Source organism: Eubalaena glacialis, chromosome 12, assembly GCF_028564815.1.
Source record: "Eubalaena glacialis isolate mEubGla1 chromosome 12, mEubGla1.1.hap2.+ XY, whole genome shotgun sequence".
NCBI classification, from domain to species: Eukaryota; Metazoa; Chordata; class Mammalia; order Artiodactyla; family Balaenidae; genus Eubalaena; species Eubalaena glacialis.
This window is the reverse complement of record NC_083727.1, coordinates 98,453,171-98,727,487: the sequence shown is the minus strand read 5'-3', so window position 1 is coordinate 98,727,487 and position 274,317 is coordinate 98,453,171. Positions and strand designations below refer to the sequence as shown.

At 38.9% G+C, this 274,317-nt stretch overlaps 1 protein-coding gene across 3 annotated transcripts; it reads left to right on the top strand.

The window, feature by feature from the left end:
• Positions 1-70,593: 70,593 nt before the first annotated feature.
• Positions 70,594-262,125, top strand: FILIP1 (filamin A interacting protein 1). 3 transcript variants are annotated; one of them, XM_061206984.1, is made up of 7 exons: positions 70,594-70,670; positions 156,219-156,500; positions 198,038-198,211; positions 205,559-205,737; positions 243,496-246,301; positions 249,689-249,746; positions 261,974-262,125. In XM_061206984.1, the coding sequence occupies exons 2-7, from the start codon at positions 156,225-156,227 to the stop codon at positions 262,012-262,014; spliced, it is 3,534 nt and encodes a 1,177-aa protein (XP_061062967.1). In that variant the 5' UTR covers positions 70,594-70,670; positions 156,219-156,224; the 3' UTR covers positions 262,015-262,125. The 3 variants fall into 3 exon arrangements, with proteins under 3 accessions (XP_061062967.1, XP_061062965.1, XP_061062966.1); XM_061206982.1 differs by lacking the exon at positions 261,974-262,125 and having other exon boundaries at positions 249,689-249,917; XM_061206983.1 differs by lacking the exons at positions 70,594-70,670; positions 261,974-262,125 and adding an exon at positions 72,579-72,936 and having other exon boundaries at positions 249,689-249,917.
• Positions 262,126-274,317: the final 12,192 nt, after the last annotated feature.

The window sequence follows — 274,317 nt, the reverse complement described above, 5'->3', positions numbered from 1 at the left end:
AGAGTGAGGTAGCGCGATCACATGTGTGGAGAATGATTTGTGGTCTTCATTCATTTTTAAAGAAGTTTTCAAAATAATTCAGGGAGGATTCTACAGTGCCCTTTGGATGACAGTGTAAAAAAGAAAAAAAAAAGAAAAAAAAATCCTGTCCTTTAATGTGCCTGAGACTTCAAAGCCCGTCCCCTGTCTTACAAGTCAGGCCTTGTAATTGCAGGTGGCTATGTCATGTCCGTTTTTCTTTTCCTTCTTTGCCTTTCTTTTTACTTTCTTTTTTCTTTTTAATTACAAAGATGACACGTTCATTAATGAAAATTTGGAAAATACAGAAAAGGAAGGAAGTCTTGCAGAGTCCCACCACGAAACTCAACTCCTTCCTCTGTGTAGTCCTCTAATCAAGTACTTTTCTTAAATCCCTCACTATCCCTCCTTAAAAAACAAAAATTTATGCTCCATACCCTTGAAAATTCAACAGCAATTAAAATGATACAGAAAAACTATGATTTAGTGCAATCTTTGAGGAATGAACTAACTAGTTTAATTGTCCTGTTAACCAAGGCGTAAGTTGAAAACCTTTTTGTTTAAAACTTCTTTTAACATCTTTTCCTAAAATGAACTAGTAACCTTTACTGATTTAGTAAGAGCAATATAATGAATATAATTTATCATTTGCTATTTTTGTTGCTTGAGGATATTGAGTGATACAGTTTCACTTTTAAGTGAAAAACAAACTAATATTCTTTTTAATTATAAATTAATATACCCTCAAAATAACACATTTCTTATAATAGTCAATTTCTACCAGGCACCTTCAGTGTCAACATTTATAAATGAACAGTCAAGTTTTCAGGTGACCAGGGTTGGATTTTTACTTTCCCGGGTCTTAGGCGCTTTTGTCTTCATAGGCCCTTCCTCCATAAGAAATATATTAAAAAAATTTTTTTCACAGCCATCAATATTTATTTTTTTTATAAGTTCACATTCATAACCATTTTTCCCACTATGAAATTAACAAAAAAAAGTTAAAGATAATATTTAAAGTTGGTGAGGATACTGTGAGATGAACTCATTCACTGATGCTGTTAATTTAAAGGAGAACAAACTACCTGGAAAGCAATTTGGCAAAAATGTATCAAGGGTTTAAAAGTCCTATTCCATTGGTCTCTATTATGTATGCATTTATAAGCAGAGCAAAAAGACAGTCTCCCAGCCCCACCTCACCCCCCAAAAGCCAAAGTGTTAACAGTGGTTATATCTTGGGGATAACAGGTAGTTTTAAATTTGGAATTACGTATATTTTTTATTTAATTTTTTAAATTGAGGTGTAGTTGATTTATAATATTAGTTCACAACACAGTGATGCAAAATTTTTGTCGATTATACTGTTTAAAGTTATTATAAAATATTGGCTATATTCCCTGTGCTGTACAATATATCCTTGTAGCTTATTTATTTTATACATAGGAGTTTTTACCTCTTGATTCCCAACCCTTATCTTGCCCCTCCTCCTTCCCTCTCCCTACTGGTAAACATTAGTTTGTTCTCTATATCAGGGGTCCCCAACCCCCCGGCCGTGGACCAGTACTGGTCCGCGGCCTGTTAGCAACTGGGCCGCACAGCAGGAGGTGAGCGGCGGGTGAGCGAGTGAAGCTTCATCCGCCGCTCCCCATCACTCCCCATCGCTTGGATTACCGCCTGAACCTTGCCCCCCACCTCCCCATCCGTGGAAATGTTGTCTTCCACGAAACAGGTCCCTAGTGCCCAAAAGGTTGGGGACCGCTGCTCTGTATCTGTGCATCTGTTTCTATTTTGTAATATTCATTCGTTTCATTTTTTAGATTCTACATATAGGTGATACAATATTTCTCTTTCATTGTCTGACTTATTTCACTAAGCATAATGCCCTCCAAGTCCATCTGTGTTGTTGCAAATGGCAAAATTTCATTCTTTTTTATGGCTGAGTAGTATTCCATTGTGTGTATGTGGGTACATATATATACACACACACAATGAAACACTATATATATGATATATATGATATATATGTAGTATATGTATAGATGTTCATATCCATTCATCTTCTTTATCCATTCATCTGTTGAATCTGTTGATGGACACTTTGGTTGCTTCCATACTGTGGCTATTGTAGATAATGGTGCTATGAACATTGTGGTGCATGTATCTTTTTGAGTTAGTGTTTTTATTTTCTTCAGATGTACACCCAGGAGTGGAATTGCTGGATCATGTGGTAGTTTTATTTTTAGTTTCTTTGAGAAACCTCCATACTGTTTTCCATAGCAACTGCACCAATTTACATTCTCACCAATAATGTACAAAGATCACCTTTTCTCAGCATCCTTGCCAACATTTATTTGTGATCTTTTTGATGATAGCCATTCTGACAGGTATGAGGTGATATTGTGGTTTTGATTTGCATTTCTCTAAAATAGTGATGTTGAGCATGTTTTCATGTGCTTATTAGCCATCTGTATGTCATCTTTGGAAAAATGTCTATTCAGGTCTTCTGCCCATTTTTTGACTGGATTGTTTGTTTTTTTGATATTGAGTTGTATGAGCTGTTTATATATTTTGGATATTAACCCCTTATCGGTCATATCATTTGCCTATATGTTCACCCATTCAATAGGCTGTCTTTTCATTTTATTGATGGTTTCCTTTGCTGTGCAAAAGCTTTTAAGTTTAATTAGGTCCATTTGTTTATTTTTGCTTTGGGTTCCTTTGCCTTAGCAGACAGATCCAAAAAAATATTGCTACAATTTATATCAAAGAGTATTCTGCCTGTGTTTTCTGCCAGGTGTTTTATGGTTTCCAGTCTTACATTTCAGTCTTTAATCCATTTTGAGTTTTTTTTTTTTTGTATATAGTGTGGATAATGTTCTAATTTCATTCTTTTACATTTAGCTGTTCAGTTTTCCCAGCACCACTTATTGAAGAGACTGTCTTTTCCCCATTGTATATTCTTGCATCCTTCGTTGTACATTAATTGACCATAAGTGCATGGGTTTATTTCTGGATTCTAGCCTGTTCCGTTGATCTATGTGTCTGTTTTTGTGTCAGTACATACTGTTTTTGATTACTGTAGCTTTGTAGTATAGTCTGAAGACAGGGGAGCATGATACCTCCAGCTTTGTTCTTCTTTCTCAAGATTGCTTTGGCTCAAGTTAATTAATTTTAAAACTGCTTTGGTATAAAGATACAATCCAGGCTGGATTCACTATTATATATTTATTATTATCATTATGTTAATGTTTTTCTGACTTTAGGAGAAATAATATTAAAACATTTTTCATAAGTCTATATTTTTTCCTTATTTTGAGGAATTAGGATTTACTCTCTTAACTTTCATATATAACATACAGCAGTGTTAATTATATTTATCATGTTGTACATCCCTAATACTTATTTATCTTATAACTGGAATTTTCATAAGCCTTTAAAAGTATCACAGGCCTAAGACACTGTTCCTCCTGTGCCTGATGGATAACAGCCCTGTAGGTGATTGCTGGATCCCTTAATGTTCATTAATGGAAATGATCACATAAAAATCATGTCTAGCTTAACTCTAAGGCAAGTGCATAAGAATCATCTGGAGAGCTTATAAAAAAGTTTCCTGGGCCCCATCTCAGGCCATCTAATTCAGTAGGTTTAGGTATGGCCCATGAATTTGCATTTCTAATAAGCTCAAAGGTGATGCTACTGCTGCTGATTTGAGAACCAGTGCTTGGAGTAATTAAGTGTTTCATTCATGACAAGGCATTGCTCCCAGTATGATTTTCTAGGTATATTATCGAGATCTCATAACCAACATTTACTGAACATCTACTGTTATTTTTATTTTATAAGTAGAAACTGAGACCCAATAGACTAAATAACTTTTTGAGGTGACTCAGCTAGAAAAGTTTAGAGCTGAGATTTGAGCCCAGGTCCATCTAGACTCCAGAGTTCATACTATCTTATCATTATCCTGTGGTAATGATCCCAGAGGTAGAATATAATCAGTGGTCTTAGAAGCAAACTTTGAAACATGAAATAATGCATAAAAATGGTAAAGAAATGTATTTCCTAGATCATCATTGTTGTATTTCCCCTGTTTATTGGAGTTTGCTGATGGCTTGCTTCTTTCTGGCTCTTTATGCCTCAGTTCTTACTTCCAGTTAATAACAGCAAAACACTGTAGTAATGGCTTTCAACATAATTTCCTGAGAGTGCTGTTCTGTAATGCTGACTCCCAACTAAAGCTGATTAGGGTTTTGCATTTTTCATTAACTTCACTTTGCAATTTGAACTACTTCATCTTTTCTGCAGGCCAACAAATTTAATCTTTACAGCACAACACCAGTATGGGTTAACTTGCGCTCAGAGTTTCGGACTTTAAACATCTTCACCTTTTGAGGTTAAAAGTCTCATTTTATAACTAGCTTTCTCATCCATTTTTCTTAATATTATCTCATTATAAATATAAACACACAAGATAATTACTTTCTCTTTCTCCATCCGTGTGTGTGTATATATATGTATGTGTGTTTCTTATTCCTTTTCTTTCTCTGATTCTTTTTTTCCTCAAGAACATAGTCTAATACAAGTGTAGGCTATTTTCTAAAGTTGTGTTTTTCAAGAAGATGCTTTGGTGACCTCAAAGTTTACCAAACCTTTTCCCCCACCCCAGTGTAAAGGGACCACAGTGTTTTCACCAATCACACAGACATAATAAAATATGTACCAAAAGGTATATTACAAGGATAGAGAAATGATCAAAAACATTATGCAGCATCCATGTAATGAAATGCTTTGCAGCTTTTTAAACCAGTGAGGTAGATCTATTTGTACTGATCAGGAAAGTATCCATGATTAATTGAAAAGAAAAAGCAAATTCCAGGCCAGTTTGATTTCATTTTTAAAAAATAAATTTATAAAAGTCTGTATAGCTAATCTGTGTAGCATAGGCTATTCTGGAGGAAAGAGATTAGAGGGTTGATGTGAGGACTTTGTCTTCTTTTTTATGGAGTTTTAAATAGTTTTTGGATTGTAGGTAACTTGCTTTCTTCCTAGTGTTTTTCAGTATTTTCAAATAATTTTAAGCTAACAAATAAAGCTATATTTTTAAGGCATTTTCCTCAAAACTCGAAAGTTTAACAGTATTATCTTACCGTTTTCATAAAAGTACATGTTTTCTTGAAATAAAAATATGGTCATTGTGGACTTGCCCAGTTTGTATATTTTTCTTCATCTGTCAGAGCTTGCCCATCCTTGAAGTTTTAAAATTTTAGGTGTGAAAACAAAAGAGTTCTATAATCTTGGAAGTGGGAAAACTATTTTATATATCAGTCAGAATTGAATTCTGGACAACTGCAGTTGATTCCTCTATTTTCTATTTCTTTATTATTATGAACATGAAAAAACGATTTATTAAAGGTGTAGAACTTATATGGTGACTATTAAGCCTGTAATACAGGCATGTACTACAACCTTGCTTTTGATTATTAGAAAAAAAAAATAGGACTTCCCTGGTGGTGCAGTGGTTAAGAATCTGCCAGCCAATGCAGGGGACATGGGTTCGATCCCTGGTCTGGGAAGATCCCACATGCCACAGAGCAACTAAGCCCATGCGCCACAACTACTGAGCCCACACGCCACAACTACTGAAGCCCGCATGCTCTAGGGCCCATGTGCCGCAACTACTGAGCCTGCGTGCTGCAATTACTGAAGCCCGCGTACCTAGAGCCTGTGCTCTGCAACAAGAGAAGCCACCGCAATGAGAAGCCCGCACACCACAAAGAAGAGTAGCCCCAGCTCGCCACAACTAGAGAAAGCCCGCGTGCAGCAACAAAGACCCAATGCAGCCAAAAAAAAAAATGCAAATAGTATAATATTATTAAGAATAGATACCAGCCATTAGCCATAATGTGACAAATTGGAGATTACATTCTTATGAAATCATTTCATTTGGTTAGGAGGTTATGTCAGGCCTTGAATGAGGAATTACTTAAAGAATGTTTATGATTATCTCCTCTTGGGAAAAAGTCATAATTTAGTTTGGAATGGAATGCATTATATAGTAAATTAGAGACTATTTTATACCAGTCAGCACCTCATGTCCGTGAAATTATTTTATTTTCTACATATTACTGAACTTTGTAATCCTAAGCAAGATAGTTAGGTTTGGTTCTGTGAATGGGTCTTCACTATGCAAAGGCCCTTGCCTCTTATGTAACAAAGATGGCTAAGTAGGACAAGTTCCTGCTTCTGATAGACAGGAACAGGCTAGGGTGGGTTATGTAAACTCTGGACTACAGCTATGAACACCAGTGCTGAGACCCTACCTTGCCTTTCTAGCCCCTTTCCCCAGAGCGGGCTTTGTGGATGACTTATGGACAAGGCATGGTCCTGAAGGAGCCATTAACACCATGGAAGTAGCCATTTCTGTCTACCCTGGGTGACTGTGTGGACCGGGAAAGCTGTCTACCCTGAGGCCGGGCATGAAAGAACAGCGGAACAGGAAGCTGGTGCCACTTCCTTCATACCTGCTGTTGTCACTACATCAGCTCACCTGAGAAAAATGTAAGTCCCTGATCTATTTCTTTTAAGTCATGTGGATAGGATAGTCTGCCTTTGGTGTCTTTAATAGATCTAGAATCTGTCTGGAATATGTGGGTTTTAGAAATGAACTAGAAATATGTGGGCTCATATCCCTAAGAAATTTTTAAAATTGCTATAATTACGTAAAATCTTCTGCAGTAATACCATAATGAGAGAAAAAGAATACTGGCCCACAGTTCAACCTGCTGCTTGATAAAACAGTTACTCTAGTATTATTGAGATAGTTGACCCATTTATATAAAACATCACAGGAATCTCTACCTTGAACGTAATGTAAAACTAGATAGAACATTTAATAGGTATTCAATAAATATTTGCTGAATTATCTTATAATTTGTCTTTTCACGTTTTGGAGCCTGGACCTATGATAGGTTTGGTAGGTTGTAGCCAAGCTTACTGGACTGGAATTCCAGTAGGCTTAGTGGTGCACTATGAGGTGAACGTTTTTTCTCATATGGTAATAGGATCAGTCCTTGAGCACCGACTTGGCCTCTCCTTTGTGGCAGAACTTAGGACATACCTCTGTGAGGAAAAAGAGAAGGATCAGGAAACCACCTCCACTCATTTGTACCATTATATCTTGTTTAATCTTTGCATTTCTTTTTACTCTTTTAATAGTAAAATAAAGTGAAATCAAACTTAGTGAAGTCTAGGTCATCAGTCTCAGCAGTCTTCCAACCTAAGTGGCTTTGTGGGCATACACAAAACCTAGTATTCTTCTGAATACCTGCCATAATCATCAGGAGATTTCTCTAACCCAATAATAGATTTTAAACACTAGATTATAGGGAGTTCCCTGGCGGTCCAGTGGTTAAGACTATGCGCTTCCACTGCAGGGGGCGTGGGTTTGATCCTTGGTCTGGGAAATAAGATCCCACATGCCACACGAGGTGGCCAAACATAAAAAAAAAAAAAAAAAAAAAAAACCCACTAGAGTGTAATATGAAATAATTTTATCAATTAAATAATTTTCTATTAAGTTTATAGAAGAACTTTTCCTAATCCTGTATAGCTAAATATACTCACTTTATCCTCACAATTCCAGGCAAGTCATGTATTTTGTTTTGTTTTTCTAAATTAAAAATCAAATAAGTTGTGTCTTCTTCAAATTTGTGTCAATGTCACAAATAGATTTTAGCATCCTAGACCCTGAGGGTGCCTCAACAAGGTCCATTTCCACCTTGTCTCAATGGCTTTGGGGATGACCCCAGCTCCAAGGTGTGCTTGATATGTGTGACTCAGGCTAATTCCACCCACCCTGGCATAGTGATTGCTTCAGATAAACCTATCTAGTTCTGAAAATACACGTTGATAAAGGTGAGAAGTTCTCTTTCATAATTAAGAAAAGGATCCAAAGACCATTAACATAGTCTTGACAAGTTGGCTAACTTTAGCAGTTCATATTTATTATATTAGCCTGTTTCAGAGTGTGAACTTTGTAATATAGTCCTCTTTAAACACCATGTAGAATAAGTGTATGGATTAAGGTTGGAGACAACAAAGTAGAAGTACAGGAAGAGTGAAAAGTTTTGGAGAAGAAAGATCATATAAATGATTGTTTTAGCTGCAAGCAACTGGTAGCGGTCCTTTTCTTCTGAGAAGAGTACTAAGGTGGAAGGGAGATTTACCTTTTACCATATATCCTTTTCTACTTTTTGATTTTGTATCAAGAATTTTGTATCAAGATACATTTGTATCAAATGTATCTTGTGTATATATTATCTAATAAAAAGGAACTTTGAATTGATGGTGTTACAGTCATCTGAAAAGTTCTCTGGACACTTTTATAGTTCTCAACCTCCTAAATTGCTGCATTGCGCACATGACAATAATGTTACCGAGCCAATGCCCCTGGGTGTTTGTTTATTTCAGTTGTCAGTCTGTAGTAGCAGGTTTGTAATGATTCATGCACATTGCCTTTCCTTCCTTAACAAGTACAACCATCATCAATTCTCACATTCAAAATTATACTCTTGCCTCTATTTTTTAAAGAAAACCTCATCTCAATCTGACCATATTTAAACTCTCCAAGAATGCTTATGTTTAACATTTTTTTAATGCCACCATCTCAGATATTGACAAAAGCACGGCTGGTGCTAAAACGATGACATTATATTTTATTTAAAACTTCAGCTTTTATTCTGAAAGTATAATAAATACAAAGGAGATGTGATCAACTAACATCAAATAGCTACAGTTTGGAAGCAACTAAATTGTAAGTTAGTTAAGAACAGGAAATATTTTTAAAGATTTCTTTATGCCTCCTACAGTATAGTATCTTGAACACAGAAGGTACTTAATTAATAGTTGTTCATCCGACTTGATGAACCAAAGATTCTAACATCAAAACACCAGAGGATTCTGAATACACACTTATTTTAGGTAATCGTGCTGTTAATGGAGGTGAGGTGGTAACATTTAATGTGCAGCTGCTGAGATCGAGTTTCCTCTGCTACTCAACATGTGCAAAACAACTCAACAAATGTTCTGTATTTTTCACATATTTCTAACACTTTTTGTTATGTTATTTTAACTTTTAGTCACCAAAATTAAACTCCTAGCCACAAAATTATTTTAAATATGTAGTGTATCTATGAAACAAACTCAGAAGAATCCTAAATCATGATGTAATACTATACTGATTTCAAGTATTAACCACCCTGCCTGCTTGCCTTCTTGTGTATGGTTTTATTTACATATTCTTATTGTATTTATTATAATTTAATCTTTGTTTTAAAAAAATTCAGCCATACTTCTTACTTAATGTGTGTTACCCATGAGCTTTAAATACACAAAGATGCTGGAATCCCTTATGAACTTCCCTATATCCATGCCAGATTATAAGAGATGACATAGTAGTATAGTAGGGTCTTTTGGTATTTTGAAAAACACACCCATTTAAATGGCTTGAAGTGAGAGCCTTTATGTGATTCAGTCCATGCTGTAATGTGTCCTGTTATAGGATGATTCGGAATACACATAGATATGTATAAACCAACACCAAATATCTTTCAGACTCAAGGCTGTTCGGGTTATTATTACTGGTACTGATGTGGTTTTTATTACTAATGTGATCATTCTCTCAAATATTCATGGCTGAGTAGAACAATAGATGATCAGCTTTCAGTGCATGAAGAATGCACTTTGGTTGGCAGACACCAGCATTACCTCACCCAACATATGAAATTTCTTCAAAGAAATAATCTTACTATTTGCTAACAAGTTAATGGGACTTGTTGTTATTATTATTGACTGGTATTCTACAGTACTTCTATGAATTTTAAATCAATACTCTATTAATAGTTTCTTAATGATCATAAATGCATCAGAGGTTTTTTTTCCTTTGTTACACTTTGTTTTAATACCTGTGGTGATGTTTGGCCCACACTGACCAGCACTAAATTCTGGTAAATTACCACTGGCCGGGATGTGATCTCTCTTCTTTAGAGTTCTGGAACTTTAATAATCACGGCTTTCAAATAACTGGTTTACTCTGGCCAAGCACTTAGTAGGTCAGTGTGTGTGTGTGTGTGTGTGTCTGTGTGTGCTAGAAGATCACTTTATTAATTTTTAAAATATCAATGTTCCCATTGGCTGGATTACTTGTATCTGTTATCTGGCACCCATTCGCTGGTACCAAAGTAACCAAGAAACCATATAATGTTGTTTGGTAAATATGAAACAGAGTTAGGGGAGTTTGGTACTTAAGAGAGATTTTCCCTTCCAGCTGTGGTAGGTCCAGATAAATGAGCCCTCCTTCACTATCAAACACACCTTTCCAGCCCCTGTCCTCTTATCTACCATATGCAGAATTTCTCTTTTCTTTGTATAAATTCTAGATGAAAATCCAGTTTTGCTTTTCAATTCTGTTTTCTGTTTTCAATATGCATACTTAAAAAAAATCAATGACACTCCTTTACTAATTCGGAGTTTAACATAAGAGTAATGAAGCAAAAGGAGGCTCTCGTGGTTCAGCGCGGGAGTGGTGTTACATTTCAAGTGCAGCTCCAAAAGAAATTCCAATCTTTTATTTTATTTTTTTAAGATTTAATTTTTTATTTATTTTTGGCTGCTTTGGGTCTTTGTTGCTGCGCGTGGGCTTTCTCTAATTGTGGCGAGTGGGGGCTACCCTTCATTTCGGTGCCTGGGCTTCTCCTTGCGGTGGCTTCTCTTCTTGCAGAGCATGGGCTTTCGGCGTGCTGGCTCCAGTAGTTGTGGCACGTGGGCTCAGTAGTTGTGGCGCGTGGGCTTAGTTGCTCCGCAGCATGTGGGATCTTCCCGGACCAGGGCTCAAACCCGTGTCCTCTGCATTGGCAGGCAGATTCTTAACCACTGCGCCACCAGGGAAGTCCCCCTAAAAGTCTCTTGATTGCCACTTTCCTCCTAGCTTCAGGAGCACAAGCCACATGCTCCCAGAAGCATGCAGTCCCCTGAGAACTGTAGTTCTTTCTAGGCCTTTCTTTTCCACTCCTAAGGGAAGAAGGAAGAAGCTTAAGTAGGCAGTCCCTGAAAGTTTTGTGGAAGCAGTTTGGGGGGAAAGGAAAGAAAGAAGCTGTGCATCCCCTATGTTAATAATTTTAATCTTGTCACATATACAAGACAATAAGAGAGCCCCATTATTTGTGGGGATTATGGAAACTACCTTGATTTTAGAAAATGTAATGCAATGATTATTTACACTCAAAGAAGTATACCTACCTGACCTAAATAGTCTGTCTTTTTCCTCAAATACCAGTTAGGGTCTCTCTTCACCAGCAGCCCTCTGACTAGTAACTTTTTAAAATTTTTATGGTTGAGGGTGCTTCAGTAGCTGAAGAGGGAGCATTGCATGAATTATGTCCCTCTCACTCACGTACCTTCATAGCCTTTGTACCCTGCATACAAATCTGGGAAAGAGCATTTTGTCCTATTTATTTTTAGCTAATATTGTTTAAAAATTATTTCCTAATCATTTTTTCAAAATACTTTTATTATTAAATTGTTTTCATTAATGAAAATTTGAAAATAAAAAAAGCAGAAAAAACCCATTTATATTTCAACACTCAAAGGCAAGCAGGAGCTGTTCTCATGCTCTCTTGTTCTCTCTCTCCTCTCCTTTTCTTCCTCTCTTTGTCTCACCCTCCTTTCCTTTCTCTCTTAACATGCTTTTATGAACCCATAGATGGAACCATATTATAAATACAGTTTTGTTATATTTAACTTAATTTATTAATATAACCTAACCTTAATATAACCTAAGCATTTCCCACTTATTCCACATTTGTCTATTTCTTTGAAATAATATACTACATTTTAGTAACTTTCCTTTAATTAGGCATTTAGAATGAATGTTTCCAGTCTTTTGCTCTCATACTGTGGGCACCGGCTCCCCTGGAACACCACCAACATAACCTGGTCATAAGGCAAAGCTGAATGTATTGCTTCCCTCTGTAAAGGAGACCATTCATTACCTTGACAGAATCTTAGGAGCATCTCAGAAGAATGAGGGCAAAGTTGGGATATTTATTAGGCTTTCTTGGGGATCTGATGTAAAGTGGGTCTTTGAATAAGAGAGCTTGACTAAGACAGGGTAAGCATCATAAAATAGTTAAGGATTGATTGGAGGACAGGCCAGGCAAAGGCTTTGAGGCTAGGGTTTTGGAGACTGAAAGAGAAAACCAAGGTAAGAGTCTACCACAAATATTATCTTGGTTTTTGATGTAGAAGTGTTGCTTTTTAAATTACTGCATTTCTTTGACTAGTTGTAAGGACATTTTTGTAACTTATTTTTGGGTAATTTTATTTTTTCATTTGAGAATTACTGGCTGATATCATTTGCAATTTTCTTACTGATTTGTATGAACTTTTTGTAAAGTTAATGAAATAGCCCCTTTCTTGTCATTTTTGCTGTTAAAATACTTTTTCCAGTCTGCTACTTTCTTTTATATCTCAGTTAATTTATCTAGGTGCATATGTATAATATTTTTATATTTTCAATATTATGTTTTTTCTGTATTTAATAAGCTTCATCAGATGTTTGACAAATCTTTACCTTTATTATCTGAGTTTTTTTCTCCTTTGGTTTTGATTTCTTAAGGTTTTAATATTTAATCTATTTTAATTTTATTTTCAAATAGAGGATGAGGTGAACACTTAAATTGGCTTTTTAAAAAAATTCACAAATTGCCATTATTTCTTTAATATTTTTCTCCTTTCTCATTGATTTGTAATTCCTCCTTTATCTTATATTAAATCCAATAACAAGGTCTATTTCTGTACTCTCCATTTTCTTCCATCAATGGTCTTTTATTCCAATGTTACCACTATACCATTAAGATTATTGTTATTCTATTATATAAGATATTTGAATTATTGGTAACACTATTTTTCCCCATCATTGCTTTCTATTCTCACCTAATCATAATATATGATTTTCAATATCATATTTTTTTAAGTTCTGATATAAATATCCCATTAGAATGTTGACTGGAATTATTAAATCTATGGGGAAAATGGAGAACATGAAGTTTCAAGTTAACAAAACATGTTTTTAAGAAAATGGCGTTTTTTTTTGAGAACCTTCTAAAAAAACCGCTAGGCTTTTAAAATATGTTTCCTTTTTATTCCCCAAATGGCACCTGCTGTGCAGTTTCACTGCCAGCTAGAATGTTGTTTTCAACTTCCACTGGAGGTTTTTTCTTTCACTCAATCTGCAGGCTCTTTTTTCTGTTGTATTTGCCAGCATGACATGTACGGTGAAGTATATTTTATCACATATTGCGTATATACAGAATTATTGCATGTGTATTACATGTACACTGAAGTAAACGGTATTTGCATTGATTTTTATATTCTCTGGACAGTTTTACTGTAAATAAATACAACGTTTTATCACTTTGTTTACTTTTTCCTTTTTAAAAATTTTACTTATGGTATTCTTTTGGCCTTTGATTTTGGTCAGTGACCTTTAAGAAAAAACAAGAAGAAAAATATATTTCACCCCTTTTCTACTATAACTAAGATGTCCACAGGCACTATCGTAAGTGTGAACTGGGTCATTGCTCGCTGAGGAAGGAATAGTCTGAATATAGCTCCATCGAAGGAAATTTTAAAACATGCCTTTATACTGATACTTACAGTTCTAATTCAGCACATCAAGGCTATTTCTGATCTTCTCCCTTTCCATGTATGTAAATACCTTCTCCAACAGTGAGAAATCTGGCTCTCATTATTTTCAAACCTAACTGCTGATTGTTTCAATCAATTTATTTTCTCATTGTATCAGTTTCCCAATCTCATTGTCTCCTTCACCTACCGTGTCCACATAACCACCCCCCATCCCAGTACTGCATGTTTTGGTGCTGGTGTGCACACCACACACCTCTGAGAGCCTCCTCATGGCTTCCCCCTCCCTGCTTTACACTCCGTCTCCTTGGGCGCTGGCAGCTGATGTACCCCTGCACATCTCCTTCACCTTCTCATCACCCTGAATGAAGAAGGGAAGGGGAAAACAGGGAAGGATTAGGAAGAGAAAGGAACAGGAAGGGAAGTGAGCAGGAAGGGAAAGGAGGGAAGAGAAAGGAAAGAGTCTAAGGTTTTCATTTGATTTTTAAGAGAAAGAGTGAGTAATTAGATCTTTAAATAAACAGGACTCCTGATGACTCCAAAGGTTCTGGCAATAAATGAAACTCCAGTACTTGCAGCTTACCCTGTGTAAAATTTTCTGTCTTACAACTTTATTATGTTGTTTGAGTGCAGCATTTGGGCAAGGAGCACACTTTTGGTTCTTCTTGGCTAGTGTTTCACCTTGAGCTCTCATTTACTGAGGCTTGATTGTTAGGTGGACAAGGGAACAACAGCTGGGCTGCCCTAGTACAGAGGCTTTCTTCTCTAATCTGCTCTGGAATGAACTGACCTACACTCAAGAATTTGTACTCCCGGAAACATTTTCCCTTCTTCCCTTCCTCCTTCCCTCCCTCCCTCCCATCCTTTCTTCCTTTGTTTTTTAGGCAGAAAGACATTCATTACTTGACACAAACTATTTTTTTAATACATCAAAATAAATCAAAGATTCTGTTATATCCAGTAAGATGAGCAAAAAGTGTGACTATCCCTAAATATTAGAATCTATATAATTTGACCTAGTATAAAAGCAATTTTTAAAAGGCAATAAATATTTGAGGTTTTTTTTTAGTGAATTGTCATTTGAGAAGGAGTTTTTAGAAAAGCTTGAGGGGGACTTCGCTGGTGGAGCCGTGGTTAAGAATCCTCCTGCCCAGAAGTAGAGACACAGATGCAGAAAACAAACATATGGACACCAAGGGGGGGAAGCAGTGGGGGGGGGGGCGGTGGTGGGATGAATTGGGAGATTGGGATTGACATGTATACACTAATACGTATAAAATCGATGACTAATAAGAACCTGCTGTATAAAAAATAAATTAAATAAAATTCAAAAAAGAAAAAAAATCCGCCTGCCAATGCAGGGGACATGGGTTCAAGCCCTGGTCTGGGAAGATCCCACATGCCGCGGAGCAACTAAGCCTGTGCGCCTACAACTACTGAGCCTGTGCTCTAGAGCCCGCGAGCCACAACTACTGAAGCCTGCGCACCTAGAGCCCGTGCTCCTCAACAAGAGAAGCCACCGCAACGAGAAGCCCACGCACTGCAGCGAAGAGCAGCCCCCGCTCGCCGCAACTAGAGAAAGCCCGTGTGCAGCAGCAACGAAGACCCAATGCAGCCAAAAATAAATAAATAAAATATAAATAAATTTATAAAAAAAAAAAAAAGCTTGAGGGACTTCCCTGGTGGTCCAGTGGTTAAAAACCCACCTTCCAATGCCGGGTACGTGGGTTCGATCCCTGGTCGGGGAACTAAGATCCCACATGCTTCAGGGCAACTAAGTCCGTGCGCCAAACTACAGAGCCCACTCACTCTGGAGCCCGCGTGCCACAACTAGAGAGACGCCTATGCGCCACAACTAGAGAGAAGCCCGTGCGCTGCAACAAAGAGCCTGCGTGCCGCAATGAAAGATCCTGCATGCCACATCTAAGACCCAATGCCACCAAAAATAAAAATAAATAAATATTTTTTAAAAATAACATTAAAAATATTAAGAAGCTTGAATTGCACTTTAATAATATAATGAATAATTTAGTTGACCTCTTTGGGGTCAACTAAATTCATGTTGCCTAAATATCTATATGAAAAACTATGATAACATCCATTTTTGCTTGTTTTGTAATAGCGTTTTGAGGAATTGTCAGTTTTAAAGATAGTATCAATATATGCTATATAGTAAAATTACATTTTAGACATTGCCATAAACAGTATAGTTCAGTTTCTAAAGATAATTTCCCATTTGTTACCATATTCTACAAGGTGTATAATTTTATCTTCAGAATATCTATGTATATAGTCTAATAAACTTATTTTACTGTGGGTGAACAGAAAAAAGATCAATGTCTCTCTAACTTAGTGCTAAATTTAAAGTCGAATTGAACTTAAAATTAGGTTCAGTAAATAAAAATAATGTTATTTTAAAAAGTCTAAGTTATACACGGTAGTTTTTAAAAAATAAATAAATAAATTTATTTATTTAACTTTGGCTGCGTTGGGTCCTTGTTGCTGCGCACGGGCTTTCTCTAGTTGCGGCGAGCGGGGGCTACTCTTTGTTGCAGTGCGTGGGCTTCTCATTGCGGTGGCTTCTCTTGTTGCGGAGCATGGGCTCTAGGCACGCGGGCTTCAGTAGTTGTAGCACATGGACTCAGTAGTTGTGGCTCACGGGCTCTAGAGCACAGGCTCAGTAGTTGTGGCGCACAGGCTTAGTTGCTCTGTGGCATGTGGGATCTTCCTGGACCAGGGCTTGAACCCATGTCCCCTGCATTGACAGGAGGATTCTTAACCACTGCACCACCAGGGAAGTCCTACATGGTAGCTTTAAAGTATCAGATGGTTCTAGAAGGTGAAAGAAAAGTAGTTATCTGCTGTTCCACCGGTTCCACTCAGAATTTCCCTCCCCAAAGGCAAGTGGTTTCAAATCTTCTAGCTGTTTTTTTCTGATATTTGCCTCCATATATCTAAGAAACATACCTAAGTTTTTTATTAATATTTAAGTTTATAGTTTCTATTGGCTTGCAACTCTAAAAGATGACGATTAGCTCCTTTTTCCAAATACACCCTCACACAGACAGATAATTCCTGTCTTTTTATCCTCCTGCCATTTTTGGTTATATAATATTATTTGTTAACTCAATTTCTAGTGTTTAAATTACTATAACTTTATTCATGTGGTATACCAGGATTATACTTCTTTTCTTTTATAATTTATGTATTTAACTTAGAGTTTAAAATGGTTTTGGTTGCTTAGTTTTCAATATATTTTTCCCAAAGTTACCCCCAAATTTTGCTAGAAATAGAATTCTCAGCACAATATGTTCAGATTCCACCCCCACCCTCTGCCCCCATTTATTAGTTCTTGTTCTTCTTAGTGACAGACTTCCTGGAGACCTGTATCTTCCTGTTCTCTTCTCCACTGGTTGTTTCTGGTCTTGGACTCAACTGTCAACCTGGGTTTTTTACTTCACTGCTTTCTTAGGGATTCACTTTCTCTTTCTCTTTTTTATCTGGATTCCACTCTTTCTCATTCTTGATTTACTTCCTTGTTTGGTGGCATACATCCCTCAGTGGCTTCTAGGGAAGGGTGTAGTAGCCAGCCTCCAAAATGGCCCTCAATGATCCCCACTTCCTGGTATTCACAACCGTGTGCAGTCCTCTCCCAACAGTGTATGAGAGAAGTGATGTTATCTCACTTCTGAGATTAGGTTATAAAAGATTATAGCTACTGTCTTGGGAAACTGGCCTCTGTGTCTCAGATTATTTGCTTTGTGGGAAGTAAACTACCTTGTTTTGAGCAGCCGTTTGGAGAAGCCCATGTACTGAGGAACTGAGATCTCCTACCAACAGCGAGAAAGGAACTGAAACCTGCCAACAAGCACATGAGTAACCGTGGAAGTACGTTCTTCAGCCCAAGTGCCACCTTCACATAACTGCACCCCTGGCTAACAACTTGACCTGCAATCACACGAGAGGCCCTTAGCTAGAAGCCCCAGCTAAGCCACCCCTGGATTGCTGGCCCACAGAAATTGGGAGAAAGTAAATGTTTGTTGCCTTAAACTGTGAAATTTTAGGGGAATTTATTATGTAGCAGTAGATAACTAATACAAAGAGTGAATAGGAGATAAGATTTTTGCGATATTAAAGTCTAAAAATGTATTTGTTCTATCCTTGTACTTGTTTGGAAGTTTGGCTGTGTATGTAATTCTAGGGTAGAAGTGAATTTTCCTTAGAATTTTGAAAGCTTTGCAGTTGCAGTTGAACAGTTCTCAGACATCTTGACTCCTGATTCTTTTCATATGTCCTTCTTTCCCACCCCAGAATCTCTGTTCTGAAATTTTATATCTTGGAATGGATCCATTTTTATTTATTATACTGGGGGATATATTAGTCTGTTTCAATTTAGAAAGTTGTGAGTTTTCTTCAGTTATTTCTTTGAAAATTTTCTCTTTTTCTCTGTTCTTTCTCTCTGGAACTCTTATTTGTAGGCTGTTGAATCTTCTACACTGATCCTCTAATTTTCTTAATATTTTCTCTTCTACTTTTCATCTTTTTTGTTTTTTCTTCTATGCTCTGGATGATTTCCTCAACTTTCTATTGCAACTCTTTTATTGAATTTTAAAATTCTGCTGTCTTTTCCCTCCTCCTGATCTTTCAGATAATAAGAACTTTATTAGGTAGATCAGAATAGAATAAACTTCCAGAGGAAATATTATTCATTGGTTGCAGGCAAGATGTTACAGCTACTCAGTTCATCTATTCTATGAACATTGTTCAAATTTGGAAATGCCCACTTCCTGGGATAGCACCAAAGATCAAACTTCTGCTGTTGAAGGATGTATATAAACTCTAATGCTCTAATTAGATAATTGATTTAGAGTCTTTTTTTTTAAAACAAGTCTAATTGTATATTGTTGAACAAAAGACTACCGTCATATGTGGGTTGATGAATTCAGTTAAGTCCTATAGGATTTTAGGCAGCTGGGAAAGTATCAGTTACTGTTCTATAGTACATTTACTATTTTTCATGCTTTTTATTTCTTCACGTAGATCTGAGGTTCCATTTGGTATCATTTTCCTTCAGCCTGAAAAATTTCCTCTAACATTTCATGCTGACAAATTCTGTTGAGTTTTGTTTTATCTGAAAATATCTTGATTCCACCATCATTTCTGAAGGATATTTTCACTGGACATAGATGTCTAGTTTTTTTCCTTTAGCAATTAAATGATGTCATTTTATTCTCTTCTTGCTTGCATTGTCTTTTATGAGAAGTCAGTGATAATTGTTATTTTCCCCTTGTATATAATGTATTTTTTTCTTCTGGCAGCTTGTAAAATTGTTTTCTGTCTTGAGTTTCCAACAATTTGACTATGCTTTGCTGTGGTTCTCTTTTTTTCTTATTATTGAGATTTTTTCCCCAGTTTTATTGAGGTGTAATTGACTTACAACATTGTGTAAGTGTAAGGTGTACAATATAATGGTTTGATACATGTATATAATGCAAAATGATTACCACAATAAGGTTAGTTAACACTTCCATCACCTCACATAGTTATCTTTTTTCCCTTTTCTTTCTTTCTTTCTTTTAGTTTTTCCAGTGGTGAGAACATTTAAGATCTACTTTCTTAGAAACTTTCAAGTTTGTAATACAGGATTGTTACCTATAGTTAACATGCTGTATGTTAGATCCCCAGAACTTATGCATCTTATAACTGAAGTTTGTACCCTTTGATCAATACCTCCCCATTTCCCCCACCTCTCAGCCCCTGGCAACCACCATTCTACTCTTTTGTTTCTATGAGTTTGGCTTTTTTTTTTTTTGGCAAGTAGACTTCTTCTTTTTTTATAATTGAAATATAGTTGCTGCACAATATTATGTAAGTTACAGGTGTACAATATAGTGATTCACAATTTTTAAAGGTTATACTCCATTTATAGTTATAAAATATTGGCCATATTCTCTGTGGTGTACAATATATCCTTATAGCTTATTTTGTACCTAATAGTTTGTACCTCTTACTCCCCTACCCTTATCTTGTGCCTTCCCCCTTCCCTCTCCCCACTGGCCACCACTAGTTTTTTCTCTATATCTTTCTTGTTATATTCACTAGTCTGTTGTATTTTTTACATTCAACATATAGGTGATATCATACAGTATTTGTCTTCCTCTGTCTGACTTATTTCACTTAGCATAATACCCTCCAAGTCCATATATGTTGCTGTAAATGGCAAAATTTTGTTCTTTTCTATGGCTGAGTAGTATTCCATTGTATATACATACCACATCTTCTTTATCCATTCATCTGTTGATGGACACTTAGGTTGCTTCCATGTCTTAACAACTGTAAATAACGAGTTCGGCTTTTTTAGATTCCACATATAAGTGAGATTGTACAGTATTTTTGTTTCCCTGTCTGACTTATCTTGCTTAGCATAATGCCCTCTAGGTCCATCCATGCTGTTGCAAATAGCAGGATTTTCTTCTTTTTAATGGGGGAGTAATATATATATGTATATATAAATATTAGTGAATGTAAATATATGAAAAAATATATATCTCACATTTTCTTTATTCATCTGTCAATGGGCACTTAGATTCTTTCCATGTCTAGGCTATTATGAATAATGCTGCAATGAACATGAAGGGTAGATAGCTCTTTGAGACAGTGATTTCACTTCCTTTGCATGTATAGCTGTTGTTCTCTTTATGCGTCTATTGCTCAGAGTGTATTGAGCTTCTAGGATTTGTGAGTTGATAGTTTTCATCAAATTTGGAAAAATTTTGGCCCTTATTTTTTCAAATATTTTTTTCTGCTTCAATCTCTCTTTTCTTTCTCTTCTTCTGGGATTTCAGTTACATTTTAGACCATTTAATTTTGTCCTACAAGTCACAGAGGAACTCATAATTATATGCAACATTTTTTCTTTCTGTGCTTCAATGTGGATATTCGTACTGCCCCCTCCCCTGTTTTTAAGTTCACTGATTATTTTTCTTCCGCAATGTGTGATCTGCCATTAAACCTATGCAATGAAATTTTCTTTTCAGATATTGTATTCTTCAATTCTAGAATTGTTTCTATTGTAAAGTTTCAATTTCTCTACTGAGATTTCCCCCATCTTTATACTCATAGCTTATGTTTTCCTTACATCTATTAATATATTTATGAAACCTGCTTTAAAATCCTTGTCTGCTAATTCCCCGATTTTGCCATTTGTGAGTCTATTTTTAGTCTCTGTTTTTTTCCTGCTTATGGGTAATATTTTCATGCTTCTGTGTACACCTAGGAATTTTTAATTTAATACTGGACATTGTGGCTGGTATATCATTTTGAGTCCAGATTTTATTTTCTTCCTTTTAAAAGAATTGCATTTTTTAATTCAATTTACTTGCAAAATTAACTTGATATTTTTGAGGCTTTTTGAAAACGTGGTTAGGGCAGGTACAGAGTAGCCCTTCCTTTACGGCTTAAGCAACCCTACTTCTAAGGTGTGGACTTTCTGTGATCTCAGTCGAATGTCTAGTCTGTTCAGTGATGTTGCTCCCATCTGGCAGTTGGGACTCTATCTCTTGGACTATGCAAACTCCATTCAGCTCACAGGTCTCCAATAGCTGGTCTCTGCCAGGCCTTGTATCGTCTCATCTTTAGTATTTACCCCAAATCTTAAGGAGTCTTTGATGCAGATTTCTGGAGCTCATTCTCTAGGTAACTCCTTCTTCTCCAGCGCCCTGCCCCACAAATTCCAGCCTCAGCAGACCTGAGCTCTGATCTTTGCTTCCTCACAAGCAGTGAGACCTGTGTATTTGACTTGGCCTCCACCTCTCTGTGCCACAGTCTAGGATGTGCTCCCAAGGGAAAGTTCAGTCAAATGTGTGTGGTGCACTCACCTATGTGTTTCCCTTTACTTAGGGGTCACTGTCCTGTGCTCTAATTGTCTAATATCTGATTTATATCAACAATGAATTCATAGATTTTGTCTAGTTGTATAGTTTTTTGTTTGTTTATTTTTAATTTTCTGAGGGCTGGTCTGGAAGCAGTTACACTGTTGTGAATAGAAGAGGATGTTGCTTTTACGTTTTTAACTTCCAAGGGTAAAAATAAATTCTACAACGTTTTGTTCTTCTTTCTATATATTTTGTTACCTCAAGTTCTTTTTATTTCTTTTTTTCATTACTGTCTTCATGTTAGAGAAGTTTCCTGAAATATCTGGTGACCCTTGGCCATCTGCCCATATTAAATGGTAAGGCAGTGCAAGACTATTTGAAGTTGTAGGTGTTTCTAGAGAACTAGTCAAACGTAAACTTTATTGTAGGATCATTTGGCAGGGCCTGTTATCAGGACCTTTAAGTAATTTCTCTTGGGCTAGGGGAAATCCTCCTCCTCCTAGGACTAGGGGTCAGAGATCTCATTATTCAGCAAGTTGACTTTCACTTGCTCATCTTGTTTCAGTATTTGTCCCTGAGTTCAAAGTCTTTATGGTTCAGTTTCCAGAGAGCAAAGCTTTAGCTGTCTTCCAGGGTTGGGAGAGGTATTGGGGATGGAGGTTTAACTACACAGTGTTTCAATCAATCTTTTATTTTAAGATTCATCTGTGGATCTTATTTTAAAAAGTCACCAACTTTGGCTTTTAAAGGTAGTTGGTGCCTCAATTTTCTGAGCATTGCTGGGATCCTGCAGTCTGTTTCTGTATTTCCCTTATGCAGGCTTACTTTTCATATTCTCTCGTTTGTTACGTCAGTTACCACTCATCCATCTGCTTTCCAGCCTCTAAAACATTGTTGCTGTGATCTTTTTATCCTCTTTCTCTTTGTGGTTTAAAAAATCTGCCTACCATCATTTTAATGGGGTTTCAGGGGGGAGAGACTCTAACTTCTATATTTTCAATCTGCTGTGTTTAAATGGATGCCTGTGTTCAAGATTTTAAGTCTACAAATGTCACATGATTAGGACTAAATGTTGCTGTGGCAGCTACAACTCAGTCCTTACTTTATCTGCATGATAGCAAGGTCTTTTTTTTTTTTTTTTTTAACCTTAACTACAGCAATAATTTTTGAGTTTTCATCAAGTATGATATTGATTTCTTAAATCTGAGTTGATATTTTAAAAATAAGGAAAATGTTCTTGATACTAAAAAAGACCAAGAGGGCTTATGAATCCCCTTGAAGTCTGTCCAGAGAACCCCAGGTGCTAAGCATCAAGTATTTTGTATACACAGACGTAATCTTTGGTGTCACAGAGCAATCACTTCAAGATATGGAACATGTTAACGGAGGAAATACGTGTTTCTGAATTCCTTGCTTTATCTGCTGTTAAATCTAATACTTCTTTTACATAGACTAGGTCACTAGGAAGGTCAATTTTGATAATGATAAATGATAATTATTATGATAGAATTAATACCTTACATATGCTTCTTTTGAACAATAAAAAATACTTTTATGCAAATAATTTCATTGGTAGGTAAACATATAGACTTAAGTTCAGTGTCTTTAAAAATGTTACTAATTTCTATTCATGGTTTAAATTACCTTCGGACATATGAAAACTGGATAAATAAGAATGCATAAAATAATCAGGATTATTAGCAAATTGTAAGCAAAATGTTAAGATCACACTTCTTTTTCTTTTTTTTTTTTTTAATTTATTTATTTTTGGCTGTGTTGGGTCTTCCTTTCTGTGTGAGGGCTTTCTCTAGTTGTGGCGAGCGGGGGCCACTCTTCATCGCGGTGCGCAGGCCTCTCACTGTAGCGGCCTCTCTCGTTGCGGAGCACAGGCTCCAGACGCACAGGCTCAGTAGTTTGTGGCTCACGGGCCCAGTTGCTCCGCGGCAGGTGGGATCTTCCCAGACCAGGGCTCGAACCCGTGTCCCCTGCATTAGCAGGCAGACTCTCAACCACTGCGCCACCAGGGAAGCCCCACACTTATTTTTCAAGTCAATAAAATTCTCCTTCTTTCCTCCCCCCACTCACCTTACTTCCGGCCACAGCTATTTACTAGTACACAAGTATTTTCTTTAGGATTGGAGTAGGCATGGTAGGAGATTAAAAGCAAGAAGTTGAAAATATAATCCAGTACTGATACAAGATTGATAAAGTGTATTTTTGGGTATAGTATTTGTACTTATGGTTTGTCTTTATTTAATTTATGCTGATGTCTCAAGTTAGATGAATTCTTTTGAGAGGATAGGTTGGCTTGCCATGCTTGGCCATTAACACAGAGATAGTCTGGGAAAACTATATCAGAAGAAAGTGGGTTTGAGAATGAGTACAGGGGTCAATATGATCAACATGTGGTTTAGAGTTTGTGATTTTAACTAAGGTTATGAACCCTTAACTACCAGACTGTCCACTGTCCTGGAATCCCAGGAAAACGTACTTAATTTTAACATCTGCTGGTAGTTTTTCATTTCCATGTTTATTTATCCTTTGGATAAATAACCAAACTAATTTCTTTGAATCAAAAGACCAGCATTGAAACATAGAATATTAATGGCATAGAAATCACAAAGGATTTCCTGAAACATACTTGGGGAGAACAAGCTGTGTGTGACTCCTGCTCAGTAGCCCAGAGATCCAGAAATGAATTACTACCGCACTCACCCAGGTCAGCAAACGTAAATGTGTTCTGGGGCTACTCAAATAAAATATATTCATCAAAGTACACATCTCGTCATTAATGGGTACAGCTGGAAAAGGTGGGGGAGGGCACTGGTGTTAACTTTGCTGAGGTTTTGTCAGAGGACAGTAAACAACTGGTGATTCAGGAATACATGAGGTTGCACAAGGAAGCAAGTAAAGACCAGATTCTTGTAGTCCTAAAAATTAACGAACATGTTACATTTTTGTAGTGTATTGTGATAGATCCCACATTTTCCCAGCTGCCTGGCCTTACATTATATGATGCACCATCATCTATTAGGCCCTATTGGTGGGCATTTAAGTTATTTTTAAACTTTTAATAGTATTAACAATACTGCTGTGATTAATCTTGGACAGCCATCATTTTGCTAATCAATGAATATACCTGCAGGATAAATTCCAACAGTGCAATTGCTGGGTCAGAGGTTAGGTACAATTAGAATTGTGATAGATACTAAGCTGCCTTCCATACAGGGTGTGGCAATCTACCTTCTAGCAGTAGTGTGGCAAGCAAAGTGTTATCAGTGATTTTGTCTTTGCCATTTTGATAAGTGAATATTGAACTGAGTCATTTTTTTATTATCATGGGAGGGGTAGTCCACTTTTTCAGTAGAAAAGGAGCCATTTGTATTTACATTTTAGTGAACTGTCTCCTCATACAATTTGCCTGTTTTTCTATAGGGCTGTTGGGCTTCTTATTGATTTATAAAACATAGATATAAATACAGATATATTAGTCATTTTTTAGTAATATGAATTATAAACATTTTTCTGCAATGTATTTTTGTTTATGGTGGCTTTAATTTGCAATATTTTAGATATTTAAAAGGTGGTTGAATTTATAAAACTTTTATTTTCTGGTTTCTGGGTTTGCATCATATTTAGAAAGACTTTCTGAAATATTGTTTCATCTTTGCGTTCCTAGAGTAAACCACAATTGATCACGGTGTATTCTTCCTTTAATGTGCTGATGGATTCTCTTTGCTAATAATATGCTTAGGATTTTTTAATTAATATTTATAAATAATAGTGGCCTATAGTTTTCTTTTTTGTGCAATCTTTGTTAAGTTTTAGTATCAGTGTCCTGTTCGGTTTATAAAAAATGATGTTAAACTTTCCTTCTTAATGATCTGGAACAATTTAATGGTATTGTAGTAATCTGTTCTTTAAAGATGTGGTAACATTTCCTAGTGAATTCATCAGGGCTTGTTGTTTTTGTTTTTGTTTTGTTTTTTTGAGTGTTCTCTTTAACAGTTTTCTTTTTTCTTTTTTTCTATGATCCTTGGTTTATCTAGATTTTCTCTTTTTCTGGAGTCTATTTTGGTAAATTTTACTGTCATAGAAAATTATCCATTTTATTCAATTTTTAAAATGTATTTGACATGGACAAATTAGTCTCAAGATTATTTCAATTTCTTTTTTTTTAACCTATGATTATTTTCCACTTATTATATTTTCTATGTTTATGCTTTCTTCCAGCTCCTTTTTTTTTCTTAGTTAAGTTGGCTAATGGTTTATTAGTTAATGGTTTATGGTTTATGATTGTCTCATTATCTCTTTCTTATCATTGTTTTGTATTCTTGCTTAATACAAGCATTATTTCATTATGTTTTAAAACTTGTGGCAAAATGTTTTATTGTAATTTTCATATGCCCCCATGGCAATATTTTTTGGCGAATGCTCCTCATCTCCCCTATTTTTACTGTTCATTTCCTCACCCCCTTCCTGATATAATATCATGTGAATGAATTCTCTTCTGGTTCATTTTTGACTTTCCATCTGTGAAACAAGTGAATTTTTCTAGGTCCAGATTTTGCTGGAGGCCTATGTGGGAAAGGCATCAGGGCCTATTCCAGGTTTGAAAATTTTTCCTTAGAAGCCTAGTCTTTCTTCCCCTCCTTTATCCTCTCATTTCCTCTCTGTTTCCCTCCCCCGCTTTCTTCCAACCTTCCTGCTTCCCTCCCTTTTGTCCCACTGGCACAGGGACAGACTCTTTCCTACAAATTTGGTTTGTCTGTTTTATTTGTCATTTAGCTCTTCCTTTTCTGCTTTTTGGAGCAAAGGGAATGATCTTGTTACTAGTCTGTGTTTGCTGTGTCTCCTGTTTTTGACAAATGATCTCAGTTTTATACCTCAATGTGTGTCTGTCAATTTTATATGTCAACTTGACTGGGCCATGAGGTGCCCAGGTATTTGGTCAAACATTATTTGGGGTGTTTCTGTGGATGTTTTTGGATGAGATTAACTTTTAAATCAGTAGACTGATTAAAATAGATTGCCCTCCTAATGTGGATGGGCCTCCTTCCATCAGTGGGAGGCCTGAACAGAACAAAAAGGCTGACCCCACCCCATGTAAGAATTCTTGCCTGACTGTCTTTGGACACATACAGAAACATCTTTTTGGGTCTAGAGCCTGCTGGCCTTTGGAAGGGAGCTACACCATCACCTCTCCTGGTTCTCAGGTCTTTAGACTCAGAATGAAACTAAGCCAGTGGCTCTCTGGTCTCCAGCTTGCTGACCGAACCAGCACATCTTAAGACTTGTCTGCCTCCATAAATGCATGAGCCAATTCCCTGCAATACAACTCTTTATACATATATAAGCATAATAATAATAATATGTTTATATATGTTATATTTATATACTTTTATGTATATAAAATATCCTACTGGTTTTGTTTCTCTGGAGAGTTCTGACTAATAAATATGGTGTCGTTTACCTGTGAGTAATGTACATTGCTGGTTATTTCTGACCTGTTCAACAACAGACGTCCTCTCTTTGCTTCTGACTTTATTTTATCATCTCTGGTTCCTCTCCTGCAACTATATTGTGGTTTAAATATCGGCTGTCTCGATTCTCCTCAAAGATGAGTTATACATTTTTCTTCTTGTTATCTTAACGGTTTTTAAATGATTTCTGGGAGGAGAAGAGGGAGTTACCTACTTTATTCTTTGTTTAAAAACCAGAAGTTTAGATCCTGTTAAACTAGAGGTGTTATTATTCTGCTTAGGTTTGTTGACTAGTGCTCCATAATAGAGGACGAAAAATTTGGAGCTCTTGGGGCAATTTGGAAAGAAAGAAATGAGAAATAGGATGGAGATGAAAGGGAATGGCTTGAGACTGGACCTAAGAAGAACAAAACAACTGGTGAAAAATTACCGGTATAATCTTAAACGGACTTTTCAGGACAGTAATGTCCACTAGGCCATTTGAATTTGTGTTTATACTATGAAAATCCTTCCTGAGACACATCTCCTCTCTCAATCCTCAGTAAATTCTACTGGAATCATAAGAAATTTGATAAGCAAGTTTTCCCTCTGTTTCTCTTCTCTTTGGGGGAATGTGGTATGGTGTGTGTGTTTTGAATTGAGTAAAAGGCTGAGTTTCATGCCCGAGTCTTCTTGGTGCAAAACAGAAATAGATTGTGCAGAAACAAACATCAAAGCAGAGGTGACAATGAACTAAACTCCACCTAGTAGATATGTAGAAGAATTGAGGAAGGTTAGGAACTTACAAAAAATGTGGAATAGCAGTTCTAGCTGATTATATCTAGATGTGAAAGGTTGGACGGAACTGAGTGGATATCTGAAAGAGACCTTTTATCCTAAATTGAGATTACGCATTTTTCTTTTGCCATTCATGTGTACTTTAGGATAAATGCTTTTGAGGGGAAACACACATAAATAAAACATGGCCCTATATTCAAGGAACTCATAGAAGTAAACCAAGCTTAGAATAGAACAATGGTTTGATATGTTCACTTCCTTTCTACTCCTGTTTAGCCAGCAAACTACTCACAGAAATGTGACCCTGCCTGTTGTCCCTATTTATGCATGACACAGGGGAATGTGTGTGGGTGTGTGTCTGTAGAGGTACCATATAAAAATAGGATACTTGGGGTACCCAAAGAAGGCTCAGATTATACGGTCAAGCTCTCTATTTTTCCTACCACTACCCCCATCTTTCAATCACCAAAAATGATATTTTTGGAGATTGCTTAATTATGAGGAAAATATTCACAAATTATTAGGGAAAAAAGCCAGGTAAAAATTTGTGCATTTATTATGATCTGTGTAAAAATTATGTTTGAGCAAAAAAAAAAAAAAAAAAAGTAGACAAAGGAAATGTCTTTTGGAGATAGTGCTTTAGATCAGGAGTCCCCAGCCCCCCGGGGCCACGGACTGGTCAGGAACTGGGACGCACAGCAGGAGGTGAGCTGCAGACTACCGAGCGAAGCTTCATCTGCTTCTCCCCATCCACGAAAACGGTCCCTGGCGTCAAAAAGGTTGGGGACGACCACTGCTTTAGATGATTTCTTTCTTAAAACTTTCTGTGGGGCTTCCCTGGTGGCGCAGTGGTTGAGAGTCTGCCTGCCGGTGTGGGAGACACGGGTTTGAGCCCTGGTCTGGGAGGATCCCACATGCCGCGGAGCATTTTTTTTTTTTTTTTTTTATGTTTAAGATCTATTTATTGTGTTATTTTTACAAGTAGCAAAGTCCCTCCATTTCCCTCAGTTTTATACATGAATATAAAAAGCCACTGACTTCCACGCTGCCCCCCTACCCCTCCCCCGCTGACTGGGTTAATAGGAGGTTGTGGACTAAGTACGGCCTCCAGAAGCAGCGGTGGTTTCCTGTGTGACTTGGCTGGGCCCGTGAGCCACAACTATTGAGCCTGTGCGTCTGGAGCCTGTGCTCTGCAACAAGAGAGGCCGCGACAGTGAGAGGCCCGTGCACCGCAATGAAGAGTGGCCCCCGCTTGCCGCAACTAGAGAAAGCCCTCGCACAGAAACGAAGACCCAACACAGCCAAAAAAAAAAAAAAAAAGTTACTTTAAAAAAAAAAAGACTTTCCGTGAAGTCTAGATTTAAAGACTACTTACAAAATCTGATTTATTTTTTTTCTTAAATAGAATGACTGTGGTGGCATGCATAAGCTGTGGAGGCCTGGTTGCCAGGAATTTAACATTCTTCCTTACTTGATATCTACATCAGATGATTTTTTTTCTGTCAATTTCATCTTAATATTTTACGCTTGTGAGGCATAAACTTGCATGTTTTACCTATATGTTAATTTAACTAGGAACAATGTTCAAGTTAAATATTTGTAAAATTTTATTTATTTATTTTTAAAGCTTTTTTTTATCATGAAGTTTTTTTTTACAGCTTTAAGATAAAATTGACATATAACACTGTGTACATTTAATATGTGCAGTATGATAATTTGATACGAATATATATTGTGAAATGATTACATTTGTAAAATTTTAAGTTCAAATGATCTTTTTTTCTCTGTTAAGTTTTCATAAATATTTTTCCCTCAATCAAAGAATCAAGACTGATAGCATTTTACATCCTATAAAAATACAGTCACTCCACTGGTGAAAAATTAGTATAAAATTACATTATGTAACAGGGGTACCCAAATATTTAAAAGAATAAAATTAGAATTATTGAGGAACATTTTGGATGGGAAGTTAATGTTTGAGCTTATCCAGTGTCTAAGCTAAGATTATTTTAGTGGAAAATAACAAACTCACTAAGGCAAGATTTAGCAAGGAAGGCAAATTTATTATAAGGATACAGGGGTGTCTCTCAAAACTCAAGGGCGGGGTGCAGTTCAGGCTACTTTCGGATCTTGAACCAAGTCTTGGAAAACCATTAGGACACCTAACAGCTTGTTCCTCAAAAGAAGATCCTCTGTTTTTCTGGAGACACAGGAACTCTCTCTCATCTCTGCCTCTCTCTGTACTTCTGTTTTGTTTTTTTTCCACAGGCAGGCTTTTCCTATTTCTCTGTATACATGACCACCTTACCAGAGAACCGTTTACATCCTTGCTCAAGTGGACATCTCAGACTAATGAAAGTATCAAAATTTCAAATCCAAATTCCTAGAAGAACATATTAGATGGGCCCAGCCTGAGACAAGTGTACAACTCTGGGTCAATGATGCATGGCCAAAAAGCAGGGTCACAGATTACTAGTATAGTTGCTAAAGGTCTGTATCTGAGGAAGGAGCAATTCTTAGAGAAAACACTCAGATGGAATTGATTTCTCCCTTTTGTGTGCCTTCCCAGAATCTACTTAACATGTCTATTATAGCACCTGTTAACACTGTTTCATTTGGTTTTTCCTTGTTTCTCTTCCTCACTCCTGCACCTTGAGGACAAGGACAGCTTGCTTATGTCCCTATCACCTAGCAGACATGAAATTAGGGACTAACAAGAGTTAATATTTATTTAGCACTTATTGTAGGCTAGGCATTAAAAAAAATTTTTTTTAAATTAACTTAATTCTTATAGCAGCCCTATGTAGAGAGAAATTCTAATGTTATTTAAAAAAATGATTAGACGGATGATGGTATTGACAGTGAGTCTTAGACAGGAACATAACACTGACTGTATAAATTTTTTGCTCTACCAAATACCCCATAACAATACCAGCTATAATATTTTCTAGTCAAAGTGCTTATACCTTTTTTTACCACTTGGTGTCAGAGTTGTACTATTTGAATATATTAGTGCATTTAGGAAAGCTTTGAGGTTTGTTTGTGTGTTTTGTTTTTTGTGCTCTGTTTTAAGACTTTCTTAGAACATAACTGTGTTCTTTGCAGAGTCACTAAGGAGAGAAAATATTGCTTTGTCTTCCTCTGATATTTTTAGGTTAAATTGAATTTGCTGCCAGATTGGAAGGGAAGGTTATTACCATAAGAAGTGCACACAGAATTTAAGAGAGAATTCCTGGAGGCTCAAACAACTTTTTCTAACCTTTGTAGGAGGTGGGAGTTAGTCAGTCTCTCAGATTAACCCTCCACACAGAAACTAGTTGAATACCTCTTTCCCCTCCAAATGGAATCCAAGAAGACTTACCTCTCAAGGCTTATGACAAATTGATCTCTGACTGATGGATCAGAGAAGCAGAATCCATTATTTAATGGATGAAAGGATCCAGAATTTCAAGTATGAAAACAGTGGTAAATGATGATTAGAAGTAATTCACTAATTCATTCAACAAAGTTTTATTGATCTGCTGTAATGTGCTAGGCTCTGCTTTGGGGAGATTTTCCTGACATCAGCTTACTATTCTTCTCAGCCCCCTCTGAGCTTTTATCTATGCCAGCATTCCTCACACATCCTGCGTTTGACAAACACAGGGAGAAAATTACCTGTTATGGAGAGACTCAGTCCAGACATTTTGCAGGGTAAAGAATCATCTTGGTACCTGAAAAACACAAAGTATTCTTTTTTTCTAAATTCCAGTAAAACATACATAACATAAAATTTACTCAATTTTAACCATCAAGGTATTCTTAAGTATTTGCCTATTAGGATCAAAGTTTTTTGCTGTGAAATTTTAATGAAAGTGGCGTTCTAAAAATATGATTATTCAGTCATATTATGTCTTGTTTATATAAAAACAAATATGAAGAATTAGGAAGGAAGTAAGGAAAAGAAAAAGAAAAAGGTGATTTCTATGATTACTTGAAAAGTGGAAATATGTACGTTCTATGTTTTTTTTTTAAATATTACTTTATTGATAAGAAATATAATCTCAAGTTTCAAAATTCAAAAACATAGAAGGATGTATATATATATACATATATATAAAAAACATAGAAGGAGATATATATATAAAACATAGAAGGATATATATTCATATATATATAACATAGAAGGATATATATATAAAACATAGAAGGATATATATACGTATTTATATATATTTAACATAGAAGGATATATATATACATATTTATATATATTTAGCATAGAAGGATATATATACATATTTATATATATTTAGCATAGAAGGATATATATACATATTTATATATATTTAGCATAGAAGGGCATATATACATATTTATATATATTTAGCATAGAAGGATATATATACATATTTATATATATTTAGCATAGAAGGATATATATACATATATATATTTAGCATAGAAGGATATATATACATATTTATATATATTTAGCATAGAAGGATATATATACATATTTATATATATTTAGCATAGAAGGATATATATACATATTTATATATATTTAGCATAGAAGGATATACATACATATTTATATATATTTAGCATAGAAGGATATATATACATATATATATTTAGCATAGAAGGATATGTATACATATTTATATATATTTAGCATAGAAGGATATACATACATATTTATATATATTTAGCATAGAAGGATATATATACATATATATATTTAGCATAGAAGGATATATATACATATTTATATATATTTAGCATAGAAGGATATATATACATATATACATTTAGCATAGAAGGATATATATACATATTTATATATATTTAGCATAGAAGGGCATATACACATATTTATATATATTTAGCATAGAAGGATATATATACATATTTATATATATTTAGCATAGAAGGGCATATACACATATTTATATATATTTAGCATAGAAGGATATATACACATATTTATATATATTTAGCATAGAAGGGCATATATACATATTTATATATATTTAGCATAGAAGGATATATATACATATATATATTTAGCATAGAAGGATATATATACATATATATATTTAGCATAGAAGGATATATATACATATTTATATATATTTAGCATAGAAGGGCATATATACATATTTATATATATTTAGCATAGAAGGATATATATACATATTTATATATATTTAGCATAGAAGGGCATATATACATATTTATATATATTTAGCATAGAAGGGCATATACACATATTTATATATATTTAGCATAGAAGGATATATATACATATTTATATATATTTAGCATAGAAGGGCATATACACATATTTATATATATTTAGCATAGAAGGATATATATACATATTTATATATATTTAGCATAGAAGGGCATATACACATATTTATATATATTTAGCATAGAAGGGCATATACACATATTTATATATATTTAGCATAGAAGGATATATATACATATTTATATATATTTAGCATAGAAGGGCATATACACATATTTATATATATTTAGCATAGAAGGGCATATACACATATTTATATATATTTAGCATAGAAGGATATATATACATATTTATATATATTTAGCATAGAAGGGCATATATACATATTTATATATATTTAGCATAGAAGGATATATATACATATTTATATATATTTAGCATAGAAGGGCATATACACATATTTATATATATTTAGCATAGAAGGGCATATACACATATTTATATATATTTAGCATAGAAGGATATATACACATATTTATATATATTTCGCATAGAAGGATATATATATGCTTGTTCTCATCAGTGATCCCTAGCCACCCTCTTTCCCTTGCCAGAAACAACGGATTGTGTTAGTGCTTAAAAAATCTTTCCAGAGATATGTTACTCATAGATATACCAAAATGTATATATTCTCTATTCCCACATCTTTTTTACATTTATGGGACCACCTCTGCTCCTTACTTTTTATAACTTAATAACAGTCTAGAATTCTCCACATCCTTACATAAGATTTTTTCTTATTCTTTCTTATGTTTTAATAGCATTTCATGGCTTGTCAGGCAAAATTGTGAAAGACTTTGAAATGGGAAAAAAAAGAAAGAAAGAAAAAAGATTACTGGCTGTCTTTTCAATGGAATACTAAGCATCCTTCAGTGAACCCTTCTATACTGGCTGATTCAGTAAGGGTCTGTGTCTTTCATTGTCTGTAACAGAGCTATTTTAAACACTGTAAGATGGAGAAGACAAAGTAATGAACATGAATTTTGTCTGGTGGAAAGGCAACTGATTTCTTTCCCCATGCCCCACTCCTGGGCCCTTTCTTTATATCTATTAACAAATTTATTTTAGTATTTTTGATGATATATCTCTATCTCTATCTCTATCATCTCTATCTGTTCTTTAGATTCTTCTTGGAACCATTTGTAACATCTTACTGGTTCCTTCATCAATCAATGAGTTAAATATTTGATATGTGTTAATTTTATATTTGTATGATAGTCATAATTTTACCTTTAAAAAAATAATTCTTAACAGTTTTGGTAGTCATCCACTGAACTGCCCAATGACAAAGCAAGGTCAACTGCATTGCTAGAAAAGTACATTTCATGGTTTTGTTTTGGTAGGTCCTTTTCTTCTCTTGTGTTTCCCACTTAGAGAAGTTCCTTTAGCATTTGTTGTAGAGCTGGTTTGGTGGTGCTGAATTCTCTTAGCTTTTGCTTGTCTGTAAAGCTTTTGATTTCTCCATCAAATCTGAATGAGATCCTTGCCGGGTAGAGTAATCTTGGTTGTAGGTTCTTCCCTTTCATCGCTTTAAATATATCATGCCACTCCCTTCTGGCTTGTAGAGTTTCCACTGAAAAATCAACTGTTAACCTTATGGGAGTTCCCTTGTATGTTATTTGTTGTTTTTCCCTTGTTGCTTTCAACAATTTTTCTTTATCTTTAATTTTTGTCAGTTTGATTACTATGTGTCTCGGCATGTTTCTCCTTGGGTTTATCCTGCCTGGGACTCTCTGTGCTTCCTGGACTTGGGTGACTATTTCCTTTCCCATGTTGGGGAAGTTTTCGACTATAATCTCTTCAAATATTTTCTCGGGTCCTTTCTCTCTCTCTTCTCCTTCTGGGACCCCTATAATACGAATGTTGTTGCATTTAATGTTGTCCCAGAGGTCTCTTAGGCTGTCTTCATTTCTTTTCGTTCTTTTTTCTTTATTCTATTCTACAGCAGTGAATTCCACCATTCTGTCTTCCAGGTCACTTATCCATTCTTCTGCCTCAGTTATTCTGCTATTGATTCCTTCTAGTGTATTTTTCATTTTAGTTATTGTATGGTTCATCTCTGTTTGTTTGTTCTTTAATTCTTCTAGGTCTTTGTTAAACATTTCTTGCATCTTCTCGATCTTTGCCTCCATTGTTTTTCCGAGGTCCTGGATCATCTTCACTATCATTTTCTGAATTCTTTTTCTGGAAGGTTGCCTATCTCCACTTCATTTAGTTGTTTTTCGGGGGTTTTATCTTCTTCCTTCATCTGGTACATAGCCCTCTGCCTTTTCATTTTGTCTATCTTTCTGTGAATGTGGTTTTCCTTCCACAGGCTGCAGGATTGTAGTTCTTCTTGCTTCTGCTGTCTGCGCTCTGGTGGATGAGGCTATCTAAGAGGCTTGTGTAAGTTTCCTGATGGGAGGGACTGGTGGTGGGTAGAGCTGGGTGTTGCTCTGGTTGGCAGAGCTCAGTAAAACTTTAATCAGCTTGTCTGCTGATGGGTCGGGCTGGGTTCCCTCCCTGTTGGTTGTTTGGCCTGAGGTGACCCAGCACTGGAGCCTACCCGGGCTCTTTGGTGGGGCTAATTGCAGATTCTGGGAGGGCTCACGCCAAGGAGTACTTCCCAGAATTTCTGCTGCCAGTGTCCGTGTCCCTATGGTGAACCACAGCCACCCCCCGCCTCTGCAGGAGACCCTCCCACACTAGCAGGTAGGTCTGGTTCAGTCTCCTATGGGGTCACTGCTCCTTCCCCTGGGTCCCGATGTGCACACTACTTTGTGTGTGCCCTCCAAGAGTGGAGTCTCTGTTTCCCCCAGTCCTGTAGAAGTCCTGCAGTCAAATCCTGCTAGCCTTCAAAGTCTGATTCTCTAGGAATTCCTCCTCCCATTGCCGAACCCCCAGGTTGGGAAGCCTGACATGGGGCTCAGAACCTTCACTCCAGTGGGTGGACTTCTGTGGTATAAGTGTTCTCTAGTTTGTGAGTCATCCACTCAGCAGTTATGGGATTTGATTTTATTGTGATTGCACCTCTCCTACTGTCTCATTGTGGCTTCTCCTTTGTCTTTGGATGTGGGGTATCTTTTTTTGGTGAGTTCCAGTGTCTTCCTGTCGATGACTGTTCAGCAGTTACTTGTGATTCCGGTGCTCACGCAAGAGGGAGTGAGCACACGTCCTTCTATTCCACCATCTTGAACCAATCTCCCATTTTATTATTTATTTTCTGTTTGTGTCCTCTATTATTCCTCTTTTCTTCCTTGTCTGCCTTCTTTTTGATATTTGAATATTTAAAATTTTTTAATTTTATTTATCTATAGACTTTTTAGCTAGACTTCTTCGCATAAAAATTTTTTGGTGACTGCTTGACATAAAAATGTAGAAACCATGAAACTTTTTAATAAATCAATTAACTATCCCCTCTACCATTCTTTATGCTGTAAATGTCATATGTATTACATCTATGTGTATTTTAAACCCCAGAAGACAATATTAAATATTTGCTTTAAATAGTCATGTAGTTTTTAAGAGAGGAAAAAAATTGTCTTTTATATTTACCCATAGTAACAATTTCTAAAGCTCTTTATTTCTTCTTGAAGATTTGAGTTTCCATTTCATTTCACTTCTCTTTCAGCCTACAGAAGTTTTTTTTTTTTTTTTAAGCATTTCTTATAGTGAATTTCTTTTAGTTTTCTATTGCATGAAAATGTCTTTATTTTGCCTTTATAGGTGAAAGACATTTTCACTGGATATAGAATTCTAAATTGACAGCTTAATTTTTCTTTCAGCATTTTAAAGATATTGTTTCACTGTCTTCTGATCAGTATAGTTTCTGGTGAGAATTCAGGGTATAGTCAAATGGTTGTCCCCCTATGGGCAATGTATCATTTTTCTCTGGCTGCTTTCAAGATCTTCTCTTTAATGTTGCTTTCTAGCAGTTTGACTATGATGTGTACAGGTGTGGTTTTCTTTCTTTCTTTTTTTTTTGGCTGCACAGCTTACAGGATCTTAGTTCCCCGACCACCTATTGAACCCAGGCTCCCCGCAGTGGAAGCATGGAGTCCTAACCACTGGACCACCAGGGAATTCCCAGGTTCGGTGTTCTTTGTATTTTTCCTTCTGAGCATCTTGAATCTTACATTTTTGTCTTTCACCAAATTTAGATGTTTTGGGCCGTTATATTTCGAATAATTTTTTCTCCCTCTTTCCTTTTGGGACTCTGATACATGTATGTTAGACTTCTATTATTGTCCCACAGGTTTCCAAGGCTCTGATAATCTAAAAAAAGCATTTTTTTTTTTTTTTTTGGCTGCACCATGTGGCTTTTTGGATCTTAGTTCCCTGACCAGGGATTGAACCCGGGCCCTTGGCAGTGAAAGTGCGGAGTCCTAACCACTGGACTGCCAGGGAATTCCCTCAAAAAATATCTTTAAAAATATTTTTGTCTTTTAGATTGGATACTTTCTATTGATCTATTTTCAAGTTCACTGGTTCTTCTGTCATATCCAATATGCTGTCGTCTGTTCAGTGAGGTTTTATTTTCAAAATTGCATTTTTTTTTAAGCTCAGGAATTTCCTTTTGGTTCTTTTTTATAGTTTCTATATTTTTTTCTGCTGAGATTCTTTATGTTTTCATTAATACAAGCATATTTTCTCTTATTTCAATGAGCAGAGTTATAAAGTCTGCTCTAAAATCCATGTCTGCTAATTTCAACATCTAGATCATTTGGGATTGGTCTTGGTTCATGGTCTTGTCTCTTGAAAATGGGTCACATTTCCCTGGTTCTTCATAAGTTGAGCATTTTGGATTGTATGTTGGACATTGTGGGTTGTTGCGTAGTGAAAGCTCTATATTATATTTCTCCAAAGAGTGGTGTTTCTTTTTTTTTTTAAGTGAGAAGTTAACTTGGCTAATCTCAAACTGTAAAGACATTTTCTTGGGCAACAGCTCAACTCTCTATTTTACCTTTAGCTGAGGTACTGGAGTCTGCTCCATTTGTATATGCCCAAGTTCAGAGACTTGGGCAAAGTTTATAAGCAGAATTCAGGGCTCTCCCTTTCTGGATCACATCTTTCTCCCCACCCTCTCAACTTTTCAGGATCTGTGGTTGCTCCAAATTCCATCCTCTGATTCTTTAGGCCAGAAAGACTGTTTTCTATTAGAGTATTAGGCATGCTCTTCAGTGCTAACTTCAGCCTGCCCTCACGGCAAAATTTGTAATAATGGAAAACTCAAACTCTTCTGATCCTTCTCCCAAGTTTTGATTCTTCCAGAATCTGCTTGCTTACTTTCCAGTGACTTCACTGTCCAGGTTTTCTTGTTTGCTTTTTTTGTACAGAGTTTTTAGTTGTTATTTGTGAAAGATCCTGATAGGATCTTACTTGGCCATCTGAGTCATATTCCACATGGTATCTTAGTGTGATTGAGTCTGTTTCCTCAAATTGTAACCTGATAATTTTATTGACTTTTCTCATTCTTTATCTCACTTTTCCCACTTCCTCACACATTCTTCCTAAATTACCCACATCAAGTGTTTATCTCAGGGTCTAATTTAGGGGTGACACAAATTAAGACCCACTCACTCATTAAATCATTTGGTCATTCACACACTATTTAATTTAATCCCTCCAGCAGCCCTTAGAAGTACACTATGAGAAGAGCTGAACTGTTATCTCTGTTTTACATGTGACTGATTTTTAGTGAGATTGTATTATGCCTTTGATACTATATTCAATAAGTGGTAGAATATAACTTCAAAGCCAGAAGTGTCTGATTCTAAAATCTTACAGCACTGTGTGTTTTGGATTAGTTACTTTACCTCATCCTTGTTTTCTCATATGTAAAAAGGGGATAATAAAGTATGTAACACACAGGATTATTGTGTTAGTTAAATGAGATATTGTGGATACAGGACATAGTGCTTACAAAATATTAGATATTATATCAGTCAGCTTTCACTATACGGCAAGCAATCTCAAATTTTCAGTGGTTTACAATAACAAATATTTGTTTCTTTTCAGGTTCATATTGTCAGCTACTGATTGGATGTTGTGATTTTACTCCAGACTACAAGCTGATTGTCCTCTACATATATCCTTATTTTGAGACCTAAACTAAAGGAAAGCCTTATGCTTTTCTTATGGCAGAGGGCACAGGGGCTAAGAGAATTTTGGAATCTTTCAATTCCTCAAAAACTTCTGTTTGGAAGTGATACATAGCAAACATTCCATTGGCCAAAGCAAGTCAGATGTCTGAGCCCAAAGTAAAAGGGACTGGGGAAACATATTTTATTCATGAAGAAGGAGGGCGTGAATAATTACAAACAATAATACCATCTACCACAGATATAACAATCATTTTTGCTCCCATGGCATACAGTTACTATTTTCCAACAACTGGGGTAGAAGGTTAATCATAAAAACGGCAAGGGTACAAGGGAGTATTTTATTAAATGCCAAAAGAAAAAGAAGTTCAGACAAGAGATGCTATGGGCATTCAGAGAGAGTTAATGTGTGAACCACAAGGACTGGGAAAGGTCTCATGAATGAGAGAGGCCTTTAGCTGGGTCTTGAGAGATGATTAGGATTTGGGTAAGTCATTCTAAGCAGTTGTAACAGGATGAGCAAAGGGACAGAGGTGGGCTATTTGGCCCTGTTATTGGGGTGTTTTTGGTGGAGGCAGGTTGGAGAGCCTGGATTTCAGGCAGGAGACAAAAGGGAGGCCTTAGGAAATTGTGGGCAGGATTCAGAATCGAAAAGTTATTTTGGAAAGATTGGCTTGGCTGTCCTACAGAAGGGCAGATGGGTGGCAACGAGTATTTCTCCAGCGTGATACACAGTGGCCATTCTTCTCTCTTCAAAGTTGCACACTGGCTCTGTGAAACAAATATATGACAAAAATGTGGTGAGCATGACAAATATTTCCTCAATGCAGACTTGACTCCCACTAGTAAGAAAACGAAAATTGTCTTACTTGTTTTTCTCTGAATCTTCTGTCTGACCAAATAAAGAGCATGCTTTGGTAGGAGACAATAATTCCCACACAAAAACATAATTCAAGTAATGTATTAGATAGGCTGGATGTACAATGAAGCATTGCAAACTGGATGAAAATATTTGTGCACTGTCATTTTATTTTGCTTTTGAACGAACCAAGGGAAGACAATTTGAACACAGTTTTCTGTTGTGCACTTCAAAATAGAAAAACGATTTCTAAAATTTTCCATCTTTGAATTCCTTAGCAAAATACAATGCCCAGAAGCTTTTGGAAAGCAGTGACAGGGGCTGTGGTAAGAGTTTCCACCTATTCTTTTATTCAATTATTTTCCTATGTGCTGTTGTTGTCTGGGTTCATGAATGACTTCTGGTATTTGTTGATGTTGCTCTATTTTAGATTTGAAAATCAGTAACAGAGGTTTGAGTGAGATTATTTGATTTTCAAAATTAGATTTATGACTTAGCTAAGTGAAAAAAGAAAAAGTGATGTATGTATTATTTATCAACCCTTAAACCAATCACTTAAAGATTAAGATTTCTTTTCAGATCTATTGGACCATCCTTATTCCTGCCATGAAACTACATTACTTCATAGCATGCTGCTGATTTTTATATTGTTTTATAATTAAAAGGCAAAACTGGCTAGCAAAAACAGACCAAATGGCTTTCATTAACTTTGAAAATACTTGTTTTCCAGACAGGAGCTGACGATGCCAATCTATAGCCACTACCTAACAGAGGTCATATGCCCAACTGCATACACATCTTAGGAAAAGAAGGATCAAAAAAACTTGAAATAACCTTAAAATTCTCCAGAATGATGTAGACATTATACATGAGAAACAAAAACTTAAATTTTACAAATAGTTTTTTTCTATCAATTATGCAATTTAGCAAAGACTTGTAGGTCAACTAAACTTAATGTGAAAAAAAGACAACTCACTTTTTTGAAAGTACAATGAATGCTTTTAAAAAATTGAGATGCTTTGTTTTTATTTGGGATGTTTGTGCAAAAACTTAATACCCATGAGATTTTCATTGGTCTTTTAACGCTTCCTGTGTTGTACTATACTTGTGTGTTCCTGTTTTTGCCCTATCAACTTCTTTTTTTAAACAACACAAATTTATTTATTTATTTATTCATTCATTTATTTATTTTTACATCCTTATTGGAGTATAATTGCATTACAATGTTGTGTTAGTTTCTGCTGTACATCAAAGTGACTCAGCTATATGTATACATATATCCCCATATCCCCTCCCTCTTGAGCCTCCCTCCCACCCTCCCTATCCCACCCCTCTAAGGTCGTCACAAAGCACCGAGCTGATCTCCCTGTGCTATGCAGCAGCTTCCCACTAGCTATTTTACATTTGGTAGTGTATATATGTCAATGCTATTTTCTCACCTCGTCCCAGCCTCCCCTTCCCCTCCTGTGTCCTCAAGTCCGCTCTCTACGTCTGCATCTCTATTCCTGCCCTGCCACTAGGTTCATCAGTACCATTTTTCTAGATTCCATATATAGGCATAAACAACACAAATCTATTATCTTGCAGTTCTGCAGGTCGCAGGTCGAATATGGGTCTCACTGGGCTAACACCAAAGTGTCAACAGGGCTTCACTCCTTTCTAGCCTCTCTAGGGGAGAACACTTCTCCTTGCTTATTTAGATTGTTGGCAGAATTCAGCTTCTAGCAGTCGTGGACTGAAGCCATCTCCATGTCCTAGCTGGTTGTCAGCTGAGAGCGTTCCCAGCTTCTAGAGGCTGCCCATGCACCCCTTCCATTTTCAAAGCCAGCAATTGTTCTGCCGTTTAAAATTTATTTTGAAATTGTAATTATTAAGTTCTATATACTTTTCCGTATTTAGTGTGTCCTTCTTGGCCCATCTGAGATGGGAAGTAGGACAGGATTTGATCAATAAATGGATTCATGGAAAACCACCATAGATTCTGTGCTTCAGATTTCACAGCTTTGCGCTAAACATTTGTTGAATTTGGGTGAGCTGCTAAGCCTCCCAGTTTTCTCATCTTCAGAAGGAGGGAATGGAATTAGAAGATTTATAAGGTCCTTCCTAACTCAAGACCCTTATATTTAGAAATGCAGTTCCTTCCACAAAGTCTCTCCCGATCTCCAATGATGTCTCCAGCTTTCAAAACTCATGGTATTTGTGGGCTTTTCTTTTTTGCCTCACATAATCTTTCAGTTTTATAACAGTCATAGCACATAACATAGTGCTTTTGTCCTCCAGCTTTTTACTTAAAAAATTTTTAAACTGGCAGGAATTTGGAATTTGAAAGACAAGTACAGTGAACACCCATCTATCTCTAAACTGTATATGTAACATATGAAAATAAGTTGAAGGCATCATGATACTCAGCATTTCCTAAGAATAAGGACATTCTCCTACCATTATCACATCTAAGAAAACAATGCTTTAATAATATCATCTAACTTATATAGCTCATATTAGAATTTCCCCAATTGTACAGAACATAACTTTTACAGCTGTTTTCATTTTTCGATTCAGGATATGATCAAGGATCATACATTATGTTTTCTTGCTATGAGATTTAATCTAGGACATTACCTTGTTTGGTTTTTTTATGACATTGCTATTTTTGAAGAATACAGACTATGTAGTTGTCATTTGGAATGTCTCACATTCTGAGTTTGTCTTGTGATGTTCTTTGATTAGATTTAGATTAAACATTTCTGGCAAGGCGGAATCACAGTTGATGTGCACTCACTGCATCACACAGGAGGCTCAGCGAGTCCCTTTGTCTTACTATCGGTGGTGCAAAGTATGATCACTTAGCTAAGGGCAGACTGACAGATGGCTCCATTTTGAAGGTATATTTTCCTCTTTGAAGTTGGTACTTACAGACCATGTGAATATAGTGTTCCCCATCAAACTTTAAGCAATATTTTTATCATCCATTAACGATTTTTGCCTAAATTAGTTATTACATTGGGGAAGGCAAAATGGTTTGTTTTAAAAAATTCTTTCATTCCTTTGTAATTATGAGCTGTCATTCCTCTATCAGGAGAGTTTTTCCTCTCCCACTCCTTTTTTTTCCCCTTCTCACTCTACTTCTTTTGAGAACCACCAAGGACTCCATTTTTTATTCAACATGTTTTAATCCTTTACTGTTTTCAGTTTTTTTGATGCTCGGATTATCCCAGATTGAGCCAGTGAAAGCCTCCTCAAATCAGGACACAACTTCACTAGTCTTTGAGTACCTCCTTGCCTTGTGGTATAAGATGTTTCAGACTCACCTTATATTTTTCTCTGCCCTAGGCCTGGAACCAGCCACTTCTCCAAAAGAGTCTTGGTTTCTTTCAGTGTGAAATGGGATTTCAGTTAACACAGTCTGTGCTCTAGGGATGCTCATTGCCAGTGGGATAATCATTGTTTCTAGGCCTTTCCAGTGCAGAGAGCCAGGGATTTCTTTTTAAGAGGAATTATATAATGAGTTATAATAATATATCCAATTCAAGTTTAGGATTACACGGTTTTTACTAACTGCTTCTGTCTTACATTTTTATTTCTTTTCTTCCATGCCAAGAATCCTGGTTCTCAGTGACACTAGGAATGAAAGGATTAGCATATCACATAATTACTCATTTGCTTTATCATGTATTACATGCATCATAATCTCAGAATAACACTGCTGTCTACAATATGATTACTGAAAATAGTTACAAATTTTTTTGTGTAGTTATTTGCATCCTTAGGGTGTATCTCTCTAGAGGTGTACAATCACAATTTATATTTAAAGTCACTTGGATGTTACTCAGCCAGAAAAGAATGAAATTTTGCCCTTTGCGACAACGTAGATGGACCTACAGGGTATTGTGCTAAGTGAGATATGTCAGACAGAGAAAGACAAATATTATATGATTTCATTTATATGTGGAATCTAAAAAACAAAACAAATGAACAAACATAACAAAACAGAAGCAAATTCATAGATACAGACAACAAATAGGTGGCTGCCAGAGGGGAGGGGGTTATAAGGATGAGTGAAGTAGATGAGGGAGATTAAGAGGTACAAACTTCCAGTTATAAAATAAATAAATCACATGAATGTAATGTACAGCATAGGGAATATAGTTAATAATAGTTTAATAACTGTATGCTGACAGATGGTAACTAAACTTATTGTGTGATCATTTTGTAATGAATAGAAGTATTGAATCACTGCATTGTGAATCACTGTTGTAGGTCAATTATACTTCCAAAACCAACCAACCAACCAAAAAAACTAATAGAAAAAGAGATAAGATTTGTGGTTACCAGAGGCGAGGGATGGCAGCAGGGGAAATTGGATGAATGCAGTCAAAAGGTACAAACTTCCAGTTATAAGATAAATAAGTACTAAGATATAATGTACAGTATGATAAATATAATCAACACTGCTGTATGTTATGTATGAAAGTTGTTAAGAGTGTAAATCCTGAGTTCTCATCATAAGGAAAACAAATTTCTTTTCTTCTATTTTTTATCTTATGTGAGATGTAAGATGACTTACATGATGTATGTAAGTCAAATCATTATGCTGTGCACCTTAAACTTATACAGTGCTGTATGTCAATTATATCTCAATAAAACTGGAAGAAAAAGTCACTTGGAAAAGTTATTTTCTGTGTGGATGTAGCACCAATTGGATATAATTTTAATTTCATGTGTTAGAGATTGTTCTCATTTAATTTAAAAATGAATACAATTCAAAATGAACATTTCAGTGTTTATTCTTGCTTTTGTTTAATATATATGCTTATTTTATATATATATGTAATTTTTTACGGGGAAAATCTTGGTTCATAGTAACAATAATATGTTAACTTATTTACAGTGTCCTAAAACGCATATGAAATAGTTTCAGAGTTTCAATACAATATCACTACTAACAATGCAATACCAAGTAAAGTTAAAAAAGTATTTTTTTGTCCTTAGAATATATCCCATTAAGGATGTACAGTAATGGCTTCAAACGTTACTTGAATTAATTCTTTTTTCTGTTTGATTTTTATAACTTGATACATTTAGGTTCATCTGTATTTGTGTTCAACTTAATGTTTTTTTTTTTTACAGCCATTTCATTTAATTTTTGATTATGTAAAAACATTTATATGGTTCAAAGGTTGAAACTCTATAAGATGGTATGTTCACTGAAGTGTCACTCCTTTCAAGGATGTACAGTAATGGCTTCAAACGTTACTTGAATTAATTCTTTTTTCTGTTTGATTTTTATAACTTGATACATTTAGGTTCATCTGTATTTGTGTTCAACTTAATGTTTTTTTTTTACAGCCATTTCATTTAATTTTTGATTATGTAAAAACATTTATATGGTTCAAAGGTTGAAACTCTATAAGATGGTATGTTCACTAAAGTGTCACTCCTTCCTTATTTCTTCTGTTCCTCCCCCCACCCATCCTCTATAGGGAAACATTTTCTTTTTTTTGGCTTACACTTCTTTTCCTCATTTCGCGAAAACAAACAAACATATATTTCCCTTTCTTAATCAACGGGTAGTATATAATAGACTTTTAAAACTTTGTTGTGTTTACTTAACAATATATCCTGAAAATGACCCCATATTGATTCATAGAGATCTCTCTTATTCTTTTCTTTTTTATGTTTACACGGTATTCCATACTACAATCTATCCAAGCAGTCTCCTATAAATAAGCATTGCCTTGTTTCCAATATTTTCCTGTTATAAATAATCTTGTAATTCATGACTTTATGCATATGTTGTTTTATATATATATATATATATATATATATGGATATGCCACAATTTAGTTCTTTATTTAAAAAATATCTATATGCTAATTATTTTATTGAGTTGCATCAAACTGAGTAGAAAAGGAGCTGTTTGCGCCCCTAGTTAGTCTTTTGGGGAATGGGGCAATGGCATACTCTTAGCAGAGACTGTGAATCTATTTATAAGATGCTGCAGTTGGACCAGTTCTTGGCTTATTTTATGACAAACATTTAGATACTGGAGTTGCTTCATCTTTGCCACATATATTGAGCTCTCAGTATGTCTAACACAATATGCTTCCTCAGAGATGAAGACAAAGTCCTTACCTTTCAGGAACTGACAGTCTATCCCAAAGTTTGTAACCTGGCTCAGATTAGAATCACCTGGAGAGCTTTTAAAATGTACTGATCCATGTTGCCCCTTCTAGACCTATTAAATCAGATTCTCTGTGTTTAGGCCTCCATCATTTTTTTTTTTTTTAACTATCATTGTGATTCTAGTTGCAGTCAAGGATGAGGACCACTGATTTGTAGGTAGATGTGACCATACACGGTAGGTGTCACAAAGTGTGAAGGGTGTGAAGGAGATGGAAAGAGTCTCTTGGGCTGGGAATATTTGGACTCATGGAACATACAGGATTTGAAATAGTAAAATAAGAGGATGAATGTGACTTTGAGAGGAGGAAGACATAGAAGTTGACAAGAGCAACTGAGTTGTGACTAATGCATGGGAAGGAGTATGTGGTGAAAATGAAGATAGTAGGAACTTTGCGGCCTACTGTGGTGTACTTAGAATAATAGAAAATTCAGGTCAGATGATGGGTTAGGGAAGGAAGAGGGCAGCAGAAAACGTGTTTGGAGTTTCAGAAATAGAAAGCAATGATCTGACAAGATGATGTGTCCCAATCTCCCTACTAAATTTTTTGATCTACAAATGAGAAAGAAGACTAATATTCAATAGAAGACATTCTGCAAACCACATGGTTTTGAGCACCAGCGGTGCCACCCGCCTCTGATCCAGACTTTCCTCCTCCCCGTGTGGTCTCCTGAGCACGAGCCAGGCTTCTCCAGACCCCCTCGTCCCCGGGCTCTTGCCCACCTCCCTTAGGGTCCTTGGTGACCTCACACTCCCTCTCCTGGGCAGAGTAAGGAGTTGGTTCTACTGTTTTCCCAACGGACCCATATGGTGTAAACTTTATGGCTGCTCCCCTGACGACCCATTTTGTAAGGTATTAAACAAACCAAACTGCAGTGAATATTGACTTTTTTCTTTTTTGCTTTCTTAACAACTTTCTTAATGACATGGGAGTGGGGAGACAAGAAATTATGGAGAAGAAGACGTGAATATTTCAAAATTATCTTTTTCTAATCAAAACAAGGATAATTTTCTTCACTTGCTCAAAGGTCACACTAAACATGTGATACCTATTTTTCTGATTCCAAATCTCCTAATCCCTTGGTGACTCATGTGACTAAATTAAGATGTTAAAACATGATAGATTATTAAAAAATAGCAAATAACTACTAATTTTTTTGCCTTTCAATTTTTGTATTAGAGCGTATTTGACCATAATAGGACAGAGCCGTTTATATATTTCAAAATATAGATATTACTGTGTTACGAGGTTCGGGAGTCTACTTTTGGGTCGAATGATCTATCTGTCTGGCAAAGAATGTCTTATTTTAATTTGGCATTTGGAGTGTCAGGCTGGTGCCAGGGTTGCCTCATGCCAGAGGGTCAGGGAAAATCACGCTGTAAGTAGGAGGGCGGCCACCAGGTGGCAGTCAAGCACTACCCATCAGCGTCTGAGTTCAGGTTAGTGTGTATGATGGCGAAACAACTAATTTTGTTGAAAAACAAATGTGTTTAATTTTAAGAGCTTTCTCTCTCATATGCAGATAAAGTCTAATATGGACCACAGACCCCATTATTAAAATCCATCTAAACTAAGATAAAGTTTTATTACTTATCTGCCATAAATATAGTTTCGTTTCTCTTGCATACTGCAAAACAAAAAGGAATATGATTGAGTACTTGTTACATATTATTGACCATATACTTGAAAATATATGTCAATAAATAGTGCCTAACAGTCTTCTGTCAGAAAAATGTCCAGAACTTCTGTGCAAAAGGGAACTGCAGTAGGGTTACTGAGCTGTCACGATGTACCTCTACCTGACATTTCTCTGGAGAGGACTCGTCACCTCAGAGGGTGTCCAACTTTGCAAGCTCCCTCCAAAAGCATGGAAAATAATAACATGAGACTGTTTTACTTTTATAAAAAGATCATATTATTATTCCCAAAGTTAACTTTTTGTAAATACTTTAACATAAAGTATTTATTTATAAAGCATTTGAACATTTTGAAGAAAAATTTGGAGTTTCTATATGTAATTATAACCTTTTAGACCTATGCTAAATTAATACGATCACAGAAAAAAGCATAAAATTAAAATTATATCATCCTTATTGGTATAAATTAACGTATCTCATTGTTACTTTTCCTTTCTCTTTTAAATAGAGACTGCATGATTTGTACTCAATAGTATTTTTTTGTTTTATATTTTTATTATGGAAATTAAAAAAAATATACAACAGAAGAGAGACTAATATAATGAGCCCGTTTATATTCATCTTCCAACTTCAATAATTACTAACATTCTGCATTATTGTTTCATCTATACCCTCCGACCTTTATCTTTCCAAGTATCTGAAGCATTTTAAAGCAAACCCAAGAGATCATATCATTTCTCCTGTGAACACTTGTTTGTATCACCAATAAGTGAAAACTTAAAAGAAAAACACCAGCCACATAACCACAATACTGCTGTCCCATTACTGGAGCTCTTGATATGTAGCTTTGTTTTAAAGCTCAGTCAGGCAGTACAACATCCTCAATAAAATAATATTTAAGTCTTGAGGGCTTAAAATGAGGGTATGCTATAGGATGTTGAATAAATATTAATTTTTAAAAATAGGCAGAAAAAAATAGGCAGAACTATTTTTAAGATGAAATACATTTAGTATACATATATTTATAGAGAGTATATTTTATTATTTAGTTAAACTATAAAATCTCATATGTGAGTCATTGGACAAAGGGAAAGCATGTACATATCTGGAGACAGGCAAAGTTTTTTATATTTACATGTGTATATAAAATTTTGTACACGTTTACAAGTTAGATAAGTGTGTTCCAATGTGCATAGTTATGTTTTATTACCACAGTCTGGATAAAAGCTATACGAGTAAGACTACATTGGCTAAACTGTGTCTGCCGTGAGGCTTGCGACTTTCTGATGCGCAGCTCTGTTTATTCTGGCTTCCGTTCTTTTTCAGACTTCATGTGATGTAATGTTCTCTATAAAAATCTGACATCAATAAGGGTAGGAACGGACTCGTTACATTTTCTGAAGATAATCAGTGTTTTTAGGTTTTAGGATTCTCCTCCATGCCTGGCCATATTGACATTAGCTTCAGCTGAAGCAGGCGTGACCACAGGGTTTGTTTACCTCAAATAACTAAAGCTTAAGAATATGCCACAGAGTTCAGCTAAGACCAGGAGAGGCATGCAACTGCATAGATGAATGTAAGTAATATTGCATATCTTTTTAGGAATGCAATGTTTAGATTATATCTAGTGGCGGTTAAGAGTAAACAGACAGCTTTTTTTTCTCTAAGATCTTGTATTGATAATACTTACACGCTATTTACAATATTATATTAACCCAGTGTATTGCCTGTGTGTGACAATTTTGCAGGGTTTTTCCTAGCACACTGTTAACTTAAAATCTAAAAGAATGCACAGATTAAATTGCAAATACAAGTATAAAGTAACTGTTATTTCCTCAGATTTTTTTTTCAGTTGCTATTTGCTTTTTTTTTTGAAGTTTTGAATTTTATTTTATTTTTTTATACAGCAGGTTCTTATTAGTTATCCATTTTATACATATTAGTGTATATATGTCAATCCCAATCTCCCAATTCATCCCACCACCACCACCCACCCCGCCACTTTCCCCCTTGGTGACCCTATGTTTGTTCTACATCTGTGTCTCTATTTCTGCCCTGCAAAGCGGTTCATCTGTACCATTTTTCTAGGTTCCACATATATGTGTTAATATATGATATTTGTTTTTCTCTTTATGACTTACTTCACTCTGTATGACACTCTGTAGATCCATCCATGGCTCTACAAATGACCCAATTTCATTTCTTTTTATGGCTGAGAAGTATTCCATCGTATATATGTACCACATCTTCTTTATCCATTTGTCTGTCGATGGGCATTTAGGTTGCTTCCCTGTCCTGGCTATTGTAAATAGTGCTGCAATAAACATTGGGGTGCATGTGTCTTTCTGAATTATGGTTTTCTCTGGGTATATGCCCAGTAGTGAGATTGCTGGGTCATATGGTAATTCTATTTTTAGCTTTTTAAGCAACCTCCATACTGTTCTCCATAGTGGCTGTATCAATGTATGTTCCTACCAACAGTGCATGAGGGTTCCCTTTTGTCCACCCTCTCCAGCATTTGTTGTTTGTAGATTTTCTGATGATGCCCATTCTAACTGGTGTGAGGTGATACCTCATTGTAGTTTGGATTTACATTTCTCTAATTATTAGTGATATTGAACAGCTTTTCATGTGCTTCTTGGCCATCTGTATGTCTTCTTTGGAGAAATGTATATTTAGGTCTTCTGACCATTTTTGGATTGGGTTCTTTGTTTTTTTAATATTGAGCTGCATGAACTGTTTATATATTTTGGAGATTAATCCTGTGTCTGTTGATTCGTTTGCAAATATTTTCTCCCATTCTGAGGGTTGTCTTTTCGTCTTGTTTGTAGTTTCCTTTGCTGTGCAAAAGCTTTTAAGTTTCATTAGGTCCCATTTGTTTATTTTTGTTTTTATTTCCATTACTCTAGGAGGTGGGTCAAAAAAGATCTTGCTGTGATTTATGTCAAAGAGTGTTCTTCCTATGTTTTCCTCTAAGAGTTTTATAGTGTCCAGTCTTACATTTAGGTCTCTAATCCATTTTGAGTTTATTTTTGTGTATGGTGTTAGGGAGTGTTCTAATTTCATTCTTTTACATGTAGCTGTCCAGTTTTCCCAGCACCACTTATTGAAGAGACTGTCTTTTCTCCATTGTATATCCTTGCCTCCTTTGTCATAGATTAGTTGACCATAGGTGCATAGGTTTATCTCTGGGCTTTCTATCCTGTTCCACTGATCTATATTTCTGTTTTTGTGCCAATACCATATTGTCTTCATTACTGTAGATTTGTAGTATAGTCTGAAGTCAGGGAGTCTGATTCCTCCAGCTCCGTTTTTTTCCCTCAAGACCACTTTGGCTACTCGGGGTCCTTTGTGTCTCCATACAAATTTTAAGATTTTTTTGTTCTAGTTCTGTAAAAAATGCCATTGGTAATTTGATAGGGATTGCATTGAATCTGTAGATTGCTTTGGGTAGTATAGTCATTTTCACAGTATTGATTCTTCCAATCCAAGAACATGGTATATCTCTCCATCTGTTGGTATCATCTTTAATTTCTTTCATCAGTGTTTTATACTTTTCTGCATACAGGTCTTTTGTCTCCTTAGGTAGGTTTATTCCTAGGTATTTTATTCTTTTTGTTGAAATGGTAAATGGGAGTATTTCCTTAATTTCTCATTCAGATTTTTCATCATTAGTGTATAGGAATGCAAGAGATTTCTGTGCATTAATTTTCTATCCTGCTACTTTACCAAATTCATTGATTAGCTCTAGTAGTTTTCTGGTGGCATCTTTAGGATTCTCTATGTATAGTATCATGTCATCTGCAAAGAGGGACAATTTTACTTCTTCTTTTCCAATTAGTATTCCTTTTATTTCTTTTTCTTCTCTGATTGCCGTGGCTAGGACTTCCAAAACTGTGTTGCATAATAGTGGTGAGAGTGGACATCCTTGTCTTGTTCCTGATCTTAGAGGAAATGCTTTCAGTTTTTCACCATTGAGAATGTTTGCTGTGGGTTTGTTGTATATGGCCTTTATTATGTTGAGGTAGGTTCCCTCTATGCCCACTTTCTGGAGAGTTTTTATCATAAATGGGTGTTGAATTTTGTCAAAATCTTTTTCTGCATCTATTGAGATGATCATATGGTTTTTCTTCTTCAGTTTGTTAATATGGTATATCACATTGATTGACTTGCGTATATTAAAGAATACTTGCATCCCTGGGATAAATCCCACTTGATCATGGTGTATGATCCTTTTAATGTGTTGTTGGATTCTGTTTGCTAGTATTTTGTTGAGGATCTTTGCATCTATATTCATCAGTGATATTGGTATTTAATTTTCTTTTTTTGTAGTATCTTTGGTTTTGGCATCAGGGTGCTGGTGGCCTCATAGAATGAGTTTGGGAGTGTACCTTCATCTGCAATTTTTTGGAAGAGTTTGAGAAGGATGGGTGTTATCTCTTCTCTAAATGTTTGATAGAATTCACCTGTGAAGCCATCTGGTCCTGGACTTTTGTTTGTTGGAAGATTTTCCATCACAGTTTCAATTTCATTACTTGTGATTGGTCTTTTCATATATTCTATTTCTTCTTGGTTCAGTTTTGGAAGGTTATACCTTTCTAAGAATTTGTCCATTTCTTCCAGGTTGTCCATTTTATTGGCATAGAGTTGCTTGTAGTAGTCTCTTAGGATGCTTTGTATTTCTGCGGTGTCTGTTGTAACTTCTCCTTTTTCATTTCTAATTTTATTGATTTGAGTCCTCTCCCTTTTTTTTTGATGAGTCTGGCTAATTTTGTTTATCTTCTCAAAGAACCAGCTTTTACTTTTATTGATCTTTGCTATTGTTTTCTTTGTTTCTATTTCATTTATTTCTGCTCTGATCTTTATGATTTCTTTCCTTCTACTAACTTTGGGTTTTGTTTGTTCTTCTTTCTCTAGTTCCTTTAGGTGTAACGTTAGATTGTTCATTTGAAATTTTTCTTGTTTCTTGAGGTAGGATTGTATTGCTATAAACTTCCCTCTTACAACTGCTTTTGCTGCATCCCATATGTTTTGGATCATCTTGTGTTCATTGTCATTTGTGTCTAGGTATTTTTTGATTTCCTCTTTGATTTCTTCAGTGATCTCTTGGTTATCTAGTAACGTATTGTTTAGCCTCCATGTGTATGTGTTTTTTATGTTTTTTTCCCTGAAATTGGTTTCTCATCTCATAGTGTTGTGGTCAGAAAAGATCCTTGATATGATTTCAGTTTTCTTAAATTTACTGAGGCTTGATTTGTGACCCAAGATGTGATCTTTCCCGGAGAGTGTTCCATGTGCACTTGAGAAAAAAGTGTAATCTGTTGGTTTTGGATGGAATATCCTATAAATATCAATTAAATCTATCTGGTGTATTGTGTCATTCAAAGCTTGTGTTTCCTTATTAATTTTCTGTCTGGATGATCTGTCCATTAGTGTAAGTGAGGTGTTAAAGTCCCCCACTATTATTGTGTTACTGTCGATTTCCTCTTTTAGAGCTGTCAGCAGTTGCCTTATGTATTGAGGTGCTCCTATGTTGGGTTCATGTATATTTATAATTGTTATATCTTCTTCTTGGATTGATCCCTTGATCATTATGTAGTGTCCTTCCTTGTCTCTTGTAACAGTCTTTATTTTAAAGTCTATTTTATCTGATGTGAGTATTGTTACTCCAGCTTTCTTTTGATTTCCATTTGCATGGAATATCTTTTCCCATCCCCTCACCAGAGCATACTGAAAATTCCTCAGGAATGTGGGGTGGGCACTAATATGGCGTCTACACTAGTACAATGTTTTCCCAGGCTTCAATAAAAGATAGGTATGAAAATAAAAAATTAAACGGACCTCTTACTAGAAGATATTGTTATTGAATACCATACCCTTCCCTTTATAACATACTCTCTCTTCTGAATTAGTCAGCTTAAGGCTAAGCTGCTGTACAAAAAAAAAAAAGATCCCAAACACAGTGGTTTGAAGAATGGAGATGTTTCCTTCTTATGTATTAGTCCAGGGTTCTGTGGGGCAGATTCGCGGGCCTCCCATTCAGGGAAGCACGTTCCTTTTATCTTTTTGCTGCACAGTAGCAGCTGGAGGAGACATGAGGGTAATGTCTTTGTTTACATGGTCAAAGCAGAAAGTGCCATTTCTAGCTTCCAGCCAGTGGGAAGGGGAAAAGAGAGGGGAGGAGCGTTTGCCCATTGTCTTAGGCCCAGCCAGACCCAGAAGTAGCATCAACATCCCTGCTCTCGTGGAGAGGACTTGGTCACGAGGCCGTACCTCATGGCAGGGGAGCCTGGGAACGCCGGCCAGCTGGGTGATCAGTATCCAGCTCCAGGTCGGTTACTATGGGAAAAGGGAGAAGGGGTTTCTGTGCACAAGCAACACTCTCTGCCACCACTTAGTAGTATAGCATCTATTTTAGGCTTCATCAAGCTTCTTGTAAATCTCAATAGCCACAGAAAGAGCACAGGATATGAGCCTATCAACCGATCTGGTGGTGTCTTTCACTGAAACTGAGTCACAGAGCTATGTACATACTAATGACGGGCTTGGACTTCACCGCGTCTTTTCTTTTCACCCAACCATACACTTACCTAGAACTTTTCCTGCTCTCACTCATAATTTTGCACATTTGTATATTTCCAGTGTCTTGATCTGAATTGAGGCTTACCTAACTGACCTGAGCCAGAGGGCTGTGCAATCAGCACGATTGACAGCCCAGCATCAGTTCTGAATAAGTTCCTAGAGCAGGGGTGGGGGAAACCATCTTTCACCATCCAGTCACCGTGCAGCTCTCTGGTGTGCCTGTGACCTGTGGCAAGGTTCTTCATCTACTGCTTGCCTGGCGCTCCACTGGAGATGGAGAGAGGAGGAACATGGAGCATGGGGGCGGGAGGGGAGGTTGCATTAGGGGCACCGTGGAAAAAGCAGGTTCTTGACCCTTGGCCTCTGGGTGGGACTGTTGGGAGGTCAAAGGGGTGGGGTCTTAGCTCGCTGGAGAGGACTTCTGTGACTCTTTATCTGGCACGAGATGTGGAGGGGGAAAGCTGGAGGGGGCTTCTTAAGTTATAGGTCAGTCCCCACAAACATGGGCCAGTGAGAGACCCCCCCTCCTTGCTGTTCTTACTGTTGCCAGGCTCTTTTCCCCCCAGCAATATCTTGCACAAAGTACCACCTTGTGACTGTGGAGTAATTTTTAGTCAAGTGACTGATGAAACTCTGATTTAGGCCCTGTAGTTTAGGGGAATTGATGCATGATGTAAGAAAGTGTGAGATTTTTGAAATTTGACTGTATAGAACTTGAGGATCTCATAGATATATTTCAGTCACCTGCATAATTTCTGTCCTTATAATCATGAATATTTGAGAATTGGCTAATCTTTATGTTATGTATGCAGTGTACTCTTTGTCTAATGATTATCTATCTGCATCTCTGATTAACCAGACCCTTTCAAAAAGAGTTTCTCTTCCTCACACGCTCGCATTAAAGAGGAATGTTTATGATTCTTTGACCTAATTCTGTGTTGTGTTGATTTAATTACAATTGTGTGCATCCTAGTTATGCTATCGATCACATCAGCTAGATGAAACATCTTGAAGGGAGGGACAAACTTAAAACTTTCTGTTCCTAGGAACAAGTCCTTTTTTTTTAAAATAACATCTTTATTGGAGTATAATTGCTTTACAATGGTGTGTTAGTTTCTGCTTTATAGCAAAGTGAATCAGTTATGCATATACATATGTTCCCATATCTCTTCCCTCTTGCATCTCCGTCCCTCCCACCCTCCCCATCCCACCCCTCTAGGGGGTCACAAAGCACCGAGCTGATCTCCCTGTGCTATGAGGCTGCTTCCCACTAGCCATCTATTTTACATTTGGTAGTGTATATAAGTCCATGCCACTCTCTCACTTCATCCCAGCTTACCCTTCCCCCTCCCTGTGTCCTCAAGTCCATTCTCTACGTCTGCATCTTTATTCCTGTCCTGCCCCTAGGTTCGTCAGAACCTTTTTTTTTTTTTTTTTTTTAGGTTCCATATATATGTGTTAGCATACGGTATTTGTTTTTCTCTTTCTGACTTATTTCACTCTGTATGACAGACTCTAGGTCCATCCACCTCACTACAAATAACTCAATTTCGTTTCTTTTTATGGCTGAGTAATATCCCATTGTATATATGTACCACATCTTCTTTATCCACTCATCTGCCGATGGACCCTTAGGTTGCTTCCATGTCCTGGCTTTGTAAATACTGCTGCAGTGAACACCGTGGTACATGACTCTTTTTGAATTACGGTTTTCTCAGGGTATATGCCCAGTAGTGAGATTGCTGGGTCATATGGTAGTTCTATTTTTAGTTTTTTAAGGAACCTCCATACTGTTCTCCATAGTGGCTGTATCAATGTACATTCCCACCAACACTGCAAGAGGGTTCCCTTTTCTCCACACCCTCTCCAGCATTTATTGTTTGTAGATTTTTTGATGATGGCCATTCTGACCGGCGTGAGGTGATACCTCATTGTAGTTTTGATTTACATTTCTCTAATGATTAGTGATGTTGAGCATCTTTCATGTGTTTATTGGCAATCTGTATATCTTCTTTGGAGAAATGTCTGTTTAGATCTTCTGCCCATTTTTGGATTGGGTTGTGTTTTTTTTGATATTGAGCTGCATGAGCTGCTTGTATATTTTGGAGATTAATCCTTTGTCAGTTGCTGCGTTTGCCCTAGGAACAAGTCTTTCTCCTTGTTGATACTCAATGAGTGTGTGTTGTTAATGTTATTATAGTTTATAAAGCTGAATGCCTTCTCCTTTACTTCATTTCTTAAGCCCTTTTTCATACATACGAGGCGTCTAAAGATATTTTACAGAACTATCCAGATTTCCATGCACTTTCCTTTTGTTAAGTCCCATCTGATCCGGATATGTAATATGGAGCCGCATTTCTGGGAATATTCAGTGTGCAACACAAAGTCCTAGGAAGTTCCTTTGGAAATCCAGGGATTTAGGGTTTGGAGGGAGTAGTTTGAGTTGATGAATTAATAGAAACTCTTCTAAATTTGTCCAACTCAACCTTCTACTCCTTTCTAAATAATTTATTGAGGGTATAGGATTCCTCCCACCCCTCCCCCCACCCCAATGAGATATGGCCTCACATACTTTGCTACTCTTTGAAGCCCAGTTGTTCTCCAATAGTTCATTCTTAACATTTCAAAGAAGTTTCAGATGTTTTCCTTAGGTTTATTAATCATAGAGGCATTATAAAACCTTTCCAGACAAACTCCGCCTGGCCTCTTCTTATTTGGGCCTTCCGTAACTCTGATTACTCAGCATTTGTATACTTTTCTGGTTATGTTTGGAAACTTGCACATTGGTAGAGAGAACTTTTTTTAGTTAGGGTTATGCTAACTCAACTAGAGTAACAATATACGTGAGATGCAATTGCTGCCACTGCCTGGCACTAAATAGAATACACAGAAAATTGAATCCATTAAAATGTGAAACATCACAAGCTTTGGGGACCTTTCAATAAAACCTGCTCAATTTTGGAAAACCATTTAATGCCACTCCAAAACATTAAAACTTGTAATTTAGGTTTGAGATACTTAAATGAGTAAGCAAAGCCCTAAGTGGAAACCTGATATAAAATAGTTTTCGTTGTTTATCCATTCTAAATGTAATAGTTTGCATCTACCAACACCAAACTTCCAGTTCGTCCCTCTCCCTCACCCGCTGCCCCTTGGCAACCATAAATCTGTTCTCTATGACTGTGAGTCTGTGTAGTACAGGGAACTGTATCCAGTCTCCTGGGATAAACCATACTGGAAAAGAATATAAAAAAAGAATGTGTATATGTGTATAACTGAGTCACTTTGCTGTACAGCAGAAATTAGCACAACATTGTAAATCAACTATACATCAATTAAAAAAAAAAAGAAAGGGACTCTCCTGGTGTCACAGTGGTTAAGAATCCGCCTGCCAATGCAAGGGACACAGGTTAAAGCCCTGGTCAGGGAAGATCCCACATGCCGCAACTAAGCCCGTGCACCACAACTACTGAGCCTGTGCTCTAGAGCCCTCGAGCCACAACTACTGAGCCCGCGTGCCACAACTACTGAAGCCCACGTGCCTAGAGCCCGTGCTCTGCAGCAAGAGAAGACACTGCAATGAGAAACCCACGCACCTAAACGAAGAGTAGCCCCCTCTCGCCGCAACTAGAGAAAGCCCGCATGCAGCAACAAAGACCCAAGGCAGCCAAAAATAAGTAAAATAAAAAACAAATTTATAAAAGAAAAAAAATAAAAAAATATTTTTTGGCTCATCAAAGATAAAATCACAGAACCATAGAATATTTAGAATAGGATTTAGTTCTAAAATCAGCTGAACCTTGACCTCTGAAGATCTAATGGTTCTGACATGGTATCTGACAAAGGCATATGTTTATTCGGCTTATTAAGTCTATGTAAAGCATCTTGATTTTGAACGACATTATGTACTTCTCTCACTATGGGCAGAACATGGCTGAGAATGGATACCTTCTGCGTGTTAGTTATTTTATCTTGCAAGTATTAAACCAATACATTTTATTTCCACCTCTTCCCTGAAATTATTTTTCGTTCACAGTCTTCTATTTCTAAAGCTGAGTCTTGAGGCTTATGAGAGGCTGGCACTGGACTTCTTTAGTAAGACAATAGGGTTGAGAGCAAGGCTTTTTGGAGTTGAGAGTTTTTCCCAGTCTCCTTTAGCTTTGATTTAACTTACCAAAGGGAAAGTCTGGAAAACTTGGGTCACAGAGTTTTCCCGTAGTGAAGAGGAGGTAACTCTCCCCTGTGACATCTGAGCCATGTCCCTCCCTGAGCTTTCCTGGAAGAGAAGGAGCTGTGTTAAATAGATGTGTGGGAGGCTATTTCCATTTATCATCTGAAAGAGGTTGCATTTTGGGCTAACATGGGACTCAACCCCAGCAGACTGAACTTGGCTGTGCAATGTGGCTAGCGGGACACTCAAAGTTTAGCTTTTCCAAAGACCCCTCCCCCATCCCATGTTGTATAAATAAGTCTAAGGAGTTCTTGAAACTCTGGAAGGGGAATCTGCAAATCAGCTAAGTTGGGAACCGGTGAGCCTGCCCTATGTCCCAGTTTGAGACTGTTCTTAGTTTACCCCAGTTGTTCCCGTGTAATCATAATCAACCTTCCTTTCACTCTCATGAATGTCTCAATTTGGTTGATCAATTTTATTGTCAGCCCAGCCATGGAGCCTGCTGAGATGGGAGCGACTCTGAAGCAGAGGCAGGAGGAGGACTATTGGGCCAGATGTAGGAAATGTCATAGATGTGGGGAGCTCTACAGCACTGCTGAGAGCTGAGCTGGAGATCCATCAGCCAGGGAACGCTACCAAGTCAGATCAAGGGTGATTCCAGCAAGGGAGTTGAGTCATGAATGCCGGCAGGGCAAGCAGAAACCAGGTGGACCTGGATATCAGGGGTAAGATTGGAGAACTTGAATGGTTGTCTGTCCATACATAAACCATAGCCCTCCCCCATACACCCCAACACACCTTGTAGAGCTGAGGTGTGTGTGTGTGTACGTGCATGTGCACTGGTACACATGGATGGGGCGGAAGGCTAAAAGTCTGCCCTTCTTTCCTAGCTAGGTCAGAACATTACCTAAAGGGACTGTTTCAATTACTGAATGGAGGTAAGTCTTAAATAGTCTTGAAGAAAGTTTAATTCCTTACCCTCTAACCAGCTGATAGAGGCTTGCGAGGAAGCTCAGAACAGTATCAGTCAAATTAAAGGAGTTACGTTTCCTTTGCATATCTTGAGTTGCAGTATGCCAGTAAATTTGTGACCCCACTAAACGTATATAAGTGCAGTCTAACTACTGATTAAACTAATGACCAATGGAGTTGGTCTGTTTGGGTCCAAATCCCAGTTCTGCCAATTACAAGCTTTATGATCTTATTTGAGTCACTTAATTTCACTACGTTTTTATTTTTCCAAGTGTAAAATAGGGATAATAATAGTGCCTAACTCTCGGTGGTTTTCTGAGAACTAAGTGAGATGTATGTACTGGGTACATAATACATCCTCAGTGAATGTCAGCTATTGTTATTAGTATTCTGGTCGTCACAGTGATCTATTTCATAAGTTGTATAACTTCTAAGTGCCTACATTTGCATCAGTCCTACCTCTACCAATAAGATTCGAACTCCTTAAGGCCTTCGAGTTTCTTTTATCTGTACCCCTTCCAGCATGTGTTCAGTGCTCCACGTACCAAGAGTTATCAACGGATGTCCCTTCAGCTGTTGACCATAGAAGGCTCAGGTGTTCATAACACAGGACAAGTCATTTTTGATTCTCTCTCTCACCTTCGATATCTAATCTTTCAGTAAATACTACATTTTCTGCTTCCAAAACACCCTTTAATCCATTTACTTCTCTTCATTTCCATCGCAACCTCTCTATTTCAAGCCACCGTGATCTTTCACCCAGATTCCTGCAATAGTCTTCTCATTTGTATCCTCTTTTCCATTTTCGGTTCTCTCAATCTATTTTTTTTCCTTTTTTTTTTTTTTTTACAGTGAATGGAGTATATATAAGTCATATCACACCATTCCCTTGCTTAAAATACTTTAAGGCAGAGGTCTCCAACCCCCGGGCCACGGACCGGTAGCAGTCGGCATCCTGTTAAGAACCAGGCCTCACAGCAGGAGGTGAGCAGCGGGCAGGCGAGAGAAGCTTCACCTGCCGCTCCCATCGCTCCCCATCGTTCCCATCACCGCCTGAACCAACCCCAACCCCCGTGGAAAAACTGTCTTCCGTGAAACCGGTCCCTGGTGCCGAAAAGGTGGTTGGGGACCTCTGCTTTAAGGGCTATCCTTGTCTTAGGATACAATCCAACGTTTCTTTTGTTTACCATAACCTATAAAGTCCTAAATTAGGAGCTATAAATTCAAACCCCCATGGAGGCCAAATCAGCAACATAAATGAATGAAAAAGGCTGGCTTGGGACAGTGGTGAGCTTGAGATCACAGGCCTTGTCTCAAGGGGTGGATCTAGCTGATGGTTGCCATGTAAGAATACAGGCCCACTGCTGACAAATCCTTTGAATTTTCTTGAAAATTCAGAAATTATTGTGTGATATCTCCTTATTTTCAACTTCTGGCAACTAATTTAAAAACACACACATACAGGAATCTAAAAAAGCTAAACTCATAAAACAGAGATCAGATCTGTGGTTGCCAGAGGTAGGGGGTGGGGGAATTTGGTGAATGGGGTCAAAATGTACAAACTTCCAGATATAAGATAAATAATTCCTGGGGATCTAATGTACAACATGGTGGTTATAGTTAATAATACTGTGTTGTATATTTGAAAGTTGCTAAGAGAGTAGACCTTAAAAGTTCTCATCACAAGGAAAAAAGTTTGTAACTATGTGAGGTGATAGATGTTAACTAGACTTAATGTGGTGATCGTTTCACAATATACACAAATATCCAATCACTATGTCGTACACCTTAAACTTGTACGATGTTGTATGTTAATTATATCCCAATAAAACTGGAAAACACACACACACACACACACACACACACACACACACAGAGCTGTGAACCAGATCCAGGCCCAAGACCTCTGTTCTACATGACTGGACTCAACGTAGCTTTCCGAACTTCTCTCTCCTATGCTCTGCCATTGCCTTCTTTATGTTTCCTGAAGGTTCTGTGCTCTGTTCCACATCAGAGCCTTTGGACAGGGATTACTCCTCTTCTCTACAGTTTGCATAGCCCTCTTGCCCTTCAGGTCTCAGGTTAAAACGGCAGCACCTCAAATAGGCCTTCTCTTACAAGAGTCCCTAATTTAGCTCAGGTTACCTAGAAGGCAGGACCTGAGACAAGGATTATGTACTAAGCTTTACTTGCTAGGTATCATCCCAGGGCAGTGAGACTAACAGAAGAGAGGACAGAGGAAGGACGGGAAGCAAGGTGGAGCGTCACAGAGCTGGTCACGGCTCCCTGATGAGCCACCTGGAGATGTGGCTGGTCCCAGGGGTGGCCTGTATGGATGGGCATTTGCTTTTGTTAGATAGTCTGTGGAATTGCCAGTCTGGGGCTTCTTATACTGAAATCTTGGATTGGGGATTCTCAAACAATGTGAGTGGTGTACATTTGCTCATCAGACCTACTGAAACCTGGTTTATGGTAATGAATTCTCAGCATAGGCTATTTTTTCTTTTTTCCTCATCCAGCCCAGGCCAAGATGATTAAGCTACCTTCTTATTTTCCTATGCCTGCATTTTTTTTTTCAGTTCAAGTGTCCTAGTTTTATTCAGGGGTCTCACTTCCAGATCCTAATCTCTGGGATCTGAGGCTTCATATCCTATTTCGGTCAAAAAGATCTATTGGTTTTTGAGACTAATACCCGCCCCCCGCCCCCCCCCCCCCACCTCAAGCCCCAAGGATCTCATTGTCAGTTTATGTTCCCTGCTCTTGTTTTCATTTCCCTCTTTGTTTTGGGCCCTTAATGGTTTCCTACAGTTTCTTTCAGGTTCAGCTGGTTTTCAAAAAGAATGTTAGTGATATTTTAGCTAGCATTTCTAGGTGTTTTGTTGGAGGAGATTTTCAGGATTTTTGGACTATAGTCTAATATTTTTAAAAACAGAATTCACACACTTGAAATCACGCATTTGTTGATTTGATTTTTGTCTCTCTCCCCCAAGAGATAGTGTGTGCTTCAAGGGCAGGAACCTTGCCTAAGTTCTGTGCCACACATAGTGTTTGGTACATAATTGGCATGCATGATATATTTGGAGAAATGAATCTTGATAATGTTAATGTGGAATTGGGGTTGTAACTGCTCTCTGAGCTCCAGAGGATAGTGACTCTGTTTTACTCCACTTTGTCTTTCCAGGGAATTTAATACAGTTTCAGGAATATGGAGGATGTTTGCTATAAGTATTTGGTGGTTAACTTATGGTTATTTATAGAAAAAAGAATTGTAAAAATAAGTAACTTCTTTATGTTTGGTTATTATAGGAATGTTAAGATGGATATTTACAGTTTTATTTTTCAGAGTTTCCCCTGACCTCTGAAGCTATAAGTAATTTTTCCTCCATGTATTTCTTATAGCCCTTCTTGCTTTGCCCATCTTGTTGTGTATCTGCCTCATCTTCATTACCACACTCTAAGCTCTTGAGGGCAGTTACTTCTGTATACCTGTCTTTAATCCTCTAGCGCTTGCTGGGTTTTTCAACCTTGGCGCTGTTGACACTCTGACTGGATAATTCTTTGTTTTGGACAGCTGTCCCGTGCATTGTAGGATATTTCGCAGCATCCCTGGCTTCTACCCACTGGATGCCAGTAGCATTCCTCCGTTGTGACAACCAAAAATGTCTCCAGGTGCTGCCAAACGTCCCTGGGGCACAGAAATGCTCTCAGTTGAGACCCATCACTTTAGAGCCTCACACGGAGAAAATGCTCCCCATTTGTTTATTACATAAACTTCTACAGCAAATTCTGATTGAATTCCACAAGGCAAATGTAGAATTCACGTTTCCTTGAGGAAACTGGTCTAGTGTTGGGCCACCCTTCTTGTGTGCAGGTCTGGACGGGCGCTGAAATGAGCTGCGCTCTTGTCACCACTCACTGTCAGCTCCCTCCTCAAAGCCTAGCCTCTCATTCCGTCTACTTGTTTATAATCTGAAAACATCTGGAGGTGCAGAGTTTGGGTGTGTGGCTTAAGTCCACAGCTTCCATTATGTGTGTATTCATTTTCTGACAAATGCTGCCAGTCAAATTTACATTTGAAGGCACCTGCTTTACAGATGACAGGATTTCTAAGCAAATGCAGACAGGGGATTAGAATACTATTTGTTGGCATAAATGTGCAAAATTTGGCCTCGGAGCTGTAACATTTTTTTTTTTCCTTTAGCAAAGCTACAACTAATTTAATCAGCAGTTTTTGAAAAGAAACATTCCTGCTTTCTTACTTTTACTTATTTTACACTGTTTTCAACAGTTTAGAAATATATAAAAAACTTAAGCAGTAAATTATGTTTTGTTAAAAAAGCTGTTTATATTAGAAACAAAGCTTATAACAAGTAACACATTTTAGTTCACAAAATTAATTTTAGGCAATGAAAATGATTTTAGGTAGTGAAAGTGGACGATGAGACCCTGTTCCCTCTCACGCTCCGTGCCCACTCTTCGGGCACTGGCTCACCGTTAACTTATGTAACGTGACTGACACAGTGGTGGAGGGTACAGAGTGATGGTGGGATGTGTGGATTAAATTCCATTATCTCCACTTGTCAATGGAGGAAATAGGCTCAGAGGGATTAAACCATTTTAAAAAATTGTTCACTAGTTGAGGTCAGAGCAAATTCTCCTTTTTCCCAGGGATCTTTCTACCATGAGACATATTCAGATAGTGATGTCATATTCCGGATATTGCTGGGGAAGTGCAAAAAGTGTTTCTCTGTCCCTAGTCACTAACAGTCCACAGCAGCACAATGGCTGGAAACTTTCCTCAGGTAAGCCATAAAGGTGAAAATATTTCCTCCTGGCACCATGCAGAATTTCCAGGCAGAGCCCAAACACAATCTATGCCTCAGAGGGAAAATGTCATGGGAGGAAGTTACAGAAACAAATGCAATGTTGTAATGGTATGAAGAATTAAGACATTTGTGAGGATAATAGAGTAGAAAAAGCATGGAAAGCAAAGCAACTGTAGTTCATTTTGAAGAATCATGAAAAGATGACCTTTTTCTTTTCCTCTGAGCAAATATTAAGAGGAATTCAAATAATGAATTCCAGACCCACACCAGACAAAATTCAGCTGTTTTAGTTTGTTTAATTATTACATTATCATAAGGCAAGTTCACTGAAATCCTGAATAGTAACCAGAAAGGCAAGTCATACCAAGCACAGGTCTTCAAGTCTCCACCTCAGCAAAATATTGGAAAACCACCAACGAAAAATGATTTTTTAAAAAAAGTTTTATGGAGTATAGTTGATTTACAATGTTGTGTTAGTTTCAGGTGTACAGCAAAGTCAATCAGTTATACATATACATATATCCACTCTTTTTTTTTAGATTCTTTTCCCATATAGGCCATTACAGAGTACTGAGTAGAGTTCCCTGTGCTATACAGTAGGTTCTTATTAGCTATCTATTTTATATATAGTAGTGTATGTCAACCCCAATCTCCCAATTTATCCCTCTCCCCCCAAAAAATGATTTTAAGTAATCTTATTTTCCTACTATGAAAACAAAACATCAATTAAAAATTTAGAAAACGTAGGAAAAGATAACCATTGTAATTGTTGTCATTTATGTAGTTCAGATATAAATATACATACACATATATAAATATATATGTATGTATTTCTGTAGAAATACATATGCATGGTGTGGGATGAAATATTTATATCTATATCATATCTATTTTCTATATATCTATCGCCATGTGATAATACAATAATTCACTAATGCTATTTTATTACCTGCTGTTTTCACTTAACATTCAGGGAACTTCTTTCTGATTCATTAAATAATTAAACATTCTTCTGCAATGTTACTTTTATGGCTAAAGAGTCAACAGGGAAGTTATAATTAAGGTGTGGAAGTCAGTTTGCTTTAAAAAACTACTGCTTCGTGTTAAAAGTAGTTAAAAACTACTTTTTTATTGTCTCACTCTACCTAATGATTCTGATTTCTACATTCTGTAGATTCAGATTTTTATATTATATTTACTTAACACTAGCCTTTTTAAGAACTTTCTTCATCATTTCATCATATGGTTGATTTCCTCACAGTCCTCAAGGTAGGGACTAAAAGGAAAGCTTTGAGGTACAACATTTTTAGATATTTCATCATTTCAAAACACTTTCTTGTCCCTGATTATTTGTTCCAGCTCTCCCAGGTGAATTATTACCACATTTTCAGATGAAAGGGGTAAAGAAATGCAAATATTAAGCATATGAAGGCCTGCTCAGCTATAAGATGGATTATCAAATTCAAGTATTTCTGAGCATCGCTCACCCTGAATTTTTCACCGAGTCTTTCACCCTTGTAACAACATTTCCTGTTAGTAACCATCTCTGTTGGCCTACAGCTTTTAATGCCTAGACATCTTACTTTCTTGACAGTTTTCCTTTTCATTATCAGATAGGCAGATCAATATGTTGATGAGTTTTGTTGATGAAAGCAAGAATTGAGCCTGTTTCCCCTGTGGTTTAAGGACTAATTTGCCTAAGGTGGGCCTTTTTAGTTTCCTTACTTTTTTTTCTCTTTAAACTTTTGATCTCAGTTGCTAATAGTGTGTTATTAATATTAATCCAGTTGTCTTCTTTTTTTTTTTAATCCAGTTGTCTTAATTAGCTCATGACATCAGGGGAATTCCATGTGTCTTCCACGTAAAGACTCAGTTAGATCCGAAGAGTTCAGTTCATACAGATATTTTAAGATGACTGTCATATTAATAATGAAGATAATATTAATAATGAAGATAATAACTAATATTTATTGAGTATGTACTTATGTGTCCAATAGTAAGCACTGTTTTGAAGACATTTTGTTGTAGAAGACTTAAAGCCTGCGTGAAAGTAGAGAGAGCACTGTAATGATTACCGGTTACCCAGCTTCAGTAACTGTCAACTTCTGGCCAATCTTGTTTCATTGTCCTCTCGCCCACTTCTCTTCCTCCCTCACACCACAGTGTTTTGCAGTAAATTCCAGATATCGTTTTTTTTTATCTGTATATATTTCAGAAGATAAGAACTCTCAGGAAGTATATACTCAAATTTATTTTTAATTTTTAAACTTTCTGTTAAATTATAACATACAGACAGAAAAATACATAAATCGTACGTGCGCAACATGGTTAGTTTTTGCAGACTGAACCCATTGGTATACCTAGAACATCGCCGGTGCCACAGAAGCCCCCGTTGTTCTCATTTCCAGTCGCGTCCCCACATCCCAAGGGTAACTACTATCCCGACTTCCGGCACCCTAGATTAGTTTTGCCTGTTTTTGAACTCGGTATGTATGGAATCATACAGTGTACTGTTTTGGGTCCGGCTTCTTTCATTTAACATTTTGTCTGAGAGATTTATCCGCATTTTTGCACGTCTGTCCTCATTGCTGTATAGCACACCATGGTCTGACTGTACCACAGTGTAGCCATTCAATTGCAGAAAGCATTTAGAGCGGGGGTCCCCAGCCCCCAGGCCACGGACAGCTACCGGGCGAACGAGCGGAGCTTCACCTGCCGCTCCCCATCGCTCGCGTTACCACCTGAACCAGCGCCCCACACCCCGTCTGTGGAAAAATTGTCTTCCGCGAACCTGGTCCCTCGTGCCAAAAAAGGTTGGGGACCGCTGATTTAGGGAGTTTCTAGTGTTTGGCTATTATGAATAGTCTTAACTTCCTTTATTAATCGTTTAGAAGAGGTAAAGGCGGGTTGGGTGAAATAAAGTAATTTGCTAAGTTCACACAGGTAATAAGTAATGGAGTCTGAATTCAAACTAGCTTTGCCTGACTTCCGACTCAGAGGTCTTAACCACTGTGCTTTCAAGGCAGACCTTTTCAGAATTAACTATAATTATCTGCATAGTGTGTATATACAAACCCATACGTTTGTGGGGAAAAGTACATTATTCTGCACGGCTCTGTGCCCAATCACTGGTTTTCCGATTCTGTGTCTATTTCTTGGAGAGTAAATGTCTCACTCCATTTAAAAAATTTTTTTAAAGTCATCCATTACCATTAAGATTTAGAGTACTGAGCAAGAGTGAGAGATGACTTTAGAATAGGAAAGGAAGAAGGAAATACACTCAGGCACATGTCATCTGACCCTTTCAAAAAATAAGATGCTTGTGAACTGTAAATGTATGCAGAATATGGTCTTATATAATAACTACCGGGGTTAAATTCTATTAACCACTTTCAAGCACATAAACAGGGAAGTGGGGTTTTTAATAATAATAAGTTATTATTATCTTATAACTTTTAAACCTAGTCTTGCCTCTCCTTTTTCTGAAACTGTTGGGAAAATAAATAATTTAGTTAAATATTTTATGAATAAATGTAGGTGTGATGCTATTTTATTTGTAAATAGGACAAAGTAGTTATTCTATTATGAATATTTGTAGATATTACAAAATACGTATTAGTACTACTTCTTTTAAAGTTTTGTAAAATCTAAATAGAAGTATAGCTAGATTAATAGTAAGTATTTGCAAATTGTAAAACCTGACTATAGCAAATATATCAAACTATCATTTTGATACCAAAGAACTAGCTAATGTATATCAATCCCTCCATCCCCATTGTTTTTTGTTTTTTGGTTTTTCTTGCTGTTGATTATGTCTTTGAGAAGTTTTGGTTGTGAATGCATAGTTCATAAACATTTTTGACTTGCTTATCAAATGATAGACCAAAATTATATTTTTAGAATGTAATTTTAGAATTTTGCTAAGCAGTGAACTCATTCATCATGCATTGTTTGTTTTAGAGAGAATACTGAACAGCTTATATCCTTTGCTTAAAAATAGATTTTTTTTTTTCCTCAAAGCAATTATCTTCTTTTCAGTCCAATTTTCTCTTTTCTGGTATTCAACAAAACTTCATTTCCAATAAGCTTTTATTTTACTATGCTGATCATGAAATTGTGCCACTTTTTTTTCTATCTGCCTCAAAGCTGTGGAGTTTTAAGTGTATGTTTTTGCTCAGAGCATATATCTTCAGGTAGAGAAAAGTCTATACATTTTGACTCTCAGTGACTGTGAAGAATAGGTTACTGTGACTAACATATGTAAGAGACAGTTAAGTGGTTAAGAACACAAATTTTTGGAACCAGACTCCCTAGTTCAAATTCTGGCTCTGTCACTTACTAACATGTGACCTTGGTCAAGTTACTTAATATCTCTATGCTTCAGTTTTCTTGCCTGTAAAATGAGGGACAACAATAACACCGACCTCACTGGGTTATTGTTAGAATTAAGTGGGTTAGTACATGTCCAGCCCTTAGAACTCTGCCTAGCGTATAATATGTTACACAGGTATCTTTATTATTATCCAGAAATCTATTACTTTCCTTTGAAATTTAAAAATTTCAAAAGAATTAATTTACAATCTAAGAATTTCTTTCTATAACTTTGAATATGCAGCTAATAATGACTGTCCAGAGAGCCTAGATTCATTTTCCATAAGTTTACAGATAATATGCTCTAAAGTTTTCTTCATCTTTTCTTTCATCTTTTACATGTTCATTTGCTCATTCAATCATTCCTGTTTATTGAACACTTACTATGGTGCTTGAGTATTTAGTAAGGAACAAACAGGAAACATTCTCTGCTACCTGGAAGCTTACATTCCAGTCTTAAAGCCAGCCAATGTGCGGAACAGGGCAGGTCTGGAAACTCCCCTTGGACCTGGGCCCCCACCCCCTGCTGCCCTGAACATCGCTTTGAAGTCAATGTCTATTTTTCTCTTCACTGTATATATGAAATAACATAAACTTTTAACTTAAAAATCACTGTGCCTCTTTAAATGAACAATGTGGTAAATTTTGGTCTTATAAACGGATACAGACATAATGTGCCACCTCCCTTACAATTCATCTGCTTTTTTCTCACTGATAACGTTAATCTATCTTCTTATTAAAAAGTTTCATCGTGATTCATTCTTGAAGTTGGGAAATTCAGCTTTAGTTGTAAGTTTATTAGAGGTTCTCAGAATAATGCTCACACTTAAGACGGGGAAAAGGATGCCGCTGAATGGTAATATATTAACAACATGTGTTGAAAAATTGGTTCCTTGTTGACTATATACAAAACACAAATTTCTAATAGTTCTTAATGCACTACTTCCTCTGTGGATTATGTAGGAAATGCTTTTGTCTGAATAATCATTCCCAGGGGGTGGGGGAAGCCTTCAAAATAAATTCACTTTATAGAGAGAGATGGAGAGTGTGTGTGTGTGTGTGTGTGTGTGTGTGTGAGAGAGAGAGAGAGAGAGAGAGCATGAGAGAATGAGAGAGACTGATGACTGTGGAGTACTGAGTCAGACCAGCACATATGCCTAGCCTGATTAAGGAACATAATTCGAAGGTAGCAATAGTATCTAATTATATGAAATACTTTGTATGCTGTTGCTTGTTACCACATTTTAGAAATAAACTAACAGCAATAATGAACAGCTAGTCCAAAGGTTAAAGAAAACAACGGTGGGTGACTAGGTTTTCATTAAAGAAGAAAAAAAAACCCACTAAAACCTCTAATTGTCTGGATAGTTAGGGAAGAAATAAATAACTATATCACCCTCTCAATGGAATTACCTAGGCCCATAAAGGCAAAGTGGGTTATTTCCCCTCAGTCTTCTTTTTTTTTTTTATACCTGGCTTCAGGACTTAATGAAGCTCAGGTTTTTTTGTTTAGAAGTAATGGATTTACTTTATTTTATTTTTTTAACATCTTTATTGGCGTATAATTGCTTTACAATGGTGTGTTAGTTTCTGCTGTATAACAAAGTGAATCAGCTATACATATACATATATCCCCATTTCTTCACCCTCTTCTGTCTCCCTCCCTCCCACCCTATCCCCCACCTCCAGGTGGTCACAAAGCACCGACCTGATCAGAAGCTCAGGTTCTTGACGTCCCATCACAGAAAGAATTCAGTGAGAGACAAAGTGATGGGTAAGAAGTGGATTTATTTGGAGAGATACACACTCCACAGACAGAGTGTGGGCCATCTCAGAAGGTGAGAAAGGCCCTCAGTCTTCTTGACTTCGGCTAACATACTTCTCTGCTTCCTTTTGGACTGGAGACATCTATAAAATGAACTCGTAGGAGGGATGAAATGATACATTCCCCAAGTCCTCTTTAGGGAAGGGGGCGCTATTGCATGTGGGGTATGAGTGGGGTGTGGGCATTTTTCAAACAATTATCTCCCCATCCCACCCCCTTTGTAATTTTTTAAAAAACTTCTCCTAGTCACTCTGAACCATGTCACAGCCCAGTCACACACTTCCACTGCCTATCAGAACCCACTTTTTAGGGACTGTGGATAGATGGTCTCTAAAAGATCCAGTAGCGTTCTAGAAGAGTCAGTTTCTTATAAGAATGCTTTCATCTTTGTTTTCTTTTTTTGGAGTATAGTTGATAAGAATGCTTTCGTCTTAATAGAAATCTTTAAAAAAAAAATTGCGTTGGCCCAGACCCAGAAGGACTAAGAAGAATCTGAACAAATGCAATTTTATATGTGAACAGTAGTAAAGAAATTAGAGGGAGAGGATGAATGCTGTTAGTGAAGTGGGTGGGTTGAGGGGAGCTGAGATGTTTTCTCATAGGTTGAGGTGTGGGATCAACTAACCTTGGAGGTAAGTGTCATTTCTTTAAAAAGAAGGACACACACACCCCTTGTGAAAAGCTGCAGCCTTTCCCAGACAGACATCAGGGTTCTCTAGCATATTAAGCCTCTTTTCGCAAGTATGCAACACTTGAAATATGCAATCTATGCCTTTACATGTCTCCTTGGTCCAACTTCAGTTTGCATGTCAAAAAAAGGGTATCACTAAAAACGGTATCTTTAAACTGACAAATTGATCTCAGGAAAGGGGTCAACATTTTTAGTGGTATTGGCAAGATTTTTGTCAGGGCAATATTCTAGTGTGTTAGCCAGTAATGGTGTGTGTTTTTGTGTGTGTGAGCACGTGTGTGCTTGTGTGTCTCCCTTCCTACTTTGTGGCTAAAAGACACTCTCTCAGGTCCCCTTACTGTTAATTTCACATATGCAATTGGTAAGGGAGTCCTAAGAATAGTTTTAAGCACACTTTTTCTCATGATTCTTAATCTTGGAAGATTCATACTATTTTCTGACATAGAATAAAGCAATTAAAAATATCTTGAGACATTCTTTATGTTGGAGTTCAGGGTAGAAGTGATCGTTCTCTGGTTTTGGAGATTGGAGGGTTAATGATGAGACAAAGCTGTTGACAACCAGAGGTGTCTGAAGTCCTGGTTTTCCTGGAGTGTTCTCCGTTTCTTGCTTTGAATGAATGACCTGAGTGAGAACGCTAAGATTTTCCTTTCAAAAACATAATGTTATAGACATTCCTTTCTGATAAACTTACTTTAATAACAGTCAGGTATATAAGCTGGTTAAGTCTGACATGCCAGGTATGAACGTAATCTAGCTACGAATGCAACACATCAATGTAAAAAGCTGCCAGGGAATGATCTCTTCCTGTGAATTTTCCCAAGAGTTGTCATACAGTTTGAAAAGCCTTTTCTATTTGAGACCGTTTATCTGAGAAAGCCTAATTGAGAAGAGTATTGCATTGATAAATTGCTCTGCTCAAGGCAACTGCTGCTGTTTCTTTTCAGATTTTAAAACCTAGGTTCCAAATCACAATCTGCATTTAAGGGCTTCCAACAATAATTACCTCTGTGTAATGAGCAGCAGTCCTTAAAAGGGTCTGCCGTTTCCCCGCAATCTTTTACAGGGTGAGCAGAGCTGTATCCACTGATAACCCAGCTGCCGAGGAACTGAGCAGAGCCGGCTCCAAACTTCTCAGCTGTTGACAGGCTTGACTTGCTGAGAACACTGGTTAAATATAGCACACGCGAGCTCAGCTTCTCGACAAAGTCACTGCTCTGACAATGCTGTGAAGGGAGCAGAAGATGAGAAACCTAATCTCAGAACCCAACACCTAGCAACAGTTGAAAAAACTTTTAAACAAAAGTCTGGGTGGGAGATATACAACAGCCTCCAATTTCTGCTGATCGGGATTTCAGGGAGAAGAAGCTGCTTTCCCCTTCTCTCTACCCAGTTTCCTGCATGACTTCAGCTATTGGCTAGTCCTAGGAAAGAAAGTGGGAAAAGCTTTCTCCTCTGTATTCTTTTGGGCTGGATAGTTTTCCAGAACTCCAGTCTCTCTTGGGCTGTGGGGCAAGCCACTGGGTTCTTCCAAGGATAAGCTACCTCCATAAAGGACGTACCTTTGGTTAGACGAGCTGCCAGTCAGGTAAGACCAAAATACACAGCTACTTACTCTCTTAAGAAATCTCTGTTTCCACAAGAAGAGAGCTCTCTCCGATTCTGTGTTGTCTGTTTCCTTTGATTCTCACTGTTCCACTATGTGATAACACATTTAGGAATTATGACGATCACTGTGAATTCTTTTTAAGGAATCAGAAAGGCATCTCTTTCTCAGAATTATCCGATTGTTTTCTAAACACAAAGGTCGTAACGATGCTTTAATAGTGATCAAAATATTTCTGCCAAGTTATCATTTTCTGGCAGGTAACAGAAATACGACAAAGGACAACTTCACAGTCCTTTCACAATGAGGATGGCTAACCAATGGAAGGGATATTTTCCCTAGAAGCAAAATAACTTTCATATAATGAAACTAGCTGAGCAGCTTGTGTGGTAAATGAGAGGCAAGTCCTGCGTGGTGTTTGTGTTGCTGTGCTTTTGACTGGCTGGCTTCTCCTTTGCCGGATTCTCTGATTACACTGGTATACCTTGTGCTGGTTCTGACCTCGTTACATTACAGTCACCCTGGGTGCTTCTCACTAGGCACAAGATATGCCTGGTTTCAGATCACTGCTTTTGCAGTTGTTGAATAGTATTCAGGAGAATACTATTTTGTGTTTTTTTTTAAAAAGACATTGAGTAATTGCTTGTATATAGATGAGACAGATTCTGATTTTTAAAACTCAAATTGAATGTATTAGAAAAAATTCTTTCTTAAGTTGCACATATGTGTGTATGAATGTGTTCACCATAGTGTGAAGGAAATTCTCCTTTTGTCTGTTGTATTGTCTCCCCTTCCGTGAGTTTCCATGCTGTTTTATCAGAATTGCTTAGCGTGATCAATATCACACTGAATCTGACAAAACTTATGGCTGCACATTGGTGACGTGGTTAGTATTGGTAACTCGTGTCTGTAGTTGGGTTGGATTTGTGTTAAGAAGTTTGTTCCTCTAAGTGAACATGATAATTTGAAAAAATATTCTAAACTAAGGATAATTTCAAAGAAGATACAAATGCACATTTTAAAAGAAATTATTTGAGTCTATTTTGTCAATTTAAAGAAGTAATTTACCCCAAACCAGTTTTGAACAAATTGTTGACAAGAATGTATCAACTCTTTCAGTAAATGTTCCTATTTTAAGAAAAACTAATTAAAGCTTATATATCATATGCTCAGAAAAATGAAATAGTACATACATTTCAGTACATATTATATTTCATGATTCTGATTGCATGATTAGTTTACAAAGTAAATGCAGCTAATCATGTATAACGAATGTAACAGTGCAAAATGCACTCTGGTAAACTTGGTATCAGAGAATGAAACTTCTGGTGCTTTAGTGGAGATGAAGTATCTTTGTCTTTAAAGAGTTTCAAAAAGTCTGAACTAAATGCTTTACATTTTTCTTGTTTTTATCTTAGGAAGGGTCACATTGTTGGCTTACAAATGTCTGTGTAAAGCCAAAATCTGCCATTCGTAGATTTCGGAGGCATGTAATTTCTTTTGGAGTTAGTGGAACAGTGTGAGGATAACTGAATACAGCATTTGGCCCTGGGTGACACCATATTTCCTGATGGATTGATTTTTGAGTATCATTGTCTTCATGACTGTAAGTTTACCCTTGAGAATCAAAAATAGCTCAGGTTAGAGCACGTGCTTTCCTCCAGTTTATGAACAATCAACTGTGCAGGTTGTGTTCTCTCATTCACTCAGGCTCACGTCTGTGTTATTTTGACCCTTGACCATAAGAGAGCCCATTGCCGTTTCTCCCACCACCCTAAGGTCTGTTCCCTTCATCCTTGGTCTGGATTATAACAGGGCTGCTCCCCTTCCACCCCTCGTTGCCATCCAGACCACCTTGCCCATGACCGTGGGGTTAATTTTCTTATGCTTGTCTCTCCTGCTCCTCACTTATCTTTTGCAGCTAGTTGCTGCCAAACACCTAGGCTGGGTATTTTGAGAACCTTCCATCATCTGGCGTGCACTTAACTTTTCCAGTCTCAACTCCCACTACTCCACAACAAGTGTGTCCCTCGGCTTCAGACGGTTCAGATTTGGGGCCCTTCTCCAAACACCTACATGCTGCATATTTCAATGCTCCACCTCTGCCCCTTTCATTCCCTCCTGCCTGGAACACTTTTCCTCCTCTCTCTTGTAGAGACTTTGTCCACTGTTTAAAACCCAGATCAGTGGCTTCCACTTTCACAATGATTTCCCAGACCATACCATTTAGAAGTGATTCCTTCTTAGTTTGGGCTGTTTGGTGCTCTGTTAGAATTAGGGTCCTTTGGATCAGGGTTTACTTCTTTAAATTCAGAACAATTTTATGAAGGCGACCAGGTACAAAGCATTGTCCTAAGCATCCCTTGGCTCTGGAGCGGTTCGGCCCCATGTACCTTGTGGATGTTCTATGAACATTTTTGGCTCTGGATTTCTAATGATGAGCATGTGAGAAAGTATAGGTAAGTATAAAATCAAGACAAGCAACTATAAGTGTGGTTAATAGCTTTTTATCTCAAAACTTTCTCAAGGAAGGTCTTCATAGTTTTACCGAGTACAGAAAAATTACAAGTAATTGTGACTACGCTCGTGTACTTGATTGTGGAGACGATGTACCTCTTGGGAATGAAATAGGAAGGGGGATATATAAAGACTATATACATATATATATACAAAGACTATATATATATTTATACATGCATCTCCTGTGTATACACCTAGAGCTCTAAATACTATAACTCGTATACTTTTATCAACTTCTGGTACCAGATTCTATTTATAGTTACCTTTGGTACTATACATTTAAATCATGGTTCTTTCCATTTGTGGGTCATCATGGATTAAAATCTGGCCTTGAACATTAAAATATTTAAATATCGCTTATCCCTTTTTATTTTTCCCTAAATATTATAAAAAGAGACATTTCTCAGTTTTATTTTAAGTCACTCCTGAAACCTGTAGCCTTACTGTGTGAGAGAAAGCATGAATCATGATTTTGAACTAATTTTCTTCTGTGTTCACCAAAAGAAAAGAATTCTCTTCACATTTTAAGATGGCCAAGGAGGTTAAAATTACTCTTTTAAATGGGTGTTCACCAAGAATCACTATGGGATTTTCCCAAAGAAATTTATGAAATATTTAATATATCCATTTAGCAATGATTTCCCAGTGGTTATAATTTTTACTTATTCTTTAGAAGTGACACTTTGTGGTAAAATACACATTCTCAACTAATGCTAATTTTCTGTTTTGGAAGATGAGCATTTCTTCACAAAACAGTTGCCCTAAGAAATAAGATTTTACAGAGCTTGTTTAATTGACATCTTCACTAATTTGTCCCCTCTCTAACATGTGGGTTTTAAAACAGCAGCATCATGGGAAGTGAAAGGATGAGCTTAGGCTGAGATCTATTTCAGCAGACAGGTTTAAGAGAAAAAAAGGCTGGTAACAGCTTATTAGAAAAATAATATCTAAAAGCCCGCAACATACATTTGTTTATACGTTAATTATTTTTAAGATATGTAGCAGTAGAATGAAAGATAAGCTAATAAAATGCATTTTGCTTCCTTATATCTGAGCTGGATGTGTCATTCAGATGGAGGAGGCAGGAAAGGCTAATTGCATAGGCAAGTCAGACGGCCTGAATTCAGGTTTCAGCTCACTACGACCCTGGGAAAATTACCCTCTGTGCCTCAGCTTCCTCATCTCTAAAATGACGGGAATAATACTAGCTTCCTCAGAGAGTTGTTTTGAAGATTAAATGAGTTGATAAAACTTACAGTTGCCCAATAGACTTTTCAATAATTTTATGCTATTCTTGCTTTATTAGTACACCTTAAATATAGTTACCTGTTTAGTTTAATCTGTGTTGCACACAAAAATCTTCGATACAGACGGTTTGTAAAATCAGGTTCATAGATCATAGGAAAGGCAGAAGAATGTATTGTTTAAACGTGGAATCCTGTCAGGGACATACTTTGCTGCTGTGTACTCCAAGCAGACACAATTTGAGCTCCAGCCAATAATTTAGTATGGAATTTATGTTTCAATCCCTCCGTTATCACTCAGCAGTGTGCTGTCTTATAGAATTATTACTAAAAAGGCCAAGAAATCACCCACAGCATAGACCGTTCCATGGTTTCTATATTTGCACTTGGAGATAAAGTGTGTTTATACGTAGTGCTTGGGTATCTCTTTTATAGCCGACTACGCTGGGAGACTTCCTCTTCCAAGGAGGGATATATTATTAAATTTATCATTCTTTATTTCTTCCCTTAGATGTTTTGTTTTGTTTTACTAACCTAGTAACAGATAAAAATGAAAAGACCAAAAAAGGTCGTCTCACACTAGCTTCAACCTCACCAAATACAAGTGAATTCTTGCTACTCATTGCCCTTAATCCTAATCATTCCTCTTAAACATGGCAAGAAAGTATATTCCAAGGCAAAAAAAGAGTGTTACCTCATAAAGATGTATGAGAATATTATGGGGTGCTCACTGTTCTGTATATTTAACTTAACAAAAATATATGAAGCACTCAAAAATGGAGAAGTTTCTTAGTAACTTCTACTAGCTTATGCAGGGTACTCACAGTTTAGACCTGTCCATTTTGCTTTATTTTTCACAATTGAAAGGATGAGTTTCTAGAAGATAAGGCAAACTGAATTTCAGAATGATCATTCTCTAATGAAGACCTTGTTTTAGAAAGAAAGAAAGAAGAAAGGAAGGAAAGAAAAGAAAGAAAAGAAGAAAAGAATTTTCCTGGCTTTATAGAATACATTATAAAGGTTCTAGGGCAAAAATATGGGAACCTCAGGAAAATATTTTGGATTATGTTCTTCTTTTTTCCTTAAATGGTCAGTCCTACTCTTTAGCTAATCAGAGAAGAGAAAAGGCTGCAGGCAGAATACAACTTTCCCCATGGCAGTAGCTGAGGCAGTGTAATTTCAAAGGCTAGGCAGCAAGTTGTGTAAAAACTTAGCATAAGGAAAGTCCAACATGAATTGGGCAGCTCCAGTTGGCTGTTGACCAGCTGATTGCAGAACTTGAGAAACTCCCAGCAAAGAGATGAAGAAATACGATATTAACCCGCATTCCAGTCACTGAGAGCTTTGTTTAAGCCCCAGCAGCACTGAAAAGTCAAAAGAAGGTTGGTGTTGCATTTCCTTTTTGGGAAATGGTGTCAATGTGCATAATATTGTGTGATTTATGTGTTTCTGAGGTCTGTGAAAGACAGACTTTAAAAAGAATTTTTAAAGCTAATGCAGAATTTATCTCAAGTGGTCTGACTTTCATTGAACCCTTAAGGTTCAGGGATTTTTCTGTTTTTGCTTTTTTGCTTAAATGCTGTCACCTACCTCCTTCACCAAAACATAGATGAAAACAATTGTTGCTTCACTGGCCAAGGACTTTATATGTCTACACTTGAAAACAGTCTCTTTTTTTTTTTGCTTTTTCAATAGTTGTAATTGCAATCTTTGAATCTTTCCAAGTTACTTTGAAGAAGTGAATTATCTGCTGCTTATCTTTGTAAGGAAAAGGTGAAAGAAAGCCATGAAATGGACATATCAGAGTTGGCAAAATGCATTCTTTAAAAAATGATTTGCTACAGATTTAAAGCCAAAAGGCAATTTGATTGAAAACAGTAGACTGCTGACATCACCAAGACAATCAAATTACTGCCAACTTGCCTTGTTTATATAAAAGATCTTTGCAAAAATAAGGTCCCCCCCGACACACACATGAGTCATAGGCGATACAGTAATAGGGATAAATGGACTTGATTTTTCTTTATATGCCTTTAATATACTTATGTCTTAAGTAACTCCTTTTAGGGCCTGCTTCTTTGACTGAGGTACAACAGGAAAGGAAGAGGCATTGCTGAGTTCATAATGCTATTTCAGTGTGGCAGCCTAAGTACATGAGGAAATGACACCCGGGGCCTGTATTTGGGGCCTTGCAGTTACTGTGACGACAACACACACTAATGGAAAACAAAGATGCTCTGCTTGCCAGCACAAGCCAGGAAGAGTTTTGCCAGCTCAGATTTTTCCTAATTATTCTATAAGTCTTGAAATGTGACACTTGAGATATTCAAGGCTCTTTGTGTTTCATTAACTGTTTAGTGAGTGACGCATGCTTCACAAGCAGCCTGGAATTTGGATGAGGGAGGGGCCTTGACATATAAGCTTAACTTCCACATGCTGTCTTGATAGATCTCATCCTCTGGTTTGGACACCGCCAGACCAACTGCTTTGGTCACAGCCTGTTGTTTGGTCCTTAAGGAAGGCAGCTGCTTTGGTAGAATTCACTCCTCGGGGACCCCTCAACTTTGGTGACAATTCCCCACCTTCCATATTCTGTTCATTCCATAGATCGTTGCCCAGCATGCCAGATGTTCCTACTAGTGACTGGGAAATCTGAATCCCAATTCTTATATAGTGATATAATAGATAATATAATGATAATAACAGCTACATATAATATAGATTATCTACTTAATGTATGTATTATAGAGCTATGCATAATTATTTAGTATGTATACGTGATGCCAATAGTAGCATATACTGGAGATTTTTCTGTGCCAGGCACTTTGAATGATTTTATTTACTTCTCATAACAACCCAATGAGGCACTATTTTTATCTCTTGTTTTATGGATTAGAAAAATGAGGTTTATAGATGATAAGTAACTTGCTCAGTGGTAGATTTGAGATTCTAACCCAGGCAATTTGATCTTATTTAGCCCATATTTTCACCACTTTCTTGTAATGCAGGCAGTTGTTCAAGGAGGACCTCTGCCTAGGTGACTGTGAGACGTTTTGGTGAAAGGTGTCGAATGTGACCCTGCAGTCTGAAAAGATACACTAAGAGCAAAGAACAAAGAGATTTGGGGTCAAAAGGCCAGTGGGGCTCTTCTCCAGGGTCCTGAAGTGGAGCCAGACGCTGCAACGGCCTGCAGAGCTGGGCAACCCAGGGAGAGCTAGGCCTGGGGCCCTGGAACACGGAAGCTCTTCTTCCACAGCGGTGGATGGCACAACGTGGTTCTCGGCTTCTACACTGCTGAGATGATTCTCTGGGGAAGGAAGACTTGGAGCATTTGAATTTATGATCTATTATGGGTGCTATTGTAGCCAGATCCTTTGATGCCATTGGGGATTTTGGTCTGTTGAGGCTCCTGTTGACAAGTTAGAACTCCCCCTTCTACTGTAATGAAATGCTCTGCAGATCTCTGCCTTGGTCATGAGCATTCCGTTTGTTAAGTTGTTCAAGAGAGAGTCCTGCAACATACTTATTCCAGCTGTTGGTAGCAATAATTCTGGAAGAAGCCTTTGGTGGTGTGTGTAAGTTTGTTGGAGGAGGTACTGAGGAAGGGGACAGAAAGTCTCATTCTGTATAAGAGCCCTTATTGACTCCCAATGACTTTGTTTAGGGAGTGAGGTGTCAACCTAACAGCATGTTGTTCCTTCTGAAAAACAGAGCTGGCTGTAGTTTAAGGAAAATTACCTGATACTGTTCAGCCAGTGGTTTGCTACAGTGGAGCAATGGCATGAGATATTTTATTATTCTATTGAATTCTTTTATCTTTATTAAAACCCGAGTCATCTCCAATGATGCCAAAAATCTGACTATCTGGATATAATTGGAATTTTTGAGTTTCTATTTACTTGTATGACACTTACCTTTTGTACTACCTGAAGTAAAAGGAGAGCAGTTCTAATACAATTTTGATGGAGCAGATAATGCTTTGTTTTTTCTTACGCCAGTGGCCATAAATACTCTACTTTTCCTGTGTATCAAATATCCCAGGTGGTAGGATTTAATATCCCAGGAAGGTGAATGTTTCACGTGAAATAAACACATAACAGAATGAATCTCTACCTTCTGAGAAATTCTATTCTATGAATTACAAACAGCATCTTGTCACAACTATGTAGCACACCCCAGCCCCGCTCCTACATGCTCACTACTGGTCAGCGCACAGGACTTGCAGGCTACTTACCTGACAGGCTAAACACCTTCCTGAAGCAAATACACTCTTTGCTCTGTGGCATAGACCTATTTAATCCAAAATAAAGGTCATGATGTATTATATTTCATTAAGGCACTCTTTTTCATTCACATGATCTCTCCTGACTTCCCTACAACAAACAAACTAAGAATTTCCCTTTTGTCCTCCCTGTCTTTATGTAAAAAGGTGTAACAGTGTCAAAGGAGGGAAAGAATTAGTGTTATATCCTTTGGAGACAAAGGGCTTCACTGGTTGGCTTCTGGAAGTATTCTTTTTCTCATTCAATTATTCTAAATTCCTCTTGGCACCCAAACCGCATGATAATTCAGACATTCTGTGAGTCCTCCTAGTTCTCTTGGCATTGCCACAGCTGGTCTGACTTCCAGCAGGAATGGGGGCTCTGAGTCTCACACTGTCGACGATCATACAGTTTTGGTCCTGGAGCCACCCATACCAAAGAGGGTGGAAACCTCTAGACTCCGAGCTCACTCGGGACCATCAGGTCATCTAGGCTGCGGTCCTCAACACTCCCTGTGTGTCAGAGTCACCTGGGATGCTTTGAAAATGCAGATGTCCAGGCAATGCCCCAGAGGTTCTGATTCAAGCTGGCCTGAGTGCGTGCCCAAGTGTTGATCTATTTTGGAAGCTTCTATGTGATTTTAATGTGTATCCAGGGTTGAGAACCAGTTATCTAATACAATCTCTTCATCTTAAAGAAGAAGGTACTAGGATGAAGGAAGAGAGGTCACTTGATAGAAGTTACAGTGTCCTCTGAGGCTGAGTCTATTACCTTTTCTATCACATGATCATAATAAACAACAAAGTAGCCAATGTTTAATGACTGCTTTCTATGTGTTAGGCACTAACAAGGCAGAAGTGAGGCAGTTACTCGTGCACTCTACATTTACAGATAAGGAGGCTGAGGGAGCTGCCCAAGGCCCTCCAACAAGCAGGTGGCAGATCTGCGATTTGAGTCCGGGCAACTGGACTCCTCAGCTTGTGCTCTTAATCTCTTAATCACTTTGCTGTTCTGGAGCCAACTCTGAGAATGTAAGGTGCTGAGTGGCAGCTGCTTCCCTATTTCAGCATCAGGGGTCTTGTGGCAGCTGGCCTTGGTGCTCTGAGTTCCCACTAACTGGTTTGCTGCTTGACTGGAGATTGGGTCCTTGCATTCTCTTATTTTCCCAATAAGTGTGCCAACTGGAGACAACCCATTCTCTTAGAGACTGTTCCAAAGTGTTCCATTTTCCCCAGTGACTTTGTCTCTTTTATCTTGTCTTTCTTTTGTGGACCGTTATAATATTTTCTGTCTTACTTTTGGACACATATCTTTTTACCTTTATGTGGAAATTCTAACCACAAACTCTACTCTTTCGTTCAGACCTTGACTTTTCCCCTAACCCTGTGAGTTTGGCTGTGTTCACCATTTTCCCTGGGATTTCCCCAACTCTGGGCTTTCTTACCACCCCCTAACTTCTCATGACCTCAGCAACAACAGGAAGGGATTAATCACTTCACTTCTTCTATAGCAGCAGGTGCGTTAGAAACAAGCTGGTCTGTCCCATGGAAGTGACTGGCTGGAGGGTCAATGTACTCCAAAGATCTCTTAAAGTATATATTTTTAGGTTGCATTATGGAATTAATTTTCTGATTGATTCTGTAAGTTTAAATTTCTATAGAGAAGGCTTTTTTACACCTTGGGAAAAATCTATATACATTATCTGGTTAAATGAACTTTACCAAGATGAAAATCACTAATGGCAAATACTATAGCACAGATTTCTGTAAGCAATAGCAACTCAACAAAAAGTGAAAGATTATAATAAATATTCTATGATAAATATTTACATGTAAATTAAAAAAATTAACGTGATATATAGATTCAGGTATGACTTGGGACTTTTTTTAGAGCCATGTTTCATAAAACAAGTGCTCAATAAGTTGAATCTGTTAAATGTCATGGAATTGAGGAAGTAAACATTACTGAACAGTTTTGATCAGTAATTGGACTGAACATAATTTTTTTAATATAAACTTGGGAATCACAATCAGTGACCATGGGTGATTATTTCTCTGCTTCTCAGTATTCTCTAAACCTTTAATGACCACATATTGTTTTGATCACAAGTTAAAAATCAACAGACATCTTAAATGTTCATTAGAGCATCAGAGAGTAATGAATGCTTAACTGAATGGAAGCTAGACTCTGTAGCTGCGATTAGCATGATATATGTATATTTCCAACAACAGACTAGAACTCTTACTTTAAATGCGTAACTATTGACACAAGTCTAATTGCTCCTCATCTCTTCACTCATGTGCTGCAAAATTCATAAAAAAAAAAAAACCCACAAAACACAACACAACCAGGCTCTTATTTGGTTTACTAGCTGGAAATGTTCTTATCCTTGGAAATCTATTTTGGAGTTAGTTGCTCTCCTCCCCTACAAGTGGTAAAGCAACAGCTGCCATTTAATTAATGTTCTGCTGACAGCTCCAGCCGATGAATACCCTCGAAGTTCCCTATCAGCATCAATACTACCCACATTACCCCAAGAGGAAATATTGATTATAGTTGCTTGATTTTGCCTCATTTCACCGTAGCTTTCTTTCCTGCACTACTTCCTTCAAATTCCAATGAGGCTGTTATTTACATCACCATTCACATCTTCCAGGGAATAAGGTCCCGGTGGAACACATGTGTTCCTGGTGATGTATTGCAATGGAACCTCACCAAAATGAACACGTGAAACACTAAGCTCAAATAGAGGAGAGGACTGGGGGAAAACCAGATGAAAGTGACTTGTGGTTTCTCAGAAAGTAAAGAATTTTGTCCTTTTGAGAGAGAGATTAGAGAAAAAAAAAAGAGCTCTTGTTTTTCCATGTAGCATGAATGTATGGTTAAAATCCTGCAATTTGATTTATGTCTGGATTATTATTTCAATTTCTGTTCCCAGAACTTTTATAGGAGTTGAACTTCAACAGTACTATCATTACTATTGTGTGACAATGAAAAGGATTTGAGCTGTGTGAAAACAACCGTTTCCAGAGTGAGATCCATTCAAGCCGCTCATCCTGAAGAATGTATCTTAGGCTCCGTCAGGCAAGGCCCATGCACGTAGCTAACTGGCAACAGGTAGAACACAGGATCCAAACGGTGTGGCATTAGATGACAAAGAGTGGTTCAAGCTGGTATCTGGCCTCTGAGGATCTAACATGAGGTTATGGGGTGTCCTGGAAGGCAGCTGGGGCAGGGCTGTGTTCTGACCCAGGCAGGGTGTCAGCGTTTGGGCAAGCCTGTCAGCAGGACCAGGGAGGAGAGCCGGGAGGTGGGATTCAGGGACAGAATAGTTCTGGAGGAGGAGCAGTCCTAGAGACTCTGTAATGCAATGTCAAAACAACTAAGATGATACTAAATCCCAGAGTCCTGGGCTAGAGCTCTTTGTGTCCCTCCTGCTTCCCGTTCAGTTAGTAGTGTTCACCCACTCGCTAAATATTTATTGAGATTCATCTGTGTCAGGCACTGAGCTAGGGATTGGGTACAATAGTGAATATCATATTATCTCTACTCTAACTGGGTTACAGGTAGAAACAATGGCAATTTCAGTGCCAGGTGACTAGTGAGTGAATGGGATTGTGGGAGCACTCACCTGGTTTTGGGTGGTGAGTGGCTGATTCAGAAGATCAGAGATGGGGCGATAAAGCAACTCTTGCTGTGGGGAAAGGGGACCCTAGAGGCTGAAAACGAGATAGGGCCTGACAAACAAGGTCTAAGGGAAGGCAGAGGAAATTAATGTGACTGAAAGGCTCAATGACTGATTTGTTGCAACAAGTCCATATAGCTTTATGAATGGTGGGGAGCTCGTAAGTTGCATTCTTTTCACTTATATGATAATTTTAATGTTTTTAAGAATAATGTGATGAAGAGGATGCACTGTATACATACATTTTCATCATACTTAAATCTGTCTTGGCCATAATGAGCCAACCAAATATGCATCTTGTGGGCTGGAAAATTCCTGACCCTCACCACCACCCACACTCTGAGCATTCTTTTAAAGCAGTGACCAGTCTTAATAGGAATTCCGTGGTGGTCCAGTGTTTAGGACTCTGCTCTCACTGCTGAGGGCGTGGGTTCAATTCCTGGTTGGAGAACTAAGATCCTGCAAGCTGCATGGCCAAAAAAAAAACAGCAGTGATCAGTCTTTTGGATATATTTCTAAAAGGGAGTGATGGATATTTCCTATAAAATTCTTTGCTTTAAGACTTTTACAAGTTTGTGCGCTTTGAAAAATACTTACATATATTCAACACTTCACTTCAAGTGACTAAGTGCTTCTGGAGCAAGAAACTTATGTGAATAGCCAGGAAATTTTTGAAGTACCAGTTGGGAACATTGCCTTACCACATAATAAAATGAATTTTGAAACCACACTCATTAAAAACACTTTGATAGTGGTGTCAGAATCAGTTCACCTCAGATGAGGAGATCAAAGGAAAATAGTCAGAACTCCAGGAACCTACATATGAGAGTTTCGTGTTAGAAAGGAGAGATACTTCAAATCAGAAAAGAAAATATGGAGTTTTCAGTCTAATTGAAAAAACTGGGAAAAAATGAAATGAAATCTCTACGTTACCATTTATACCAATACATACTAGATGCATCAGAAATTTAAGTGTAAAAATTGAAAGTGAAATACTAGAAAAATATATACATATTAGTGGAGTGGGAAAGACCTTCCTATGCAAGGGAAAAAAGCAGTAAAACAAAAGACTAAAATATTTGACTCCATAAAAACAGAATGAAAACTTTTATACAGGAAAAAAGAACACCTCATGAACAAAGTTAAACTGCAAACAGCAATCTGGGCAAAAATATTTGTGACAAAATAAATTAAGAACAAATATCCTTAACACAAAGAACTCTTTTAAATGAATAAAGCAAAAGAGACGTGACAATAGAAAAATGGACAAATGGCATAAATAAACAATTTGTAGTAAATGTGTGAAAAACTATTTAACCTCACTGATAATTAAAAGTTCAAATTTAAAGAAGATAGTAGGGGCTTCTCTGGTGGCACAGTGGTTAAGAATCCACCTGTCAGTGCAGGGGACACGGGTTCGAGCCCTGGTCCAAGAAGATCCCACATGCCGCGGAGCAACTAAGCCTGTGAGCCACAACTACTGAGCCTGCATGCCACAACTGCTGAAGCCCGCGCGCCTAGAGCCTGTGCTCCACAACAAGAGAAGCTACTGCAATGAGAAGCCTGCACACCGCAACAAAGCGTAGCCCCCGCTCTCAGCAACTAGAGAAAATCTGTGTGCAGCAGCGAAGACCCAATGCAGCCAAAAATTAAATAAATTAGTAAATAAATAAATTAAAAAAAATAAATAAATAAAAAAGAAGATAGTATTATTTCAACCAACGCATTGACAAAGACACAACAGAATCCAATACCTGTATGGTGAGGGTGTGAGGAAGTGGTTGCTATGGAATGCTGGAATGCTGGTGGGAAAATCAGCTAGGACGAGCTTCCTGAAAGGCAGTTTGACAATATGCGGTAGAAATCTTAATCATCAGAAGAAAATCAGGCCACTTCCATTTTGAAAAAAGCATTGTTTTCCTTTCCTCCTATTGTTCTCAAATACTGCCTATTGACTTCTAACGTTTGGCACACCTAGAGGCTCTTATTAAAAAGAAAAGTCCACATACTTCTTCCTCAGTAGCTTGATGATAGGATTTCCTAGGAGGGACCTTGCTCAATTAGAATTGTGGAAACAAGGCTGCATAGTCCGTTCTGTCTAATCACTGAAATGCCAAGAACATCTTGATGGCCGTGTATTTCCTGAGTAATGTTATTATCAGGACAGAAATTGATATCCAAAATGGACACATATATGACTGGATCACGAGGGTAGGGGAGCAAGGGGCAGGTGGATAAAACGGGGCACTGGAGTCGGGAATCCTTGCCTCTGATCACTACTTCATAAAACTGCTCAGACTCTTTAGGGCTATAGGGCTAAACTGATCCAGGAAAACGGTACCAAGGCTCAAATTTTGGTCAATCTGCTCGGTTCATGAATTGCTCTGAAAAAATTGTTTTACCGTAATATTTTTAGATACTGATAGATGCTAAGAGGTGATTGACTTCAACCACTTTTTAGGAGGGATGAGGAAGCTGAGACCCAGAAAGTTTGTCTTTCTCGAAGTCGTATAGCTTATGAATTCAAATATGTGAATTCATAGACAAGCCACAGCATCGTGCTGCATATCTTCCTGGAATCCAGAACATTATCTGTCTTGGGTTATTTCCCAAGATACTTGTTTAAAAGCTCATGGTTTCTCTGTCTCCTCCTGCCTCTGGCGCTCCAGATGTTGGGCTTTTCGGGACACCAGCACCTCTCTCCTCGTCAATTCTGTCTGTTATTCCAGGGGATGGAGGGAGGCTAGTTGGAGAGTGGTGTGTGGTGTGCATGCGTCCTGCAAGGGGTCTTGTGAGGGTGGGGCCTGGTGCCTGTGATGCTCAGCTGCTTCTCACTGGTCTGAGAGCAGGAACATTTTGTGAACGGGTAGGGAGCAGTGATGTGAGTAAAACCTCACCCAGGCCTCGTGCGCTAACATTCTTGTGCTTTGTTCTGGACAAGGCCTTTCTTGGAAGAAGCCACTCCTGAAAGATTACCCAGAGTGAAGGTAGGCAGTAAGCATTTCAGACCATCTTTTGTTGTTGGGTCCTGCAAGGAATGTGCTGAGATGAGAGTGGTGCTTTGTCACTTTGGTGGTCCTTCCAAGTGTTCTTTTTCATACACTGGGCACAAGTGAATGAGTTCCCTTTACTTCTCTCAAACCCACAGATAAAGGGAGCCTATGCGTTATATGTAATTCTGTTACTTAGAATGTAAGTGTGAATAATAGCACAACTATGCTTAACTTCCAACTTCTATTTGGTGATTTGACTAACAAAGCATTATTCAGCGAGTTCATCACCTTCTCCTTCTGTAGCCCTCCTTTCTTTAAACAGCCAAAAGGAGTACATTCTCATGTCTTTGCTTCTTTATCATCCATTGTACCCTCCCTTCCATACTCACACTGTGATGGTGGGAATTCTGTTTCCCCTTTTTCCCTCCCCATCTGAGTTCAGGCCCTGATATGTGTGAGTTTTGCATCCTCCCTCACAGGAGGACCTTCTCTGTCAGGCTTCCTAATCAACTTTCCATGCTTTCCTGGGCTTATTCCTCATTCTTCCCTCTTTCCCTTCTTTTCAGAACCCTCTTTCTGTTATTTCTCCTGCTTCAGCCAGTCTTTGAACATCTTTCAACATTAATATACATGAAAGGTACATGAATCAAGACACTTTTATTAATGTTATGGAGAAAGTTGTTAGTCATAAAGGATAATTTGCTGTCAGTAATTAACTTTCAACCTCAAGATTTATTTTCAATTCCCAGTCATTCTCTGAGAAATACCCATCTTGGAGGAGGAAACTGCCATTTCTCCTAGATTGTTGTACAACAGAGCAGAGATTGAAGCATAAATTACCCCTCTACATGGGAGGTCAGAGTAGATGCTTGGGAACAAGGAGATGGTCTGACTTGACTCTCTTCTCAGTTTTTAATATTTGTTTTTCTATTCTGGAATTTGGTGATTTAAGCGGGAATAGTGTCTACTCCATTAAGAGATTGGAAGAACATTGTGTAAGTACGAGGATTGTAAAGGGTGTTTAATATACCAGGAAAAGGTCAGAATTTGGTTATATAAAATCCTCAGCTAAATTCCAGAAATTTTTCATGAGTGCTTTATTTAAAAGGAGAGCTATAAAATGTGGAGTTAAAATATGTATGTGGAATGGATTGGATACCATTTTCTCAAATATTCTTGGAAAGGTTCTATATAATGATGGTGTGTAATTAATTTCTTTTACCCAACTTAGGTTCCTCACTAATAGTGGTTGATTTATTTGTTTAATTTGGTTCATATCAAACTGAAGGTTACAAATAACCTCCTTTGCTGTGTATGGTCTGAACCCAACTATAGAAGCAGTTGTCTATGTAATTTTCTACTTACAGCCCAATTAAACTGAAAGACAAATTAAGAATGATGACATCAGTAAGACCTGATCTATAAACTGTCATGTGAATATGACAATCATTAATGCATTAATGTTAATTTTAATATAACTATTATAGCTATTGTCTATAGGAAGAAAATAAATGACAGAATAATAATAAAGTTGTTTTTACTGAGTGCTCCCAACATACCAGAATCTATGCTACATGCTTCATGTGCATGGTATAGAAATAACTATTATTATTCCTGTTTTATAGATATGCTATTTTTAAAATTCTTGCTTAAGACATGGTCTGACTTCTTGTCATCTAAAATTTGGGCTTATCTGAAACTCATGTTTTAGGAAACAGGGTGCAAGCTCATGAAATACTTTTTCCCTCATGGATTTCCTAATATTTGGTAGTGTTGATTTGTATATAGAATTCACTATGAAATAAAAAAAATTTACCCATAAAAATATTATCAGTCAAAAAAGTAAGCAATATTCAACGCCATTTTAACTTGTTAAACCTCAGAAAAGATTTTTTATTATTTTAATACTATATTAATATATTAATTTAATAGTTAATTTTAATACATTATTAACATATTTTGTGTGATATAATAAAATACTATATTATATTATTAACATGTGCAGGGTAATCCTATGTAGGGAATGGTGGCGTGGTGGACAAGGCCCAGCCACCATAAATACAACAAGGACTGTAAGGTGATTTCAGGAGAGGAATTGAGTTAACTCTGAGCCACCCATTGTTTTATGTCAGATTCTCCTCGTTACTAGTTCAGGTTATAAAATAAAATTTTTTTTAAAATTTAATTTTATTTATTTTTTTATGCAGCAGGTTCTTATTAGTTATCCATTTTACCCATAGTAGTGTATACATGTCAATCCCAATCTCCCAATTCATCACATCACCACCCCCCACCCCCCGGCCACTTTCCCCCCTTGGTGTCCATACATTTGTTCTCTACATCTCTGTCTCTAATTCGGCCCTGCAAACCGGTTCATCTGTACCATTTTTCTAGGTTCCACATGTATGCGTTAATATACGATATTTGTTTTTCTCTTTCTGACTTACTTCACTCTATATGACAGTCTCTGGATCCATCCACGTCTCCACAAATGACCCAATTTCGTTCCTTTTTATGGCTGAGTAATATTCCATTGTATATATGTACCACATCTTCTTTATCAATTCATATGTCGATGGGCATTTAGGTTGCTTCCATGACCTGGCTATTGTAAATAGTGCTGCAATGAACATTGGGGTGCATGTGTCTTTTTGAATTATGGTTTTCTCTGGGTATATGCCCAGTAGTGGGATTGCTGGGTCATATGGTAATTCTATTTTTAGTTTTTTAAGGAACATCCATACTGTTCTCCATAGCGGCTGTATCAATGTACATTCCCACCAACAGTGCAAGAGGGTTCCCTTTTGTCCACACCCTCTCCAGCATTTGTTCTTTGTAGATTTTCTGATGATGCCCATTCTAACTGGTGTGAGGTGATACCTCATTGTAGCTTTGATTTGCATTTCTCTAATAATTACTGATGTTGAGCAGCTTTTCATGTGCTTCTTGGCCATCTGTATGTCTTCTTTGGAGAAAAGTGTATTTAGGTCTTCTGCCCATTTTTGGATTGGGTTGTTTGTTTTTTTATATTGAGCTGCACGAGCTGTTTATATATTTTGGCAATTAATCCTTTGTCCGTTGATTCGTTTGCAAATATTTTCTCCCATTCTGAGGGTTCTCGTTTCGTCTTGTTTGTAGTTTCCTTTGCTGTGCAAAAGTTTTTAAGTTTCATTAGGTCCCATTTGTTTATTTTTGTTTTTATTTCCATTACTCTGGGAGGTGGATCAAAAAAGATCTTGCTGTGATTTATGTCAAAGAGTGTTCTTCCTATGTTTTCCTCTAAGAGTTTTATAGTGTCCAGTCTTACATTTAGGTCTCTAATCCATTTTGAGTTTATTTTTGTGTATGGTGTTAGGGAGTGTTCTAATTTCATTCTTTTACATGTAGCTGTCCAGTTTTCCCAGCACGACTTATTGAAGAGACTGTCTTTTCTCTATTGTGCATCCTTGCCTCCTTTGTAATAGGTTAGTTGACTATAGGTGCGTGGGTTTATCCTGTTCCATTGATCTATATTTCTGTTTTTGTGCCAGTGCCATACTGTCTTGATTACTGTAGCTTTGTAGTATAGTGTGAAGTCAGGGAGTATGATTCCTCCAGCTCCGTTTTTTTCCCTCAAGACTACTTTGGCTAACCAGGGTCTTTTGTGTCTCCATGCAAATTTTAAGATTTTTTTTCTAGTTCTGTAAAAAGTGCCATTGGTAGTTTGATAGGGATTGCATTGAATCTGTAGATTGCTTTGGGTAGTATAGTCATTTTCACAAGATTGATTCTTCCAATCCAAAAACATGGTATATCTCTCCATCTGTTTGTATCAATTTTAATTTCTTTCATTAGTGTCATAGTTTTCTGCGTACAGGTCTTTTGTCTCCCTAGGTAGGTTTATTCCTAAGTATTTTATTCTTTTTGTTGCAATGGTAAATGGGAGTGTTTCTTAATTTCTCTTTCAGATTTTTCATCATTATTGTATAGGAATGCAAGAGATTTCTGTGCATTAATTTTGTATCCTGTGGCTTTACCAAATTCATTGATTAGCTCTAGTAGTTTTCTGGTGGCATCTTTAGGATTCTCTATGTATAGTGTCATGTCATCTGCAAAGAGTGACAGTTTTACTTCTTCTTTTCCAATTTGTATTCCTTTTATTTCTTTTTCTTCTCTGATTGCCATGGCTAGGACTTCCAAAACTGCATTGAGTAATAGTGGCAAGAGTGGACATCCTTGTCTTGTTCCTGATCTTAGAGGAAATGCTTTCAGTTTTTCACCATTGAGAATGATGTTTGCTGTGGGTTTGTCATATATAGCCTTTATTATGTTGAGGTAGGTTCCCTCTATGCCTACTTTCTGGAGAGTTTTTATCATAAATGGGTGTTGAATTTTGCATCTATTGCATCTATTGCATCAATAGATGCATGAATTCTGCATCTATTGAGATGATCATATGGTTTTTCAGTTTGTTAATGTGGTGTATCACATTGAGTGATTTGTGTATATTGAAGAATCCTTGCATCTCTGGGATAAATCCCACTTTATCATGGTGTATGATCCTTTTAATGTGTTGTTGAATTCTGTTTGCTAGTATTTTGTTGAGGATTTTTGCATCTATATTCATCAGTGATATTGGTCTGTAATTTTCTTTTTTTGTAGTATCTTTGTCTGGTTTTGGTATCAGGGTGATGGTGGCCTCGTAGAATGAGTTTGGGAGTGTTCCTTCGTCTGCAATTTTTTGGAAGAGTTTGAGAAGGATGGGTGTTATCTCTTCTCTATATGTTGGACAGAATTCACCTGTGAAGCCATCTGGTCCTGGACTTTTGTTTGTTGGAAGATTTTAAATCACAGTTTCAATTTCATTGCTTGTGATTGGTCTGTTCATATTTTCTATTTCTTCCTGGTTCAGTCTTGGAAGGTTATACCTTTCTAAGAATTTGTCCATTTCTTCCAGGTTGTCCATTTTATTGGCATAGAGTTGCTTGTAGTAGTCTCTTAGGATGCTTTGTATTGCTGCGGTGTCTATTGTAACTTCTCCTTTTTCATTTCTAATTTTATTGATTTGAGTCCTCTCCCTCTTTTTCTTGATGTGTCTGGCTAATGGTTTATCAATTTTGTTTATCTTCTCAAAGAACCAGCTTTTACTTTTATTGATCTTTGCTATTGTTTTCTTTGTTTCTATTTCATTTATTTCTGCTCTGATCTTTATGATTTCTTTCCTTCTACTAACTTTGGGTTTTGTTTGTTCTTCTTGCTCTAGTTCCTTTAGGTGTAAGGTTAGATTGTTTATTTGAGATTTTTCTTGTTTCTTGATGTAGGCTTGTATTGCTATAAACTTCCCTCTTAGAACTGCTTTTACTGCATCCCATAGGTTTTGGATTGTCGTGTTTTCGTTGTCATTTGTCTCTAGGTATTTTTTTATTTCCTCTTTGATTTCTTCAGTGATCTCTTGGTTGTAGAGTAACGTATTGTTTAGTCTCCATGTGTATGTGTTTTTTATGTTTTTTTCCCTGTAATTGGTTTCTCATCTCATAGTGTTGTGGTCAGAAAAGATCCTTGATATGATTTCAATTTTCTTAAATTTACTGAGGCTTGATTTGTGACCCAAGATGTGATCTATCCTGGAGACTGTTCCGTGTGCACTTGAGAAGAAAGTGTAATCTGCTGTTTTTGGGTGGAATGTCACATAAATGTCAATTAAATCTATCTGGTGTATTGTGTCATTCAAAGCTTGTGTTTCCTTATTAATTTTCTGTTTGGATGATCTGTCCATTGGTGTAAGTGAGGTGTTAAAGTCCCCCACTATTTTTGTGTTACTGTCGATTTCCTCTTTTATAGCTGTTAGCAGTTGCCTTATGTATTGAGGTGCTCCTATGTTGGGTGCATATATATTTATAATTGTTATATCTTCTTCTTGGATTGATCCCTTGATCATTATGTAGTGTCCTTCCTTGTCTCTTGTAACAGTCTTTATTTTAAAGTCTATTTTATCTGATGTGAGTATTGTTACTCCAGCTTTCTTTTGATTTCCATTTGCATGGACTATCTTTTTCCATCCCTTCACTTTCAGTCTGTATGTGTGTCCCTAGGTCTGAAGTGGGTCTCTTGTAGAGAGCATATATATGGGTCTTGTTTTTGTATCCGTTCAGCAAGCCTGTGTCTTTTGGTTGGAGCATTTAATCCATTCACATTGAAGGTAATTATCGGTATGTATGTTCCTATGACCATTTTCTTAATTGTTTTGGGTTTGCTTTTGTAGGTCCTTTTCTTCTCTTGTGTTTCCCACTTGTAGAAGTTCCTTTAGCATTTGTTGTAGAGCTGTTTGGTGCTGCTGAATTCTCTTAGCTTTTGCTAGTCTGGAAAGCTTTTGATTTCTCCATCGAATCTGAATGAGATCCTTGCTAGGTAGAGTAATCTTGGTTGTAGGCTCTTCCCTTTCATCACTTTGAATATATCATGCCACTGCCTTCTGGCTTGTAGAGTTTCTGCTGAGAAATGAGCTGTTAACCTTATGGGAGTTCCCTTGTACGTTATTTGTTGTTTTTCCCTTGCTGCTTTCAATAATTTTTCTTTGTCTTTAATTTTTACCAATTTTATTACTATGTGTCTCGGCATGTTTCTCCTTGGGTTTATCCTGCCTGGGACTCTGTGCACTTCTTGAACTTGGGTGGCTATTTCCTTTCCCATGTTAGGGAAGGTTTCGAGTATAATCCTTCAAATATTTTCTCGGGTCCTTTTTCTCTCTCTTCTCCTTCTGGGACCCCTATAATGCGAATGTTGTTGCGTTTAATGTTGTCCCAGAGGTCTCTTAGGCTGTCTTCATTTCTTTTCATTCTTTTTTCTTTATCCTGTTCCACAGCTGTGAATTCCACCATTCTGTCTTCCAGGTCACTTATCCGTTCTTCTGCCTCAGTTATTCTGCTATTGATTCCTTCTAGTGTATTTTTCATTTTAGTTATTGTATTGTTCATCTCTGTTTGTTTGTTCTTTAATTCTTCTAGGTGTTTGTTCTTTAATTCTTCTAGGTCTTTGTTAAACATTTCTTGCATCTTCTCGGTCTTTGCCTCCATTCTTTTTCCGAGGTCTTGGATCATCTTCACTATCATTATTCTGAATTCTTTTTTTGGAAGGTTGCCTATCTCCACTTCATTTAGTTGTTTTTCTGGGGTTTTATCTTGTTCCTTCATCTGGTACATAGCCCTCTGCCTTTTCTTCTTGCCTATCTTTCTGTGAATGTGGTTTTTGTTCCACAGGCTTCAGGATTGTAGTTCTTCTTGCTTCTGCTGTCTGCTCTCTGGTGGATGAGGCTGTCTAAGAGGCTTGTGCAAGTTTCCTGATGGGAGGGACTGGTAAAATAAAATTTTCTTTGCAGAAAGCTAACCACCCTTAGTGTTATTAGATCTTTACTTGCTTCTCTAACGACTTACACTGACCAGCCCAGACTGTGTGTGATTTACAGTTCAAATAACGTTGATTTATATTCATGATACATTTGAATGGAAACTTTTAATTATACGCACTTTAAAATGGAGACCAATTAAACTTTTGTCTGATATTATCTTCTTAAAATAGCTAATGAGTATAATAGTCTCATGGAAGCTCTGTGCCTCCTCTGGGGAACCAAATGGACAGCTCCTCCACTGCCTCTATGGCAACTGCAGACCTCCTGAGGAAACACAGCCTGGAAGGAAGACAGAACTAGCATCTCAGTTGGACCAAGTTACAGTGGAGGGATCCTCCTTACTTTTCCTCGGTTTTCACGCATGGACTGTGCTTGAAGGTGAAGAATGTTGGGTCTGACATATGGGTAGTTACAATATGATAACCACCTGGGGGAGTGGGAGGTGGCTTTAAATACAGCATAAGTGTATAACTGCAGACATTTAGTGAATCATAGCTCTATGAGTGCAGCTTTTTTGTTGTAGTGAAAACTTGGAGGCAATATATATTACTAATCAGGAAAAGGAGGAATTTGAGTTGCTCTGACATCAAATTTGAAAAAGTAAATGACTATTTAATAAAACAATATATTAAATAAAAATAAATACATTACAAAAATATCTACTTTAAGATTCTATTGGAAACATTAGAAGACTGTATTACAAGAGTTAACAATGGTCATCTCTGTTTGGATGAGTGTGACTTAAAATTTCTACAGTAAGTATGCATCATATTTAATAAGAAAAAAAGTTGAAGTTATTTAAAAATGACTTGATGGATTAGTTCACATGACCAAATAGATAAGGAATATTCCATTTAGACCCAAAATTTAATAAGATATTCTCTGAAGATCATAATGCCAACATTGTGCTTGTGTATTTATAGCCTATGTTTGCTATAAAAGATTTAAAAGATTATCATATAGATTTGGTAGGAATTGTTTTACATTGTCCCAAATAAAACTATAATATCTCTGTATTTTTAAACAAAACATTTCTTAGCTAGCATATGCATGGACATTTTGCTTTTCCAAAAATTCATTTGTTTTGTTTATTTTTTAAAAAATTTAAACAATCATGAACTTACAGAAAAGTGGAAAGTACAGTACAAAGACTGCCTTCCCCTGGAACCATTGGAGAGTGAGTTTCAAACCTGATTCCCATCATCCTTAATTCTTTAGTGTGAATTACCTACAAATAAGGATATTCTCCTATGTAACTGTGATACAAGCATCAAGATTAGAAAATTAACACTGATACATTACTACCATCGAATTCCCAGAACCCATTCAAGTTTCCCAGTTTTCCCAGCAGTGTCTTCTATAGCAAAAGGATTTGTTTCAGAATCACAATTGCTTTTAGTTATATCTACCTCTTTCATTTATTTCAGTCTGGAACATTTCCCTAGTCCTTCCTTGACACTTTTGAAGATTACAGGTCATTTATTTTGTGGAATGTCCCTCATTTTGGGTCTGTCTGATGTTTCCTTATGATTAGATCCAGGTTATGCACCTTTGGCAAAGCATTTTTTGTTTGTTTGTTTTTTATGCTTGAGTTATATATGTATGTTTGTATATGTATATATGTAGATACATATATATGTATGTAAAATATGAACTTCAGTATGTCCTCCTTTTCATTCCTAATATTATTTTTAATTGAACTATATTTGACATATAATATTTTAATTTCATGAGTACAATATAACGATTCAACATTTGTATACATTGCAAAATAAGTCTAGTTACCATCTGTCACCATACAAAGCTAATACAATATTATTGACTGTATTCCCTATGCTGTACATTATATCCTCATGACTTACTTATTTTATAACTGGAAGTTTGTACCTCTTGATTCACTTCCCGCATTTCACGGCCTTTCAACCTCTCTCTGTCAACCACCACTCTATTTGCTGTATTTGTTAGTCTGGGTTTTTGTTTGTTTGTTGGTATGTTTTGATTTTTAGATTCCACATATAAGTGAAATCATACGATATTTGTCTTTCTCTGTCTGACTTATTTCACTTAGCATAATACCCTCAAGGTCCATCCAGGTTGTGGCAAATGGCAAGATCTTCTTTTTTAAGGCTGAGTAGTATTCCATTTTAGGTGTGTACCACATCTTTATCCATTCATCTATCAGCGGATACTTAAGTTGTTGCCATATCTTGGTTATTGTAAATAATACTTCAATGAACATAGGGGTGCATATGTCTTTTCAAGTTAGTGTTTTTATTTTCTTTGGGTAAGTACCTAGAAGTGGAATTGCTGGATCATATGGTAGTTCTATTTTTAGTTTTTTAATGAACCTCCATACTGTTCTCCATAGTGGCTGCACCAATTTACGTCCCCAGCAACAGTGCATGAGGGTTCCCTTTTGTCCACATTCTCACTAACACTTGTTATTTGTTGTTGTTGTTGTTGTTTTCCACAGGAGAAGGAAGGATTTATTTTGCTTGCAGCAAGTAAGGAGAACACTGGGGATATTTCCCAAAGCAGTGTCTTTTGTTGTTTTTTTGATAATTGCCATTCTGACCGTTGTAAAATGATATCTCATTGTGGTTTTTATTTGCATTTCCCTGATGATTAGTGATTTTGAGCATCTTTTCATGTGCCTGTTGGCCATGTGTATGTTTTCTTTGGGAAAAGGTCTTTTCAGATCCTCTGCCTATTTTATATTTGGATTTTTTTTGTTGTTATTGAGTTGTATGAGCTCTTTATCTATTTTGTATGTTAAATTTTATTGGACGTATGACTTGCAAATATCTTCTCCTACTCAGTAGGTTGCCTTTTCGTTTTGTTGATGGTCTCCTATGCTGTGTAGAAGCTTTTTAATTTGATGTAGTCCATTTGCTTATTTTTGTTTTTGCTGCCCTTGCCTTTGGAGTCAGATTCAAGAAAGTATCTCTGAGACCAATGTCAAGGAGCTTACTGCCTCTGTCTTGTTCTAGAAGTTTTATGGTTTCAGGTCTTACATTAAGTCTTTAATCCATTTTCAGTTAATTTTTGGGTATGGTGTAAGATAGTGGTCCAGTTTCATTCTTTTGCATGTGGCTGTCCAGTTTTCCAAACACTGTTTATTGAAGAGACTGTCTTTCCCCCACTATGTAGTCTTTCTTCACTAAATATTTGTTTTTAATGACCTCCAAAATCTTCTTTGATACCGCAATTATAACTTAGGGACACAAGAAGACGGTAACCTAAGCTTGGATTTCCGTATGACTCCATCATTCTTAACTGTAACATCATTTTTAACCTTTATCCAGCCTGTTTTGCTGCATGAATTGGTTAGGACATCTCACCATCAATTGCCCTTGTGGTCTGTCTCAGGGCTTCTCAACTTCAAAGCAATTGACATTTTGTGCTGGATAATTCGTTGTTGTGGAGGCTTGTCCTGTGTGTTGTAGGATGTTTATGCTTATGTATCCTTGGCTTCTACCCACAAGATACCAGTAGCACCTCCTACTCCAAGCTGTGACAACCAAAAATGTCTTTAGACATTGAAAAAATATCCCTTGAGGGATGAAATTGCCTCTGGTTGAGAACTCATGGTGTAGCTTGTTTCTTTAGCTGATCTGAACTCAATTGGTGTCCAAATCTTCTTGAAACAGAAATAGAATGGTTTAGGCAATTTCTTTTCTTCCAGTTGAGTTCCATTGTCTTTTAAATATAACCAGAACATTCTATCATAGTCTAGCAATGGTATTTTTCTAAATACTAAATATGACTAGTTCTAACTTAGTTTCCAGTGGGACCTTGGCAGGACAAGAGACTTGCTTGACATAAGTTGCCATTTTACTAGCAAGCACCAGCCTTGGTGAGCCCCTTCCTTAAAAAATTCTTTGGTGTTCGTATCTCTTTAAATGTTGTTCATCTTTCAAATTCTATTAAAAAAACAAAAACTGATACCTCACACTTTCCTTTGTAATAAATGGGACTTTATGATTCCTTCTCTTTGTTCCTTAAGGGCACTTACTGTTTGGTCTATACATTTTGGCAAGTAATTACTTTCCATTTCACACTTGATTTTATACCTTCTTGTTTGTTTGCTCATTTTCACCTTGTCGTTTTATATTCCTGTCTAATTGGAAACTCTTGAAGGCAGAGCTATACCTCCTTTGTTTACCCTACAACCTTGCCATATGGCTAGACTACGTGGAGTGGATACTCAATAAATACGGGATTCAATTCAACTGGTTATGCTGGAAGTGGTTAAAAACTGAGTATTTTAGAATATGATGGATTCCCAGCAAGCTTACCCCTAGAAAATGCAGAAAAGAAATTCACTAAAATATGTCAACTTTTCTAGTGTTTTATATCTGTTAGTCATTTGCCTTAGTATTCCCATGAAGCAAATGAAGGTATACCCATCTGCAGTGAAAAGTGGGCTTACTGCATGTGAACTGTGTCATATGGCTACTGCTCTCACTCGAACTGTCCTACCTTGAGGAGTTCTTTCTTCCTTCACAGTTTTTTCATTTTGTGAACAAAAATGTGGCTAAGTGTCTCTCAACAATTTCAGAATGATGGGCTCTGGATATATGTCAACACTTGAAAGTTACCATAGCAATCAGGCTGAATTTTTCTCTTAGTTGGTAAGTTTGGTTAGTTATAAATAACATATTATGGGTTTCTTTTCAAAAGCAGTTTTTACCTTTCACCAAGTCCAGGATATTTATGTTTCATTTTTTGTTGACTATAGAAATGATAAAACATTTCTACACATTTTGACAAATATAGAGATCATGTAAAATTAAGTTGTTATCATGGCCAAATACTCAGAGGAACACAAAATATATTTTGCCAAAAAAAATTTATCTTGGGCTTAGTGAGAAAAAGACATTTTACTAAAGTTAACTACAAACCAAGCACTTTAAAAAGATTGGAATAACTCTTAGTATTTTAATGAATTTAGAAGAAAGAACAGATATATTCTCCAAGATGGTATTTTTTGTTTAACTTGTCATGTGGCATTATGCAATCTTAAATGCAAACCAGTACTGTTATAAATATAGTAACTGCAGAAATATATTAGGCTTCCCTGGTGGCGCAGTGATTGAGAATCCGCCTGCCAGTGCAGGGGACACGGGTTCAATCCCTGGTTGGGGAAGATCCCACATGCCGCGGAGCAAATAAGCCCATGCACCACAACTACTGAGCCTATGCTCTAGAGCCTGTGAGCCACAACTACTGAGCCCGCGTGCTGAAACTACTGAAGCCCGCGTGCCTAGAGCCTGTGCTCTGCAACAAGAGAAGCCACCACAATGAGAAGCCCACACACCGCAACGAAGAGTAGACCCCGCTCGCCGCAACTAGAGAAAGCCAGTGAGCAGCAATGAGGACCCAACGCAGCCAAAAATAAATAAATAAAGTAAATAAATTTATATATATATAAAAAAAAGAAATACATCTCAGGCAGGCTTGGGCTTGGGCTTGGTCCTGTTGACCAGTGCTACACATGGAAAACTGACCTTCCACTCACCTCATCTTACAGTAAACTCAGAGAAACATGCCTGTCATCAATTATACCTGTACAGAGGTAGGTACTAATCTAAGTCTCCAAAACATACATATTGGAAGAAGCAGCACATTGCCAAGTTCAGTCTTTAGGCGATATTTTTACTTTTCTTTTCTCTACAATTATTCCAATATTTTCCTACCTTTCTATTTAAAGTTTATACCCCCAGGGAAGGGAGTGAAGGCAAGAGGTCATAAAATACCTTTAGAAATAGCAAATGGAAGCATCTTAAATGACCTCAGTAGAGCTGGGTACCTTTGTAGGTGCTGAAGACCAGGAAGGTTGGTGCTGTCACAGGGAGAGCTCTGGATGCCCTGCTCTGCACCATAGTCTTCAAGCTCCTCAATTCTTGTATTTTAACTTACATAAAGGAAGTTAAAGGACCATAAATCCTTTGCTTGTCCTTGTTGAGGTCTTTTTGAATAAATCATCTTCACTTTTGGAGGCTGTTGTGGTGATTAAAATTTCTCGGAGAAACTGCTGTATTAAGACAGGGAAAATTCCTAAGATTCAGTTTCTACCTAAATCATATTTGGCTTTTATTTTTTATAAATGGAAATGGCTTTCAAGAGAGGCTCCATTATTTTCCTTTAAATGTAATATAATAAACTCAGTGCTTCCATTTTAATTTTAAAAATTAACTTTCTACTTATTAGTTTTCTATTACTGTAAAGAAGTTTCTTTTTCTTAAAATTCTATTGAACATTTAGTCATTTTCATTTGAATTTTGCTTTCATTATTCATTTACTTGACACATATTTTTAAGGACCTACAATGTTATATCATCAATAGGCACTTCGGCAAAGCAAATTCAGATATAGTCCTTCCTCAGGGATCTTCTATAAAGTTAAAAACAACAACAGCACATAATCTTCTCAAGTTTAGTCAGTTTGAAAGTAGGCAGACCTGATTTCAAATCCAGATTCTACCGACTGAAAAGGCCCTAAGCTCTAGTGTGCCCACAGTCTTCCCTGTATAGACCTTAATTAGAAAGGTAGGAAAATATTGAAGTAGGTGATGAGAAAAGAAAGGTAAAAATTTGGCTAAGAGACTTTGAGATTTGGAAATGTGCCATTTCTTTCCATCTCTATGGGGCTTGAGATTGGGTTTTTGGAAGAAGTAAGATTTATGATGCATTTTATATTTTGTCTCTGTGACCAATATATGTGTCGTGGAGATAATTTGATGCTTTTAGTTCTTTAAATATTTCTTCTTAAATAAATCCATTCAGTCCATTAACCATAGTTAATGTTTTCCCACTGGTTTTCATGTCAGATCTAAAGCCCAATGTAGGCTGATGGGGAAGGAGAAAGAAAAATTAGTACATTCATGAATTATTCCCTGTTCTCACTTTAGACAAATTAATTTTCCTTAAATTATCAGGTTCTGTCTTAATCATAGGCCACTTGTGGTTATCAAGAAATAAATGTTTGTATGTTTGGCCTTCATGGTTTTACATTTCTTACTAAAAGCCAAATTCAACCCGTCCTTTAACACCCTATCACAAAACAGTCCATTTGGGAGCCAAAATTCTAAGAAAATGAATAATTCTTAAATTATAAAAATCTGCTCCCAATGGTTATTAAACTAAGACTTGAGAGGGACTATTTTGTTAAATTAGCATTCACATGTTATAATTGCCTTAAGAAGATGACTCTTGTTTCCAGAGTAATCACATTACAAATGAAAGAGCACTTACATCACAGCATCCTGGGTGGGTAATTTAAACCTCATCCAAAAAACAGCCACAAAAAATAAAGCCCCACCCAAGATTACCTTTCTTTTTTTTTTTTAAGTCCAGAGGGTAAAGGGTATGGTGTGATGCGGTTTCTTTGGATTCTCTGGTACTGTGAATGAAAGGAAGAAATAACTTAAAGAAAGAAATAGCCTAGATTTTAATGAGTGTTGTTTTGTTCATTTCATCAGTTTAAAGCAACTTTGTTTACAGTTTATTATAACTTCATCACTTGTCTTCCAAATTTGTGACATATATCAAAAAGTTTATACGTTAAAAAATCATTTAAGGGGCCTCCCTGGTGGCGCAGTGGTTGGGAGTCTGCCTGCCAATGCAGGTGACACGGGTTCGAGCCCTGGTCTGGGAAGATCCCACATGCCGCGGAGTGACTAAGCCAGTGAGCCACAATTGCTGAGCCTGCGCGTCTGGAGCCTGTGCTCTGCAACAAGAAAGGCCGCGACAGTGAGAGGCCCGCGCACCGCGATGAAGAGTGGCCCCCACTTGCCACAACTAGAGAAAGCCCTCGCACAGAAAGGAAGACCCAACACAGCCATAAATAAATAAATAAATTTAAAAAAATCATTTAAAATTTCCTTAGCAGTAGATTCTCCTTATTAAGAAATTAGAACGTAATAGATCAAACTGGAGTACCCCTTGATTATTATCCTCTCCAATGCCCCCTATCTTAGTCCTCTCTCTAGAAATAGTCACTATTAACAATGTAATATATATGCTTCCAGACTTTTCTCCATGGGGTTGCCCATAGAAAAGATATCTATGTGTGTATGTATTTTAACATAAATGATGTATCCATTATTTCACTTAACAGTATGGCTTAGACAATTTTTCATGTCAGTATTTACGGGTCCACCTCATTTTATCAATAGAAACTTGCAGCATGATCTTCCACAGAAAGGGTGCACAATTATTTATTTAGCCATTCCTGTTGTTACGAATATTTAGGTTGTTTTTGAATTTTTCACTGTTACAAACAACATTCCAGTGAAGATCCTTGTACTTGCTTCCTTGGGCACGTGGCTGTCTGGGGGAGATGTTAACAGTAGAATTTCGGAATGATGGGTTATGCAAAATCACCTCTTAATGGTGTCCTTGTACTTATATTCCCTCCAGCTATGTATGAGTTACTCATTGAATTTTAATTTCCTCTGTTAAAGTAAGACTGAGCAACAGTTTATATAAAGCTAGATCATTTTTATTATTTCTTCTGTGAATTACCAATTTATATCCTTGGCCCATTTTTCAATTAGTTCGGGTTTTTTCTTTCTTTAAATGATTTATTAATTCTAACCCTTTTTTGTTCTTTATGTTGCTTGTCTTCTACCTTTTAAAGTGCTTTGGTCATTCAGGTGTTTTAAATTTTGATGTAGTCAAATTTATTATATTTTCTTTTATGACTTTTCCTTTTTTGCATATTATTTCAGATGGTTTCCTGACTCCAAGGTTGTACATATTTGCCTATATTTACTTCTAATAGTTCCTTATATATATATATGGCTGAGTAATATTTGTGTATATGTATATCTCCCACATCTTCTTAAGCCAATTGTCTGTTGATGGACACTTAGGTTTCTTCCATGTCTTGGCTATTGGAAATAGTGTTGCTATGAATATTGGGGTGCATGTATCTTTTTTTTTTCCATCTTTTCTGAATATATGCCCAGGAGTGGGATTGCTGGATCATAAGGTAGCTCTATTTTTAGTTTTTTAAGGAACCTCCATACTGTTCTCCATAGTGGCTGCATCAATTTACATTCCCACCAACAGCGTACGAGGTTTCCCTTTTCTCCACATCCTCTCCAGCATTAATTGTTTGTGGACTTTTTAATGATGGCCATTCTGACCGGTGTGAAGTGATACCTCATTGTAGTTTTGATTTGCATTTCTCTAATGATTAGTGATGTTGAGCATCATTTCATGTGCCTGTTGGCCATCTGTATGTCTTCTTTGTAGAAATGCTTATTTAGATCTTTTGCCCATTTTTTGATTGGGTTGTTTGTTTTTTCGATATTGTATGTGCTGTTTGTATATTTTGGATATTAATCCCTTGTCAGTTGCATCATTTGCAAATATTTTCTCCCAGTAAATAGGTTGTTTTTCATTTTGTTGATGGTTTCCTTTGCTGTGCAAAAGTTTAACGTTTAATTAGGCCCCATTTATTTATTTTTGCTTTTATTTCTTTTGTCTTGCGAGACTGAACTAAAAAATATTGCTATGATTTACGTCTGAGAATGCTTTGCCTATATTATCTTCTAGGAGTTTTTTGGTGTCATGTCTTATATTTAGGTCTTGAAACCATTTTGAGTTTATTTTCGTACATGTGAGGGAGTGTTCTAATTTCATTCATTTACATGTTGCTGTCCGGCTTTCCCACCACCACTTGTTGAAGAGACTGTCTTTTCTTCACTGTATATTCTTTCCTCCTTTGTCATAGATTAATTGAGCGTAGGTGTGTGCATTTATTTCTGGGATCTCTATTCTGTTCCATTGATTTACATGTCTGTTTTTGTGCCAATATAGGGTCTTTGTTCTTAACGAGTACACACGATAATAAATTCCTATTTGTACGTGGGTCTGCTTCTGAACTCTCTTCTGCTTATATTAAACAATAATACCTCATAGTTCTAATTACTATAGATTTCTAATATGCTTGACATCTATTAGACAGGTTGCTTTTCTTTGTATTTCTTTTTTAAAAAAAGGACTTTAGTTACCACTGTTCATCCAATCTTTTGTATAAATTTTAGAATTTCATAAAAATTATAGTTGTATTTTGAATAGGATTACGTTGAAATTATATATTTCTTTGAAGTAGAATTTACATTTTAAAAATACTGAGGTTTTCATCTATGAATGTGGTATATTTCTTCCCTTATTCAGGCTACTTTATGGTTTTTTTAATTAAGTTTTGTAATTTTTTTCCATAGAGGCTTTAATTATTTCTATTAAGTTTATTCTTAAGGACTTTATAATTCAATTTCTGTTGCTATTGGGAATGTGATTTTCCCCCCAATTACATTTTAAAAAGCATTGATGCCAGTAGTATAGAAACGTTGTTGATTTTTTTAATGTTGATTTTGCATCTTGCCATCTATATAATTGAACTTCCTTCTTAGTTATAGTAGTCTTTTATTTAAATACCTTTAATTTTCTAGGTAGATTGACATGTCTTTTGTAGTTAATGGTAGTTTGTCTCCCACTTTCCAATATTTATACCACCTATTATGGTTTTACTTATTTGATTCCATTGACTAGGATGTCCAGTTTGATACTGAACAGTAGTAGTAGTATTCGTGTTTTGTTACTGAGCTTAAAGGCAATATTTCCAGTAAGTCTCATGTTTGCTGTATTTTGCAGGTTCAGTAGATACCTTTGATCAAATTAAAGAAGCTTTGTTTTGTTCTTGGTTTTCATACACACACACACACACACACACACACAATGTGCATGTGCAGACACACACACATCCATATATATAGCTCCACAGTTGAGTCTTTGGAGCATCACTGAAATTATTTTTCTCCTAAATCATGTGACTAAGTTAGTGAATTACATTGGTTGTTCATTATTAGAAAAATCTATCTTTGCATTCCTGGAATAAAACTTGCCTGATAATAATGCATTATTCTTTTGATGGATTGCTGAATTTACATTTCTAATATTTTATTTAGCATTTTTGCATCCATGTTTGTGATATTGGTTTATACTTTTCTTTCGTTATGCAGTCTTATTTTGAATTTTTGGAAAGCTTATGACCCATACTTAAATAGGTTGGTAGCTTCTCATATTTTTCCATTCTTGTTTGTTTAAAACATGAATTTCTATTTTTTAAAGGGCTGGTAATAGTTGCCTACAAAATTTTGTGGGCTGGTAAACTTGGGTTGTATATTTGAATACTGTTTCTAGTTTTTTCTGCCTTTGTTGGACTGATTCAATTTTCTTCTACTTTTTTTCCTGATGGTGTAAAAATTATAAATGGTTTTTGTTTTCCTAGTAATTGCTATTGCTATTCAATTTTTAACACATGCAACTAAATATATTTTCTATTAATATTCAGAGTTTATCAGTGTTTCTCTACATTCATTGAACAAAATGAAATCTCTGTACACTTCAGTTTCACTTGAAGCATTTCCTTTCATTACCATTTCCCCCATGTTGGGATTATTTGGACTTTTGGTTCTACATTGTTATTTTAAAAATTATCATTGTTGTTTTAAAAAATCAACACAATTAGGATTAGTAATGTAATTTAATGGATTTCTTTGTTCACCATTGCTTCCTTATTACTATATTTATTTTTATTTTAAATGGGATAATTATTTCAAAGAGTTATTATAAATGGTAAACTTACTGATTCCTTCATGTTTCATCTTCATACCTGAATGGTAGTTTAGTTAGGTATAAAATTATAGGTTTAACTTTTTTTTTTTCCTTGCTCCTTTTTTTTCATTGTTAAGGAGATTCTCTGTAGACCATTTTTTTTTCTTTCCTAAAGATTTTTGGATTTGTTTCCTTTGTTCCTGGTTTTCTGAAATGTTAATATAATGCCTAGGTGTGAGTTTTAAAAATTTATCTTACTCAGCACTTGGTTAGTCCTTAAATTGTGACTAATGTATATATTACCTTCCTTCATTACTTCTAATATTTCTTTTAGTAACTCCATTAGATGGGTGATTGAATGTTTGGGTCTATTTTACATGATTTCTAACATTTATTTTATACTTTATGTCCCATCATCACTTTTTCTTGCATATTGGAAGAACTTCTTAGCTTAATATTCTGGTTAAGAAAGTTGTTCTTTGACTGTCCATTCTTTGACCCACTTACTGAGTACTCTATTTCAATCACCAAAATTTTAATAGTTGTTTATTTCTAATCATTTTCTATGGATTTAATATTTTCACAAATATCCCTATGGATATGGATTATACTTATTCTAAAGTCTTATTATGACTTCTTTATTAATTTTGGTTCCTTAATATAAGTTCTTCACTCTTTTAAAACAAAGAACTCTTATTTCTAATGCTTAATGATTCCTGAGTGTTTGTTCCTGCAGCTGAGACTCACTGTTAGGCTGTCCATTCTATGTGTTCCTGCAGTTGCTTAGACACAGGGGCAGGATTTGCTGCTGGAAATCTGTATTTCAGTCTGTTTTCAAGAGCATGTAGGAGGGATAGGGCTGCCACTGGGCGGAGTGCCTCAGAGGCTAGCTTCTGGTAGGTGAGGGGATGTCTCCACCCTCTTGGGTAGCTGCATCCACCCAGGGCATCTGGGATGCTGTTTTGCTTCTTTGACCCAAGTTCCCATACCCATTGCTTTCAGCTGAAGCAACAACTCTTGTTTCTGCTCTTGGACTCGACAAGTGGCCTGCATTGGTAGAGGGGGTGTGCACAGTTCAACCTTCCTGACTGTTTGTGCTGCTGTTCTCTAACAGTCACAGTCTGTTGTCCCAAACTCGCCACCCCCCTTGTCCTTGGTATTCATTCCTAACATTTTTGGCAACACTCTCCTATTCTTGTTGTAAGCTGCGGTTTTAAATCTTCATTCTAATCCCATCTGCTTTCTGTCTTCCAGTGTTTTCTCAAAGTTTATGGTCCTCTAAAGGTTGATACTGTTTTCCAGTTACATGGATTAAAAAAATCCTTTCTAAAACCTTAAGGGTTTGCAGTGAGAAGAGGAAGCTATAATCTATTCCCATTCTGCCACCTTGAAATGGAAACCAGAGTACTTTTTAAAACCTTAGGAGGATGTTTTAAAAATAAGTTTAACAGACCAGTTTTCAGGACTACCATTTATGGTCGTGTGTGCTATTCACTGTATGAAGGCTCTGGCTGAGGAGGTAGATGAGAGCTGACACTGAGCTCACTTCTTTTCACTGTACTGTGTTTACTTTCGGAGAAAAGGGGCCCTTTCCCCCAGTGTACACAATGATGCCCTAATGGTCAGCAGTGGTGCTGGCCATTTGAGCTTTAAAATACATTATGTATGGTGATGGTTCCACGGGTATATACTTATGTCAAAACTCATCAAATTATTCACTTGAAATATGCATGGTTATTGTACAACAATTACAATACCTCAGTAAAGTTGTAAAATAAAGTTAGAAAAGTAAATTATGTTATGCAAGTAGTGAAGTAGGTAGAATGTGCTATTGGATTTAGAGGATAAATTCTGAAGGTTTCATATTTTATAAATTGGTTAATATAATACCAAAGCTTTACCTTAGTTGACAAAGTACCAATAATTGTGAAAGAAGAGACATTCATGAACCACAGAAATGATAGTTGGCAAGCAATGGTAATTAATCGTTAGTCATCTTTTATGAGGGAAGAAAACAGTAGAGTTGATGACCTGCCTTGGGTATCTTAGGGAGACTCCTAGGTGGAGGCAGAAGGATGAACTAGGGCTGTGCTGTCCACCGTAGGACCCACTAGCCACATGTGACTATTTAAATTTAAATTTATTAACACAAAATAAAATAAAAATTCAGTTCTTCAATTTTTCTAGTTTCATTTCAAGTGTTCAAGTCCTTGTGACTAGTGGCTACTGTAACAGACAGCACAGATAGAGACCATTTCTGTCATTGCAGAAAGCTCCATTGGACAGTGCTGAGCTAGATAATCTCTTAATTTAGGTTCTTTCCATTCCAATAGTTTTATCTCTGTAGGTTAGTATATTAGTATATTTATCTCTGTAGATTAATCAGATTGTCTAAGGGGGAAATGGAGTATGGATACACACTGAGCATAGAATAGGTACTGGGTGATTGATGACATTGTTGGTGGATGTATGTATGAAAGAATACATGTATGAAGGGTAGCAGTGAATTCCCACTATTTGATAAAGCATTGCATTCATTCATCCACTCATGAATTCAACAAATATTTATCAAATGTTTGCCATGTACTAGGTACTGCTTCAGCTTCTCGGGATATATGAGTAAACTAAATAGGCAAAGATCACTTTCCTTGTGGAGTTTACATGCCAGGGTGGGGATGTATTACAAATAATAAGCATAATATGTAAGTAAATCATATCACAAGTTTTAAGGTGATAAATGTTATGAAAAATAAAATGTAAATAAAACATAAAACAGAGTAAGAGGAATCAGGAGTGCTGGGTGAGGATAGAGAAATAAGGATTATAATTTTAAGTAGAGTCGTCAGGTTATGCCTCACTGAGCAGGTGACATTTGAATAAAGACTTGAAAGAAGTGGGGAGTAAGCCATGTGAATATCTGGGCAAAGAGCATTTTAGGCAGAGAGAACAGCAGGGCACAGACCTATGTTGGGGGCATGAGCGTCATGTTCAAGAAATAGCAAGATGAGTGGCTGGAGCAGAGTGAACAGGAGGGTAGCTGGAGAAGAGGTCTGAGAGGTAACATATGGGCAGATCAATAGGGTCTTGTAGGCCATTGTAAGAGCTTTGATTATGACTCCAAGAGGGTTTGGAGCGGAGAAGGGACATGATCTGACTGAAGTTTTAAAAGGTTCAGTGTAGCTTCTGTGTCAAGAAGACACTGCAGTGGTACAAGGACAGAAGCAGGAAGACCAGTTGGAAGCTGTCGCAATATCCAGGGCAGAAACTGATGGCGGCTGGCTCTAGGGTGGTAGTGGTGAGAAGTGGTCAGACCCTGATGTATTGTTTAAGTACAATGATAAATATCTGGATGAATTAGAAGTGGACGTTAGAGAAAGGGAGTGTCAGTTAGGATACCAGAGTTTTCACCTGAGCAACTAGAATGATGGAGTTGCCATTCACAGAGGTAGGGAAGGCTGAGGAGGAGCAGCTTAAGGGAAAGATTAGGAATTGAGTTTTAGACATCCTGGATTTAGGATGTCTGCTAAAGTAGTTGAATAGGCTGCTGGATAAGCAGGTCCAGATTTGGGAGAACAATCAGGGAGGGACATAGTGTTATTGATAAGTAAGGAAATATATTCTCTGTTAATGAACTAATGCAAGTTTTTGTACGTCAGAAGGTGAGAGTTGGCTGGCTGTGAGGTGGGACAAAAATGTCATCATTTTGTTCTTAGCAAGAGCTAGCCTGTCCATAAATTTTGCTTTGCAAATATTCACAAAATATCCAGGCATTAATTTTGGCTTTAAAAAAGGGAGTGTTTCCGTGCAGGCAGGGATGTGCCCATGCAGAGATGTGCCCTCTCGGGCACAGGGGTTTTCTGTGATTTTTGCAGAAAACACTTTAGCGTTTTTTGTTAATATTGATACCATGTTAGGACATATGCTAGTATTTATTTCCTCCCAGCCCCATAATATTTTTAGCAGTTAAACCCAAATTACTGTACTTTAAATATATTTTATTTATCACTGCAGCATAAATAATTTCTTTTTAAGTAATAGGGAAGAAAGCCTTGCTATTAATTTAAAAGAATGAACTAATTAAATGTAAGTATTTGAGCATCAGGCCTGAGTCCTATAAAAACAAGTTAATCAAAATCGTGGAGCTTTATAATCTTAAAAGGATGACATCAAGGATCTGATGTCTTGGATTCTTAAGGGCAGACATGGAACAGTCCAACATCTATGCCAGAATGACCTCTATGAAGCATAATATTTCCTTTTAAATATTTAGACTTCAAGATAGTTTTCTGTGGTTTTAATTGATAAAACATGGATTAGGGAAAAAAAACCACAGAAGTACAGCAATTTTTTCAGCTGCCCTCCTCTTTCTCTACCTTGCTTTTATCTCCTGTTAAATAAAGGCTCACCAGTCCTAATGTGAACAACTCAGTTAGCACCTTCTTTCAGAAATGTGCCCATTTATAAACATCTATGGATAAGGAAATAAAGTGATAAGGAAAAGTTCATCAACTCTGAGTTAGAGTCATGAAATCTAAAGGAATTAATATGAATAAACTAAGATAAGAAACATTAGATAGTTTATTCTGGGTTTAGCTATGTTGCTTCCATAATGCTTTTCCTAATATTTCTATTTGGTTAAGATTCGTATTTTTGGCTGTTTTCTAGATCGAATATATCATAGTGGCCCATGTTATGCACAAGGATTCTTGTTTTATGATACCCAGAAAACTGTTTAAGTTTTGGTAGTTTCAGAAGAATCATGAGTTAACATAGGGAACTCTCATTCAGATAGTTTATTTTCAGCTGATTTGCTTTCTTAATTGCATAATCCCAAACTAGATATTTATGTAAAAAAATATATATATATTTACTAAGTTTATCCTCGAGCATAATTAGCTAGTTCTTTTTCTTTCTCTTTAGCCTCACCCTAACCCCACTCCCAATACCCACACACCCTGTAACCAGCTAGGTTATAATAGAACACAATAAGTCAATGATTAGTTGCTTATTCTGCATACTGGATGCTAAGAGCCAAGAAGTGGTTATGTGGCATAAATGAAATTCCTCCTTTCCATGAGATCGTATCTTAGGGGAAGGAGGTATGGCGCATGTAGGGGGCGCAACAGTGAGCTTGAGCTGTGTGCTGAAGGCAGCAGTTCTAAGACATGCACATGCCCCTGGACATGTGCTAAATGCAGACACTCAGCCTTAAGGCCCGTTGCTCACAGGTATGTCCTCATCTCATCCATCTCACTTGTTTACTCCCTACCATGAATTAAATATTTCGACTGGACATTTCTCACATATAATGTGCTCTTTTTTTTGTTTTTTGGCCACGCCACGGGGCACGTGGGATCTTAGTTCCCTGACCAGGGATCGAACCCGTATCCCCAGCAGTGGAGGCATGGAGTCTTACTCACTGGACCACCAGGGAAGTCCCACAATGTGCTCATTTTTTATTCTGTTGCCACTGTGAAGCTCTCACGTACAGATGAGGTCATATGACAATGGAAAATAACCAAATATCTGAGTAGCCACCGTCTTTAACCCTCCCCCACCCTGTAGCCCCCTCTCCTGAAGCCTCCTACCTCCACCTAGATGGCTCTTGGGCCACTGTGGTCCTGATGGAGGTGGTGGCGAAGAGGAGATGCTACAGAGGTGCCTAGAAAGGAAGAACGAGTAAAGGGGTGGTGGTTACTTGCATGGAAGTCCCACCTCTGCACCCCAGACAGCCGTGGGATGACAGGAGAGTGAAAAGAGAGCCTGGGTAGTAAGCTTGGCTTGCGTTTGAGAGAGAATTTTCTAGAGTTTAGAGTGAGCGCAGAAGGGGATTGTTTTAAGCAGCTGCTGTGCATAACTATATATATCCATGGCTATTGATATGTGTATGGACATATACACATGCACACACATGTGTACATGTGTTTGTACATATATGATTTAATTGATAAAGATTTTATCTTATTTTCAATTATTTTTGTTATTGGCAGAATTTATGCTAAGTTGGTACATGCCAGGATGGGCAAACTGATTGTTTATAGCTGCTGTCTGTTCTAACTGAGCCAGTGTGCTCCCGTTTGGCTGGTGACCCTGCCATTGCCGCTGTGCGGCCCCTCCACTGAGATCCTCTGGGTCTCCCTACAATCCAGAAACTAAAGCATTCAAACTTATGCCGCAGGGGGCCTCAAAACCTCATTTCAGCATGGCAGCTGGCATCATTCTGATTGGTTGTTAAATATTTCAAACATCACTTCTGATTGTAATGTATCTGGAGCCGGGCCCTAAAGAAATGAGATATTCAGACAGGGCAGGTCCCTGTGGGTTTCACCTTGGTAGGGGGAGAAAGAGAAGTGATAGGAAGGATTGTACCAAATATGGGGTGTGAACAAGGAAACTGAGGATGTAGGTAGAGAGGTAAAGATGCACTGCTGGGAAAGGACACTGCCAACAACTCACTCATGTCCTGGTTGCCTCTGGGGCTGCCACACCTTTGCACAAGCCACTGTCCCCTGCCCCCACCCCCCGGAAAGTTCTTGCCTTCTGTCATCCCACCTGATCACTCACATCCTGTCCTCTCTTCCACTGAGCATGTGTGTCACAGGCTCACGCTTCACACTTGCTAACATGGTGCTCGGTACGAGTTCTGGAGTGTTTGTTTTCCAGTGTGTATGTCCAGGCCCCTTAGTGCATAGAATCTGGAGATTACCTCATTTAACGCCCTTACTTTGAAAATCAGAGAATAAAAGTGGTCCAGAGAAATTAAATAATTGCCCATGTCCCTTGGATCTGGGATCAAAGTCTAGTCCAGGCATGACTCTCTTACTATACCATGTGTCTCAAGTTGCAAGTTTCCTGAGGGAAATTACATCCCAATCGGGACAAACTTCTCAGTTGGTTCTGTGCTTTAAGAACAATTGACGTAGCTTTTCTCTTCACCCTATGAACGCTTGGAAAAATAGTCATAACATTGTGTTGAGTGAAAAACCCCATACGATCCCTTTAGAATATGTATGTAAACATAATTTTAAGCAAAGGAAAAATTCTAGGTCCAAGTCAATAAATATTCTTCTATGATGTCAGGTAAGGCAGTAAAAGAATGGACTCTGGAACCCAGCTGCAATATTACACAAAGTATTTAACTTCTCTGTGCCTCAGCTTCCTCACCTGTGTAATCGGAATGATAATGGTACCACTTCATAAGGTAGTTCTGATGATCGTGCACGATGATTTAGCTTAGAGCAATGCCTAGCACATAGTAGGGCTGTATGTGTTAGCTATTGTTATTATTATAATTTTTGGTGGGTTGAAGTTCTCTACAAACCAGATTCAAAGAGTAGGAGAGACCTGATTTATTGGAATTAGATTTGTTGAGATGACTGTAACAAAGTGAAAGGTCAGATAGAAAGGAAGGTCTGTGGCGGGGTGGCAGGGGGGTGTTTACAGTAAACACTGCATGAGTTATATACCCAACATCTTGGCTGCAGAAAAACTTGAACGTACTAAATATTTCTTCATAAATCAGCTTGTTTGGACCAGTTCTATTTTTATCAACATGTCTTATCTCTCTTATAAACAAATCATGTCCACCAAAGCTGGAAAATTAAAAAGCTAACAAGTATTCTAATTCAACAGATTTTTTTTTTAAACATGCAGAAAAGCTCGGTCTTTTATACTGACTTTTGGCCATATTGCTTTCGTTATCTTCTGAGATGAGGTGTATAAAAACATAGTTATTTTCTGGGGCTCACAATGGAATCTCAGAAATAGGGGATGCATTCTCAATTCTAAAAGAACTTTTCACCTGGGTATTAAGTCAAGCCTTACTGGAAAATGAAAATCATTATCAATAATTCTGATAATTATTTCCCTCTAAGATAACTGAAATTCTAAGGTATTTGCTTTGTAAAATAATTTGTTGACACTAAATTCGCAACTATAGAAATGATTTAATATCTAACATTACTCCTAGACAAAATTCAGCTGTTTGCTTAGGACATGATAGATTTTCCTCAAAGTAACATTGTTTCTTTTTTAAAATATATAAATGTACATAAAATGATCTTAAGTCATTCAAAAAGGTGTTTAGGAGCTGAGTGCCTTTAGAATGACAGAAAGGTGACTTTCTCCAAAAGGTATTAAATTCTGGGGAAAGTGTCTCCATCTCTTTAAAATCTTCATATATTTGCTGAGACAGCAAAGAGGTATTGATGGTTCTAGATGGCTTATGTTCCTTGAGGAAGGTTATAGTTGTGGAGATTGCAACAAACACTTGTGGTTCTTAGCCAAGAATCCTTAGACATGCTCTCATCTATGGGGCTGTGGAGATTTTCTACTGTCTTTTAGGTCCAGAGCCACTGGCAGAAGCACTTCTGGGGACTCCTAGTCATAGGACCACTGCCATCTCTACTGGCTGTGTTGGGGCCCAAGTGTTTCCCAAATAAGATGAAAATTCGAGCCAGGAGTCAGTAGCATTTCCTTCCTCCAAATAACATTTGATTGGAGTTACTTATAATTAACTTACTTGAAGTGATTAATGTAAAAATTTAGGAAAGTTGGCTTCCAGAAAACGCATAAGTGTCTGAGGATTCTGACAATTATCTTCTAATTCTCTTGGGAATACAAAGTGTGTGGGTAACCTAAATATTAGGAGACAGGAACCGTCTGACAATTGGAAGGCTGCAGTTGAAATGCATCCCTGTTAAAATCAGTGGGTCAAAAAAGCAACTGGAAATTATGTGTCCATAAGGGAATGTGGACGTTAGTATAAATAACAATGGCAGAGTGGATGTTCCAAGAGGATTTTAAAAAGCAGTCGGTTCAGAAGTTAGTTGTACCAGGCCTGGAAAGGACAATGATAATGGCAAAGTTTTAAAACTTTCTTTTGAAAGTTTGACAGTGAGCTGAGGGGATGGGAAGGAAGTGAGAAACTCTTTCCCCAAATCTCCAATAGGATATGCCCTTCCTAAATTCATTTTTATGTTTCATGTAAAAATTCTTTTAGTAAGATGAGTATTTCTTTAGTTAGATGATGTGGTTAAAGCAATTATTCCTCTTCAGACCTGCCAAAAATTCATACTAATAGTTAATAACATGCTGAATGAATATTTTAAAAACTGCATTTGAGAAAACTCAACTCATAACTTAAGAAAAATTTTCAGTAAGCAGTGGCAGGGAATCATCACAGACACTCACAGAAGAGAAGCAATAAAAATTGGTCTGTCACCTAGAAGGGTGGGATAGGGAGGGTGGGAGGGAGATGCAAGAGGGAGGAGATATGGGGATACATGTTTATGTATAGCTGATTCACTTTGTTATAAAGCAGAAACTAACACACCATTGTAAAGCAATTATACTCCAATAAAGATGTTAAAAAAAAAAAATCAGTCTGTTAAAATAAAACCAAGCAGGATCAGAGACAGTGTATAGTGTCATTAGATTCTTAGCTCATTAGATTATCTTGGCTAGCTCTATACTTAGATGAGCCATGCTGCTTGCTTTGGGGCCTCCAGGCAAACCTTATGTGGTAAGAGTTGAGGTCTGAATACATTTTCAGTACACCGCTTAGTGTAATTGCTTTTGACATTTGGCCATCCCCCAAATAATCTCTAGTACGTTTCATCAATGCCTTCATTTTCCTTTTGTAATACTTAATAACTTCTTTGGGTTGCTTTCTATTTAAGCAATTTCCCCACATCCAAGAGCAGGGAAATCCTTGAAAAAGGAAAGTTTAGCTCTCTTAAAGACTCAGACAATGTATCTTTGTAGGTCAAAGAAAATGTGAGGGGGGGTGGGGTAGGCATCATCATAACTCATTCCAAGCCAGCGTTTTCACTCATCGTTTCCTTTCCTATAAATAAAATTAAGTTTGGGGAAAAAGATTTAGAAAAATATTTGAACAAAAATTTTGTCCCAAGCCCTATACCTCCTCTTCCTCCCAGCCAGAGGCCACCCAGGGACTTGATTGATGTTCTCTATTGGAGAAGTCTGAAGGAATACACTTGGATAGCTTAAGTGTATCTGCTTTAGTAGGTAACATTTCCGGGCCACACAGAAATGCAACTAGTTTTCTGGGTGTGCCTCCAAGTGGACCAACTTGGAAAGTAATTAGCGGTGAGGCTTAGAGAATGCTACTTTGACTCCTCTGGGTCTTCTGCTCCTCTCTAACTAAAATAAGAGGTCAGATTAGATGTTCTCAAAGGTGATTCTAAATGAGGATCTTTCAAGTTTGACGCTACTGCCATTTTGGACTGGATGATTGTTTGTTGCGGTGGGCTGTCCTATGCATTGTAGGATGTTTAGCAGCATCCCTGGCCTTTACCCATGCCAGTAGCATCTTCCCTAGTCTTAACACCCAAAATTGTCTCCAGACTTTGCCAAATGTCCCCTGTGGATAGATTGTCAGATAAAAATACAGGATGCTAGTTAAATTTGAATATCAGATAAAGAATGAATAATTTTAAAATATGTTTGGGGCTTCCCTGGTGGCGCAGCAGTTAAGAATTCAGCCTACCAATGCAGGGGACACGGGTTCGAGCCCTGGTCCGGGAAGATCCCACACGCCGTGGAGCAACTAAGCCTGTGCACCACAACTACTGAGCCTGTGTGCCACAACTACTGAAGCCCGTGTGCCTAGAGCCCGTGCTCCACAACAAGGGAAGCCACTACAGTGAGAAACCCATGCACCACAAGGAAGTGTAGCCCCTGCTCGCCGCAACTACAGAAAGCCCGCGTGCAGCAGCAAAGACCCAACGCAAAGATAAAATAAATAAATAAATAAATTTAAAAACAAAAAAAAGAAAAAACATGAGAGCATGCATTTAAAAAAATATATGTTTGTCTGAAATGTTGAATGGGACATATTTATATTTAAAACTTATTTTGATCATGTTGAAGAATATGTTCTGACCTGGTAAATATCAGAATGTTCAAGCCATTGGTCCCTGGAATCAGACCTGGATTCAAACCCATCTCTTCTCAGCTTTGTGTCTAGGGCAATCTGTTTAAATTCTCTAAGCACCAGTTCATACCTACCGTTTAAAGTTGTTGTGGGGATTAATTAAATTATTTTACGTGAAGCGCTTATTTGAAAAAAACTTTTTTTTGTTCTTTATCTAAAATTCAAATTTAACTAAGCATTCAGTATTTTCATTTGCTGAGTCTGACAACCGTATCTGGGGAGCAAAATCACTTCCCCCCTCCTCTCATTGAAAATCTCTGTTCTAGTAAAAAATTTAATGAAGATATGGTTCTATTCTCCCTGAAGTTTTCTGGATTAATTATAGGGATAGGCCGACATCCGTTAGATTAGATTTTTGGAAATGTCCCTATTTAGTTAATTTTGCGTTCATAGAAATACCTTTTCTAAAAAAGAATATTTTTCAACATTGTTAAGATAGGGATGTCAGACAGTGACCATTCCTTTTGATCACTGTTGATTTTCCTCCGGGAAGACTAAGTGTATGCCGAGGGCATTGTCAAAATGGGGGTGGAGGGTGGAGAGAGAGAGAGGGAGGGGAGAGAGGGAGGGAAGGAGGAGAGAACATGAATATGAGAGAGAGAGAGAAAGATTTTGTTTGAATTAGATATTTTTTAAAAGTACCAGTGTAGAAGTAGACGCCATGTGAGAAGTTATAACTTTGTTAAACTTATTTTGAATTCCATACGGGAGTAAGGTAAAGGATAATCTTGTCAGTGCTGAGGGCATGTGGAGTTTTTAACCCTGTCCTGCTTTGGGGACATTTCCCCCTACATCAGCCATAACCGGAAGTGGAGGCATTGCCCCCAGAACCTGACTCCTTCTCTTTTCTACTCCAAGCTCTTGAGGAGTTGTATGGAGAGAGCAGGGTACTGTAATGAAGTGTGCGTGTGGGGAAAGGGATGATCAAATGAAACAGAGGTTTAAGTACATGTCTTTGTATTGTGCCAAACTTGAGACACTGCTTTTTCAACTTGAGCCCAACTCATTTCACCAATTTAGGATTCTGGCAATTTTTTTCATCGGGATTTCCCATCTTCATGAAAGCAGGGGGAGTTGAAGATGCAGCATAAAAATGAGGGAAGTTGGAACTGTTGAGCCATGGCAGTGTTAACTGTAAGCCCGAGTGCTTGTTGGTACTGAAGAGTGAAGTGTATTTTGTCACTGTTATCGATAGAGATTTTTTTCAGTGCTTACAATAGGCATGGGATCAAACATGGAAGGACATGCTGAACAGCATAAAATTGCTCCTGTCTTTTACAAACTTCCAAGTCATTTAGGAAAAGAACACATGCAGACAGAGAAAAGGTAGAAAAAGAAAACAAAATGTATGCTAAATGCCAAAAGATTGTTCATACGTTTGGTGTTGTACGAGTTGAGAAGAGGAGATTCCACTTTATTCTCATACAGGGCGGCTCACCCTCAGCAGTACTGACATTTTGGGCTGTAGAAGTCTTTGTCATGGGGGCTGACCGATGCATTATAGGATGTTTAGTAGCATCCCTGGCCCTTACTCATAGAAGCCCATTGTGATCATCAAAAATGTCCCCAGACATTGCCAAATGGCCCCTGGGGAGGAAAAATTGCCCTGGCTGGGAACCATTGGTCTAGTAGCGTGTGGGAAAGCTTTCTAAAAGAGAGAGCGTTTGAGCTGGGCTGGGAGGATGGGTAAGGTTTTGAAAGAAAAAGGTAGTGACGAAGGAGAGCATTTCAGGTGAGGGAGATGGCGTGAATAAAGATGCCAAGGTGGAAAATCAAGAGTCAGTTTGGAGTATAGTAGGCAGATGAGTCCTTGTCCCTGTGGGAAATAGAACATATTTTTTTATTTTAATGCTTAATTTATAGCTCTGGTTCCCTTTTTTGTCATCTGTTTTGTTTTTTGTTGTTTTTTAAAATTTTATTTACTTTTGGCTGTGTTGGGTCTTCGCTTCTGTGCGAGGGCTTTCTCTAGTTGCAGCAAGCGGGGGCCACTCTTCATCGCGGTGCGCGGGCATCTCACTATCGCGGCCTCTCCTGTTGCGGAGCACAGGCTCCAGACGCGCAGGATCAGTAGTTGTGGCTCATGGGCCTAGCTGCTCCGCAGCATGTGGGATCTTCCCAGACCAGGGCTCGAACCCGTGTCCGCTGAATTAGCAGGCAGATTCTCAACCACTGCGCCACCAGGGAAGCCCTAGAACATATTTTAAGAATAAAACATATTTAGTGATTCTGCCTATGCCCAGTGCACCTGAAACTGTCTTGACCTTAGTAGCTGTTCAGTAATTAATAGGTGATTTGATGTGAAAAGTAATCTGTATCAAGATAAAAAAAGTCTTGAGTGAAAGTCTAAAAGATTTAAACTTTTTTTTTTTTCTGGTGGACAATGGACAGCCCTTGAATGTTCTTTGAGCAGGAATGACATAATCTTGAGAAAGTCAAGCTGTTCTGGAGTCAGCTGTCTCATTGGCGAGATAAAGGAGTTGGAATTGAGTGTAGTAATAGCAACCAGCTTTAAAAAAACCTTTCTGCTTCAAATTTATGAAACACCTTTGCCTACGTTTTCTAATTTGGTTGCCTCCCAAAATCCAATATTAACTACAGAAAATTTTTCTTCTCTAGTTATTTTTCTTCCCAACTAACACTGGTGCTCAGACATGGCAGTGGAAATGGGCTTTGAATACATTTCATGCTAAGAAAAAAACTCCCACAGTTTTATTTTCTTCACCCCTCCAGATGTGATGTCATTAGCGGGCCCGGGCGGCTGGTTCACCTCATAGGCAAGGTTAAGTTGAGCAGTGCTCTGTCCTTGGCAGGGAGGAGCGGGGACCTGGGCTCCTTTCTGCGTCTGGGATCAGGGTTGAAGGCGTTTCCTTGTGCCCCCTCAGATGAATAAGTGGCACTGTACAAGCCTTAAAAGAGCTGTCTGTCATATGAATTTGGCATTTACCCTCCACAATCTCTTGAAAGTCTGTTTGTGGTGCCACAGGGTGAGTCGTTGACCACTCGGTTCTTTCCATTCCCAAAGAGGCCAGACAGTTTTCTCTCTAATGTTCCCACACCCCAGGTGCTCTTTTTATTTACCGCAGGATCTGATCTTGTCCTGTGGAGAAACTGCATCATTTACTGTCATGAGGTAATACACAGCTCGGCTTTCTCTGTCCCCAACCCCCCAAACAAACTTCTCTTGTTCCTTGGGTTTCTCAACGTCTGACTGATGTTAGGACAAAGATGAGAATAAATTAGTTGAACCAACAAAAATGGGATTTGGGTAATTAGGAGAAAACACAGCTATGGCTAAAAATGGTTTCTATTAATTCCAAACATTGACAAGCAAAAGAGTATCAATGTGTTCGAGATCTGGTCATCAGGAAATCAGGCTTATGGTAGAGATGTTTCTCATGAGAAGAAAAAACATTAGGCTTCATGGAATTCAATTAAATTTCTTGAGTTGAGTCTGTCATTTCAGTCGGGAGCCTTCCATACAGTTGTTCGTTGCTATTACTATTCGTGGTAGGCAGAACGGCCCTCCCAGAGATGTCTACACCTTAAGCCCTGGCTCCCGTGAATATGTTATGTTATAAGGCAAAAGAGACTTTGCAGATGTAATTAAGGTTATGGACCTTAAGTAGGAGAGATTATCTTGGATCATTCAGGTGGACATAACCTAATCCCGTGCATCTTTAAAAGCAGAGAATTTTTTTTCCAACTGGAGGCAAGAGATGCAGCAAAAGAAGTCAGAGAAAGTCCAAGTGTGAGAAGGATTCAGTGCGCTGCTACTGGTACTGAGATATAGGGAGCCATGTGCAAGAATCAAAGAGGGGCCTCTAGGTGGTAAGGCCTCCCAGTGGACACGCAGCGAAGAAACAGGGACCCCAGTCCTACCACTTCAAGAAACTGGATTCTGCCAGCAACCTGAATAAGTTTGGAAGTGGATCCTTTCCGAGAACTTCCAGTAAGGAGTACAGCCATGCCGAAACCTCGATTTTATTCTTGTGAGACTCTAAACAGAAGACCCATCTGAACTACACTGTACCCAGATTTCTGACCCAAAAGCTGTGAGCTAATAAATGAATGTTGTTTTGAGCCATTAAATTTTATGTTAAGTCTGTCATGGCAGCAATAGAAATTAAATACATGTTTTTGGTCATTGTTTCTGTCTTCCTTACTTCATTACATTGTCACAATTTACTATGGATTTGCATCACATATGACATGGCACCAATTATCAGGCTCCAACACTAGATGGTAAGCTTTTGACGGCACGGATTTTTTTCTCTCTTTTTAAAATTTCACCTGTCTGTCCCTAGCACCTCAAACAGTGTCTAGTACACATGCTATGTGCTCAAAAGATATTTCTTGAATGCCTGAATAGGGCAACAAAAGAATTTTCAATATTATCCCTTCCCTGGTGGAGTTTAAAAATCCAGTTAAGGCATCAAAATCTCAAAGTAAAAAAAGAACCCAAAAAACAGGACAATAAAATTTAAGTACAAAATGAGAGATATAGACAATATATACTCTAGACTTCTAGTGGAATAGACGTTGCAGTGCCTTGAGGTGGAGAAAGATTTCATGGAGGAGTTAGGCCTTCAAGTAAGAAGAGAACTTCAGGAAGCAAAGCAGAAGGAGAAGGACAGGAGAAAAAGAGACAGCCCCCAAACTCTACATAAAGTAATTCCAGATGACCAGGTGGTGTGTGAGCTAGTCTTGGTCTAAGCATGGTGGGAAGACATGCTGCACGTGCCTTGCTGGAAATTACTGTGCATGTTTTATAGTACAATACACCTACCATTCAGGACCGGAATTTCAGTCATCGACATTCTTTGTCAGTCCTTTCATTCTTCTATTGGTGCCTTTCTCTCATAATATGACAGTTTCATATTGAATGGTGTCATCTTACTTTTAAAAAATAAATTTTAATGCAAAAGTAATACATGTTCAGTCTAGACTACTTGGAAAAAAATAAGCATAAAGAAAAAAATCATATACATTTTCACCACTGATAAACAACTGCTGAACAGTTTGATGTATTTTATAAATTCTGTTCTTTTGAATAATTTACCTACTATATTCACAAAATTAGCATTATACTGAAGATATGGTTTAGAGCTAATTCTTGTTTTATGAATTAATAAATAAACCATATCTTATCAATAAACCAGTCATAATTTATTTAATAATTTCCACACTATTGGTCATCTAAATTGTCCCTAATGTTTTGGGATTTGGAATCTAATACTATTATTAAAATATTGACAAAAATCTTTGTCAATCAATTTCTGGTTGCATCTCTAATTATATCTTAAGGATAACATCCCAGAAGTTGGGATTATTGGATCCAAATGAATGACTATTTTGAAGGCTCCTTATACAATTTGTCAAATTACTTTGCAGAAAGAAAAGGAGGAGTTTGTTGTATGTACTGCCTCATATCAATTTACATTTTCATGAGTTATGTGTAAGAGTGCTCATCTCACCATATCCTCACCAACATTTAGTTTTCTAACTCTATCTCTGTTAATGGCATTTCCTTGTTGTTCTGTTGTAAATTTCACTAGTTTTCTAAACGTACTTTTGTATCTGTATGAAGTTAAATATATTTTCATGTTAGAGGAGAAGTTCATTTATCCTCTTTGTGAATCACCTATTGATGCCCTTTGCCTACATTTTTTAAAAAATTAATTAATTTATTTATATTTGGCTGCGTTGGGTCTTTTTTGCTGCACGCGGGCTTTCTCTAGTTGCAGCGAGAGGGGGCTACTCTTCATTGGGGCGTGCAGGCTTCTCATTGCTGCGGCTTCTCTTGTTGCGGAGCATGGGCTCTAGGCAAGTGAGTTTCAGTAGTTGTGGCATGCAGGCTCAGTAGTTGTGGCACACTGGCTTAGTTGCTCCACGGCATGTGGGATCTTCCCGGACCAGGGCTCGAACCCGTGTCCCCTGCATTGGCAGGCGGATTCTTTTTTTTTTTTTTAAACATCTTTATTGGAGTATAATTGCTTTACAGTGGTGTGTTAATTTCTGCTTTATAACAAAGTGAATCAGTTATACATATACATATGTCCCCATATCTCTTCCCTCTTGTGTCTCCCTCCCTCCCACCCTCCCTATTCCACCCCTCTAGGTGGTCACAAAGCCCCGAGCTGATCTCCCTGTGCTATGTGGCTGCTTCCCACTAGCTATATATTTTACGTTTGGTAGTGTATATATGTCCATGCCACTCTCTCACTTTGTCCCAGCTTACCCTTCCCCCTCCCCATATCCTCAAGTCCATTCTATAGTAGGTCTGTGTCTTTATTCCCATCTTGTCCCTAGGTTCTTCATGACCATTTTTTTTTTTTTTTAGATTCCACATATATGTGTTAGCATACGGTATTTGTTTTTCTCTTTCTGACTTACTTCACTCTGTATGACTGACTCTAGGTCCATCCACCTCACTACAAATAACTCAATTTCGTTTCTTTTTATGGCTGAGTAATATTCCATTGTATATACGTGCCACGTCTTCTTTATCCATTCATCTGTTGATGGACACTTAGGTTGCTTCCATGTCCTGGCTATTGTAAATAGAGCTGCGATGAACATTTTGGTACATAACTCTTTTTTTTTTTTTTTAACATATTTATTGGAGTATAATTGCTTTACAGTGGTGTGTTAGTTTCTGCTTTATAACAAAGTGAATCAGTTATACATATACATATGTTCCCATATCTCTTCCCTCTTGCATCTCCCTCCCTCCCATCCTCCCTATCCCACCCCTCTAGGTGGTCACAAAGCACCGAGCTGATCTCCCTGTGCTATGTGGTTGCTTCCCACTAGCTATCTATTTTACGTTTGGTAGTGTATATATGTCCATGCCACTCTCTCTCTTTGTCACATCTTACCCTTCCCCCTCCCCATATCCTCAAGTCCATTCTCTAGTAGGTCTGTGTCTTTATTCCCATCTTGCCACTAGGTTCTTCATGACCTTTTTTTTTTTCCCCTTAGATTCCATATATATATGTTAGCATACTGTATTTGTTTTTCTCTTTCTGACTTATTTCACTCTGTATGACAGACTCTAACTCCATCCACCTCACTACAAATAACTCCATTTTGTTTCTTTTTATGGCTGAGTAATATTCCATTGTATATATGTGCCACATCTTCTTTATCCATTCATCCGATGTTGGACACTTAGGTTGCTTCCATGTCCTGGCTATTATAAATAGAGCTGCAATGAACATTGTGGTACATGACTCTTTTTGAATTATGGTTTTCTCAGGGTATATGTCCAGTATTGGGATTGCTGGGTTGTATGGTAGTTCTATTTTTAGTTTTTTAAGGAACCTCCATACTATTCTCCATAGTGGCTGTATCAATTTACATTCCCACCAACAGTGCAAGAGGGTTCCCTTTTCTCCACACCCTCTCCAGCATTTATTGTTTGTAGAGTTTTTGATGATGGCCATTCTGACCCGTGTGAGGTGATACCTCATTGTAGTTTTGATTTGCATTTCTCTAATGATTAATGATGTTGAGCATTCTTTCATGTGTTTTTTGGCAATCTGTATATCTTCTTTGGAGAAATGTCTATTTAGGTCTTCTGCCCATTTTTGGATTGGGTTGTTTGTTTTTTTGATATTGAGCTGCATGAGCTGCTTGTAAATTTTGGAGATTAATCCTTTGTCAGTTGCTTCATTTGCAAATATTTTCTCCCATACTGAGAGTTGTCTTTTCGTCCTGTTTAAGGTTTCCTTTGCTGTGCAAAAGCTTTTACGTTTCATTAGGTCCCATTTGTTTATTTTTGTTTTTATTTCCATTATTCTAGGAGGTGGGTCAAAAGGGATCTTGCTGTGATTTATGTCATAGAGTGTTCTGCCTATGTTTTCCTCTAAGAGTTTTATAGTGTCTAGCCTTACATTTAGGCCTTTAATCCATTTTGAGTTTATTTTTCTGTATGGTGTTAGGGAGTGTTCTAATTTCATTCTTTTACATGTAGCTGTCCAGTTTTCCCAGCACCACTTATTGAAGAGGCTGTCTTTTCTCCACTGTATATTCCTGCCTCCTTTATCAAAGATAAGGTGACCATATGTGCGTGGGTTTATCTCTGGGCTTTCTATCCTGTTCCATTGATCTATATTTCTGTTTTTGTGCCAGTACCATACTGTCTTGATTACTATAGCTTTGTAGTATAGTATGAAGTCAGGGAGCCTGATTCCTCCATCTCCGTTTTTCTTTCTCAAGATTGCTTTGGCTATTCGGGGTCTTTTGTGTCCATACAAATTGTGAAATTTTTTGTTCTAGTTCTGTGAAAAGTGCCAGTGGTAGTTTGATAAGGATTGCATTGAATCTGTAGATTGCTTTGGGTAGTATAGTCATTTTCACAATTTTGATTCTTCCAATCCAAGAACATGGTATATCTCTCCATCTATTTGTATCATCTTTAATTTCTTTCATCAGTGTCTTATAGTTTTCTGCATACAGGTCTTTTGTCTCCTTAGGTAGGTTTATTCCTAGATATTTTATTCTTTTTGATGCAATGGTAAATGGGAGTGTTTCCTTAATTTCTCTTTCAGATTTTTCATCATTAGTATATAGGAATGCAAGAGATTTCTGTGCATTAATTTTGTATCCTGCTACTTTACCAAATTCATTGATTAGCTCTAGTAGTTTTCTGGTAGCATCTTTAGGATTCTCTATGTATAGTATCATGTCATCTGCAAACAGTGACAGCTTTACTTCTTCTTTTCCGATTTGGATTCCTTTTATTTCTTTTTCTTCTTTGATTGCTGTGGCTAACACTTCCAAAACTATGTTGAATAATAGTGGTGAGAGTGGGCAACCTTGTCTTGTTCCTGATCTTAGTGGAAATGGTTTCAGTTTTTCACCATTGAGGACGATGTTTGCTGTGGGTTTGTCATATATGGCCTTTATTATGTTGAGGAAAGTCCCCTCTATGCCTGCTTTCTGGAGGATTTTTATGATAAATGGGTGTTGAATTTTGTCGAAAGCTTTCTCTGCATCTATTGAGATGATCATATGGTTTTTCTCCTTCAATTTGTTAATATGGTGTATCACATTGATTGATTTGTGTATATTGAAGAATCCTTGCATTCCTGGCATAAACCCCACTTGATCATGGTGTATGATCCTTTTAATGTGCTGTTGGATTCTGTTTGCTAGTATCTTGTTGAGGATTTTTGCATCTATGTTCATCAGTGATATTGGCCTGTAGTTTTCTTTCTTTGTGACATCTTTGTCTGGTTTTGGTATCAGGGTGATGGTGGCCTCGTAGAATGAGTTTGGGAGTGTTCCTCCCTCTGCTATATTTTGGAAGAGTTTGAGAAGGATAGGTGTTAGCTCTTCTCTAAATGTTTGATAGAATTCGCCTGTGAAGCCATCTGGTCCTGGGCTTTTGTTTGTTGGAAGTTTTTAAATCATAGTTTCAATTTCAGTGCTTGTGATTGGTCTGTTCATATTTTCTATTTCTTCCTGGTTCAGTCTCAAAAGGTTGCACATTTCTAAGAATTTGTCCATTTCTTCCAGGTTGTCCATTTTATTGGCATATAGTTGCTTGTAGTAATCTCTCATGATCCTTTGTATTTCAGCAGGCAGATTTGTAACCACTGCACCACCAGGGAAGTGCCTGCATCCTTTTTTATATACTAGTGTTTTTGATTTATAAGAGCTCTTTATATATTATCATTAGTTATTGATATTGTGATTATCATACTAATAATCGGTATGTTAATGGCATATATTTATACATAGTACTTGCAAATAATGTTCCCATTTTATAGTTTGCTTTTGAATTTTGTTTATGTTTATGCAGCATCAAGATTTCAAAGTAATACCCCAATGTAAACAAGGCAAGTCAATGGCTTTAAAAAAAAATTGTCCTCAAACGTGTTTTCCTCTCTCTCCCTGCCATCCAACTCTATCCCTGCTGCCCCAACATGGAACAGAAAGTCTACTAACGTTGGGACTTATATTACTTCCAATGTGGTGTAAATTGATTACATTACTTATATCAACTAATTCTTGAATTCAAGAGGTGTTCTATAAATGCTTTATGATTGTTTAATAATCCCACCAATGAATTCTCTTTTAGAATAATTAGATATAACAACTTAGCACTCAGAATTATGTGCATTTTTACCTGGAATAATAGGTCTTAACTGGTTATCATATTGCTCTGAGTGAAATCGCAGACTCCATTGATTATTTTGAATGAGTCGTAAATGCTCATAACCTGAGTGTTTGAGTTAGATATAAGGCAGGAGTTGATATAGCCACTCACTCTAAGGAGTGGCTTTGGGACTGTCTTGGAATTTTTGCCACAGCAGTCAAATAAGCATTATTATTTCTTACACTGTTGTATTCTTGGTGAGATTTGATCAGCCTTGTCTTTAGCCAGGCTACTTAGGCATCATTTTTAAAAGGATTCATTTGCTATCTAATTCATTCAAAGAATGAATCATGTTTCACTTTAAAAGAATTGAGAGCAGAAATGACAAACCCATATTCTGTGACCAGGAACTCTGATCTATTAGTAGAGGTGGTTTGGGTGAAGTGTTGAGAATTCTAGGAATGTATTCAGGCTCAACAGCCAAAAAATGCCACAACCAATTAATGATCTGGGAGGAAAGTGTGACAAAACTCATGCTGTGTATTTACCAGCTGAGGTTAAAGGAAATGTAATTACTAATTTGAAAGTTGAAATACAAACTGATTTTCTAATTTATTTAGTTTCTGGCATGCTGTCTTTGAAGTAAAATTACAAAGACATTTTTTCCTCATTTGTTTTAGAAGGTGTTACTCTATTTGTAGAGAACAGCTCTCTGTGGAAAGAGCTTGATATTACAACTATTTTAATTTTTTTCTATTTGAAAAGTGTTGAAGAATCCTGAGAAAATTCCCTTTCTTCCATATTGACACCTGGTTTGATTTCCTCAAGAGCTCAGTCTTCAAAGAATTGGAAAAGAGGCCTGATTTGCATCTGTGACAATATCTGGGTCTGTGTAGGTTTTAAAATGAATTTTTTTTCAAGATGAAGATTTAGTCCAGGTAACCTCACCTGGATGTTTAGCTGAGGGCACACCCAAAAGATACTGAGTCGTAGTTGTAAAATAAAGATCTTTTCAGAGCTTCCTTGATCAAAGCCCCATATACCTGTAAAGCAGAAATAACTCCAGCTCCTTTTAGGCCTCATCATTAGCTTTCAAAATTTACTATTCTCTATTCCCTAGACAACTAGCCTTCATCTTTTATTCTGTCCTATGAGTATTTAAAATAACGTCAGCTTGATAAAGCAAATCTCAAGTCTACAAACCCAGTGGTGGAAAGCACTGCCTGTCCTATTCACATGATGGGTGGAACCCCAGGCCCGCCCTCCACCCTGCCCCACTAGTTTCCCTCAATTGACAGTGACCTTATCCAAAGTTCTTAGATTTGAAAAACCAGTTCTTAGCTCTAGCTAACAGTTCTAGCTCTGGTTTTCATTGAAAATGCTTCCTGCCAATTAAAAACAAAGGAAGAAGATAATTGCAAATGATTTTCAGGGAATTAAGTTTAAGTTTTATTAAGTGTTTCTTGCCAGAAAAAGACAATTCTTTAAAGAAATCTAAAAATCTGTTTTCATATGCGTATAGCCATTTTCTCCCTTATTTCCCTAACTACATTGAAACTGATTTTAGCTAAAACTACCTATAGCTTCTTAATTAACATTACACACATTTATAGACTAGCTGTGTTCACACCAACTTTGTGCCCCAGTCATTCGTTTTCAGTTCTGACTAAACATCTCAGAATAATATGCTACTCTTTTGGAGGCAAGTTGTCTCCTCCCTGAGGTTTGGTGACTTCATTTGATATGACACCAATGTTAACCAAGGAAATGAACATTGAACAGTAACAAAACCAAAAGGGAAGGTGTGTTAAATCATTGAGCAGACACTTGGCACCAGTAGAAGCAACTGGCTCCATTAGCTGGTCCAGGAAATGTGCCACATTGTGTGTAGAGAATCCAACTCCCCAAATTATAGAACTGGTAGAATGTTGTACACCGGGTTTACTTTGCTGGGTAACGTCATCCTTGGCTCAGATGCAATGAAAGATTCATCATCTTCCCAGGTGACGCTGGGGCAAACCAAGGTTTAGTCTCCTTTTATTGCCAGGGAGAGATTGATGGTTGTGGGTAGAAAACTATGCAAAAGTTGGCAGTTCTAGCTGGCTGGAGCTTTCAGGTTTGTCCAAGAGGAAGTCAAGGGTGTGAACCCAGGTAAACTAAATGTTTACAGCTATAGAAGCCACCGTGGATTTGAAACCACTGAGGTGCATGGTCCCATTCATAGACAGCATGCCATTCTCTACAGCCACAGTTTTCTCCGTGAATGACTATGAAACGTAGGTTAGCTCATTTAAGTTTGGGGCTAAACATGCAAGAGAGCGATTTCACCAAGATAGGTACTGGTTACATCCACAGCATTTAATTAATAAGAAACAAAGTTATGTCACTGTAAAGAATTCAGGCTTTGGGTCGTTAAGTCTAAGAGTTTGTTATATTTTATAATGATTGCAGCTGCAAACACTACCTCTCCATAGCGGTTAAAAGAGTGCATGCCTTTAGCTGTGAAAGGCAAGATTTAAATGGTGAATGGAACAAGGTAGGGACTTATTCTCATAAAAATTTAGCTATATCAATAGCTTCAGAAAATGAAAATTGTGTGAGTTTTTAGAACTGGGTGATTATAAGTAAAAATCTCTCAATTTTTTATCTTTGTCCTCTAAACACCCTGATTATTTATTTTAAAATTAATTCTCAAAGTACTCTGTGGCATAAATCATTCTCGAAATTTCACAACAAATATACTATGGATACTTAGAAATTTTCATATTTGTAAGATTCAGCAAAATAATGATCTTACTAAATTGATGGGATCACACACTTTGTTGTTGTTAATAGGTACTAAGCACAGATGAACTGTCCCAAAGGAGTAAATGAAGAAAGTAAAATGTATTTGAAAAGAAAGATGTGCAGAAATATACTCTTACGTATTTGTAGTGATAATAAGAACAGTCATGACTTTGCAGAATGGAATCTGCAAATGTATAGGCCATGGGAACAAAGTAGTTTCATTTATTCACTATTTAGCAAATATCCTGTTGCCTACAATATGCAGACACTCTATTAGGTGCTGGGAGTAAAAATATTTAAAAACTTGGTTTCTGCTTTCAGGAAGTTCACACATAGGCAAATAAACATGGTAGTTGCCATAGTTATATGTGAACAACATTCATGGAGAGTAAAGAAAGAAGCAGCTAAGTTTTCCTAAGGGACCCAAGGAAGAGAAAGCAATGCTTGAGTTGACACTTGAAGCAAGAGTGGGACTAATGGTGGGGAGGAGAAGAGCAGTCCAGAGGCCTGGAGAAAGGGTGGTGTGTTCAGGAACAGAGTTGGACTTGGTTCTTTGAGGGCAAGGGCAGGAAGAGAATGCAGAGAGCTTGACAGGGTCTAGGTCATGTAGGACTGTAGGATTTACTTCTGGGTAATAACAAATTACTTAAGACTCTTGAGCAGAGGAGTGACACAAAGACACTTCTGTGTTAAATCTCTTTTTCTGAGAGCTCTGCAGAGTATGAGTCGGAGAGACTGACACTTGGGGGCGGGGTTGCGGAGCTGGGGGGAGAAGGGATCCAGGTAGGGGGTGGAAGTCAGACCACATCGGCTACGGGCTCCCCTCTTGCAGCCCCATTCCCGTGCGTCTCAGCTCAGCCCTCTGCTGGGCTGAAAGTCAGTGGAATGCCATGAGCTCTGAGATCATATAAATAACGCTTACACAATTATGGGTAAAAATCCCAATAAAAAAAAACTCTGGGGGGGAGGTGTACAAATTATCTTATTTTTCTTATATTTTGTTACCTAAAGTATTGTCGGATAGAACTTACGAAATTTTTTTCTCCACAAATGTACGCATACAGTAATGGTATATGTAAGTCGAAATTCATTTAAACATGGATCTTTTAAAGTATGGGCAAATCCGTGGCAGTCACACACCGGAACAGGCCCATTTAACCTCTGTGATTAATAAGGCAGTCTGATAGATAAAGTGTGTGACTGAGGAAATGAGCTAGTGAGTGACAGGGTGACATCACTGCATATGAGCGACTACAGAGTGACTTGAAGGGGCGGGGACACTACGACAAAAACTCCCGTGGGAGTTCACTCTCTATGGGCTCATTTGCAGCTCGTGTATAAATGTCTCTGTTCAATTTGTTATTTGCATTTAACAATAATAAACAATGGTTCACTGTATACCTGGCAAGTGCAGTAAGTAGGATCAAAGCTTACAGTGAATCAAATGTTGACAGCTGGTTCAACCAGAAAAGGGGAATATGAGAACTAGAGACCCTCAAAGAACACTGTTTTCTTTAAATTTCTGCATCTCATTTGGGAATCTCAACCTGTTTATTATTAACTGAACAAAGTGTATCTGAAAATTAGAGGCATATAGTTGGTTTTTGATGGGGCCAGTGGTGCATTTGGAAGAGAAGAAGCAGTAAACCAAATTTAATTTAGATTGGATCGACTATCAGAGAATTGCATTTGAGTCATTACGTTCACCATTATTTGCATTGTTACCTCTACCGTTTACTGAGCACCTTCTACTTGCACGGCGCTCTACAAAGCAGTCACCACTCACGGTTGCATTTTGTCTCTGCAAAGCTCAAGGGGTAGCCAGAGGCTACTATTATCCCCATATTGCGGTGCTCAAGGGGTAGCCAGAGGCTACTATTATCCCCATATTGCGGTAAAGCTGAGGCTCGGAGAGGTTGAACGGACTTTTTTCCCTATGGCTCACCTTAAATGTGAGAATGTTAGAGCAGAAAGAAACTTGAGGTCATCTATTTCGTCAGAAACTTAGATGCTAAGCAGTCAGGCAGATAAGGTAACACCGAGACTCCATGCCTTATCCAACGAGGACAGCTGCTATTCAGTAGCAGCCTTTGTTGCCACATGGGAATGTAGCCTTATTGTTGCCGACCTTATAATTTTTAAAGAGGAATCAGGAATTTGGATTTGAATGCGTAATTTCCCAATTTTTAAAGCACGCTGGGCAAACAGGGTACGTCCAATGGCTATATCTGGGCAAAGGGCCACCAGTTAGCAACTTCTAATTAAGTACAATCCCATTATTTTACAAATGAGACACAGAGAGGTGAAGAGAGCTGCCCAATGTCACACAACAAGTCAGTGGTATAGCTGGGAATCAATGTGCGATACATATTTCTTCCGTTTTTTTCCCCTGAAATCATGTTAGATTACAAGTTACCAAAACATTTCTTTACATTTTTCAGAAAAATTTGAAGTGCGTAGCTGGGGAAATGAGCTAGTGAGTGACAGGGAATAGACTGACTACAGATTTTTGAAAGGTATTTAAAAATTGTTTACTTCCTCGATATATTCTATTAAAAATTGATACATAATGATAATGCTTTTGACATAAATATTTATAAATATTTGCTTTCCCTTCTGCTGATTGCTTTGCTTAATGACTTTATAAAGAGCTTTAAACAGTGTAATTTGGAGAATAGGACTTCTAAGAAAAACATGAGTTGATTTTTAATTTTTGTTTAATGGGTGTTTCAGGAGCATAATGACTTCTAACTACAAATTTTCTAATAGTCTTCAATTTTCATTTAATCCAAAAACTGGAGAAATGAGTTAGGGAATCATTTCCCCAAATAATAAAGAAATTTTCCACTTTTATTTCAAGAGTTTTCATTGTGGACCACAACAATGATAGTGTCATTTTATAGCTTAACTGTTAACATTTTCTCCCTTCCTTGTTTCTCTAGTGGTAAAAAGATGGCTCTTACAGGAACTCCTTGTTCCTCCATTCATCAGCTGGGTCGTCAAGGAATCCAGGAGGGGCTACTCCACTGATAGTGCCAGCTAAAGATCCTGCATGTGTGCAGATATGGATGTATGTGGATGAGGGTTTTGAATATAAGAATATAAGAGAAATGAAGTTGGAGAAGGGAGAAGGTTTCACTCTTCTATCACACCCATTTCTTTTTTTTAATTGAAGTATAGTTGATTTACAATGTTGTGTTAATTTCTGCTATACAGCAAAGTGATTCAGTTATACATATATATACATTTTTTAATACTATTTTCTATTATGGTTTATTATGGAATATTGAATATAGTTCTCTGTTCTGTACAGTAGGACCTTGTCGTTTATCCATTCTAATATAAAAGTTTACATCTGCTCACCCCAGCCTCCCACTCCAATCCTTCCCCCCACCTCCTTGGCAACTACCAGTCTGTTCTCTATGTCCGTAATCCTGTTTCTATTTAATAGATAGGTTCACTTGTGTCATATTTTAGATTCCACATGTAAGTGATATCATATGATATTTGTCTTTCTCTTTCTGGCTTACTTCACTTAGTATGATAATCTCTAGGTCCATCCATGTTGCTGTAAATGACATTATTTCATTCTTTTTTATGGCTGAGTCGTATTCCAATGTATATATGTACCACATCTTCTTTATCCATTCATCTGTCAATGGACATTTAGGTTGCTTCCATGTCTTGGCTATTGTGAATAGTGCAGCTGTGAACATAGGGGTGCATGTATCTTTTTGAATTATAGGTTTGTCTGGATATATGCTCAGGAGTGGGATTGCTGGGTCATATGGTAGTTCTATTTTTAGTTTTTTTAAGGAACCTCCATACTGTTCTCCATAGTGGCTGCACCAATTTACATTCCCACCAACAGTGTAGGAGGGTTCCCTTTTCTCCGCACCCTGTCCAGCATTTGTTATTTGTAGACTTTTTAATGATGGCCATTCTGACCCATATCACACCTATTTCTTAAAAGAAGTCAGGCGAGTTAAGAGTGACAAATTGGTGGGGTTGGAGGGGTTCTCAGTGGGCCCTCAACCACGTGGCCTTATGGAGACATGAGATTCTTCATCGCAAGAAGCCAATCCTGCCCACCATTATACTTTGTAGATGGGTCTCAGCATTTCCCTGTTGCTGACTGTGTGGCTCTTAATAGTACGCGTGTTAAATATCTCCAGTAAGCTCAACCACAGTGAGGCCTCTCTTCCTCTGCAACTTCCCCTTTACTTCCTGCACTGTCAGGGGCCTGGCAGTAAACAGGCTGACTTGCCCTGAAGGTTGGGGAAGGCAGATGGAATCCTGAATTTCCAGGTTCTTAGGATTTTACTGACTTGGAATTAAGCATTTTAGAAGTTCAGCTCATATCTCATTTTCACATTTGTCCGCAATGTATTTTTTTAACTTTTATTTTGAAATAGCTTTAGATTTACACAAAAGTTGCCAAAAGAGCCCACAGTATATTTTCAAAATAAATTCTGTTTAAAAAAAAACCTAGAAATTATTTCCCTATCTTATTTATGTCATTTACTCGATGCAATTGTTATATATATGTTTTACCTTTGACAGGAAAAGTAAACCATCATAGCAATAACATATGGTCATGGTCATGCAAATTCATGTATTTTTTAACTGACTCGGGTGAGGGGGGACACCCATAGCACTCTGCATTCAGTAGGTTTTCAAGAAATATTTGTTGACTGGTATATATAAAAGGGAGGGTTTGATGACACATCTTCCCTCTTTAATTGAGAATTACTTAGCAATGGCCTAGTTTGTATTTCAGTGTTAGGAAGGACTTAACTGTGCACTAGTTCAGATATGTGGTCCCTCTAACCCAGAGCTTTATTTTGCACAGGGACCCTGTCTTAGTATAACACAGTCTGGGTGGCTTACAAACAACAGGAATTTATTTCTCACAGTTCTGGAGGTTGGAAGACCGGGTGACAGCAGGGTCGTTTTCTGGTGAGGGCTCTCTTCCGGGTTGCAGACGGCTGCTTCTCCCTGCTGACTTCTCTCCATGGTGGGAGAGGCTAAGAGGCTCTGTGGGGTCTCTTGTAAGAGCACTTATCCCATTCAGGAGGGCTCCATCTTCATGACCTATGCACCTCCCAAAGACCCCACCTTCTAACACTGTCACATTAGCATTAAGATTTCAACATGAGTTTGGGGGGAACACAAACATTCAAACGATGGCAGGTCCCCAGTGACGTTTCAGGAAGAGTATGGCAGTTGCTCTCTAGGACATTATACTCAAAGGCTAGTGCTGTGCATAAATATTTCCTAACTTCTTTTTAGCATCCTATTTGCCACTGATCATTTATTTATCTAAATCTTTTTCAAATCTGAGATGCTTGATTAATCCCAAGGGGTGAATATATCCCACTTGTTCTACAGTGTTAAGAATAGCTTACTTTACATTGTCCCTATGTCTGCCCTCCTGCATACTTTAAGGAGTTCTACTATGTTTGCACATGCAGCTATTGTTCTGTATTTTAAGAGACAGAGAACAACAGGTTTGCACACCCCGATCATGACTATATTAGCTTACTATTCCTTTAACCTTTTCTCAAGAGCTTTTAGTTGTCCTTCTCTCAACAAGCTGGGGAATTGCTGTGATATAGGACCTCTGGGTTAACATTCTGAGGGTGAGAATTCAGAGATCTGGAGAATTGCATTAGAGGCTATTTGGGGAGAATGTAATATTAGCCTATCAAGTTGATCAGCAGCCTGTTTGTAACCCTCATCTCCGGCAGAGCTTTCCTATTGGGGAGTCATTCAAAATTCATCTAGTTTCTGAACCTTTCAGTCACTTTTTGGCTTTCCTGTTTTCTCTGTAATATTTGGGAAATCCTGCAACTTCTTCACCTTCTGAATGAAGAACCCATGAGTAGAAGCATCATTCTAGAGGGTCCTTATGATTTCTGAGGATTTTTTGAGAGATCAGTCTACATTTTTTGCTTCCTTCAATTTATTTCAGCCAGAATGGGGACACCTTTTCCAGGAGATCAAGTAGAATATGCTGGTGTCCATTGCACTTTCTCATACCCTGCCTTTTTCCCCCTTAGCTTAATTCAATTACATAAAGATGTATTGTTCATAAATTCTGTGTAAGCCCTGTGCTACTTGCTTCAGGGGTTACATAAGTGAATTAGACAGCTTTTGCCCTCAAGCAGGTTATGATCTTGTGGGATCATAAGAAAATGTTAAGTAGACCAAAGCTGTAATATACAGACAAAAATAAGTATAATTTTTGTTTCTATTTTTATTTATTTCCGTTTCTGTTTTTATGGCTTACTTGGGTTAAATTTATCTAAAGCTTTCTAATCAAAGCCCTGTGGAATAAAGGAGAGGAGGAAGAGAAAAGCAAAGTCCTTGGGCTGAATATATCCATCATGTGCTGTGAATAGTGTTGCTCCGAAGTGTGAAGTCCAGACGTTGGGTTTATCCCATAGCTCAGTGAATGACAAAAAGTCCTAAGACTATATCTTTTGTAGCTTTTTTAAAAAATTAATTAATTTATTTATTTATTTTTGGCTGTGTTGGGTCTTCGTTTCTGTGGGAGGGCTTTCTCTAGTTGCAGCAAGTGGAGGCCACTCTTCATCGCGGTGCGCGGGCCTCTCACTATCGTGGCCTCTTTTGTTGCGGAGCACAGGCTCCAGACGCGCAGGCTCAGTAATTGTGGCTCACGGGCCTAGTTGCTCCGCGGCATGTGGGATCTTCCCAGACCAGGGCTCGAACCCGTGTCCCCTGCATTGGCAGGCAGATTCTCAACCACTGCGCCACCAGGGAAGCCCTGTAGCTTTACTATCTACAAATAACCTATGATGAAGCATTAACCCTCTTTGATTAATATTTTCAACCCAAAATGATCAGCTGGCAGGCATACAACTTAGCACAGCTGGAAGAAGCGTATTCTTGATTTCATGACAGTAAAACTGGTTGTCTTTGGACTGTCCCTGTGCCACAGTCATAGAATGTAATAGAGATAATGCAGGAATTGTTCCAATGCAACTTGGCTAAGACAGCCATCGTACATAGGGCCTCATTTCTAAAATCTCTCCTTTCAATAAATTAATTCATGAAACCTCATAGCTTACCCCTATGAAAAGGATAACAGTTTGTGATCTCCTGCCTTAGATGGAAAAACTGAGGCACAAAGCAGGCAGTTAATTTCTCTGAAATATCCTGTGAGCAGTCAATTTCTTTGGAATGTCCAGTTAGCCTCTTAACCAACATTGCTGATGACTAATTCTTGGTTCTTGACCACAGCTCTTCCCCGGCTCAAATATATTCTCAGCAAATCATGAAGCTCATGGCCAATGAGCACGGCTCTGCTTGGTCCACCACACGCAGTAGACGCCTTCGAGGTCACTGCCTGTTTGTACATATCTTTGACATCATCTTTTGGACTGTGCTTGAGGCAGTGTTACCTCATGGTGAGTATCTCCGTAGAGATCCCTCACTGTGTCAACACATCAGGAACTGTTACCGAAACATTACAGACCCAGGCTCTCCCATGAGCCATCTCTGGCCAAGAGGATTGCTGAAATGAGGAGTGCAAGGAAGATGAGAAAGCCAGTATCCTTGTGAACTAAGCTGTATTCCCAATAACAGAAAACAAGAACAAAACACTGACTTCCGTTCAAAACCCAGCCTGTTTTCTTTACAAAGGCCGTTTGTTTTAAGTTTGTCCATACAAACTCATGTATTTTCTCCCTGGCTTATTGTCACATACTTTAAGAAGGCAAATTCTTCGTCTGATTTTTCCCTCCTTCTACCTGCTTCTTGGTCTGCTTTGCAACACTGCTGTCCTTGGACTGAGGCTTGGCTTGTCAGAATGTGTTTATCCTTGTCAGGCAGACAGAGGGTCCAATGAAGGCAGTAGCAAGTGATGCTAGGTTTGTCTGATAACCGGCTGTCTTCTTACTCACTTCATACTTCTTCCTTTGTAATATCTTGCTTAGGAACGCAGGGAAGTTTCTCCAATCTGATTCTGTCTTCATGGGAAAGTGAGAGCTGGGGAGTGAGGCTGTGGCTGTCACTTGGCCCTTCCTCAGTCCTGTGCTGGAGCCAAGTGGCACTGGCTGTGTTCAGTGACATCATGTTGGTGATCATCATGAACTTGGCCACGATGGGGGAATTTACACCATAGAAATCTGCAAATGCTACCTACTAATCAAGGATTTTTTTTCTTTCTCTAAAGAGCTGGACCAGCACATCACTGCCCTCTATCCTTAACCTATCTATACCTGAAGGATTTCTGCCAGTGTCCAGTAAAACTTCACCAAACCTCCGACATACTGTGGACACAAGATGGCAATTCAAAAGGAGTTAGGAAGAGATGATTTCTCCACCTGTGCCATCATCAAAAGATATTTTGGGGACAGGGCTTTATCTGACTGGTAACCTCCATGAGCAACCCTTTAAAGCGCCACCAAATAAGTATCAATATTATAAGCCACAAAAGTGTGCTTTCTAAGCAAATGCTGCTTTAAGATAACCTATAATCCCTTGTTCCCACTTCCAACCAGGTTTCTTTCACTAGGTCTCCTGTCCCCTCAGGAGCCACCCTTGCTCCCAACTTTGGTGCATCCACAGTTACAGTTGGAGGCCTTTTGTGCAGTGACTTCTGTGACTCTGGGGGCTTCAGTGACCATAAGGACTTCAAGACCATCAGGGATTCTGGCCCCACCAATGCCTTCAGTGTGTGGGAGGTTTGGTTGCTATCTGAGCACTGGGGTTCAATCCTGGAGGCTTCCGCTCTTCCTGCAATCTCTTCTTTGTTGCCCTTGATAACTGCACAGCAGCTTCAGTGATGACAGCAGAAGCCGCTGGCAGCAAGAGCAAGAGAGAAGGAAGTGTCAGAATGTCTCCTGGTAGCTGTCAGGACAGCACTGACGAGCTCGGTTCCTTACCCCCTCTGCTTGGGGACTTCTAGAAATAGCTGAGTGAGGGTCTTTGAGGAGAGTCTGGACGTCCCCAGTCATGCGTGGGAGCAGAGTTTGAGAGGCCACAGTTTTACCTCCAGGTTACTGTATTCCACGGGACCTGATTTCAAGTTCTCAGTTTGTGAAATGGCAGCAGCTCAGAAAGGTGGAATCTGAATTCAGTGAGACATGATTTAACTCTTGGTTAAGCCCCTAACAATCATCTATCCACTCATTCATAGTCCAAGATGAAAAAAGCAAAGAAATCTCCAATAAATCAATATTCTCCTCTGAAGAAAAGTGAACAAAGAAAGTTACCGGGGCCTCTGAATTGCCAGTGCACTTATGATATAATTTTGTGCTTTGAAAAAAATCAGCTGCTAGAATACAAAGTACCTTTTTCATTTTTTAAAAGATCACATTAAAGATCCCTCTCTTTGAGCCATTGTGGATGAAACCAGTATGCCTCGCATAGGGAAGGTGCTCAGGAACATTTCTGTGGAATTGGCTTTGAGATAGAAATATTGACACATTCTTATCATAATAAAATTTTAAAAACTGACCTGGAAATAACTGATTCAGCCAATCAGCTAGCATAGGCAAAAGGTCTTCCTAGTTTCTTCAGCTCTCTCTGTGACTTACCTAGTCAACTGGAACAACTTTACTAGACTGTGAGGTCCATGATGGCACAGACCCCCCACAGTTCTTTTCTTCACCTAGGACTGACACCATGAAATCACGTTATGAGTAGGTATTGAATGAAAATAAGAAAGTGGATCCTGAAAACAATTTCACTGTTGACAGTAACATGAATTCTATCTTTAAATTTAGTTTTGAGTGATACATTTTAAAGTGACAAAGAAAGGTTAATTCTAAAATTTCCTTTTCAGTGATGCATTCATATGTAGGGTGTGGCATATTTATAAACACACAAGTGACAAAACTATTTCATGAAAACAGTGGGACTGTTTTGGTAAAATCTAAACGGCCTGCCCAATATAGGTTATGATTGGTTTATAATCTAAATGAAATCTATAGAGAAGAAGAAAACCTCTAAGTCTGTGTTCTTGGTGAGGACTCTGGGTTTAAGCAAAATCCAGCTATTTGTAATCCTTAGGAAACTATTTTCACACAATTCACCTATGTCACTATCTTTTGCGTAAAGTATTGTGAGAGTTTTTTAAAAGGTATCTTTCTTATGTTCTGAGGTTTTGACTTTTTTTTCTGTTTTATATGTCTTCTGCTGTTCCTGCTATTAGCCCTTGGGCACATTTCCTTCGAGCAGGGGTGTGGGGAGGACAGAGTAACATTTAGGTCCACTCAGTTGGCCCCGGAGTGCAGTCATGTAGGCTTTTCTCTGCCGGGGACAGCTGGCTGGGCCTGTGCGGGGGGAAAACCCTTGGTTCACAAGCTACGTCACCTCCCCACTCTGGTTTGTCAGCTGCCTGGCAAATCTTTGTCCTTGGCCACAAGTGTCATTAGATGAGAGAATATGGGTGACTGCGAGTAAACACATCACCACTCCTAGACAAGCAATTATCAATCTGTTCTGTGGACGGTGAGTCATGCTAGTGTACAAAGAACAGAGGAGAACAGAAAACAAGGGGGAGAGGAGGGTACAGGACCCCCTCCACCCTCCCTGGTTACAAATTTGGAAAATACTCACTTTGGGCATTTTTGTTGGCTTGAATGGCAGCTGATGAAAATGAAACGTCAACAAAATAAGAAGGTTGTATTGAATTACTGGGAAAGTATTTTTTCTCATGGCTGCTTGAGAAACAGACATTACTATTTATGTACATCTTAATTTTCAGACATTAAAATTATAGGAACAGAGCCAAAATTAAAAATAACCTGTGTTTTGTACTTTCTTGATAGAACATTCCTTGACCTTCCTCTGCCCTCGCTCCCACTATTTAGTTACCATGGTGACCACCAAGGTTCACTTTTTTTTTTTTCTGATGGGAAAAAATAACAGTGCCATATGAGGGACAAACTGAAGGCTGAACATGCCAACACAGACTGTAGTCTCATTATCAGATGCAACTTGCCTGAGTTAATCCATTATGTTTTGTTACACACATAATTAGTATTTTGCTGCATTTGTTCTCCATTTTGAAGTTCTCCTAAGTCCACATCAGGCCACTGAAAAGCTATGTACTTTTGTTTATACTCTTTCCTCTCCCTGGAAAGAGTTTACACATTCCCTGGGCCCAGCTGAAGTACCACAATCTGAGAAATGGTTGGTCCTCAGAGCTTTTCCCTCTGTCCTAATCTACAGCCATTTGTCTTTGCATGTTTCCAATTCCTTTAAGAACTCAGGAGTTATTCAGGATCAGGTCCAGTTAATCCTCAGATCCAAGACTGCTATTAAAGCATTTCCCAAGCTTCCTTTTATTTTTTAAATCTGTTTAAATGTCTGTTTTGTACAGAAATTATCACAGGAGAAGTCATTGGGGTATGAGCTTCCTATATTTATTGATAATGTTTGTTATTATTTATTTAGTTAGTTTTTTTCTATTTGGGGTTATAATTTATAATAAGCCTAATACATTAGGAGATTATAATTTATAAGTAAATATACAAATGTTGGGATAAGCGATTACATTTTTAAATAATGGATTGAACTGTTAAAAAAACTTATAGACCACTATCTTGGACTATGACATTCTTGAGGGAAGGAATATGTTTGTGTGTGTGTGTGTGTGTGTGTATCCTGGCACCCAACATGGTTCTTGTGTGCTTGTTATTTTGTATAGTGGTGCACAAAAAACTCTGTGGGATGAGCTATAACCCAGAGTTCTGAAGCTGAGAAAGCCAGGGAGTTAATAGTACAAGGTCAGCATGGTATTTCCTTGTCTTAGTTTCTACCTAAACAATTGCAGAACGTCCTCTCCACTCAGGTTAATTTAAGAGGTGGTCCCCAGGGGTGGTCCGTCAGGCCCTCCACTGTCCTGTCCCTGAGCTGGCTTGACGATCTATTGATGCCTCTGCCACCTCTGCCGGTTCCAACAGTGGCCCTGCAGAAGTTCCCCAGATCCTCCCCCTGCCTTCTGCATGGCCAGTTCTCCAAGCAAGACCCCAGCTCCTTACAGAGCCTCTCCTAGTGCACATCTCTGTTTCCATGTGTGCCCTTATTGCAGCCCCCATCAGCCTCGGCTTTGGCCGTGTGTCTGTGGAGGCATCATGGGAGCGTATTCCTGCCATGCACAACATTCTCTCTCCCTTGGCAAAGTGACGCTGTCCTCGGTCAAGCTTGTGACAGACTGCGGCTTCTTCCTTTTGGACAATTCCTTTCCAGATGGTTTCTTTGACCACCCTGCCCACCAGTCTGCTTCTTGCCTCTAGTTCCTCCCCACGCATTTCTGCCTGCCATCCAGGCTTGTCCAGACTGGACCCAAACGCAAATGGATTCAGAAGACAGGTGGCTGGAAACAGATGAAGCTGGCAGAGTAGTTGCATATAAACCCACAGGAGTAGTCATTACTAGATATTTTTTTCTTGAAACCAGAAACTTTCTTGATGTAGCTTTTGCTTTTCTCAGGTAAAGAGAAGACTTTCTCTACTAGAAGAAAAACAGAGTACAGATAAATATATGGCAACTGACTTTTGGGTCTCAGTGTTCAAGAGGTAATGGAGAGTAGTAAGGACAGGTGTGAACTAGTGAGCAAATTCTCCATCTAAGTGGGTCGGCCACCACTCAACCCCAGCTAAACATAGCTACGTGGGAAGATGGGCTCCGTAGTGCCAGACCTTCTGATTTTTTTCAATAAAATCTGAAAATCTAGATTACTTGTGAGTCTTCTGATAAAAACTGTCTTGTTAAACACACACACCCATATCTGCAAAGAGGTTTTGGCCTCTTTGTAGCCTACAAGCTTAAACACTCAAACAGGGCCTCTGCTGGAGGATGAATGATAATCAGGCATGTAATCAGTCATGTAAATAGTTACAATGAACATTTTTTCCGGCCAAGTCAACCATTTCTAGTTTAGTTATGGGAAAAGCAGAGAGTTTCTAGCTGAAAGAGGTAGATATCCTGAGGCCTCCTTGCAACTGTCCGGACCTATCTCAACCCTAGAGTGTTGGTTCTCTGTGTGTGGTCCTGGGACCACCAGCAGTGGCATCACCTGGGAACTTGTTAGAAATGCAAACTCTCAGGCCCCATTCTAGACCCACAGAATTGGAAACCCTGGACATGGGGGCCAGCAATCTGCGTGTTAACCTGCTCTCCAGGTGATTCTGAAGCGTGAGATCCACTGCCCTAGGCTTGCAGAGGGGGCTGCTCTGCCTGCAGTGTGTTCCCGGAGCCCTGGCCGTCGGTGCAACCCTGGGCTTCCTGATCCCGCACCCTCAGCACCGGGTTTTAGGAGCCAAGACCTGTCTGCTGTGTGAACTCTGGGTCCAGCTTGGCTCTCCAAAGAAGGTATGTGACACCAGAGAGGACGCTGGCACTTGGTAGTAGAGAAAAGGGGATCTGGGAATTGCATGTGTCGAGAGAGAAGAGAAGAAAAAAATATGTTCCTGGAGTGCTTCTTACCCTCCCCCTGCCATGACTTCTTTTACACAGGAGAATCGCCCAGTGGTATGATTTAAAGAAAAACTGTCCTCACCCTACCGTCAATCGAGCCTCTTTAAAATGACTACTTCCCTTTTCATTTCAATCAAAGATTCGCTGGGGTTAAGACTGAGGAATACAGAGTAAGGGTAGTGATGCTATGATGTGACTTAAATCTAGCCAGGTGACTTCTTAACCCCATCCTTAGCACCCAGAAGACTTAGAGTTTAGCAGATGGGTCAGGTTCGGGTTTGGGGAACACCTCATGCAAGTCTGGGCCGGGAAGGCCCGCTGTGGAGCAGAATGAGACCACCGGGATCTCATTTTTATAATTTCAATGAAACGCATAGTGAGGAACCCAGATGGGAAAACAAGAGAGGTGCCTAGAGAGGGAGGTGGGGGGGGGGGCAGAGAAAGTGCACCCAGTGGCGGCCTCGGGGCAGAGCTCCCTGTGTCACCCCCTCTCTGCATCAGCCTCCTCTCCCAGGTGCCGTGCAGTCACTTCACTGTTGGAAGGCCCCCAGCTCTGGCTTCCTCCGGCCTGGCCCCGTGTGTGAGTCTCATTCCTTGCTTTTCTTTTTCAAAGCCAGGGCGAGAGCAATAGTGATGTGATTTAAAGGAAGACTCCTTTACATATATTGCCTGAAAGTCCTGTAGTACTTTAAGGTTTACAAAGCTGTAACCAGTGTTATATTTCACGGTTAAGACGCCCCATAAAACTCAAGGACGTAATTCTAATACTTTCTTTATGACTGAACTCAGCTTTCGTTACTCTTTGGTTACCTCTCCCATTCTCCGTGCCTCCAATCCCCCACCTGAAGCAGAGACGTTAACCTGGCTATTTCCTGGTAAATTCAATTTTACCTGGTGGGGTTTTTTTTTTTTGGTTAAATTCAGTATGCATAGCTCAATCCTAGAACAAATCAGAATTCCATTTTGGTCTTTCCTTTCCCTCCTGCTGAGCTCTCCTCTCCTGTATTTGGTACCACGCAGACACTGTACTTCCTCTGGGGGGTTGTGAGGGCGTGGTGTAGTCTGCTAGCATCCACACCTGGTTCAGAGGGAGTGCCCTGAGGCTGTCGGGACTGGCCACATAATTCAGGGGCCCAGTGCATAATGGGAACTTGGGGGACTCTAGTTTAAAAAAATTAAGAATTTTAAGACAGCAATAGCGGAACATTAAGCTGAGTGCAGGGCCGGTGCAACTGCACAGGTCACACCCCTACGAAGCGGGTTACCTGTATTCTCGCAGCCTGGCTCCTGGTGAAAGCAGTGGCTGAGGCTCTTTCTGGGCTGTTCAGTGTCTCTCCACGGCTCTCAGATGCTGCAGATTCCCTGAGAGTAGCTGCGCCTTCCGTCTCATCCCATTTGGGTGGTCTGCTGTGAAGCCCTCTGCCCTGTGACTCTGCCATGAGCACGCCGACCGTCCTTCTCGGCTCCCTTCCACCCTTGCCTGGCCTGTGGCCACTGCTCTATCTCCTCCACATACTTAGTGGGCGTGTCTCCATCACCCACGTTGTACAGACATGTGCTGCTAAGTCTCTATTGTCTGTCTGCATATCCCGGGCATGACTAGTGCCAGGGGTTATCCTACTCTCAAATTTTAGCCTGTCAAGCTCTTCCACTTTAGATCCCTCAGACTTTGTGAAGGAAAGGAAAGAGCCAGGTAAAGTTGTCCTTCCTCAACTTACCTGCAAGAGAAGAAGAGGATGGGTAGGCAGATGGCACAGTTACTGCATTATTTTTTTCCCTAATTTTTTTCTTCTCTCTTATTTTCAGGCATTTTCCTGATTACTGTACACTGGGGGAGGGGGTGGGGAGTGGCAGAGACCAGTTCCCTTTCTCCCAGTTTAAATGCATCCATCAATCATATTTGTCACGCAGTCTAATTCAGGGTTGGCAAACTAAGGACTAGGGGCCAAATCTGGCCACACCCACACATTTATGAATTGTCTGTGGCTGCTTTCATGCTGCAATAGCAGAGTTGAGTAAATGGAACAGAGACCACACGGCCTGCAAAGCCCAAAATATTTAATATTTACCCCTTTACAGAAGAAGTTTGCTAACCTCTGTGCTAGATGATCACAGCTGAAAGTAAAGTGTCTTTGTCACCGGTGGTACCTACGTGGAGGTGCTGAGAGATGTTTGATGACCCTGACGGTTAATCTGCCACAGATTAATGCTTCCTGCCTTACCACTGCTAGTAGATACTTTCACACACATACGGGGAGTAGAACAGGCGTTATGATTTCACATACACATGGTGGGTGGAACAGACATTATTATCCTCAGTTTAAAGATGAAAAAAGTACAGGTTGGAGAGCTTCAGGAACTTGTCCAGGATTACAGAATAAGTAAGTGTGGGGTTAACGGTGGGGACGTGGATCTCTTGATTCCTTGGGGTTAATGGCAAACACCTCCGGGAGGATTCAGCATGTTAGAAAAACAAATGCTGAGGATGTTGATACATGAGGTCTTGGGACACCTTTAGGTCCACCGTGGAGTTGGGTGGTACGCTGAGGTAGGGTGTCTGGAGGGTGGAGAAGAGAGGGGGTTAGGGGTCATTATGTGCTTGAAAAAATTATTCCAAAAGGTGGTGACTCATTTTCTTACATACTTCCTTTCCACAAAATGAGCCTGAAACTTCTGCACTGGGATAGCGTGGCATTTTAGATAGAGTCAATTCCTAATGCACCTTAATTAGCTAATCACAAAATTCTCCTCTTGACTGTTCTTTCCAGCCTTCGCATTCAAATAGCAACTAGGTTTATGAAGTTTGGCTAATGGCCGTAGAATTCACAGCCTCTTCACACAGCATCAAAGTGAAGAGAGTCTTTAAACATCAAACACCTTTGACAATCATATGGCTTCAGTAGCATTCATAGAATGTGTTTCAATAGGAATAATTTTTACTTTTCTCCTGGCTTGGTTTATAAAGTAACTGTGTTTGTTTTCAGTTTAGGCTCCCTATACTCTGATCTATCCCAAGACAAGGGATGCTCAGAAAAGACCAAAGTCAGGAGGAGTTCAAAACAGACACAACCCATGACTTCCTACATTACAACTGATTTTAGGTTGCTGTTCATTGCAGCACTATTTACAATAGCCAGACCATGGAAGCAACCTAAGTGTCCATCGACAGATGAATGGATAAAGAAGATGTGGGACATATATACAATGGAATATTACTCAGCCATAAAAAGAAACAAAATTGAACTATTTGTAGTGAGCTGGTTGGACCTAGAGTCTGTCATGCAGAGTGAAGTAAGTCAGAAAGAGAAAAATAAATACCATACGCTAACACATATATATGGAATCTAAAAAAAAAAAAAAAGTTCTAATGAACCTAGGGGCAGGACAGGAATAAAGACGCAGACATAGAGAATGGACTTGAGGACACAGGGAGTGGGAAGGGTAAGCTGGGACGAAGTGTGAGAGTAGCATGGACATATATACACTACCAAATGTAAAATAGGTAGCTAGTGGGAAGCAGCTGCATAGCACAGGGAGATCAGCTCTGTGCTTTGTGACCACCTAGAGGGGTGAGATAGGGAGGGTGGGAGGGAGATGCAAGAGGGAGGAGCTATGGGGATATATGTATACGTATAACTGATTCACTTTGTTATACAGCAGAAACTAACACAACATTGTAAAGCAATTATACTCCAATAAAGATGTTAAAAAAAAAAAGAAATGGCTGAGAAATTTAAAATAAAAGGCATTTAAAGGACACCTGAATACAGTTGAGATAAGTGTAGGCAATTAGAACTCATGAAGTCATCGTCAGCACACGGATGGGGTGATCTGTGCGGTATTCCATCTTCTCCCTTGTCAGCATGAAGCTGTGATATCACCCAAACCACTGCATGTGTTTCTCCACAGGGAGGCTAACCCATCTTGTTAACGTCCAGCCATTGTGATTTGCCTCGCATTTCTTGAAAAATGCAATTCAATTATTTGAGAATATTTTCTGCAGAAAGACAAACATTTTTTTCTAACAGGAAATTTTGCACATTTGGCTTACTAGAATAATCAGCTACTGTGCCAACTAGAATTTTTCTTAATTTGCCTAATTAAAAGAATCAGTTCATCCATATCCAGTCGTATAGCAATTATTGTATTTCTTGAGTCTTAGTGACTTTTCTAATTCAATGACTCAGAAGTCAAAACACCGCACGGGCAAAGTTACTCTTCAGCTCCTTTGAGAACCTCAAGCACTGAGAAGTAAAAAGACAGTGTCAGGGGAGCAGGGGAAGAGAAGGTGGTCTTAGAAGAACAAGGTATTACACAAGTAGAAATTAGAGAAAAAAAATCTGCTGCAATAGTGGGATTCTACGTTAACTCTTGTTGCTTGAGACTATTTACTGAATGCTATACCCTGTGAGTAAACTTATTTCAGCCCCAGGAAAGGATGGCTGCGAGTTCATTTGTGTTGCTGTGGTCCTGATATAGAGGTAAAAACTGCCATTCAGCTTCCTCCTTGCACCTGGAGAATCCAAACAAGCCTGTGTTCTGGTTCAGCCTTTCCCAGGTACTGGCCGTGCTATTTTGGGCAAATGTCTAAATCTCTCTAAGCCTCACTTTCCTTGTCTTTTTAAAAGAAGTAATTATAGCACCTGCTTTATGCATTGTTATCAGGATTTCATGAGATGATACTATCTATGTCAGATACTTAACCCAATGCTCAGAGCATAAGCTCCTTGGTAAAGGTCAGCTACTACTACTGTGAATAGAAGTATAATAATATTTAAGAATAATTCATCACATATAGACTGCTGAGAGAAAGCCTAAGATATTTTTCTCTGTAGCTATAGATAAGGCTCTTTTGTGAGTGAAAGGAAACGACTGATCCTTGTCAATTGTGGGGCTGGGCCTTTTCAGAAGTGATGAAATACAGGAAGGAATTCTAGTTCTGGCTAACCAGGAGTCTGGTAATTTTCCAGAGATGTTTTCTTTGTCAGATAAAACAAAAAGAGAGGCCACCCTACTTTATATTCAAAGTTTTAAAACCCTCCAATTGTACATTCGTTCAGACTCAATATACAATTAAAATTTTTTTTCTTATGTCATGGCAGTTCCCTGATCTATTCTCTTGTTATTTTTTGTTTTTGTATTTTTTTCTGGAAACCTTTTCCAGGTCTGCTGTTATCTTCCTTGAAAAATATTAAGCAGAACTTCGTAAAATATTTCACCATGGTTTTAGGCTAGAGTAGAATAATATTTTTCTATTTTGCCACAGTTATAATATTTTCCTTAAACTTTTGGTTACAACATCACTGCAGTGACTCCAGGAGAATCCCCTTTCTTGAATTCTAACGTTTTGTGAAATCATTTAGAAGAATTTTCAGTTGGTCTGGATAGATTTGTCCTAGTAGAATGAAAAGGTTTCACATAAACAAAAACCTTAGTTATTCTGAGGATTTTATGAGTGTGGATAATGAGAAGTGAAAAATCATTTAACATGGCTTGCTGCATAAATAGGATTATGAAAATGAAAGAAAATTGTAAAGAAAATTTAAGGGCAAACCTAGGAACATTTATTAACAGTATATGCTGTTAGAATGAATGATAATCTCCTGAGAAACGTTTGAACATTTCATGAGTTGGGATATTTATAACTAGACTTAACCAAGTAAATAACATAAGCAGAGGGAATAATCTGGCACTGATACGGAATATACTAGTTGATTTGATGGGTCTTTTGCATCTTAAAATTCACATAACGCTAGAACAGATGTTTTCTTTTGCCTCTAGTTTTGGGTGCTGTGGGTATTGTCATTTATGTATAAAAGAAAGAATCAGGACAGTTTCATGCTCATGTTCTGGAAGCCCCACTTGCAGCAGGCTTTTTGCCAGGCCACACTGGAAAAAGTAGGCTTTCTGTAATTTTGTGCTCTCCTTTTTGCTATGCAATATAGTTATAATTCTATAAAGTAATTAAAAAATGGAAATTATATAAGTAAAATTATTGTGGTACCTCAACCTGTGCATTGGGTAGGTTCTTGAAAAAGAATATAAATAAAATAAAACCAGGAACAAACAGGAGGTGGATGGATACTTGAGAAGCATAGGAAAGATGCCAAAACCTAATTTATGCAAAAAAGAAGTTTTTGTTGGTGGAAGGGATGGAGAGTATTGTGACCAACATTGAATCATAACATGGAAAGACAAATCTGAAAGGAGGCGAGAGCAAGGGTGAGACCGCTAGGGAAAATTCAAGGTCAAGATTTGCGGGAGCTAATGAAGATGGAAGCTGGAACGGGTGTTTAATTGCTGAGGACTTTTTTCTTTGTCCTTCTTACTTGTTCAAAGGCTCTAGAAATACTTGTTAGTTCAGTATAAATTACTCAAAATTGTTATGAATATTTTCTGATTCCTAGGATATTGTTCATCTGACAGTACACTGTTTATTGCCCAATATGTGGGGAGGAAAAGGAAGAAGAGATGACCATAGACCTAAAAGAGGGAGGTTTGGAATAAAATTTGGTCTTTCTTTTCTTCACACCGCAGTCAGAAAATTCCATGCAAAGTGTTGCTGACTAATTACTATGCAAGGAAAAGTAAGTGTATTTCATGAACTATGTTAGGATGATTTACTTATTAAATAGAAGAATCTGTGCCCCAAATAACATTGATTCAAAAAAAAAAAATAACAGTCCTAAATTTAATGTGAATCTTCAATTTATTTACACCATTTTCTTGAGGAGCACTTTCTTCAAAGGGTATGCATTGGGACGAAGCAAAGGCATTCTTGGCTTCATTCAGAAAGTTTGTTATTTACATGTCCCAACCTTCTTTGGCCGGTTTAATAATGAAATTGATATAAGACAGATTAATAGGAGAAAAACAAGTTTAATTTTATACATACAGGAGTCCCATGAAAATCTGAGACCTGAATGGCAGCCAGGTAATTGAAGCTTATATAAAACCTTGAGCTAAGGAAAGGGGTATGGGTCTGGGGATACAAGGGGGAGGAAGGCCATTCACAGGAAGGCAGAGGAAATGTTTGAAAAACAAATGTTGCCCTATTACAGATTACGTTTCTTAGGTAAAACGTTATCTCTCTTCCTGGTATAGGCCCTCTTTCCAATGTAAATTTAGGCAGTTGATGGGGAGGAAAAGAGCTTTACCTGAGTCTGCTGGGTTTTGATTGCCTTTAGCTCAAAACAATCCGCATGCCAAAGTGGCATATTTGGGGTCATGTATTCTGCCCCCACCCCCAACTAACTATTAAGAAGCCTACAGAGTGCCAGATGCCTTTCTGTTATCTGCCTGCTGCTCCTGTGAGCACAATGGACAGAATTTGGCCAACTCTGACTAAATGTTTATTTACTATTGTTCAACTCTGGGACTTTTAACACGTTAAGTCTGTAATGGTCCCTGTTCAGACTACATCCTGTTTTCATAACCTGTATCCTTAATAATTAGCCCTGTTGCTTCTCAGAAAGATTTTTAAATGAGTCATCATTTTACAAGGTCTGCAGCAGGTTAATTATTTTGGAAAGAGTATTTTTGCTTAGCAACCTAATTTCAGTTGCTGTGTGAGTTTTGCAAGAGTGCCTATGGAAGAAGACAGATGAATGAATTTCACCAACTCTGTAGTATGAAGTGAAAAAACATGAATTTAGAAAACATTTGTAAAACTTTCTGGGTCATCTGCTTTCCAGGGTGGCCCCTTCCCTTCCAATTTGCATGTGTTTAAGAACTTAGAAAAAAGCCATATAGAGAGTAAGTATTAGGGTCACACCTGGGTTCAAATCCTAGCTCTTCTATTCCCTAGGTGTAGTTGTGTGATCCAGAAAAAGATATTTAATCTCTTTAAACCTCAGTGGCCTCATCTGTAAAACTGAGAATAATAGCACCCACTAGGGTTGATGTGAATATTAATTTAATTGAGATGTTGTATGTAAAATGCTTAGCACATTGTGTAGCACTTAAGAAACAGTGAGAGCTATTAGAATACGGAAGAGTATGAATGTCACTAAATGTGATACATGAAAGTCTGTTCTTGTCTGGACTCTATCTCCTACTAAGTAGAATAAAGTGGTTATTATTGAGGGCAGGCTTGGTTATACTATTGAGAAATTATGTTTTTCTCCTTCTTACATGTTGTCCAATTCCTTTCTAAAACATTTCTTGACTAGTTTGCTATCTCTGAGTACTTTTGCAATCCTGAGACAGAACAGGTGCTGACAGCTGACTTTGTTGTGGAGGTAAAGATAGAAGACCCTATTTGGATCACTAGGAAAGGACTAAAATTTTTTGCACGTGTCAAAGCAAAAGCAATTAATGTGAAATTTCAGAGTCACAGAGAAAAAATACTTGCTAAGACAGAATTAACATCACAGGTCCAGCACATGAGATTTTCCATCAGCTAAAGTGAATTCATGTGGAAGAGAATAGGAAACTCAAGCTTTTGACCTGATTGGTGATACAAAACAATTAGATAATTCTAAAATATGTGTTTTTTCTGTAAAAGTAATTAATCCTGCCAATAATTAATTAAATCTATTACTAATCTTCATTAATTAATATAATTCTGTGAAAGCTAGTAATACTACAAAAATTTTATTTAAAAATATTAATATCATTACTGAACTGAACTTGAGTCCACTCGCCTGTGGCACAGCAAAGCCAATCTACTGACACTGGGTTGTGATGAAGGAAAGTGCAGTGTTTATTGCAGGGCTCAACGAGGAGAATGGGTGGCTTATGCTCAAAGGACCCAAACTCCCTGATGGCTTTCAAGGAAGGTTTTCTTAAGGCAACATTTGGGGTGAGGATTGTAGGGTGCATGACTTTCCTCCAGTTGGTTGGTGGTGAGGTAATGGGATGCTGTTTCAGGAATCTTCAACATCAACCTTCTAGTTCCAACCAGTTTGGGATCTACCTGCTTGTGGTCAGCATGTAGTCACCATCCTCCACCTGTGGGTGGGGGGGGGGGTGGGTCTTCGTTTCTGCAGAACAACTCAAAGATATGTTATGTATATCCCTTGAGGAGGAACTGAGACTTTACTTTATTGCTGAACTATTGTTTAAGCTATTATTACTTTTCTTGCTTGACTGCTTTTCCTTTGCTTCTTCAATCCCTCACTTTCCTAATTGGTAACTGCTTGAGTCTGTTTTTTGTAACTCAGGGAAGGCCTAGGAGACTAACACCTTTTTCTACAAACAAGAAATGGGGAACATGGATGGACTTTTGAACCCGGGAGGGCCCCACAGGATTTGCTTCGTTTCAATATTAGACTGAAATTTTTAGAAACAACTAAATATAGAGTTGGTACTAAGTAAATGTCACTTTCTGTGTGTTTGCAAATATAATTAAATGCATGTAATATATAGATAGATATGCATTTGTCCTATTTTACAAATATCCTAATGCTGTAGATCCTATAAAAGATACAGGAAATCCAGGGAAAAAAGACACAAGCACATGCTAGAGTCAAATACAAATGTTGTGTATGATTAACTTTAAAACATTACCATCTTACTTCCTGTGCCTTGGGAAATATTGCCTGGAACTTCCATTAACGCATGATCTAAACTGAAGTTGTTAAATCAATATTTGATGTACCATCCCAAAGAGCCTTAAGATCTAACAGAGAAAATTATTTCAGATCAAAGAAATTCACATGTGGCATGGAGTCATAGGGAGTCACAATTCAATTTGGGAAGCCCATGTGTCTTAGTTATGATGTGTAACAGGTCAAGAGTTAAATTTGAAACTGTGGGGGGGAGGAAAAATAATTTTCCCTTTACCCTTCTAAGGTTCTTGGCTGATATAACCCTGTAATAAAAATACAGATTAGTAGGAGAAAACAAACAGAAGTTTAATAACATGTATACCTCTGGTATACATGGGAGAGACCCAGGAAAACCACGTAACAATCTGAAATGGCCCAAGCCATCACCTTAAATACCAGCTTCAGCTAAAGACAAAAGAAAGATGTCGGGAGTTGGGGAGCCACTTATGAGAGGTTATGAGGAAACCACAGTAAACAAGGAAAGCATAGTAAATGCAGATTTAAGTCATTGCCTTCTGCATTGATAAGAGTTTCTAGAGATTTTAGAGTCATCCTTCTCTTCCTGGTACAGAGAGGGAGACACCCTTACAGAGATTTCCCTTATAAATGTAAATATGTCTTAAAAAAGGGTAATTTCTACCCAGGTTTCAGAGCTTCACATGTGTCTGCTGTTTCTTAAAAATAATGAGCTTAAAGTAATCAATATGCCAAAGAGGCATATCCGGGGTGGTGTGTTGTGCTGACATCCAAAACCTTCTATTCGTCTCGTCTTTTTTTTTGGCTTGGGATTTAAGTCAGCCCACTCTGCCACAAACAAGCTGTGAGAAAATACAGTAGGTCTGCTCTAAAGTGCTCTGGCTTCCATTACAAAGAAACATTTATTCTTTGTTCACCAGCAAAGCACAAAAATTCTCTAAAATTTCAGGAACTAATCACTGAGTCAACCAGAAAACACGGCGCTAGTATTAAGGACCACGTTTTCAGTTTATAGTGTTCAAAATTAGGGTGCTATAGAAAGTTCACACACACACAAAAGGGTCCATCTGGTTGTAAGGGTTCAGTTCAAAAAAGGAGCATGAATGTAGATTTCAAGATTTGTTAGAAGAATTGAATGTTCACTATCTAAAAGGAAACATCACACTGTATTTATTTTTCTATTATAAACCTAGTGTTTTGAAAAGCTTTCCTTGGTTTCTTAACTATGGTTGGGTTCATAAAGGAAATTTACTTTCAGAAAACAAGTCTCTGTATTTTCTCTGGAATGAGTAACGAAAATCTTGCTGCTTAGCTGTTCAAGGGAAGGACTATTTATACTGTGAGTTTTAAATAAGCCCATGCACTAAGCTACTCTATTGAAGGGTTTAGGCAAATTTTGTGGTACCGCCCCCAGGATATTAGAGCTATCTTCCCTGAACTTGGAGGCTTAGCCTTTGAGCCCAGTGTGTTTGTTTGTATCATACCTGTTAGTCAAGTTCTTTTGCTCAGAGATTGACACAGACTCTGCAAAGCGTTCAAAATGGAATGACTCAAATGTGCTCCCCATGGGACAGATTAACCACTGTTTTGTCTTTTTTCTTTACTTTACCTCAAAATATTTTTAAAAATTTTGATTTTGAAATTGATATGTTTTCTCCCAATTCTTTGTACTCTTGTTCTTATTACTGTAAATGACTGACATTAAAAAAAAAAATCTGCTTTTGAAAAAGAGGCTATGGAAAAATAGAATTCCATATCACTAAAAACTACCCCCCCTTCCCTTGGCTTTTCCCTTTTTCTCTCTCCACTTCAAGCCCCGCCAACCCTCACTCTATGTGGATTTTTCTGCACATCGTGACTTCCAACTTGTTCCTGGCAGGGTTTGAGGTTTGCACTTTCTGATAGACAATTTAGAATCATTTAAAAAAAAAAGTAACCTTTTTATTTTACAAAAGCTTTAGATTCACAGAATTATTGCAAAGATAATACTGGGGGTTCCCATACACCCCACTCCCAGTTTCCTCTATAATTAACACCTTACATTAGTATCGTACATTTGTTATAATTAATAAACCAATATTGACACATTATTATTGACTAAAGTCCATGTTTTATTCATAGTTCCTCAATTTTTCCCTAATGTCTTTTTTCTGTTTCAGGATCCCATCCAGGATGCCACATTATGTTTAGTTCTCATGTGTTCTTAGCCTTCTCTTGGCTGTGACAGTTATTCAAATTTTCCTTGTTTCTGATGACCTTGATAGTTTTAAAAATTACTGGTCAGGCATTCTGTAGAGTGTCTCTCAGTTGGGATCAGCTTGATGTTTTTCTCATTATTAGACTTGGGTCATGTTTTAGAGAAGGAAGATCACAAAGGTAAAGCGCCATTCTTATCACATTCTATCAAAGATACTTGATAGAATCAGCAGTGCTATCAACGTGACTTTTAGCCTTGCTGATGTTGACCTTGATTACTTGGCTTGAGATGTTTGTGAGGTTAGAATCACATTTTCATTTTTTCCTGAAGATGGTCAAAGTATTTTCCTGAAGTTTTTAACGACACGTTCATTAAAGCTATAAGGAAACTAACTTGGGACTGATCTTTTGGTTTTTCTTTCTTAGTGATGTTGTAAAGCTGCTATTAGTTTCTAAGTAGTTAGACAAAAATAATTTCAGTGGTGGTAAAAACATCTTATCTTTTTTCATGTGTTGTAGGTGGGAATGAGATCCCGAAACCAGGGTGGTGAAAGTTCATCCAACGGGCATGTCTCCTGCCCCAAGTCCTCCATCATCAGCAATGCTGATGATAAAAGTCTCTTGGAAGATACAAAAAAGAAGAACAAATCAAATAGAAAGGAGGAAGATGTCATGGCCTCAGGAACTGTCAAACGACACCTAAAACCATCTGGAGAAAGTGAACGAAAGAATAAGGAATCCTTGGAGTTATCCAAAGAAGACCTCATCCAGCTACTGAGTATAATGGAAGGGGAGCTGCAGGTAGAGTCCAATTTTTTTCAATTATTGTGTCTCTAGTCTGAAGGTATAAAATAAGAGATTATGAACCTGTCTACCTCACTGGATTGTGAACTTCATGAGGAAAAGGACTATTTTCCTTATTCATTCCCGCATCCCTAGTGCCTGGCACAAGTTTGCACTGAATACGTTTTTGTTGAATGAACGAATAAATGAATAGATGCTGATTCTAACATCAAGCTTCTCTAGAAGCAGAAAATTTCTTCATGACATAATTTTGATAATAATTTAACACTTAGTAGTAGGTAATCAATGAGAATATCTAATTTAGCCCTTGACTGTGGTTGCAAACTGTGAAAAAGTCATGATTATTAGAAGGCAGAGTTAAGATCAATTGATACTTTTGCTTTTTTCCAGAAGGTAGAGTAAAAGAGAGATAAAGAGGTAGAGGGAAAGACAGAGAGACAGAGACAAAGAGAAGGAAACTTCGTTTAAACCAGTCTTACTCTTTTCTCTCTTTTTTGTGACTTTCAGCTTTAATTTTCTACAATGTCATAGGAGTTGAGATGTGCTCAAATCAGCAGAGCATTGTATTGTGAAAACTTGATACTTACACAAAGCATTTTCAAGTCTATTATCTCATTCGATCTCAATAATAATGTGGGTATCATTATCTATAATTTATAATGAGGAGACAGGCCCAGAAGGGTTAATGGGTTGTCCAGATCTCGTCTTAGGCCTCCTGATTCTTGGTCCAGGGCACTTTCCACTGTCCATCCTCACCAACCTTCTGTGGCTGCCAGGTCCCCCACTAAGAGAATGTGTTTAAGGATCCAAGAGGGAGCTGGGATTCTTCTGAGTTTCTGAGCCTTGGACAATTATATTTCTCCAAGTGGGGAAACAATAACTTTTTTTTTTTTTTGAGGAGAGGATGATTTAAGAGTGAGGTTTCTGTTTTCCTTTTTGCTTTTGTTAGGTTCTTAACTTGCATAAGCCTCTAGGGGAATACTAAAAATTGAATGAGATGAAGCCTTTGTTTGGTGCTGTTAGCATCAGACATATTACTTGCAACCTACCCTAAACTAGGGGGATCTGATCTGTTACTGTTCTAATCTGTGAGTGCCTACAGATAAGGAAACCCCTGGGGTAAAGAGAAATAGAAAACATGCAAAACTCAAATTAAAAACAGACAAGTGCGATTGAGCTTACCATTTATGGGCTGAGAAAAATCACCTTTGCATTTCACAGCAAAAGATGAAAATTTCCAGAGCACCACCATTACTAAAAATAGCTTCACCACTGCCAGAAATGTGGTTATTGTTCCATTAACATTTATTGTTTAAGGAGGCAGAGTATATTAGTCCAATTTTTTAAGCTGCTCCCAGCCTACAGCTATTGACCTGAGTGGAAGGTACAACAGTGACCTAAGAAATCTTCACAAAGCACTGTCATCAGCTTATTTCCTCCAGGCATGGTGGCTTGTGTGAAGCCTGTGGCTCTTCTGGACTCTAATTTCTGTAGAAGGATGTTATATCATGGTAGATTGTGGACCGTATTTAAGATTCACATGGCTTTTATGTTCATGGTGTTTCCAGATATGGTTCCAGAGCCTAGGCATGCAAAATACAAGCCCATACACCTGGGTCATTAAAGAAATTAAGTAGAAGGCGCCAAAGAAATGCATTTTGCTCTCCCTTAATCTTTGTGAATACAGGATACCTTACCTTCCAAAATAGATGTATTCCTGCACAGCAATACACAAGGAAAGAGTGTAAGATATTTGTAGGGGAGGCAGTGGAGAAATGAAGGACCTGATATTATAAGGAATTTCATGGTGAATTCATTTGCAAAGCAAATAATCCGTCCCCCCATATATTTATATGCACACACATACATATGTAAGTATCTGTACTTGTAAATGCAGATTTTGCAATACTAGATTTGTTAAAAATGAGAGTGTTCCTATATTTAGAGGAATATTTATATTTCCCATATTTACATTTCATCGTCACAGGAGGGTGTGTGTGTGTTGAAGCTAAGAGTGGGAGGAAGTCGGCATTAGCAAATGTGAGTGGGCTGGTGAAAATGTGACAGCTATGGGCCAGGTTTGCCACAATAGAGACAAGAAAAAAAAAGTCTATTTAAAGACCTGGCACTGAGAAGAGAGACAGAGGGTTTAGGTACCCTCGGCTCAGGCCTATATGCTCTTCAGCTTGACATTTATGAGCATTTAGTGAGTTGTCTCCCAGACCTCAAAGGCCACCTATCACCCTCCCTTTATGGAGCAGCTGTGTTATGACTCAAATACCCTTCCTCTGCATGGGGTGTTCCGAGGTTCTATAAAGTATCAGGGCTGACAAGCAGCTTTGAGGTGTCTATCCACCTCCTTTATATTTCAAGTGTGAAACTGACACTCAGACAAGTTATGTGACTTGCCCAAGGTCACACAGCAATTTAGTTAACGTTTGCTCCAGATCCAGATTCTCTGTCTCTCAGTTCAGTGTCCCTTCCTTTATAACATTTCCACTTGGGGGATGTGCAGGGGTGAGCTCTAGGACCTTTATATTTATTCTTCGTCTTCAGGATTTCTTTGAAGTAGACTCGCTCTGTGAACTCCAGGGCCAAAACCATTTTGTGAAATGATGAGAATTTTTTAGGTAAGAGAAAGTGAGGAAGGTTTCTTTCACATCAAGGAAGTGGACCATGACCTGGGCCTTGCATTTTGGTGTGATCTGGATCTTGAGAAAACTGGGGAGGTGGGGAGGAGTGTCACATGGCCACGGGCTGGGCACCACGCAACCCTGGGGCTTCATATTCACTGATCTGTGAGGGTCAGCCTTGTGGGGGGCTGGAACCACTGGTCAAAATCAGGAGGGTGACACACAGAGAAAAAGGCTTATAATATTGGGGAGATGAGACCGAGATCAAATCTGCCTGTAGGAGATGTACCCTGGAAGTGACTTGGGGGGAAACTAGGAGATGGAGGTTCACTCAGGCCCTTCATGCCAGTTTTCTTTTTCTTAGGCTCCTTTTTGATCTCACTCATTCTCTTCATCTCCATAGCCAGGGTTTTGGTCATTACAGACAATTCTCTGTGTTTTCTGGTACCAGTACTCTGCCGTCTTTGGAATCTGTTGTGTGATCTATGGGAATCTGTTGAACCAACATTGTAGACAGAATGACCTTTGACCTTTATTGTTAGCATTGGCTTTTTGCAAAATTTGCAAATTGACTGGTTTTTTGTTTATTTTGTTGTTTTGTTTTTGCCAGTGAGGTGTCCAGTGAACTCTTGAAGTTCACCTTCAAGACATGCATTAGAAATGGAGTTGCTCCTCCCAGGGATTTTTGCATTTTAAGGAGTCTTGTCTGGAACTGGTCATGTCATGCCCTTGGTCTTGGAGAGGGACATCTTCCAGACTTTTCAAGCCACACCTTAGCAGATGCAAGCTCGTCATTTCAGCACAATTACTGGCCGGCATTGCCTGCATAGAAGCAGCTGGGATGGTTTCCATGATTACACTTCTGCCCTTGACTGCTTCCAGTAACAAGTACTTTCTAATAAATTGGAACATTTTTACTCTCTGGGTGAAAAACTGCTTACATATGTCTTAGACTAAACTGAAAATAATGAAATAGTACACCAGACCATCACTTGGGCATCATGATTAATTTCCCCTTGTATTTGTCCAAAAATAGTGCTTTCAAGAAGCCAATTTGGCTGAACTAAAAACGACAAAAGTTCAAAGGAAATGGTACTTACATCAAAAAGCCATAATACAGAATACTTGGCAGAAGGATATTCTTGTAGAATAATTCAAAAACAGGATACTAATTGATTCTTTTTCTTGATGAAAAGAATATCTAGCTCTTTTATATAGTAAATTCCCTTGATATAGCCACTCAAATACATATTAGAAAAACCAACCTCAAATTGACTTTCATCATATTTTCCTTTGTCCTTATAGTTAGTTCTCTTCTACCTGTGCGTAAGGAGGCTCAGAGAAAACAAGATAATGTAACTATACAATGCGCTACCATTCCACTGGGCTTTGGTGTTCGCCAGGCTGACTCAGAGGCAGAGTCACTACACAGTGAGAAATCTTCCTTCATCCGGGTGACTGGCAGAAGGAGTTGTTGTATTTCAAAGATAATTTACGAAACAGATAATATTGTTACTGAAAGCTCAGCTTCTCTGTACACCAGTGCCGAATCGAATCTCGGAGACAGAGTTCTGGGTGAAGTAGAAAAGGATGGCTTTATTACTTTGCCAGGCAAAGGGGGACACAGCAGTCTCCTTTCTCCAAAACCCATGAGGTGTTGTGTCCCAACCCAAGAGGATTTGATAAGGAGTTTTACAACAGTACTTCCCAAGGATGGAGTTGCTGGAAAGATTAGGGTGTGTGCAGGGTCTCAGGTGGTTGGCCTCCTAATTTTATTTATTTATTTATGGCTGCGTTGGGTCTTGCTGCATGCTGGCTTTCCTTAGTTGCAGCGAGCGGGGCTACTCTTCGTTGCAGTGCGCAGGCTTCTCACTGCGGTGGCTTCTCTTGTTGCGGAGCACGGGCTCTAGGCGCGCGGGCTTCAGTAGTTGTGGCGTTTGGGCTCAGTAGTTGTGGCTCACGGGCTCTAGAGCGCAGACTCAGTAGTTGTGGCGCACGGGCTTAGTTGCTCTACGGCATGTGGAATCTTCCCATACCAGGGCTTGAACCCATGTCCCCAGCATTGGTAGGCAGATTCTTAACCACTGCGCCATCAGGGAAGTCCCCCGGTCTCCTAATCTTGATGAGCTTCTCTGGTCCCTTTAATCTCACCTCAGGTGGTTTCTTGGCTGCCCCTCCCTTGATTAGCAACTGCTTGAATCTGCCCTTTGGAACTCAGGGAAGGTCATGGAGGCTGGAGTCTTGCCTACAAGAAACGGGGAACAAAAAAGGCCTCCATGCCAGGGAGCCCCACAAGGCCCCACTCGGTTTCAATATGCCTGTGGATTGTTAGAAGTTTCCTCTATTCCCTCCTTTTGGGGCTCCTAGCCATTTTCTTTAATATTGTTCACTAGTTTTGTTTTTTTTTTTCTTTTTTAACCTCACTACTACCTACTATAGGTGAGTCCTCTGTCCACTCTTTTTTCTCACCAAGAGAGTCTATTCCTTCTTAAGGCATTAATTAATTAATTAATTCAAAATTGATTGATTTTCCGATATTTAAGAAACTGGAGGTCTGAAAAATGCAAAGGTGAGTAATAATAATACTCATAGCTAAAATCTGATGAGCTCCAACCATGTGTCAAGCGTGGTTTTCGGCACCGGCTATTACAGCAGTCATGAAGAAAGAGCTCCCAACCTGTAGGACAGATGAGAATGTACAGGAATGAATATTTTGTAGGGTAACTGCAATGCAAACTATGGGAGTACAAAGGTGGGAAAGAAAATCTCAGGAGATGAGTGGGCGAACGTTTCACTGAAGAGTTGGACCTTGAAGGATTGGTAAGTCTTGGACAGGCAGAGAGGAGCGTAGGGACCCCCCTGAGCAGAATCAAACACTGAGTGGGTGGAAAAGTGTGGGTCGTGTTCATCAGTGAATAGTCTGCCTTCTGTGGAGAAGTATTTGGTGGAGGGAAAACTGCACCTCCATTTGGAGACCACAGATAAGACATCCGAAAAACAACCGTCAGCAGGTGTGAAGAGGTGGAGGACGCAGAAGCCAAGGGATTCAAGACTGTCAAGAAGGACAGAGAGGTTACTTCAGTCCAACCAGCAGAGAGTTTCAGCTGGATATGACTGAAGAGTGTTTGTTGGGTTTGTGGGTCTGGAGGTCATTGGGAACATTTGCCAGGGCAGTTTCAGTGAGTGTAAGCCTACTGTCAGTGGGTGGAGAAGTGAAGGGAAGTTAAAGAACTAGAGTAACATGTTCTAGTGAAGATCCAGGTATTTAGAAAATCTTTTTTTGTCTGGAAGAGTTAATCAGATTTTTTTTTTTTTTTTTTTTGGACACAGCGGAAGAAGCTAAATTTCCCTTTTGTTTAGCATAGCAGTAAATCACTTGTCTGGCACGGAGTATGCCCTTAGTACATTTGATGACTTCCTGCTTTGAAATCACCATGCTGCTTTTCTCTATTTTGGGGCTTTAAGTGAAACATGGGAGTATTAAAAAGTAAAAGGCTAAAACAGCATAACTTGAATGCCAGGTCCTGCAGGGAAGTGTTGCAGAACCCAGATGGTTTGGTAGTTGACCTTATTAGTGTTGACTCAGAGCCTTAGTTTACTCCCTGTCTGTGTATTTTCTGCTTTCTGGGGCTGCTGTGATTACTACACTCAGCCGATGTAGATGTTATTTGGAAAACTTTAGATAATGAAGGAGGAGAAAAATAGGATGGTAGCTAGAAGGCAACTCAGGTGAAGGGAGTGTTTTTAATGATGAAAGAGACTTTACGTGTTTTTGTGTTAAAGGGTTATAGAACCAAAAATGAGCAGGGTCAAAGATATGGGAAAGAGCAAGGATTTTTGATGAAGCAATGTCTTGAAGGAGGCAGGGGGAGGGAATCAAAGGTATGGTTTTGTTGCAGGAAGGGGGACCCCTTCCAGAGCCAGAGCGTGGGCTCTTGTCTAACACCCAGAAATGAATTGTCCGAGGAGACACACGTGCTGACAAAGCAAGAGACTTTATTGGAAAGGGGAGCCTGAGCGGAGAGCAGCAGCGCAAGGGAACCCAGAAGAACTGCTCTGCCATGTGGCTCGCAGTCTCGGGTTTTATGGTAATTGGGTTAGTTTCTGGGTTTTGTGTGGCCAATCATCCTGACTCAGGGTCCTTCCTGGTGGCGCACACATCACTCAGCCAAGATGGATTCCAGTGAGGATTCTGGAAGGTTGGTAGGACATGTGGACTGGTGTCTCCTCTCTCCTTTTGACCTTTCCCTAATTCTTCCAGTTGGTGGTAGCTTGTTAGTTCCGCGTTCCTTACCAGGACATCCTGTTGTAAGAGAACTGATGCAAGTGGTTCCTATCTTGCCTGACCAGGGCGGGCGGTTTCGTTCAGTGGTTCCCCTCACAGTCTGGGGGCTGACCTTGGTTTTGCCCTTGAAAAGGAGGGAGAGCCTTCATCTTCTGCGACAGAGAGAAGGAGAAAGAATAGGTGGGGATAAATATACCGTTTGTAGAGGAAGGTGGGCAATTGAGGGAGATCTCCCCAAAGCCTCGGCTTTCTCAGCAAGGAAAAGACAAAGTGATATTCTGATGAAAATAAGGAGACGGGACCAAGCAATGGTCTTAAGGATAAAGATGTACATGCCGTATCGCTACCGAGGGGAATGTCAGAGGAAGGAGACTGTGGACAAATAGGGACATTAATGAGTAGAGTTGAGGACTCAGCCAGCAGAGAGACCGTGTGTGTGCGGTGGCAGCAGTCTGTCTAGAAGCCTGAGTGTACAGGGGAGATATATTTTATAGCTCTGGATCTGGGGTTGAAGTTGTCCCAGTGGGTGCAGTGAATGGACAGAAATGAAAGAAAGTAGAGTGTGTTGGTGAGACAGCGCCCAGCAAGGAAGCGACATCCATGGGAGCGTGGGCCGGAGAGGGCTGCAGAGACCTGAAGCTGGGCTTTTTGCACTTAGGTTTTCTGCGTGGTGTGGTTTTAACTAATGCACGGTCTGGAGTGTGGTCCTGGGAGTGGAAGTGAAGGCAGTTAGAATTAATGAGGTCAAGGGGTGGTAAAGTGAAGATATTGGCTAAAGTCGTGAACGTTGACACCTCCTAGGATGATGGTAAGGTTTGGAGTGGAGAGGAAGTCTGTATCATTTAGTAAGTATGAGGGCTGGGGAGCAGAAGCTCAGTAGATAATTGGTACCAGACTATTTGGTCTAAAATGCTTCTCTGATCATGTCATGCTGGAGCTTAGGAATTTACAAGAGGTCTCTAGACCCTGTCAGATTGAAATCTAAATTGATCAGACTGGTGCGTAAAAACTATTTATTAACAGGCTTCCCCACCATCCCCCACCTCACCCCACCCCCCCCCACCCCCCCCACCCCCCCCACCCCCGTAGTCATTAAATCTCTTTTTTTGTTTTCCTTAACTTGACCCTGCCTATCCAATCAGGCAGTCTCAAATTCTTTCCCAGCCCTGACCTAGACACTCACATGTACAATCTCAAATACTATCACCATCCCAGTGTTTTTTCCCTTAAGCTTCTTTATATGTTTCTTCCACCTTAAGACTACTTACAGGACAGAAACTGGGGATCTTTAGGAAAATTCAGGGCATGTATTTGTCCTTATTCTATCCTATACTCCCTTCATGTACTAGTCAACATTTCTTTTTTTCCTTTTTTATTAAAGGCTATTTTTTATAGCAGTTTTAGGATCACAGTAAAACTGAGAGGAAGGTACAGTGATTTTCCCCTATGCCCTCTGACCACATGCATAGTCTCCTGTTATTATCAGCATCCCCCACCAGAGTGGGACATTTGTTACAACTGATGCACCTACATGGACACATCATAATCACCCAAGGTCTGTAGTTTACCTTGGGGTTCATTTTCGGTGTTGTATACTCTATGGGTTTGGAAAATGTATTATGACATGTATATACCATTATTAGCGTCTTACAGAGTATTTTCACTGCTCTTAAAATTCTCTGTGCTCCACCTATTCATCCCTCTCCCAACCTCTCACAAATTTCTTTTAGGGACCACCAAAGGCTTACCTCCTCTGTGAAGTATCTTCTAATTAATTACTTGCTCCCTGACACTTGTCTTTCTCCTGTCCTGAAATCCTACATTATTTTGGTATAAATATAAACCATAGTTCCCATACATACACATTCCCCAAGTGTTTTATGTACTTACTTATATTTGCTGCCTGAAACAACTTGAGAGAAGGGGTTGTGTCTTCTGCTTCTTTCGTGTGCCTCATTGTACCTAGAAAAGGGCTGGACACATCATTTTTGTCTACTGGTAACTGATGATTAATCTCAGAAGGTCCTAATATTTGTACACCCTATGAGACAGTCATAAAATCCATTTTTTAATGTCTGCAAAAGACTTTGAACTATGTAGAGAAAGTGTAAGTTCATAGTATACACAATGTTATTGATTTAACAGTAATGGCCCCAAATGTTTACGGTGATGTTCCTACTACCATACTAAGATTTTACTTTTCTGTCATCTTTAACGAGAGATGTCGTAACTCCACTGGGAATGGTAATAATCTGTTCAGATGGAATTACCTAGAGCAACCAAGCACGATAGGTTTATCCTACAGGAGTTCCATTTATCACTTTTTTCCTTAGGGATGGGTTTTCTTTTCCTTAGTGAGTTCCATTTGTCACACGGTAAGGCCTCCCATAGAATCTCTGTGCTTCTGAAGAATGAGGCTTTTAGTTACTCTGCATGACTTTTTAAATTGATGACTCACCTGCACTTAATATGCTCCATCTTTAGAATCTTGGGCTGAGGTCACTCTGAGCGAGGCTGCCCAGTGAAACCTCATACCACCAAAATGCTCAGCATGCTGAGAATGGTAGGTCTTTGCTAAGTTTAGGAAGCAGCAAAGAGACAGGTTACTTTCTGATTAAAATCAAGACCAGATCTGATTCTTTGTTGAATATGATGCCTCAGAATCTCATGTATCCAGTAGGATTGTCAGTATTTTGGCAAAGAGTTTTGGTGTCTGATTTTCATTGTTAGGCAGAATATTTTTAGTGCTCCTAATAGAATCAGAAAGTTGGCTTCTCTGCAGTGAGAATAAGGTACTCATTGGCACTGTAGGGGAGAAGCTTGATTTTATTGAGAAATGTAAAAAAATTAATAAAGAAAATGTCCCACAAAATAAATCTTTTTATTATTTTATGAAACTTTGGACATGGGGAAATACTATACAGGGGTAGTATGTGAAAGATGCAGAGTTGTCCCATAAATGACTATAGGCTGTATTTTTTTCAGTGAAAATGGTCTCGTTTACTTTTAGTAAAACAAACCACATCTAAATATCCAACTTATCTATGTAAATATTTCTCAATTATTTGGGCATGTTCACTTATTACATGGAGCTGTTTTTAAATGAAATTAGAGTTTGTACAGATAACTGTTATGAGAAATGTGTGTTAAATGGAGTAAGATTGGGGGCGTCATAGATTTGTGATTCCGGGAGAGATGTCAGTTAGAATACTGACAGGTCAGACGCTCAAGGGAGAGGTAAGATCCAGACCTGTGGTGTCCAAAAGAACTTTCTATGAAGAAGAAAATGTTTTATATCTGTGCCGTCCTGTATGGCAGCCACTAGCCACATGTGGCTTGTGAGCATTTAAAATATGGCTACTATGGCTGAGGAACTGAATTTTAAACTTTATTTAATAATAATTAATTAAAATAGCCACATGTGGCTGGTGGCTACAACAAAGATATAGAGAAACAAACAGGGCACTCATCTGAAGAGACAGTAGTTGAAGCCAAGGGATAGAGAATAAAAGGAAAAAGTCAAGTCCAAAAACAGACCCTTAGAGAACAGCTATGGTTAAGAGGAGGAGAGAGAAAAGAACTGGTCAAAAAGGAAGAGAGGACATGATTAGAGAGAAAGGAAGACAGACCAGAACCACGATGTGTCGTGGGTTCCAGGGAGGAGAGACTTTCAGGACGAAGACATTTAGAGTTCTCAGTGCTGCTGCAAAGTCAGAGGATGGAAACCGAGAACAGCCATTTATTGAGTTAGCATTTGAAAGGTGCAGTTTCAAAGGAATGGTGAGTGTTGGTATCAGATTGCTGGTGCCCAGAAGTGCTCGGGCCAGCTTTCCTCTTGTTTGTGGATAGAGATAATTGACAGGGCTGGATATGAGGGAATAGTAGGAGTGGGGGAAGGCTTTTTATTTGTTTTTGACGTTTTTTGGAAGGGAACACCTGAACAGGTCTTTAGGTGTTAGATACAGACGTCTTCCTGAAAAACTCCCTCCCCTCCCCTTGCTCCCTTTATCCCTCACAGATACTTTGATCTCTCTTACTTAGGCGACTGAGGTCTTCCCAACTTCTCCCCATCCCCCGAATCTCCATTCTTCGCCTCCCCTTTCTCCCCTTCCCCTTCACTCAGAGAGAAGTTTCCCTTTTTATCAAGGTTATTTCTGTTTACTTGATCGTACCTTCTTCCCAGACTAATTTACACACCTCTTTACCCTCCCCCCTCCCATCCCAAATCTCCCTCTCTCCTCTCCCCGGTCTTTATCCCCAGCTTGTTGGGGGCATGGAAACTTTCCACATAAGGGGAGCTAGATTGATCAAATCTCCTGGGGTTCTTTAGACATGGAATTATGGTCTGTCAACAAGGTCTTCATCCCCCAGGGAGTCTGTACATGGAATATTTAGATCACTTATTTTCTAATCTTCTCCTGACTATATGCCTACTCCCCTTCTCTCCTTCCACCCTACTTCCACCCTAGGTAAATTCATCTCCATCATTTTCTATCTTGTTTGACTATTTTTAACAAAACTTCTACTTGTCCACGTTTTTCTTTTTTTTTTTTTCTTTTTTTTTCACACACACACACACACTGTATTTTATTTTTACAAGAGATAAATAGACTGACACCAAGCATTGTACATGGATGACCACAACAAAAGCAACAATGATTGCAATTACCAAACATGAAACACACTCATACTATGTCATAATATTGACATTCAGTCCAGTAATCCTCCACTGTAACAGCTCCTTTACTTTGCAGTGAAAATTGATTTGTATATTCTTTGCCTCTGAGTCCTTGTGGGATTTTTTTTTTTAAATTCAAACAGAAAGTCACAAAAATTATACTCATCCTCATCAGTTCACTCAGTCCCATGTAATTAATTTTTTTTTTCATCTTGATCTTTTGTTAGCACTTTTATGAGTTCATCAGTTTTTCATTAGAGTTCTGAAAAAGCTTATTCATTCAGTTCAGCAGTACAGTTAGTTACCAGAAACCTGTACTTGTCAGAGTCTTTTCCATGAATTTCTTGAAGATGAAACGCTTTTATAGGAACATATTTGCAAAAGCATCAGAGTACACCCAGAACTGTCTGCAAATGACAAAAGACTTAAAAATGACCACAGTTAAAGATTGGATGAAAGTTCATAATAATGCAGGTGACAAGAAAATTAGTTATTTCTGAGATATACATTTTAAAGTAATAACTAGGATTATGACTTATAACATTATACCAGAACATATAAGATTTTTAGAAATTTCATGTAATGTCTGAAACATTTATATTAACATATTTCCATACAAATAACCCAATGAAAGTTTAGTATTAGTTGTTTTGTTTGTTTGTTTTTTTATATATATATTTTTATTTTTAACAAAACTTCTACTTGTCCACTTTTTTCTTTTTAAGAACAATTTTAAATTACAGATTCCTAGAGGACAGACTCTGTGAAGCACTTGATAAATGCTTTTGGAAAATTACTTTGTAGTTCCAATTGGTAAATATAAAGGCTTTTTTTTTTTTTTTAACAAAAAGTGGATTACCATTTTAATTTTTTTCTAAAGTAATGCACGTTAAATCCAGAGACTGGCTTTGGCAGAACCTTCAGCATAGTGACCAAGAGTGAGTCTGTGCCAAGGAAACATCAGGTGACGGTGAACATTCTGGTTTCTACCTTTCATGGTATGGGGTTGGCCAAAAAGTTTGTTCGGGTTTTTCCATCCGCTCTTACGGCAAAACCCGAACGAACTTTTTGGCCACCCCTATACCTTACCCCTGCATCACTTTATGCATTTTCTGGTTGGATATGTTAGACCAATAATAGTTGCAGAACCATCTGTCACCCAGGGACCAGATGGTAACCTGCCCTGAAAACACTGTCATCATAAGCTCCTTCTTGCTGGGTGAAAGGAGTCTGGAATTTTCTTTAACATGCTCCAGCCTTTCCTCCCCAAAAAAAGTGTATGAGGAGGTGAAGAGTGCTTCATTATACTAGTTTGTTCACTTTGGTGTATGTTTAAAACTTTTTCATAATACGAAGTTAGAAAAACAAATAAATGACAATGAAATGGCAGGAGATAATAATGTCTATATCGCCCATTCGTCTTTCCTGTGCTACCTACTATACGCCAGGAACTTCACATTTGATTTAATAATCACACTAGCCCTAAAAAGTTAGATGAGGAATAAACAGAGGCTTAGATGGGTTAAGTAAACTCACCCAAGGATGACCTAGTAAGGTGTACCATGCCTTTCTGACCTTAAAGCCAGCGCCTGTCATATGCCAGAAAAATAATATGCCACTGCTGTTTTTGTAGTCCAAACGGAAGAACAAACTCACTGGAAAAGAGAACTCTTCCACAGATAAGGGTCAGAGCATTTATTATTTGCCAACAGAACTTTTTCCATACAAAACAACAAATTTTAAAATTTACAACTTGGAATAATTTTTTGGGTCTCTAAATCACAACTTGAATTAATGTTTAGGCTCCTTTCAGTGAAACCGCACTGCTTCTTGGGTGGGATTAAACCCAGCCAAAACTCAGATTGGGACTTGAACCCACTTGCACCTCAGATTGGGACTTGAACCCACGATCCCTGACTTAGGAAGGGACTCAAACCCACTGTCTTTTAATTGAATCCGCTCACCTGGTGTCAGGACTTACTTAAGCTCAGGTTCTATTGTCACAGAAAGAATTCAATGTGAGGCAAAGTGACAGGCAAAGAGCGAGTTTATTAGCAATGGACGCTGTGAGAGGTACAAGCAGGCTGGCAAGGGAGCACAGCCCCGAGAACAAAGGGCTACATTTTTATAATCCAAGGAAAAGTGGGGAGATGTCAAGGCTTACATCATTAGTTCCTCCTTTGACCCGATATGGTCTAACCAGGACTGTCATGGTGCTATTTAAATCATATGTATATTAGTAAAAGGGTGGTGACATATACTAAAATGTGGTAATTCATCTCAGGTTTCAGTGTAATGTCCCCTTTCCCTTTTCACCTATATTCCTGTCTTGGCTACATGCAGAGATGCTCCTCTTCAAGGACCATTAACTCCCTGATTCATGTAACAAGATTCAGACCCCATATCTATTGTCTTGTGTTTTAACTATCAGGGTTTGTGGCTTGAGTGTGTCAGGAGCTTGAATGCACCTGGTCTTCCTTCAAGGTAGTGTAGATTGTTGCTAGGTTACTGGATTCTCTTCTTGAGTGGTCGTTAGCCTACAACAGTTTCCCAAACTCTCTTAAAATTCCCTTTCTGTCTTTAATCCCCTAGTGGGATTTCTAAACTAACTAATAACCCTACTCTATCCCTATCATCAGGAGGCTGCTTTATCTCCTCCCCTGCATCTTGCTCTTTTTTTCATGCTTCTCAGTAGAATTATAACATACTGAAAAGTAGAAATCACTTCTAATGAATCCACTCGTGACTGATGCCAATGCCACTGTCAAATTGGTGACTGGAAACATTTTTCATGAAAAGTGAAGTAAAATCTTCAGTTTAGGTGCATTTTTCTAGTTTATTAATTCATTTAACACATTTTTATAGTTATTAAATGTTTTTAAGAGTAAAATGTAGAACTGCATACCTAGACCATGGTGAATTTAAATTGATGGTGTCCACATTAGTGAGATGTCACTGCAGCAGCACTGCTTACAATTGCTAGCAGCTTGACATTGTTCACAAATTCCCTGGCCAGCTTTTAACATTACTCTTTCTTATTCCCTCCTCTCTTCTGAGCCGTTCTGGTGATATCCGGAAACTCACTGGGCAAAGACTTAGTAGATAAAGAACAGCGTTTTTTTTAGGCACTTTCTTCCTCATCGTCTTCCCTTGTTTCAGCCCCAGTGATCCTCGGGGACCTTTCCTGGTGCAGTGGTGAGGGTGCAGGGGGTTTGTTCTGAACCTTGAGTGATCTGTGGCATCCTAGGGTTTGCCGGATGGAGTTCCAAATGCAGACAATGTGTGGAGTATTTCTGCTGGCAAAGCTAACTGGCCCAGGTGGGATTTGAAATCTGACTTCATAAGCATCACATCAACCAGTCATAGACCAGCCTCAAAATACATGAAGGGCTCAAAGAAACTCAGGTCACACGGCCGTCAACAGAGAATTGTTTTTATCCAAACCATCTGTATTTAAAAGAGAAAGCAGGGCACTGATGAGAATTGTTGAAATCATTTCACAGTGATATTAGTGCATGATCAAAAGAAAGAATATGGACTGATTCAAGGAAAGTGTTATCACCTGGGTCTTTTCGGCTCACATGTAATCCTGTCTGTGGACACAGTTTTGTGCTTTGATGATATATATTGTTTTATTGGCAGGAAAGAACTTCTACCACCTTTCCAAACAGCAGGCCCTAATCCCTGGCAGTGCTTACTCCCATGTTAAACATTTCCTGATCAAGGGCCTGAAAGGAAACAAGAAACAATGTGCACAAATTTTAGTAGACTCTGCTCTCCCCCTGCCTTTTAAAAATAGTAATAATGAAAGCACATTTGCAAGTCCAAGGCTCTGTGAGGGATAGCTAATTTATGAGGAAAATCAGTGATAAACCAAACATTTGTATGTCCCTAAGCAGATGTAGGAAACGGTCTAATGGGCTCAAAACCAGCCCTGGGACCAATGAAACTGAGTGTCCCTTGAATAGCGGTGCTACTGTTTTTGAGCCTTAAATGGGTCAGTCCATTTAAGGCATATTATAACCCCCGCCATCTTGGAATAGTGAAAAAAATTTAATATGTGATATATATATATATATGATATAAATTAGACACATGTAATTTTTGAAAATTGCCAAACATTTTTTTAAACCTGAAAGCAAGCAATGTGTAAGATGAACTGTATTCTGAAACAATCAAAATGTGCACGCCTTTTTTAAAAAAATGGAATGTAAATTCTTGGCTTTGAGTTTACAAGGGACAATCATTTGAGTGCAGATAAGATTACTGTTGCATGCAGAGTGTGAGCCCAGAGTATTTATCTTTGCAATATCTGACATGACTTTACAGGTGGTTGTGGTCTAACATGTCAGCCTGAAGTGCCAGGTATGCTGGCTGCAAAAGACCTGGGCAAAGACATCTCCTGAAAAGAAACTTACACATCCTGACCGAGAGGCACTTCTGGGTCACTGAAGAGTGGAACGCAGGAAGCTGCAAACATTGCCCTCCCTCTCCCCTTCTCCAGAGCTCTAATTACTTAAGTGGGGAGGGATATAGGGCCCCTTCTTCATCTGTGCGATAAGATGTAGTGGTTGTAAGATTCCGTCTCCCCCTGAGTCTCACTGCCTTGTGCCATGATCTTCATAGTTTCACACCATTGTCCGTTACAGCAGAGAGTGGATCAACAACCTGGTCCTGGGGACTTCCCTGGTGGCACAGTGCTTAAGAATCCGCCTGCCAATGCAGGGGACACGGGTTCTATCCCTGGTCCGGGAAAATCCCACTTGCTGCGGAGCAACTAAGCCCGTGCACCACAACTACTGAGCCCGCACACCTAGAGCCTGTGCTCCACAACAAGAGAAGCCACCGCAATGAGAAGCCCGCGCACTGCAACGAAGAGTAGCCCCCGCTCGCCGCAACTAGAGAAAAGCCCACGCACAGCAACGAAGACCCAACGCAGCCAAAAATAAATAAATAAAAAATTAAAAACAAAAACCAACTTGGTCCTTCCTATGGACTATCTACTGCCATATGACAGTTGATTCAACTGACCAGGGAATAATTGACAGGCAATCTTGGAATACCGGCTAGGTAGTAGGGAGAATGCGAGGGGGAGGAATAAGCCATAGGGTCCCTGACCTCAACTAACTGCAGAGACATGATCTTCACCATCAGTGCCTCACTTCGGTGTCCTTCCCGCTATTTTCATGGTTTACTGCAACAGCCTAACTGGTACTACTTCCTGCGGTCTCGTCATCCACAGTTCTCCATATCACAGCAAGCGTTAGCTTTTTAACATCCACATTGATCAACTCTTTCCTCTGCCGAAAATTCAGATACTCCCTGTTGCGCTGAGAGGCTTTCATGCACGGGCATCTGCTCACCTCTTGAGGTTCATCTTTCACTGCGTCCCCCCATCTGTGGTCCTGTCACACTGACTTGTCTGCAGTCCCCTGAACGTTTCCTGTCCTCAGGATTGTTGAGAGCCTCTTCTTATTGAGGACTATTCTCTTTCTTTACGTATTATGCAAATGATTGGAAAGGCACTAATATTCCACATGTTTCAGGTTGGCTGATGGGGCCACTGCATTTGTTCTATTCATTGATTTTGTCCTACTTTATTTTTAATGTCTTTCCACATCCAGTGACGGTCCTTAGGCAGGGGAAGCAATTCTCCAGACAAACACCTACTGTTTGTCTGTGCTTAAAAGCTTATTCCATTACTTGTTATAACTTGATCACATTTCCTCAAAGACTTCCTGGGACAGAACTTCTGTTCTGTCCAGGCATTCAGAGGTTTTTATATTTTGATAGAGTGTCATTCCTGTATCTCTTCAAAGGTGGAGTTTTATTATAGTTACATCCTCAGGAATCACCTTGTAATTATAAAACAAGTGTATGGATAGAGCCATGCCCTGATTCAGTAGTAAACCTGAGCCGCCAAATCAGACCAAATACAAGAATACAATTCTAGGGTAAAGTGTTTATATTTTTAAAATTTTATGTTAAAAATATTTTTGTGTGATTTAAAGCAATTTTATTATCTTTCTTTTCTGTTGTTATTGAGGTAAATTGACATAAAACATGATATTAGTTTCAGGTGTATGATGTAGTGATTTGATATTTGTGTCTATTGCAAAATGATCACCACAGTAAATCTAGGTAACTTAAAAATAATTTAAAAGTTGGAATGGTTAATTCACACATATGGTTGAAAAGCTAGAAAAAGGTATAATGTATGCAAGTATGTATATATTCTTTTTGTTTTTTACACAAATGGTGCATATTATATATACCATTCTGCAATTGGCCTTTTTCAGATGTCAAATATGCCTTGAAAATCTTTCCCTATTAGAACATACAGAGATTTTACGTTCTGTTTAAAGGCTGCAGAGTGTCTGACAGTTGGGTGTACCTTAGTGCAGCCCCCTGTTAATGGACATTTAAGGGGTACCCAGTCTTTTGCTATCACAATCGATGCTGCTTGAATACATTATACATACATCTTATCACACAGGTAAGAATTTTTCTTGGTCGTATTGCCAACATGGGAAATTGTTGAGTCAAAGGATATATAAATTTGTGGTAGATTTTGCTAAGTTGCCCTTTATAGATCTGCTTTCCCACACTCTTGACAACACACTTTATTATCAGTTGTTTTGCCAATCTGATGTTTTAATTCCTTTGCCAATCTGATAGGTGAAATGGATATGTCCTTGTAGTTTAAATTTACATGTCTCTTAATGAGTGAGGTTGAACATCTTTTCCAATGTTTTTAGAAGTATTTGTATTTTCTGTGACTGGTCTGTTTCTATTCTTTGCCTGTTTTTCTAGTGAATTTTTTGGCTTTTATTGATTAATAAGAGCTCTTTATATAGTAAAGAAATTAGTTCTTTACCTGTGATATAAGTAAATAGAATATTTTCCTATCTCATTATTTTGACTTTGCTTTTGGCATTTCTTGCCATGCAGAATTTATTATTACTATTATTAGTCAAACATCAATCTTTTCTTTTATGACTTCTGATTTGGATCAAACTTAGAAAGGCTGTCTCACTCTTAGATTATGAAAGATTTCTTTCAAATTTTCTTCTAGTACTCTCCCCCGCCCAGTTTTCCCCTTTAAATATTTTATCCATCTGGAATTCATCTTTGTTTAAGGTGAGGCACTTCACTTTTTTGTACATGACTACTGTCAGGAAGACAGAAACCACTCTAGGTATTTCAACAGAAAGGAGTTAATAAAAAGATTTGGTGACACAGACATCGGAAGCTGAAAGGTAAAAAGAGAATGCTGAGGTAACCAGAGATAATAACTTCAGGAAGCAGCTACCACCTCAAGAGCTGGGGAAAGAAAGGGAAGAGGTAGACTTAGTACAACACAGGAGCTCAGAGGAGGGACCTCTCTGAGGAGGGCTCACTGCCCAGGTTCTGTGGGTTCCTCTGAGGGAGGCTGGGTCTGGAAGGTCTGAAGAAGCTGGAGCTGGAGCTAATGCTGCTGCTGGAGCAGTGCTGTGAAAACAAAGCAGAAAGGAGCTCCCCTCTCTCCGCTCCCCACCTTCTAATCCCACTAATGACCCCATGGCAGAACCCAACAGGAAGCAGCAAGCACAGGAGTCAGGAAATGCAACTTGTGGTGTTCCAGACTCAGTGGCACAGAGTAGAATAAAGACAAATGAGAGACAATGAGTAAATACCCGTTAACTGAACAATGAATTTTCCCCTATGATTTGAAATGTCACTTTTATCCTGTAATATAATATTTAAATCTATTTCCAAGTTATAGTTTAGTCCATAGATTTCTCTATTTCATGCTCTAGTACCACAGTTTTAATTATTGTAGGACTAAGTTTTCATATGTGAAAAGGTCAGTCCTTTCTCATTACACTTTTTCTAAATTTTCCTAGCTCTTCTTATTTACTTTTAAAAGAGGTGACTTTATACTCAAAAGATCTTTAAAGGAATTTAAAAATCAGAACAATTTTTATTTAAAAAGTCATTTATTTTCTTTTGGATAGGTTTCATTTTTCATGGTAATCAGAACCTCTATATATGAGGCACTTAACAAATACTTACAGAATAACTAGCTGAAAATTTAAAATGTCATTGTATCTTTTTTATTCCATTCCTGTGAACTCCAAACCAGTTTTCGTTTTATTGTATTGGCAGTGGTTGAGCATATAGAGAAAATGCAGAGATCTTTACCTTTGTCAGCAGTTCTTTATCTATTGAGTTGGCCAAAAAGCTCGTTCAGATTTTTCCAGAACATCTTACAGCTGTTTGTGTAATCCAGACAAGAGCTGATGGTGGCTCGGACTAGGGTGGTATCAGTGGTGGTGACAAGTGCTCCAGTTCTGCACAAATTTTGTAGGAGAGCTGACAGTATTAGATGGCAGGTTGAATATGGAATATGTGAGAAAATGATTAGTTAAGGCTGTCTGCAAGGTTGTGGGATCCAGCAAATGGAAAAGAGGGGTTGCCGTTTACTGAGTAGGGAAGCACAGTAGACAAGTGGAGACCAGAAATGTAGTTTTGCATTATGCATGAGATGTGGTTAGACATTCAACTACAGAGAGATAGCCAGTAGGCATCTGGATAAGAGCCTAGAGTTCAGGGGAGACGTCTGGACTGGAGTTATTAATTTGGAAGTCACCAGTATGTAGATGGTAGTTAATGCCATGAAACTGGGTGAAAATCATAAAGAAAGTAAATTTAGATAGAAGAGATAAGAGGTCCAAGGACTGAGCCCTGGGGAATTCTAGCGCTGAGAGATTGGGAAGATGAGGAGGAGGAGTCAGCCAAGGGGAATGAGAATGAGCACCTAGAGAGGTGGGAGGGAAATTAGCAAAATAGAGTGTTCTGGAGTCAAAGTGAGGAATTTTTCAAGGTGGAGAGAAAGATCAAAAGTGTCAGATGCTGCCAACGGATCAAGGAAAATGAGGAATGGGAGTTGACCATTGCTTTCAGCAACAGGGAAGTCATGGTATGCCTCGATAAGAGGCGTTTCAGTGGAGTGATAGGAGCAGAAGCCTGACTGGAGTGGGCTCATGTGAGTGAGCTACTGCTCGTTTGGTAGGAGAGAATATTGGAGTCAGGAAGTATGGGCAACTCTTTCAATGAGTTTCGTTGTAGAGAGAAGGAGAAAAATGAAGTGGGACTTGTAGGAGTCAAGAGAGGGTTTTATTATGACGGTAGAAATAACAGTATGTTTGCACGCTTATGAGAACAGCTAGTACGGAGGGCAACATTGATGGTGGGCAAAGGCTGGAGCGTGTCCTAGGTCATAATGAGAGGATGGGAGCTAATGGATAAGTCAAGAAGTTGACGTTAACTAGAAGCACCAACAGTTCACGTCTAGTAACAGAAGAGAAGATTATGTACATATGGACAAAGATGCTGTAGGTGTACAGAGATGGTGGGAGATTGTGGTAGTTCTTCTATAATTGTTTCAATTTTCTTGGTGAGCTGGGTAGCAAGAGGAAAGATGTGTGAAAGATTTGATAAGAGAGAAGCTATAAAATTGTAGTGAATGAAAGTGAACTAGAGGAATATAGTGTGATTTCTTGGTAGCATTAACAGCCTAGGTAAAATTAGTGATGATGAATTTAAAGTGAGATCACTTGGCATGATGTGTTTTTTCTGCCTGTGGGTACAAGCCTTAGAGATGGGACTTGACCAAGAGTTAGAGTTGATTTGGCTGTGATTTGACCAAGAGAGTATAATCAAGTGAGAGAAGGGGTATGAAATTGAGGATGTGTACAATGGAAATTGAAGCTGGAAGAGAAGGAAAATGAGCACATGTGGGGAGGGAGGGTGAAGGGCAGTGAAATGCGATAAAATCAATGGATATAGTTGGTTGCAATTCTTGGTAATAATGACAAGGACTAGAGTATGACCACAGAAGTGAGGGGCTGAAGTAGTGTGAAGGACAGAATTATTAGAAGAGAGAAGTTCAGGGAATTGGGAGGTCAGGGTACCAGAATAATCATCTAAGGGAATATTGAAATCACCAAGAAACTTGACAGAAGTAGTGTTGGAGGGCATAACAGCAATCCAGGAGCTCGTATCTTCAAGGAAGGAAGGGGAGTGAATGCCCTGGGGGTGTGAATAGAACATGACTACAGACAGAAAGGATACAAACTGATATTGTCATGAGATTCAAAGCCAGGACATTTTAGGGAAGAGGGAGAGAGAATGATCTGGAAGCGGTTAATGTGGAGCAAGAAGAAATCTAAGGAGAGTGGGAGAGAAACTATCCACTTCTGAGGGCTCTTGGGAAAGTGGTGTCCTCAGGAAAGAGCCAGGGTTCTCTTAGGGAAGTGATTCTCAAACTTGGCTGCAAATGCTCAGGCCACACCCAGACCAATTAAATAACAACCGCTGGAAGTGAGAGGCAGGAATCAGTATATTTTAAAAGCTTCACAAGATTCCAGGGTGCTGTCAAATTTGAGAATCGCTGCTTTTAGAGCAAGGAGGTGATGGGAACATTTTCAGAAGCTTTTGTGAACTTAGAAGTGGCTTGTGGTTGAATGTGTGTTTCAAAGAGCACAGTGAAAGAGTTTCAGGAGATGGGGATTAGGTGAGATACAGCATTATAAAAGATGCCAAATGCAGACTTGAGTCTGAGAGGTGAGGGGGATGAGTTTTCTCTGGGTTTTACTTGTGGTACCTAAAGTACAAAGTGTCTCCATTCTAGCAGCTGCAATATCAGGAGGACACAATTGTTTTCTTTATTTACGGCTTTGGTGAGTCCTTAGGAGCTGCGCCAGATATGTCAGGAAGAGATGCTTCAAATAGTTTTGCTCTGGTTAAGTCATCTTGGGATGGAAGCCTTTCAACTGATCCCCATGAAAATGACACCATCTGTGAGATGGCTACTAGCACTTCAGCTGGAAAGAGTGAGGCCATATTGCTGCAGCTCCGTGGTGTCTTGCTAAATTAGTTCTTGGGATTAAGCATGTGTGAAGAGTGGCTGCAGAAAGAGGCAGTTCAGACTTCATGCTTGTTGGCCTTGAAGGTCATGGGGAAATTGGAAGGAAATTTTGGGGTATTCCCATCATATTATTTAAGAATAATCACAGTTGAACATGACATGATGAGTTCAGCATTGAGCAATCTGGCAACACTGGTTGTCTGATCTCATCCACCTGCCTCTTCTATTTAGTCATCTTCACCACACTTTCATCCGACCACTGGCTTTTGGATGATGAAGCAAGATAATGACAGCTCAGATAAGATTCCTAACCATGAAAACTCAGTAGAGGTCAATGCATATCAATCGTCTGAAACAACAATGTTTGGCAACTTGGTAACTACAAATAAGCAGCAGGAGTTTGAAGTAGACTAGGGAACCATGAGCCATTTTATCCACTCTCTCATAATCAAAGTTTTTTCCCTGAAACTTCCCAGCAATTAATATGAATCTTAGCCAGTTGTTCTTGGTCATTTATTGTGAAAAAGCTGATATACCGGGAACATTATACAAGCTAGTAAGGCAGAGATTTTTAAACATCAGAATCAAACTCATGCTGTCAGATAAAGCTCAGGCTTAGGCTATCATGAGAAAAAAAATCCTAAGGGGCTGCAAGTAATGAAAACATGATATATAACATGCTTAACCAGAGTGCTCCCCACTTTGAATGATGATTAGTTATTGGCAGTAGTTACTGACAAACATAACAAAATCAAGTTTTTCCAACATCTTCTCTCAAGAGGACTATAAAAAAATTGGTTGATGTAGGAATTGCACATAGGAAGACGCATGCTATAAATAATACTTTATATATGTACTCACTGATCTGAAAATTAAGGTAAAAATGTTGAATCCAATATTTTTGAGCTCAGCATCAATATTCCTATTGCTAATGGACAAATAATGTGTTTGAATATATAATCAAATTTCAGAGAAATATCAACTACTTTTTTAGGGCATTGATTTTATAGCATGCCAAGATTCCTTCAGGTGTGCCCAATAGAATTCAAATATTTATTTTAAAAATTGATCTTGCCAAAAAATTGCTCAGCTCACATTCTAAAAACTAATTAATTAGCATATGGATTAATTCCTACTTGAGATTGTTGCCATGTATTCACTAGAGATTTAGTAAAGTGGAGAGCTCTCTGGTCTGAGAATCAAGAGACCTGGGTACTAATATATAATCAACAACCAATCAGTTGTATCTCTTGGGCAAATCATTGGCTTCTCTGAACCTCTGTTTCCTTAGTTGTAAATCAAAGGGTTCAAGGTCTTTCCTACTCTAAATTCCTACAATTCTATGAATCAACTGTTCTGCTAAAACTTGGAGCCATTTAAGTTAGTCAAAAAACTGAAATTAAAGTTAATCCTTTCTCATGGCTCCCCTATGCTATCCCATGCTCTAGAACTTTCCTCCCATCCTTCCTTTCAAAAGGTGTCTTGAGGAATAATTAGCTATAGGAGTTACCTTTCCAAATTTCATTCCTAGTGGATTATAAAGTCATGCAAGAATGGGATTATGTCCTACTCATGTGGGATTCATCGTAACAATTAGCAAAATAACTTTACACGAAGCTGCGAAGTTAATAAATGAGTAAATAGAAAGAAAGAAGAAAGGAAAGAGGGAAGGAAGAAGGAAGGAGTTAATTAACTTCTCCATCTATGGTGTGTGCTGATGTTAGTGGAAACAGAAGCAGTAGCCAGGTCCTTCAGCTTTCATCCAGAGAAGGTAACGGGACAAATCAAAGAGATGTTTGGTAAAGATTTTATTTAATTACTACAGGCATAATCACAGTAGAGATCTTTATTTCAAACAAATCCAACACAGTGGAATTCTAGTCCAACACAATTATCTGGTCTTTCCCTTGGAATTTTTTTGGGGGGGTGGGTATTAGTGTTTGATCTAAACTTTGGGTTACAGATTCAAGCAAAAAGAATTAAGAAAACTGGAAAAGACTCAGTTGACAGCTGGACATGTATAAATAAAGAAGACAATCAAGTTATTGAAAAACAAATAAGCAAGACATAACTGTTAGTTCTGGTGAAATGAGAACTAGCATCAATAGAATTTCATTCTTCTTGAGCTTTCCATTCTATTAGAATAAAAAAAATAAAGTGGTACATATGTGAGAGACTCTATATTGTTAGGTATGTAGGGGGAATTCATAAAGTATAATATTAAGATTGCCAGCTCTGGAGTTAGGCTGCCTAGATTTGCATCCTGACACCACACAGGTTGGGCAAATTACAGAACTTCTTTGTACCAATTCAGATCCCTCATCCACAAAATGGTGATAATAATAGTACCTATTTGTTAAGGTTATTGTGAAGTTTAAACAAGATAATGTTTGCAAAGCACTCTACATATTTTCTGGCATATAGTAAGTGCTCAATAATGTTAGGGAGAGAGCAATAGAAAGAGAGACAGAGACAGAGAAAGTGTGTCTGTGCTGACATCTGCATTTATGTATCTATAGAGAAAAACAATCCTGAAAAGATCGACTTCAAATTATTAATAGAATCAGCCCTGGGGAGTGGAATTTGGGAGAAAGTGGCATACACCTTCACTTTTTCTTTACTGTTGATTCTGTAATGTTAATCTTTAAAAAATAATCAACATTTATTACATTATAAGTTTAAATCTTTAAAAATTTTGACAGTAGATCTAAAGAGATAATTTACTAAATTAAATTAATCCCGAGAGAACACAATTTAAACTAGTTTACGCAGAATCAAGGCAGCAAAAGAGGCTGTAAGTAACAATTCCTTTTGGCGGGAGGCCATAATTATATACACATTCAAATCTGCAGTCTTAGATAATTATTTGAGCTAGATAGGATACTGCTCTTTCTACCCGAGTTGAGAAAGTTGAGAGATTTCCTGCATCCTATGTTATCACTCAGCCAGTGAAGAGCGGGGCCAGAACTCAGGGCCTTGATTCTTTCAGACCCCACCACCACGTTATGACATGAGCTGTGTTGATCATTCCCCACAGAGCCCCAGGTTTAAAGAGACAAGGAATAGCTCATTTACATAATCTCGTAAACCCAGCAGAATGGATGGCGACATTTTCTGATGAACTGGCTAATTTGCCTTAGATCTATATAAAGACATAGGTGAAAACTCAAAATATGTGAGTCATTCTGGTAACTTCTTATATCTTGTAAAGTTTAAATACTGTGATGTTTTAGGCTTTTGTGGCTGGTAAACTGAAGCTTTTCACCTTGTGGGTAATTTAACATGGTTAGCTTTGGTTGAGATCTCATTTTTCTGGCTGCAGATTCACAGGATCCCCCAGTCTATTCAGTAATTGTGATGCAGTCCTGTAGCATTTAAGACTAAGCCCTAAAAGCTTTGCTTTGTATACTTGATCTGTAGCGACCTTTTGAGTTTGCTGCCTATTGAACCGGAGGTCTTCCTTGTGAAATCATAGAATACTGCCCCAGTTCACTTTCTGTTACTTGATATCACTGAACAAAAATACCATTATCAGGGTCTGAGAAAAAAAAGATAGGGTACCCTGTCTCTTTAAAAGTTTAAGAATAGCAAGCACAGTAGAGTTAATTCTTTGGGGGCTGTGCCTTGAGAATTTTCTGGCTTAGAGTCAAGCTACAGATAATTAATTATGTCAGTGAAAAGCTCTGATGGCCTGTTCTTTTCAGAGAAAAGTGACATCATCCATAGAATTCTCTGGCAATAAAGAAGAACAAAGCTGTGAGTGCAGGAAATAACAGACAGATGTCCATGAGTGCATATTTTATCTACTTCAAAGTACATTGCAAGAAGTCATACTCTAGGGCCGTCTCCCAGCAGCAGTGGAGGGGTCTTGGAGAGTCAGAGAAGGAAGTTTGCAGGATTGGGTTCACCGACCTCACATGCCCTGGCCTGAAGAGAGAAATGTGACATTTTTAGGGAAGTTACTAAAAAGATGACAGTGCTCAAAAAATGTTGGCAAGATCATGGCAAGCCAGTCAAGTTACATCGTGTGGGGAAACTGGACCAGATGGTGGTGGTACCATTTGTGGATGAATGTTACTATGGGAAATATTACCCAGTGAGTTTCATTCCAGGGCCTTCTCTTGCTTTGTGTTTATATCATATTCACACTGAAAACTGTTACTGACCCCCAGAGCAACTTGTAATGGAAAGAATAAATATTTTGAAATCAGATAACTCTGTTTCTTACAAATCATGTAAACTTGGGCAAGCTATTTAATTTCTTTGAGCCTTATTTTCTTCATCTGTAGAATGGAGTTAAGAGAAATAAGTAATACCCATGAAAATAATTTTGTTCACATCAGGGTGCAATTAAAATATTGGTTGTTATTAAATTCAACTCTATCCTTCCCTGAAAAATGTTAGTTTCATATTAAATGTTAGTTTCATGTTAGTTTCAATTACTCTATATTACACATATAGAGCCAGACATATTAGTTGGAATACATGTTTACTTACATAAACAATTTTAGACATGATAAAAAGATAACTGTTTCAAAATTTCAGGTACCAGAGTAGGAGAAATTCTACTATTAGAGATTTATTCCTCTGAGTTGATACTACCCATTCTGGAACTTTCTTTTAAAAAAATTTTATCTGATTATCAAAGTAAAAGTAGTTCAATGTAGATCATTTAGAATATGTATTCTCAATGAGAGTTTCCCAACAGGGTAAAATTAGTTCTTAGAGAGGGGTAAAGAAATTTTAAATGTCATAATGGTTTGTGCACCTCAAAAAGATGACGGTACATTAACAGATGTACATTAAAGCTTCATAAGGGGGAGATTAGGAAAAAAATATCTAAAAAGTCTCCTTAGAAGGACAAAACTAAAAAAAGTTTGAGAAACACTGATTTAGAAACATTTAAAAGTTACAAAGAAAAACATTAATCACCCATAATTCTAACATCCTGAAAGAACAATTGTGAATATATGTGTATTTTTCTTCACATATATTTTTTTTTACATAATTGCAAGCACGATGTACACACAAATTTGAATAATGTTATAAGCATTTCCCACATCATTCAACATCCCTTGAAATACATTATTTGAAGTCTGTAAAATATTTTATCCTATGGAAGTATTATATTTGACTCAAATATTTCCTTATCATTGAATATTTACATTGATTCCAATCTTTTCACTGTTATAAATAGCGTCATAATGAACATACTCATGCACAAATCTCTGTCCTTCTTGTTAAACTCCTCAATGAAAAGGTCTCTTGTATGCATCTATTACCAAATTGTTTTCCAGAACCTTCCCAACAAAATTATGAAAATGCCCATTAATCAAACTCTCACTACAGTGACTATTATAGTTCTAAAATGTGTTCTGATTTAAGGCTGAGCAATGGTATCTCACCATTGCTTTAATTTACATTTATTTAGTTGTTAGTTAAGTTGAACTATTTCCTAATGAACATTTTATACATAAGTAAATTGTATATTTATGCCTTTCTATTGAGCCTTAGGGGTTCTTTTCACTGATATATGTGAACTCTTTATAATTGAGGATAGTTACCTTATGTCTGTCATAGTTGTTACAAATATGTTTTTTGGCCATTTAATCGGCTACGATTTTTTTTCACATGTAGAATCTCTAATCTCTTTCTTTGTTATTTCAGAGAAAATGTGTTCCCCCTTCAAAGTCAGATAACTACTCATGTATATTCATTCATCATTCATTTATTCATTCATTCATTCATTCACTCATCTGTCTTTAAACAAAGAAACACATAAAACAAGGTTATATACTGATGGCTGATGAAAATATTGTGATGAGAGACTTGTGGGAACCTAACTGCATTTCCCCCAGAGCAACGATTCCGTGTTCTCTAACGCATTGTCTGTGGTAACTTTACAGAAAACAACTATTGCAGGTAATGAGAATCAACTGTAATTCATTTCTATTTGTTCCTTGAATCATGGGGAGATTTGACAGGAACTCCATGAACATAAAAGGAAGTAATAAGCCAGTATCTTTTGGGGTCTAAGCTTTGTGTAGTGAAAGGTAAAAGGTAGATTTTTAAGAAGCTGTTCTGTCCTCAAAAGAGAAAGTAGACATGCTTAGAAAAGGGGAAACACAGGACACTGCTGTTGGATAAGGAGAATACACGCACACAACACACACACACACACACACTTTACTCATACATGTAACAAAAGTTTATTGAGTTGGTCCCTGTGCTAGGGGCCAGGGACACAAGAGAACAAGAGGCTGTGGCCTCCCTGGGCTGCCAGTCTTGCGGGAAGGGAGAAAACGAGCAATAGTGGTTACAAAGTGATTAGGGAAGTATCCGGCGACAGAAAGGGCAGGTCTACACATTTTACATCTATTCTCAAATCACAGAGCATCACATGGTTCCTAAACACTGACACTTAGGTAACAGCACACATAAGGTTTTCTTGATAAAAAATTTTTGAATGTGGTCCAATAGAGTAAAAAAACATGGTAATTGTATAAGCAGATGTAATCAACTACATTTTCTCTTTAAAAGGGTAGATTTAGCATTTCAATCTGGGATTTGGCACCAGAATGCCAAATATTGTCCATAAAAGCAGTTAGCCGGGGCTTCCCTGGTGGTGCAGTGGTTAAGAATCAGCCTGCCAATGCAGGGGACACGGGTTTGAGCCCTGGTCCGGGAAGATCCCACATGCCACGGAACAACTAAGCCTGTGTGCCACAACTACTGAGCCTGCGCTCTAGAACCCACGAGCCACAACTACTGAAGCCCAGGAGCCACAACTACTGAAGCCCGGGAGCCACAACTACTGAAAGCCTGTGCACCTAGAGCCAGTGCTCCGCAACAAGAGAAGCCACCGCAATGAGAAGCCCATGCACTGCAACGAAGAATAGCCCCCACTCGCCGCAACTAGAGAAAGCCTGCACACAGCAACGAAGACCCAACACAGTCAAAAATAATAAATAAATAAATTTATGTAAAAAAAAAAAAAGCAGTTAGCCGATCACAAACAGTACAGAAATCTTGTGCCTTTTCCAGGGGTCTCCTTTCTTTAAAAAAGGGCATTCCAACTAGGAACTCATAAGAATTTTATTAAACACCAAAGATGCAATTTTTAAAAAATTAACATTTCTTTTTTTTTCTTTAATTAATTTATTTTATTTTATTTATTTTTGGCTGCATTGGGTCTTCGTTGCTGCACGCAGGCTTTCTCTAGTTGCAGTGAGTGGGGGCTACTCTTCGTTGCGGTGGCTTCTCTTTGTTGTGGCTCTAGGCACGTGGGCTTCAGTAGTTGTGACGCGTGGGCTTCAGTAGTTGTGACGCACGGGCTTAGTTGCTCCGCGGCATGTGGGATCTTCCTGGACCAGGGCTCAAACCCGTGTCCCCTGCATTGGCAGGCGGATTCTTAACCACTGCGCCACCAGGGAAGCTCAACATTTCTATTTTTGTACTTATTTTTATTTTCTTTTCCTAAATCAGAGGGCTTGGCTTTGGTTGCACCTTCATTTAGAGGCAATGCTTCCAGCCTCAGTGCTAGCACAAGATGTGCTGTTTGACATTGTTTCTTACTGATGCCAGGTTTTAAATAGAATACTCAGAAAAGTTTAGGAAAAATTGTTAAGTCATTCCTGCTGCAATATAAACTTTTGACAGGGGTGATGAAGAAACTGCAGACTCTAGCATAAACTGTGGAGTCCAAATGCTTGAATTCGGCAAGGAGCTGCTCCTTCAAATCACACCAACAAATAGTGCAGGGGTCTCGGAGGCGCAGGGCAAGGCAGCAGGGGCTGCCAGTGTCTGTGAAGCCTGTGGCACAGGAATTGCAGGTACTGTTATGAGTGGTCCGGGGAGTCACAGGATATTGAGAGCCACAGGGATGAGGAGAACTGCCTTTGCCTTTGACTTACTGATGCAGTTTGTGGAAAGGCTTTTGGCTGTGTTGCCCAATAGATCCAGCTGTTCCACATCAGTCAACTCACTCCTATGAGAAAAGAAAAAAAGGAAATTGCCTTTTATTGGGCATCCACAGTATTTCAGGCACTATATTAACCACTTCACATATATTTCAATCTCTTACAGGGTGGGGAAGCTGAAGTTCAGAGCTAAGTGGCAGAAGGTCACATTAGCAGAGCCACAATATGTCTGTTTGGCTGCTAAAGGGCAGGGTAGCTAACATTTGCCAGGTACCTTTATACATCAGCTCATGTAAAACCTGTGAGGGAACTACTGTTGTGCCCATTTTACAGATGAAGAAACTGAGTTCAGAGAAGCTAACTCACTCATTCAAGTCACACTAGCAGTAGTGCTGATGTATGTTTCTAACTCAAGAGTCCCAAGTGCATGCTGTTTCTACCACATTGCTTCTCTCAAGTAGGAGTAAAAATAAGCAAAAAACTAGCTCTAGGGCTTCCCTGGTGGCGCAGTGGTTGAGAATCTGCCTGCCAATGCAGGGGACACGGGTTCGAGCCCTGGTCTGGGAAGATCCCACATGCCGCGGAGCAGCTAGGCCTGTGAGCCACAACTACTGAGCCTGCGCATCTGGAGCTTGTGCTCCGCAATAAGAGAGGCTGCGACAGTGAGAGACCCGCGCACCATGATGAAGAGTGGCCCCTGCTCGCCGCAACTGGAGAAAGCCCTCGCACAGAAACGAAGACCCAACACAGCCAAAATAAATAAATAAATAAATAGTGTTCCCTTTTTAAAAAAAAAAAAAAAACTAGCTCTAAGTTTCTATCAGCAACTTGTTTAAAGAGAAAGACAGGGACTTCCCTGGTGGTCCAGTGGTTAAGAATCCACCTACCAATACAGGGGACGTGGGTTCAATCCCTGGTTGGGGAACTAAGATCCCACACACATGCTGCAGGGCAACTAAGCCTGCATGCCACAACTACAGAGCCTGCACGCCTCAACTAGAGAGAGCCCGAGTGCCACAACGAAGAGGCCGCATGCTGCAACTAAGACCCGATGCAGCCAAAAATAAAAATAATAAAAAAATAAAGAGAAAGACAAAAAGCAAGTGGGTTAAGGAAGCACATTACAATAAACATCTTCAGTACACCAGAACAGCTGATACTTAGAATGACGACCCCGAGTTCTCAGAAAGACATTAACTTATGTATATTATATTCTTTTTTAAAAGGAAAGGGACTTCATAATTCATTTGAATTCTAAATGAATTCAGTTTGGGAATTCATCCTATTCCCAAACCCCTACAGTTAAACAACTCTGTTGTTTAAAGTAAATATTTTTCAATTACTTATAAAAGTAAATATTCAGTGTGACATGCCCTGTAGGTTCATAGTGGCTGAGATTTTCTTGTATTTTTGTTCAAAAAATTAAACTCTACTTGTTCTAAGTTGGTCAAATGTATGCTACAAATGTACAAATCACTTAGGTCAGAGGCTGAAATGAATACATCAAAAAACACAACAAATCCAAAGGAATTTAATGTTATGTGATTCAAATAAACCTTACATATAAATTTTTTCTAGACAACGTAGTCTTGTTTGATTGAAATATCTTCTCTTTTGAAAGAGTATTACTTATATTTCCCAGCCCTCACCAGTCAGAGGATGAAAATAAGATCAAAGAAACTACCTTTTCCCTCTCGTTCCCTGTGCCCTCACCTGCTCTGTGGGATGCCAGGCCCCTTATGCGCAGGGAGTCCCCAGAGGGTGACCCACACGTGTTGCACACCCTGCTCCGGGCGACCATTTGGCATTTGCCATTTGGCCCTTTCCCCCACTCCAGCCCACAGCCAGCTCTGCTGTGTGAGACCCAGGGCTTTCTCCTCCGTGTATGTCAGGTGGTGTCTACTTGGAGGCGGCTCAGACTATGTGTACACTGAGAGCAGGATGCCAGACGAGAGAGGGCTGCCCCTTCCCGCCTTCCCTGCATCCTGCTGAATTCTAATCTACCAATTCTTCTAGTTCTTATTGGGCTCTCTTATGGCAGTCCCTCACCCTGGGACTCAGGCGGGGGTCGAGGCGTCTGGGCTGGAAGGGCGTCGGAGTGACAGACGCTGTGCTGCACTCAGACTCACCCTTCCCCTCTGACCCTGCCCCATTGTCCTTCAACGAAAATGATGCCCTTCCTCCCCTGGGATGAGCTCTTTCCCAGGAAGAGCCTGGGCTCCTCATGCAAATAGCCCTGTGTCAGGGCCACCCTGCCAGTCAATCCTCCAGACAAGATTACGTGGAAGGATTTCCACTCAAGCTTGAAAAATACTTCTAGAGACCATATGGGAAGGAGACAATCACAGGATAAAGTAAGGAGGTGAAGAAAATTTACATAAATAAGCAGAATTGTACCAGAGGTGTCTATATAGAGATATCTATGCAAGGTCTGGTACAGATGCTGTATCTGTCTTGGGTCTCCTCTAGCTGGTTTATGTTGACGGGGTTAAATTCACGCAGCTGGATAAACAACTACAGTGAGAAAACAGTCATAGAGTTGTGCCTCAGCAATGACTTCTCCCACGTTTTACGGAATTCAGCTTCTCAACCAGCTCACAGAAAGCTGGACTCTGTCTGTTGGACCTGATTACATGTAGGGATAGGCAGTTTTAGGGCTCTGCTTAAGGTCTTCATTAGCACAGAACCAAAAGCCTGTAGTCTTTTGGAATTTAAGAAACTATACACTGCAGAACCACAGCACTGAAGGGGGGGAACCTGTGGCCTTATCTAATTTCTAATCCGGGACACAGCAGTTGTCTTGCTATTAATATCCCAATGTGGGTAAAAAAGAAAAAAGAAGAAAACCACTAAGTAAAGAAAATGTGTTTAAATCCATGGATGACTGTAATGTTCAGATAACTAATCACAAGGAAACATGACTGCACTTTTATAATTTTCTACATGGAATTTTACCTTTTTAAAAAAGTGGTATTCTCTAGATAAAGGATTGGGGATGGTTTGTATTTTCTTTTCTTATTTGAATTTTTGGGGGGTGAACAAGGTGGTACTTTTTTTTTTAATTGTGGCAAAATATACATAACAAACATTTACCATTTTAAGCATTTTTAAGTGTACAATCCATTGGCATTAAATGCATTCACCTTGCTGTGCACTATTGCCACCATGCATCCATCTCTAGAATGTTTTTCATCTTCCAAACCTGGAACTCTGTACACATTAAACAATAGCTCTCCATCCTCCTTTCCCTCCTGTCCCTGCCAACCACCACTCTACCTTCTGTCTCTACGAATTTGACTTTTCTAAGTACCTCATATAAATGGAATAGTATTTGTCCTTTTGTGACTGGCTTATTTCACTTGGCTAAGTGTCTTCAAGGTTCATCCAGGCTGTAGCATCTGTCAGAATTTCCTTTTTCTCAAAAGGCTGAGCAATATTGGAGGGTATGTATATACTACATTTGTTTATCCATTCATCTGTCAGTGGGTACAGATGTTGTATTCCACCTTTTGGCTATTGCTAATAGTATGCTGCTATAAACCTAAGTGTTCCTGCTTTCAATTACTGGATCATATGGTAATTTATTTGTAATAGAATTACTGGATCATATGGTAATTTATTTGTAATTTTTTGAAAAACCACCATACTGTTTTCCATAGTGCCTAAACCATTTTACAGTGTATAAGGATTCCAATTTCTCTACATCCTTGCCAATACTTATTTCCTGTTTTTTTGTTTTTTTGTTTGTTTGTTTGTTTTGATGATAGCCATCCTAATGTGTGTGAAGTGGTATCTCATTGTGGTTTTGATTTGCATTTCCCTAATGATTAGCAATACTGAGTGTCTTTTCATGTGCTTGTTGGCCACTTGTATATTTTTAGAGAAATGTCTATTTAGGTATGTATCTGAAAAAAACCAAAAACACAAATTCAAAAAGATACATGCACCCCAATGTTCATAGCAGCCTTATTTACAACTGCCAAGATATGGAAGCAACCTAACAAGATATGGAAGCAACAGATGAATGGATAAAGAAGGTGTGTATATGTGTGTGTATATATATATATATATATATATATATATATATATATATATATACACACACACATAAATACATACATACAATGGAATACTACTCAGCCATAAAAAAGAACAAAATTTTGCCATTTGTAACACCATGGATGGACTTGAAGGGCATTAAGCTAAGTGAAATAAGTCAGGCAGAGAAAGACAAATACTGTATGATATCACTTATATGTGGAATCTAAAAAATACAACAAACTAGTGAATATAACAAAAAAGAAGCAGACTCACAGATATACAGAACAAACTAGTGGTTACCAGTGGGGAGAGGGAAGGGGGGAAGGGCAATACAGGGGTAGGGGATTAAGAGGTACAAACTGTTAGGTATAAAGTAAGCCACAAGGATATATTGTACCACATGGGGAATATAGTCAATATTTTATAATAACTATAAATGGAGTATAACCTTTAAAAATTGTGAATCACTATATTGTACACCTGTAACTTATATAATATTGTATATCAACTATACTTCAATAAAATTTAAAAAAGAAACATCTATTTAAGTCTTTTGCCCATTTTAAAATCGGGTTTTTGTTGTTGTTCAGTTATAGGAGTTCTTTGTATATTCTGGATATTAATCCCTTATCAGATATATGATTTGCAAATATTTTCTCCCATTCTGTGTGTTGCTTTTCACTCTATTGATTGTATTCTTTGATACACAGAAGTTTTAAATTTAGATGTAGTTCAACTTATCTATTTTTTATTTTATTGCTTGTTTTTTTGGTGTCATATCCAAGAAATCATTGCCAAATCCAATATTATGAAGTTTTTCCTCTATGTTTTCTTCTTAGAGTTTTAGCTCTCCATTCAGGTCTTTGATTCGTTTTGAGTTAATTTTTGTATGTGGTGTAAGGTAAGGGTCCATCTTCATTCTTTGCAGATATCCAGTTTTCCCAACATCATTTGTTGAATTTTGAGTTAATTTTTGTATGTGGTGTAAGGTAAGGGTCCATCTTCATTCTTTGCAGATATCCAGTTTTCCCAACATCAGTTGTTGAAAAGACTATCCTTTTCCATTGAATGGTCTTGGCATTCTGATTGAAAATCATTTGACCATATATGTAAGGTTTTATTTCTGGGATCTCTATTCTATTCTACTAGTCTAAATGTCTGTATTTATGCCAGTATCACACTGTTTTGATTGCTGTAGCTTTGTTGTAAGTTTTGAAATCAGAAAGTGTGAGACCTCCAGCTTTGTTCTCTTTCAAGACTGTTTGGCTCTTTGGGGTCCCTTGAAATTCCATATGCACTTTAGAATGGATTTTTCTATTTCTGCAAAAAACATAATTGGGATTTTGAGGAATTTTACTTTTAAAAATTCAAGCTATCATGGTATTAATAAAAGCAAGTTTTAATATGAAAAACAGCATCTGCTTGTGATATTTTAATAAAAGATTTCCTTAGGATAATATTTTGTCTGAAGTGCTAGAAAGGAGTAATCTTTATGAACAAGCAGTATAGAGACTTTTAGGCTATTATTAACCATATAGTTGTGGAGAGAAATTTCTCCAGAAAAACCTAAAGACAAATTTTTAGCCCCAATGGCCCTCTAAACTAACCATATCTGAATCTTCTCCTTGTATGTTGTTGTGCCACTAATTATGTTAACTTTGCTTTCTAACACTGAGGAGGAAAAAAATGGGTTTAATTTCTATAGTAATAGCTAATGCCATCATAAATTACATAGCTTTTTTTCTTCCAATACGTTTATAATATTCCATTGTACCTAACTAGGGTAAATGGTATAATTCAATTTGTATGAGGTTTAAAGATTGTTTCCTGTTGTAACATTCTAGTGGAATGTACTGTTTTTCCTTACTCAGTTTACATATTTTCTTTTTGGAATAAACTTAAGAAGAACAAAGTGACTCCTAAATTGTAGACAAGAACGTCAGATGAAAGAGCAGAAGTTGAAAAATGTAATTGTTTAACTCTTTTAAACAAGGCTAAATAGTTAAGGTTGTTCTGAGATTTGCAGCGCCAGTTTATGCCTCTCTGACTTCACATCACTTAATTTTACTTCTATTTCCACAAATATTTACTGAGTGCCTATCATGTGGGCAGGCACCCTTTAGTAGACACTGCAGACACCGTCCCTGTCCTCAAAGCAGCTCACAGCCTAAGAAAGAAATAGGCAAGTAAACTAATAAATTACATTATTTAAACAGATACGGAACATTGAGTTGAGTTCCCAGAATGGGAAAGCATTTACAGAATGGGCATATGTTGGTATTCCAGGACCATCTTTTCCAGGGCTCCTTAGCTCAATGCAGCAACAGACCATATTTATGTGGTTAACTGAATAATTCGAAGAAGTGATGGTGTTTAGAAACTGTGACCTTCTGATTCTTCCATAGCATAGAAAGAAATTTATTCTTTCCTCAAAATGCATCCTCCAGGGACTTCCCTGGTATCCAGTGGTTAAGACTCCGTGCTTCCACTGCAGGGGTCGCAGGTTTGATCCCTGGTTGGGGAACTAAGATCCCACGTGCCGCTTGGCGTGCCCAAAAAGAAAAAAAAAAATGCATCCTCCATTTAAGGTCAACAGCTCTTGGCAGGGAATGTCTTGTTTGAGGTGTGCAATGTCAATAGTTAGGGGCAGGCTTCTCAAACTTCCCATCTGGCTGTGTTCCCTCTCAACCTAAGTGAGCGGACCGCCAGGCGGGGGATCATGGTGGCATCATCTAAGAAGCTGTCCCAAGCTGTCCACCTCAAGCAAATGTTTCTTAAGTCTTGTGTTTTGTCCTAAACATTCAAGTAAATATTAATATTGTATTAATCTTCTGAAAGAGTTTTAAACTACTTACCACCTACCCCTAGTCTTCAAGTAATCTGAGTGCTTCAAGAGGATGCACCAGGTTTAATTTGAAGCTCCACAACTCATTCTGATTCCTCTGTCCTCCCAAAGTTAGACACGTACCTATTTTAGGAGTGTGGAACAGCTATGTCACATGGGCATAAGAACTAAGCATTCTTTCCTACTCATTATGGGTTTTTCCCGAAGATTCAAAAACCCCACAAGTTTAAAAAATAGTTAAAATTGTCACTAGGCATAATCATCAATGATGGAGTTTTGCCCGTAAAGAAAGCTAAGTTTTGGAAACACTGTCAGTGAAATCCAGTTTCTGAGTACAGTAAGTCCACCATGGCTGCCCTGCCAGATGCAGGGACATTTTAGAATATCCAGTCTCCTGACCACTCCGCGTTTGCCCTAGGATAACCAACTTGTCCCAACTTGCCTGGGACTGTCCTGATCTGCAGAAGTCCAGCTTTGTGGGATTCTGTTCTTCTTGGTCCCAGGCAAACCAGGACAGTTGGTCACCCTCATTTGCACAGAGGTAGCAAATACCTTCACCAGTTTCTGGGGACCCTCCTAGTTTATGCTGCTGGTCTGAAGTGACCATGATTCCTTGGTGAAGAAGAATCAGTGGAATTGATAACACAGTGAGAACAGGAAAAACCTCTGGGGCAAACAAGTCCCCGGGAATCAGGTGAGCCTGCTGGGAACCTTGAACAGAGCAGACATTTTCAGTGCTTTTGGTGCTGAGTTGGCCTAAAGTAGTGGTTTCTAAGTGCAGCTATGCTTCCTAATCACCTGCAGAGATATTTTAAATCACAATTCCTGGGTTACACCATCAGATCTGCTGATTCAGAATTTGGGTTTAACACACCAGATGGATGATCTTTCCACCATCTGACCATGTCACAATCCCGATGCTTAAAAATTCCAAGGCTTCTTGTTGTTCTGTGATAAAATGCAAACTCACTGCCTGGTTTACAGGCTTTTCATGAGTTGCCCATTGTTTATCACTTCGGCCTCCTGTGGCCCCAGCCCATGCATCTAAATCTATTCGGCTTGGCCTTTGCCTACAGGTTTCCCTTGGCCAAGAACACTCTTACCCTAGCTCCACCCCCTCTTTCTCTGGCTCAAGTACTTATTGTGAGATTTCGGGTCACTTTCTCCAGGAAGCCTCCTCCGTCAGCTCAGATTCAAGTCAAGTGTTCTTCTGGACCAAGTTCTTAGCCCCCTGTATCTCCTCCATCCTAAGGCTTCTCATGTTATAATGTAAATGACTTTCAACTGATTGTCTATTTCCCCCTAGACTTCAATGCCTCAGGATGCAATTATATCTCCAGTACTGAATGTGCACAATTATTTATTGAATGGATGATTGGATTCAGCGCTCTTTTGAACTATACCACCTGTGTGGGCTCCACCTGTCCTGTGTCTGTCGCCCCATCCCTACTTTCACAGCAAAGACCAGATACCCACCCTTGACTTTGTGAGACGGATCACACACTTACCTGTCGGCCCCAGGCTTTGCACAGCGGCCCTCTGCTGCCCCCCCGTGTTTGGAATCAGCTCCTTATGCAGCCAATTGAGACAACCCCTTGCTCCATGGGGTGCAGTTTCAATTCTGCAGGGACATCTTTGTTTTTGGCCTCCATATGTCTCCCTTGGCACAAAGGGGAACCAGGTAGGATGGAAGAGAAGGCTGTGACCCCTCTGTGTCTGTTTCTATACCCTAATCTCCTATTTATTCTCCCCCATCACCAAGACTAAGTCAGTTGAACATTTTCATTGTCTCTTCTTCCTCTGACCTCCTTTTCTCCCCTTTCTAGAGCCCTCTTCAAAGTATTCCTCCCTCTGGGTCCTTTTACATCTACGTAAATACAGTGGTCTATTTAGCAGCTCCCCAGCACCCTAAGACTTTAACTACTTGCTTGTGATAAAACTTCCGAGTGAAAATAGTAATGTTCAAGGATAGGAACTTTCTTACATTTTGAACTTCAGTCTTTTCTACAAAAATTAACAAGACTCTCAAAACAGAGGCGTAAAGTGGTTTTCTCCCCAAAACGTAGGATCTTAATTACATAAATTATATCACATGTTTAAAGTAATGAAAAAAATTTATTGTGATCACATCTTTATTATTCCATTGATTAAACAGATATCACAATATGAATATTTGATTTACTATAGTAAACTATTCTAAATAGCAGTGATTTATGGGCAACATTCGTATTCCTTCTATGATCATTATTACAGCAATTAAAAAGCTTTTAGTTAGTTCCTGAAGAGTAATGTGGCTCTAAATACATAATGCACAGTGTTACATAACCATAGCCTCTTTTTCTTTGGTAATTGGTGTCTAGGGTAATTGAGCTCAGAATGAAATGTCTGGTATATGCAGCATAACACAGTCAATACAGTTCAAGCATAAGCACATTTTTTAGGGAGAGAAGAAATAGGTGTTTCACATCAGTTGTTTTCTTCTAAGAGAACTAGAAAGATTTGGTTGAAAAGAAAGATACCAATAATATTTACATATTTTTAAGCTGGATAGCTTAAACTTTTAAACTAAAATAGCTACCTATTTACAGTTGCAAAGCTCTTTGTTTACATCGTCTGCCTGAAGACTGAGAACAATGGACATACCTTGGACTCCTTCAGTACAGGGTCACCATACACGGATGTGGAGTTGTGCCTTGCACAGGGGTGCCTGGCAGAGGGACTGAATAGGGGTGAACTACAGCCCACTCTTTGATCGTTAGGCAGGCTGCGCTCTGACTCAGGGTCGTGTCTCCTGGAAGAAGCGGGCACCTCTTTCTAATTTGCACAAAGACACTGTACAGCTAGCCTGACTCTGTGTCTGCGCTTTGTCCTTTCGCCCTGCATGGAAACACATTGCCTTTCCATTCAACTATTTTCTGACTTTAACTTTCTTGCTAATTCCAAACCACTGGTTTCTTCAAAATTAATATTTTCCATTTTTGTCTTGAAAGGAGCACATGTATATGTGGCAGAGACAACATAGGGAAAATTTGCAAATTCCAGTCCAGTGACGTTTCTGTAATAAATTCGTCTTTAGCCATTTGGAATTAGATGAATTTGGAGACTACGAAAAAGCAATAAAAGTGAGAAATCTCAAGAAAGACAAACTTTATAATGGTCCTGTCTCAGGGCTAACTAGTTAGCTCCCTTGTTTAGAATACCATGATAATGAGCCAGGTTTATGATTTAAAACCCCCAGTTAGCATAACACAGGGGAAAACTCTATTCCATTGTCACAGACTGAAATTCTATTGCCACCAGTGTGTTCTTTGGTACAAGTTGGGATGAAGTCAGGGTACTTCATACCCATCACCATTACTGGAAAAACAAGTATACAACCAGATGGGAGTACGTTTGGTCAAAGTCAGTTCCGTGATAACTACAAAGTTCATCATTCCTCATCAGTAGAAAATACATCCAGATGTATTTGCATTATGTGATGGGAGCCACAGTCAATCTGATTGAAAGCCTATAATCATGTGGTTTTCTCAAGAGCTTCAACAAGACACTAAAGTTTTGCTAAGAAACCGAAAGAACAACTCTGACCCCACCAACCTGACTCTGATTGGCAGTCTGGATATTACAGGAGTTAAGTTTCACCTTCAGCAGGAATACGTTAGATTGAGAAGCCCAGCCCAGCACCATGAGAGCTCCCAACCATGTGTTTCTGTGCAAAATGAATCACTTGATGGGAAACAGGAAATCACTAATAAAGGCTGTTTTTGTTAATTATACACGGAGTTAGAACCGGAATAGGGGAGAGCACGGTTTTATTTTAAGCCAGGTTTGAATACTATATATTGAGGGCATAAACAGAAAACTAGAAAACTTTAAATTGGCATTGACCTCATGTGCAGTGAAAAGGGCTAAGTGTCCCCAGGAGCAGTCCTCCCCCTTCTCAGAATCACTGCTACTTGGATAGAGCACTTTTTATGTAGTTAATATTAGCACAAACCCTTTTTCTGCTTGCCGGCTTCCTAGCAACCTGAAGCAGAGTATCTGCTTGCCAATCTGCTTTTGGTAAAAAAAAAAAAAAAAAAAAAAGAACAAAAAACACCCAGTAAATTTGCCCATAGCCCTGACGAGACAGGGATATATTCAATAAACTCCGTGTTGATTTTGTGAGCCCGGCATAGGATTTATGTTGTCAACCGTCTGACCTTGCTGCACTTTCCACCACAGGCCAGGGAAGATGTGATCCACATGCTGAAGACGGAGAAAACCAAGCCTGAGGTTCTGGAGGCTCATTACGGGTCTGCGGAGCCGGAGAAAGTGCTGCGGGTCCTGCACCGAGATGCCATCCTGGCCCAGGAGAAGTCCATAGGAGAAGATGTGTATGAGAAACCCATCTCAGAGGTAAAAACATACCCCGACAAGTCCCTGAGAAGGAAGCCTCAGAGGGATGTCTCCACATCCTTCCATTTTACACGCTTTAACATTTTCTTTCAAAGGCAAGCATTTTATGATGCCCTAATATAGAATTAAAGTATAATTAAATAATTCAGAATTACTGTGGATACATTTCATTGGTAAGAATCGTAGAAGTATTTCCTTAAATATATGTAAAGCCTGAAATATGTTTCTCATGTGATTATGATAGCTACCTGCTCTTCAGTCTGTTATTCTTTTATTTCTCTAAGAGGGGATATGTGTAAAAATTTGAGGTGCTTATGGGTTTTAGCATTGAATTTTCAGATTATTATCAAATTGGTAGCCTAGAATTAAACCGATTTTTATTATTGATATTTATGGTTATAAAGCCACTCAGTTTCGATATCTTACAGACCATTAAAATGGTCTCATGTGAATGGCTAAAACATAAAAGTTGAAGCAAAATCCCAATGGAAGGCTTAGGGCAGTTCTTTTAAGATGAAAGGGAATCTAATAGGACAATATTTAATCATTTTTATACAAGACTGTATTAGGAACTATCAATTACTGTTGTTAATTACCCATGATATTACATGTTAAAAATACTCTCACATCATAGTAGAAGTTCAGTGAAGAATCAGGGAACCAGTTAATGGATCTAGCCATACTGACTCTTCGGAATTCATGTTAAAAAAAAAATCACAGATGTGAAATTAGTATCATAAATAAATAAAGAACACAGAAACGAAAAGTGCGAAGCAATTTATTGTAATTTAGCTTCAGACAAGCCTTTGCAGCAGCTCAGCTTGACAGATCTCAGAAAGATCTGCTTTAGAAAGTATTCACAACAGATCGACAGCCCCATAATTTTCTAATTTCTGCAACCAGGATGAACTGGAGCTGTTCTCATCTTTTCTTTAAGCATTAAGAGATAATTATCAGTATATGATAGAATAGAGTCAACTGGCTGAATCCACTTTCACGTTTGAGATAACCCACAGTTATTAGCTGCCTGTAGTTTTGGGCAGGTCACTTCAGCCCTTTAAGCCTTAGTGTTCTTCTCTGTCAGGTGCACATCTCATAGAGTTGTGAGGATTAAATGAAGCAATGCCTGTAACACTTTTAACATAGTGTCTGGAACATACTAGCTACTCAACAAATATCAGCCATTAGTATTTGCTGGGAGCTGAGGGTGATAATTGCTCACAGTCTTATTTAGTTCCAAACCTGGAGGGACTTGAGGAGTAAAAGACATAGAGAGGTCAAAATATCAGTTTTATATTATTAATATAATCACCTGGATTGAAGAACTTGGCTTGGATAAATAGTATCATTTGGGCTTCTTAGTTCTTTTCTCCCAAGTTAGAGCTTGGAATGACCCCTCAAGGGAGAGGTAGGTCTGCAGAGCACACACATCCAGAATCACTGCCTCTGACCCACTGAGTTCTACGGACAGTACATAAAGGAAGGCGTTTCCAACTTACCTTCAGAAAGTAGGCCTAACCCAAGTGGACAGAGGAGCAGAGCAGAAAACACTCACCTTTCTTTTGGGTTGTCCTGTTGGAGTTCGCTTAAGCTGGGCATGCTTCTTGGTTCCTTTCTCCCCTCAACTCAGCAATCTGAACAGCTGTTCCTCCCTTGGGGAGGAATGAATAAGGAGGTGGAGGGAACTTAGCCTTAGCCAGAAGGATCTTAATCTTAGGCATTTTCAAAGTTGAATTAATACATCCTGAAGTCCTTTATTCTATGTTTACTCAAAGAGTCCAAAGATTACTAGGACACGTGCGGTTATCACAGTACCAACCTCACATTCATAAATTGTTAAAAATGCAAGAAAAGCCCCAGCTCCAAGGTCAATTTATCTCAAGTGTAATGATATTCCTTGACCTCAGGACTCAGCACAAAGCAGGCTCATGTCACCAAGATCAAGGCAGAGACTTGGAGGATGTCTGAGGGAAGGAGGGTGGATAGAGAAAATCTTCAGCTACAACAGGATGCCAGTCAGTGTGGGGGAACTTGTCCCCATCAGACAGAGCCTGCCGCCATCAAGAGGCTAATAATTATGGGAAGTGGCGAATCCTGGGTTGGGTGGAGGAATCTGTTTCATGTATTATCCTTGCCCTCAGTGAGTGGCATTTGAAACCTACCTTTTTGTGAAGTTTAGGCATTTGCAGTAGTGACATCCTCCATGCCTAGGTCTTATTTTAGGTGCTCTACTTTTCCACCTGCATATTTTTATTTATTTATTTATTTTTGGCTGCGTTGGGTCTTTGTTGCTGTGCGTGGGCTTCTCATTGCGGTGGCTCCTCTTGTTGTGGAGCATGGGCTCTAGGCGCGCGGGCTTCAGTAGTTATGGCACGCGGGCTCAGTAGTTGTGGCTCGTGGGCTCTAGAGTGCAGGCTCAGTAGTTGTGGTGCACGGGCTTAGTTGCTCTGTGGCACGTGGGATCTTCCCGGACCAGGGCTCGAACCCGTGTCCCCTGCATTGGCAGGCGGATTCTTAACCACTGAGCCGCCAGGGAAGCCCCCACCTGCATATGTGAAATCTCTTTAATCTCTTTCTTTTTTCAGCCACGATGTCCAGGCCTAGGAAACCCATCTCGTACTGGTGGTTTTCCTTACTGCCCCCTTGTTTCAGGGTGGTATTACCCCTTCCCGCAGGTGACCTTCGGAAGCCTGTCTGCCTTGGGGCCTAGTGGGGACCTAACCTTACCCAGGTGACTGTTCCTCAGAGCTTCGCCTTCCCTCGTGTTTGAACTCTCTAATTCTTGGGTAACTTGTCCTACTCAAGGCAACAAAAATGTTTTCTTTTGTCACAACCTTTCCTCCAGTAGGAAGGCTCAGCTGAGTTTTATTGTTATTGTTGTTTTTGACCAGTTTTTCAAATGGCCCCTTCTTTCTCTATCACTATTTTAGGGATCGTAGAGTTTTTGTTTGCCTCTAACTTCCCCTATGCTTTCAGACCCAGACATTTGTTTTCTGAATATTACCTTCCGTATTGTGTAGTGTGTGGTCACCCTCAGTGAGAGAAGCAAAACCAAGGAGTTATGAGTCTGCCAAAAGGATCCTTTGTTCAACACAAATCTTATCTACTTTTATGTTCTTGAGTTGGATGATCCCTCCTAAGGAGTCTTTTCCCGTCACAGCACACCGGTGTTTGGACCGAATCTGCTGCTGTCCTGCCTGAATCCCCTTTCGTTTGTCTCATCTTTCCTTCGAAATCTACATCTCCAAGTTTCTTGAGCATGTTCGCTCAGGGCCCATCTACCGTGGCTGACACCATGAAACTCACCCCAAATTGCTTTACATATCCTACCCTGATCTCAGATTTTAATTCTTCAGCATGTCTATATTTTATGTAACCACTTTGAATAGCTGTTGCAGTCTTCAAGAGAAAGGGCCCCAACTGATCTTATGAAGAACCATCTGCAGTTTTACAGCACGCTCCTCAAACGTGTCCTTGATCCCGACACCCTCTTTGTGGGGCAGTCACGCTGCTCTGCTCTCTAGGCTCTCCTGTCTCTACCTCCTCTGTCACCCATTCTGATTCAACAAAGACTAAAATCTCTCTTTTTTTTTTTATAGCCCTATCTTTAAGGGCACTTAGATCCATTTCCTTTTTGGTCTTTCCAGTTTGGTCCTTAAGGCCTCATGTTTCCTCTTAAGTAGATTTCTCTCTTCTTAAATTCCTTAATATTTTTCCCATTAGCTCTCTGTTGATAACAGAGCTCAAATCATTTCCTAAACCATGATCCTTTTGTCTGAAACGTACTGAAATTTCTCCCCATCTCAAGTCCCTGAACTTCTTCTCCACCAACTTGATTGAGGTACACTCTTTCCTTAGTAAATTTTGACCTTTGTTGCTATGATGATCTCATTTAATTTTCCTTCCACCTCTGTCCAAGTGGGAGCTACATTTCCAAAGTAATAGGTGCCCATTTCGCTCTCACTATTCAGTAATAAGAGCTACCATTCCTCTGTGGTTGAGCCACAGTTTGGAGCCTGAAAACCAAAAGCCATGGGACACAGTATACGTGATTAATGAATCCACTGGGAGGTGGTCTTCAGAGTCTCTGGACTAGCCACACAGATCCAAGAGGTCAGCCCACCTCAGGTCTCTCCTAGGAGCTCAGTGCAGTTCCAAACAAAATAACGAGAAACAGGGTCTGGCACAGCTGATCAGTTGCTGCCTTTGTTAGTTCTTACATCCAGAATTTAAAACTGAAAGCTAGATCCTCATACACTAATGCTTTATTGCTAAAGAGGAACTTACTACCTTTGCAGTTTAAAATCTGGTCTGCCGGGCTTCCCTGCTGGCACAGTGGTTAAGAATCCGCCTGCCAATGCAGGGCACATGGGTTCGAGCCCTGGTCCGGGAAGATCCCACATGCCGCAGATCAACTAAGCCCGTGTGCCACAACTACTGAGCCTGCGCTCTAGAGCCCGCAAGCCACAACTACTGAACCCATGTGCCACAACTACCGAAGCCCACGCTCCTAGAGCCCGTGCTCTGCAACAAGAGAAGCCACCGCAATGAGAAGCCCGCGCACCACAACAAACAGTAGCCCCCGCTCGCCGCAACTAGAGAAAGCCCGCGCGCAGCAACGAAGACCCAACACAGCCAAAAATAAATTAAAAAAAAGAAAAAAAGAAAGTCTGGTCTGCAGTTCTGGGTGAAAAACGCAGCTTACACACCAATGTCTCAGCATCCTTCTGGATGCATTAAAGGACAAAAAGACTGTCTTCCTGATTATGCAACCAGTACTGAGGTCAAGCTGTACTGGTGCAGGTGAGGTGAACACAGCCCACAGAGACCACAGCAGCTACTCCAGGGGTCTAGTCCCAGCACGGTAGCTGCTGAGAACAGCCAATCTCAAAGGCCCACACGGACAGAACATACTAAAGCTAGGGCCTAGCAGTCCTACCTAGGCTGCCCTGGAACAATTAGTACCAACATATGCTGTTTTTCCTCCAGATGCCCCTACAGTGTTTCTCTCTCTGGGTATCTCAGTCAACCATCCAATTAATAGCGCCCCCATCTTTGCCTCCCGAGTTCCTTGAACGGATTGAGGGGTAACTGCAGGAGTCTGACAGATGACTTGAAGCATTAACTTTATTATTGGCATAAATAGGTAGATGACCACCACCAGGTTCCTATTACTTTCTCTCCTAGACTCTGGAGAGAGCACCTGAAGGAGAGTACAATGTACCATCTTATGGCAGACAGAGTAAAAAATAAGAAATGAAAAGGTTGGGCTGTTCATGCCCAGTTCCCTGTCCCAAATACAACCTTTAAATACCATCCCTTCCTCAGGGAGGAGTGGGTCAGGGTATCAGGAAACAGGCAGAAGCTGCTCTTCCAAATACTCTCAAAAGGAGGGAAGGCCTTACTTTATGACAAAGTTAAGAAGGATCAAAAAGGGAAAAGAGCTGCTCCTTCCACATTTCTGATGATGTTCCAGCAATGCTTGACAAATTCTATAACATATGGTGAAAATCACACTTGTGGAAAAATGGAGAGTTCTTGGGGAGAATATTTTGTAACAGGGAGTTATTCCAGTGAAAAAACCTCTTGTATAGACTCTCCCATTAAGACTGCAGTCATTTATCAGAACACATAAAAGTACGATTCGCCTCCCCGATGACCTCAGGTATGGCTGGCCAACCTGGGCTTCACCAGTCTGACTGGTCACCTGTTCTTAGGCAAAGGGGGTGGAGGTCTAATCAGAAGGCACTGAGGATTATGGGGGCAATACCTCTTTTATTTTGGGCCCCACAAATGATTCATTCACACTGAAAATATAATAAAATTGTACAGGGAACCTCAGACCCTCCTTATGACTGAAGGGCAAACGTGGAACATCAGGGGAATAGCTCTGAAGCTGATACCCATGGAGCTACTCCACTGAGTCTTACAGAGTTGGCTGTGGGATTAAGAATGGATTCTAGGGACTTTCCTGGTGGCGCAGTGGTTAAGAATCCGCCTGCCAATGCAGGGGACACCGGTTGGAGCCCTGCTCTGGGAAGATCCCACATGCCGAGGACCAACTAAGCCTGTGCGCCACAACTACTGAGCCTGCGCTCTAGAGCCCGCGAGCCACCACTACTGAGCCTGCGTGCCACAACTACTGAAGCCCACGAGCCTAGAACCCGTGCTCCCCAACAAGAGAAGCCACCGCAATGAGAAGCCCGGGCGCAGCAACGAAGAGTAGCCCCTGCTCCCCGCAACTAGAGAAAGCCCACGCGCAGCAACGAAGACCCAACAGATCCAAAAATAAATAAATAAAATAAAATTTAAAAATTTGTTAAAAAAAAAAAAAGAATGGATTCTAAATATGTCCGATTCACCTAGAGCAGTGGTTCTCAACAAGGAGGGGGGCATGGGGACTTTTCCTTCCAGGAGACATTTGACAACGTCTGGGGATAGTTTCATCACAGCTGGAGGTAGTAGTACCGGCATCTAGTGGGCAGGTGAGCATCCTCTAGTGCACATGACAGCCCCTCAAATAAGAATTACTTGGCCAAAAAGGTCAGTAGTGCTGAGGGTGAGAACTCCTGCACCAGGGTTTGAAGAGGAGAGTAGGATAGGGAACTATCAATATTGTAAGATTGGGTCCAATTTAACAAACATGTACTGAACACCTACTTTCTTCCAGGTGCTGTGCTAGGGACCAGGGACTAAAAAGATGATCAAGGCATATGGTCCCTTAAAGATCTTATAGCCTGGCCGGAGAAGCAGACACAAAAAGCCCTGTAATGATATTTGATAAGATCTCTTTTAGTTTGAGATATGTGCACTCTGCAAGTAAGTTCTGAGATTCCCCCTATATTTAGTACCTCTTGAAAGAAGAGGATTGTGGGTCTTTCATATACTTTTCCTAGAAATGCACTTCACTACAAGCCTTAAAAAAAAAAAAAAAAAAAAGGTTGCAATGAGGATAATTTCCTCCTCCCAGGGGAGGAGTTTGGTACACGTGCCTGCAGAGCTCTTTATTTGTCTGAGATTAGGCCAGATGCTATTCTCTTTCTTTCTGAGTATAGGGCTTCGCTGTCTCATTGAAACAGTGAGTTTGCTCTCCTGAAAGTTTAGGAACCACACATATGTTCACAGAAGAAAAGGCCAGAGGCCAGACATTACTGCAGCCCTACTGTGGCTAGTTCATAAATCCAACAGGCCTAGAGAAAATGATGGAATGGGGGAAATGGCAGAGAATAGCAGACTCGAGGTCCTCCCCTACGGGTAATAAATCACTAGACCAACGCAAACAAATTATTTAGAGCCCTACGTAAATGAAATAAAATATTAAGCTCTTTCCCATGTTTGCTTCCTCAGCTGGACAGACTTGAGGAGAAACAGAAGGAAACCTACCGGCGCATGCTCGAGCAGCTCCTGCTGGCCGAGAAGTGTCACCGGCGCACGGTGTACGAGCTGGAGAACGAGAAGCATAAGCACACAGACTACATGAACAAGAGCGACGACTTCACCAACCTGCTGGAGCAGGAGCGGGAGAGGTAACTGCGCACGCGCGTCCCGGAGGGCGGCGCTCTCGTCCTGCCCCTCCCGTCCTGGATCAGATTTCCACCCGTGACTCCGCGGACACGTGCCCGGGGTCCAATTCCTAATTTCCCAACGGTTTGCAGACAGTGAGACAGACTTTGCTTGGAACTATTAATGTGAGTGAGCATGTTGGGGGTTCGTATAAATACGGCAACAACATTCCCACTAGGATGTGAAAAGCCAGAAGAGCCACAAACTAAGGGAGCTTCTGTTTTAACTTGATCGCCTACTTTTGAAAAGCCTCTCTACGAACTGCCTTCTATTAGAAATAATATACTTTTTCTCTTTGGGATTAAAATCCACTTATTCAGTGAGACAAATTATCACCATTTTAGATGAATCCTATTCATTCTTAAAACTGGTATAGAGAATCTTACTACTTGGTTGTGTATGAATTACTTAATGACTAGAATTACCTGCTTAACTTTTTCAGGGTTGCATAACTCTTAAAACTCAGTGTAAAACAAAACAAAACGAAACAAAAATTCAGCCGTGAGCCTTGAACACTGTAGGTAGTTTTCTCAGACCAGGGATTAGCACATTTGAAGCAGAGACTTCATATTGAAACGCTTTGTGATGAACTCTTTGATACTCTCCAGTTTTTCAGCATCTTCTTTTTAGCTTATTCTCCCCTTTTCCTCCCCTCAGCTGAATGGTTACATCTGTGAATTCCACAGTCTTTGAAACCAATGACATTGAATCCCGATGCTTTGAGTTACCAAGCGTGTCTGCTTCTGTGTTTAGGACTTGCAAATTAAGAGCCAGTGGGAAAGAGCTTCACCAGTCCCAGCTTTGCTATATCTAGTTACAAAAAGGAGATCTGGTTTTCCCAGATTAGTTTATTTGCCAGAAAAAGTTACCTCAATAGGAAAGTAAATAAAAGCATGAAACAACAGGTTTGTGTTAAATTTTTAAGTTATTGGTAATGTTTACTTATTATTGGACTTGGTAGATCTCTTGAGGAAGGAGAAATGGAAAAGGGAGCAATGGCTGGAGTGTTATGTACAATACCCTCCACTTACGGTTTCTTTAAGTCTGTCTTCTGCTGCTGGAAGCTCAAGTTTATCAGCTTCTTGTTTGGACAAATAGATGGTCCAATTTGATATTTTGGGGCAACCAAACAGTGAGAATAAACTCTACCTCCTCAACCTCCATGAACTTTCCAACCTCAAGCATAGGTATTGCAAACAAGGTTTTAATGACGGTGTAAATTACATATATCTAGGTGTCCTGCGTTGGAATGTGGTCAGGTAAGAGTAGCAACTTGTTTGATATGTCTTTAAAAGATCTGAAATCAAATAATTTTAAAGAACCAGCTGTGTGAATTAATATTTTCTGATCACTTTGTAAATCATTTGGTCTAGAACCAGATATGTCTGCCTTTTCTACAATTTCCCACCTAAGCTAAATGACTGAGGTGAATTCATCTACAGAGTGGTAGGTTTAAATGAAGTATGTGGATGGAGAGACTGTACTTACCCAGCTGTTTCTTTTTCTTTCTTTTTTGTTTTCCTAATATTTGTGTACTGTGAGAATAATTGAAATAATAACACTTGATGGAGAGCTCTATAGTTCACAAAGTACTTTTATATTCATTATACAATGAGCCTGTCCCAAGTGTATTTATTCACTAACTTCATGTTGACCAGTTCAAGACTAACAATTCCAATCCCCTGCCCCTCCTTTGGAGTTGTTTAATTTTACTAGAGCAATTACACAACGATTTCTCCTGAGCAAAGCGCTATGTAGGAGGTTTTAAAAACCAAAGCAGAATTTAAAAATTATATATATCATGATGCTTTTCATACTTTGATCAGCACCGCTGAGATATGTCACCAGTTGTACATGTTTTAGATAAGAATCTTTGACTCACTAAATATCCAACCACTTTAAGATTCTGAAACAGTAGTTTTGACTCAACAGGTTATACTTTAGTGCTTTATATATTTTCCTGTCAATGTTTTTGCCCAGGCCACCCCCCTGACTGACCACCAGTGCACATGCTGTGGGCACATGCTGACCGACACTCGTTATGCTAAATTAAACACCCTCACTAGGACCCTGATAACTGAAGTTGGCATCGCTGAATTTCTCTGCGGTCTGATCTGAGGCATCCACGGTGACTGGCTTTGCTGAGTTCCCTGGGCAGTGAAGCCTTTAGGATTTTCTCAAAGGTCAGGCCTGGGACTCCTGCTGCCCTTTGGAAGAGGCCCTGCTAAATCTGCTTTGGGTTAAATCCTCTTTTTGAAGTAAGCGGTCATAATTAGATGTACTTATGGGGGCTGGCAGTTTGCTGACCCCGGGGCTTTCTTTCCCGTGGGCAATGTCACCAGGGGCTGGTCCCCACCAGGGCCTGGGCCGTGGCTCAGCCAGGCCCCAGCGCCCCAGCGCCCCACTCGGCCGCAGCCCCTGCAGGGGAAGCTGGGCTATTGCTGATAGAGAGCTGGTTTTTCCGAGCCCGAGTGGGAATTCTGGCATAGACTATTCCAAGTCCTTTGTTTGCCTCTTTGTTTTGCACTCCCTTCCCTCTTTCTCTGGAAAAGTCCCTTTTGTGAAAAAAAAAAGAGAGAGAGAGAGAGCCAAGAGCTTTCCTTCAGAAACATTTCCCTTTATTTCTCCTGTGAGCGTGAGTCAAGGAAGGAAAAAAGTGAGACGAGATAAGCCCAAGTTGTTTGTTCCCTGTAATCACCCAGTTTCTACTGAAGGTGTGACTCTGCAGGCTGCCTCTACCTAGACAGCTTTCTGACTTGGTGGCCATGGGTGGATGGGAGTGCAGACCCAGGGGACCCTCCACACATGCAGAGCATCTAGGCTCCGTTCTCTATACTTGTCCTGCTCTGTAAGGGTTTCTCACGTCCTCTGGAAAATGGTTAAAGGTAATAGAAAGGGACCCAGGCAGACAGGATCAGTAGCTATCCAGATTCAGATATTTGATGAAACCAGAAATCCTTGGTTTTCAAAAAAAAAGCCTTGGTTTGACTAGTATTGCAAAAGACTTCTGAGTTAAGCCCTTTCAAGTCCCTCATCCTACAGGTTGGGTAACTGAGGCCCAGAAAAATTATGTAGCTCAGCTAAGACGACAGTGCAGGCCACTGGTCCAGCACTGTTGTGCGAATGGGTCCCTTGGGCAGAATGTCTTGTTTTATGTTTTCTTCGTGTGTGTGGGGGGGGGGGGGCTCCCAACCTCCAAGCTCTTACGTCCAAACTATGACACAGAATCTTAAAAGGCAGAATGATGGTTATCGGGAGGATAGAAACAGATCTATTTGGACCACTGGTGTCTTTCAACTGTCAAGACTGGAGACGCTTTGGAACAGCATCTGTTGGAAGGAGCAGCCTGGGGACTTGTTTTGGAGCGGAGTTTGAATAGCACACACGGTGTTCTACTTCTGTTGCATTCTGATGGGAGGCTGATGCTGGTTATGGGGGAGCTAAATAAAGCACCCCTCCAAGCTACCTCCTTGTTATGGCCACTGACCTGGACCCTGAAAGTGTAAAAACTAAGCAGAAGTTATTTTTCACTTTTCAGGAGTTGTTAAATTCATCCTACATAAAAATTCCACAAATTAAGTGCCTAAAATGGACAACATATTGTTCTGGGCTTCCTTTATGCTAAACCAAAAGACTGATCATAATCTGTTACCATCATTTACTGCTATTTATTTTTACAAATAGTCGTATTCCCAAATTAAAAAGTGGAAATAGCATGAAAAAATGCATTGGCTTAACTAGCATTGTTTAAAATATAGATGAAAATAGCCTTCATTGCAGTAATTAAGATTAGATAAAGAAAGCTCCCTTTCTAACTAACTGCTATATTCTGTTTGGTCCATATTTTGAGTCAACTTGACCTTAAAAGGCATAATTCTGAGCACATGAGATCACCTTCAGAGTTTATGCTTTATTCTCTGTATGAACTGCAAGACTTGTAATTTTAATCTTACACTTTCTCTAGGGCTGCTTCAAGAATGTCAGGATAGAGAGAATACAGTTACATCAAAAAGTGCTTTGGAACGTAAAGAAATATTTGAGGGGGATGTGTGTATGTGTGTGTCTGTGTGTGTAAATGATGTGGGGAGGGCTGTCTAAATCTATAACTGTAGATATAGATTTGAAAGCTTTTGGATTCTATAGGCTCAGCTGGGACTACATAAATAATTACATCATCATATAATATTGCAGCAAGCCTTCCAAGTATAGGGTCATTTTTTAAAAAAACTACAAACCAGCATCTCGAGAGAAATCTCTTAACTTGTGAAGCAAAGAATGCAGGAACAGGGGCTTGATGGAGGGGAAACTTTCAAGCCCCATTGGTATTGTTCCTTTAGGCCTGGTGGCCTGTGGGACGGGCTGCCCCATTGCACTTGCCTGTGGCGGGGATGACCGGTCAGAACAAGTTTGTGAAAAGTGGCTCTAGCAGCCTGGGATCCTGGGAGATATTCTTGGCACATTTTATAGAAAAAGATGCACATCTGGTTCCCTGGCATATTTTCCCTAAGTTTCTCAGATTTAGATGCCTTATCTCTAAACTATCACAATAAAATGGACTTTTCTCATTGGTAGCGTGGAGAAGCACAAAAAAGCACTTTGTAGAAAAAGATAGCTGCTGATGTGTAAATGATCAAGTCTGATCATGCGGAAAGTAATCAATAGGTGGAACATATCAGCAGGAAACAACGGAGCCCTCTTGTCTGTGCTTAGTCCTCAGCTACATGCTACTCACTAGCTGGGCTGGATTTCATTGACCCCCCTGATACGCTGGACACATACACATCTGGTTTAATCCTTACAAAACTGTATGAAGTATAGTTACTATCCCTATTTAGAAGATGGGAAAGCAGGTTAAATTCCTTCCACCAAGGTCACTTGCCAACAGTTAACTGGAAGAATCAGTGTTTGAACTGAGTTTCCTACAGTAAAAACAAACAAACAACCAAAAAAACCTTTTCCACTTCCAAGTTCTTACCTTCTGATTGAAATGAACACTTCATTTCTCCAACGTTTGGAGGAAGAAAAGATGACTTGAAACGTTGGCTCTGTGGATGGCACATCCATTCTGTTTGCTGGTTCAGGATTTGAATTCACAGACCTTAACCTGTCATTGAGATATGCCACCTACTATCAATATCCTGACCAAGAAAATTGCTGGGAATAGACAGCTTCTAAGAAAGGAGAGGAATTAGAATTCAGAGACTCAATCACAGAAAGAATATGTTTTACGGTTGATTTTCTGAAAGAACGCCAGGGTCAAACTCCACCTTCCAATGGCTCTCACCCTTGCAATTTGCAAATCCCACTTCCTACTGGAAAATGTGATTGAAATGAAGGAGCCTGAGGTGATTTTGATTTTGCATAGCTAGGGTGTTTGTGTTGGGGAATGGGGTAGGTGGGGGCAGTGTAAAGGAAGTGATGTTATATCTTACCTAAAGGGACCAGGCAATCGGTGACTCAAAAAGATAGCTTCCCAAAGTTGGAAGATGGGAGTTGGAAGAGTCAGTCCTCTTAAAAGACCCAGGATATTAACATATCTACTATCAACACTGTAGAACTAGGAGCTTGCTACTCATTCTTAACTAGACACCCCCTGGATGAAATGTGAACGAGTCCATTAAAAATGCCCTTGAGGTGCATTTCACCAGATCCCATCTGTACAAAAATGCTGAGTCTTGGGTGGGTATGATCTTTTCCCCAAGCTTTATAGTGTTCTCATTCTCAAGGTCATTGAGTTAGCAACCTCTGATCTAAGATTCTTCAGAGTTTTAGTAATATAACTTTTAACAGATATGCCAGGGAAGATAGGTTATCTGATCAACATAATTTTCTAACTAATCGAAGGTTATGATATGAATTAATTTACTTTTACTGTTATGGATGATATTTCTCAAATACATTTTACTTTTTTAAGAAAAATTTTAATATACCACAAAATCCAGTTAAGTCGTATTTGAAGATTTCAGGATCTTGTAGTGCTGCTATCTGGGTGACTCTGTATGTTACAACCTCAGGGCCTATTAGATTATATTCAAATCTAAATGTCAATTATGGTTGTATTTTATTGTTGATAGGATGGTGAAGATGTTTTCCAGATCTTAGGGCTTAACCCGGCTAACTGAGAATTTTAATTAATTAGATTAAACATATTTGGACTTTTACAACAACAGCAACCGAACTTGAACCAGGAAGGACTCTGACATTATACAAAGGGGTGGGATAATAATCAAAGAAAATTGGCCATAAGAAAGGAATAGCGTTGAAAGGGAGGTCTTGAGAGACAACGGGCAAGAAACATATTTCACTGCTTAAGATTTTAGCATGTAAGAATGCCTCAGTCCTGGTATTTGATACCCCTTATTCTAGAAAAATCCTAGGAGAGGTGAGACTAGAGGGCGGTATTTGGAATTTGAATGTGAGAGTTAAAGCGTGAGAGCCCAGTAGTGGGAGGTGGTCAGCTTGTCAGAGTCTCTCTAGTTCTGAACCATTCATTGAGTTGTTCTCTTTCAATTTCAGGAAATTGCCAGACAGTTCTGGAAACTCTAAGTACCTGACTCACTGCAGGGGCCTCTTCTGAGAGAAATAGAGGCAGCTCCTTTTACATAACTATCCTTCTTTCTGTCACACGACTCTGTAAATGCCAGCCACAGCCAGTTAGCCCGGGAGTGGACAGCTGTCCTGGACAGAGGTCACAGAGGTCTCACACTCAGGCACCTCGGGTGCCAGGCAGTAACTGGAGGGGACAGGTCCAGCTCTTCAGCACACACTGCGTGAGTGGAGGGACGCTGGGCTGCAGAGCTCCTACTCTGACTACCGGGGGAAGTCACCATTCAGCTCAGGCCGACCGACCCCATTTTAAATTGTGGGTTCAGTGTCACCAGTTCAGATTTTTCAGGAGTCAGTGTTCACTCAAATGTATAAAGCAATGTGCAGTGAACAAAACTCATGGCTATTTAGTCTCTCATGTGGCTGGTTTGCAACCTTGATGACCTCGATGTTAGGGAGGCTGGGGCCTAGGAGGAAGCCTGGCAGGAGAACCCTGCCGAAGAGTGTGCTCTGTTTGATGGTGACAAACTAGCTCATGGAGACACTCTCTTGGAGCACACGCAACAGAAAGAAGTAAAGACAACGGAGGCCAAGAAAAAACCCAGCAGACACATAGAAATTCTGAGTAAAGAATATCTCCCTCGGGGCTTCCCTGGTGGCGCAGTGGTTAAGAATCCACCTGCCAATGCAGGGGACACGGGTTCGAGCCCTGGTCCGGGAAGATCCCACATGCCATGGAGCAACTAAGCCCCGTGCGCCACAACTACTGAGCCTGCGCTCTACAGCCCGCAAGCCACAACTACTGAGCCCGCGTGCCGCAACTACTGAAACCCGCGCACCTAGAGCCCGAGCTCTACAACAAGAGAAGCCACCGCAATGAGAAGCCTGTGCACCGCAATGAAGAGTAGCCCTCACTCACTGCAACTAGAGAAAGATCGCGAGCAGCAACGAAGACCCAACACAGCCAAAAATAAATAAAATAAAATAAATAAATTTATTAAAAAAAAAAAAAAAAGGACTATCTCCCTCACAGGACTGGGTTTCAACGGACACCTCTGTCCGAGGGCTGCCAAGCACTGGGTCACAAGCGTGTGCTCTAGGGTTACTAAGGCTTCAGGTGCACGCTCCACAGTGATGCACAGTTTTCCACTTCTCCCTGGGCCTGATTCCCTCTGCGGTATTCTTGCTCAGAACTCCCTGGGTGACTCTGTCCCTTACCACCTAAAGACTGTCATTCAAGTATAATATTGTTACAGCTTTGACATTTTCATTTGCCGATGCTGTTATAGAAATTCACTACAGTATGATAATAATTGGGTTTTTTCACCTAATCTTTTCTCTTACCCTGTGACCTGGTCCTCATTAGAGCAGCCAGCCAGGAGCAATCACAGCTTCGAGGGAAACTTGCCATAGCTGAAGGAGAGAAGTGAATAGCTTCTCTTCTGGATTCCAGAAGCAAAGATCTCAGTGTAGCTTGAGAAAGAATATATAATCAAGTTGATTCAATTTTTATCACCCCTCCTTTCCTGTTTAGATAAATGCTTCTTTTAAGAGAGAAGCAAGACAGCAAGAGAGGTTTATGTCATGGGAGTAGCCAGTGCAAAAGAAGAGGCTCTGTTCTGAGCTTATTTGGCGTGTGGGGGTGGGGAAGGAAAAGTGGAGAGTAATATAAACCCCAGATATATGGGTGTGAAGAATTTGAGAATGGAGCTATTACTAGGTAGAGTCCAAGGGTGTCTCAGTCTGCTTTGGCTGTCATAACAAAATAGACTGGGTGGCTTAAACAACAGAAGTTTATCTTCTCCCAGTCCTGTATGCTGGAAGTTCAAGATCAGGGTTGCCAGAATGGTCAGGTTCTGGTGAGGCCTCTCTTCCTGACTTGCAGACGTCCACCTTCTCGCTGTGTCCTCACATGGCCTTTCCTCTGTGCATGTACGTGGAGAGAGATCTTCCTATCAGGCCTCCAATTCTATTAGATGAGGACCCTACCCTTATGACTTCACCTAACCTTTTTACCTCCTAAAAGCTGTATCTCCAAACATAATCACGATGGGGGTTAGGCCTTCAACATATGAATTTGAGGGGGCAAATAGCAAAGGGCATGGCAAAACTTGTGGTTCTCCCTCCAATAACTCAAGAGAAAGAGAGTAAAACTTGGTGTCTAACATGTCCAGTTGGAGAGAGCTTGATATGGCTTCAGTATCCTGCAACCCTAAAGGAATATCTAGATTTTGCCTGTGTTTCTGAAGGGCCATGGGAATAGCTGGTTCAGGGCTGGAATGAGAACAGAACTGTGACCCATTTGGATCAGCAATCTGAGCAGGAGTGCAACTGAGGCCAGAGACCACAGTGTGCATCTCAGAGAATGCCAGCGTGGAAGGATGATGCCTACATGACCTCCCCCCCCATCCCTGATGGCCCCAGAACTCAGCCCCAACTCCAGAAATGGGGTCCTGAAGCCCTAGAGTTAACCCAGGATACCCCGACTTGACTGAGGAGTCTTTAAATTTACAAAGGAAAACCTTACTTGACTGAGTTTACCCAGAATTAACTAAAATAAAATAGAATGAGGCAGAGGCGGCGGCGGTGGTGGTGACCGCTAGCCAGTGTAAGATGACAGTGGCGCTGATAGTGGCAGCAGGTGAGGTGGCTGGGCCTGGCCTGGTCTGAGCCGCCACTGCCGAAAGGATGACCCAAGCCAGGATGCGGGCTGCTGAGCCTCGACGGCCCGCGTGCTTGTAACTGCCCCAGCCAGACACGCTCCTACCCTTGACGTGCCCATCCTTCAGTGAATCTACAGATGTATTTTCTCAGGAGCTCAGCCTGACCCTACCTCAGTGATAAAGGAGGAAAGACCCACTGTTGTATTAAATAAATAAATAAATAAATAAAATAAAATGGAATGGGAGCCCATAAAAGAAACCTAGAGATATAGAAATATGAAGATAATTGTATTTCTTGCACGCATGAGTTTGAGGCCTGCAGTTAGTACCCCTTTCCTTAGTAAAATCATCCGGGTGTGTGCTAAAGAGAAATAATGTAGTATTGTGTCTGGTTCCAGAGTACTGAAGGTGTGCTTACTAATGTTTTGTGAAATTTAGAGGATCATCTGATCTAAGTCTAACCTTTCCAGCCAGTTAACTCTTTCCCTGGGTTACTCTAGCTACATGGTACCAGACCCCCTCAAAATCTGTAACCTAGAGACAGTTGTTTTCTCAGTCTCCTGCATTTTACTGGGAGCCAGAGAGCCTTGAATTCAAATGCTGATTCTGCCACTTACTAGACCAGTTAGATAACTCTTGGACAGGTTATCTAACCTCTCTGATTCTTGGTTTCTTTATCTATAGAATGGGGATAACCTATCTCATAGAGTTGTTTATGTTCATGAGATAATGAATATAAAGCCCCTTCTACAAAGTATAGCGTGTACTGCCTAAAGGTGATCATTTCTTCTGCTCACCTGTGTATCAAACACTAAGAGGAAAACTATGACGGTTTCACTAAATCACAGTTTACATTTTCTCAGACTAAGATGTTCTGAGAACAATGCGAAGTATTGGAAAAGTAAACTATACTGTTGTCCCAGGGTAGTTGTTTTGTATTAAGATTGTAGGTAGACTCAGGAAAACTGAAAACCTACTACAAACAGAGAATTCAATAAAGTGAGGTGGCAGGGTACAAAACTACATAGAATCAATATTCAAAAATCAATAGTTTTCATATTTCCAAAAGACAAAATAATATAAACTATATTAAATATTAACTATCTAGGAATAAACCTAAGAATATGAAAGATCTACATAAAGAAAGATTTTTAATGCTACCTAGAGATATGAAAAAGATTGAGACCAATGGAAAGGCTTACCATTCTAGGACTGGAGAACTCAACGTTGTAAAGATGTCATCTCCATATATTAATCCACAAACTTAATGTGGTCCTAATAAAAACACCATCAGGTTTTTTTTTAAGCATCAGAACTAAATGAAGTTATTCTGAAGTTCATATAAAAAATACACAAACAAGAATAGTCAAATATTGAAAACAAAAAGTAGTAGAGAAGAAAAGTTTCCTATCAGGAAAACTAACAGACAAACAAACAAAAAACAACTCATTTTAAAGCCACAGTAAGTAAAACAGTGTGGCACTGGTACATGAATGGACAGATCAATGGAGCTGATATATTTCTAGAAATAGATTATGGTAGATATACAAATTTAATATATGTTAAAGATGGCATTCTAAATCAGTTGGAAAAAGCTGAGTCTCTTAGGAATGGCTATTATTATAGTCATTTTTATGTATAGGATAGGTAATTTATTTTTAGACATGGGGACAGTTGCCCACATTATAGCCAAGGCTATTTTTTTCTGTCCTGACCTATGTCAAGGGAAGATTTAGCATTACTTTTTAAGTTTCCAAAGGATAAATAAATCCCATGTAATAAAAAATTGTATTTGAGAAATAAAATATATAGCAAGAAAATGATGACTTACTTTCTGCAAAAAAAAAGCAGTATTATGATTTTTAGCCACATAAAATTTTATGAGAAGTAAAATATGTGGTAACTATTGGCATCCTTTGGAAGAAAAACTGCTATAGTAACTTTGCTGAGGTCATAAATTTACAGCCATTTTTCTATAACTTTGTATATTTAAAAAATTAATACATTAAAAAGAAGTGACAACACATTTTATATAGTGAAAAGAATAAAAGCTTAAGCCCAACTTGGACTGATTTACTAGAATAACCTGGGGAATAATTATTTTCTTTCCCCAACAGCTGCATAAAACAATGAGAAAAAAAACTAAAGATTTGTACCTAGTAGTGTATAAAATTGAGTGATTTAAATGCATGCATTTTTCAGAGAAGTTATTATGGGTTATTAAATGGAGTCCAGATACAAATTCACTTATTTAGAAAGTCTAATGCAGATTGGCTTATAATTTTTGGATTAAAAAGTTGACTGTAAGTGGTACAGTATATGTATGAAAATAAAATTTCATGCCTATCTTCACAGTTAATCAGAGAGCTCTCAGGAACTAGAGCAGATGGTAAGTTTTAAGAAACACACCATGAAAATCATTAGGAAATAACAAACAGCCCAGCTAGAATGGAATTTTAATTGACAAATTTTCAATCAGTAACTATAGCCTTGGACTTCCCTGGTGGCACAGTGGTTAAGAATCCGCCTGCCAATGCAGAGGACACAGGTTCGAGCTCAGGTCCGGGAAGATCCCACATGCCGTGGAACAGCTGAGCCCGTGCGCCACAACTACTGAAGCCCGCGCTCCTAGAGCCCGTGCCCTGTAACAAGAGAAGCCACTGCAATGAGAAGCCCGCGCACCGCAACCAAGAGTAGCCCCCGCTTGCTGCAACTAGAGAAAGCCCGCCCGCGTGCAGCAACAAAGACCCAATGCAGCCAAATAAATAAACAAATAAATAAATAAATAAAAATGTAAAAAGAAAATAACTACAGCCTCAGAGTCTACCCAAGTGACAAAAATACAGTGAATTTCCTAATGTAGTGACAGATTTTTAAAAATGATTTCTGATCTATCAATACACTGGTACTATCAATTGTAATCCAGGCGGTTGTAATGCCAGGCAATTGATCAATTCTGACAGGCATTCTATATGTTGGAAAATACAAAACCAAAATCTCCTATAGATTTTTTTTTAGTTAATTGAAGCATTAGTGAAATATGTAAGGTCCAAAGAAAACACCTGAATCCAGGTTGCAAAAGCAACTGGGTTAAAAGTGAACATTTCTAACAATTGATTGGCTGTTTTTGGTCCCCAAATTTCAAACTAGTTGGATTGAGTTTTTAATTGAGCTGATAGTTTATTTCAGCATCATGGACAAAATAAGGTATTGAAAAGTAATAAGTAAGATTATTCTGGAATGAAAAGCCTTGGGAATGCTGCCCTAAATTGGCAGCCATAATAAATATCAGGCAAAAGGGTTTTTTTGCACAAATTCATACACCAAGAAAGAGTTAAGAAAGTGCTGGAAAAATGTGTTGTTTCTTAGCACCTACAATGAATAATTTTTACTTTTTTTCCGCGATGGAGGAAGGTACTCAGATTAGCATTACAAATCCTGGATTTCAGAGAGGGAGTTGGAACTTGGGAAGGTGTGTTTTCAGTGGTTGGAGGTTGTTCCTTTCTGGCTTCTTGACCAAGTGTACCCTCTTTTTCCAAGAATGCTTGTGTTCGGAAAGTACTTCATGGTGGTGAAAAGTTTAAACAGAAAAGATTAATCAAAGGTTGGGTCTTTCATGCTCGATCATAACATATTCAGCTCTTGGATGAGAACTCTTAGCTAAGAAACTATTCAAATAATATTCAGGGGCTGAATGTGAGCTTCAACTGCAAACTACAGGTCAACTTTACTTAATCTTAACTCATTCCTCTTAAGTTCAGAAATGCTGTACCTTAAGGGTTTGCTTTATATTTTCCATATAGTTTTCAATATCCTATAGGAGTTCACTGAGAGTTAAAATAAATAAGCATTTATTTTATTCTGAAATGCTTAAGGAAGCACTTGTGTCTGACCTGAAATGTGAAGAAACTGGAAGTGGTGAGCTCTGACTGTTCCGCACCCAGCGTGCTGTAGAAAGGGGCAATGAGGGGCTTCCCTGGTGGCGCAGTGGTTAAGAATCCGCCTGCCAATGCAGGGGACACGGGTTCGAGCCCTGGTCCGGGAAGATCCCACATGCCGCGGAGTAACTAAGCCCGTGCACCACAACTACTGAGCCTGCGCTCTAGAGCCCACGAGTCACTACTGAAGCCCGTGCGCCTAGAGCCCATGCTCCACAAGAGAAGCCACTGCAATGAGAAGCCCGCGCACCACAAGGAAGAGTAGCCCCCACTCGCCTCAACTAGAGAAAGCCCGCACGCAGCAACGAAGACCCAACGCAGCCCCCCAAAAAAGAATAAATAAAATAAATAAATAAATAAATAAAAAAAAGAAAGGGGCAATGATCTGGTCTACCTAGTCTTTGTCATTTGTCACAATGTCACCAAATCCTGCAGTATTCTAATGACGCGAGTGTTCTTACTTTACCCACTTATATATACCTGCCATCCTTCCCTCCAGTACTTTCTGATTTGCTCAGCTTTCCAATGCTCACAGATTTGTCTGACTTCTGCAATCTGTCATATTTGAGAAGCTTTGGATTATATTTCTCCCAAAGAAGAAGATAAATGTGTGTAGAACTACTGCCCAGACTTAATACACCATGACCAAACCTCCAGAGAGAGATCTTGGAAGAAAGTTCTCCTGCCCCAACTAAGGAATGCAAGTGCAATGCTTCTAGAACATCCTATGACTTTCTTCTCCCAGCCTGTCACTCCAGCCCCCCAGTGCATTCACTTCTCAAAGTTCTGGAACACAACCTTCTCTGCTGCAAAACCTGTCTCTTGAGATAAAAACACACTGAACTGGCAGTCCCAGTGATCGCCCACACACTGAGAAACGTCCCGCTTGCCATACGCTAAACTAGATCTTTCTCAGAAATGTTCGGAAAACATGTCCTCTTTATCTCCTGTTCACTTGTGTTTCTGACCAAGAGGCTATGGATTGGAGGTTCCAATGACCTTCTCCTTGGGTTCCATTAATTTGCACAGAACTTAGAGAAACATTTTACTTTCTAAATCTCTGGTTTATTATAAAAGGATACAACTCAGGAACAGCCAGATGGAAGAGGTGCATGGGGTGAAATATGGGGGGTGGGTGCAGATTTTCTGTGCCCCTCTCCAGGCGTGCCGCTCTCTCCAAATTACCATGTGTTCACCAACCCAGAAGCTTCATTCTTTTGGGTTTTTATGGTGGCTCCATTACATAGGCATGGTTGACTAAATCATTGACTATTGGTGATTGAACTCAATCTTCAGTCTCTTTCCCCTCCCTGAAGGTCCAACGGGTGGAACTGAAAATTCTAACCCTCCAATCCTTAGCTTACCTAAGAGCTTTCCAAAAGTCACCTCATTAACATAACAAGACACCTTTATTACTGTCATCCTTTAGGAAATTCTAAGGGTTTTAGGAGCTCTGTGCTAGAATCAGGATGAAGACCAAATATATATTTCTTCTTACAAATCACAATATTACAGGAACAATTGTAAGCAACTGGTTTTAAGAGCCACTTGTTCAGGTCATGATGCTCAGTGACCACCTTGATGTTTAAAGGAAAGTGGGAGGGACTTCCCTGGTGGTCCAGTGGTTAAGACTTCACCTTCCAATGCAGCGGATACGGGTTCAATCCCTGGTTGGGGAGCTAAAATCCCACATGCCTCATGGTCAAAAAACCAAAATATAAAACAGAAGCAATATTGTAACAAATTCAGTAAAAGACTTTAAAAAAATGGTTGATATAAAAAAAAAAAAATCTTAAAAAAAAAAAATAAATAAATAAAAGAAGGTGGGAGCCTAGATACTCTGTTTCCAGGATCCAGTGCTCTAATAAGTTATGATTGTCTTAGAAGATCTCCACCCACAGTACATTTAAAACTTGACTTGAGGGACTTCTCTGGTGGCGCAGTGGTTGGGAGTCCGCCTGCCAATGCAGGGGACGTGGGTTCGAGCCCTGGTCCGGGAAGATCCCACATGCTGTGGAGTGGCTGAGCCCATGCGCCACAACTGCTGAGCCTGTGCTCTAGAGCCCGCGAGCCGCAACTACTGAGCCCGCGCACCTAGAGCCCGTGCTCCGCGGCGTGAGAGGCCACTGTGGTGAGAAGCCCGTGCACCACAACAAAGAGTAGCCCCCGCTCGCCACAACTGGAGGAGGCCCACGTGCAGCAATGGGGACCCAACGCAGCCAAAAATAAATAAAATTAAAAAAAACAACTTGACTTGGAGACTCATAATCACAATAATACTTTCCATGTGCATTAGATTACATTTGAGTACACATTTCAGTTAATACATGCTAAAAAGTTTGAGACAGGGAGACCCTCCATTTGGTTGTATATCATTCATAGAAAAGAAAATTACAAATCTTCTTTAAACAAAAATGTTTATCTAATTCACTGAGTAAATTATAATTGAGTGAATGTTCATACTTGACCAGTTCATTTGGATGTGTAATAGGTTTCTCCAACTTAATGTGTCCAAAATGGAACTCTTGGTTTCTTCCTGCAAATCTCTTCCTCCTGGTTGTGACCATCTCAGTCAACGGTACTGCAATCTAATTACTCGAACTAAAATGCTAGCAATTATCCTTAATCCTTGTTTTTCTCAGCCTTCCATATATAAACACCCGTAAGTTGTATTGATTCTGCTTTCAAATTCTATCTGGAATTTGTCCATTTTTTCCCAGAACCATGGCCACTGCCCTAGTCCAAGATAAAGCCTTATCCAAGCCACCATCGCATTGCTTGTCTGGGCTGCTGTAATAGCTTCCTTCAGACATATTGTTTCCACTCTTGTCCTCCCAACCCCCAAGTACAGTCTCTATATATTAGTTATGTAAATCAGATCCTTCAGAATAAAATCCAACTCCTTACCGTGGTGTGGCAAATTGGGCCAAGGGAACTTGCTTTTTTCCAATTGTCAAATCTTATTAGAAGATTTTGGTAGCTAATGACACATGGTATGGCACGATGAAAGCAGTTCTCTAACTGAATTTTGCTACAGATATAGTTATTAGGAAGCAGTGCTTTTCAGCTTGGTGAAGCTTCAGTCCCCATCCTGCAGACATGCCAACAAGTTCCCCACCTGAAAGGTTTAATCAGGCAGAGGCAGCAATATTCTAGCTACAGGATCAGCTAATTTTTTAGTTAAATTAGGTGATGGAATCCTAGGCTAAGCTTGGGGGACAAAGGACCAGATGGAGGCCTGAGTCTAGAGCCACACTCCAAGGACATAATTCTGCTGGGCTCACCAGGTGCTCATGTCTCATTTCTACAAGGATAAAAGTGCCACACATTTTGAATCACTCATTTCACTGATGAAAAAAATGATTTCTAACCTTCCTCATGCTAATTAGGAAACCTTCTAGTGCACGTTGAGGCACTTATATCTTATCAGAGCTGCCTCTGGAGGACATACTCCTGATAAGGAGACTTCAAATGTTAACTCCCTCTACCGGTCACTTGAGTGGACCTGGTTCCTCTCTTCCTCCACTCTTTTTTTTAAAAAATTAATTAATTTATTTATTTTTGGCTGTGTTGGGTCTTCGTTTCTGCGCGAGGGCTTTCTCTAGTTGTGGCAAGCAGGGGCCACTCTTCATCGCGGTGCGCGGGCCTCTCTTGTTGCGGAGCACAGGCTCCAGACGCGCAGGCTCAGTAGTTGTGGCTCACGGGCCTAGTTGCTCCGCGGCATGTGGGATCTTCCCAGATCAGGGCTCGACCCCGCGTCCCCTGCATTAGCCAGCAGATTCTCACCCACTGCGCCACCAGGGAAGCCCCTCTTCCTCCACTCTTCATACTCTGGTGACGCTGGCCTTTTTCTGTGCCTGGAACCTCCCACACTCCTTCCCACTTCAGGGCCTTTGCACCTAGAACCCCTGCCTCTGCTTTTTTGCATGGCCGGTTTTTTTGATCCTTTAGCCTCCAAAGTCACTGCCTTAGCGAAAGACTTCACAGAGCAGGTCGCCTGCCCTCTGTCACCTTCTTTGAAAACACCCCACTCCCTTTCCTCAGGGCATTTATCACTGTAGCTTGAGCTCCACCAGGATGGGGACCTTGTCTGTCCTGTTCACACCCCATCCCTTGTGCCTAACACAATGCCTGGTCCTTGGTGGGCAGCCAATTCAGGATGAGTGAATGAAATAATCATTGGGGAAACCCAGATCAAAAACACAATGCAACATCACCTCATACCTATTAGATTTGCTATAATCAAAAAGACAAGAGATAATGACTGTTGGCAGGGATATGGGGAAAAGGAATCCCTGTTGGTGGGAATGTACATTGGTTTAGCCTCTATGGAAAATAGTGGGAAGTTCCCTCAAAAAATTTAAAAATAGAACTACCATATGACTCAGCAATCCCATTTCTGGGATCCAAAGGAAACGAAGACAGGATCTCAAAGAGGTATCTGCACTCCCGTGTTCATTGCAGCCTTATTCACAACAGCCAAGACACAGAAACAACCTAAGTGTCCATCAAAGGATGAATGGATAAAGAAGATGTGATGTATATATGTATATAATGAAATAATATTCAGCCGTGAGAAAAAAGGAAACTGTGTCATTTTTGACAACATGGATGGACCTTGAGAGCATTATGCTAAGTGAAATAAGCCAGACAAAGATAAATACTGCATGATAATCTCTTATTCGTGGAATCTAAAAAAAAAAAAGTCAACTCACAGAAACAAAGTAGAAAAGTGGTTGCCAGGGGTTGAGCAGGTGGGGGAAATAAGGAGAGGTTAGTAAAAGGGTACAAACTTTCAGCTATAAGTTGAATAATGTCTGAGGATATAATGTAAGACATGGTGATCTGACAACACTGTATTGTATAATTGAAATTTGCTAAGAAAGTAAAACTTGAATGTTTTCAGCAAAAAAAGAGAGATACAATTGATAGATGTGTTAATGAACCAGATGGGGGGAATCTTTTCACAGTGTATATGTATATCAAATCACCACGATGTACACTTTAAATATCTTACAATTTTATTTGTCAATTATACCTAAATAAAGCTCAAAAAAAAAAAAATGTGGCCCTTGCCCTTCAGGATCTAATACTGGGACGTTTCTAGCTACTGTGACTGTAAAGAGGGTTCTATTGCCCATTTAAACATTTCCTCTCAGTTCCAAGAGGCTTCAATAAATAATGTCGTTTGTCCAGGGAACCTTAATTAATTATGATAAATACAGCTATTTTAGGAGAGTCTTAATAGCAGGGCTTTAAATTAATTTTGAATGTAACTATTTAGTGGTATTAATCAGGGAAGAAAAAAGACACTTCTGTGATTGACATTTATAGCATTTTTTAAAATGATTTTTCAAAGGTGATAAAATTTTCTATTATCATTTGTCTCTAAATATTGATTTGATATGGTTTTGAACATAATCAATGACTCCCTGGGATTATAACTCAAGCTTGAATAACCAGAAGCAGACTGAATGCAAGATGCCACTTGACTATATAATCAATCTTGACTCCTTCATTTCCTTTTGCAGCGTGGATTTGTATTGTCTGTGTCAAATTTAGACCACAAATTTGTATTTTTGCCAAGTGCCTACTATTATCAAAATGAATAAACTGTGCATAAGCATATTATGAATTATCTATTGCCAGATTCTGTGGCCTTGACTCACATTGTCTTATCTAATTCTCATAATAACCCTGTAAGTTAGAATCCATATCTCCATTATACAGCTGGATAAACGGAAGCCAGAGGAGTTATAAAACATATTCTTAGTGACCTACCAGGTAGATGTCAAGCCAAGATTCAATCTTGGGTCTATCAATTGCCAAGAAGGCCCTTTCTGCAACACTCACTCGAACTTGCGTACAACAGGTGATGGCCACAGTTTCTTCTTTCCTTCTTGAATTTCAGTTTTTCCCATCTATATTAAAACAGTTGGGAAAAACCCTCCATAAAATTAAAAAAACAAAAAACCATAAACAACAACTAATTGGTTCAATATCTGTAATTTTACCTTAACCATGAATGTTGCTTTATGTAACTTTTACCAAAATAACTCGATAATCAAAACACATTTATTCAGAACTGCGACCCTGCAACATGCACTAATCATTATACTTAGTTCATGCTATTAAGAAGATAGACATGTTCTTAAAGCAAAAGGCATGATTGAACATTAGGGAGGTAAGAAAGCAATTATCTTTAACTTATTTTTCTTTCATATTTTTCTATGCCATAACATAATAGCTTAAATATAATATAAAAGTTATCTGAGGACTTAAAAATGCTCTGCAGGGACTTCCCTGGTGGCACAGTGGTTAAGAATCTGCCTACTAATGCAGGGGACACGGGTTCGAGCCCTGGTCCGGGAAGATCCCACATGCCGCGGAGCAACTGAGCCCGTGCGCCACAACTACTGAGCCTGCGCTCTAGAGCCCGCGAGCCACAACTACTGAAGCCCGCATGCCTAGAGCCCGTGCTCCGCAACAAGAGAAGCCACCACAGTGAGAAGCCTGCAACGAAGAGTAGCCCCCGCTCACTGCGACTAGAGAAAGCCCACACACAGCAACGAAGACCCAACACAGCCAAAAATAAATAAAATTATTAAAAAAAAAATGCTCTGCAAACATTTCATTCTGTTAACTTCAAAGTTAATTTGACTAATTTATCTGGTAATATGCTTTTATTCTATAATTAAAACGGAATTTAACACAAATGATATACATATTCTATACATATGGGTTAGAAAAACTTATACTGGAACTTTTAAGTCACCTAATGGTGTTTTGGCTGAATTATCACTCACTCACAGACTCAGGAAAGAAAAGAAAGGAAACAAGGAAAAAAGAAAGAAAGAAAGAAGAGGGAATAAAAGAAAGAGAAGAGAGAAAAACTAGTCTGAAGGTGTTAGAAGATTTTGAGACCATTTGCATGAATGATGTTACAGACACTCCTTGAAATCTGGCTGAATGTATTCAGCTTTGTTTGCGTGGATAGCCATAGTTTTTTGCCATTTCAAAACACTTTTAGGAAAGAAACAAATTCAGGTAAGAAACATTTTTTTTTAAGACACAATGATCCTTAAACTAATGGGTACCTGGCATTCTTTGGCCCACGCTGTAGTGTTTTCATTTAGATAACATATAAATTAACTGGCACTTTGCTTGAAACGTGAATCTCCTCCTGTTGGCTGGATCGTAGATAAGGCTCTAGTGGGATCCCTATTTAGTTAAATTCCAGCACTCGTTGAATAGAGCTGTATGGAGTTTAACTAGTTTGAAAAATCAGGAGTGAGGCCCATTTGACATTTTATGCATATCTTTTCTTTAACTTTTTCCTCCTCCCCAACTTCAACCCCCTCCCCAAACGCATTTTCCTCAGTGTAGGGCGTAATTCCCATTCACTGGCTTCGCTTCTTAAGAGCTGCCTTCCCTTGCCGTCCTGGGCAGCTCCACCCCTTTTCACGGACCAAAGTAAATCTGCACAATAATGAACCGTGGAAGGGAGGCATGACATCACCACTTAGTGGTCCCAAGCTGTTTTGCACAACATTCACCTTTCATTGTTCTGATGACAGGGCTGGAATGTGACGGTTAAATCCCTGAGGAGTAGGGGGCTGAGCAGGGCCTGCTGCTGTTGAACAAACTTCAGTACCCCCTTATAAAAAACAAAAACAAAAACAAAAGCTACCATGCTTCCTAGTATTAAGGTAAGGAAGTCAAGATCTGTTTTGATTTAAGCAAAGCTAGTTACTTTGGTCCATGCGCACTTCATTTGGTCATAGGCTTACTTGGCAGTAAACTCATTTCTCAGTGTGGTTGGGAAGAGCATCTTGGAAGCTGAGTTTGGACATTTGTACTTGACTAATCTGACCAGGGCTGTAAGAACTCGACAACCTTTCAACTTTCGGCTACAGGTTTTACTGAGTGTGGACGGTGACAGCCCTTGAAAATGACCAGCGTACTGTGACTTTCCTTAATACCTCAGACTCCTTGATTGGAACTGGCCAACATGCGACTTGCGGTATGAAGCGTGCTCCTGTTTTTCTATGGAGGGAAACAGTAATCTCATCCTACAGAAACTTGGGGAGTTTGTATAAGAACGGAAAAATCTCTTATCTTGCTGCCATCAGTCCTACTAATATGTTCTGAAGGCTTTTAACAAACTCTCCATGTGCTGTAAATGTCTCTTCTAACTTATGATTTCTTGGTGAGCAAAAAACTAATTCGAGGTGAAAATATTATTTTCGAAGTTTTTGTTATTGTTAATGTGGATTTTCTGCAGATCTCTCTTTGCATATGCAGAGAAGGCTTGTAAAAGTTGGCAATGAATTAGATTGTACAGTGATCTAAAGAAAGCCGTTTTTGTTCTGAAACAGTCGGTGTGGCAGTGATAACAAGAATAACAAAGCAGACAGGAGGTTTTATTTTAAAGTGTAAATGGCATTAAAATTTGGACTGTGTTAAACAATTGTGTAAAAAGTTCAACTTTAGTAGTTTTTCAAACTGCCAAAAACATTGTCTGAATTTAGCAGAGTATATAAAATAAATAACTTGTATTTAGTGCTCAGTAGGGCTGGAGGGTAGTGTAAGTCTTTCACAAAAGAACTTCACTTGGCCAAAATCTAATTTTTATAGCGTGATATCAGATTCATACGACCTGTTGTACAGAAATTTGAACATAAGGGCAGATGGTACGATTTTCATTTGTGTAGATTTAATTTTGTGTAACATTGATTGTTAATATTTTGTCTCTGTGTTTAAAGTGACAAAAATCTTGAGTTCAACTGTGATGAAAATCTTGGGTTCACTACGTTGATCTGCCTGTATTCTTAATTCCATGTGACTGGATGAACTTCTGTTTGCTTGTAAAACCAAATATCCTTTCCACAACAGAAGGGCGCGTGCACATTTCTTTTTTCTCTTGGTCAACAATAGTCAGGATCAATACAAAATTAAGTCTGGGGTTTTGGAGTTTTACTTATTGTTTTGACTTTTTATTTTTAAAATTAGCTTTAAAGTTATTTAAAAACTGGATAAAGTAATTATTAGATAAACGTCAACATAATTTTTAAAGTATTTAGTGAAAATTCACATATGCTTATATTTAAAAGCTTTTAAAAAAAGACCTTTAGATACAATGGCAATAAATTCTACTGCCATTTTAAAAAGGGAGAGGGTTGTTTTTCTGAGTAAATAAATGCATGCGAATGCACTGCTATCAGTGATTTATGTACTTAAGTTAATTCACTACTTATTTCATGTCTGTATTATTTTAAACAAATCTTATTTATGAAAATAGATGTGCCCAAGAGACAGATTAATAGTATCTTAATAAAAGGCTTTACAACAGGATATGTTTTTATATGATGAGTTCCCATAATTTATAAGCTTAGAATGTGACTTTTGCCCAGCACTCTATAAATACATGTACAGAGTAAAATGGGGGTATATTTGTACCTTTATGGATTGTCTTCAACTTGTTTGAATAGTCTCAGGAAATCTGATTCATGCTCCCATTCCTCCCTCCTGTGTTCTGAGTGAACACAGGAGAGGCCTCTACTCAGGCCTGTGGGAGGACCCGTCACACTGTGGTTGCAGGGACCCTCAAAACCCACCTGCCTCTGAAGACCCACCCTACTCTCTGGCTTCCCTGGGAAATCACTTCGTTTAGCTTATTGCCTGAGGGCGAGCGTTTCCTGTGATAAGACACAGTGTTACCTAGATGGCACATCCCGTCATTAGGTGTGATACACCTTGGTGACACCTTCTTTGGGGATGGGAGAGGTCTTTGGGATTGAGTGAGGGAAGGTGAGGGGGCCAGCTGGAAGAAAGAGCCCAAGGCCACACAGTTAGGTGACAAACTTCTCTGCTTCATGGCTTTTTCTGTTCCTCCTGAAAATCATTCAGTAAATTTATGCACCTGGCTGATTCTTTGTAAACAGCATCAAAGGGAAAGAATGACATCTTCTTTCTACCGTTTTACAAATATTCATCTGATCAATCTGAGGGTGTTTGAATAGTATTTTGAACAACTCAGGAAATATGAAAACACAATAAACGGTGTATTATTGTGGGTAGAAGCTACTCATCCATGCCTGCAAACAACAACAGTTTCAGGTTTCAAGAATGAAGTGATCTTTCCCACTGCACCAGTAGATGCACCAGCACCCTCCCCCCGCCACTGTGTTTTGAAGAATTCGTTCCGTTGGAGGGGAACGATACAGATTGGCAGTAAATTTCAATTTAGCGTTCTTGCTAATAGTATCTAACATTTATTGAGCACTTATCCTTTTACATATAATAATTCTGTGATTCTGACAACAACCCTGTGCACAGATACTATTATCCCACTTTGATAGAGAAGGAAACTGAGGGAGAAATATAAATTAAGAAACTTACTCAAGTGAGGAGGGGGCAGAACTAGATTCAAACCGGATAGTCTGGCTCTAGAGCACGGGCTCAGAACTACTACACTGAACAGAGGGTTAGCTTTGAAATGACAAGTGCCCCCAAAATACATTTATTTTCTGTCAATGAAAATTATTGGCGTGATTGAGTTACACAGAGTTACATAGAGTTACATTGATTACATATACAAATTACTACCTATGATTTCATATTTGGTCCTCTATCAGGAGTTATCCTTTTTTATTTTCCTGAATGTTCCCATTCAGTTTTCAGTATTTGTGGTCTTTCTCCTTTATCAACCAGAAATTTTCCAGCTCTAAAGAATCTGCAGTGCAAAACGTAAAGGGTAAAGAGCTAGGCTTCAAGATTGTTGCGCTGGGATCCAAGGCAAGGCCCTTCCCTGCTGCCCAGCCTTAGGGCAGGAACAGATGAGACCCCTTGGGGTCTGGTCCGTATCCGGTCCCAGGGAGGAGGAGTACCACCCTGCCTCCCGCTTCTTGCTTCAGCTTCCTTGTCATTCTTGTTCCTGTTCTCCATCCTTAGCAATGTGTACACGTGCTATCACCGGTCATTCTTCTTTTTCCTCAACTCTTCATTGACCCACTCTTGACCACTGCTCTCTGTGACTCCTCTCTTCTTGGATTTGTCCTATTTACTTTTAATTTTTTTATTTTTAAATTTTTATTGGAGTGTAGTTGATTTACAGTGTTGTGTTAGTTTCAGGGGTACAGCAAAGTGAATCAGTTATACATATACATATATCCACTCTTTTTTTTTTAAGATTCTTTCCCCATATAGGCCATTACAGAGTACTGAGTAGAGTTCCCTGTGCTATACAGCAGGTTATTATTAGTTATCTATTTTATATATAGTAGTGTGTATATGTCAGTCCCAGTGTCCCAATTTATCCTCCCCCCCCCTCATCCCCTGGTAACCATAAGATTGTTTTCTACATCCGTGACTCTACTCCTGTTTTGTAAATAAGTTCACCTGTACCCCCTTTTTTTTGGATTCCACATATAAGCGATATATTTGTCTTTCACTCAGTATGAAAATGTCTAGGTCCATCCATGTTGCTGAGGATTTGTCCTGTTATCCCAAGTTCTAAGTCTGTCTTGGGAGAAATCATGACTCATACAGTTTTGTGTTGGGTGTAGAGAAGGGAAGTGACCCCTAGCCCTGCAATTTACATATTGTAAGATCTGGTCAAGATACAGTATATCATTCAAGGTCACAGGAAAAAAACAAAACAAAACAAAACCCAGAGGGTTCAAACAGGGTAAATTTGATAGCTTTATAAATGTGCAGGTAGAGTAGAGAGAAGCTAATAAGGGACCCTGCAGTTCCCTGGGTGGGCAGGAGGCGGGTTGGAATGTGAGAGTGTGTACCTCTTACTACCCATTAACTTGGACGGAGGGAGTAGTTACCAGAACCCTCTGGCATAACTGTATCTATAGGAGGGGGCCTCGAACAGGGACTGTGGCCCTTAGTAGAAGAATGAAGCCAACTATCCAAGTCTCAAGAGGGAATTAATACCACATTCTCCGATCTCCTGTCAGTGCCTCCTATTGACTAATGCAAACCTGAGGCTAGAAGGAGGTTGTTAACACAATGCCTAGTACAAAGGATAATAATGAGACGTATAGAATTTTATGTTATTAAGTAATACAATATACACATTAATGGCTTGGTAATTTAGTAACTTCAATAACAATTTTTTTTTTCTACAGCTGTATATAACATTGATCTCATAGAGTGAGTCAAGGTCCCTATTCAAAAACACTCTCTAACCAAGAAAGAGGTTTGGAGCCCTAATTTGCATCCCTCACAAGTTAATAAGAGAAAACTATATATTTTTTTTCAAAGCTGAAGAAAAGTGAGATCTAAAAGAGAACACTTCAAAAAGTCGTAAAAAACTCGTCTTGCCCATGCTGATTCAGTTGAGTTTTTCAAAAAGATAGTTTTGCCTAAAAGATAAAAAGATAGTTTCAGCTCAAGTCAGTAGAGCCTTGAGAAAAAACAGGGCAATGGGTCCATCATAACATACTAAGATTCCCCGTGGTACCAGTTAGATCAGCTGGCTAGATTGTGGTGCTACTGAAGCCAGTGTGGTCAAGCAGAGATTATCATTCACACACTCACCCATATCAAAATGCAGGAATAATCCCATCTAATTCTTTCTACCTTAACCTTCGCCCAAACCAGACAATTCTACACCCTAACTATTCCTATAATCTCCTTTTCTCATGTTGCAATGTGATCTTAGTTTTGTCTTTTTTTTTTGGCTTGGGAAATTTCAACACTTACATAACCTGTCTCCCTGTCTCCAGTCTCCCCTTTCTGTAGTCCATATACCATGTTGTCTTCAGACTGTCCTAATATTGAAATTGTATATTATTGCCGTTCTTAAAGTCCTTCGAGAACTCGGTATAATCCTCAGGAGGTGCCTGACTCCTTGGGATGACATCCAAACTGCTTGATGATCTGAGCTCCACCTTCCACTGGAGCCTTACCTCTTGACATTGTCCCACCTCATACCGTGTGCCCTGAGGTTGACTGCTGCTCTGAGTGACGTCCTGTGATCTTGCGTCTGCACACCCTTTTCCCTTTACGTGGCACCGCATTTTCCCCATTCTTCATCTGGATAACTTTGCTTATTCATTCGTCGAACAAATACTGATTGGGCACCTACTGTGTGTTAGGCACTGTGCTGGGGGGCTGGTGTTGAGGGCTGGACTCTGCTCTTATGGCGCTTTTCTTCTGTGCAGAGGTGGAAAGACAGACAATACCTAAGTACACGAATGAATGAACCAGATCATTTCAGACAGTGAAAGTGCAGTAAAAGAAATAAATATGGTACCATGATGGCGTGTGGCTGGGGAAGCTGTTTTCAATAGGCTAATCAGAGAATGCCTCTCTAGGGAGGAGACATATGAGCTGAAACCAAAAGGATGAGAAAAAAGAGCCCCTGGGACCATGGGGTGTGGTTGTGCAGGTAGTAGCCCCTGACCAGGAAGGACTGGGGCTGAAATCCAGTCTTCCTTCAGCGTATCAAGCCAGGCACCCCAGCACGGGCCTCATTCCCTAAGGAGGAGGGCAACCCTTATCTAGGTCTTCCAGAGGGGCCATATGGGCTACCCCCTGAGAGGGGGGGAATACTATTGGGAAAAACAGTTACAAAAGCTTTGAGCAATTATTTCCTCCAATCACATCTCCACCCTTGGATGGAGTAGCCTATATTTAAAGCATAAATGGCACTTTTTACATAGGATTGCAATTTTTTTTAAAATTCCAAGCACCTGATACATTATTTGACAATGGTAGACTATTCAACCCATCTTTGTTGAATTAGTGAGTGAATTAATGAATCATGGCTATATTCTGTATAGTCGGGAAGCTTCATACTAGAGTGTTTGATTAGAGAGCTTGTTCTCAAATAGTGATTCTCAGATATGGGTCTCCTGTTGGGCAGCAAACTATCAGGGAAAAAATAGTTGTTTCAATGGTTTTAGGCAAAAAACAAACAATTCCCTAGACTTTAATTTCTCCGATGACTGAGAGCAATTTACTAGTAGTAGAGTAAGTGATTTATTTCTGAATTTAGCATTTGTAAATTTAAATTAGCATGTTACTAGATTTTCATGAAGACTAAATTTGTATTTTACCGTGGAGTCTGGTTGCTACCAAATGATGGCAAGTACTGAGCGTGTGCTCACCTGGTAGTAGGAAATTTCACAATCTCCAAGAATAATTTGTTATCAGCCACGAGATTTTCATGGCTTTCAGTTGCTGCCAGCTGTGCCTTTTAAAGATAGATTACTATCAGTTAAATTTCATAATCAGTTTAGTTTATTGTCGGTTGTTGGGCTGACCCAGAGAGGAGCCATAATGCATATCCTTGTTTTATAATTTTTCACAACTAGACCTCAAGGTACCTATTCTACAGCAGAATTATACATAATCCCCTCAAAATCTGGAGAGTGAACCTTCATTTGTAATAATCTGCTTGAGGGTGTGTGTGAATGCTATTTGAATTACTTGGATTATACTCTTGAATTGAAAGTAGTGAGATTACTGGATTAATTTATAAATTTATAGGATATAGTTTTATAACATGAAATCATGTGTATAAGTTCAGGGTCTTCTCTTGAGACATAAAAGCAGTTCATAAAAGGCGCTAGCAAAAAGTTCACTTCTTTTCTTTTCTTTTAATTTTTATCACCAAGCTCTTTTTCATGAGAATAGGTGAGCTAGGCCCCATCCCACCACAGTGGGATAGTGATAAAAGTTTGAGATCAGATAGGTACCCTACAATACTGCTGGTCTTCACAATAGGGGAGAAGAAAAAAGTGCACAAGGGCTTTGTAAACTCATCCCCACTACTAAGAAACACAAAACAGAAACAAAGCTCAAAAATGTCTGTGCCCTATGATAAAGGACCCACCATTTCTGTATATGTAAAAAATGATTATCTAGCACTCAGCGCCCAGGGCTGGGACTAGGGTGAGGCAAATGAGACTCTCACCCTTGGGCGCAAAATTTAAGGGGATGCCAAAAAAACTCAGTAATCAAGATACGTAATATTTTAATGCACTATTTTTAAAAATTAAAATTAATGCAAAAAAATCCATGATGAACAAAAATATCAAAATTTCGAATGAGAACAGGACCTGACTCTGCAGCTGCACAACCCAGTCTCCTCCACTTCACCCTAATCCCCGCCCTGCACAGTATATTGGGGACATTAGATTAATTCTGCATAATTATTATAATAGTCACCATCTTGAGGAACTGAGGTGATTTATGAAAGAGTGACACTTCTTCCTGGGTCATCTGGTAAAATCATGTCCTATCATGTTACCAAGCTGCTTAGTTCTGTACTATATGCTCTAGTTGGGAAAAAATGCATTGTGATTCAAGGTTTCAAACTGCAGGAAAGCTTAACTCTTTTGAGGTTCATTCATTTCTAATCACTATCATGCCCTTGCTAGTTTTAACCTGCCTTTTCTCTTGACAGAGAGGCATACACACAGGGAGAGTTGGAGAAGAACAAAAACAGTGGAGGGGAAGGAAACAGTGAGAAGGGAAATTAGCGTGGTCTGGCTGAGAAACAAACCTAGGATGACATCAGGGTTTCAAATAGGGTCTGATGGATTAAAATGGTGACAAGTGACAAAGGAAGCAAAGAGAGAATTGCTGCTCTGGGGCTAATGCTGAGAAATTTGGAGAAATGGTTCAAGGAAGAAAAGTGAGAATGAATATAGTCCAGTGAGGCCCTGAGTCTTCAGGAGCACGGATTGACCACTGTTCCAGGGAAGGTGTTTATCTCAAAGACGGATATCCAGAAGAGGGTTTAAAAAAAATCTTTCACTTCCCCTTTCCCCTCCAAAACAATTTATCTTTAGACTCTAAAAGGAAAGCTAAATTAACAAATATCTGTGGAACAGATAAGAATGAGCTGCTTTTTCTAGCATAAGTTTGAGTAAGCATAAACAGATCACAGTGAGGAAGAAAAAGTAGAAGTCTCTAACAAGCTTAATTATAAACATGGAAAGGAATGAAAGAATCACCCACAATCATAGAAATATGAGAGTCACATCATACAGTAAGGAAGATGAAAATATGACCAGACTCCAAACTAGCTGAGACTTAGGTGGAGAAAAGCTAAACATTACAAAGGAGGGTTAAATCTTATTATAGAAAATTTCAAACATCTACAAAAATAAAAAGAATAGTGTAATGATCTCCTATGTACCCAGCACTTAACTTCAACAATTAATCAACTCATGACCAATCTGGTTTTATCTATCCTAACTCCCCTGGATTACTGTAATGTAAATTCCAGACATATCATTTCATTCATAAATATTTCAATATGTATTTCTAAAATGTAAGGATTCTTTTAAAAATATTGTCAAAATCCTTTATCACACCTAAAATTTAATAATAATTCCTTAACATAATTTTTCCAATTGTCTTATTTTTAATAATTTGAATGAGACTCCAAACAGATTATAATTTGTTGGTATGTCTTCTAAATTTCTTTTAATCTATAGTTTCCCCTCCCCCATTTTTTTTTCTTAGAATTTATTTACTGAAGAAACTAGGTTTTTTATCGTGTATAGGCCCCTACATTTTGGACTTTTCTGATTGCATCATCACAGTGTCATTTAGTATGTTTCTTGCCCCCGTCTTTTCTGTAAACTAATGGTTATAGAAGCTCGATCTGATTCAGGTTCAATTTTTTTGGTAAGAAGATTTCTTGGGTGGAGGTCTATATATATGTATACAGTATCTGGCTGTCTCTCTTTTGGGAGACATTAATGAGCGTTGCCCACACCCATTATTTTATTGGGGATTGCAAAATGGTGGTATTGTATAATTACTTCTTTATTTATTATTCTATCATTATTTATTAACTGGACTATTTCTATAAAGAAAAACAAAGAGCTTTAAAGTTAAGTGGGAACATGCTAATATCGCTCATATACATATGAGGTTAAAAATGTTGACCCTGCCCTACCTGTGTCCTGTGTCCACATCCCTGTTTCTCCTTCCTTTCACAATCAAGATCTCAAATAATTAGTCTCAGGTACTTGTCTCTATTTTTTTTTTTTTCCCTTTGGTTTTTCTTCAGCTAAGCTTTATTTTGTATTTTGTTACCTAACCCCACTAAAACCGCTCGAGTGAAGTACTGTCGATATCCATGTTGACATATCCAATGGAAGAAGTTTTCTTTAAATTTGAATTTAAATGAAAACAAGGAACATTTTCCTGTCTCTCACTTGGTCCCTCCAGAGTATTGCAGTATGGACATGCCCCACTCCTGCCCTCTTGGCGGCTGCAAATCCACTATTGCCTGGATTCCCTCCTGACTCTCTGGCTCTCCCCGCTCAGCCTCTCCCATTAAGTTCCTTGATGTTTCCTCATCTCAGTGTCTTTTTTCTGTCCTTGCTCCTCTTTCTCTCTGATGTGTCACACCTCTTACTCATCTCATCCTCTCTCATGGCTTTAGATTGCACCCGTCGCTGGACACTCCCAGTCTGTAACTTTGGCCCAGATTCATCTCCTGATCTCCAGGGTACTAATAAGCATTTCACTTGTACGTTTCAACAACCTCAAAGTCAATGTGCCTTTTTAAAATTTTATTTTATTTTTGGCTGTGTTGGGTCTTCGTTGCTGTGCACGGGCTTTCTCTAGTTGAGGCGAGTGGGGGCTACTCTTCGTTGTGGTGCGCGGGCTTCTCATTGTGGTGGCTTCTCTTGATGCGGAGCACGGGCTCTAGGCGCATGGGCTTCAGTAGTTGTGGCACACAGGCTCAGTAGTTGTGGCAGGCCGGCTCTAGAGCGCAGGCTCAGTAGTTGTGGCACACTAGCTTAGTTGCTCCGCGGCATGTGGGATCTTCCCGGACCAGGGCTTGAACCCGTGTCCCCTGCATTGGCAGGCGGATTCTTAACAGTGGGCACCAGCAGGGAAGCCCCGATGTGCCTTTTTTGGAGCATGATGATCATCCCCTCCAAGGCTGTTTCTCTTCTATTAGCCTATATGTGATAAGCACTGACAGCAAACAAATAACACTGTCCAGAAGCAGCAGAGTCTGTCCAAATTTCTCGCTCTCCATCCTCACTCAGTCTGTTACCAAACCCTATGACTTCTGTCTCCTGAAAATCACCACGTGAACCCCCTTCTCTTTTTATTCAATGACATGACCTTAGTTCAGACTCCGTTTCTCAGCTCCTGCTTTCTCAGGAGCTCCTGACTGATCTCCAGCTTCTCCACACCTGTCGAACTTCCTCATATCCTGAATCCCAAGTTCAGAGTCATCCTCTTAGCCCGCTGGGGGCTTTGTTCGCTTGGCCTTTCTTTCCAACCTCCTTTCCTTCCACTGTTCCCACAGGTACCCTTCACTTTAGTTGAGTTACTTGTGGGGTCTATTTCCCAATTCTGTGCTTTTACATGCTATTTCCACTAGACTCCTATTTCAGGCTTTGCAGGCCACATACAGTGTCTGCCTCTTCTTCTTTGTTATGTTTTACAAGCCTTTAAAAATGTAAGAACAATTTTTAGCTCCAGGACTGTCCAGATACTGGCCTTGATCTAGATTTGGCCCACAAACAATACTGCTAACCCCTGATCTAGAGGGCCCTTTCCATGCCTTCTCTACTTACTTAGCTCCTACTTAGCTTTTAAGACTCAGGTTAAGAGTCACCTCCTCCTAGAAGCCTCCCTGACTCCACTCCCCTGATATGACTTAGCTGCCCTTCCTCTGGTTTCCCACAGAGGTAGATGCTTCCTCTGCATGTCTTTGTCTCTGTAGTGGTTTAATTGTTCTCGTCTTTAGAGAGTAAATGCCTTAGGGGCAAGAACTGTGTCTTTTTTTTACTTTATATGCCTAGCAGAGTGCCCGGCACAAAGTAAATGTTCAGTAAATGATTGTCAAATGAGTAAACAAGAAGAGGTGTGACCAATAGCACTGGCTGATGGCATTTACTGAGAATATTCTGTGGGCTGGCCACTGTCTAAGCACTTTACAGAGGCCGTTTCCTTTAGTCTTCACAACATAGGCACAAAGAAGTTAAGGATTTGGCGGAGCACATTTGAATTTCAGCAAGACTTTTGAGAAGGCCTTTTGTGATCATCTTCAACAAACGTGTAAAGAGCTCACCATCGGCCACATTCTAGGTGCTGGGGCTGCAGCAGTGAATAAAATACACAAAAACCCTCCTTTCAAGGTGTTTACAGTTTAGAGAAGAGCGACAGTCAATTTAAAAAAAAAGGAATAAGTAAAATATATAGTGTATTAGATGGTAATAAGTGCTCTGGAGAAAAAGAAAGCAGAAAAAGAAAATAGGAAGTTCTACCATGAAATGCACAAGACAAATAAGGTTGGCAAAACAGGCCTCCCTGAGAGGGGATAATTGTACAAAGACTTGAAGGAAATGAAGGAGTGATCTATTAGAATATCTCAAGGATAAAAGAAAGAGTTTTGAGAGATGAAGTCACAGAAGTAGGAGGAAAAGAGTGATGATGTGGGGCCGTTTAGGCCATTGTGATGATTTGGGCTTGGAGCTGAGGAGTGACAGGATCTGATTTACCCTTTGTAGATCACGCTGGCTCCTGGGCAGAGAACAGATGAGGGTGAGCCGGAGTGGAAGCTGAGAGTCAGGTTAGGTTGCTATTGCAATAATACAGATAAGGGATGGCGGTGGCGTGGGCCAGGGTGAGAGCAATAGCGGGGTGAGAAGTGATTGGATTCGAGATGTATTTTTTTAAAAATAAATTTGTTTATTTATTTATTTATTTGTGGCTGTGTTGGGTCTTCGTTTCTGTGCGAGGGCTTTCTCTAGTTGCGGCGAGCGGGGGCCACTCTTCATCGCGGTGCGCGGGCCTCTCACTATCGCGGCCTCTCTTGTTGCGGAGCACAGGCTCCAGACGCGCAGGCTCAGTAGTTGTGGCTCACGGGCCTAGTTGCTCCGCGGCACGTGGGATCTTCCCGGACCAGGGCTCGAACCCACGTCCCCTGCATTGGCAGGCAGATTCTCAACCACTGCGCCACCAGGGAAGCCCTCGAGATATATTTTGAAGGTAGAGTTGACAAGATGTATTGAGGAACTGAATGTGGGCTTGTGAGAGAAGGACAGAACTCAAGGATGACTCTAGATCTGGGGCCCAAGCATCTGGAAGAATTTGGTTGTAGTTGGCTGACGTGAGGAAGATCTGGTTGGAACAGGTGCAAGGGAGGGCTGGGAGCTCAGAGAGATAATGACTAACAGCCCCGCGGGCTCATGGGTGACTGATGAACAACGTCCCTGCTGCTGAATGGGTTGAAGTCAGCAGCAGGGAGAGCTTGACTGTGTCTGAAGGGCTCTGTGCATTGACCTGTCTTTCTATTAATCACTGGGGTTGTGTTGCCATTGACACAGTGCTAGATGTAAACTGATATATTGGGTGACAAAACAGTCCAAGGAGGATCTTGACAATTCCAGAAGGATAGGTGAATCAAGTAAGATGAAGTTAACCTAAACAAACACAAAGTCTTGCGAATTTCAGCTGTTCAAGCAATACCTGTTTGAGGAATAGCATTGTTATAAGCACACTGTGGTCAAACAGATCTGGTCCAAAATCCCAACCTGCCCCTTCTTAGTCCTGTTCCCATGATTAAGTCAAACGACTTCCCTATTTATAAAGTGGCAGAGTAATGCCTTGCTCAAAGTGTTGTTATGAAAATGAAATGAAATAATAAAACACACAGCCTGGGATGTAACAGATAGTTGGTAAATAAAATGTTTTATTATCAAAAGACCTTTCTTCCTATCCTTTATTTTTAAAAAAATTAAGTATTAGTAAATATTTGAGTTTGGAGTGGGCTTTTACGAGCCTCTTGAAATAATATTAGGACTCAAGGTTTTCTCAAACCTGAAACATTATTTTCCTGGAACAAGTTTTCTTGTCAGCCGGAATTCCACCTGGAAATGTTAGCTGTCTTCTCTTTATTTTTACAACTTCTGCTTTCACCTCTTTCTGCCTTAAGATTAATAACCTATTTTATGTTTTCAATCATATTTTAAGTCACTCTTTTATATTTCTTTACAACTTTTCTCCCTTTATCTGACATTTTAGAACACTTTGCAGGGCTTTTAATATTATTTTTCTTAATATATTTTAAAATTGAGATATAATTTACATATTACAAAATTCACCAATTTTAATTATACATTTTGATGAGTTTTGATAAATGTGTACACCATAACAGTCAGAACAACGAAATCCTCTTATTTTGCTCCTTCAATAGCATAATTACATGGAAATGCCCCATAATGTACAGCAAATTAAGTGTTTAAAGCACAAAGTGAAATTGTAACTATTAGAAAATTGTTTGTGCAATAGTCATTATGCTTTGTGAATAGTTACACAATGATGTGATAATGCTTCTGAATGCTTGTTTAATGTAAAAAAAGAGGATTTCTAGATATGGGGGAAGAAGGAAAAAAACACCTGAAAGTAGAATGCCAAATTGACTGGAAAGGTGGATAAAAAGAGACAAGCAGCCTCTTTCTTAGGCACTCCTATGTTTTTCCGTGGGTCTCTCCTTGTACCTCTCTCTCTCTCTCTCTCTCCCCCCAACGGGTGTTCCATAGCTTCTCCTCATTCTTTTCACCCCTTCTTTCTGAGCATTTCCCAAACTTTTTTCTCTATCCTTTCCTTTTTCTCTCTCTGCAAATTTCTCCTTTGGAGATCACATTTATTTCCATGTCTAAGGGACTATCACCTCCCTTATTGAAATAAAAACCCAAGAATTACCAAGCTTTTAGCACTGTAAGTTTCTATGTAGGGAGGGATGTCTGACAAAAGAGTCCCAAGATCTCCTATGACTTTCCTTCCTCCTGGACTTCTCTTACTTTATGACCACTGTTCCTCCCACTAGATCTCAGATGTGTGCTGCTCCAACATTAGACTTCTGGTCCAACTGTGGATAAAATCGTTTCTCTTTTTTGTCTCTAATAGAGGTTAGAACTTAAAAAAAAAACTAAAACAAACAAGCAAACAAACAAAAAGAACACTAAGACCTGTGGGAGAGACGCAAAAAGCCTTAATTTAGTTTAGCCTGGTCTACAAAACATCATTTATGGTTCTAATATTCCCATAAGCACGTTATAGGTTATCTGAAGGTTGTTCATCCACCAGGACTAAGGATTAGGGCTATCTTTCCAGTTCACACAGAGAAGGCTCCCTCTCTCATGTCAGGTTCCCCACTTAAGAGAAACTCCTCTTCTCCCAGAGCTGATGAGTAGAATGACCATATTCTTTGAGAGGCCATTGCTAATGAGATCAGAGACATTCATCGTCTAATAGCCACTAGTAATATCCAATTACTGACCTAGTAACAACCATAACATACATTCGACAAAAATTTATACTCAGCTCAGCATTGTAAGGACTTTAGTTCACACAGCCCTGTGTAGGTGGCTTGAGCTTTATTTCTAGCTCAAGCTTATTTATTTCTTCTTTCTTCCGTATATCCATTCAGTCAATATTTCTTGAGCACCTCCTATGGGTCAGGCATTGTGCTAGGGGGTGAACAAGGACCTGGCACCCACTCTCACAGAACTTTCATGAACAGAGGTAGGCAGACATTAAAAAATTATAAGTTGATAAGTGTTATAAAAGAAGACTGCAGGGTATTATGAGAGTTTCTAAGAGGATCTGACTTAGTCAGTTTGGTCGGGGAAGGCTTCCTGAAGGGAGTGACATTTGAGTGAGACTCAAAGGATAAAAAGTCAACCAGATACGTTCATGTGTGTGTGTGTATGTGTCAGGGAGAAAGGAAGAGCAGGGAGGTACTTCTAAGCAGAGGGTCCAGCATATTTGAGGAATGTTAGGAGCTTAGATAACAGGTGAGAGATCAGCTTGAGATCAACCTGCCCAGGTGGTCAGGAATCACATCAGTCTGGGCCTTGTTATGGATTTCATGCCTCTATTCTTAAAGCAATAGGAAGCCATGGGAGTGTTGACTTAAAAAAATGCACAACGTGAGAGTTGCAAGTTAAGTTTTACTGGGGGCAAAATGAGGACTACAGCCCCGAGACAGCGTTTCAGATAACTGAGAAACTGCTCCAAGGAGGTGAGGGGAGGAGCCAGGATATACAGGAGTTTTGCAACAAAAGGGCAGGTAGTCGGAACGTCAAAAGATTATTGTTAATTAAAGAAAACCAGGTATCTCAAGTTAAGGAATTTAGCGCTTTTCTGTGTATGGGAAGATGCAAGAGTCTGGGCTCACTGAAATCATTCCTTTGATATGCACCTCAGCTACCTGGGGCCAGTATCCTGTGTTTTCACATCCTGAGTTTCCTCAGGGCTCACTGCAGGGAGTGGCTGCAGTTTGGTGGCGGCTAGATGGCAGGTATTCTTTTCAGCCCTGAGTTTCCTCAGGGCTCACTGGCTCACGTTGGAGGGTTGCAGTTGTTGATGACTGTGACACCCTTTGTTAATTGACGTGGCAGGAAATATGCCATTTATAAATATTCCATTTACCAGGAGTGACATGATTATATTAGAATTTGGGTGAGAGTAAGTAGTAATAATAATAATGATAACATAAACATAATTATAATAATAATATAATTATAAATTTATAATATAAAGTGTCGTTTTAGCTACACTTACTATGGGCCAGGCACTGTTATACGTGCTTTCCATATATTAACTGATATGCACCTGAGACAAACCTTATGAATTAGCTACTATTTTGATGCTCAATTTATAAGTGAGAAAAGTGAGATACACAGAGGTTATATAACTTGTCCAAGATCATACAGCTAGGAAGTGGCACAGCTGAGGTTGTGAGGGGACCAGTTTGGAGGCTGTTGCAGAATTATCAGCAGATGCTCAGGACTTGGACGGGAGTAGAGACAGTGGGGATGCATGAAGGCTATGGGTTAAGGTGTATATGAGCTGTAAAATTTATAGGGCTTATTTTCAAAGCACTACATTTCTAATTGTTGGCATGTTTATTTATTTGTTTCAATCATGGTAAGAACACTTAACATGAGATCTACCCTCTTTAAAAAATTTTAAGTATAAAATACAGTATTGTTAACTATTGTCTGGTATACTTTTCAACTTGCTGTTGCTTCACTTCTCAATTTCTGCCCATACCCTTTCTCACCTGTTTTTCCTATTTCTGTTAAAAAGTATTATTGTTTGCAATTATTCAGACCCAAAGCATTGAGGTAATTTTTTTCTCTCTCTCTCTCCCTTCCTACCAGTTAGTAAGCAGTCACAAAGTCCATGTTATCTTTTGCAAAGTTGTCACAATTCATCCTATTCTTCCCATCGCTAATGCCCTGCACGCACAAATTATGAAACAGAAACTAGTACCTGAAAAGCCCTCTTCATGCTCCCTTCTAGTCGTTACCCTTCAGTACCGGTAACCAGCATCCTGACTTCTGATGAGCTTCATTAATGGCTATTCGTTAAACCTTCCTACTGCAGTAATTGATAAGGGATTTATTGTAACAGCATTTTATTTTATTTTTATTTAATATCTAAGAGAAACTTATTTGCAGACTAATCTTTTAATATGTGTATGAAATATTTATGTATGATATAATATGTAAAGTTTAATGTCATAAAATAGAATATTTTAATATATTTTGTTTTCTAGGTTGAAAAAACTCCTTGAACAAGAAAAGGCTTACCAAGCCCGCAAAGAAAAGGAAAATGCTAAGCGGCTCAACAAACTGAGAGATGAACTCGTGAAACTCAAGTCCTTCGCACTCATGCTGGTGGATGAAAGGCAGGTGCATATCGAACAACTTGGTCTGCAAAGCCAGAAAGTACAGGACCTGACTCAGAAACTGAGGGAAGAGGAAGAAAAGCTCAAAGCCATCACTTCTAAATCCAAAGAAGACAGGCAGAAATTGCTCAAGTTGGAAGTGGATTTTGAACACAAGGCTTCGAGGTTTTCCCAGGAGCATGAAGAGATGAACGCTAAGTTGGCCAATCAGGAGTCTCACAACAGGCAGCTCAGACTCAAGCTGGTTGGCTTGACTCAAAGAATTGAGGAGCTGGAAGAGACCAACAAAAATCTTCAAAAAGCAGAAGTAGAACTTCAGGAACTAAGAGATAAAATCGCCAAAGGGGAATGTGGCAACTCCAGTCTCATGGCAGAAGTGGAAAAGCTTCGGAAGCGCGTACTTGAGATGGAGGGTAAAGATGAGGAGATCACGAAAACCGAATCCCAGTGCAGGGAACTGAGGAAGAAGCTGCAGGAGGAAGAACACCATAGCCGGGAGCTCAAACTTGAAGTTGAGAAGTTACAGATGAGAATGTCTGAACTGGAGAAATTGGAGGAAGCATTTAGCAAGAGTAAATCGGAGTGCACCCAGCTGCATTTCAATCTGGAGAAAGAAAAGAACTTAACCAAGGACCTGCTCAATGAATTGGAGGTAGTCAAGAGTCGGGTTAAAGAACTGGAATGTTCTGAAAGTCGATTGGAAAAGGCTGAATTAAGCCTAAAAGACGATCTCACGAAGTTGAAGTCCTTTACCGTGATGCTGGTTGATGAAAGGAAAAATATGATGGAAAAAATAAAGCAAGAAGAGAGAAAAGTGGATGGACTCAATAAAAATTTTAAGGTGGAACAAGGCAAGGTTATGGATGTAACAGAAAAACTCATCGAAGAAAGTAAGAAGCTTTTAAAACTGAAATCTGAAATGGAGGAAAAGGTATACAGTTTGACCAAAGAGAGAGATGAGTTAATAGGCAAACTGAAAAGTGAAGAAGAAAAATCCTCTGAATTAAGCTGCAGTGTTGACTTATTAAAGAAGAGACTTGATGGGATAGAGGAAGTGGAGAGAGAAATAACGAGAGGAAGGTGTCGAAAAGGGCCTGAGCTCACCTGCCCAGAAGATAACAAAATTAAGGAGCTAACACTTGAAATTGAGAGACTGAAGAAACGTCTCCAACAACTGGAGGTGGTGGAAGGGGATTTGATGAAGACGGAAGATGAGTACGACCAGCTAGAGCAGAAATTTAGAAGCGAGCAGGATAAGGCCAACTTCCTCTCTCAACAACTGGAGGAGATAAAACACCAAATCGCCAAGAATAAAGCAATAGAGAAAGGTGAGGCGGTGAGCCAGGAAGCCGAGCTGAGACACAGATTTCGGTTGGAAGAAGCTAAAAGTCGAGACTTAAAAGCAGAAGTCCAAGCCCTGAAAGAGAAGATTCATGAATTGATGAACAAAGAAGATCAGCTTTCTCAGCTCCAAGTGGATTATTCTGTCCTTCAACAAAGATTTATGGAAGAAGAAAATAAGAACAAGAACATGAGGCAGGAGGTCCTCCATCTGACCAAAGAGTTGGAGCTGTCCAAGCGGTACAGTCGCGCTCTCCGGCCCAGTGTGAACGGCAGGAGGATGGTGGATGTCCCCGTGACGTCCACTGGCGTCCAGACGGATGCTGTCGGCAGCGAGGCGGCGGAGGAGGACACGCCAGCAGTGTTTATACGCAAATCCTTTCAAGAAGAAAACCATATCATGAGTAACCTTCGACAGGTGGGACTGAAGAAACCCATGGAACGTTCCTCTGTCCTAGACAGGTATCCGCCCGCGGCCAACGAGCTCACCATGAGGAAGTCTTGGATTCCATGGATGAGGAAAAGGGAGAATGGGCCCCCGGTGACTCAGGAGAAGGGGCCTCGAGCCGGTTCCAGCCCGGGGCACCCAGGAGAGCTGGTTCTTTCGCCCAAGCAGGGCCAGCCCCTGCACATTCGAGTGACGCCAGACCATGAGAACAGCACTGCCACTTTGGAGATTACGAGCCCCACGGCGGAAGAATTTTTTTCCAGTACCACCGTCATTCCCACCCTAGGGAATCAGAAACCGAGGATAACCATTATCCCATCACCAAATGTCATGTCTCAGAAACAGAAAGGCGGAGATGCTACTCTCAGCGCGGAGCGAGCCATGTCCCCGGTCACAATTACTACCTTCTCCAGAGAGAAGACACCAGAAAGCGGAAGAGGGCCGTTTGCGGACAGGCCCACGTCCCCCATTCAGATCATGACCGTGTCCACATCGGCGGCCCCGGCGGACATCGCTGTCCCTCCCGAATCCCAGGAAATGCCCGTGGGAAGGACTGTCCTCAAGGTCACCCCAGAGAAGCAGACTGTGCCAACCCCAGTCCGGAAGTACAACTCCAATGCCAATATCATAACCACGGAAGACAATAAAATTCACATTCACTTAGGTTCGCAGTTTAAGCGAGCCCCTGGGACTTCAGCTGAAGGAGCAAGCCCGGTGATTACTGTCCGACCCGTCAGCGTGACGGCGGAGAAGGAGGTGTCCACCGGCACAGTCCTTCGCTCGCCCAGGAACCACCTCTCGTCTCGCCCTGGCGCGAGCAAGGTGACCAGCACCATCACCATTACACCGGTCACGACCTCATCGGCCAGAGGAACCCAGTCAGTGGTGAGTAGAGGGGGATCCAAAGTTCACGCCAACGCGGGGGGCGCGGGGGGAGTGAGAATAACGCAGTGCCCAGAATACAGCAAAAGCACATGCCCTTCCTCCACCCGAACCCACTACGAGATGTCTCCTAGGGGACTATCTACATCAAGAAACAGGAGTAAAAAGTGGCCTAATACTTTATGAATTTGAGCTAATTATGAGGGATAATTTTTTTTTCATATCAATTATGGAGACTCCAAAAATCCTTGCAAAGATGGCCTCTTGCAGTGTCAGCATATGGGAATAATAAGGTTTAAAATTCGGTTTTTATGTTTAAGGTATTTTGAAAAATGGAGACTGGGGAGAAATGGTCAATATGCAGAAAATAATTAAAACCGTTCCTGGGTTGGGCTTCCCTGGTGGCACAGTGGTTAAGAATCCACCTGCCAATGCAGGGGACACGGGTTCGAGCCCTGGTCCGGGAAGATCCCACGTGCCGTGGAGCAACTAAGCCCGTACGCCACAGCTACTGAGCCTACGCTCTAGAGCCTGTGAGCCACAACTACTGAGCCCGAGCGCCACAACTACTGAAGCCCGTGTGCCTAGAGCCCGTGCGCCTAGAGCCCGTGCTCTGCAACAAGAGAAGCCACCACAATGAGAAGCCCTCGCACTGCAAGGAAGAGTAGCCCCCGCTCCCTGCAACTAGAGAAAGCCCGCCTGCAGCAACTAAGACCCAATGCAGCCAAAAAATATAAATAAATAAATAAATAAATAAACTATTCCTGGGTTATATTTCTAGAACCTAAAATATATAAAATACATTTACGTATGGTCATAGTCATACTTTATTCGAAAAGTAAGATTAAAAGATTATTATATCCAAAACTTTTTTTAAAGTAAAAAATAAGTGAGTTTATATGTCTAAACACTATATTTTATTAATAGTATCGTGCAGAGAGCAGGTGCTCGATAAATATTTAGTTAATACCAGCTGGGAGGCTAAATGAAGGATTATAAAAAAAGCATGTCCAAAGTATAAAAGCCAGAACTTAAAAATAAATTCTATTTTTCAAAATACCTCCAGTGATTTTCTTCATTTATTGAGGACAATTGGTAGATGAAATTATAGAAGAGCATGCACTACTTAGACATTAGTTTAAACTAATAGACTAGAAATTGTGATTCCTAATCTCTGAATAAATTCTGCAGCATATACTAGAAACTCTTAAGAAGGAGAGGAAGCTTATTATTTAAGTATAGAAACTGTGGCTCATTTTCCCATATCTTCACTATAATTTACTTTAATTCTCTGTGCACAAGCATAGACCCAAGACAGGCTTCAAAGTGTGAATTACTTACTAACTGCTCTGCCAGTAAAGCTTTTTGTTATTGGCTCGATGGGAGCTGAATAGCATTCAGAACTGCTCACCCTTCTCAAATGGTTCAGTGCTGCTTTAACTGAAGCAACACAGCGTAGCGTGGATTTTTATAAAAGCTAGTGGAGGTGTAATTGTTGTAATTTAGAGCAGATTTTCTGCTGGAACATCTTATTCCCATTTTAAGGGTCAGGTCAAGATAGGCTTCCCTTCTGTAGCAACATTTTGGATTACTGACTAAAGCCCATACACAAATAGGATTTCAAAACAACTGTCTAAGATTTCTAAGGCCTAAATGATGATTCACATACTTCAGGTATATCAGATCCCATAAGATCAAGGGCAACAAAAAGTTTGGGAACATCCCTCTCAGAAATCGAATAGTGTGGCTAGTTCATTTGTGCATTTAGTCAACATTTATTGACGATTAGCAGCACTTTAGGCATGGGGTTAGGTGCTGACCGTAAAGAGGACCTGTCGGAAGTTCTTGGCTTAGTGGGAGAGGCAGGATTGAAACCTCCTTAGTGGTTCTATGAGAGGGGTATGTACAAAGGAACAAGCAGAGAAGGCTTCACCGGGGGAAGAGGTCTTCACAGATGCAGAGAGAGGGCAAGATGTGCACAGGCGCGGCAATGGCGATGTGAGGAACTGGCTTGTTGGGAATGGTGAGCAGTCCCTTTGCGCTGCAGCAGCAGGGGCTGGAGACAAAACGCAGGAGCAGAAAAGGAGAGGCTCACTGGGGTCAGATACTGAAGATGCGTGGGTCTTTTTATGAAATTGACATTTAATCTCAGAGAGTAGACAAAGGGACCCAGAAACAGGGTCATGATTTTTAAAACTACATTCTTTATGTTTTAGGTATGTCTGTAAAACAATTGAAAGGACAAATTGGAGGAAATAGAAGCCGAGGTCAGGGATACTATTGCAGTTCTGTAGACTGGAGATGGTGTAGGCTTGAACTGCGGTAGCAAAAATGAGGACAGAAATAGATTGAAGACGGAATTGAAGATTTCATGACAAACTGAGTACAGAGGGCAGCTCTGAGGTTTCTGGCTTGGCTGTAGAGGTGGATAAAACGAGAAACCCCGGGGGACTACTGTTTGGGGGAGAAGTTAAGTAATGTTTGGGGCCTGTTATAATTGAGATGCCTGAGGGACACTGAAAATGTCTAGCGTGTGGTTGGAAATCTGGATCTGCATTTAAGGAGAGCATGGAAGGCTCGAGGTCCTGGGACTCAGCAACATGTGGGTGACAACTGAGGCGATTCTCAGGGTGAATGTGAAGAATGAAAAGAGGGCCGAGGATGGAGCATGGGGACACCCACATTTAGAAGGCAGGCAAGCTGGAACCAGGAGCCAGCGCCAGAGTGAAAAGGAGTCGTCAGAGAGAGGAGGGGGATGGGTGAGACCCAAGTAAGAAATCACAGCAGGAGAGTTTCAGGAGCACTTCAAGAAGGGGGGGGGTGGTGTGGGGGACTTCCCTGGCGGTCCAGTGGTTAGGACTCCGAGCTCTCACTGCAGGGGCCACGGGTTCATCCCTGGCCGAGGAACTAAGATCCTGCATGCCATGCGGCATGGCAAAAAAAAAAAAAAAAAAAGAGGGTGCGGTCAGCAGTGACAATACAAAAAAGAGAAGATCTGGCCGCCTTAGGAGGGGAAAGGAGAGCTGCTTCATGTAAAGAAAGTGAGGTGATTTGGGGGACAGTAGGAGGAAAGATGCCTGAGTATACGCAGGGTGTCCTGCAGCTTCTCTGTGAAGTGGGAGTGAAGGTCGTCTTCAGGGTAGAGGAGGTAGGTCAGGGGCTTGAGAAGAGAAGGAAGAGTGGCACAGATGTTCCGGGAGAGGGGAAGGGATGGGGGGCGACTGGAGTGGACTCGATACCAACTGCAACTTGCTGACGATAATCTGATCTGGAGAGGGGTCGTCCGCGGGTGGTTCTGTGGCAAGAGCCCTGCGTATGCTCAGACCGATGGCACTTCCGGGGGAGACTCACCAACATCGCCCTTGCGCTTCTGTGTTTTCTCTCTTACAGTCGGGACAAGACGGGTCATCCCAGCGGCCTACACCCACCCGCATTCCTATGTCAAAAGGTATGAAAGCAGGAAAGCCAGTAGTGGCAGCCCCAGGAGCAGGAAATCTGACCAAATTCGAGCCTCGAGCTGAGACTCAGTCTATGAAAATAGAGCTGAAGAAATCTGCAGCCGGCAGCGCTACCTCTCCTGGAGGGGGGAAGGGCTGAGGGCAGTGGCGGAGGGGGTATGTCGTGCAGATACAACTGCTGCCGTCTGTTCGTGCCAACTCTCTACACGTACTAATTTAAGTTTTCGATATCTTGTTCATAAAATAATCAACTAATAGCCATGTGTCTTTCCTATTTTGTGGGTTTGTTTTGATGCTGGGGAACAGAACTAACTAGCAAAACTACCGTGTGCTGTGTGCTTTGCGGAGGATGCTGGGCCCGAGGCAGGGCCTGACTTCTAGACCCAGTTTTGCTTCTAGAAAGTGGACCCATTAGTTAAATCAGTAAGATACGGGGGCTGGATCACAGCCTCTCCAAAGCCGGCTCCTAATTGTAAATCAAATATAATAGGCTTTGTTCCACCATAATTGATTTTTCAAAAACTCTTTTATGAAATAGGAAATAGGTTAACAATTGTCATTTGCCTCTATCAGATTCCAAATTTGCTTCATGTGCTGGAAACAAACAAACAAAACCCCCAAAACAAAACCCATCTCCTAGTTATCACAGGGCCTGGACCTCTAAGGTTTTGCAAAAACAAAAGCCTCTGAGACGATTTCAGGAAACAATTTGAATGTGAAATAAAATGGAAACAAAATATGGAATACTAAAAACAGAGTTTTACTTATTTGTGTGAGTGTGTATTGTAAAGATTTTGGAATTTTAGAACCGTTAATGTCAGACTCATGCTCTATTCAAGTGTGCAACTGATTTAAATTGTGGAGCAGTTTGAATAGAGCTGCCAAATGGCCCTTTATAGCTCAAGAGAGGTTGTAATGGATAGAAAATAGTGGACAGTAAATTTTGATACATTGTTGCCAAGAAATAAAATGACATCATGCATAGCTTAATTGAATTGAAACATTTTCACAGTCAAGTGTGGACTTGACTTTGCAAGTATAGAACCAGTTCATGATTGTGTGTGTGTGTGTGTGTGTGTGTGTGGTGTGGTGAAGTGTATTATTATTACCTGTGTTTGTATCATTGTTAATTTTAAGCATGTTTTCATAAGCATGAAGAGTGTGTGAATGCAAAATGCCAGTGTCTGTAAGAGGATTAAACATGTTGACGTGGACATGGTGCTTGGTAGTCAAATAACCACAAATGAGCTCAAGGCTGATAACCCCCAGCTTAGCATCTGAGGTCTCAGGTGGGCAGCACCTTTGTCGAAATCTTTGAGGCAAGTGGGTGAACTTTACAATAACACAGTGAGTATTAAGTTACAGGTTGCTATTTTCTACTTCTAAATTGTGAGGGTTCCAGAATCATTTGAATAGTCCCTGCTCCTGATATTTGGTAAAAGGTAGATTTTTTTTTTAAAGATATATGATTGGTTTTTAGCCCAGGAGTCATCGTGCTTCATGGTATAGAGACTGTCCTCTGAGTTCTTTCCACACTGTTCTTCCGGCCCCTTGTAGAACTGGGGCTCAAATTGTGGATGAAGGAGATAGACCCCTCACAATATTCACATTTACTTAATCAGATCACTGTTGCCTACAGCTCAGTTCTCAGCAAATGTATTTTAAAATATTGAGCAACTATGGGAGACATGCCCTAATAATGGAATTTCAAGGCAGAAGGAGAGGGAGACTGAGAAAAAAAGACTTTATGAAATACGATTTTGAACACATTTAAACAAGAGATCTTGCCATTTCGAATACTGACTCGTGTTTTTTTGAAAGGGAATTTCCCCCCTTTTGTAAAGTGGACATGATCCCTTTCAGAAACAAGGACGCTCCACTGTTTTTCAAATGCCTCCCTGGCATTTAGGCTATTTAGTGTTACTGTACATGCTGTATTTGAGCAAACGGAGGTGTCAGGAGAAAGAAACACTGTGTTCTGTTTTATACTACCCGCCATTCTTCAGTGACCCTTATCCCAATCAAGTGTCACTGCTGCTGTTTTGCTTTTTTACCTGCTCACACCATGCTTAATGTCGGTTCTGCCCGGAAGCTCATTCCATCTGCAGGGAGAGGCTGTAAGAGCTTAACCGTGAGTGGACAGGATGTTTATACATAATCTGCATCTTGGAATACAGCCACCTGCAAAGGACAACCGCTACAAAAACTTGGCGGCACGACACATATTCGCTTTTCAGAAATGATAGAGTGCAACTGCCGTGGCAGTTTTCCTTTGTAATTTTAGAACCAACTCCACATTTACTGGCTAGCTTTGTTTTCAACTGCATATTAGAAATGAAATCCACCGGGGATTGGAGGTGGAGGATTCCATGCACTCCAACTCCGGCTTCTATGTGTGAGTATAATGTTTTTAGGATGCAGTTTCATGTGCTTTTGTAAGAGTGAATGGGATGAAAAAGTTAGAGTCTTTTCCCTGTCCTGAAACATAGTACTGTGTAGTGAAATAGCAGGGGTGTCACTAGGGCAGCTAGGAACAGCTGCTGTCAGGTCCCGTCCTGGGGAGGGAGGGGTGCCATTTCCACAGATTTCAGTGTGATGGCTCCCTCTGGGGACATGCAGGGCCCCATCCACACAGCTACAGAGGCAGCCCCGGTCTTACCCTCCTCAGAATAATTTGTGTGTGTTGGCTGTTTCCACATACTACGATGGTGGCCATGTAGCATGCATGGTACCAGAAACATTCCAAGATGGGACACAGCCCGAAGGTATTTATCATTTCTTGAAAATGACTTTCCTGTCTAGGTCACCTGCTTAAACAGAGTCATTCAGTTTCTACTGGCATCTTTATTATATTTTCATTGAGGACAGGTTAACGGGGAACAGTTGGGCTGTCTGGAGATTTTAGGGTACTCGTTACGGGTAGGGTGTTACCAGATCTCTTAGTTGAATGTCTTTAAGGAAGAAGTGAAGACATAGCTTTGATGTGCAGTGTGGGAAGAGTATAATTTCAGGGAAACAAAAACCTGTCCAAGAATGTGAGATGCACAAAGATTTGAATTTCTCATTCCTTTCATAGATTTGGAATACTGGGGAGAGAGCAAGACTTTCCTGATTGGGAAAACCCCAGGGATATTAGATGAGAAGGACACGTTTATGTGGGCGGCAGGAGGGCAGAGAGAGAGAACAAGAGGTAACAGGATGAGCACAGAGAGGGCTTCCCAGGAAACAGGAATGCATTATTCCCAAACCTCCCCAACCCAGCCGATGGTCAGTGTTTCCCCCCTCCATCCTCCTCCAGTCTCATCCTTGGTTATCTCCTCACCCTCTGCTCTTTCAACTTCTCCTTTTCACCTGTTACCTCCACATAAGATGTAAATATGCTCTGGCCTCTTCCGTTTCAGCACAGTTTTTCCTTCAGCCATGCAGTCCTCTATAGCTACCGCTCTGACCCCTTCCCTGCCTGCCCGGTGGAGCCACTGACACAACGCTCGGCCTTTTCTGCCTCCACTTCCACTGCTCCCATTGATTCTTTAATTATTCTTTATTTTTGTGAAAGTAACTCATACACAGTTAAAATACAAGCCAGTGCTAAAAGACAATGAAAACAGCTGTTCCTCACCTCACACCCCCTTTCCAAACTCAGCTCTACTCCCTAGAGAAAATTATTTCTCACTCTAAATTGATAAATTTTGGATATCTTTTTCTTCGCATTATTGTTTCGATGTTTGAGAATTTAGTCCTCTTACATGTCTCCTCCCTTCCCTTTTCCCCATCCTCACAATATGATTGCATCACACATTCTTTGATAAATCAGCAGCCAGCAGCCGGCATGTTTCATGTTCATATGTTTACAGTGTAAATTTAAATATTGTTCCGTGCTGAGCCAAGTAGTGTACTATGATTATGTTTCCTTCCTCTTACCGTGTTCCCCCTTCAAAAGAATAATTGCTTTAATTTTTCATCTGCTTGCTTTTCTGTGTATCTACCTGTATTTTTTCCAAATGCTCCAATAGATCTACCAAACACCTATGAGTAATTTTTCCAAACACTTAAGCACATCAGTTTCATACTTTTCCGTGGAGGCCTTACTAGTTCAACCCTCTGCTTCCCTACTTAGTCTGGAATGGTGGTCCTTTACACCTGCTGTTCAGCTGTTGTCCTATTGCCTACACTGAATCCTCTGTTTCCTGGAGTTCTTATCTTCTACTTCTTTTGCTTACCTGTTTGTCTGTCTGCCTATCTATCTATCTATCTATCTATCTATCTATCTATCTATCTATCTATCACCTATCTATCTATCGAAGCGCATCCTCCAGTAGTTTCTACAGAGAAAAATACTCCAGTAACCTTCCTGAGGCAGGCTACCTGCATTCTGGGAACAGATCAGGGAAATGAGGTGGAGAGCCTCACAGTTTAGGCACTCCCTTGCATTCAGCCCATTTTGTACGTAGGTCCAGAACTTGTTAGGTCAGTGTTTTCAGGGAATAAACCCCGGATCTCTGTAAGGGTGAAAGTAGGGTGAGGCTATGCTCCTCTCCCTCTGTGCCTGAGACATCTAATCTCCTTCTGATTCCTTGAACTTCTCTGACTGCCCTGCCTCAGTCTCCCTTGCTGGCTCCTTATTGTATGCATGCATTTTTTTTAATTGAAGTATAGTTGATTTACAATATTGTGTTCATTACTGCTGTACAGCAAAGTGATTCAGTTACACATATATATACATTCATTTTTTTAATATTCTTTTCCATTATGGTTTATCACAGGATATTGAATATAGTTCCCTGCGCTCTACAGTAGGACCTTGTTGTTTATCCATTCTATATATAAAAGTTTACATCTGCTAATCCCAAACTCCCAATCCATCCTTCCCCCAACCCCCTCCCCCTTGGCAACCACCAGTCTGTTCTCTATGTCCCTGATTCTGTTTCTGTTTCATAGGCAGGTTCATTTGTATCATATTTTAGATTCCACATATAAGTGATATCATATGGTATTTGTCTTTCTCTGTCTGACTTACTTCACTTAGTATGATCATCTCTAGGTCCATCCGTGTTGCTTGTGCATGCATCTTAAAGGTTGTTTTTCTCCTCATCTTTTCAAAAGCCATTTGCCTACACTACATGCTCATCCTGGTTACTTTATTCACTCGCATGGCTTCAGTTATCTCCCATATGCTGATGACGACCAAACCTCTATCTCCAACCACGCACTCAATGTGGCACTGTACATCTCCAACTTAGTTCGTCTCAAAGCCATTCTCAACAACCCCTCCATCCCTCTTCCAAGTTTTTTCCTTCTCCTATAATTCTCCACCTCAGCAGGAACGTCCTGAGCTACCCAGTCACTCAAGAAAGCCAGAAGCCACTTCAGGCCCCTCCTTCCCCCTCGCCCATCAAGGAGACTCATTCAGCAAGTCTCTCGTACCCCTGTCAAACCCCTGACAGCTGAGGCAGCTGCACCCACGTCTCCATTTTCCCCGTCACTGCCTGAGTGGAGGTTCTAACTACTTCTCATCTGGATGACTCTAATACTCTCCCAACCGATCCCATAATCTCCAGCCTCAACATTTCCTGATTCATTTTTCATTTTGTTTTTCAAAGTGCAAGTTGATCATCTCACTCCTCTATTTGAAGCCCTCCCAAGCTTCCTTGTTATCCACAGCATGCAAAGCCAGCTCCCTGGTGTGGCACTCAAGGCTCTGTGATCTGGCGCCCTACCTCCCCACCCTCCCTTTCCCTCGCCTGGACTCCCACCCCCAGGCCCACAGAACTCCTTGCACAGTGGCCAGATCACCTTCCCTTGACTTGTTCAACTTGTTTCTTCTCCCTGGGTTGCCCTTCCTCCGACCTTTCCTTCTGGTGGTTCTGTCCTCTGTTCAAAATCTCTTTTAAGAACTTTGCCTCCATGAACAAGACAAGCCATTATTTCAGAATCTAAGCCGGGGTTTAAATCCTGCCATTTTTTTTACAGCAAATGCTGTGAAAAACTTGGTACTTACTGTAGAGAAAGAAAACCAACAGTCAAAGGATGGCTGGGAGTTGGAGAAGAAAGAGATGTTCTTGCTTCCTCCTTAGTCTGCAATACAAACCTGCGAGAATGATATGGAGGGTGCTGACACATCATGCGTGAGAACACAGAGGGAAAGAGGGAGCAGAACTAGGGGAAATCCGGGTGCTGCCGTTCTGGATGGTGCAAGTCACTGCTGTTTCCCTTCAAAGGCACCGTGGCAGGTAATGGATGCAAAACAGCCAGGAGTCCTGGACTGGGGAGTTCTCGCCTCTGACGCTATCACACGTGTGGAACGCTAAGGGGGCCTGGGAGCTTCCTGTGAAGCACAAACATACTTGAGTTATTTATGAATGGCTCATCCTCTCTTACTCCCCCAGAGGAGCATGAAAGCACTTCAGGAAAGAAAAAGTTCCAGGTGATCTGTCATGCTCTTCAGTTGCATGAAGGACCCTCTAAAAGAGATCAGAGAGGCTTCTGTTTTAAGGGATCAAACACCGCCACCCATAAGCAGGATTTAGATTGAGGATAGATATTAAGGCGAACATGGAGAGAAGGTGGATTGCGGAACAACGGACTAGATTCCTGACATAGGACTGACCAGAAGATCAGAGGAAGGCTGTGTAACCTTTGGCAAACCACCTTACCTTGGCTTATGGCTTAGCATTCAGCTATGATCTTTTATCATTCTGGCATTCCTCCTTAGAGTGATAATATGAGATGCTTCACTCTTGTTCAGTGAGCCACTTAAAAGAGTCTGCCATAATGCTTTTCCTAAGAACTAATAATTAATTGCTTATCTGGTAAAAGTAGTTTTGGCCTCTCTACTTGTGCTAATATTATGTATGTGTGATGGACAGAATTGCAAAGCCAAGGGCTGTTTAGAAATGAATTAGACTTTAGAGGTCAAGAAGATAATTATCCCTATTATTAAAGATGAAAACAAAAACAAAACAAGAAAACCCCCAACGCTTGGAGTGTCTCATTATCTTATTAATGATGAAGCCAGGGCTTCAGTTTCTCCCAGTACCTTATTCAGGATTTCATACGAGTAAACTACTTCAAGTGAGCAAAGTGTATATTCACACATAGACTAAAAATACCCGCTCAATGGGCCAAAATAATATTGCCAAAGGATTTGAGGTATTGAGCTATCTACATAGAAACCCTGTGTGTCAAAGTTCTCATAACAGCAATTTGATGAACATTATCCTTATCTAAAAAACACAATGCCCTTCTCAAGTTTCACACATAATGTTATATTCCATGCTATCCTGTGACCAACCGTAGACTTAGATCAACCTTAGCTGATCTCAGCATCTAGCATCTAACACCTGTGTCTAAAAAGTAGAACCTGAGCATGCTTGGCTCAGGTACTTAGCTATTTTTCCACCATTTAGTTTTTATTTATAATTAATGTTATCTATGGGATAACTAGTTCCAATTTGCTTGTATCTGGGGAACAGTAATCTGTGTGAGAGGTAACAATTAGCTTGCCTGAAAAAAAAGCTGCCAATCATAACTGCGATGATTGGTAACTCCTGCAACCTGGGGGGCGGGCGAGGGGAAGATTTGGCCTGATGATGGAGTGGAAAATGTTTTGTAAGGAAGCAAATAAACTCTTAGGTGGTTGAGAAACCTCAAGAGAGTTTGTATCATCTGATTCCAAAGTTTCCTGAAGCAAATGACAGAACTGATTAGCGGAAGTATTTTTAATTAGCCGAGCTGAATCCAAAAGAAGAATACAAGTCCAAATCAGCAGAGGAAGTTTATTGGATTTCCTATTTAAAACAGATGTTTTATCAGAACTCTGAATAACGTCTGAATGTGATAGTAACAGGACTGAATACTGAAGCAGTTTCTTAAAATGAACCTTAAAAGTAAACAATATCTAGGCACTCCTACTTCTAAAAGGTGTAGAGAATGCGGATATTTTTGCAGGAGGATAAGTCCCCCTGCAGGCAGCAAGGTCAAAGCTGGGGTTTGGTAGCTGGTGGAGAAGAAAGGCATAGCCTTAAGCCAGTGCCTTGCTCTCCAGGCAGAGCTCCTGGGAGTAGGAGCCATGGAACAGGGGAACAGGCCATATGCCAGCCAAATTGATGCAGAATCCAACAGGAAATGTTTTCTGTAACATTGGTGTGCAGTTTCCTGTGAATAAAGCAGCCCTCCTTTGCTGATGCAAAGTCCTGCTATAAATTGAACTTTTGCTCCGCTTTGTCTTTGGTATATGAATTTGGAGGCTATCAAAGTGATGTGGTCTCATTTACTAGAGTTGATTTTTAAAATTCAGAGCTCAAGAGTCCCCTTGAGGCTTGGCAGGGCGTAAACATAGGCACTGATCCGGAAGAAGGCACTGACTTTGCAGGGAATACATCTTTCTTACTCCACAGCCAAGGGGTTCTCCTGGGAGGAATCAGAATTCCAGTTTGTTACCGGGTTGCCCCACTGTAGCACTCAAGAGACATTCTCCCCCAGATTTCTCCCCAAATCCTGTCTTATGTATACAACTTTGGATCTCAAGTCATCTGGCTGGCCAGTAGTTTTGGGGATACCACCCAAGTAGGATAAATAAGTCATCTTTGTAAGGTCAGAAATCAAGTGTAATTAGGAATTGATAATACATTAAACTTCCTTTCCAGGGAAGTTATCTAATAGCTAGTGTAATAAAAGAATGAATTCATTTCACAATAATATTATGAAAACAATGTATTTAATGTGTTACCTGAAGCTTCTCAAGAAAAAAAACTTCAAGATAACACTTGAGAGAAACATATAGAGGAAAAAGTGCTTTGGTCAACTGTTAATATAAAAATATACGTAAAAATCCAGTGTCCCATGTACATGTGCTGATTAAGATTTAGAGGTTTTTTTTTCTTCTTCCAGTTAGAAAAATGGAAATTGTTATTAAATATCTACACAACAGAGGGCCCCAAATTTAAATGCTTCGCTATTTTGAGTTTGCTGATAGAGGTGGTAATTAACTGTGGCTTTGGTCTCAATCTTCCTCATATATTCTATAGATTACTAATGTCGGAAAAGTGGTATCTGTAAAAAGAGTAAAATTTAGATTACAGAATTACATCTGATTGTACTTAGGTCACCTTGGAGGTCCCAAATGACTTATTTGGGTCTTATTGTGAGATGAAATGAAGACAGAGTAGTAGATGGAAAAAGATTTGCTCACTGACTTTGTAACTTCAATGAAATCTGTAACATTATTTTATTGTACTAAATCATAAAAAAAAAAAAAAAGAGACGGGAATTCTGTCTTTAAAAAAAAAACGCACAAATAATGGCATTAATCCCCGAAGCATTTTTATTTTATTATTATTTTTGCTGGCACCCATGAACTCCTTATGCATCAGATAGTTTTGCTGTGTAATAAGTCACCTCAAAATTTAATACCTTAAAACAACCTTTTTTATTTCTCATAAGTTTGTGTATTGGCTGGGTGATTCTTATCTGAGTCAGTTTACGGATTTGGGGAAAACATAGATAATAAGCAAACATAGATTTAACAAATATGCTTAATAAGTTTCAAATGATAGAGCCACTATCATATAGATCTTATCTCACTGTCTTTAGAAACAGGATGAACTATGCCTCTATGTTATAAAATAAAATAACTTGGGCTTGTTTTACTTAAAGTAAATTTTATGTACATAAATATTAAACCCCATCTTTTATTATTGAAGTTGAATAAAGTAAAATAAACTCTCTTATTTGGCATTGTCAAGTATTTTTGAGACAGTCTTTTTAGTAACATAATCTGATTAATAGCATTAATATATATATCATGCATGGATTACCAGTTTGCTACCTTAAAAATAATAATAAGATGTAATGGTCCAACCAAGACATTGTTTCTATGTATGTACTCTTGCCATATGTATTTTCACCAAATACTAATTCTGAAAAGCTATTATTATTATTTTTCTAAATTGGAGTATAGTTGACTTACAATGTTGTGTTACTTTCTACTGTACAGCAAAGAGAATCAGTTATACATATACGTATATCCATTCTTTTTTATATTCTTTTCCCATATAGGTCATTACAGAGTATTGAGTAGAGTTCCCTGTGCTATACAGTAGGTTCTTATTAGTTATCTATTTTATATATAGTTGTATGTATATGTCAATCCCAATCTCCCAGTTTATCCCTCCCTCCCCCCTTCACCCCTGGTAACCATAAAATTGTTTTCTACATCTGTGACTCTATTTCTGTTTTGTAAATAAATTTGTTTGTACCAGTTTTTTAGATTCCACATATAAGTGATATCATAGGATATTTGTCTTTCTCTGTCTGACTTACTTCACTCAGTATGACAGTCTCTAGGTCCATCCATGTTGCTGCAAATGGCACAACTTCGTTTTCCTTTTTATGGCTGAGTAATATTCCATTGTATATATGTACCACATCTTCTTTATCCATTCATCTGTCAATGGACACTTAGGTTGCTTCCATGTCCTGGCTATTGTAAATAGTGCTGCAATGAACATTGGGGTGCATGTGTCTTGAAAAGCCATTATTATTACGGAGACTATAAAATGCTAGGATTAGGAGAAGGCAACTCTAGGAATTTAGAGGTTTGCACACTCAAGGGGAGAGAAGAAGGTACTGTAGTAAAAAAATATTAGCCCTGCCAGGGATTTGAGAGATGATTTCTGATACCCTCATTTTGTAATGAGGAAACAAAGGCACACGCATTCTGAATTACATCTACAATAAGAACAATTCTAGATTTCACTCTTTTAAATGTATGTTTCCTATGATCTCTTAAGGGAGGAAAATGGGGAAGATAATTCTATTAAGGAGGTTTGAGACCTACATCTTTTCCCTCTTTGAAACCTACTATAGAAATTTTTAAAAAGAAAAAGTGTTGAGTGGGAAATAACATTTTAATGTGAGACCCTGATTTTTACCTGCATAATATTTTATTTAGTGTTTTTAGTTTTTACCTGAAGGTTTTGATACAATTTTAGGCCCTGAAAAAATTTGAGGCTAGAACAATTTTCCAAAGATAAAACGAGATAATGATTTTTATGGGTTTCTGGTCCAGTAAAAAAATCATACCTATGTCTTAAAAGCTTTTCAAAACCTTCATAGCTAGTTATTATTAAGTACGTAAAACATTTATGTATTTACTTTGTCTGTTTTATCCCAAATTCAATTCGGAAAGGTCAAGGGAAGGAATGGAAATATCTCCACCTAGTGGTCAGTGTGAAGTAAACCTCTAGGTCTATGACATAATGAGCTTTAATTAATGTTTACTTAGATATTAATTATCCATGTTAAAAAAATGTAAATAGTAAGAATTTGAGACTAACATGAAAATAATAGTTGGAAATTTCCTCACGCTATTCATAAACCTTGACATTAGTTGACATTAGTAATACATTTTTCAGACAGAGAAACCATTTGAGGCTTAGTTATTTCTTTCCTCTGCTCTTTATCTCAGCAAAGGCAGGGCCCTGCTTCATTTTGCTCACCAATGTGGTTCCATGCCCAGCACAGTGATGGGCATGTAGTAGGGCCTCAATGACATAATGAAAAAAAAGATGATAAATGTTCACAAAGGCATAAAGGTTAAAAGTGAAATCTATCAAATAAATATAAATATTACTCATTGTGGCTGGTACTGTTCTAATGGCTATTTCTGAATCTATTTTTATTTACTTTTATAAAAATGAATTCAGATTTAAGAACATATGCAGAATTATGCAAAAAGCAGCAGTCAGAGACAAAAATGAGTCATCTGTATTTAGTGACTTCTTGGGAATAATGAATATTTCCTTATTAAAACTCAAATCTACACCCATAAACAAATAAAAGTATGTGACTATCGTTCAGAACAGAAATTCTAGGCAATAGTCTGGTTTCCACTATGGGGCTTGTATATAGTAAAGACTGTCTTTGTGTTCAGTGCTTTTCTTGGGGAAAATCAATCGAATATGGTTAGAATATTAGACATAGTTTCTAAAAAGCTTCAAGAATTTAGGGTTAAAGCTCCTATGTCAATATAAAGAACTTACCCAAGAATAGGAAAGATTTGTGGGAGAAGCTATTGGGCTCATGCACCTATTTTTGTTTGTTTTCTTGTTTAACACCTATGGTCTTTTAGTGAAATGATATGGTATTGACCCTCACATAAACTACTGATTTGAGTCTCAATCTAATTGAAAATGCCGTATCTTTCTTCTCTTTGTAGAAAGCATCGTCATCCACCAGTTACGTATGAACTCCAGATGAAATGGTAAACCGAGCACACACTGGATGTGTGTACTTCTTCTGAATCCCTGTTGAATGGATAGTATTTCTCCAGCTCTCCACCATCACTAAGGTCCTCTATGCTACTGATCATGACTGGAAATAATTTTCTACTTCCAGTGAAGTTTTTTGAGGATACAAATGTAAAAACTGAATATGGTGTTGCTGACAATATAAAAATACGTAGCATGAGAGCAATTCAATCTTTATGTCAAAATAAATTTCTCTTCCTTTGGCAAAGCTTTCAGGTCCATGGGCACATGCTGTGTAATTTATTTTTATAATACACTTTGTAATGTGAGTTTTTACTAAAGTGTTTCCTTTTTCATAGTCTATGGCACATGTATCTGTAGAATACACTGTCAGTTCTTCAAAGCATTGGTATTGGTGCATTCAAAATGGTAACCTATACTTATTTTCTTTCATCAATTTGTTATTTCTGAAAAAAAAAAGAAAGTACAACACTCTACATATTTCCTAGGGTAAATTCAAGAGGTAAATCCAAAGCAGGAGATTCTGGAAGAGGTGTTATTATTGTTTGTACAATGCTGTGGTTCTGATCATGGTTCAACACTAACAAATAACACTGACTTAAGAGCTTAATTTTAAATACTTAAGCCAGTTTTTAAAGTTGCTCTTTCTAGTGTTCTGTGCCCAAAACCCTGGATGAATTGGTTTTCATACGGAACAAATTAATAGAAGGAGCTGTATGCGTTTAACCAGTAAGACTTACAGGAACACCTTCTACTGACAGTTCAATTATATTCCTGTTTGCATTGTTTACTTATATGTACAGGACTTAAAATAAGGACTGTGATATCAGGATATTTCTTACAATCTACCCAGATGAAAGCCTGAAAATAAAAACTGACCTAGATGCTATCAGCATCTTTTTAAAATATGGTAGGAGAAATCCCAAGATAGATAACTTTTTTTTTTCTTGATAGCTAGGACTTGGACAGGTTTTCATAACCACATATAGGTTAGAGAATATATTCTTTAAAGATTCAAAGCAAACATACATTACTCAAATCTCAGTGTCAGGCCTGCTGTTGAATTTAGGTTTATGTAAAAATATGCATCAGAAATCTACTTGAAACACTAATAGTATAGGTTTTTTTTAAAAAAAGACTTTGTTAATATGGACATGTTTTCAATAAGGTCTTTAAAAAGATAACTGAAGAGTTGACACATTTTCTAGGTGCGGAAGTCATGTATCATGTCACTTTACTGAGATTAAAGGAAGAATGCTTCTGAGTGTCACAAGGATAACTAGAAAGCACACAAGTAATACTATTGGCCCATTTCTCCAGTCCACAGCTTTATCCAGGTTCCTAAGGCCACAGAGGGAAATCCACACTGAATCTCTGGAACAGAAACATTAGGTTTTAAGGTATACCTTGTGGAATTAGCAAATCATATTCAGTAGCTATTATAAATTAAGTAACTACATTTTATGTAAAATTAGTTTTGATTTTTGTAAGTAAAAGAAATGCTACGGTAGGTTTGTCCTAGCATGAATGATTGTGAATGCATCACAGACCTGCAAGGCTTTCATTACTGATTAAGAAAACTAGAGTGTGTCTGTGTGAAGATTTTAAAAATTGTTATGGCTTTTGAGTTCTGAAAATGTTTCTGAACTGTAAAGACAATTTCAATGAGAAAAGGGTTTTATTTAGTATTTTTGTATTTTTTGACTCACAGTTAAGTTTCCTATTTGCCAATGCTTATACTTCTGATGGCAAAAATATTCTGATCTATCACAAACTAGCGTCTGAAGCAAGTAACTTTCTGAACATGTGGGAATTTTATTACACTAAGAGTGAACAGGCTAGAGGATAAAGCTTTAAATACTCCTTGACTTTAATTTAAAATATTACAAATAATTTATATATAATTGGATCGAAAGTTGTTATTTCTCCTGCATTTATAATGAAATTTGGTACTTGCAAAGCAGAGTGAGGGTGATGGTGTGATCCAAGTCATTCAGATGGATACAGAGCTCTTTTCTGCCTCTGCTATGGTTAAATCCTTTCTTTATACTCTAATGGAATCTGAGTGACAGATGAGTAAAACTAACCTAAATTAATAAAAAAAAGTCTTGAAATAAAATAATAGAATATTAAAAGTTAACAGAAAATAGAAAACACCAAATAGTCATATCCTTATCTAATGAATAAACAAACAAGATCATAAATAGTCATATTCCAATATCAACATCCAATTGAAAAAATTGCCCCCCATGTGCAATCCTGGCACCATCCCAGACTCACATAATTTCTATATTTTTTATCATAAGCAAATCTCCAATCATCAGTATGAATGAGAATCAGTTTTGAATGGAATAATTAGGTTTTCTGAAATATAGTCATAATCAGTGTTTCCAGGTTAAGGCATATAATTGAACTAATCCATTATGTTGCCCTTTTCTTTTTGATAGGAGAATGTTTTTTGAGGGTATCTTCTACAAAGATTTTTTTTCAAGTATGTCATAAAATATTAGGGTTTGATGAAGTTAGTGGTAGAGGAAATATTCCAGATATTAGATGCCTGGAATGGTCACAAAATGTGCAGAATGAACTGCATCTTAGGACCACCATTTGAAAAAAAAGTCATGGTGTGGAATATCTAGCTTAAACATTAACAGAGACACCAACACTATTGAAATAATTCACAGCTTCTAAAAACCAGTGACGAGGAGTAAATGGTGTATCAGACAATGCATTTAATATGTTTGTGCCTTTTCTATTTATACTGTGGTTGAATTTTCCTGGAAATAAACAAAAAACATAGCAAAAGTAGGGTGTGTTCATGAATTTGATGAGCAACAGTTCTAAAAACAACAAAAATGCAAGTTGGAAGTTTAAAAAAAAACATATCTGGCATCTGAGGCCTATACGCCCCTCCGGACTCCAGTGTTTACGCCTCTGCTAAAAATACTAATTAGAAGGCAAAAAGGAAAAATGACAAAAATTGTTGTAACAAATTCATAAAAATTTGGAGAGTTTCATGGAATTAATTTTGCTTAGTGACCACTAAAATTTTATTTTCTTAAATTTTCAGCATTTACTCCATAAGTAAATGATGAAAACTGTGTTTGTTACTTACGGAAAATGCCGTAGATTCATAAATTTACACAGAAATGTTTATAGGTGCCATGACATGATTCATTTATTTTCTGGTGTTGTTTTCTTTTTGTTTGTTTATGTTATTTGGGTAATTTTACCTCACCATTCACAGATTTTGTTATTTTAACAATTCAGATCTGTATTTATTTAGATTTTGCTTTAAAAATATCAGATGTTAGCTCTTCCAATATAAGAGACTTACAATGTGATCAGGTATTCTTAGAAGTCTTGCAAGGTTTAATGGATTTTCAAAAGCAAAAGATTGCATTGAAAAATTTTGGAGCTACATTCTATTTTCACAGCATTCTCAATTTTGTTTCCTTTAAGTTTTATTAAATTCATGAGAAGTTTATTATTTTTCACTACAGCCGAGTGAATTTATGGATATGTACTTGCTTTTTCTATGAATGTAATATCCTACTTTCAGTTCTTCACAGGCTATTGAAATTATTTAACCAATTAAGACATTCTCTGTGTTATTTCCAAAGCCAACTATGTTTATCAAAATCTCACCAGAGTGAGAAAAATAACAATTGTGATATGAAAGCATTGTGCAATATTCTTTTTTGAGTTGGAACATAATATTCATCAAATTAAAATCATTTAAAATGAGTATTCAACCTTCTTTTTTACTTAAAATTGTTTGCTTTAAAATAGTTTTCCCTTCTGCATTTTGTATTTTCTTTAAAATATGGTGTTTATCACTGTGAATATGCAGAAGCGGTACAGCAGATCTGCCAAAATGAGAGACGCTTTTCCTTGGAGTTACATCATAGTTTGATTCCTTAGTGAGATGAAAACTGTAAGACACCAAGAGATGCAGCTGGTTACAGGGTTTCCCTCGCCCCTTTAGCCTCCCCAAATGTTTTGTCCATCAACATTCAGATATTTCCCACTGCGTTCCGCTGTCAATCTAAAGGGAGATCACTCAGTAGAATGAACGCTCCTGAGGTTTTCCAGCAGTCCTCAGCCAGCCTCTACATGGGTAGTTGGGTAATGGTTTCAGCGGAGTGTGTTGGGGGTGACTGTGGGGTTGTGCTCTGATCTCTTTTATTTGTCAGCCTTGTGCCAGCAATGGTGGTCCATTGCCATAGCCAATCCGAATGTATCTTTGCCTTACTGGGGACAAGGAATGGGTTTCTCCTGTTATTTAAAGATACACATATCCAAAAAGCAGGCAAGGCCGATGTCTACCCAAAGATGCCTTCCACAGGAAAGCTGCAGATGTTAGGGGTCTTGCCCATAATTGCAGCTCTTTGGCTTCTCTTCTTGGAGGAGTGGAGCCCTTTGGGGCACATGGTTTAAGAGCCCTGGCCAAAAGACTTATTTCATGACTTCCTGGGAGAAAGGGTCTCAGGCTTTCCATCATATACGCTCAAATGGATTTGAGTCTAGCCTTCGAGTCCTGGGCTAGAGTCACTGTTAATGAGGACAGGCTTTTCCCCCAGGTAGAGAAACTGGAGCAACTTCTCTGGGCCCCATGTTTGTTGGCAATAGGGCACACTGCACCAAACGCTTTTCTTTTTCTTTTTCTGAATGTCATTAAAGTCTGCTTTTGTAATTTGTATTCAGTGAATCCCAAGGAACGTATGAACAATGTCAAACACTGAGGTCTGTCTTCAGCTGGGGCAACCCTAGTGACTGCGTGGTTCCAGGCACAGCAACCTGATCCACAGATAATGGTAGGAACCCAGTTCCTTGCAGTTCCCAGATCATTTTTTTTTTAAAGATAATCAGTCCTCCTTTAGTTTTCCCTGGCATTATTTCCGGCATCTCTTTCAGAGATAAGTATCTCTAAGGATAAAATAATTTTCTTCTTTCTCTTCAGGAGTCCATTTGTCCCATTCTGCCTTATATTGACCGGCATTGGTGTAAAACACTGTCTCCCTAGTTTGACTGTAAGCTTCTCAGAGGCAGGACTTGCATATTCCTCACAGTGAATAGAATATACTGGATAAATGTTTGCAAAAGGCAATATAATTCCTTCTTCCAACTGCACTGTCTCCTAATCTTCACAGAAGTTTTCCATGACCATAAACATATACTCAGTTTCGGTCTTTCTGACTCTTACTCCCATTTCTTTCTCCTCCTTGAGAACAAGGTATATGCATAGTCAAAATGGCAGGATGTTTTATAGGCACTTAATTATTGACTCCTAATCCCAAAGGGCTGCTCCTTCAGCAGGGTGTTCTGTGCCAGATCTTCCTCACCAAATTGCCCTGCCTGGTGATTCTACCCCTGCAGAAGCCTCTGTACCCATTGAAGGTTTCAGATGCAGAGTATCTGGATTTAACAACAGAAAACTCTCAATAATCACTGATTCTAAGGGAAGATATGCTCTCTGCAAGGACAAAGGGCCCTTATCTTATCAGATCACCAGATAGTCTGTGCTATCCTAACAAGAGAGTTGTGGTCAGTCATTTCTGATTCACAAAGAGGCTAAGCACCAGTTCCCACACAGAGCACTGGTGCAAGTAGGCAGTGGGACAAATGGACTACATAAGCTAACAAACTGAGCATCTCCCAGAAGTGGAAGGAACCAGAGATCTCTGTTTCTAGGTCAATGGCAATCTGCTAAGATCTTGCTTGAGAAAAAGAACATGATCAGCCAGGGTATACGGTTTTGCAAATTATTAATAATGAGTGTAGTATAAGATTCAACTTTCTCTACGTCCCTTTATTTTTGATTCTCTTCTCTCCTGGGTAGAGAACCACAATATCACTTAGACCTGAGGACCAATTTCCTCACAATTTAGTTTTTGACATCATAAAGAGGATAAGGTGTGGTACCTCCCCAGACCCTCTATAAGTCCCTGTGCACACATTTTATATGGCACTGACCTCATTATATTTCAATTGTTTGTTGGCAAATTGTCTTTCTCATGGAGTAAGGAAAGTCTCTTTCCTCCATGGCCCTTCCCTTTTTAAAAATAATTTCACTGTTACACATGTGTCGGTTGGCTGTCAAACAAGAAATTGCAACATCGTATTTGAAAGGAAGACCTTCTGTATAATTGATGGCACCTGTAATAGATAAATGATGGAAAACTATATGCCATGGTATGCAATTGACTGAGGTTCTATACAGTGGAAGTTATGAAGTCTGAGGTCTCATTGGAGTTATGTTCTTTCATTTAAAGAAAGTATGGAATTATGAGAAATGAAACCTTATTTCCTTCCCAAAACAAAGTTCTTAGACTGTCTACTAAGGAATTTTGGTGTCATTGTCTTTCCTCTTATGAGATTAACCATTAAAATATCTTGCTTGACTTGTATTTCTGATTACTGACTGTGGTTATTTGTGAACTTGCAAAATCTTCATCACAACACCAATGACCTCAGGCTAATCAGACAGTCTCTTAGTGTGAGAACAAAAGGATTTTCTTAAATGCCTAACTGAAAAAGTTTAATAAATACACTACATAAAAATCAGGAAAAGGTCAACTTTAAAATCAATTTGGATCCATCTCTGATGCAATAAATACAAGAAATCAAATTTATTATACAGTAGATGAAAAATTAATCAATAGTCAATCTAAGAAAAAAATGGTAAATTTTATTTGAGCCAATCTGAGGATTATAACCTGGGAGACAATCTTTTAGAAAACTCTGAGGACTGTTCCGTCTGTTAGAGGTCAAAGTACAGTCACATAAGTTTTTGAGACAAAGGGTTATATGTCAAATGATGTACAGTATTGCCAGTTTATACAATCCAGATCTGCTCGTACAAAGGGAGTAGTGGGTCATCCTGACCCTTTACAAGATTAAGAGGGAAGCTTGTTTCCTAAGGAAGTCTGATTAATGCAGATGCACAACACACACTGAAGGGGAGGGAGGAGGCCCAAACAGGCAGAGAAAAATTTTATGTTCAAATTTTTCTTGTCTTGCCATAAAATATGAATTTTATTTCATCAATTTCCCCTTTTTGATCATTAACCTTTGGATGGAAAGCATTAGGTGATCAAACATTTGGTCCCTTGATGCCAGGATGGTTGCTTACATGTCCTGGGTCTATCATGTCCCTTGATGTTGGGTCTTAATAGCCTGGTTCTTTCTTTCCTTTTAGGGGGTTGTACTAGTAAGATGTCTGGCAAGAACTAATAATAAATTCCAAGTTGTCCAGTAGGACTTATGCCAATTTTACCTCATATGTGCATTTTGCACATTCATTAATTTATTGAGAACTGTGGATGTGATCAGTAGTTTCAAGTTGTCTAGATATCATTATCTTAGTAGAAGTAGGTAATATACAGCACAAAAGGGGCAAGAAGCTGCCAATTTATAAGTTACACAAACTGTAATCAAAATTGCCAATAGAAGTAACAATGTCATTACGTAAATGTTTAAGCCAAGATCCTTCTAAATCAAACCATTTTCCTAATATTCCCCTAAACTGGGAAGAGGATCATTCAGAGCAGAAATTTGATTCTTCATATGTGTCGTAAGATGAGTTACATCAGAAGGCACATCAGGTATAAAAACCCAACATTCAGTATGCATTATATCACAAGTTCCCCCTTGGGAAGCAGTTAGAATATCAAGGACTATGTGATTTTGTAAGACCACTTTCCTCCTTATGGAGACTTCAGAACTGAGCAAGCTATTGGTTTGATGACTATCATTTAAAGTTTGCTCAGGAAATTTTGTTAAAGCTACTATGTGATTAATGATATCTTCTATTCCAAGTAAAGAAATGAATACACTGGCCAAATGGTCATACCATTGGAAAACTGATTGAAACCCAGCATGCTCACATTAAAAGCAGATTGACAGGGGCTGTTTCCAAGGCTACACACAGGTGATCTTGAGCCCAAAAGAAACCAACTGTTCATCTTCCCAACCAACCTGGGGAGAGCCAAGGCCATAAACTTGTTCCACAAATCCATTGGTCCCATTAGGAACCACCCAATATTTAACATCTAATGAAAAGGAGTATTTACGGTCAGGTTCAGAGGAGGTGTCATTAAATTGGCCAGGTAAGAAGATCCCACTTGGTAATATTGGCAGTAATGGTAGCTTGCATGGTTTCTTTCTTTGAAAATAAAATTTCTAAGGACCATCCAATTAGAGCTTTGGAGAGGAGAAAACTACCAAGGTAATCTAGGAGTACTGGAAGTAGGTAATTGGCCACAAATTTAAAAAAGCAACTAGATTAATTTTTTTTTTTTTTTTTTTGAAACTTGCAAATGAGTGAGCCCAAGGAATAAATACATTTGGTTCATAAGCAAAATACAGTCCTGGTCCAGTATCTTGGGTCAGCTGTCTACTTCAGATGTCATCTTCATCTCGTCCTGGTCTGGTAGTGCTGGTCTAAGTTAGTCAAAGTTGGGTGTCAGAAACAGGATTGCAGTTTATTCAGGAAACAGGGCCTAATATGGCCCCCTCCAACTTGGCTGTAGAGTCCTTTATCTGATGTCTTTTCCAGTATGCATAATCTTCTGGTTGCAGGTCAAGGGGCATCTGATCTTCATCCAAAGATAGATTACTGTGATAAGCTTCAGAAACAAACTTCACAGTAATGCAACATAGAAACAAGGAGTCATCTGAGAAAGCACGTCATTGGTAGTAAATATAAAAAACCCTGAAAGACCTAGAATTTAATGTCCACTGAAACATAATGTTTTTCTCTCTAAAATTATCGTTATTTCTATCAAATGTAGCCAAATTAAGACTAATTTATTTGCAAAATAAGTCTGGTTTCAATAAATTTGGCCTAATTATTTACACAAGTGTAATTGATCATATAGGCTCTTGTAAGTTGGCTGTGCTGGAAATTATTATAAGGAATCTCAAATTAAACTTTTAAAAGGCATCAAGGCCGGGAAAGCCATGTCAAGGGCTTGCCATCGGATTCTGCCTGCAACATCTATAGACTCCAGTGTATTCCTCTCTTCTCAAGGTCCCCAAAATATCTCGAGATTCCTGCACCTGCCAGGAGGTGGCCTTTCTTATCCACCTGATAAGGCTGCTGGGAACCTAGGAGCCTCCAATTTCTGGAGAGAACAGGTAGAGAGAAAAGATAAATGTTACAATTCTACTTATAAAGGTATAATTTACCAAATTGCTATAAGTTATAATTATAGCTTGAGGGGAAAGGTTTCCTTATATCTGGAAAACACAGATTAAACACCAGTAATATTTCAGATAAAAAAACAAAAACAATTATAACCCTATTCATCAGCTCCCTCAGTCCTACGTAACTAATCCCTGATGTTAATATTCTGTTAAGAGTTCTATGAAGCCATCAGCTTTTCCATTAGAATTGTTTAATTTCTTACCCAGTTCAGCAGTATGATCTAAAAGTTATCAGAAGCCTGTATTTGTCAAAAAGTCCTTTCTATGAATCTTCTTGAAGACAAAGCATTTCTTTTGCAAAAGCATTAGAGTACAACAATAACTATCTATAAATGACAAAAGACTTAAAAAGACAAGGTTAAAGATCTGATTACAATGCAGTTGACAAAGAAAGCTGGTTATTGTTGAGGCAAACAACATTTAGATAATAACTGGAATTATTACTGATAACATTTTACTAGGACGTAGTCAACTTTTAGAAATTTCATATAATCTCTAGGACATTCATAATAATGACATTTACCCATACAATATAACCTAAGAAGGTTTATTAGCACTCATTGGACAATGTTTGTCATGTAATTTAACATACCAAATAAGTCCAATTAGTTTAATATCTTTCCTTGGTAAGGAGAGAAAACAATTCTCTTGAGATGTTCCAGGGGCCCTTTAGAAAGCATCAAAGGTAGCTAGAGGTCAAACAAATTTCAATTAGAATTTGATCTTTGGGAAGTTTCAAAAATATCAAAAAGGTTTCAAAACACTTAGTCAAATAAGATCATAGGTCATTGTGGATCAATACTTATTCACTTAATCAAAGTAACAATAAAAGATTTCAAAAGCTAATAAAGTTATAACACATAACTTAAAAGGTAAAGAAACTTTACAATCTGCTATCAATCTGTCATCTCATTTACATTCGATTTACTTAAAATGTTCATCATTCAAGTTATTTTTCTTGTTGACAAATATTGTAACAGGAATAATAAGATCTTATTTGACTTCTGGTAAACCTAGCTAGGTACAATAAAAGTATTATACTTAATGTTGATGACTCTAAAGACATGTCTGCATTAATTAAACTGACAACTTAAACTTGTTTTCATGCATTAATCATTAATCTTAGATATTGTGATCTTGAAGTTCATTTGGGTTAGTTTTTTTTAAAAAAATATTTCTGAGTATATAAGCACTTAATTTTCTTTAAGCCGATTAAATAGAGCTCTTTTACAAATTAATTCTGGCAATACTACACATCTACAACACACATATACAGATAATGATGTGGAGGTGAAAAAAAGTTAGGTGGGTAAAGCAGCTACTATGATGGCAGAGCACAGGAGATGGAAAGGAACTTGAAGGATATCAAGGCATCTAGAAAAGTCATTTCATCTATTTGGACCTCATCTGAAAAGGTAAGTTATAGATTAAAAATCTAAGGAAGTTTTCAGTTCTACAAGGGTTGCCAAACCTCCCAAATTCAGGCTTGGGCGTCCGATGTGCAGCCAAAACCAACTACTGAGACACTGGTGTGTGTAGGTAGAGGAAGGTTTATTTCATTTAGCCGAAGTGAGAAGACTAGAGAGCAAGACCTCTCGGCTCCATCTTAACAAAGAAGCTAAAGTGGGGAGTTTTATGCAGTTAGGGGGCAAGAGAGAGGAGGCTTCAGGGAACTGACGGGGAAATCTGTTTCTTCAGTCTCAGAAAAAACCTGGTGCAGCCAGACTTCTGGGTGGCAGCAGCTGGTCATATCTTCCTTAAGGTCATCCATTTCTTCTGCAACACAAACTCATAAATTCACCTTGTGACCCTGGAGTTATCTCCTCCTGCCTGACCAAGAAATAGTACTTCACCTAAAAGTTATATCGTGAGAACAAGTGGTGCTGGGCAGGCAGCAGGCGGTCAACATGTGTGAGCAAACAAGGCCTAATCAGAATTTACATTGTTTGATTCCAGTTGCTAAAATGTTAGAGGGTACTAAAAGCACAAGGGGCCCGGACACACAGGTCTATATTTCAGTCAAAATGGACTTTTTATAAGAAAAAAAGAGACAAGGAGTTAAATAATCTTTCCTATGAACAAACAATACTAAAGAAAAAGGAAACAGTATATCAGAAAAAGTGTATCATGATCACTCAGATCACTAGAACAACAATAAAAACCTGAAAGCAAAATAATTGACCATTCTCACAGAATGCTGGAACAGCAAACCACTTAAGGAACTATCACATTTAGTGGGTATAATGATGTAGGCACAAATGGGGAGAGAAAACTTGCCTTATGCTTTATATTTCTGCATTATGCCTGATGTTGTTTATATACATTTACCGGTCAATGGAACTTAGCAAAACGCTTCTCCATTAACTTTGATAGGTGAACGTTTTCCACTTGTGCCTGAGGTTGGACGGAAATTTACATAGATCAAAACAACATATAGACCTACTTATGTTACCAGTGCTGTGGTAAGAATTTGAGAGATAATGACATCACGTAAGCAAGTGAGTTATCTGCCAGATAAATATTAGATTGGCTCACCTCCTGAGACTTGCAGTCATTTTGAAAATACATTTAATTATAAATTATGAGGCCCAAACACTCTTTTAGTTCCCCTTCCCTTAGCTCACCTTCCAAAAGGAGTAACTATAGACAAAGCCTTAAAGAAAATAAATGTTGGGTATTTTTTTCAAATGATGTGACTTACTCTCTGCTCTGGATTTCAAAGATGCCAATTTAATGTGGGTTATATATAATTAAAAAAATTTTTTTTTACAAATATATACTTATTGCAGAAATTTTGGAAAATACAAGATTGCAAAGTAGAGAGTAAACATTCTCCATCTGGTCACTGGAGGTTACCACTATTTCCTTTTTAGTTGGGCTTCATACTACATACCTATGCTACTTTGGTATTATGATTTAGTCACTTTTTGTATCATGAGTATTTCCTTGGGTCATTAAGTACTTGGTAGTTTTAAAGTGTCTGCACAGAATCTTATTTTATAATAATGCCATACTTTGTTGAGGTTTTTTGAATTATCCAAAGTAAAATAAAAACTGGCTATTGAAAACTGGCAGTTGTGTA

Excerpts from the sequence above, each read along its gene's own strand:
- FILIP1 (XM_061206982.1), top strand. The coding sequence starts at position 156,225 with ATGAGATCCCGAAACCAGGGTGGTGAAAGTTCATCCAACGGGCATGTC. Across the intron at positions 205,738-243,495 it reads CTGGAGCAGGAGCGGGAGAG|GTTGAAAAAACTCCTTGAAC; the intron begins GTAACTGCGCAC and ends TTTGTTTTCTAG. Across the intron at positions 246,302-249,688 it reads CCAGAGGAACCCAGTCAGTG|TCGGGACAAGACGGGTCATC; the intron begins GTGAGTAGAGGG and ends TCTCTCTTACAG.